Raw genomic sequence first — 248,736 nt, 5'->3', positions numbered from 1 at the left:
ACAAATGGATGAACAAATAAATAAGTAACTGAATAAATAGTTTCACAGATCATTTTTGTTTATCTATCTATCTATCTATCTATCTATCTATCTATCTATCTATCTATCTATCTATCTATCTATCTATCTATCTATCTATCTATCTATCTATCTATCTATCTATGATTTTGTGATGGAAGTACATCTCACCTAAGCCATACATCTTTTATTCTTTTCAACTCATCACACACATTTGCACATAACCTTTCTTCATCACTTAAATCAATAGTGAATCAGATTCATATGCTATGATCATGTTGTGTTTAAAGCAGCACCAGTTCTGAGTTCACCTGCACACAGAGGTGGTTGTTCTGGTCTGTTGTGTCTTGGAGAACCTGCCTCAGACTAATGTCAGTTCTGTGTTCTCTGTGACTCTGTCTGTATGTTTGGGCAGGGCCGTTGCTAGGAATTCTGGGCCCCCTGCAAGAATACTAAAGTGGGCCCCTGCCCCTCGACTTTTCCACTTTTTTTTCTTAGACTACATATTATGTATGATCATTTTTTATTTAGCCTACTTTGTTTTGATGCTAATGCAGCATTACTATGAGTATTAGTCAGGGTCTTACGCAGAATAAATCAGTCATACAAAGATTAGACTACTGGGGTTTTTTGTGGGCCCCACTGGGCGCTGGGCCCCTAGAATTATCACCACCTTTCTCCCCTATACAACGGCCCTGTGTTTGGGACGTGTCATCCTGTAGGACACGGACCAATCAGAGGACTTCCTGGTGGTGTTACATAATGGGTAAGAAAGCTAGTAAATCAGCATGTGACAACACCTTTGAATGTGGAAATAAATATAACTGTGTAAATGGTCTGTTGACCGCTGATTGAATGTGTGCTGTTAAAATAACATTTCACTGTGTATTAATCAGAGTTTAGCACCATGAACCTAATAACTGTCCAAACACTAGGCATGTCCAAGAAATGACTCGTCCAAGCTGTGGGGACACAACTTCATCACCTTAATTACACTGATTCACAGTAAATTAACATATGTGATACAACATAAAGGAGTGAGTCCGTTTAAGCTTGTAAAACTTTCAGCAGAGTTTGTTTTCTCTCTTTGTAGAGAGGAGAAAGCAGACTGATGGGCCAATCATGGAGCTTCACCGCTGGGCAGCAGTGATATTTCATTAGTCACCACTCCAAACCACTAAAACAGATGCTGCATTTTTCAGGGAAGCGGCCTCAGCCAAAGAGTGGGATTTTGGATAAGTCAGATATCACATTCACATCCCTCCGTTCCATTCTCACGCTTTAACTGCTACTCAGAGATGGAGTTTCACTGGCAGCAGCCGAGGGTTGCTCTGTCAGACCTGAAACTAATCTGGTTAGGGGAGGAAATGTGATCCGGAGGAAGTGACGGCTCTAGTTCTAATTGTGAAAGATAGTTCACTCAGGAGGCAACAGATTATAAAATGCAGGGAATTGAATTTGTGTTATTTATCAGTTACATGTTGATACAAGGAGAGATGAGACACTGCATCCACCCAATTACTACCAATATACACTGAATCATACACAGAAATCAATGTTTCTTTGCTAATTTGTCACATGCTTCTGCAGTTATTTTCATTATCGATCAATATTTTGATTATTTTCCCCATTAGTGGCTAGATTTCTTTGCCATATGCACAATAAAATAAAGGAAACATGAATCACTGTCCCCCAGATCCCTACATGATGTTGTCAGATGTTAATTCTGTATCAGAATTAGAAAACTGTTCATATTTAGGAGAAAATGTTCATTATTGACTTGACTCATTTTCCCAAATTAGGCATCTGTTGAGACTATTTTTCAAAATAAAGTGCATGGTTCAAGTTTCCATAAAGTCAGCGAGATCATCCTCAGTGATTAATGATGGATCAACCTTCTGCAGATACAAAGGGAACCAATGGGAAGCTGACAGCTGTGCAACATGAAGGTGCCTGACTGTCCTGTTGAGACACTGGTGTGTTTGACTCCCAGGCAGAGGAGGAGGAGGAGGAGGAGGAGGAGGAGGAGGAGGAGGGAGACAACCCCTCCCTCATAAATCTCCTGGACCGTCAACCTGGTAAGAGCCTGGAATAGCCATCAGGTACAAACCCACTGTCTTCCTGTCTGCCCACTCCTCGTCTTACACAACCAGCGATTAAATCGCAATCGACCTCTGGGATGGAAAACAGGAATCAGTGTCGCCTGAACATAAACACACACGACATGACATGTATGAGTTTGTACCTTTCAGCTTAAGTCCAGGGTGGTAAACAAAGAGGGATAATTGCCTCGTTTTCGTGCTTTAATCTGTGCACTTGAACTCATTTTGTGCAATTTTCTCTCATTATAATCAGTTATGCAGATGTGGGAGAAATGGCGGTGCTGCAGTGTCCCCTGGGAAATGTGATATCAGCTTAATGATGCGGGGAATGTAAACTGTATTTAATTAGCCCAACCTCCATCACTGACTGTAAACTGACTGCACAACTTCAATGTCTTTTAGAGCTGGAAAAAACAGTCAAAGCTCCTTCTTCCACCACAACACAAACACTCCTCTGCAGGTTTATCTCTCCGTCTTCCTCGCCGTTGCTTCTCTCTCTCCATCACCTGCATGAAAAGCCTATATACTGTCATTGCAGGGTTGGAAGTGTTTATTGGAGCCTCGGGCGCTCGCCGCAGTGATGGGCTTCCCTGCTGCCTTTTGCTTGGGCTCCTGCGGTGAAGACTCGGGCATCAGCATGTAATGATTCGTCAGCTCGTGTCTTGTCTGACAAGTTGCAGGATGTTTGGGCAACAACAGAGGTGGAAGAAGTTCCAGAAATGAATCCAGCTTTATCACGACCAGCGCTTCCATCCCTGATGTAAGAGGAAGTATAACCACCACAGAGGAAAAGCATGTGCACCGCCGTCCCACTGTAACATTTTATTCTGGTGAAAGCTCCAAAAACACTGTCAACACAGTCCGCTTCAAAAGTAAAGTACTGATGTGAAGAGGAAACAAGTGAGTTTTGCTGATTATTGACACGTTTTAGAACATTTTGGCATTTTTATAGATAGGCCTATATTTTAGAGTTGACAGGAAGTGAAATGACAAACAAAGTTGCACAACTGGACTTGAACCAGTTCTGTCAGCATGTTTTAACCCTTCAGCCACCAGGATGCTTCTACTCTTAGATGAAAAATGAAACAGAAGAATTATAAAAAGGTGGGAAGAAGAGAGAGAAAGACACAAACTGACAACCCCTATGCTGGGAATTTGCTCTTATCAGTGCAAACTTTGGGTAAATACTGGAGAGCTGTGTGGAGATCTTCCGGCCGATCAGAGCTGCTGAATGTGGGTCATTGTGTTGTAACTGTGCTGTGAGCTGCAGAAGGGGGTGGTCGGGGTGGGGGGGCTCTGTGTGTTGTTACTGTAGAGGACAAATGTGACCTCGGAGCAGCTGGGTCGTGACATGAGCTATTCCTGCCTCCTCCACCCCCCCGACATCCAGCCTCTGTCACATACCGACGCCCAGACCACCAGTCAGCAGCAAGGCAAACAAAGACTCCTGTACTGTCAGTCTGAGCCGACAACTCCTCCTCACAATGACATTTCCTGGATACTTATACTGTAGATATAGTAATATTTTGGAAAAAACATATTTGGTCTTTTTGTTTGTGTCCTAATCAGACCTCACCATCAACATCTAATTCCTTCATTTTACAGCTGCATTGTACAATATGGCTCCAGTGACATTTCATTAAAATGTACTAGTTTAGCTTTAGGCTAACCTGCAGCTTAGGGTGCTGATAGTGTTTTGTAAAGTGTGCTGTAAGACAAAGGACCCTAGCACACATTGTGATGAGAAGTATTCTGGACCCAACTTTGAGAACCAACCAATATGTCTGTGTGGATCTGCTGTGAAGAACTATCACTGAAGTTCAGCTGCAGGCTTTTTTTTTCTTTTTCATTTTGGAAGAAGGAACCAGCAGGACTGGAGAGTTGTTGCTCACCTGCAGAGAGACGGATGTTTCTGGTTTGTTTTGCAGATCTTTGCGTTCAGTGATTTAAAAATGGTGTTAAAATAAAGAATACATGAAACCCCACCGGTCCCACCCTGGGAGTGTCGGCCCTCGAGGGCCAGCTGGAGGTCAAAGGCTACTGTACAACTATTTATTTATTTACCAGTTTTATTTTTTTCTATCTCTCATCCATCTTTCCCTCTCTCCTTCTTTCTTTAGTGTCCACAGTCTTCTCTCCTTGTCCAAATATCTCATGCAAGAAGTCAATCACCTACGTTGCACTCTGTATTATTTGGTTATGTCACGTGTCCTAGCTCTGTATTGCACTATATAAATAATAATAAATAAATATTAATAAATAAAAAAAATATGATCACAAAAAAAAAATCTATTGTCCTCATCAGCATCTTTACAACTCTATTTTCTATATTTCACATTAGAAGTTTAATTTTTACAAAATGCAGTCAGCCTCTAACACCCATAACTGACCTCAGTCGACTCATATTCATCACATTTCATTTGACATGTCTCCATGTGCAGGTTTGTCTTGATTTACTGTAAAACGTCTCTCCTCTATTGGAGTCAGGATGAAAGAGAAGAAAAGGAGGAAGGAAGAGCGTCTGATTGCAGAAACTGAAAGTCCTTTCCTCCCTCTGTGATGATGCTGAAGAGACGGTAAAAACAGATGGAGGTCCTGACTCACAGTCAGAAGCTGGACTGGGATGTGAGTGAGTCCAGAGATGAGAGCGGGAGCTTCCGCCGCTCAGCCTTGGATGATGTTTCAGCTTGTTTCTCTTTCCTCCAGCAGTTCCAAAGACATCATTTACAGTCTTTACGGCCTGATTTACGAGCGGTAGTCTACTTTTTCTTTTAGTATTCAAACAACAATGCAATTAGGCTCCATCATGGTGTCAGAGGGACATCTCTGAGGTCTCTGGAGAACAGGGGTCAACTTCAGCCTCTCTGCCATTGTTTCAGCCGAGCCCTCTGATTGCACGGTGGCAGTAAATGTCACTGGACACAATGGTGGAGGATTTTCAGACGCAGGGCCGAGGGGCCAGAGGTTGAGAGTATAGCTCCTGGTTTTTACAGGGGCGGCGGGGTCAGCTCCTTCACAGGCAACGTTTGGTCTCAGCTCAGGTTTCCTGTCGCCCCCCCACCCCCCTCTTGTCAGCTGTCTGAGCCGGATCCAAACAAAGACCTCCTCGCCTCGCTGCGTGGCTCCTGTAAATCACAGCCATGACCCATGATGTTACTGTTGTTCTTCCACCGTGACCTTAAAACTTAAAAGGATTCCTCAAGTCTAATCAGTTATGACTTAGAGATAAGATGGTAGATATGATGTAAATGTTCTTTATTTATACAGCCCTTTACAACAACCATTTCAGTGAACCAAAGTGCTTTACAATAGATAGTAAAAAAAAAAAGGAATAAGTCAAGACAATTAAAAACAATAAAAGCAATAAAAAATAAAAAATAAAAAACTAAACAAAATAAAAGTGTCACCATGCTACTGGGTATTAAAAGCCATCCTAAATAAATACGTTTTTATTCGAGGCACCGTCAGAAATAAGACGCCTGAGGCAACCAATAGGAAACGTTCTATGTTTGAGCATCAATCCAGACAAAAAAGTCAAAAAGACAAACATAACATGCTCTTATCATGTATCATACATTTGATATGGTGAATATGTCCACATATAGCTGCGTATTTACACATCCAATAGATACAGAGCAACATTACATGACTGCAATAATACTTTATTGATCCCCATGATCAAATTACATCACGTTACAGTTGCTCTCCCTCAGCAATGAAAGAACATAGAATAGTGTATGTAAAGAAGGAGTATGTGATGAAAGTCATATGTTTTTTCTCTCTACTTTTCCTGAGGGAAAATATCTCCTCAGATGCTAAACACGTCAATAATTTTTTCAACAGATAATTCCAAACCCTGTTTGATGCTGAAGAGGTTCAGGCCTCAGAGCTTTTATTTTGAAAACAGCTGGAAAACAACACTGACGAAAGCAGTGAGAGACCATGATGACACACAGTAGCCTATATATATGGACAGGCTCACCAGTTATAAAACTCATAAACATAACCTAGAAACAGTGAGAGCTGCATGTGGATCACTACAAAGCTCAGTGAGGAAAAGCAGCAGCCTCCTTCTTTTTTTTACTACCAGCTCATTTCTGGACGACTTTCTGGACATTTCTTGGAGGTTGAGTCTGTAAAAACATCTCGTGTCAGACATTCAACAGCTCTCTCATGGAGTCTGGAAGAAGCATCATCTCTGCCTGGCTGCCTCCTGAGACGCTCCACGTACTGTGAGCACTGAGGATGTTGGCACCATCACACGGCTCCTTTGAATTAATTTAAAGCCGTCACCTTGTTCCCAAACCTTTCTCCCCCTCAGTCTAACTTTACTGCTCAAGTACAGAAAAGAACATTATTTAACACAGTGGTTCTCAAAGTGGGGTCCGGGGACCCCTAGGGGTCCTTGTGATGGTTCAAGGGGGTCTCCAACTTTTTCTGGAAATTTTACCACTTTTTCCAGAAATATTGCATTTATTTCGAGAAATTTCTATAAATTTTTACAAAAAATTCACACCATTGGCCCTGTTTGAATATACATTGAACAAAAAAGTAACGTTATTCTGTCTCAGAACAAATATTTGTGTATTTCTGGTGTTTGTTTCAAAATTGTGTCCAATGGGGGGGGTCCATGGTCTAATTTGTGTCAGTTTAGGGGTCCAAAAAGTTTGAGAACCACTGGACTAACAGAATAAACTGTCTGCACCTGCTAAAGAAATTAAAACACCAGTACAAACGTGTTACTGTAAATCAGCTGCTCTCTGTGCTCCCTGCTGCAGGACTCCTGTATCTGCTGCCATCTAGTGGACACATGACATCACACATTTAGAGAAAGTTCTGACACCTTCCTCACATCCAGACCAGGCTACATGTAATGCACTTTATCCTGGTATCATCCAAAGACTGCAGTTAATCCAAAATGCATTTTACTGCCCGTTTTTAATGAATGATCAGGCTCCTGCCTACATCTGTGATATGCTAACTCCTCCTGAACTTGACCAAAGCCTGAGATCTTCCAGCAGGGCCTTTTTGGTGCCTAAACCTGATCACTAAAGGGGGCCCGGTCTTTGCTGCCTGGGCCCCTGGCTGTGGAATGCCCTGTCTGGGGATCTCAGGCATGCGAGCTCAGTCTCTTCTTAAGTCACTTCTCAAAACTCACTTTTATCTTCTGGCCTTTTCTTCTTGTTCTTCTTTTTTGTATTAGCCTATGTTTTATTGATTTTCTGGAGCTTGTATCCCAATACTGCACATGTAGCCTACATGTCATTTCAATTTACACAGTCATCTCCAAAAGGGTGCATTGTTCTTCAGTTACATTGACCCATTGAGTTCACCCTTCCCGTCTTATTCCACCCCATCCACCCACACACCTAACCCCCCACTGGTCTCACAAGGAGTATAGTGAAAGCTATGACAACATAAGCTTTAGTTGGTTATTCTGGCCTTTTCTTAACTGATCCTGTATTCTTATTTTTGTGATTCTTTTAGTATTCTATCCTGTATTCCTGCATTTTTTTTGTTTTCGTATTTCATTTATACCAGCTGTTTTTAATGTTAAGCACCTTGTACCTTTGTTTTGAAAAGTGCTATACAAATAAATGTATCATTATTATTATTATGAAGTAGAAAAGAAGAAGAGGAAAGAGATATAAAATATCCCAGTGAAACATGATGGTTATATACTATATGGTCATATATAACCAACTAATACAATAATATACTGCTGGGTTCTGCTGATTATATCTTGTATTAATCAGAATCACAAACATTTTAATTATCCCCAGTGGGAAATGTCATATAACTGTGCTCCATTTCATAATTTCTATAATTTATAAACACTTCTACACTTCAAACCATGAATATTGAACAACAATGCGAACTGGATCAGTAAGTGAGAAACTTCTGTCCAAGAAGGAAACTTTATGTTTTTATGTTGTTGTCCGATTGTTTTTAAGTGATTTTTTTCATTATTCTTGATTTACAATCTCTGTGGTGCTGGTACTTGCTGGGGAACAGTCGGCCTGTTATTTGTTTTTTTTTTGTGAACATTTGTGCATGAGAAATGACAAAGAAGGACATATTGAATCTTGTTTCTGTTCAGCTGCATGGTGTCTTTAAATGAAGTGGTGAACAGAGCTGAAGGTGCCCTTATTGTGCTGTTTAGAGGGCACTTTGTTTGCGGCGTTGCTAAGTTGCTGTTTTCAGTTTTTTGTTGAGTGTGCCACTGAGCTCAGCCCACGTCACTTAATTCTTTTTGTTAAGAAGACTGAAGGCGCTCGTTACCAAGCAGCACTTTTTTTTACGTGCTGTGTCTGTAATCAAACCTCTCTGCTTCTTTCTCCTACTGTGCTGCAAACAGCTCCAACTTCAAACTCTGTGGATTTAAACCTCTAAGTCTCAGGCCAAACACCGAGGTTGAAGGTGAACAGATACACCTCAAGATCAAAAATGGCTCCTTGTGGTTTATTGCAGCCGTTGCCCTCGGTCGGCTTTGAAGCAAAAATCCAATTCTCTGCAAGTCAAGACCTCAGATTCGCAAGAAGCAAATATTTTAAGCTTCCAGAGACCAGAGGGATCCAGGACGACGTGTGGAGCATCAAACCACCGGATTTCTCTCTGAGACTGTACACATCTCTGTCAGGTCTTCAGAAGAAAGACAGAAAGACCAGAGGAAATCCAGCCGACCCACAAACCGCTGAAACAAAGAGGAGGAGGAGGACTGGAATATTTCTACCTCATGTTTCAGATGAGAGGTTCAAGAGGAAAGAGCTCCCAGAGTTCATTGCACCGTACAGGCCTCCTGACGCTCTGGAGACCGAGCTGATGTTCATCAGGGCGGGGAAGTTTCCCTCTGAGCCGTACAACAACCCCAAACCTCATAACTTTAGACCGGTATGTCTTTAATTAAGTATCATGTATATACACTCAAGGAAAGAGTTGTAATGTTTGATTTGACCACAAGATGGTGATAAAGTCATAAAAACTAACCAGAGGGACATTTGATGATGAATCTTTTGCCTTTAATTGCTCACTTCAGCTTGATGAAGATCTTCAAGACATGGTGACCACATATGACAGAGACCCTGGCAACCTGAATTTAAGATTAAAGCACTTGGACACATGTAAGTGGAAACGTTGTCTTTGACCTTGGTTTAATGAATGTCACCGTTTTTTTTATACAGGGGAGACCGGGGATGGTTCTAACACTTTTTGTCTCAGCTCCCATAACTTGCAGAGGGTTCATGGTAGGGCTCCCATATGTTGACACAGAGTACCCTCATTTATCCTCTACAAATAGCAACGCCTTAAACTTCTCAAACTATATCACAGAATTCACTAGTAGGAGTGCTACTGTTACAACCTGTCATACTACCAGGGGTAGGTTGTAACACAACATGGGGTAAACTGTAACAGTGAGATTAAAAACTAAAAACTGAGACCACACCAAAAAACAAACAAGCATCTATGTGAGTTTATTGTGCATGTTCCAACACTAAAGCATCTTTCTGTGGTTCAGTATGAACAAAAAGAACTCATCGCTGACGGCTAAATGAAGAACAGTGTCAGTGGTGTGGATCCTGACATTAGGAAGCTGTCTTGAAGAACATATTCTGACCAGTGAATACCAGTGAATGGTGAACATGTATGAATGTAAACCTTCAGCAGGAGGTCAGAAGCAGCTCATAGTCCATGTAAAAGATGGTGACACTTAAAAAAAGGATACAAGGTGTTACTTACAACCATCCCCACCCCTGTCAGCCATTGTTTGACTACAGTACCTGTACCAACATGGTGGTCTGAAATGAACATTGATGAAATGACTATCACATAAGAACCTGCTCTTTCATCTTATACACGTTACCTAATTCAAACTTCAACGGTATCAATACTAGTCCAAATTTATGCTATTGGTCCAAAATATTAGTTTCTGACATAAAAAAAAAAACCTACACACTTATTGACACAGCCATGTAAATTAACATGCAATGTCAGGGAGAAAGTGTAGGCTACATGATATTGATCACATAACTCTAATGTTATCCCTTATTGGTGAAAGTGATGCTGTTACAACCATCCCTTTGTTACAACTATCCCTGGTCTCTGCTAATAAATACCTATTGCACTATACATACATATTTTTAATTCATTCTATTACATTCTTTTAAAAAAACATTTATATTTAAATGTGTGTCTCTCATGTGTGTATTATTGTATTATTTTAGTTTATTCTATTTAAAGGGCACTGCGTACAAAAAGAAACACAATTTCAATTCCTATATATCATGTAAATCATTGACAATTAAGTTGACTTTGACTTATGTCTTTCTTTTCCAGTGTGGACCATCAGATCTGACCTCAGTTCAAGGGACACCAGGACAAAGATGGACACATATAAACCTGCAGAGCCCGAGTGGGATGCGAGGCTCATCCTCCCTCAGCCTCCCTGGCCTCCAAAATCAGCCTCCTACACTGTCAGTAGATGTTGTGTTTTAGTTTATATACACAGAAATTGAACTTGTAACTGATGTAACTGCTTTTCTCATTCAACCAATGGTAAATACGTAAACAGTAAAAACCAATCCAAATCATACACAGTATGTGCAGAATGACCTGTAAAGTAAAGGGCATTGTTTATTATGGTTCTACTGCCCATTTAAATGCTAACAGTAGATATAGTGCTACCTAGGAAGAAGATAAGTGAATTTTCTCTGTGCTGTTTTGAGGTAGGCCTACTTGTACTTGTATCTATTTTAGTCGTTTTTTTTTTTTTTTTTCCCCTACTACATTTATTCGACCGCGATTTTACACTCAACACACATGTTGATCTTAAAAAACATGGTGTATTATTGTATGTTTAACTACCCACGAGTATATGAAGCTGTTAAAATCAGCTCCACCTCAACCAGCTCCAACATCAAATGCACCACTTACATAACTCATCAATAAAAACGACCCAGTTTACTTTGCTAAAATTCCAGATGCAGGACTTTTACTCGTGATGCAGTACTCGTATAGGCTTCTTTTACTTGGATAAATGATTCAAACACTGTTAATGCTTTAAAATCTACACATGGACTGACTGAAAGTTGGTAAAAGTGTTACATGAGATTATATACTAAGAAAACAAGGATTCATATGATATTAAGATAAATCAGCAGTATAACCATCAGACAACATGGTTTCTGGTTTCTCTGACTCTACCTCATGGAAGCAGTGATGTTTATCATTTACAACAGCTTGGACAGTTTGGATTTACAGGCACATTAACACTGACAGTGTGTGTGTGTTTTACAGAGACACCGGCGAAGGAGAGGAGTGTACAGTGCCTTCCTGGACCGGGTGGAGGAGAAACTCTCAAGTTCCTGGAAAAATAAATCTTGACTCTTTTTATTTTGAAATCTGGTAGTGATGATAGTCTCTAGTAGTCAAGTTTTGTATGTATTTGCATTATTCGTGTAATCTGGTAGATTACATCAATATGACAAGAATTGACTAAACTAACAGGTTCCTCCAACAGAATCCAGTGTGTTTCCATTAATTTGTCCTTGGGTCTTTATGATAACTGACAGAGTTTCAGTCAAACCACAAATGATAATGTCAATATCAGATAATTCAGATATTGCAAATACATGTGATGTTAGACCTAGCCTTCGTCATTAGCCGGGTCCGTCACTGTTTTGTGTCCCTGGAAGCACTTCTTTGTGTTGTGAGTTTTGCAGTGCAACATTGTCCGATTAAGTTTTCTACATTTGGAGCATCTGTGTCTTTGCATGTGTTTTTCTTTTTCTTTGCGTTGCAGTGCATTGAGCCTATGTGATGGTGCCACCGGCTCACTCAACATAGATAGAATACTTTATATTACAGCACATAACTAATTTTCCATTTTTGCATTCATTTCAATACAATATAAATAAAAAAACAAGACCTTCAAACAGCATACCATCTGTCATAGTTGTGTTGTGGTTGCGTTAAATGGAAAAGTTCTTAACACAAGTGGTGGAGATGGTATGAAACATCCAGAGCCTGGTGTCATGGAGGTCGAAACACGCCGGCAGCTGCTCGTCTGGCACCCCAAGAATTATAAACACGTGAAGCCTGCACATGTTTGAAGCATATCTGTGATGGCTGCACATGTGTGTTTAATGAGTCATGTGTGAGTCTGTGCATAGCTCACAGACTAAATATAAAATGAAAGGAATATCACCCGCTGCATTAAAGCACACAACCCAGAGGCAGCCATGTGTTCTGCTTATTTTAATCCCCTGTTATTCTCCACACCACACTGCAGGATCTCATCAAACTACCATCTCATTAAAAAGGTGAATTTCAGCACGAATAACAAACACCGTGTTTGTGTCCTGTCATTGTTCCGATGCCAACTGGGACAAACTTGTACAGTGTAAACAAAAGAGGAGCATAAATATGGGTTAATTATACTCATGGAAAGCTGTAACATAGAGAAGCTGTAAGTAGTAATAGAACTAATATGTAAATAAAGCAAATGAGACAAAAGAACACCCTATAGAATTAGTGTGAGAATCTCAATGACCCCATAGACCCTTTGTCCAATTACTTTAAGCAGCTTATAATGATCTGAGGTTTCATTGTAAAACAAATAGATGAGTCGACAAAACATCTTTCATGTGGGACAGCACAGAACGTGTTGATCATGTTCTTTTAGCACCCAAACATAAACACATCTTTAGCGTAGCATTGTCGTATCATGAAGATAGGCTATAACTTTTTTATTTTTAAAGTAACTGTCGCAGCGGCACGATTCATCTTATTAACTGTTTCTCTGCCACTTAAATGACTTTAGAAGAGTTAGCCTAAATGGTTACATAGTGTTGCTTTAATGTATATATGTCATAGGCTACAGTCTGCTGCCAGCGGGGGCACTAATTCAGAGAAACAGTTGACATATCATTGTCCAATATGACTCTAAAATCTGCCAAATGTCATCACAATAAATGGAAATGATTTTTTTATTGTATTCTTTGTTTGCATTTCCTATTGACTTTTGTTTGTTCTTGTAAAACATCATTATGGCATTTTCCGTTCGGGCTGCCGTACAAACATAACAGCGCAAGATGATGACACTCTCTAAAGCTAGACCCTTGCTACATGTAGGCCTATATAAAAGAGTAATTATAAGGCACCAAACAAATTTGATTTTTTAGCGATTATACACAAATATATAGTAGCCTAGCCTATATTCAGATTTTGCCAATAAACCTTGCCAATTATTACACACTGGACCTTTAAATCGTGGATTATCATAATGATAATTCAAGTTTTCATTGTTTTCAAATAACTGACTGGGCTAGTTCTTGGTAATAATTGATTAATTATTGCTATCTAACAAGAAATGGATGATAAATGGTGGTTTTGCCTCTGAGCAAATTTAAATGTGTCTGTTTAAAAACAAGCCAATCAAAAAACCTAATGTGACCTAAAACAGTTCAGACAGCAGCAGGTTATGTAAGGCAGCCCGGTGGCTAAAAGCCAGTGACTGTTTGTTATCCTTCATGCATGATGGGCTGCAGTGTGTGTGTGTGTGTGTGTGTGTGTGTGTGTGTGTGTGTGTGTGTGTGTGTGTGTGTGTGTGTGTGTGTGTGTGTGTGTGTGTGTTGCCTTTCCTTTCCTGCCTTCGGACCAATCATTTTAAACAAAAACACGCGGCTGAACGGGGCGGCGCTGTTTCTGCAGAAACACACACAGACTGTGGACGAATACACACCCTCTTTATCTCCCTGAACACACACATACACACGCAAACGGACAGAGGGATGTGTGTGGACTCCGAGCTGAATCAATGGTGAGTTCAATCTGAATTTACAGACATTTATATGTTTCTTCGTGGTATAATAAAGCTGCAACACCCTGCGAGTGAGAATTTAACCTTTAAATTGGCTTTAAAAACGCGATTCGGGCTCTTGAACTACATACAAATATACAATAATAAGCAGATTAATAGGCTACAATAGGCCTAATACTTGCTATTTTATCAATAGCCTATATTTAAAATTGGATCGACCCCAACCCACGACGACTTTAAAAATATGCTTTACATCAATGTTTGAGTAAAAACAACCACATTTCCTTTTAATAGGCTACTTAATTTCACTAATTAGATTTCCTTATGTCGAAACAATCCCATGATTATCTAGGTTGATGAACAGAAAATAAATGGGATAAGAAAATAATCATTTGTCATTTTCTAAGCAAAACATGCTGAAGAATTGTATTATTTCTACACATTTTCCCTTATTTCATGAAGCATTTGACTGATTCAACAGGAAGTAATTGTCAAATCCATTGATATCAACACAAATAAAAAATAAAAGACAGTTTGTAGGCTACTGTATGAAGTTCCCAGCTGGGAGGAAAATTCACTTTCCGGCTGGAAATCGATCAAATGAAAAAGTAGAATGGCGTGACAGCGGCGGAGCAACAGGTGATCCTGGTTCCCGGGCAAGACGCGTGACTGACAGGCGTCTCAGCCAATCAGCTGAGAGGGAAGGGAGCGCGCCCACCAATGGCAGGCGTGCTGTAGTGTCCGCGTGGGCGTCGACCAGTAGCGGGGCTCGTCCTCAGTGAGCAGCGGCAGCAGCAGCAGCAGCGGTGACAGACAGACCCACACGGGACACCGAGGACCAACGGGGAAGCTCCGCCGACTTGTGCCTCCAGCGAGCGGGGTTTTTTCATGCTGTTGACGTCGCGATAACAAGTGGGACTGACTATCCACCGTGGGGTTGGCTCGCTGCTCTTGTAGACGCGGGGAGAGGATCGTGACTGGTGCTGACGGGGGCTCGGGCTGTAGTGTTGTGTCCACAGATGGCTCTCACTGGTAGGTAACCAGTTTTATCTGGACTGGGAATAAAACGCAGTGGTCCACCTGTCGTGTGCAGCCTCGTATCCAAATTCCTTACTGAACCCACAGGCACAGCAGATCAAACAGTCAGAAATGAAGCAGGGCCTTATGGGAATTTAATGTGACTCCATACAAGGTTAATTAATTTTATTTTGTACCATCTACTTTAGACTTATTCATTGAAATTAGCACTATTGGGTTACTGATAATTCCTATGTAATATCTCTCATGTTGCTTGTTGAAAAGTATTAACATAATATTAATTATTTGATCGACTATATTATAGGCTATAACTAATGTTTTTCCTACTCTTACATGTTAATAGTGAAATGAAAGCTGGATGTCTCATAGTGTTTGCTTATGTCCACGTCACATTCTCACCAATCAGCATTCATATACATTCCACTGTGATATGTGTGTGTTTTTTTTGTATGGTGATGTGATGGTTTATGACTTTTGACTGCTCAGCTGACCAAACTGGAGACTCCACATCTGACGTATTATGGTGTTATAAAGTTGTTATGGTGAACGTGTCAGCAAACACGGGCCTGTTTACACACCCAGCAGTCACACAGAAGCATTAGCATTCACGTGGAGCGCTGTCTTCAGGCCTGTAGACGAACGGCAAATCTAATATTCACTTCATTTTCTCCTGTCTCTTTAGTTTTGGTATAGGAGTCTCCGCCGTCATGTCCTCGATGTCGTCACTAACTTTGTCCTTCAGTTCTTATATCAAAGTGCTTCTGCTTTCACTGCAGCATCAGATCACAGCTGTTGAGGAGGATGATGTAACTATTAAAAGAGGACATAAGACAGTCTTCCTCTTGCAAATGCAAAGTTGATTTCATAAGAAATGAAATGTGCCTTTGATCAGTTCAGAACACTTTGGATGTTGCAGCTGCAGCCTGACATGGTCTGGTTTGGTATGACCAGAGGCTCATAGAGGCTAATACCAACTATACATCACTTGACTTTATAACTCCTCACACATGTTGTACTATATTTAACTTAATAATAACAGCATTTAAAGGGATAGTTCAACATTTTGGCAATCTCTGTAGTTTTAGGAGTCGGTTCATTACCTTTAATTGTCGGTGCAAGCTATTTTTTGAACGGTGGAGCAGAGCTGCTAGCTGCTCAGAGCTACGCTATACGGAGGCTCATGGGATTTCTTGGTTTCCCTCATCAAACTCATCAAATACACAATCCAACAACTCCAAAACGCTCTGGTGGACAAGTTGTGACCTGCACGTTCACCACGCTATGAGATAATAACAGAATGTTACCAGACAGAGTTGTTTTCAAGGTAAATGCAAAGACTGCTTGCCGAAAAACTGGCCTTGACAGGAATGTGCATCAGTGGTTTTGCATGAATTTACCTCAAAAACAACTCCAGGAAACCAAGAATTCCCATTAGCCTATAGCTCTGAGCAGCTCGCGGCTCTGCTCTGCCGTTCTAAAAATAGCTCGCACCGACAATTAAAGGTAAGGAACCTACTCCTAAAACTATAGGGATTATAGCAATGGGTCAATTTGCCAAAATATTGAACTATCCTTTAAGAACAACAAACCTTGGGAAACTTGTGTCTCAACCATAGTAACATGTGTAATGTTCTTCCAGGTGATTGCTGAAGCCACTTTGGAATATTCGAACCTCTCACGTCTCAAATCCTTCCTCATGAGGAAAGATGGGGAATGGATTGTCGGAACAACCTAGCTTCCTCTCAAACGTCCCGTTCTTCCAGTCGTTCCACATCGCCATCCTCGGGCTGGACTCCGCGGGCAAGACCACCGTTCTGTACCGGCTGCAGTTCAACGAGTTCGTCAACACGGTGCCCACCAAAGGCTTCAACGCCGAGAAGGTCAAGGTGTCTCTGGGCGGCCACCGGACCGTGACCTTCCACTTCTGGGACGTGGGCGGCCAGGAGAAGCTGCGCCCCCTGTGGAAGTCGTACACGCGATGCACGGACGGCATCATTTTCGTGGTGGACTCCGTGGACGCCGAGCGCATGGAGGAGGCCAAAACGGAGCTCCATAAGATCGCCAAGACCTCCGAGAACCAGGGGGTGCCCCTGCTGGTGGTGGCCAACAAACAGGACCTGAGACACTCCCTGGGGTTGCCCGAGGTGGAGAAACTGCTGGCGCTGAAAGAACTGGGCCCGGCTACTCCCTGGCACCTGCAGCCAGCCTGCGCCATCATAGGAGACGGGCTGAGGGACGGCCTGGAGAGACTCCACGACATGATCCTGAAGAGGAGGAAGGCGCTCCGGCAGCAGAGGAAAAAGAGATGAACTCGTCGACGACACGGACTCGTCCGCTGTTTTTTTTTTAAAAATATGTGAAGGAAACATTTAAAAGGATTGTTCTCCTGCTTCCACCTGCAGGTCCAGATTCAACACACTGAGTTTTATCAGTCCAGAAACTTGAGCTTTTAGGATTCCCGCCCCCCGGGGTCTTGTGATGACGCTGTTGATCAGGAAGTGACACGGAGGAATACAGTATGAAGATGAGAAAGTTTCAGACATGTGTGGATATGCTATAAAGAGTTTACACGGAGTAAAGTGCACAGAGGGTTTGGGGTCTGGAAAGGTGATAAGAGTTGTTTTAAGGGTGCTGTATGTTTCACAGAAGGCTTCCGGCTGTTCCAGACAAGATTACCAAAAATAATTTAACGCAAGGCTTTGACTCGTTGAAGGGTTATTTGGTAGAAATTCGACATTTTTACACCAGAGAGGGCGACGACACGGACATCAGTTATTTTATTGTTTTATATGTTGTTATCATAACTTGTTTTTTTTTTTTACACTGGACTTTCGTTGTGAAAGAAAAGTATTACCATGCATTATCGCATTATTATGGATTTGCTTGCTGTCTTATATCTCTTGGTTTTTAAAAGCACTTTAGAGTATCACTTCCTATGAAGTTTACAGTTTTTAACTAGAGCATATTGTGTTGGATTTTCAAAAATACAACAGATTCTGCTGTACAGTAGGGCGGCCTCCCCCCTTGCTGGCCCGGTTGTCATTAGACAGGCATATGTATGATGTTTTGCTAAATAAAACATTTAGAACAACAATGGGTAATGGTTTGGTAGCTGTCATTATGTCCTGTTATGCTATTCAAGAACGTTTCATTGAAAAAGCAAAGACGTACGGGAACGTAAAGCCTCAATTAGATAAAAGAGCAGCTCGTCAGGACGGAATCTGCAGAATGAGATGATTATTTTAACGAGCAACATATGAGAACACCTCTTTTTAATGAGGCACTAAACCGCCGGTTACCCCAGAGGAGCCGAGCTGCCGACGACGTCGCAGGGACTTGGTTGTTCTGTAACACGTGACCATGATTGGAGGGAGTTTCTGAAAAACAAACGACACGCTCGGTCGACCAACCCTCTAATTATCACTTCGAGAAATCTCCCCGTGTCTCATTTTAGGCAACTTGCACAATGATTTGTGTTGACACAGGAGCAGCACACCCAACACTTCATGGTTCATTTAAATGATTGTGCACAAGCCGGGGAAACTTTGCTTCGGAGTCGCAGCAGGTAAAAGTCGCTCCTTGCACGACACGTCAGCTAAACAATCCGGCTGCTTGCTCTGTCCTGCTGCAGTGTGAAGGGTTAAAGAGCTGCACTGATGCGTCGCAGCTCAGACAGGCTCCCATCAGGACTAGAAAATGTTGTTTGGGCAGTCTGGAGGCCAGACCCAGCACAACAGGCTGGGGCAGGAGGCTGGGAGTCCATGGGGCCTTACTATACTGAGTATTTTTGGACTGAGCTGTCCGGGGTGTGTGTGTGTACGTGTGTGTGTGTATTCACACCATTTGCTCTCCCCATTCCTTTGAAACAATTAATGACTGTAAGCCCAGCCGGTCAGTGCAGCTGCTGCCTTTCTAAAATAAGTGTATGTGTGTGTGTATGTGTGTGTGTGTGTGCGCTCCTGGGCTGAATCACCAAAACATCCTCATCTATACAAATATATCAGCCCCGGCCCAGGGTGCTGATTACAACACAAACTCATGGGATGTTTTACATTTCAATATAGAAAAAAGATGTGGCTTTAGCATTAGATTTCACACATGAGGGAAGAAATGAAACACTTTTTTTTTGGTAAATATAAGTTTATATTAGAGCAGAGGGGAAAGGGGAATTTTAGCAAGGAGTCCAGGCTGGATTTCAACCACAGTGAGTGTTGTGGTCACATGGTTACTCAGCTCCCAGAATGCCCTGTTTTTTTGTCAGTTGATGTTGATGAATCATGTTTTTGTGCTGGGAAGCCCAGGTGCCTCTTCCCAACATGTTTTGCCAAGGAAGGAAACTTAAAGAGGGCAAAGGCATACTCACACTTTTCCTGATTCTACTTCCTTTTTTCTGCAAGCCACTCAGATGTCAACGTGTGTGTCAACATGTGTGTGTGTGTGTGTCTGTGTGAGTGCCTAAGTCAAGTCATGTGTCTCTGTTGTTGCATGCACCTCAGGTCATTTCCTTTCATCTGTTTAAGTCCTCGCCGGGGGGGATTACTCCTTGTTATTGGCTCTGTAAGTCATAAAGCTCATTCCCTCTCTTGTGCTCTAACTACTGCTGACTCGGTTTAATACGCCTAAAACATATGGAGAGGCTCGAAAGACCATAATCACTTTTCATTGTTAATATCTTTCTTTCCGGTGGGTGTGTGTGTGTCCTGTCCTTTATTTCTCCTCGTCCTTCTAAAGCCCTCAGTGAAAGGTGGATCAGCTCTTGTCCAGAGGCCTTTCCATTAACCCATTAACCTCAGACGACGCGTTTGGCACAGAAAAAACTGCTCTTCGCCGACATGGAATAAAAAGCACACTGCGGCGCATGTGTTGTTTGGAGTAGCTCATCCATACAAGAATCCAAGCCCCATTATTGCTTTTATACTGAGCTGGAGCCATCCTCAGCTGCTCTTGCTGAGAGAGTTATTTTTTCAGGTTGGGCGGCATACAGCTGCAGACTGTACAAAATGTTCTCCCGTGTGTGTGTGTGTGTGTGTGTGTGTGTGTGTGTGTGTGTGTGCGTGTGGTGAGGCTGTGTGTAAATCAGGGCGATTTCTCTACAACTTATGATAAAGCTGCAACAGTGGGAGGAGGAGGAGGAGCTGCTGCCGTAAATTCCCATGTCAGAAGTTTTCTTTTAATGATATACTGAGTGTTTCTCAACATAAACACACCCATGAAACACCCTCAGTGTGCTGCAGGAACACATCTTATCAAAAGAGTCTCATGGGTAATCAAATATTCTACAGTATTATTTTCTGAACGGCTAAATGTGCAGGTTTCCTTTCTCTGACAGACTGTGCTGGATTATTATATGCCTACCTTTGACTTTTTTTTTTTTTTTTTTTTTTTTTTTTTTTAAATCAAACCTGTTTTGTACTGGTGGCTCAACCAGGAGCATTTCCTGTTCAGCCAAGCCTTGGAAGCACAACCTCTACCTGCCCCCCTGTTATTATCATTGTCTGTCAGAAGATGAACTCCAGCCTGAAGCATCCAGGATAATGCCAAGCCAGCCCTTCTTAGCAGCTACCCTATTATTATTATCATTATAGCCACATATTAGAGGTGTACAGCCAGTGCACTATTTGCATACGAGTTCGGATTCAGGCTTTAAAAAAAAAAAATTGTTAAAATTTGTTATTCGTATTCGGGAAGAAACCTGGAAGTGGGTGCACTAGAGATTTCCGCCAAGCTAGCCGGCTAACTTCCGCTTTAGGTCTTGGCTAACTAGAACAAGGATAAAATAATTTAATCGTGCAGCTCTTCTAGACTTTCCAAATGTAGCCTAATCGGACTGAATGGATAAATTCTGGTAGTTTCATAGGGTTGTGACTCCACCGTTTTATAGTTGCTTATTTTCCCGTTAAGGTGCATTAGCGCCACCTACTAGCCTACTGTGTTGGAGTGTGAACCAGAGTCACCTGGTTACGTGCTGTTGCCTGAGGGCTCTCTTCACCAAAACCAAACTGTGGCAGTGTCTCGTGAATGGATGTGATTGGCTCAAAACACGCACCAACTTTTTTTTTTGTTCCGTTTTGTTTTAATCTCTTGTAGTTGGCTCAAAATCATGCTCCAAACACACATCCAAATGTTTCTTTTTCTTTAGGAAAAAAGCTTCTGAATAATGAGGAAAAACTATTCTGGATCAAAGCATTATTTGTATAATAACATATTTGGGTTTGGGTACATCCCTACCACATAGGCCTATACCTGCTTTTTCAGTTAAAATGATAGGAGACTGTATAAGAAATTAATGAATGATAGACACGTGACTAACTTGTGTGTTATTTGTTAGGTATGTCAGGGATGAGGAAGGAAGAAGGAGGAACAATGTAGATGTCTGTGCACCACATGTTGGAGAAACCACGTCACGCCTCCTCTCTTCGACCAGCCTAACTCAGGAGTATAAGTGTGTCTTTATTGTTGTTGCTGTCTTTTGTTGGCATTCAAAAAACAACATGTCCCATGAGTCTTTGCCACGGAGGTGCTCTCACGCCTCAGACTAGTGCTGGAGTTGCCGAATGCTAACGGGATAATTCGACTTTTCATTCGTCTTCCTCAGAGACAGAACGAGGAGAGATGCCCACTGATAAATGAACGCGGCTAATTAGTACTCGCTGGGAAATAAGGTCAAAACGAGTGCGAGCTAAATGTGGAACCGAGCTCGAGTTGGTGCGTGTACAGTATTAGGGGTGTGTAGTAGGGGAGGTGTGTGCGTGACCTTGAACTCTGGGCTACCCTGCTAAGTACCCCCAGCTCGGCCTGTATCCTCAGACACAAGCTGTGAACTCTGAGGTCGCCATAAACGTTTCTGGCATCACGGAAATTGTTGCTGGAAGGTGCCATATTTTAATCTCAAGGCTCTTGTTGTGCGTGCCCGTGACACAGTAATGTCAAACTTGCACGACTGCACTTTCCCGTAAACCCACCTCCCGAGGGTTCTGTTATTCTGCTGAGTTCTGAGGTTTCTCCCGTTGTGTACTTAAAAAGGGGGGCGCTGCAATACACGCACACTCCTAGCCTGCTTGTTATGCAAGGTTATCATGACGGGATTCATTTTTCTTCCCCGGGTCTATTGAGAGCGAGTGGCCTATTTACATGTGAATTCCTCCCCGCAAGCCCTGCAGGCTCGCTCAAAGTAGCGAACGGGGCCACCTGCAAGGGGAGAGGGGGGGAGGAGGAGGAGGAGGAGGAGGGAGACACTGTTTGAGGAGCTAGAGAAGTGCACTCCTGTTTTCTTTGGTGCAGGGAAGAGGAGCTGGTTTCATTAATCCTCATAGGAAACGAAGAGACAGAGCGAGCCGTGCCAAGGAGAACAGAAGCGAAACAGACACAGGTTGTGTTTTATTACCCAGGTTAAGATATTTATCTGGTTAGGATGGTGGGGTAATGTTTTTCTGTCAGTATTTCTTATTTCAGGGTGAATGGACAAAAAGGAAGGGGAAATTATCACTTGAAATCAACATGAATTTCATAGATTGGGAATTTATTCCTCAAACAGTGTTTGAATAATTCTTCACATGACCATTTCTTTCACTTTGTGTTTATAAATGTGCACAACACTAGGGTGACCATATTCTGATTTCCAAAAAAGAGGACTAAGCACCTGCTTAGGGTACCATGGCCCCAAGAGCAATAAACTTTCTTTGTAACTTCTGTCGATCCGTTGAAAAATCCTGTGTATTTACAAAAACCCTTAATTGTTGTGGTTTTACTTTAAGTTGTTGTTTCACATTGGTGTCGCAGTTTGTTTACAACCAAAAAGAAATTATGACATGTTTACAGAAAATGCATTGGCTATTGGTTTATTTTGTTACTTTTAGTAGGCCCATATGACATTTAGTACTAGGCCTATATCACTTTATTGAATATGAAGTGTAAATCAACCCCAGGCTGCACTTTTGGCTGAATTTGATATCATTTCAAATTAAAAACCATAGATAGCTAAAAACATTCCAGGCTAGGATGATGAACTGTAACAACAGAAAAATTTAAATTAGTTTACAGTAGCTAGGTGTGTAAATGATCAATAATCAGTATTATTGGCAATAATAGAGGGCCCCCTTAGGCCCCCATGGAGGCTTGGGCCGGCCCTGCAGATAACTGTCGGGTATTTAGAAAAGCCTCTCGTCAGAGATGCAACAAAATACCAGAGTGTTCTGTGCAAAGCGCCAGTCAAGTATGTTTAATGGTCCCATGAAAAACAATGAAAACCGGACATTTTCATGAATTTATAAAACCCGCCCGGACGCAAAAAGTGGACACGTCCGGGTAAAAGAGAACATTTGGTCTCCCTACACAACACAGTTTGTCTTACAGCTGAGTGGAGGAAAAGTCTTGGTATGTTTAAAACAAACTAGTTTGTGACTATGATGATGTGTTTTTAGCTTAAAGAGGAATTATGCAAGTCTGGTCTGTTTTCCACTGTTTTGCTAACCGTCCTCTCAGCCATGTGCATTTGTTTACAATAGAGCTAGTGTAAAATCAATAAATGGAGCAGTGGTCGATAAGATAACGTTATATAACATATACAATGTTACAACATGCATGTCTGTGTATAGTCTAAACTGTCATAAACAAAAGATTACGAGTTACAGAGCGTGTTTGTGTCGGGGTGTGCAGAGACGAGAGCTGGGACACCGGGGCGGCGGCCAAGTACTACACTGATGTTGCAAGGTTGGTTTTCAGCCATGAGACGCCAGATGGAAAGGCAGAGAGTCTATTCTCACTTGTAACAAGTCACAATGTAGTTAACTATAACAATTACTCCAGAGCTTTTTAATTAAGGTAAAAATGTAGCATAGCCACAAAACAATCCTTCCTCTTTAAAAGATGTAAAAAAAGACAAAATGTGACTAAGGGTAACTGAAACAATCTGGTCCTTTGGATGATGTTATGTAATACACAGGAGGTGTGCAATTTAAATGTCTTCCAGTACCAAAAAAAAAAAAAAAGTAGACAAAAACATCTGATCTTTACAGAGCAATGAAGAAACTAATGTTTCTCTCATGTGATCAACACAGTTTCATGTTTGATTTTATCACCTAATGCTTATTTACACCACTTAAATGGAAAATTTGTGCTTTCTCTTGTCAAGTTCTGGTAAAATTCACTTTCCATTTGGATGGAAACCTCGGAAAACAGGAACAAGACACAACAATCGTTCAAATAGGGCACAGAGTGGATGATTCTGAGCATACAAAGCACCAGACATACTGTAGATAGCAGAGACTGGGGGTTCACTTCCTTCATCCTCTCACATCCCATTTTGTTCAGTTAACCAAGACTCGGGATAAAAATGTAAAGTAGGCCGTCATCTGCATACGGGTTTATGTTGGACTTACAAAATCATGCTCCGTGTACTGAGTGAGGCTCAAATGAGGTGTATTGAAGATCAATCTGCCGCAGCTTTTATCAGATGCTCTCTGCTCCAACACCAACATGAACCCACAGCTGACCAAATCAACACAGCACTAGTTTTACTTAAGTCAGCCATTCTGACAATGTTTAACTTTACTTAAACTATCGAACACAACATTTTGGTGAAAGACCTTCGGCAGGCTTTAAGTAAATCTTTTTGAGTCTTTGGGCCACACAGTTGCTTTTTACACTGCCCAACGTTTACAACATTTTCTATTTGACTTGTGTGATGTGAATAAAACAAACTGCAGCCTGCACCAGGATCTGACGAGCTGTACCTCTAAGCAGAAACCTAACTGTCAGTATCTCAGCCTACAGTTAAATGCTGATTTATCAGAGCAGGGCGACACTGTTAGGTATTACTCATGTGCTGCATCAGTGTCTTTCACCACGGGCAGTTGACAGAGTTCATGGGATGGCATTCCTCGTTTCAGCCTGTGTGAAAGGCTCATTGTTGAGGTGATGATTGCTCTTTCACCTCTCGGCCTCAGTCTGAGAGAGCAGGACTGTCGGCAGCTGGACAGGGAACGGGGGGGGGAAATCAGTATGTGCGCTGGGTGCTCGGAGAAGACGACAGGCAAATGACTTTTTCATTATTTTCTCCATTTTGACCTTGAACCTTGGGCTACGCAGTCAACACCCCCACTGAAACATCCATAACGCAACTGAGTCCAGACACAAATTGGGTCTATAAAGAGCCGTGTCCCCTCCAGTCTGGGTATTGTGAGGCACAAGCCTGTGAAATCTGTCTTTGGTCTTGTTTGGGCATGAGGGATTATGGTGGGTTTAGGCCGTGGTCTCCAAAGCTTTATGTTCGCACACCGACCGGTGTGGAAATTCACGGCGAGCAGTGGGATTCGCAGCTTTTGGGATGCATGGCGGTTTATCATTCAACAGATGAGAGGCCAACCAGCAAGTGTCTGATGTGTAGTTTTCAGAACTTGACACTTCAAGCAACACAAAAGGAAAGACAGAGGTAGCAGAAAATATTCAAACTCTTTAATGTAGTCACAGGAAGTTCACAGATGAGTTTAATGCTCCAGAGTTTAAAGAAACAACAGTACAATAATGAAATATAAATATGAGAGTGTCAGCGTGTGAAAAACCCATTTTAAAACACATATAATGCAAGATTTATGATTTAAATGTCTTTGTTGTCTTTGCCTCCCTAAATTATTTAATGCATCTGTTGCAGGTTTTGTCAGAAGCCTTTTTTTTTTTTTTTTTTTGCTTCATGAAAACAGACCAAGGACTGTTGTTTTGTCTAGACGCTCTGCCCTCTTGCACGATAATTGAAATTCAAATCAGATCCAGTGTGTGATTCACCTAAACGCCTCTTCGCGGTGTCAGCCCTGAAATGGATTCCCAGACCAGAGAAAGAAGCGGTTCACACAGAGGTCACACACTTATCTTCTCTCTTAAGATGTCAGGATGGGAACTGGGTTACACCACCGATTCATGAAACCGCCACTAAGTCTGTGTTGGTGATAGTTTTACTTTCCAACAAGTTATTTACGAAACCATTCGTAAGCGACCCTAACCTTAACCCCTGATCATGTGGCAACATTGCAGTGTATTAACCTATTAAACACAGGTCATGTTAACAAAATGGTAAATCCAATGTGTATTATATGAACATATAAAAACAGGCTTTGTGATAAGCATATGTACATATTTTATTTGCACATCAGTAGTAGTCAGTAGTGTCTTTGACCTTGGTGTGAGTTTTACACACTCGGGTCTCAGGGATGTTACTCAGAGGCAAAACAAAAAGCATTCACTGAGCAGCAGCAGCAGCAGCTCTGTGGACAGAGACATGGTGTTGTTGAAGAGAGACGTCAGAGGAGAATGGTCACATTGGTTGGCGCTAACAGAAAGGCTACAGTCACTCGCATAACAACTTTACACAGCTGTGAGAAGCAAACTGTGTTGTTACAATGTTACAATGTTCACCTCTTACAACCTTGAGAAGAACATCAGAAGACCACGTCAGGTTCCTGTCATTCTGGAAACTAGAAAAACTAGATGGGGTCTGATTGATGAGCATTTCTGCTGAGGCTGCAGAGAGCAGGGTCAGAGTTGAACATGAATCCATGCAGGGCCGTTGCTAGGAATTCTGGGCCCCATTAAAGAATACTAAAGTGGGCCCCTACCCCTTAACTTTTCCAGTTTATTTTCTTAGAGTACATCATATGTATTATCATTTTTTTATTTAGCCTACTTTGTTTTGATGCTAATGCAGCATTACTACGAGTATTAGTCAGGGTCATATACAGAATAAATCAGTCATACAAAGATTAGACTACTGGGGTTTTTTGTGGGCCTTACTGGGCGCTGGGCCCCTGGAATTATCATCACCTTTCTCCCTTATACAACGGCCCTGAATCCATGATGGACTGTATACCTGCCTTGTGTCAACAGTTCAGTTCAGTGGTGGTGTGATGGTCACTTAATCATGGTTTGAATGTCATGGTCTTCTATGGATACCTCCAGCAGAATGATGCACCATGTCATAAAACAAAGACCGTCTCAAACTGGTTTTACAAACATGACAATGAGCTCATTGAACTATGGTGTCCTCCCCTGTCATTATGTGATGTGGTTGGACAGGATGTTGGTAGGATGAATGTACAGCTGATTAATCTGCAATAGTGATTATTAATGCATGCAGTCATGACAACATAAAGAACAGTGTCAGAGGAGTGTATCCAACATCAATACCATGGCATAGTACAATAGCTTTTTCTCATACTTAACATGCCTAAAGAGTTAGTTGCATCCACACAGTGGAGACTATCCAATTATGCTAACCTAATCCAGCCTTTTAGTCTAATGCTGTTGGCATCATGTTTTGTAATCTGAGGCACACTCTCATTATGTCATTTAATCATTTTTAGTCACTTTTTTCTCAGTTCATGTCATTGGGTGTCACCGTGGATACTAAATTAAAACAACAAAACAAAACGAAAGGGTAATGTAAGGACATCGTTTCACCCTTTAAATCCTTAAATGTCTTAGTTTTGTTTTGCATATGTTGAGAAATGTGTGTCTCATTAAAGCAGAAGTAAGCGATCCGGTGGTTTTGGCTAACTTCCTGTCAGCAGATGGAGTTAGCAGTCCCCGCCCTCGTCCCTACGTCACCACATTCACGCGCATCCCTTGGCTGCACACACAGAGAGACCACCCCTTTATGCCATTCTCTCTCCTCATTGGATAAAGGTTGTAGGATACAAGGAAAGTTTTCTCCTCGGCTCAGAGCAGAGCAGAGTGACTGACAGACCCGTGTTTCGGACCAAACACTCTACATAAGTGATTGCTGTCGGAAAATATAACTATTTAAGACTTATATTAACACAAACATTCCACTTACTTCTGCTTTAACATGTGATATTATGTATATGGTTTAAGAAAGTTAAATATCTTTTATATTCACAATTAAATATGAAGTTTGTAATTTGTATTGTATTAGTTACTTAAAATAAATCAATTTCCGTCCTTTATTTGCTGCTAGATTACCTCATATAAGCAATAGGCTGTTAATATCATAACATCATGACCTGTTTTTTTAATGTATGTGTGTAGTTCTTACAGAATGAGAGGGAAATGCTCAGTCCTACTAACCTACAGTAATAGTCTGGTTTTCCAGTTTGAGGTTGATTGTGTTAATGTGTAAAACGTAATTGAAAGTCTTCCAGATCCACGATCAATCAATTAAAGTGACTTTTAAGTGTCAGGTCAGATGAACCTATGTGCTGATATCATTTCTCGTTCCCTCCTCTTGTGCCTTTCGAGACACCAAATATAACCGCGCACAACGACCCACTTCACATTACCTCACAATCAAATTGCTCTTATTGAGATCACATTGGGTCCCTAATCTAATCTGCAGTGAAAACCTGAACGGCACCATTTCATTCCACCTCAGAACGAGAGGCTGATGTCTCAACTGGTTTGTTGTTTTTCCTCTGCCTGTGTAATGAAGCCGGTTGCCGTCGCTGACCTCCTCCTGGCATAAACAGCACGACTCCCCTGATATTAGCAATAACACTGACGGGGGTATTTAAAGAGCCACAACATGAGGAGTCTCTACCAGGAGTTCATTAACTGCAGAGAAAGGCTGAATAATGAACCGGGCCCTTTTTAGAAGCGACGAGGAGAAAGGGGGGGTTGTTATATTGATGTTCCTCAATGATTAACACTCCCAGACTTGCAGGCCAGAGCTTCTCAATCTGCCTCGATTTCCATGGCAATCAGAGTGTTTCAGTCCCTCTAGCTGCACTTTTCAAACCCAGCTGCACTGATCTGAGATATTTCGAAGGGGCCGTGCTCTTGTGAACCATCTGCCCCACAGGCCGAGCACAAGTAGCAGATAAGAGAGGATTGGTTTGGTTTTTATGGAGTCTGGCTTCCACGGTCGTCTGTGAGCAGGTATGCCTCTTATCTGCATCACGGTCTCTGGGATGCCTGGGGATACCCGGCTCCGTCTCAGCTCACCTCTGAGGCTGGAGAGGCTGCACTTTGTCTCCTCGGCTGCACGGTGTCACAACTATCAAGCCATTATCTTTAAAGGTGTACAGAAATGGCCGTTTGTCCTGTTTGTCGCGCCGAGTTGTCACGAGCTGCAACACGAGTTTACCCGAGTGAGGAAAACGAATTTGATTGGTCGTTATCGAGCGGGCGGGATATTCAAAGTTTGGGGCGAGCCCGAGCTCCGTGTGTGTGTGCGTGTCTCAGACGTTGAATGACGGATTACGGATCCAATATCAGTGGCTGGTGAATCGTGTACAGGCTGACGTATAATCCGTGCGCCTGCATTATCCAATGCGAAAAAAAAATACACACTTTCATCCCGGATTTACTCAAAAATAGAATTTTGCACAAAGTTTGGCCTACAACGTCTGAAAGATGAGTTATCACATTAATTTTATCACCCAAAGTGGGCTCAAATTCAATTTTCTTTTCTGTACACCTTTAAAAAGACACCTAAAAAAAGTCAACATTTTGGAAATCTTATCTGTTGCCCCCCCCTGCTGCTGTGTCACAGGCTGGGTGTGGAGTGGAACAATCAGGTTGTAGGTTTTCTATGAGATCCAGACTCACAGAGTGAGCCGTCACGGGGGGAGGGGAGGGGGCTGGTTTACGTCCCTTCACCCCAAGAGCCATAAATCAAAATAAATTAAAGTCAGGCTCCCCCAGCACATATGGTGCCTGCAGTAACACAACTTTTATAAAGCACAGCTATTTTGGACTGTTCTAGAGTAAGGACAGTCTGACTTTTGCTCACATATGAGTCTAATACTGGTCTAGTGTAAGACTGTTCCACAAAATTAGAAATCCACTCATTTAAAGATAAAAAAAATAGACACCTTACCCCGAGGCTAACCAAGTCCTAAGCCCCATGTTACCATGGTAACATTCACACTTTACTTTCCAAAGTAAAACGTCCTTCTAATTGCTGAATTCTCTCCAAAGACAAATTTTCTGCTGCAGTTAACAGATCTTAATTTACCCAGAATTCATTGCACCATGGTTAAGATAGTCCAGAGCTAAAGAGGGTCTCTCTGAAGTCTGACTATTCCTTATATTGCAGCTATAGTCAAAGTCTTTGTTTGTGAAACTGGCCTCAGCACTGGACTGAACCAGCTTTTTGTTAATGCATCACCAGATTTGTAAGTAAAGTCCTATAGCAACTATTTATTACCGGTAAACCAGATATTTTAAAGTTTATTAAAACTTTATCATGCGTAAATCTAGCACATATTAAAGAAGTGGCGGCAGCAACACAATCTGTGACGAATCCCTGAACAAAGTTACAATTTATCTCTGTGTAAGAACTAGTTTGTATGATTTACCTGCCTGATGACTAAATCTCAGTTTAGTTAACTCTTCTAACTGGGTTAAATTAGGAAGTGATGGTGGAACCAGCTGGTGGACCTGATTTAGGAGACACTGCTGTGCACAAATTTAGAGCAGCAGTTATTGAGGTCAGACTTTGTCCAGTTCAGACTAGATGTAGACTGTTGCCCATAAAGTTGGACTAGAGGGATTTTTCTTTTTACCTCTTCTCATGAAATGATTGTGACAATGTGATTTATTAATAGATAAAGATATATGTAAGTGTATATCTTCTTGAAACTGGTTAGCCTACTGGGACTCAGTATATAATCTTTACAGATTACTTATGTGTATAAATAGGAATAAAAAGAGGAATGTGTCTGAAAACAAAATTATTCCAACTTTATGGGCAACAGTGTAAACTTGAATTAGCACCTTCAAGCTATCTACTCCGTTTTATTGATCATGTTCTGTAGAAGTGTACATGGATGCACAGATAAAACCAATGAAGCCACTGAAGTTTTCACTGCATGCACCTCCTCTGTGTTTCTATGTTATTTCTGCACTGAAAAGAATAACAGATGCTTGTGTGTGCTGCTTATTTTCCAGATTAAATCAGAGCACACATATTTGATTTTCTCCATAAAAAAGTACCCTTCATCCAGTAGAAAAGCCCAGAATAGTTTGTTTTTCAGTTTTGCTCTGGTGCCGTTTACTATTTTTTGACAACAGCTGATGCTTATCAGAGTGAAGTACAGTAAAAAAAAAAAAAAAAAAAAATTCTCTGTGCCGCCACCTCCCTTTTCTTTTTTCTTGTCTCTCTGTCTCACATGGCTGTAAACTCACTGTACTGAGCGTGCACTGTCACTGAGCCAACATTAAGCCTCTTATCACTCCGACTCCCACAGTCTTCTTTTGTTCCAGCTCCTTTTACTCTCAGTTAAACCCTGCATGTCTGATTTTTGGAGTAATTTCCCTGCCTGGAGTGAAGGCAATGTCCTTGTGTAAAAAAAAAAAAAAAAAAAAAAAGGCCTGGCTACATTTTGGAAGACAATGTAAGACAAAGCTTAGTGAGCATTGTCAGACACAGTTGAGCCTTTTAATATCATTAATTAATCTGTCAGATGAGTGGACTTTTGAAGCGTTCAGATTGATGACCCAAACTGACCCTCCTCCATTAAACCAGGACCACTCAGTGAGCCTGTGGCTCAGCTGAAGGGTCCTCCTCCTAAACTCATCTGATCTCCTTAGAAAAGGCCGACAGCCCGGTCAAAGCGAAATAATCTTCCGTCCTTCACGTGTAATTAGCCCTGCCCTTCATACTGCTGACTGACCCACACTGAACTGTCCCCACCTCCAGTTGGCACTCGCTGCCTTAATGAGTTCATTTATAATGCTGTGAGGAAAACACTCGCCTGGTGAGAAATAGGTACAATGCTGGGTGTGGCTGGCAGAAAACTGTGCCACCAGCCAGGTTGTTATGTATCTGGGACCAGTTAGTTCTGCATTATTAATTCATTTCCATTACATAACAGATTTCTTGTTATGTAATGGAAAATAATTATGAGCAAACTCACCTGTTATTTCTACATTGTGAACCACTAATTCTTGTGTATTTCTGTCTGTTTGTGTGTTACCTGCCAAGGGACTACGGATGCAAATTAGCAAGTTGCTAACTCTGATGCATTTACATTTAAGTGCACACGTACGAATGTTCATTAATGTGTATTTTCCCTTTTAAATAAATAAAGAAAATAAAATATAAACCACGCTTTGCTATTTGCTCCTCATTCATCCACAAAGATGCATTAAAAGAGCTAATTGTCATTGTGGTTGGACTTAGCATCAGGTCTTTATTTATTAGACTTGCCAAGACATGAGGTTATGAAACAGCCTTTGGTGCTACTTCTTCAGGGCAGACTGGGTGCTACAGTGACTGAGGGCGTATTCACACCAGTAAAGTCCAACAGAACATTTTTTTTATTTGGTGCAGTTCATTTTAACATTGCTTTTTTTCTTTTTTTACAAGGAGACCAACTTTGTAAACAAAAGCATGTGTGTCCCACAGTCATTGGTCATTGGATAAAAATGATCAGAGGGATCTTGCATAAAAAGTAGGCTACACAACTGGGATCATGCATGCGTTTCTCGCTGACCTTTTAGTTTGGTATTTCCAGTCGCAGAGTGACAGGTGCGTTTACTTGCACAACCTTCTGATTGTACATCGTCAAGGTCAAAGACACGCAAGACGGCTACGGAGGAGAGCCTTCATCAATGCCTTCTATACAATTACAACAGCAGGGTTAGGGTTAGCCTGTTGAATCCAAAAAAGGTGCTTGGATTTTGCATTTGATTCAGAAAAGGTTTGGGTTGCATTCACACCAAAAATGAAACGTAGGCTACCAGAGTTCGTTTCGGACTCCGTCTGGTGCGGACCAGACAAGTTAAACCGAGATTGGGTTCACTTGTTTGGTCCGCACCAGAGTCCAGTGGTTTGTATTCACACTCAAAAAGGTCTGCACCGAGGAAAAAGTCTGTTTCAAGTGAACTAAACAAGCCTGGTGAGAATGCACCCTCAATATGAAAAAGTGACATGACAGTCCAACCACACTGGGGCTAGCTATTAGCATGCTAACCTCATCAGAAGAAAAAAAGTGACAGAAATAGAGGCAAAACAAAACAAAGAATGAAGTTTGCAACATTTATTCTAGACGTGTAAGTGAACTATCAATGCTAACATCAGCTAGGCCTATGTAGCAATAGCCATCATCCATCTTCAACCGCTTATGCTAGGACGGGTTGGAGGGCAGCAGATCCACCAATCAGCCCCAGTCTTCCCTCTCCTCAGCTTCTCTGACTAGGAAATCCAGAGACATTTCCAGGCCAGGTTGGAGATATAATCTCTTCACCCAGTTCTCGGTCTGCCATGTGGCCTCCACCCAGCTGGATGTGTCAGGAGCACCTCCCTAGGGAGGCGTCCTGGAGGCATCCATACCAGATGCCCAAACCATCTCCACTGGCTCCTTTCCACGCAAGGGAGTTGTAGTGGGTCTATTCCAAGTCTCTGATGGATGACTGAACTTCTCACTTTATCTCTAAGGGAAAACCCAGGCACCCTCCTGAGAAAGTGGTATAGTGGGGTAGTAGTGGGATCACCTTACTGTATATTTCAGGTCAAGATAATCATATATCCATCACATTTAAATGGAGAAAGTAGGCTACCTGTGTGACGACAGTCTTATGGGCTGTTTGTAGCTTTAATATTGCTAGACTAGAGAGTGTTTTTGGGTTGGGAGTCTTTCAGAGTAAGTCAGCCCTGAAATTGTTCTGTCAGTCCAGTTCAACCTGCAGGAGTTTCTGTGGGCTGGTGCTCTGTTGTCAGGTGTGATCAGCACATCTCTACTGAAATGAGCCAGGGAGAAATATACAAGGATATATTATGAGTATGAATATTATGAGCATTTAATTTCTCTGTAACAGCTGCACAGCAGTTATGGGACATTATTACACTAAAAAACAAACACATTATGGTAAATAATTTCTATATCAAGTCATTAGTCAGGTATAGGCTATTAGGGCACGCATGTCTATTAATATAAACAGTCCTGACCTCATTCTTTCTTGCAAACCAGACAATAAAATACAGACACAGACACCTTTAATATGCAACACAAAGCAACAGTCACAAAATAAATCCAGTTTATTATCACTTTAATTTAGTTCAACACTGTAACTGCCAAGATAAAACACAAACAATACAAGTCTGCTGTGATAAATACTGGATGTCTTATGTTCATATATCCACACAGTATTATATCCAGGTCTTGTGATCTGTGTTACTGTTCTGTAAAAGAATCTGTCTGAGTCACAATGGATCACATTCAAACAAGTTGATCACCCCTGTCTGCATTCATAGACACTTTTCCTCCAAGATTAAATCATTGGGTTTTGTTCTTGGACAGAGACCATGAGGTTAATCTTCTCTTTTTTTAGATCAACAGGATGAGCCGGTGATTTTTATTTTGTAGTTTGTTTCTGTGTCTACCAAACATATTGAAGTTGACTCTACAGATGCAGTAGATTAATCATAATGGTTGTTTATGGTAATGATTTTTAATAAAAAGTTTTTCTGTATTATAATTTAGAAAAACATGGAAACTGAAACATCAGCAGTTATCTATTATAAATGAACGATTAACACATAACTAATTAAAGTTCCCTCATCAATATTCAAAACCCAAATTTGAGTCCCAACAGAGAAATTAAAATTCATGCTCTGACATGACTGTAAAAAATGTAACATTTAAAAAGAAATACATGTTCGTGTTCATGTTTTTTTTTTTAAAGGCACAAGAATTTCCCCAATGGGATTTCTGGAGACAGTGCGCAAAACAGTGAGACAAAAAGTGAATTAAAGCTTCTCTTTACATATATACTCTGAGAAACCATAAACCTCTCACAAAGAGGTTTAAAAGTCCCTTTGAGCCTGACTTGAGTTGCAGACTGATAAAGTCTCTTCTTTTTTTTTTTGCAATGTGAGCTGAAACCTGAGATGAGAGTCCCAGAGCCAGATCAGAGCTTAGAGACCGGAGCCTCATTAGCAATCTAACTTTGTGGCTATGGAGGGGAGGAAAAAAAGAGAAAAACACAAAGTAGCTTTGTCTTTGGGCAGCGTTTGATATGCTGCAGTGAGGCCTCCGAGCTCGACTGAAAGAAGAGACTTCAAAAGTAGCCAGTGTCCACCTCAACCTGCCTCTGAAGCCACAGAGGAGACAGATGAGGCCTTGTTCAGCAGGAGGAGCAATCAGTGCATTTCAGTGGCGCCTCCAGATTAGCCTACTACAGCGATCACCCACAAAAAGCATTATTTTGAAAATCTCATATCTCTGTGATGATTGGCTGGAGTCCAGATTCTAAAAGCTTTTTTTTTTTTTAATTTACTTGTCAAACATGCTACAGGAACTCCAGTCTGGGGATTTCAGGGGAAGTTTTTCTTTCACCCAGCTGCGGGTTCAGCATCCATCATGCATGTTGACGGTGGAAAAACTTGAATGGAAGGAAAAGTGGATGACGCAAAAAAAGGAAGTTAAATCAGGAGGAAAGAAAGACGAGCGCGCTCAGTGATAAAGATAGATCACAGACAGGTTCTTGTTCATTTGCAGCACTGTTATTTTGATTATGATTTCCTTTTTAAAAGGTCACGTTTCATGTCCACTGATGTCTCAGAACATTTTCTCCACCATAGAAACAGTTGAAAGCTGTGGGAAGCTTTGGGTTGGGATCAGGGTTAAGGTTAGATTTGGGTTGGCATTGGTACAAGGGGACCATGGATGTTGAAAACGTTAAAGTCCCCTTCAAAACCATGCATGATTGGTTCATATCTTATTAAAATAAATAAATAAACAGAAATTTATTACAATAATAGGAATGTTTAAAAGTGATGGAAGACGGTCTATTATTAAACCTCTCCGAGCTTCCAAGGACCTCGCTGCTGGATTAAAACAGGTGGGCATGTTATCAGCAATTTTAATTTTTTTTTTTTTTTAGAATTAATTAACATAAAGTATTTGAATAAAAAAAAAATATGGTAATAAATAAACAGAGGGACATCAGGGAGCCTCTGCTTAAGGGGCTGCCATCACGGCCATGACTCTGGATTAGAGGAGGAAATTATTACTGTACACAGATAAAAGTGATTATTGGTGGTCAACCGTTAAATGTTACCTCTGTCTGGGGGGCAACCGCCATTCCGACATCCCACCAGTCCGACTTAGACCTCTAATTGTCTAAATGGCAACACTTAATTTTCTATCAAATGTCCCATCATTCCGACAATTCTTGCCTCCTATGGTCGGAATGATGATATTTTTTTTCTTTTTTTAAACATCCTGCCTTTCCGACAATTCCTTTAATAGTGTATTTTTTCCCCAAAAAGATTTCACACTGGTTGGGTTTAGGCAATGAAGAAAGGAGTTGGTTAAGTTTAGTAAAAATAGCAGGTAGAGGCTAGACAGGCAGACTAGTCCCTGTCTGGGCTCTGCTGCGTAATTACACACAACCATGTGTGTATTCCTCTATCAGCATGCCTTAAAGAAGGGAGTCACCTGTTGAGTAACACACATTTCGTTATATTGAAAGCCTTGTCGGAATGGTGGGACGTTTTGTGACGGGCCGAGGTCGTACATGACGTGCCCACTCACGTGACCGCCAGGTCATGCCCCCGCTCACGTGATCACCTGGTTAAGAGCGACGTCATAACTGTCATGGCGGCGCCGGCAGCAGTAGCAGCAGCAGCAGCAGTAGCCGAAGCAGTGTGTGACCGGAGAAAAAGTGAGCGCGATTCGAGCCGCCAAAGCGGCCTAGCAGGAGGAAAAGTGAAAGTGAAGAGCGGTAGTTAATCCTGTACGTTCTCCTCGTTTGTCTGCCTCCGAGCCTGTAACGATCAGCGATCTCCTGTGTGGTCCCGCATGTCGGAATAGTTGTATGTCTAAATGGTGGGATATCGGAATGGTGGGATGTCGGAATGACAGCATGTAACCCCTGTGTCTGTCCAATGAAAATGATGTTGACAGACATGTCACTTGTTGAGGAGCAATCAGTGTATTTCAGTAGCACTTCCAGATTGGCAGCTGTGGTTTAGGAGGTAGAGCCGGAAGGTTGGTGGTTCGATCCCAGGCTCCTCCAGTCAACATGTTGAAGTGTCCTTGGGCAAGACACTGTCCATTGGGTGTATGAATGTGTGTGAATTGTTAGTTCCTGCACTGTGCTGTGTGAAAGGGTGAATGTGACCTACAGTGTAAAGCACTTTGAGTGGTCCGAAAGACTAGGAAAAGCGCTATATAAGTGCAAGTCCATTTACCATGATACCTCACACCTGACTGAAAAAGATATTTAGACTTTTAAACAGACATTAAGTGTCATTATAAGGGATTAAGTGTCATTATAAGGCTACACCAGCAGAAAACGTGAGTGGGCAGGCCCCTCCCCCTGTTTTGTAGCAATGATCCACATTTCTAGGTAAACGTGACTCATGGACAGAGCCTGCCTGTTAATTATTAATTGAAAATCATTCGAATCCAACAAGTGATTTATGATCAATACAGATATAAAACTGTGTGTCAGGAAGTAGCCTACAGCCTTAGATGACAGCACATAAATAGAGGCCACCTGCGTAATATAAACTGTGACATGTCACTATATAGATACATCCACCAAAGATGTTTCTCGCATTTTATGAATCTAGCTCTTTTTGGTTCAGGATTTTCCGTCCGAGCCTCTCATGACCTTCCACACAGAGAAAGAAAAATAAACATTGCGACACAACTGAACGGCCCCATGTTTCTTGACAACTGGATAGTGTTCTACAAGTTCAGCAGCTTTTAGCACAATAGGCTCCCCCCCACAGGGAACGGCTCTGACGTGTTTGGTGTGCCGCAGACCTGCTCAGCAGAGCAGGTGCATCCTGCAGGGAAGTCTTTGCTGCAGGCCCTGCACACTCTCTGACGGACAAACACGTGGGCAGAGGCAGTTCTGGGAAGGAAAATCTACCAGTGAACGATCCCTCGTCGGTGATTGTCAACATCTGCATTTCAGCATTTCTCTTTCTCTCCTTTACCTCGGCTCATTCATACTGCCGAGACGATTTCACGCGGCGTGTTGTGGCATGACACAGATTGTGACATTTTGAGGGCTCTCTCTGTTATTCCCAGTGTGTTAAACCTCAATCTGGGAATGCTGACAAAACACCTCCTCCGGTTTTGATTTCTTTTGTCTGGTAGCATGTTGGCGTTTCTGTGAGTGCCATGGGTTGATAAGGCTATTTTAAATTCACCGTGTCGCTCTCCATGACATCTACGTTTGACAGCTCACAACACATTTTCTGCTGAGGCACCCCAAGGACAACTTGTGCTCCGCCGTGATAACCTGAGATATGATAATATGAACTTTATGGAACCTCGGGAGGAAATTCAGACGTCGCTAACAGCACGGAAGAGAGGAATGGGTTGTAAAACAAAGGCTTGGAGCAATAAAGGTTGTAAACATATTGCTTCCTGATGGTTACAGTGAAATGAGGGCACTGGGATGACTAACAACAAGCTGACACGTACACTGTGTTAGGTTCCTTGTTTGGTTACAGCTTATTTACAGAGCTAACCACTGTGGAAGTGATGTAAGTGTTTACTCGGGTAGATCCAATTGAGGAGCATGAGCTCACATCCTCATTATTTTGTTTCGTCTGAATAATTTCTTCACAGCAACCTTGGCTGGAGTTTAGTTTGTTTAATTCCAGTATTTTCAGACACAATGCTCAATTAATTTGATGACGTATGTAAATATGAATGAGCCAAAGCTTCTTCTAGGAAATAATTGTTGATTTAGCTACATAGACAACTTTGGCATTAACAGCTGTTTGTTGACCTGTGTCAGAGAGCTTCAGCCATTGTTGTGTTTACAATAAAAGAGGTTGTAGAACACCTTCTGAGCTCTGCTACTTCTTCAGGGCAGCCTAGATGCTACTGTACAGTGACTCGGTATCGGAAAATAACAAGATGAGCCAATTGGACTGGAGCTAGCTACTTATACTCCTTCTACTTTTTTGTCTATGCTTCTTTTCACCAGTATTTTAATTAGTTGCGTTGAAGCTATCCCTCCATCTGAAGCTATCTGGAGATTTTTTTTTTTTGAGAAAACCCACCCACACATTTGGCTGTTGCACCTTTCAATGTCAAAACCAACTCATTTAGTGTCAAAAAATATGTAAAAAGCTTTATTATTTCAACATATATTCAACATTTTATATAGTCTGAAATAATGCACCTGATAGATTGGATAGACTCAGGCATTTGGCTTTGGCATTAACAGCTGTTTGTTTACCTATGTCAGAGAGCTTCAGCCATTGTTGTGTTTACAATAAAACCTTCTGAGCTCTGCTACTTCTTCAGGGCAGCCTAGATGCTACAGTGACTCGGTATCGGAAAATACTGTAACAAGCCAATTGGACTGGAGCTAGCTACTTAGGGAAGTAGCTAGTAGTAAGAAATTAAAGGTTCTAGGATTGCAAACAAGACAAGATGATAGCTGCTGGAGACAGGAAGTTTGATGGGTTATTTAACTCAAGTGGAATTAATACACAGGAACTCAGGCGACGCAGTCATTGTGCAATTGTTTCGATTGTCTGCTTTTACTGCTCTTGTTGTTGTTGTTTTCCAGCAGTGTAGACAATTTCTACAAATGCTTCTCTGTTGAGTTTTAAAAATGTCAACATCAGACCCTGCTCTGAGTATATCCAATCAGCACTGAGTAAACCTAAAGCCCCAACCGGGAGTTATTCAGGGCCCCTCAGAGTACCTACCCCGAGGCAGAGACTCGTTAAGTCCCTGTTAAAGTTCTAGGAGACTGTCCTTTGGGGGCGGTTCCTGCTATAGAGACACGCAACAATGACCCCCGGCCCCGTAAAATTACCCCGAAGTTCCTCCTAAGTGGAAACGGCCCTCATGTAAAAACACAGTTACAGTAGGTGATGGTGTTCAAACTTTTACTTCTCCACCCACTCCTGTAAAAAACCCTCCATAACTGTTTCTATGGAGCCACTTAAAGCAGCTATCTTTGTATATTATAGACAGGATAATAATGACTGGGTTTTGTATCCGCCATTTTGTCCAGCTAGTTTCTAACTTCCCTTTTGCCCCTCTGCTGTTTGGTGCTGGGCAGATAGCAGCTGTGAATGAAAACAAAGCAGATAAACAGAAAATGTGCCACGACAATGAAACAAAGTGGCAAACAAACTCAGTAGAGCTGCAGAGTTGGGGGTTAAACCTCTTGAATCAGAAATGGTAATCAATACATTTTCAAGCAAATGGTTTAAATGCCTTTTTTGGCTGCTGGATGTCACCAATTCCATCAACATACAGATCGATCGATGGGAAGTCATTTTTCACATTAGGGTTTGCTGCGTGACACTCTGAAAGTCACTTTTGCCTGTAAAGTGAGTGGTATTGCAGCAGCATCCTGCCTCTCGGCCTCAGTCGGCAGCACATGCCTTCATGGATGCTGCCGTTCTATTTCTGCAGTGGGAGCAGTGAGAATATGCGGGTTTGTTTTCCTGCCACACATTTGCCCTCAGCTGTCCCATCACTCAGCAGGGGAGAGTGCATACCCCAGTTCCTCCCTTTTTTTCTTCCCTCCTCCACACCCCCCTCTCTCTTTTCTTTTTCATTCTCAAGCGCTCAGAGAGACAAGTGCAGGCTAGACGAGGCAACTAGGTCAACCTCCAGCTATTAAACTCCTGTGTCCCTGTTGAGACAGCGGGACAAATGGGTCCTACTCCAACTCAGACACAGACAAAGGCCTCATATCCATCCGAGACTTCAGCCCCACTTGCATCCTAATGAGGCGAGAGGGAAATCCACTCTCTCACTCTTAGTTAGTATGCTCGCTGACCAGGAAACACAATGGCTTACACAGTTACATAATGGTTGCGATAATGATGGAAAAGCCATTTCAACCAGGGCTACTCTGTTTTAACGATCCGGTAGTTTCAGGAACGCTGTTAGCAAACACACCCTACCTGTTCACAACAAACACAAGTCGATTCAAATGAAGTTTCAAAGAATTTGCATTTGATAATAGGGATGTCCCTTCGCTCCTGCTGCTGATTGATAACAAGTGGTCTCCCCAAATGAAAGTCTGAATAATTGAAGCAGAGTGTGGCAGGTTGGACTATATTCATTTCCTGTTAAATCCGACACTTTGATGGGGATTTAAGAACAGTGAATATATCAGCGAAGACTAATGGGAAACTATCTTTGAAAAGTATCCCACTAAAAATAGATACAGGCCTTCAAGAGACAAGGGCCGCAGTGGACTTATAATGTTTTATTCTCTACGGTGGCCCTCAGAGCTCAGCACACTGCAGTGCAGGAAAACGCATGCAAAGTAAAGACACAACAGAAGTGTATCTGGAGACACAAAAAAGTGTCAGACCTGGCTAAAGACTAATGCTAAGCTAGCAGTGTATTTGCTATATCTTAATCAACTGATATTGACATTGATATTGTCATGACTTCTTAAGTCCAGAAGCATTGAACAAGAAGTAGGTTTTTGAGACCCCAACGACATGGTTGTGTTGCATGTGTTGTCATGTTTCATTTCTTTTTTCATTTGTTCCATGCATAGACATTTTCAATTTATACACTTTGACAAAAATTTGCACTTTCCATTTCCATGCATGGAAAATAGCAGGATGAAGAAAACATATTTTTCCTGCCCCTTAATCAGTTCATTCTGAAATTATACACAGATGAGATGGTCTGCCAAATTATAAATATCCTAACAATGCCAAAAAGAAAAAAAGAAAAATGTTGATGAAGTTGTTTCATGCATTTGACACTCTAGTGATCCCTTTAAATTTCCTTTAGCAGAAAGTTATTACAGTACATCTTAAGTGAAACATGAATGTCAGCAAATTTCACAACATCTCAGTATGCTATGCTAGAGAAAAGTCAGGGAATGACCAACAGTTGTAGGTTTCAGACTCTGGGCACCGTCAGTGTCTGTACATAGTTTTATTGTTATACGTCACATAATAGTTGAGATATTTCAGTCTGGACCAAAGTCTAACTGAGCTAAAAGACAATGGAGAGAGACAAAGCAACATAAAATCTGCTGATGTCCTTGGTACTCCCTCTCTGCAAACAAGCCTCCATTACTCACTTAGAACCAACCATGATGTCACTGAGCAAACACAGCAACAAAAGAGCAGCAGGTTAATAATAAAGCACTTCCTGCTCCTTGGTTGTGTTGATGTTCTCCCTAACAGGTGCTATGAGCTCAGTGTGTGGGCACAAAAGTGTAACTCAAACCCAAAATTAGGGGCTGTCAGGTCGAGCAACAACAACAACAACAACAGGCAACATTATGCTTTGTCTGGTGGCCTGTCGCAGGAAAATGCATTATGTATATATTCATTGTTTCATTGTTGTGGATGCAGAAAAGGCTGCCAGTCGCCGTGCCAACAACTTGCCAGGGTTCATCTCTGTTTTCACTTTGAGGTGGGTTTGAGCACCACATATTATCTTCTCTCCTTTCGGTTAATAACAATTGCTACAAAGTGAGATATAATCATGACCTTGTGTTATACACTTTTTTTCCCCGGGTATCATCATTTATTAACCTTCTAATCTAAATTACTCTGGAGATCTGAAACCAAGCTGAGCAATTAAAATAAAAACCAATATAGATAGGACATTATTAGGTGAAGTATTAACAGGTAGATTTTTTGTCCTTCTACTTTTTGTATATGCTTCTTTCCACCATTATTTTCATTAATTGCGTTGAAGCTATCCCTCCATCTGAAGCTATCTGGAGATTTTTTTGAGAAACCCACCCACATATTTGTCTGTTGCACCTTTCAATGTCAAAAACCAACTCATTTAGTGTCAAAAAGCTTTATTATTTCAACATACTATGTATATTCAACATTTTATTTAGTCTGAAATAATGCACCTGATAGATTGGATAGACTCAGGATGTGGTTGAGTCCTCTCAGGTGTCTCTAGTTCCTTCCTATTCAGCGGAGGTTTATTGAGACCTGCAGTGCTCCTTTCTTTCTCAGCGAGGACCTGCTGTTTGCCGAGAAAAACCTCCCACATCCCAACACAATGACCTCTTGGCAAGAAGTTAATGTGTCAGTTCAGCAGTGAAAAGGGAAACGTGATCCACACACACACCCACAAACACACATCATCATCATCTTGCAAGAGCCAGAAAAGCAGTAAGGCCTCTAAATATATTCTTAAACACTGCTATGGTCTCACTTGCCAAAACAGTCATTGTAAACCGTTGCACATGACTGTGCAACAACATAATGACAGCAATTTCTGTATTTTCCGCAGATGGCAGGAAGGCTGGGTCAGTTTGACTGAGATGCTATTTCTCTCTCTGTCCCTAGAGTTCGTACAATAAACAAAGAGTCTTAAGGAACCCGAGGGTCTTGTCCATTTACAACACACAGGCCCATTGAAGGTTCTGAATGGCTTCTCATTGAATAAACCTTTGTCATTATAGACAAGCTGCACCTCACTATCTCATATCATTAAAATATTCTGTTCATTTTGTGCCAGTCATAAGCAGAAGAATATAAATTTATTATCATTATTTATGAGAATTTGGTGTCAGCAGAAGCAACTACCATTTTCGAAAATCTAGAAGTCAGATCTCCATCTGTTCCTCCATTACCAATACTCCCTTCCTCCATAAGGGTCACAGAGCATATGACATATTGACACATTCCCTCCATTAGAACAGCTTTTCTGAATGACTGTAGCCTGCAGATAGACGCCTTCCACTGATCAGTCAGAGCAAACTAAGAGAGTGGATCTAAAAGAGAGGAAGATTATTATACCAGAGTAAAAGTGTGTTTTTACTACTTCTCATTTTAGAGAGGTTTATGGGCATCAGTGAAAAAAAAAAAACCTATAATGGCCTGTTGAACTTAACTATTAGACATAGAGGCCTTGAAGCTAAATGAAGCAGCTGCACATGCTGGAACATTTTGGAAAAAAGGTGATAAGTATTTAGTATATAAGAAATGACAATACCATGTTTGCAACATTGTAGTTTCAGTTGGGTTGTATTCACATGCAAAAGAAACACATATTCAGAAACAAGAAGATGTTTCCTTTCAAATGATGTCACATAATAAAACAGGCTTTTTTATATAGAAAACATCTAACAAAAGACACAATTGGAATAAATAAGTTGTCTGAAGACTTACATTTCTAATTTCAAAGAACTCAAGTAAGATAATGTAGCTAGAAAAAGTGTGTGCTGTGTGTGTGTGTATGTGATCAGTCCATTATTCTTATTACTGTACAATGTTTTCCACATGCTCTTTTGTTACGGTTGAATAGTTCTTATAATCTCCACACATACACTTTGTTTCTAAGTATTTGAGCCTTTTACTTTTCTGTGTGTTTTTTTATCACCTCTGACCACGCACACACACTAACCCATGTTTTATCTTGTTCTAAATGAACGAGGCCCCTGGCTTTTCCTATGAAGTCACTTTCCCTTTCTCTCTCTACTCTGTCTCTGTGTGACTCTGTGAGGCTCTGTGGCTGAGAGACGCCTGATAAACTCAGCTTATCTGTGGTCGGTCAAACGTGAGGACTTCTCATGACCTCATGAGTAATTGGTTTAACTGTAAATCCCAAAAATGGTGGCAAGCTCATTTGACACGACATTCCCCACATTCACAGGGAGAAAGAGCGAGACGGAGGAGTGCGGATGGTAACACACGGAGGCTGGTACAGTACAGTCTGCAGTCAGGTGGGCCTGGAAGAACACATCTACAGGGAGGGGAGGGGGAAGGGGGGCACTGAGAAAACCATGACCTTTATTAAAGTCAGAGACAGACACAGGAACATGTTTCTCTTTCCTTTTCACTGTAATATCTTTAATTTGCTGATTATAGCCTACTCACATGAACTTAGTAAAGGTGTTTTTTTTTATATCCCAACTGACTCCAAGAATGAGTTTGAATATGAATTGTAGCCTATCATTCAGTCTAACTATCTAATAAAACAATCAACCTTTTATGCTTTTTCTATGGCTCAATTCTCTCTGTATTGTCCCTTTAATGACAGACACTTCATCATCAATCATTTCATTGAAATCATTTTGTTTCCTCATAGCAACAAAATATGTTACAGACTGTTGGAGAGACCAGAGACTGTGGTTTACATGTAGTCATTCAAACTTGAGAAACAGCAGAAGAACACAAGTTTAATAAATTTAATTTGGCCTGTGGTCAGCCTTTAGTACAATTGTGTTTTTAACTCATTACATCCAGTGTTTTGTTTGTTTTAGTTGTTTTTTTTGGAGGATAGTGTACAGCATTCAGCACTCCTTTCAAGGGGGTGCGGCTGTACCCAATTGCAGCCTTGGCTGACTCACATTGGCAGTCCCCCTGCCAGGTGTTATTAGGCACAGTCCCTTAAAAGAATATCAAAAAACAGTAATAACAATAATAATACAATCAAGTATAATACAGGCGTGTGGACAGCAGTCTGCCATCATATAAAACTATACAATACAACACAATACAATTATAATAGGTCACGGTGTGCAAGGCATAGGCAATCAGACGATTATTAAATAGAGAATTGAAGGAACTATAAAACAGCAACCATGGCCACAAAAATCGGTAATGCCACTTTTGGTGCAGTTCTACTTCTACTGGTCATGTCAGAAGGTTGAGGAAAACAAACTATATGGTTGTTAGAGGACTCATTGGTTTCAGGTGACATGTAGACCAGTAAGTCCAGTGTTTCCTTGTCTTTAAGCTCTGTTTTGGTCTCACCTAAAGAGTTTGCAGGGCTGAAGGCTGGGAGACCAAAACCATGAGCTGAAAGACGCTAAAACACTGTGGAGCTGAGGGGAACTGCTAAATGATAAGAAAAAAAAATTGCAAATCTACACCTTTTAGCATCCCCTGGTGGTTGCATCAGTAAAAGAAGTTTTCCCAGCAGTATAGTGCCACTTGTGGGTTCAGATCTTGTTTGCATCATTTCACAGTAATGGCCTGTCTCACGTGTGAGACTGTAGAGAGAGTTGTTTTTTAACTGCTGGATTGTGTTCAATATCCAGGATAATTATCAACCTTTATTCAATCACTCATCACATTCATGCCCTAAAATCTATTATCAGTAATGAAATACCCTTTTATACAGTTAACCGCTGCTGCTGTCATCAGGTAACACGCCACTTTCCCAACACTTAGTCGTGTCAGGACTTGGCTGCGTTTATTGTCTGTTTACCACAGATGACGCTCCTGGAGCCACCCATGCTTAAAACATAAGCACACAGTGTACTGTACTGTTAAATACTCTGGGCTTAAGATATTAGGAATGAATAAGCTTCATATGGGTGAGTGATTCAGGCACCTTTCCAAATGAAATATGATTACAACCCTTAAAACTTGACTCGTGAGCCAGGCAGGGAAAACAGCTTTTTCCCCTCCATCGGCCACAACTTGTCATCCCATTAATGCAGCTTCATTCGTTTTAACAGCCAGATATTATATTTTACTACAGAATAAGACCTCTGAATAACTGTTGGTTCCCTGCCAGCAGTAGAACAACCTGCTGTGGCCAGTATGTAACAGCAATCAGCCAGTGGTTACTTCTTAATCCTGCCTTTAAAATGTGTGCGTGTGTGTATATCTGCATGTTGCAACAGAGTGTTTATTGTTGTTTGTGTGCGACTGATTAGATGAAGCTGCGGTTTTATTCTTATCTGACATAATTAGAAGCAGCACAACTTCATTTTCCAAGCACAGAAAACGTGTCAAATGAATCATATCAGCCCTGACACATGAAAGTGGGAATGGAAAATGTCACACTGCTTATTTCTCATCTAATGATGGCAAGGACGCGGTAAAAAGTAACCACACTCCATTTTAATGACTACATATGCACACCCAAGGTATATATGATTTGTAATTTTTTTTCTGCTGATTCCCCACAGAGTTTTTCAAACCCATGCAGTTTTCATATCAGCAGGGGCCACAAACCCCGACCATTAAGTTCATGCATAATTTATCACTGTGTAAAAGGACCCAATTATGGCGTGCGTGTGTGTTTTCACCAGACTGGGGCTGCAGGACTCACATTAAACTGTGGTTTTTCACCAAAAGGCTACAAATAGAGGCCTTTGAAATGAATACGCTGGGGGATCAGAGATGGCAATGTCAACAGTGCCACAGTGTGTAGGAATTTATAATCTGCCAATTACAGCGCATGCATACATTCAACTCCCTGGTTGTTTAATACATGAGTGTCTGGAGGGAATTCTCATAATGTGAGAAAGAATACACAGAGTACAAGAAGCAGAGCTGCGCATCGCTCTGTGAGTGTGTTTATGGAGTTAAATGGAGAGTAGTGGTTCAGCTTTCTGATCCACGGGGGGTTAAAAGCACGGAGCTCTGGGGGGATGTTGGTAGTGGAGACGTTTGTGCTGCTGAGTGCCAGAGCAAAGAGGAGCTCCCTCTCACCGCTCTTGTCCTCTGAACACTGCGCAGAGAGTCGCTGACACTTCACTTCATGCATTCAGAAGCAAGCAGCCCATGGGACTGTGTGTAAACTGCAGGCGCCTGTGAATCATCTCACAGCAAATATATTTAACTGAACCTTCAGGGTGCTTCAGTTCACACATATCAACTCAGGTTTTTTCATCTTAAAGCTGCATTACTCATATATATATATATATATATATATATATATATATATATATATATATATATATATATATATATATATATATATATATATATATATATATATATATATATATATATAACCTCGATGTTGGCTACAAAGTAAGAAAAAAACACTATGGAGAATTAGCTCATCTCTGCAGTTACCGTGTGTTCTGCAGAGCCTTTTAGCTTTTGTTTTGGTTAAAGGTCACAGCTTCACTGACATAAGTTCACTGCAACAGTGACTGTTCTAAGGGGAAAAGACCCACTCTACCTGCTCACTATGCTAACGACTACGAGAGTTTTACTCATGTGTCCTTTAAAATAATGGTACAAAGCCACTATATCATGAGGAGTTGTTTTGGTAAATGGATCCTTTTTAATAACCAGAAACAGTTGGATGGAGGTGGATTCACTTTAAACCAGTTTTGACTTCACAACTCACTTAACTACAACCACATTTCCTGTCACTAATCTAACCAATCACAGGCAAGGAGGACCTAGACCCTGGAGCACTTGAGTAACTGCCTCAAGTGGTTTACATGTAAATATTGTTTCACCTTGTGAATATGTATAAAACGTATAAACCTAAATATATAAATCAGTTTACATCAATATACAGTATATATACATAAATTGTAGGAACATTATGTATGTTTCTTATAAAATCACCTACACATAACATCAATCAATAACCAAACCTTAAAGTACCAAGGCTTTCTTTTCTGCATTTGTGATGCCATCAGTCATTTCTATCATCACCATGGCAGCTATTACTGTGTATATTGTTCAGTATATAACTAGGTGGACTGTGTCATAATACTGTAGTTACAGAAAAAGTGATGATAGTGGCAATCAAACAGCCGAAGCCAACTGGCTGTAGTAGTGGTATTAATATTGATAGCATTAGCACCAAAAAATTATCAATGTATGTTAAGATAAGGTTTTCTTTTTCTTTTGCAGTGCAGGTTTTCACATAGACTTCACACTGGCCTCTGCTGACAGGTTGTTATTTGCTGCCCTCTGGTGTTGGGTGTAATGACCTGCGCTCCTCAGGATTTACACTCATCAAACAGTATTTTATTACTTGTCAGGCTGATTAAAACCAGATGAATCAGTCTTCAACAAATATTGACTCATAGCAACACAATTCAGTTTCCTCCATAATACTGCTTATAAAGCAGTACACAGTTATATATATTTGAACAGACAGATACTGTACATGTAGGTGTTTGAACAGGTGTTCAATGTGAGTCAAACAAAACCATCCCCCACTGTCTGTTCTTGTTAATGTTCTACTTTAACAAAAAAACAAACATGTATTCCCTGTGATACGCCACTTATACGAAATGAACAGGGGAAAAAACCCACATAAACAATGTGCTTCAGTTTGTTCTGTCAATAAAACAACAGATACTGTAACTGAGCAGATTTAATCCAACATGAATGTTACATAAACAGTATATAATACAAGCACTGTGTTGTACATGAAAATTAACTATGACTCATAATAGGAATGATGATAAAAGTGTAATGTAATGACAGTTATTACGAATTAAAGTTAGGTTTTAACCATTGCTTTTAAGATAATACATAATTTGCCACACAATTCACATACCATTAAAAGTATTGTGGATATTTTCCATCATTAATTTGGACAGTTTTGTGCAACAATGATGTTGAGGGTCGTCTGTTTTTGTGTTTCTGGCTCTTTCTCCTGTTTCCTCCTGATAAACCCTGAAGAGGGAGCCATTGTAGCTCTGATGAACACAGCTCAGCACCGTGTCACGTCTGCAACTTCCCTTTAATCTGAAATCAGAGTTTATTTTTTGTATTTCTTCATGTCCTTTCTCCCGTACAATTTTATAGGCGAGACTCTCATTGTTTTTTATATTTCACAGTCATTACAAAATATGGCCAACTCTTTATAGACCAGTTTGTCATATTGAACATTTACTGTAAACAGGTTGTTATAGCTCAGCATCCTCTCTAAATTAACTGGACAGTCTTAACATAAGCTCAAATAAATAGAAAGTACTGACATTTAAGAGGTTAAAACTGCACAAATCCAGATGTTTATGTCAACAGTGGGTCAGATGACTGTGAATGGGGTCAATTGTGATGACAAACCAAGAGATAAATCAACTGATTCTATAGTTTCTTTCAGCTCACTGTTTTGGTTTCCTTCACTATGTTTTAGTTCAGCCAAATGAAACACAATAACCTGTTACCAGTGACTGAACTGGATTACACCCCAACCATATTGATTGAGCCATATTAAGTGAACTGCTAAAGGTGGAGGAGCCAAAAAAAAAAAAGACAGCTAGAAATAGTGTCAACATCCAACTTCAACATTCGTCATTTTTAGATAAAGAAGTGAAAACATTTTAAACTTTGACACAAACAAAAGCCACATAAAATAAAGTAGTGAAGTCAATAAAGTGAATAATGACATATGTGAAGCTCATGGTAGTAAATCAAGTTGTCATTCACAATCAAAATATATTATATGAAAGTTTTAACATGATTCAGACTGATAAAAAGCCACAGATCCTCCTGAAGACTGGGAGACTCCATCTTTTTCAAAACTTTACTTTCTCATCAAGACCAATTAAAAGGCTCCAATCACACCCTTTTTAATTAGCCTGCCTATAAGCTCCCTGCGATCACACAGTCGTTTCACTGCCGTCTTTGTTTATTCTATGTCATTTTTCCCTCAGTGTATGTACAGTAACCCTTTGTGTGCCGCGTTCGCCAACAAACACCACTTGAGTGTGACGCCCGTGTGGCGGCCGGCTGTGTGCCTTCACCGCTGCTTTGTCTGCTGTCACATGCCAGGTCGTTTCAGCCTGTGATTAATTAGCATCCAGTTCGTAACCCCCCTGAATTAGCAGCAGAGCACTCGGGCTAATGAGCTGACTGTGAACCTGGAGGTTACAGTTAACCAACGCAACTCATCTGTCAAAAACCAGTGGCCTCAGATCAGCTGGACAGTCTGAGACGGCATGAGGGGGACAGTCAGCAACCACTGACTGACTGAACCACCCGTGATGGATTTTGTAGATTCATTATAATAATACCAAGGGGATTTCCAAACATGGCAGCCAATTAACACCTGGGTTCAAAGGAAGCACAACTTTAACCTACCAAATAAAATCATAATGTTCAAACAGCCCATAGATCTTCTCTTGTTAAGTCCTGCACATTGACAGATTGATAGTCAGATATTGATTGAATTCAAAATACTGTATTTTATGTTTGCTTCATTTGCAAAAAGAATTTCCAAAATGTTTTCAAACTGTCAGTTTTAAGTAAATCTGAGTAGACTTAAAGGGATAGTTCACCCTAGAATGATATTTCGCTCATTATCTACTCACCCTCATGTTGACTAAGGGCTGGAAGAAGTTTCGGAGCCCACCGTCCCTTCTCTGAGTTACAGGGGGTCTTAGCGTAGCAGTGCATTTCAATGCCATGGTAGCAAAGGGACACCAGAGCTCTTCGTAAAAAAAACACACACAAAAAAACATCCAAATACCTCCATGATGCTCGTATGTAATGTCCGTCTTGTGCTGAAGCCCCAAATTGCGGAATTGTCCCGAAAAAAATTAAATAAGTCCACATTCCAAGCATGTTTGTAGCATTAGCTCCCAGTGTTGTTGTCCGGTCTTCCGCTGCCAGCGCGCATGCGCAATGTTCGCACTGAGACTCGAGTCGGTCTCAGTGCTCTCATGTGCTCTTGCGCATGCGCGCTGGCAGCGGAAGACCGGACAACAACACTGGGAGCTAATGCTACAAACATGCTTGGAATGTGGACTTATTTAATTTTTTTCGGGACAATTCCGCAATTTGGGGCTTCAGCACAAGACGGACATTACATACGAGCATCATGGAGGTATTTGGATGTTTTTTTGTGTGTGTTTTTTTTACGAAGAGCTCTGGTGTCCCTTTGCTACCATGGCATTGAAATGCACTGCTACGCTAAGACCCCCTGTAACTCAGAGAAGGGACGGTGGGCTCCGAAACTTCTTCCAGCCCTTAGTCAACATGAGGGTGAGTAGATAATGAGCGAAATATCATTCTAGGGTGAACTATCCCTTTAAGCCTTTTGATTTCTTCATACTGATCTTCAACAATTCAAGTAATTTCAAACCATTTCATACTCTTCATATATTGTTTCATCTCTTCAAGATTTCTTCAGCAGTTTCTTAACTTAATTCAGCATAGTTTCAACAATTTATTCAGCTCATTCAGCTTTCAGCATTCACCCATATTTCCTTCAGGAAATGCATTCTCTAGTTTTAATTATTGTTAATGTTTTGTGGGTTTATTATGTTCTATTTCTTTATTTCTTTATTTTTTTTATTGTGTTTTTGTATCCTGACACTTGTTGTCTCTTGTCTCTTGGAACTTGTATTTTGTTGGGTCACATTCTAAATGAGGTCTTTACCTCAATGTGTTCCTGAGTTAAAATAAAGATTGAATGAGTTGTATCATATCCATCCATCACTTGAACCAGGTGAATCATTACATGATTCTCATGCTCACAACACACAGATCATCATGTGTCAGCCCAGTGCTTCTAACCAACAGATTAACCACTATCTTCTCTGCCTCTGGTGAAGTGAATAAACATCAGTGTCCTTCTTGCTTCACTGGACCAACTCCTAAACACAAAAATAATCTTGACCTTTAATCTTCCAAATGTATTCTGGACTGTGGAAACAGTGCTTGACACAACAATCTCACCACAAGGCTTGTTGAGATAAGGCCACTTTGCTGGAAAATGATGTAAAAAAAAAATTGTTTTTGGCTTTCAGTAAACCTTTTTTTTTTTTTTTTCAGCGCACTTTAAGGACCTCTCCTCTCATCAGTGTTTGCTTAATGTAAAAACAGTAGCTGGGAAAACAGCTCGACCACAAACTCCAGAGCGGAGCCTTAATGGTGTTTTCTCAACGGCTGTTTCCAAGGTCGCCAGTGAACTTTGAACTTTAGCTTTTTTTTCCCTTTCTTTTTTTTTAAGTATATTTTTTGGCCTTTTTTGCATTTATTGAATGGTATATTATAGAGAGACAGAAAATGGGGAGGCAGAGAGATGGGGAATAACATGCAGTAAAGGGCCACCCGATGCGGGATTCAAACCGGGGCCAACTGCATGTTGAAATGCAAACAGGTCGAATGATGAGGCTCTCCAACTGTAAACACAATGTCAGTTTAAATAATCGGGTATCAACCCTCTATTTCAGACTAACTCCCAGTTAGTCTGAAGTAAAGTGTAATCTGTTACATTGCTCTTAAGTAATCAGATTACTGTAAAGTGTTGGTAAGTGAAGCATTCCTGTCCATAAATGGTAGTGTTGATGTTAAATTCATACAGAATACTGTTGGATGCTGCTGTTCACATGTCAAACAGGTGAGGATTTTTTTTTTTCACACCGTTTAGTTCATTGACAAAAAACCTTTTCTACACTCTGAGACCAGAGTCAGTCCTACTACCCATGATGCACCACAACAACAACAACAGGCCTCACGGCTGACTGCCTTTCCACTACCCCTCAGTCAAGTCTGACCCACTTGGCCCCCGCCAGCCACGCGGTCCGGTCCAGAGCCGCCAGCTGCTGTTGCCGCGGGTGATGATGAAGATGTTGGCACAGGCGTCGACTCAGGTGCCGTCTCCAAGGGAACCAGCGGGACTGTGACAATCTGATCATCTCCGCAGCGACTGACACCTGACTGCACCCCCAACCTGGAGCGGCTCACACCATCAGCTGTCCTCAACCGGCCGAGGGACAGAGATACAGGAGGCTGGAGGACGGAGAGTGACCTGACCTGACTTCTCAGGGGAAGGATGTACAGCGTTTAGAACCAAATGATAAATAATCAGCATTTTAAATAAGATGAAAAATGCTAATGAATCTGATTTTTTTTCCCCCCAATGTAGGATGAAGACGTGTCACAAAGTTTTTCCAGGTCAGAGTAGAAATATATAAGCTGTGTAGCTCTTGGGTAGCTCAATCAAGTTAATTAGACTGCAATCAAGGCTTTATCATTATTTAACATTTTGCCTCTTTGATGTTGATGTTTTGGGTTCATTGCTCTGAGCATTGCACACACACTCACACACAAACACACACACACACTCTCTCTCTAAGCTCTTAGTATTTAGGTGATGTTGCCCCACAGGATCGGTTTGACAGAACTCATGCAAACACAATAAACTTTTTATTTGTTCATCTGCTTATTTTTTGATTATTGTTTATTGATTTTGTGTTTTGCATTGAAAAAAGCTTTGCTGTGGATGTTAAATATAAACCACCATTAACATGAATCCAGGTTTCAAAATGTCAAAAGTTCAAATGTGTGACCGCCTCCCCTCCGGCGCCTCATTTGCAAAACGTGTCCCCTTTGATTTGTCATTGGCTTGTGTGATAACTGGCCTGATTTTAATTGGACGAGGCATTCATCGGGGGCACTCCGATTGGTTCACGGGGCCGGTCGGCGCTCCCCTCCCTTTGACCACCTTACTTCCTGTCCCCCAGGACACCATTAGGCGCTGCCAGGTCCGAGCCTGTTCGTTAAAACTTGTCACGCTGCGCCGCTGCCACACATAACAACAGCAGCACGACGGAGAAAATGATTCAAAGCTCCCTCCTTAAAAACTGTAATGCTATATTTATAAGCCAGTATTTATAAACACATTTGCATATATCAAGATGAAAAAGTTGTTTGAATTGGGGGCAATTTGCATTTGGTGAAACATATGGCAGAGCCATGGAAGCCATGGGCCATGCCTTCATTACCCGATCTTCGTTTCATCAGCTCCTTGCTCCCCTGCTGAGCCTCCCCACGGCGGAGCCTTCTGTCCCCGAGGTTTCAGTGACAGGGGACAATATGTCCCCAAGGTGAGGAGCAGGGGGAAAGCTGCACGCACACCGCTCCTCCAATGATTATTTAATCAGACTCTTCACTCTGGATCTGAAAGAGGAGAGAGGTACAAAGTGGCGCTTATTACCCATTTGTTCAGAGCAGAGAGAGAGAGAGAGAGGAGTGAGTGAGTGCTCGAAATGGCAGATCAGTTAACACAGCTGACGATCGGGAGCAGAGAGAAGGTCCAGAGGAGAGGAGAGGGACAAGTGGAAAAGGAGATTATAGAGAAGAAAAGGGCAGAGAGAGGGAAAAGAAAAGAGATGTGAGGACAAACAATGAGAAGGGCCTGATAGGACCAGCTGCTTTAAACTTTTGTTTTTCCCTGGACAACACTCAAAGTAGGAGGTTAAAATGTCATAAGCTGCAGTCTTCCAAAGTACATTTGAGTTTTTCCAGATTTGACAGTTTTACCTAAAAACACTTCAGATACAGAACATGTGACAATCTTTAAAAATATGATGCACTGTAATAAATTAATTACCCCACAGTAGATTAATTGGTTGAAACGATGTAAATGGAGACCAAACTACAGCATTCAAATGCTGTCTCCACATTAACCAATCAGTCATAGTAACTTATTAATAAATCACTCTGAATGGGGGCGTTCTGCATAATGACTACATTATTTCTGACTCTGACAGCACTAATGTACTTAAGTGAAATTATGAATGCAGGACTTTTTGCTTGTGACAGACTGTTTTAATATTGTGTCAGATCTACTTTTATTCACACAAGGAATCTGATACTCCCCCCTCGACACACACACACACACACACACACACACACAAACTAAACACAGGTTAACAAAAGAGCGGAAAAGAGAATAAAAGAAGAGCAAAGTGGAAGTGCTGAGGTTCTGCAGGTGAGGGTTGAGCCTGGCTCCGTCTCTCTCTCAGCCTGGCTGCAGCTTGGCGTGCCACTCACACCAGCGACACATTTGCATGTGCAAAAAAGCCCTGTGTTGAAGTGCTGCAGCACCCGCCCCCCTCCCTCCCTCCCTCCCTCTCTCCCTCCCCACCACCGCTTCAGCGTGTGTGGTCAACCTGTTTTGCGATTTGTTTAAGTGCTTATGAAAGCTCCTGGTCCACAGCCGCAGACCTGATGTTTTGTTTTGACATGTAATACCTGCTTTTTCCAGGCTTCTGGGTTATTTCCAGGAGATAGGAAGGGGTTAGAAGACGGAGCGCAGGTCACAGTTGTCTGTCACGGTTTCTGCCCTCAGTGTTTGCCTTTCTATTTCCATACTCTGATTCCAATGCAATGGTGCCGAATTTAGAGCCACTAAGGTTGTTTTTGAAGGTCACTGGGGGTATTTCAGGAGTACCTGTCCACAAGTGTACACCTGGGAGCCTAAACTTAGGGCAGAGCCGTGAGGCCTGGGAAGACGTCTTGTTTTCATCCACTTCACATTAATTTGACTCCAATCTTTCAGTCCCAGGGTTTTGAGAGGAGGAGGTTTGCGGTGTTAATTAAATTAAAGTAAGCGTTTATGAAGGTGTATTTTTACTCTGTGACTTTTATAAGTCTGTTTTCAACACGGCAGATGCTGAAATGTGGACAAAATAAGAACGGAGGGAAAGTTTGTGGTGATTTATTTCCACACCAGCCGTGTCTTTCTTTTAAATGATTATGGCGGAGAACACACATGACGTTTAACAAATGTGTTTCTGTTCATTTTAAATACACCGCGATTCTTCAGTTTTGACTCGTTGTTTGTCATATGAAGAGCTTATCATGTATCATAAAGAAAGTTTATAGAGTTTTGACACCTTCTACATCCACTTTAGTCACAGAAAATATAATATAGTATAGGCCTCAACACAATAAATCAGTGCTAACTTTATTGCATATCTTAATTTGTCCTTAAACTTTGAACACTGTCCCCTCTCATGTTCTTAATGTTTGAATGGATTTGGGTATAAAAGTGAATATTGAACCATTAAAAAAAAAACTTCTATCAGTGTTTGGTTCTGTTTTCTTTGACAACATCAGCTGCATTTAGCCATTTTGTCTGTTAGCAAACCACTTCAACTGTTCAGCCTTTTCTTTTAAGCTAAATGTCAACCGTTATTCCCATTAATTAGTAAACACCTTCAATGGTCAATCTGACAATTGACCTCAACTTTGATATTTGTTTTTTGTTGATGATCTATTAGGAATTTTGGCCATTTATCAGCGTTTTCAGATAGCTAAAAGTGCCAACACAAGGTGGTTTATCTTTTTTTGTTTTAGTTATTCCATTACTTTCAGCTAACACCTTCCTTTATCTACATCTTTATTGTTCAATTTATAGCCTATTGTTTATTTTTTAGCAGTGTGCTTACTCGACAGTTCATCCTCATCTTTTAGGTAGCCCAAGTCACAAACAATAGCATAGGCTAGGCTACATAAGCTAAAACCTGGCAGATAAATGGTTAAAATGGTGGTGGTGGTGGTGGTGGTGGTGGGGGGGTTAGTGAATAAACAGTTAAAACAGGACACTGATAAACCAATCAGTTGAAGTAGCTAAACTGATGAGCTGTTCTCAGCTAACCAATACTAATGCTAATGTTTAGGATCCACTTTAAGAGTTTATCCATTCGTATTTCAATTTTTTAGCACTATTCAGCAAAACTCATGTCCAGGTATAACATCAGAGTCATGACATGGATATGTTTCTTTAATTAAATTAAAATTGCTATTTCATGTCTTTTTTTTGCAGGAGCACAGCTGGTTCTGTGTCACTGCTGCTTTTTTTCCCTTTAGACCACAAAAATAAATTCTGAAACAAATAAAAGTCTTTCGAACTTAAGTGGATAAAGTCCTCCTGTGTCATCACTTGCTGCAAACTTCACATTGTGAGGTTTTCTCAGTAAACCCGGCCCTCAGTGTAATGCAGGTAAATTCGCTGGTTGCTCTTGTCCCTGTGTTCAGATTATAATCTGGTATCTCCCTGAAGAAATGCTGCCATTTAATCTCAGCCGAGCCCAGACGAAAACCACTCCTCGGCTATGTAAACAGTCGATTGAAAATACTAGTTTAATTAATTTCCCTTTATGATAATGATTTCATCTGGGCCAATAAATAGTCATTTTTGCTATGCTTTGCCCCCCCTTAGTGTAACCCCAATATTATTTCTGCCGTTTATCTGGAGCTAAAACGGGGGCAAACAGGATGAGTGCGTCATTAACGCCACACGTCAACATGCGGCAACTGGGGGAAAAGCATCCAGTCTGTTAATAAGTAATGACTGCCCAAGATCACAGGAACCTTACACTACAACAAAACAAGTTAAGCACAAGCTTTGATAATGACTGTTAATAATTCAATATGTGTAATTATCGCTTTACAGGAAAGCACAATGGTGGCGGCTTGCTGTAGGGATGGTGGTAGCAATTAAAGACAAGAAAGATCGGGGTCAGCGGATCAAGGGGAGGCAAGGCGAGGATTCTTGTCGAGTTGCCGAATGCTGACCTTACAGGTGCTGCTGCGTGAGGAAAAGGCTGAAAATAAAGGCTTTATTTTGTTCTCTCCTCTTCCCATTGATCATTTGGAACGTCCTCCCATCTTGAAATATATTCCTTGATTAACGGGAACTCCTCTTGGCCTCTGTTGTGACATACATGGTTTTTTTTTCTTCCCTTTACAGCATCTCATCCTGCCTGCTGCCGTCTGTGTGTGTGTGTGTGTGTGGCATCTGCGACCTACTACTTCCTCAAATTTGCTTCTCTATTGTCCCTTGATTTGCACTAGCCAAATGTCGAGGTTGCACATTTGCAACTCAAAACTAGCCAGATCAATGGTAAACGTAATCACTCTATTTGTCATGCCCAGATTTGAATTTCACAATAAAGTGTGGAGAAGAGGAGAAGTGGAGAAGTGGAGGGAGGGAGGAAAAAAAAACTGGAAAGATGTCTGACTTCTCTCAAAATCAATGTCTTTCAACAGCCCTCCGCTCCTCTTTGACGGGAAAGGGCATTCACAGGCATTTGGCGGCCATTGTCGGCAGCAAAATGACTAATCATAACATCATTGATGTCTTTAAAAAAAAAACACGACTACAGATGACAGTACCATTGACAACCTTTGCTCCCATCCAGAGAGAAAGAGTTAATTTGATCATGATGACACCAGTCTCTTTCAAGCCCCTTTTCAGGCCAGCAGCAGCTGGGGCTGGAAGAGCAAGAGATGGGATGAATCCTCCGCGGAGTGAGTGAGCGAGTGAGCGAGTGAGTGAGTGAGGAGGGGGGGTGGAGAAAAATAACAAGAAGAGTCGTTATTACGTCTCCATTTTGGGACTGAGAGGGTTTTCTGAATTGCCCTGGATTGCGATCCTGCATGTGTTGGTTCATTCCTATATAGGCCCTCGGAGTGGCAAATGGGCCTTGGGCCAGTGTGAGGCGCTGGAGCTGGAACAAGAATAAGATCACAATTGCATTTAAAGCCCAGAGAGGGAACGAGGGGAAAAAAAGGGAGGAGAGACAGAAAGAGGGAGCCTATGAGCCCTAATTGCCAGATGGTGAATATTTTCGCTCCCTTTCAACGGCGCATTAATTGCAGGGCTGCCCGGGGGTTGAGACGTACTGATCAGTGTGGCAGAGGATCCTGACCCTGATTATCCCCCCTCAGACTCCCCTCACTGGAGAGACAGAGCAGTAGGGGTGTGTGTGTGTGTGGGTCGGGGGAGGGGGTGGAGGTGGTGGGAGGGGGGGGTCTGAGGAGGGAGAGCTAAGGGGTTTTGCAACAGTTACTCACCCAATCATTTGCGCGTGGAGCCACCTGGGCCTCGACACTTTGGGGTTTGGAGCTGGAGAGGAGGTGATGGTGATCAGGAGGCAGGGTGGAGGGTGAGGGGGGGTGTGTGTGATGGGGATAGGTGGTATGGTGAGATGAGGGGAGGACAGACCACCCTCATGTCCTCATCTCTCCTCCCCGTCACCCACCTTTCCCTCCTCCCCCTCCCCTCTTCCTCCTCCTCCTCCTCCTCCCAGCCCCTCAGCTCCTCGTTTACATATCTCCAAAAGATGTAATTGAATTAAATAAAGCTTTCCTTCGGGGCAGCTGCCACAGCTGCTGTTTGTGGCATGTCAAAAGGCCCGCCACTTTAAGAGCACTTACATATGCTCCAAATTAGCAGGTCAGATGGGCGGACGCACGATGACAGGGCCGAGGCTGCCAGCGCGACAAGGGGCCCACAGCTGTGAGCAATTCACTGGCAGAGTGGGGGCTCTTTCAGACCCCTGATTATGAAGGGCAGCGGTGCACGTGCTCATACACACACACACACACACACACACACACACACACACACACATATTCACAGACGTGTAAGTACATGCATGTAGACACACACACACACCTATTCACAGATAGACACAGGGGTCACTGCAGTATTTAGGAAGCATTACTGTTTTATTAAGGGGATGATGTGTATGATGACCCGCAGGTCTCCTTTAAAAACAACCAATTTCTCTTAAAGGAAATAATTAAAAATAAATAAATAAATAAATTAAGCTATGTCAGTCAACATAAACCTCTGCTTTTCTCATCAGTGATCAACTGATCCTTTAAACCAAAATTATAATCTAATAGGTTTTATCAAACTTTATTTCTCTTCCACAAGTTTCTACATACTTCAGTGTAATTAAAGTTCTTTTTTTTATTCACCTGATTTTATTGTAATAGGAACTGACTGACTAAAATGTAACACTCTACCAATAGCAGCACATTCAACAGCTGCATATTAACGTTTATCACAAATTAACCAGAGAATTCACTGAAAGAGATGATTCTTATGAAATCTGAGTTAGAGAGTTGAAGAGGAAGTGATGGAGTTTAGCAAGAAAACAGACTATTGCACAATGGTGCAGTGGGTAGAGCAGGCGCCACATATGCAGAGGCTATAGTCCTCGCTGCAGTCGGCCCCGGTTAGAATCCCGTATTGGGTGGCCCTTTACTGCATGTCATTCCCCCTCTCTCTGCCTCTCCATTTCTTGTCTCTCTATCAAATAAAGGGAAACATGCCCAAAAATACTTCAGAAATGACCATTTGTCCTGTTTGTCGCGCCTCCTTCTACGAGTTTCCATGAGTTGCCGCAAGAGTTTACCCGAGTAAGGAAAACTAATTTGATTGGTCGTTATCGAGCGGGCGGGATATTCAATGTTTGGGGCGAGACCGAGCTCGGTGTGTGTGTGTGTCTCAGACGTTTGATTGACAGATGACGGATCCAATATCATTGGCTGATGAATCGTGAGCAACGCGACACATAATTTGTGCGCCTGCATTATCCAATGCGAAAAAAATTACCCCACTTTCACCCCGGATTTACTTGAAAATAGAATTTTGCACAAAGTTTGGGCTACATCGTCTGATAGATGAGTTATTACACTAATGTTAAGACCACAGTCGGCTCAAATTCAATTTTCTTTTCTGAATGCCTTTTTTTTTTTTTAAAGGAAAAAGAAAGAGATGCCAGGAAAAAAAGACCAAATAAACAACTCACATTTAGGTAGAAAAAGATCAAGTAAACTTTCAAGTGTGACATGCCACCTGTCAGATGGGCTAAAGTTAGGTCAGTCCTCAGACTCAATTATATATAAGTGTGTATACATGTGATTGTGTAAGCTGTAATGGTGTGTTTTTATATCACATACACAAACATTTACATATGGATACTTCTAAATGTGTTCGTGCCAACGTATGAATATTCATGAACCTTTAAAAATGTGTTTGACGATGTATGAGCAAACTTCACACGTATACAAATTATTTTTAGGGAGCAGCAGGTGTAATAAACACTTGCTGCACATTTCAGTAAACACTATACATTGTGTCGTTTTGACATATTTAGGGCTGTGTAATTCATGGTAAAAAAACAAAAAACAAGCAGACAGAGTCGACAAAGTAAATTAAGTCCAGATATTTGATAAGACTTCAAACACTTTAACAGACACAGTACCCGATTCTCCATCTTTGCTTCTGGATTGTTTTTGGGATTTCTTTTTACGGACATGTGATCAATCAAGACCTATTACCATTGAACTCATTGTTACCTTGCCAACAGGATCATTGTTGTGCTGCCTTGTCTTTAATTTGAGATCGAAATGTAGGGAATGAGTCCACCTCTCTTGACCCTGTATGACTGTCATCACCATACAGTGTGCACTGTACACCGAACCCTTCTGACACAAGAACAGAATGCAGGAAACAACAACGAGCCAATATTTGTGCTGCAGTGATGTATCTGTTTATGGAGGTTTGGATGTGATGAGCAGAGGCCTCTTAAAATGATGTCAACACTTCACTTGAGTTATGTATCCAGTGAGACACGCCTGTCATATCGTAATCAACCGTTGTGAACAATCATCTAATGACTTGTCACTCAAGGTCTGCTGGGCAATTATGATGCATTTGCATGGCGGCGAATGGTGTTTATGACAAATAATCCATGTCTTAATTGCTTGTCTGTTTTCCTTAAGGCGTGTGCTGCTGATAGGACGTGATTAGCTGGAGGGAGTAAAGAGTAAAGCAAAGTTGACGCCGATCACACAGGTTATGTTTATGTGCCTGAGGCGTTGGTAAGTGTTCTTTGGGAAATTAGTTGGTCAACGCAGGAAAAGACTGCGATGGCTTCCTATTTGATATGAGTTTCTTAACTTAGGATAACGGAAAAAAAAAGTGTAACCTCAGTTAATCACTGGTCTATAGTGAAACCACTGTTCAAAATAAGACAAATTAGTTTTTGAAAGGTAATCAGCAATACATCCAGAAATGACAGTTGTGAAGTCAGTGGTTCAGGCCTGTTGGATGGTAAAATCACTAATCAAGAATCTAGACAGGTATCAGTTAATTTGTGAACAGAACAAGCTTCTGTGTGTTTGTATTGGTTAAAATCTGAATTTTGAAAAGCTTTTCTACAAGTCTTCACATTTCTACAAGTCAGGTTGAGAATTTTTACTGTATTTCCTGTACTTTGAACGACTTCTATCCGTCACTCAAAGCAAAATGGGGGGCGTAATATAGCTCACTGGTTTGAGCAGGTGCTCTGTATACAGAGGCTATAGTTCGGTTTGGGTCCCCCGGTGGTCCTTTGCTGTATGTCATCCCCCTCTCTGCCTCCCCATTTCCTGTCTATTTCTACTGCCCTGTCAATTAAAGAGGAACTACGTAAGTCTGGTCTCTTTTCCTCTGTGTTGCTAACCCTCCTCTCAGTGATGTGCATTTGTTTACAACAAAGCCGCTGAGAAATCAATCAATAGAGTAGTGTATATCAAATACGATGTTACAATGTGTATATTTATGTGGTCTTATCTGTCATAAACAAGAGATTATGGGTTACAGGGCGCGTTTGTGTCACGGTGCCACAGAGACGAGAGCTGGGACACCGGGTTGGAGGCTCTGATCTTACAAGGTTGGTTTTCGGCCAAGAGACGAAGGCAGAGAGCCTCCATTCTCCCTGGAACAAGTTACATGTCACCATCACAATTACTCCAAGGCTGTTTAATTAAGGTAAAAATATATTGAGCTAAAAATCCTGCATACTGTAGTTCCTCTTTAAAGGCAAAAACACAAGAAATACTTTCTTTTTTCTTTTAAAAGCAACAAAAAACAGCAAAATGGGGTCATTTAGTTTTATCAACAAAACACAGATAGATGGATTGACAGCCATCAACCCACAGCACATTGTCCTGAATTCATTTTGTCATGTTACTGTAGACTTGTCAATACAAGGAAGTGCCACCTATCACACGTCTCTCCTCATACCCACAGCTTTGTTTGTTTGTGGGACATTTCCTGTTCCAGACTGATGGAAGAAGATCTTTTTTTCTTTTCTTTTTGGGAATCGGTGTGAAAGTCTTTGTCCTTACCTGGGAAATGCACCCAGTTCAAAACTTTTATTTTGTTATAAATAAGTGCACCACAGAGGAGCACAAACTGAACAGGATCACAGCTGCACTGGGGTCCCTCTTCAGTGTCCCGTTCGATTACACCACAGTGTTTGACTTCATCTGCAGACTCCTGCAGGAACAAAGGTTGTCAAACACACTTTGGAATAAATAAATCCCTTTTGACTGTACGTCTGTGGACACCTTAACGCAGGGCACTCTAATTTTCAAATTTGAGGGTGTTATTGTTTCATGTTGTCCTGTGGCGGACAGAAAGGCTGTGACTCAGCTGTTTGCATGCAACACTGGAGAATAATGGATGTGAAGGCACACCAAACACATCCTTTAAAAATGCATGAGCGCCCCCCAAAAACCTCTCTCTCCCCTTTGCAGAATAGAGCTATCACTGGTGCCTGTTATCTCCCTGAACCCCCAGGTAGAAAATGGTAATGATACCACTTAACATCGCTGCACATATGGAGGGAAAATGGAAATGCCAACAGCACCTCAACTATAAAGCAAATCAAATTGAAATATTAATCCGCTGATTAATATAACATTATGAGAGCCCATTCTCTTTGTTGTTAAACAACAAAGGGTTGCAAAATAAGCAACTGCCTAAGAGGTAAGGGGTTTAAAAGAGTCCCACAGAGGTGCTAAAGCCCCTTTCAAACATCATTACTCTGCATAATGTATTCCCTTCCACAGTGCTGAGATTTGATATTGATGTTTACTCATTTATTTTTTAATTAACGTTCGTTGTTAATGAATTCTTTGATGAGAGGCATTTTGTAAATCATTATCCTTGGAAGAGGAAAAAAGGGATGCATCGCTCTTGCCCCTTATACTCGTGACAGAAGAAAAAATGCTAGGTGTAAGGGGAAAAAAGTTGCAGAGGAGAAGTAGGGTCATTGTTTAAAGTTTGTTTTTTGATGCGTTGATTTTTTTTACCCCCACCACCACCACCACCACGCCTCCCGTGTTGCTGTTTTTCTGATTGCATCTTCCATCTACGGGGATGAGCGCGCAGAGCCGACAGGGACTCTGGCAGGAGCTCTGTGTGCGAGAGAAGTCGGTGTGGATACTTAGCTAATTACGGGAATATAACTCAAGGCTTTCAGAGAGTCGCTCCAGTGGGGAGGAGGGGCGCAGCTTCACCCACCAAGCCCTTGGTGGAACTCTGTCCTTCCCCTCTTTAATATTGATCGCTGGGGATCTCTTGGAGGACACAAAGTAAGCCTCGGAGGCTGGGAAAGTTTGTTGGATCAACAGTTTACTCTTTCTCACAAATGTCACAAAACACCCAATACTTTTCAGTCACATCAGTTATGTTTTTTTCTCCCCCCCCAATGGGATCAAAGTTTGAGTGATTTGAATCCTTTAATCCACCGAAGAGGCTAAAAACCAACAACTAGCTGATGCAACTTATACAGCGTTTCCCTCTGTATAACAAAGCTTCATTGTTGTCTGGAAACAATTTCACTGGTTTCTTTTAAATCATTCCCTCATCGACAAAAACACAAAGTGGTTGGACATGACGGTGTCAAGTCGCTCCGCCGACTAGAAAAACTGGACGCTTCTGAGGAAGACTGGAGTCACAGTCGAAACTGTCAAGCAGGTAACATCACTCTTGATTTCAATTGTCTGAACACAAGAAAAATATAACTAAAAACACAAAGTGCATTAATCCACTGCTCCACAATGAACACACTGCCCATTCCTATTGTTGTCATGCTTGCTGATAAACCAGTTTCCAACCAGCCACAGACTCGTTGGAGAAATTGGTTCAGAGACAAACACAAATCACAGGTTTTGTTTTCAATTGAGTAAAATGTCCACTATTGCCTCGTCCTTGACCACCGACGGCACAGCGAAGCAGTGAGTCCCCATGTTTGGATTTTGTACTCCAACACTATAGCACATTCACAATGGGATGCAGATTCACATCCATACTTTATTATGGCCCACCCACCACCTGCTATACATCAGTGACTTTGAAAGTGTACAGAATGAAAAAAATAATGGTGAAACGTCATGTAAAGATAGACTTCACGTCTCTTTTAGCTCTGTGTTTGTTCTCCACCAGCTCCTGAGAGAAATATCTGGCTCTATACAGCTGCTAAATATTCTACTATATTCATCAGCCAAACAATGCTAATTCTCTAATGGTTCGTCACTCTGCTAGACCCCATTCATATTGATCATAGTCTTTAATAGGGAACATATTCAGCATGTTTGCGAGACCTCCAGGATACTCCTAGTGTATTTTGGTGAGAAGCGGTGAATGTAAATATGACATGTTTGTTTACAAGGGAACTAACTCCACAGGGCTCCTTTAAAGCGCACAGAGGATAGAGGTCAGTGGGGAAATCCATCGTTTAATAATGATTTTCCAATATTGACAACAAGATGCCGGGATAATTTGCCGAGTATCGTTTGGGGACTGTGGGTCTGTGATACTGTAGGCTAGTCCCAGTGTGAGGTATGGACCAGTTGGCCACAGATGAGTCTCAAGCCCCCAACCCATCTGGAGCCATCTTGGAGATGAAGCAAAAATCTGGAGCTTGTCCATCTCTTGGCAGGGCCAGTTTCGTCTCTACACATACAAGGCTGATCGTCTCTAATCCTACCAAAGAATTAATTGCTTAATTGGATCAATTAGATGTCCCAATAGGTCCCCGAGACGTGCGGTAGGTGCGTGAAAGAATTAAGATCCAAAGATTTAAAAGAAGCGTGCGGTTTGTTGTATCCAGGTTGCTGAGCGCCGAGAGTTATTTTCATCCTGATCTCACGATATTGAGACAAGTTTCCAATCTTACTTAATATCTATTTGCTCATGTCACAATCTCATTTCAAATCATGTGAGCGCTTTTTCAAGTTTGCGTCACTCGACGGCATTATGCAGTGCTTGTTTTTGAGACAGAAGAACTATTTTCATGACTTATGGCATTTGCAGTATCTCAAAGATCGCACTGCTGTTTTTCTTCCTTCAAGCCAGTTTTAAATGGAGCCAAACTGCAAAGCTTTAAAGGCACATTTATCAAAAAGCGAGTGCAGTGCAGATGCTGCCACTTTTTCTTAAAAAAAAAAAAGGAGAAAAAAAAGGGGGGAAAAAAAAGATTGCAAGTAGAATTATGGCTTTTCATCAGCCGATAAATTTCACTTGTGATTAATTGCAACACTCACTTTTGGGATCACTTCTACACAAAAGAGCATTTCTGCTTTGTAAAATTCATATAAAAGAAATGCAAATCAATGGTGTTCTTGGCACCAAACATATGCTGCCACAATGCCAACAAGCCTGCCCCTGACAACCCCAGCTGGGGGCTTGTAAGACTTGCTCTTGGCAAAAGACGTTTTTTCCACCCGCTTTGCAAATGATCACCAATTAATACGAACAGCATCCAATTCTAATTTTGCACCTGGTAAGATTGTGAGTATCTTGTAAGGCTCTTCTAAGCTATGGATCCAAATTACTGGATGTTTTCTCCCCTCCCATTTGGGATCACGGTAGAGAAAAAAAAAAAAAAAAAAACCCACGATGGCAAAGGTCCATAACCCATCAAGACCCACATCAGTGAAAACGACCAAAATGACCCATTTAAGCTGTAAAGGTGTCATGCCTCAGATGATGAGGAGGGAATTTACCTGAGGGGGTTTCACAGGCAACAAAGTGTGATATCATTTATCCTTATGCAACAACAGAAATGTGCCACAATGAAGATAGTTTATTTTGTCTTCTTAGATCCATGCAACTTTATCCATTATTGTCTGAACAGTCTTTCCACTCTCAAACTTTCAGAGGTGCACGCAGGGAGAAATTGGGGTTGTGTTTATCACTTGGTAACACAGCAGCATCCATCCATGTGATGAATTCCACATATTTCCCAAAGAAATGAAACTATAACAATTCAGAGGCGTTTCACGTCACTAATTGCTCATCAGAGTTCTTAGCATCTCGTTCCCTCTTTCTCTCTCTCCATCTCTCACTCTGAAATTGATACTCGCCATACGACTTATGATGGATAGGAAGCTTTAATGAGCTCTTACAAGCAATTAAGTAATCAGGGAACCCTGCTGCTCAGTGCTGCAGCTAGCAGGAGCAGTGACAAACGGAGGCCCATCAGTACTGTAATCAGCACAGGACACAGTCACTGCTGCTCACCACTCCCTAACCGAGGGCAGCAATGGGCCGAGCAGCAGGCTTCCACCTTCATGATATTGTTTTGTCTGCAATATCTCTGAACTTTGTGACTTGGAGACGCACTCTTGTTCAAGTCTCCACATTGTATTCTTTTCTTTCTAGAAGAGGGTTGTTTTGCTGGCATGAGACTATAGGAAACTGTCCACAACAACAAAATCAACCAAGTTATGTGGCCGCACACGTTCACCTCTCAGGTGTAGCTGCCAAACAGAGGCACGGTAGGCCACGCTGCTTTTATACTGGAGGAGTAACGGGCAACAAGTGACAGGTGTGGCTCCAGGTTTTCCTCATTAAGACTTGTTAAGACACATGACACCATGAGGAAAAGGGAGCAAGAAACAAAAAAGACAAACTAATTAACAACTTTAAATCCATTTTCACATAAATATCAGTGAAACATTTCAGAAACAGTGTCATTTTAACATTTCAAGCTGAAATTTGACTGGGATATTTTAATGAGCCTGGTCTCTCTGTATCAGTAGACATTGATTAATTTTGTTTGTAGTTCCTTAAAGTATTGATTTCTCCCATGGAATCAGTAGCACAATCACTTTTCTTGTGGATTTCATTTCTCTTGCAACATGCTTCATGGTTTCGGGCAAAAAAAAAAAAGACACACTTGTATTAAATAACAATTCTGTTATGAAGATCCGATTAAACTCACACTGTAAAATAAGTGAAGATGATTACCACACTACTATAACTAAGTGCTTTGGCTCCTGTGCAGTGGATAAACTCATGTCTGCCTCTTGCAATATAAATCCTCATTTTTATTGTTAATAGAGCTATTTAAGTGTAGCTATTGCTACTTAGCATCAGCATTTACAGGCGTTTACTTAGTGTTCTAGAAAAAATATTGAACATAAAATGTCAAGACCTGCAGTTGTTGTACTCAAACATCTTGTGTTGCCTCAATTTTGATCTTTTTTTTTTAATGCTAAAAAGCTTTCCCAAGCGCAGGTGGATTGTTTGGTCATTTAGCCTATAATATTCAGTCATCAGTATTCAGTATATCGTGAAGAGCTGCTTACAAGTCAAGAAGAAATGTTAGCATGCTAACCAGCTAACCTCAGGCTTAAAAAAAAAAATTTAAATCATTTTTCAAGTGACTGTAAGGTGACGCTGACCCTATCCTAACCCTAACCCTGCACCTTGCCTCAACCTAAACTTATGCTGCGTTAAGATAACTTGCAACTCGGAAAAAAACAACCTCACATGTGAAAAATTAAACTGAACAGCGTCAAACTGGGAAATTACAGGTCGGAAATTTGGGTATCATCTCAGAGCTCCGACTTGACGTCAGTGACAGCAACGCAACATGGCGGCCCTCATTGTTAATGGTAAGAATAGAAGTGTAACAAAAAAATTCCACGTTTTCACAAATCTTCATCTGCTTCCAAAATGAGCATTTAAATTGCTGCTGCATAACCTACATTTTTCGTGTTCAGCAATCAGCCACAACATCCCAATCTTCTATCGGGCATCCATGTTTTTCTCCTCTGAGTTAACCTGTGGTGTGAATGCTATGATGTCAGGAGTCGGACATTTCAGAGTTGGAGTTCCAACTTCTTGGTTAGTTCCGAATTTTCTTGAATGCAGCATTAATCTTAAACTTGTAGCAATAACAAAAATTACACGTGGTGTTGTTTCACTGCCTCTACAACCTCACAAATATGATCATATGATTCGTAATGGTGGAGACAGGTTATTTGGTGAATGCTAGCATTTGCTAATTAGCATCTGATAACTACAGTATTTATATGTTTATTGCTTCACAAGCCTAGCCTACCATTATTTGTCTGGGCTTTGCTAGCTTATCCCATTTCATCACTTTATTATTATTATTATTTTTTAAGTCTTTGTTTTTATCTATTGATCTGGGTGGCGAGTGAGTCGGTGCATGCACTTATGCTTGCAGAGATAATTAAAGCTGAATTGAAACCCCCTGATCAGAGGACAGTTTGAGCTTCTGTGGGTTGCAAGTGGTAAACAATTCATGTTGTGACAAGGAAAATGAAATCTAATTGCGAGGTTTCGGCGTTCTCGGCTCCGATGCTCACCTGAGGCGTCTGAGCTGGTGAGCTCCACGTTCTCAGCTCCACGTTCTCACCCACCCAAAGCATGTTGGGCGCCCCAGGGTGGTGTGACACCTCTCCCACACTCTCCGACTCCTCTGAATAATTCTGCCCCGACCATACGTTTCACATCTCGTGCTGTTTTTGGTGGGGGCCTGAGACAATGCACATTTTCACATTGAAAATCAAATATGTTGCTTATTAATAGGGCGACTTTGGCGAACGCTACCTGGAGAAATGCCGGAGGGGGGAGCTAGGAGAGAGGGATGCCTACAGTCGTGCAGTGTGCCTTCTCTCTCTTCTGTGTAAAAGGGAGAAACTGCTGAGGGTGCAGATTTTTCATTGCTAAACTGGCACAGTTGATGTAGTTGCTTGCACACACACACACACACACACACATACACACACACACATACACACACACTGTATGGAAATCAGAGAGCCGGGGTGTGTTAGCCAGTCATACATGAAAAGCACAGAGCTCAATGTGATTACTGCATGAAGAGGGAGCTAGAGAAGGGAAAGGAAAATGAAAGAGGATTGGGCACAGAGATCATCCGTTATATTGTTCTTTTCTTGGTTTCAAAGCAGCAACACATATGCAATGTCAGTCACAACAACGCCTAATGTTTGGGTGGGAGCGCTGTCATTAAACCAGTGGCAGTTATTTTCATTAACTACCATCTGGTTCATTATATTCCTTCTCGTTAAAACATGGACTCCTGGAAACTGGCAGAAAGTGGTTGCTTTAAAAAACACAACAACAACACCGTGGCGGCTGCAGACGTTTGCACGCCCCTCGCGGGCTGAATGAAGAGCGGGCTTCACCGCGCTGTGCCGTGCTGCTAACTTGGCGTCATTTCCTCAGATTCCGTACAGATTGCACCAGCTAATTATGATCTAATAACTGGCAGACTGTCTGTTTCAATATTATTACAGGAAGAGTAGGTTAAATGAATAGCTCATCATCTGCCCCGTGTATCAGTCATGTTTTAATGATCATAATTCCACCATTAAATCTTAATAATATGTCAAGATCATAAGGGAGACATGTCAATTTGGGGCTTCAATGAGAATTAAACCAAGGATTGCAGAAGTTAACTCTGTTTTTTTTTTTTTTTTTTTCCTGGGAAGGCCTGATTTCGTTAGCTGTGTCCACACGCGCACACACACACATACACAAACACACAGCAGCAGCAGCAGAACAGACACAGAGCTGTTTCTGAGTCAATCTGATATTCAAGAAATTAATTTCTAATCCCTGATTGATGTGTTGATGCTGAACAGGAAAGGAGCTGAGGTAAATGTTTTCTAGCTTTGCTATTCCAGAGAAGCAGATATGTCCATTTGCATTCACTTGGTCGTGTTTATTTTATTTTATTTAAACAAATTTTGTGTCATGCTCGGTCTTAGAACAGCAGTTGATCTAACAGAGTCATCTCAAGATCCATTTAGTAGCTGTTTTAGAGCTTTTGATCAAATTACATGATATGTATATATGTATATTTGACTGAACAAAAATGTGTGAAATAAATTTTTGAGGACTTTAAGGACATCCACATTGGCATTAATGTTTCATTTCTAGGTTTATTGGTAATTTTGGAAACAGACAAACTCTCACCCCAAGCTTCATTTAGTGCTGCAGGATTGAGTCCACATCTAAATACATTTTTCATTTCCGCACCTCTGGTTTTCTCATTCTGAAGTTGAAGGTTGGTATTTCGGATGTGTTGTACTGTAGTTTGTTTATAGTGCAATAGCTTTTAACCACACAGACCTGTTTGGTCTGATACATACATGCTGAAAATTCAAAAAATTTCTTCGGTACATGCACTGCAAAACTCACAACGTTAGTGTTTCAAGGGACAGGAAAAAAAAGCAGACCAGGCATCAGCACACTTTTGTTTAATGCTTCCTGACTTTAGAAGTCATGAAGATAGCAACATGTTAGGAAGTGTTTGAAGACAAGATTATGAAAATAAAATGTCTTTATTTAGACATCAGCGGCACATAATTGAAATATCATGGTAGATATGTACTGTTAGCTTAGCCTTAGTCTTTAGCCGGGTCCATCAAACAGTGAGTGAGACACAATGAGGTTTTGCAGCACACATGTTTTTAAATTGATTAAGTTAATGACAGTGTTTGTGTGCATTTGTTTTCTTAAGATGCAGTAGGCGAGTTCTCAGGACCGCTGTAATTTAGGCTTCAAAAATCATGTAAGTGGCTGAAACTGTAAGTATCATATATTTTCCTTTAGCTCAAATGTCACTTTATTCAACAATGCAAAAGACAATTAAAAAAAATCCCATTGTTTTTTGTTGTTGTTGAAATACTATCTAACAGGTTTAGCCTATTAAAAATACTGTATGTCATCCACCTCTCTTTTAAAATGTATCAATCTTCAGTAGGCTACTGTAGTCTTTTAACCAAAATTAACAATAAAAAGATTTTTTTCTGCATTAGATTAAAAATTAAAAAAAAAAAAGCAAACGTATGAAAAATGAAAAATATCCTTTTAAGTGAAGATTAAAGTGGTGTTGAGTTTGATGCTAGAGGATGCTTTCTTGGAAGACTCTTTGGATGCTCTGTTGGAGTCTCAATTACAGCACATTAAACTTTGAAAGGCCTCCAAGGACCCAGAGTACAGGCACTCTTTGGATGGACTTCTAGAGTCTCTCTCAAAAAAAAGATAAAAAATAAAATAAAAAATCATGGCTTTAAGGTACAAACCTGTATTCTAATCACTCTCCCCTCAAGGTTTTTTATTTGTGAGGTAGAGACAGTCACTGCACACAGCTCCCAGCTAAGAATAGCTGCAGGAGAGGGGAGAAAGCAGCAAAGTGAGGAAAGTGAGGCAACACGAAAGGCAGAGAGAAGAGAGGAGAGAGAGGAGAGGGGAGAGGGGGGAGGAAAGAAAGAGGAAGTGGGCGACAGAGAAAAAATAACTCAGGAGGGAGTGTGAATGAGACAATGGCTCTGTCAAGGAGTCAAACGAAGTAAACATCATCAGTGTGATCCGGCGGTGGCTCGGTCTGGCTCGGGACTAAACACGACACTGGAACAATCAATCAAAATCAATCTAAAGTATCTGTGAGGGTGGGATGGGTGTGTGGACAAGGGGGTGGGAGGCATCCAGCGTGGTGACAGGGTGTACCCTGCCCCGAGGTCACTGCTCTGGTCAGGAGGAATGGAAATACATGTGTACATCTATATAGTATGTGTGAGTGTGTGAATGAGTCTATTGAAGGACAGTATGCTGCAGAGTTAATAAGAGAGCATTGTACGTATCAGGAAGAGGCGCAGTCAACGCAGCTATTGTTGGACAGCAGTCTCTATATAATTAATAGGAGTGCACCGTAGTATACTGAACGCTGGTTGATGGGCAACAGGAAGCTCACACAGGAAGTCCACTCATTGTCAGGGATGTCAGTGTGTTCTGTCACTGTGTCATGTATCTGCATCCAGCTCAGTGGCCCAAAGCATTCTGTCCATATTGGATGATGGAGGAGCTCACAATTTATGTCCGTTGTCAGCAATGAGTGCCAGTGTCAGGACAGAGTGTGTTCTCTATGTAGAAGGGTGGGGGTCGGTGTAGCGGCATCAACAGTTGCATGTATGACTTCCCTGAGTTTACTTAACATAAACAAAGTGGTCATTCTGATCCAAGCCATGATCTTAAAGAGATATTTCAACATTTTGGCAAATTGGCCCATTGCCATAATCCCTATACTGTAGTTTAGCAGTAGGTTTGTTACCTTTAATTGTCGGCGCAAGTTATTTTTATATTGGCGGAGCAGAGCTGTGAGCTGCTCAGCTACCGCTACAGGAGGCTATTTCTTGGTTTCTCTCATCAAACTCATCAAATACACAATCCAACAACTCCAAAATGCTCTGGTGGACAAGTTGTGACCTGCACATTCACCACGCTATGAGATAATAACGGAACGTTACGAGACAGAGTTGTTTTTCAAAGTAAATTTACGCAAAGCCGCTGATGTCCATGACAGCATTTTGGAGTTGTTGGATTGTGTATTTGATGAGTTTGATGAGGGAAACCATAAGAAATACCTCTGCCTCTGTAGCGGTAGCTGAGCAGCTCAGTTCTGCCTTGTCGATATAAAAATGACAATTAAAGGTAACAAACCTGCTCCTAAAACATTAGGGATTATGGCAATGGGCCAATTTGCCAAAAATGTTGAAATATCCCTTTAAGAGTATTTTTTATCCCATAAACTTCCATAAACCTGTACCAGATAATAGTATAAATTAATACGATAATTAAACTTATTTAAAATTCCATATTCCACTTAAGCTGGACATACACTGTATGATTTTGGTTATTTGACCCAATTCTTTGAGATGTGAATTTCAGCTTGTGGCGAGTTATTTGTCACGTAGTGTCCAAGGCAGTGAGGACTGATTACCTGCTCCGATGGCCAATGGACAGACTTTGCTTGATTCCCCAATGTCAGTGTAACGTGGAAAACAGAACATCTGAAAACATCATGGTGATATGTTATCAAGGCAGCATTGTTTCTTCTTTGTTAGCAATGTTGCTGAACAAAGATGCCTCAGAGATTTCAACCAAATCTTTATTGACAATTGTCAATGGCCAGGACAGTCTGCACTGCAGGGACCTATAAGGGCCGCTTATTTAAATGTACAGTTCCTGATCACATGAATCATGAGCTTTAGCTTTACATCGCAGGGAATGATTTACTAAGTGTGAGGTGGAATTAAACAAGAGGCTTCTATCCCAGCTTTATCTGCAAGATCCACCATTGTTACATAATCAACGTTAACCTGAGCAGCTGTTTACTTATCAGTCTTGCTTAAGCCATTATTGTTTTATGAGGTCATGATAAACCCTCTGACTGGTACTGGACTGAGAAGGAGCTAGCTGGTTACCATAAGAACAACACAGAAATGATGAAATAGAGGCAAAACAATGGTGACTTCAGAGACTGGAGGCAGCTCTGAGTGAATAAAGGAATAGAAGTTTCAGAAATCCTGGTGTTGCTTTTAGGCTTGTCACTAAACAGTATAGTAAAAACTTACAAGCTCCTTTAATTATAATGCTTCAATCTTCTATAACTCCATCTTGGCATTATCCATAATTGCTAAATTGGAAAAACTGGTCACATTTAATTGCAACAGACATGTGATGCTCTGCTACCAGGAAGCATTCACTCTGCTAAAGTGTCTCGTAGTAGCCGGACAGAAAAACAAACAAAATCTGTGCTCCATCTTTGTTAATGGATCAACCAGTTTATCTACAGTATATCTATATGTATCTTTCTCTCTATCTGGCTCCCTTTGTTTCTACCAGACCAGGAGCTACCAAACAACCCCCACTGTTGGAAGTGGACACCTAAAATAGAGCGCTGGCAAAGATAACAATGTCGTTTCACATGCTCTAATGCCAGTTGATCAATAGTAATTACCTACCTGTGGACCTGAGGAGTGGAGCTCCTCGGGCCCCTGGGGGTTTCACTATAGACAGCTCACAATCTAGTCCCAGGTAACTCCATAGGACAGACCTTTTAATTGCTTTGTTCACTGTGAGTAATTGAGGATTGGAGCATGTTTGCCATGAGGAGTGTGACTTCACTTGGCCTCCGTCTAATTAATCCCGTCACACAAGCCTTCTGCCTTTAATTTTCACTTTGCGCGCGGCATCGCGAGGTGTGAATACAACTGGAAATATAGGTTGGTAACTGTATACGGCATGCTGAGCCAGATGCACTACAAACGCAGCCATATGGAATGACGGAGAAGTGTTTCTGTGTATTTTTTTTTCCCTCAGAGTGGAGGAACATATTGCCAGACATTCGTTGCATCTTTTTAGCGCAGCAACTGTCCTCACTGCTGTGATCTGATCTCATTCCGCGCTAGCCCCCCAAACCAGATACATGGAACTGTATCAATATGGTTTCATTAGCATACTGATTAATCAGCTGGTTAATTAGACAAATTTCCTATAGGCTGATTATGCTTCCCGGGCTTCGTGGTGTGAAGACATATAGAGTTCATCAGTAATTTAATTATTCTGACTGTCAGATGAGGCAAGGTAGGATTTTTTTGTATAGCACTGTTCAAACACAAAGGCAGTGCTGCCACGGGAGATAAAACATAAAAATACGTTAAAACAACATTTAAAGAGACAGTAAAGGAAACTGCAACGGTGTTAAACCCAAAGCCAGACTACAGAAGAAACCAAATGGTCCTGTTTTGTTCAGTGTTTATAACTAGCCTACATTTAGTTTAAGTTATGTTAAACACTGAATGTTGACTGAACAAAACCCTCATCATCAGAACATGATGACAGGTTCAGTTTTTAGTTGAAACATTCACAGTGTAATAAAACTGTATATTTTAAAATGAAACTAAAGTTTAAAAAAAATGTCATCAATCATCTGATGACCTGTATGGATTCAGTCTTATTAAAAAAAAAAGCACTTATCCACTTCTGTCAATCACGCACTCTCCTTATGAATTAATGACCTCTGCTCTGTTTATGGCTATGTACAAAGTGTTAGGGGGGAGGTCAACTTGGTGTAGAAACTGTCTGATGTTAGCAACACAGAATACTAGTCACACCCAGTCTGTTTAAAGGGGCCCCATGTAGAGATGTAGAGGATGGAATTTTAGATTATTAGAGTTAATTTTGGGGTGAAAACAGCAGTAAAACTCACATCATCCTGTTGTAGGAGATGAATCTGTGTTTGGATAGTCCTGGTTGCTGCATCCTGACCATAAACATGGCCGAATATATATATTTAAAAAAAACAAGCTGCTATTGCAGAATCACTACTTGACCTCAGCAGATGTCTCTGACTGACTGGGTGATGAAGTTATCCTATTTGGTTGACTGACTGATGTCCTGACAATTTCAGACCTTTATTACTAGATTGACAAACTTTTCAGACCATTTTTACAACTCTTTTGGACACAGCTACTTTCCATAGGAGAGTCACCTGTGTTACTTGTTGAATGAGCCTCCAAGTTGCACACTTAGTGGACATTTTACATATTGAATATTTATCAAATGCCAACCACTTACTCACGGTACATAAAATACAAATACTACACAGCCTAGTCTAACACCAGGATTTGACTTAGTGCTGTTAACTAGTGAATTTTTCTTAGTGATCCTATGATGGTCATAGAGAATGAAGTGCAGCTCTTACTTTTGGTTGTGGCATTTACTTCCAAAAATCCACTTTCCTTTTTCATGTCGAAATGTCACATGATTAACAGGGTTTTTCTCCCTTCATGCTGCAGGGGGAGTAGTAATCTGAGCTCATCCTGCTGCACTTTGTACAGTAGCAGTAGTTATTGTATCACCAACAATATGTCCCTGTGACCTTTGATCCAAAAAAAAATTCTTTTTTCACTAATATAAACTATCAATTTAGAAGGTACCACTTTAAAAACACCACATCTATGGTATTTGGCAGATGAAATGATGGCACATCAAATTATCTGAACAGAAATGATCAAATTGTCAAATCAACTGAACAGATTCATGTAAATCCCTTCATCATTTATTAACAAGTCACTCTAAGTTTTATTTGACTAGATATAAATGGTATTAACTCAGTGTGATAAGCTAGAGTTTGGTGAGTAGTGAGCATTAACTTGATTTTGTCTACATCAGTATGTATTACTGTCTTATCACTTGTTTATAATTGCTTATTTATGTCTTATAATGTGTTAACATGTGTTTAAGGGTGGTCTTATTGTAAAGTGGTACCAACTGATCCCCTCTAAAGAAGCCTCCACCCACAGCCTGTGTAAAATAACCTGTATACTCAGCTTTACAACTTGTGTTTGTCCTGTAAACCACCCTTACAGTGGAGAAGGGGGCGTGGGTTGCCACGGCGAGGGGGTGCGATGGGTGCCGGCTCTGGCACCGCCAGGCTTGGGTGGCCGTGCAACAGTATCTGCAGGCTGCCATCCTTCTGTTCGCAGAGCATCTGAAGAAACCAAACTGCACTGTTGCTCACACTCCCCGATCCCGTTGTTGTCATTGGCCGGCAGCCACCAATAGTGAGCCAACTGAGTTAACAGACACTTCCGCTCGGCACATAAGGAACCATCTGTTTTAAAAAGCCAGAAAGAAATAAATAAAGAGCGCTCTCTCTCTCTCTCTTTCCCTCTATCCCTCTCTCATGCTTCCTCTCTCCCCACTTTCTACCAGCCTCTACAGTATGCAGAGCTCTGCCACCCTCATGCACCTCACTCTTCACTATTTTCAAACTACAGCTGCCTTCACAAATTACTGCTGTGACTATATTGAACCTTTACTGCCTTTCAAATTGGGCTAAAATGAGACACTAACCAATTTCATATTTGAGAACAATTTTTTTGTTCCATCTGTATTCCTGTAAACAACAAAATTGTCGACTTTTTTTTTTTTTTTTTTTTTTTGTATTTACCATGGCTGCCAGCCTATGAGGCTTCATCAAACGCAGCACTGCAGCAGCAGAACGTCACACGGCAAAATTCATTTTGTAATTCGCTCGACATTAGCAAGGTCAGAATCATATTGACGCCTGATGTTTGTAACATCTTGAAAATCACGGTTGTGCGCCCGCCTTGGCTGCTCCGGGCTCCTCAGACGTGCCAGCTTGTAGCTAAATAAATATTGGCTGAGGGGCATTTGAAAAAACATATTGTCCTGGCTCAGCACTTGGTCCCCCTGCCCTCTGTTGCCAAAACAAGACCGTGGGGGTCCAGAGCAGAATCTCTTCTCACATGAGCGGGTTTCGTAGTGGTCAGCTCGCCGCCTCGGGCCCCCGGCCGGCCCCTGCAGCCTTTGTGTCTGCGGTGCTTACAGGTCCCAGAGCGTTTACTGTATCTTCACTATGGCTCTTGGTGGCGTGGCTTTTGTGGAGAGGGGATCCTGGAAGTGAGCCACTGGTGCTATCACACTACGCCTTTGTTTCCCATGTGGCTTACGGGGGAAGAAGGGTGTGCTTGTCCCGGGGTGTGTTTTGCAGGTTTTGTGATATCCAGAGATATCTTTGTCACTCCTATTTATGACATGTGTTTTGAGATAGAGCTTTAAATATGACTGTTTATTTTTCTGGCATTTTCGCGTCTGTGCTGTGTTTCTGTATGTTGACAATCGTGTTTATGTGTGTGTGTACACGATTTGAGGCCAAGATGTGATGCTTCCAGGGTTCAGGTTTCCAGAATTAGTTAAATTGTGTTTATATTTGTTCATCGTCTTTGATTGACCCCTGACCCCCCCTCTCTCATCTCCACTGCAGACTCGCACGTCCTGAACAAAGAAATAGTCCCATTTACTGACTGACTACTTGTGCACACGTTTCATTTTCCCTCCCTCTCTCTCCCAGCCTCCCCTCACATTACTCAACAAGAGAAACAGAATAACTTTAAGAAAAATATTACTAAAACATAACCGCCCGCATTCAGTTTAATTGGCGAATACCCCATGAAATTCCTCTCTCCAAGAAATTAAGGTGTATCGTAACAAGTGCATTATTTAGTAGATTTGACATGGCTGCCACATATTCACAGAGAAAGAATTAATACGCCCGTGGAAACGAAAGCAAGGAGGAGAAATCTACTGAAAATAATTAATCAGGGCCTATTTCTAGTCCTCCTCTTAAGCCTATTTAAAGGGCATTAGGTATTATGAATGTGAGGTGGTCTAAATTTACCCCTGTAATATCTATCTTCATCTGACTACATTAGTATACTTTTCCAGGCTCTGCAGGCTCCTCACTTGCTATTTAAGTCACATTTCATGACTCTGAAATCCAGACTCGTCTGCTTTTCTTTTTCTTTCCCCTTTCTTTTTTTTTGTATCTGTATTTCACACCCATTCTTTTCTCTCCGCTAAGATTAATCTCTTCAGAAGGTTTACAGCAGATTTACGCACCTGGAACATAAACCTGACCCGAGTATTTGCTAAACGGGTGAACGTCGCGCCCCGTAAGTGACTTAGAGAGATGAATTATGTATATGCTAAAGAGAACTCATTTGGGAATTAAGGAGGATAAGTAGCAGTCCATTTTGTGCCTGTTAGGGGCCCTCTCGGAGCTACAGCGGCTACATTAGGGAGAGCTAATGGGCCCTGGGAGGGGGGTGAGGGGTGGAGAGGTGCAGGCGAGAGGGGGGTGGGGTATAGGGTAGGGTGGGGTGGAGGGAAGAGGGAGGTTGGGCCCTTTGCCGCCCAAGGTCTCCGGGCCCCAGTGACAGATGGTTAGCCACCTCGCTGGGTGGCTGTGGTTACAAGGTCTGTCGTGAGGCTGATCCGCGGCGTTGACAGCGCTGCGGAGATCAAACGACATTGTGGAAGGTGAAGAGACGGGTGGCGTGCCAGGGCCAGAGCCGGAGAGACGGGGTTAAGGCTCCAACGATTTGGGAGTTTGGGAGGAAGTTGCCAATACTGATATTTTTAGACTGAACTCACCCACGGCTATTTGGTGCCACTGTTTAATGACTGGAAAAATAAATAAAAAAACATCTAAGAAAAAAAACACACACAACTAAACCACATGGAAAAGGGGAAAATCTTCCAAGACAGATTACAGAGCATTATGGGTGACTTAAATTCTCAACTTTCTTACTATAGCCTACTCTATCACGTTTAAACATGAAACACATCTAACTGGATTCTGATAGGGTTTGTCGAACCTCCCATACATGAGCTCCATTTGTTTTAATATTGTCTGTTTACCATGGTGTGTCCTGCTGCCCTCTTGGCCAGGTCACCTTATAAGGTTAATTTTAAGAAATGCACCTATTACTGATTCATCAATAATGATTAGCCTATTGATTAACTACTGATTAGTGATTAGTGCATTAGGATGACCCGAACATGACTTAGCCTACTGACATGCTCTGGTGATGATCTAATTAAGATCTAAAGACTTTCCGCACCCAAATCTGGAGGGAAATATTGACTCTTTAATAAGTGAAGTTTTTTATTTCTAGAAATTTGGGCTAATAACAGCTTTTTCATAAGCTAATGCTACTTTCCAACTGGCCTCATACAACATCTTTAAACATAGCCTACTAATCTTTAGAATGTCATATCTGTGGATAAAAGATATAAATATACTGCAACTTTAAACTGATCAGCAAACATAGGACCTTGCTTTATCTTTAGCTACCTTAGCTAACACCTAGGCTATGTAACTAAACCTGGGCTGAGCGTTAGCAGGCGGTTTGCACCATGTGTTGGGTGTGAGTTCCTCTGTTGTGAAGTTGTGTTAAATCTCATTTCACTGATTAAGGAGAGGAGATTCAAGCATGTTTTTGTCTCTTTAATGGGTTATTACAAAGACTTGTGTAATTGTGACTAACATCCAGAACTAGCACAATCGACGTCTTGGTAGAAGCATTTTCTCCATCATATAGGCTACACTTGACTGACTGTAGGCTCCCAAACAATAACATTTCATCACCCGACTATGTCCCAACATTTTGACAATCCAGAGACATAAAAGTGTTTTTTACGAGTGTCTGTGAAACTGAACACTTGATAAATCCCCATTCAAAAACGAACTCAGCATCAATTCCCCACCACCGCTGCCCCTGTGGGTACAGGAGACCGGGGCCCGTTAGGCGATTAGCCCGTCTTACATTCCCGGTGATCGGATTAGACGATTCCCACAGTCTAGTCTGAAGCTACTCCCGACCCGCAGCTCCAGAGAGCATCTCAATATCCAATTTCACAGCTTTCTAAACCTGCATCACAGAGGCTATTTATTACTGTCACAGGCTTTTGTGTTGAAGGGGGGGTGGTGGTGCTGGGCGGAGGGGTCTCACAGCTTTTGTATTTCATCTGCTCCGGAGCAGGAATATGATCAACAAGAGAGTTAGAAGTGTAATGAGTGGAGGACCGGTGGCGTTGCCCGAAACCTCCTTAAAGAACACAGCAGCTCTGTGAAATTATCCCGACGACGGCGACGGTGCTGCTGCAGTCAGCAGCTTCCTCCAAAGACCTTTTGATCCACGGCTACCTGAAAACAATTATGACCCTGTGAGTCCTACAGCACAAACACGGCATCGAGCTCCGTAATTGACGAGAGAGAAAATGAAAAACAAAACAAAAAACGAACAATGTCGACATGAGTTGGGAGAGAATTGGGATTCAGAAACTTCAGAGGAAAATGGGGATGTTTTCGGACCGTTTTTCATTACAACTGAGAATTGTGTTGGAGTACAGTAAAATAGAGTCCACTAAGTGATTTTGGACAGATGTAGGCTTAGTGCTGGTTGGCTGGCCAAAATAGAGCCTCACAGATAATAAAACCATTTATAAGGCCGTCTTAAACTGGACCAGCAGCTGTAATAGGGGCCTCCATTATAGAGGCTTTATAATTTCCCTGCTTTTTCCTCTTAGAGCCTCTGTTGTTCCTCTGAATTACCCCTGAATGATTTATGCTCACTGGTCTGGCCACTGATAGACCCTGGCAACACAGATAGAAACACACTTAGGGCTTTTTGGTGTGTAAACACACTGTATTAAAAGCCAACTTGTTTCAAACAGCCAAACACATTTGCTGCGGCTCGGTGTCATTTCGCTCGTCAAACACCGCGGTGTCGCAGCCAATCAGGGGACTCCACGGGCAACACAAGCCATTTAACCTGAGCAAACACTGTGTGTCACGAAGCCCGAGGATGACTTAAGAGCCTGAGCAAACACTGGCGAGAGCCATCGGGCACGAATCAAGGCGGCCCGGCTGAGAACAAGTCACTCTCGTAATGGGTTTGTGATGACTCAAGATCGAGCGGCCATCTGTTTGTTACAGTGGGGGAGGACCACAATTCACAGTTCAGATACACAGAATATTAGCCGGTAGTGCAGCGGAGGAGGGGAGGATTTGGCCAGTGGCACAGGATGTAAAGCATATGTCCATAAATGGTGAATATGTCGATGGCTGAGGCCCTGATTCCCCTGAACTGGGGCCAGATAACAGGATTTGCATGGTGATTTTCAGCCTGAGTGACACGAGGCCTCGGGAAGGTGGAAGACGAGTAATCCTGACAGTGACCTTAAGACTCCTTCACTGTGCACAGGTGGAGGAGCGCCGCAGAGCTGCAGCAGCACCAACACCAGCACTCACCACGTATTTAAAGCACCAGCGGCCGTTTGCATGGGATTTCAATGATGTGACTTGAAGTGAACCGCAGTCATTTGTGTCTGGTCTGAAACCGTGAAGTTCATTTGAACGGCAAAAGTCAAACCACGAGCGGCGATGGCTGCTCTTTGCATACAGACGTCAGAGATGACACACAGGAAGTAGAATAAAGTCGCAGCAACATTTTCTTTGTTATTGTACTGCAGTGTAAGGTACTGTTCAACACTGCAAGAACATCTGTTAAATGTTCTAATAATTGGGAGTTATCGTCCATTACTCAGTTCACTGTTAATTTGTCTCCTTTAATGTCACACAGACCTGACAGCTGTTCAAACAAAACTGTTTCTCAGGCCTAGAACTGCTCAGTTTTAACCACATAATTAATTATCATCAGCCTGTATAATATCCAAAATGTCTTAGGTTTCACTTGTAGGAAGTTAAGTCTAAATCCCTGCCTGAAAATACAGTGGACATCCTCAAAAAGTCACTCCATCATACCAGGGAGTGTGTCAGTAGAGTGAAATAATAGTCCAATTTGAACAAACTATGTTGATTAGTCTTCATCTAATTCTAAATTCTTGAGTGGGACAGTAATGTTGTGTATGCACAGTGAACAGACTGGTTCTTACTCCAGATTATTGCCATTAAAAAAAAAAAAAAAGGCGGGGGGGATAAGGTGTCATTCATCACACTCAAAGCTTCAGCGCTGCTGCTCCTGGTTTTGTATATGTCGGATTAGAGGTTGTTAAATATCCTCAGGGAAGCAATCAGGTGTTTAAAGTTAACAGCAATTCCCTGCACTACAGACAATCAATAAAAAAAATCCAGGAGTGGGGACTGTAATAGGGTTGGCTTGTAACCTGCGCTGACAAATTAAGGCAAGTAGTGTTTTTTCATTACTTACACATCCGTTTTCATTTTTCCCATCAGTGGAACCAATTAAACAATGCTTCCTTGAATTAGTCATTGATTTCCCCCCCTTTTTTTTTGGCAATAGTGACACTTTACAGAAGGAAATAATAACTTTAAGGGAGTGTTACCATGTGTTTTTTCATTACTGCCAGTCTTGTGCGTGCACAAGGAACAAAAAAAGAAAAAAGGACAGAAACAATTCACCTACATGAAAAAGTGGTGTCTTAAATTAGCCATTGATTTTTCCTCAGGTGTCACTTTGGTTAAATGCTTTGTGGTTGGGAGTTTTCTCTCCAACCTGGAAATTGACAAGAGTCCATAATCTATTAGTCTTTAGACACACACACACACATTGTTTCTTCCACTTATAGACTCTACATCTATGATCTTTTCTGTCAGGAAAAAACAAGTGAAGTGATAAATGGTGAGTTTGAATGTGGAAATCACCACTAAAATTGCATTTTCCTGTCATATGCATCAGCCAAAGGAGGAAATACTTCACTTCTTTTATACCGTAGTGATTAATTAATTAAAACCAAACTGAGAAGTTGTGACTGGACTGATTTATTACAGAGTTTCTGCTGCTGCCGTCGATCCCACTGAAGACACGGTGGCACCTCCAAGACAAAACTCCAGACAGACCAGATTCTTCTTTAATGCTCAGACTGAACAAAAACAAATGAAAAACAATGTAAAAAAAAATAATAAAATAAAATAGCCATAGCTGCCACACTTCTCTTTTGTTTTTCTTTTTTTTTTATCTTGAAACTTGTAAAATAATACACATACATTTTGAAGCAGCAACAAAATGTGCATTTACCTGATGATACAATGGAACACTATTTTTTGTTATAACATGATTTTTTTCATCACATTAAAAAACTCTAGATATTTGTTATACCTTTTTTTTTTTTTTAATTCTTCATAATTTTTTATACCAAAACGCAACTGCATCAATGGCAACGTAACATTTTTAAGCAAAATGTGCTCCTCATTTTCACCTGGAATGGAAAAAAGGAAAATCAATTATTGGGAAATATTGGATTTTAAGTTTGAATTTTTTAAAATCCTTTTATTGTTGTCTGAACCAATGAAATCACTTCTGTCTTTTTTCCTTTTTTTTCTTCTTTTTTTTATTATTCGGCGATGCAAACATCATCCTGAATGTGTTGATTGCTGTTTCCATTTTAACTGTACATACACTTTCACCAGTTATTCATTTAAAAACCAAACACCGGAATGACAAATGAGTGGCGTCTGATGCATTTGAGGATACAAAGGAAAAACTGTTGTTTACAGTTGATGATTTATTTTTACAGCGGCCCTCCGTGGCCTGCGGCTGCGACTCCATCCTCCGGCGCACGCTGGCCGTTCACATGTGACGCAGAAGAAGAAGAAGTAGAAGAAGATGTTGTTTTTTTCCCTCCATCTCACACAGTTCAGTACAAGTCGAGCACATGGCGGCTGACCGGCGTGGAGAGGATGAGCCGGTGGAGTTTACAGCAAAAAAACACCTACATGAGAGCTACTAGTTCTGATTGGAGGAGGGGTCAAGAGGTCGTGTTCAAACTGGTGGCGAGGCAGTTCTCACTGATGGTCGCTAAATGTCTCTTTTTATTATCACATTACTTTTTCAAGTCTATAATCATGTTACTTCACCATAAAAGTATCGTTACAATACGTCGCCTGTATTCTTTTAAATGAGCATAAAGGTACAAGATGGCTGAACCGAGAGGGACAGTTGGACCGAAGCGATCATCATCCGTCCCGCGCCGTTTCGTCTTCTGCAGGAAAAAATCTAAGTCTTTGAGGTTCAGTCCCTCGGGTGACTGCACATCAGCTGTCGAGTCCCGTCTCAACAGGGAGCCACATGCTCAAAATCATAGTCGTAATCATATTAATAAAAAAAAAAGAAGGAACAAACAGAATGATTCCCACATTAATGTACAAACATAAACAACGGTAAAAAGCCAAACACATAGCTTTAACACCGCGCCGTCCCTGTCCATAAAGTGCACTCTCCATCCTGCTGTGCGGCTTGGACGTCAGAAAGAACAAGAGCGGAAAAGAGGATGTGTGTGTGTGTGAGAGGAGGGGGAGGGCTGGTGTGTATGTGTGTGTGTGTGTGTGGGGTGGGGGCGGCTCCACTGCATGTGTGTGTTCAGTCTTATTCCTGGAGCGACTGTGAAGTAGAGGACATGACAGTCTCAGGTGTACAGAGGAGTAGGAGGCAGGGGAGGAGGGCGTGTGTGTGTGTGTGTGTGTGGCTGGGGGCTGAGGGGCTGGGGGCTGGGGGTAGGGGGGGGCTGACGTTAATAAACGTAGCCCTCGCTGTAGGGGTGCGGCTGGCAGTAGGGCCCCTCCTGTACGTAGGCCATGTTCTCGTCAAAGTGCGACAGCGGCACCGTGTCCTCCTCGTTGATCTGCCGCTCGATGTCCGTCTTCAGCACGGGCCGCTGATTGTCAGGAAACGCCATGGAGAACAAGGCCTCGGGGTCGCACACAAACTTGTACACGTATCTCTCGCCGGCCACCTGCAGGCAAACACAGGGAGGGGAGAGAGAACGGGAAACATCAGGCCTGAACTTCTGGTTTCAAGCACAAAACAACATTCTCATCCTCTAAGACATTTTATTTTGAAAATGTACCTGTGCAGTGGTAAATCTGTAAGATTACACCTGTCTTTTCAGAATAGTCTTATTTAGTTTTTCAAACACACACTCAAATCTCTTCAATCTTTTAATATTTATGATGAATCAAACTCATTTCAAAAAGTCCACAAACAAAATCCACCTCAAGTTAATTGAATCTGAATAAAAATGTGGTGAAAGGTTTTAAATGTTTCTCAGTCCATGCCCAATGAAAACGGACAAAACCACACCTAAATGGCATTTTTAGTCCTGAAAAACAGATATTTTCAAAAACTCCTTCTGGGCAGTAGACTTTTAAAAATGCTGGTTTTGCGTTTACGTGTCGAGAAGGAAAACATTTCAGCTGCTCCTGGCAAGCTCTGAGAGCAGGGCAGCATGTTGCTGCTGGAGAAGCAAGTCCATGGTGCTGATTGGTTCATTCTTATCACATGTCATGCAGTATGCTTGCTGCATGCGTGTCGCACCGAATGCGCGCCACTATGGTGTCGCTTTGGGTCTTCTATGACTTCTTTATAGTGCTCCACAATCTAACTGAAATCACAATATGGTGAAAAAGTGAGGTAAAAGTAAGTCATTCCAAATAATCAATGTGATGTGTTTTGTGTATCATGCAGTTCTATTTCCTTCTATCAACAGAGTTTCATTGGTAACATCATTTCAGGTCCGTTTGGTTTTATCAGTCATATGTTGGTTAACACAGAGACTCAGTGGTACAGATCTGTAAGAGCATTAATCATATCACATAGAACAAAAGATAAGCTATAAATAAAATAAAACCCCATATACATATATGAAAATTAGGATTTATGTGTTAGAGTAATAGAGATGAGTATATACACAACAGTGTTAGGGTGCAGGCTGAAGCTGTGCCCTAAACAGTAACCTGTGTGGTTCTTTAGCCCCGCCCACTCAACTCGCTGCATCACCCTGAGTCACAGCGGAAAAGCGGCCGTAATTTGCCGATTTACACATTTCTCCTGCTGCAGATTTCTACTTTATTGCTTTTATTATTACACTTTCATCACTTTTTTTATTTCTCATGTGCATTAGGCCTCAAAGTGTTTGACTGTTTACATTGGTGCCGGGGTTAATTATCAGCATGTCAGTCATCTGCGGAGCACTTTTCAACGTGCACTGAAAGGTGCAATACAAATAAAGTTTGATTGAAAGGAGCAGAGGAGCCGCTCACAGCTGCGGGGAATTAAAAGAGGCCTGTGGATGGCGGTGACACGTGGAGCTGGAACTTCAGGAACAGCTTGGATCAGACGCACTGTGCTACTTCCTGTTGAAGTTAAACAGTCGAGGACGTTGATTTCTTGTTTACTAGCTGAAGAAATCTCTGCATCCTCTCCAATCGGTCACTTTTTTTGAGACCCTTTAAAGGAAGGTTTCATGCCCTGTTCTCCAGCACCTAAACTGTGTGTGAGCTGCTCCACCTCCTTATATAAACTTCCCTGGGGGAGGAGCGTTAGCTCACACCTCTCCTACAACACAGGTGCTGCCCATCAGGCTGAGTGGTCAGATTAATTAACAAAGCTCTGAGGCTCCTCCAGTGTTTTATTTTTAACTTTATGTTGCTGCTTCTGTCTGCTGTTATTTCTGTTTTATTCCTTACAGAAAAAAACACATAAACTTCACATGTGATTCACATGTGAAAAATTTTGCACATGGGAATCGTTGTTTTGACCCAATTTTATGTGAATCACATGTGAATTCCAATGTGAACCCATTTTCCACATGTTATCACGTGTTACCATGTAGAACACATGTGTAAAACATGTTAACACATGTGGAAAATGGGTTCACGTTGGAATTCACATGTGTTCACATAAAACTGGGCCAAAACCACGTTTCACATGTGCAAAATTTTTCACATGTGAAAAATCACATGAATCTGAATTTTCTGTAAGGCCCTTTGTGACACTGTTTTGAAAAATGCCATAAAAATAAAATTATCATTATTATAAATGTTTTACCTTCTGCATGATTCCCTTTTCGTAGTAGTAGCGCAACGACCGGCTGAGCTTGTCGTAATTCATGGCTGGCCGATTCTTCTGTATCCCCCACCGACGAGCCACCTTTACAACACACACGGACAGAAAAAACAACACAAAGACAAGTGAGTCAACATCACCACCACACACAGCAGGCTGCCGGTAGCGCGCGTGCACAGAACGCACAGATGTGAACGATGCTCGACCTGATTTTTTCCCCCACGAAATGTTAAACAAACTTATTAATCCATATTTTGCTAATAACGGTAATTAGAGCGCGTCCAGCTTGAGCAGACCTGACCAGGGATGTGTTCATTAGGAGCTTGTCACACACCCAGCGGAGGAGGCAGCAGATGTTCCGGCACCTGTCTACCAAGACCACCCACCACCGCGGCCCTCCCCGTCCAAACCCCCAGCCCCAACCGCGCTCGCTCCGGCGTCTCCTCTCCTTCCCTCCCCTCTCTCTCTGTCTTTCACCCTCCCGTCTTTTTTTTTCGGAGCGGGCCTTCACCTGGAGAAAAGGCCGAGCCTGCTCCGTCTGTCCCGCGCGTCGGGTCACCTGATGGCATGAATGGGCCCCCCTGTTAGCTGCAGCTGGCCCGTGCCTACAGACACCGTTGGGGCTGCGTGGAGCGCTGCCAGGGACCCCCACCCTCCTCCTCTCCTCTCCTCCTCCCTCCTCTTCTCCCCTCCCCTCTCTATCTCCCTCCTCACCCCGCATCCTCCTCCGTCCTCCAGCAGTGACTGAGCTCCAGTGTGTGTGATGTGGGCGCACACAGACCCACCCTCTGTTTCCATTTCAAAAGGCCCAACCGTCCACACGCGGGATATTTTTAGGAATATGTCCCTGTGAAATATTTAGAAGGGGGGGGGGGGCTCTGCCGCGAGGGTCAGCCGGCTGGACGCCGTTCACTATAAGACAAATAAAGAAAAACGTCTGCGTCTGTCTGTCTATTTATCTTATTATGAAAATCTACAGATACTTAAATTGTGATGACATGAAATCTGCACATTTCAGCAGCTTTCTTTAAATAATTCGAAAAAATCGATGATCAGTTATCAGCAGTGATAGGGAATAATGACGTTATACATAGAATAACGGCGCTACTTTTTTCATAACGAGTAATCAAAAAAGTTACCATTTCCCTCGTTGTAACACCGTTACTGTTACCGTTACCGACAATAAAATGCGCCGTTACTTGACTCAATAAGTCCCGTCACAAAATAATACACTAATTAAAGTGTAGGTTATATACACACTTTTTTCAGTCTATAACTAGTCGGAGAAAAGTCGTTTATCTGGAACTAACCAACTAACTCAGTATTCCTCCGCAAAGGCAGGCTCCACAATGCCCCGATAAACGGGAGGTTAGGGTTATAGTTAGGGGGTTAGGGGGGCGAGTCCAAGTAATTTGACATATTTGAGCAATAGTTGCTTTTCCTGGTAATTAGGTACTTTTATAATGCAGTAATTCAGTTACTAACTCAGTTACTTTTGGGGGAAAGTAGCTAAAACCATAACTAATTACTTTTTAAAAGTAACGTGCCCAACACTTTATCTATTGATATGCTAATCATTGAGACAATAGGTTCAATGGTTTATGCGTCACACGTACTGTAGTGGCCGTTTGGTTTCAAAAATAAGAACTGCAGAACTGTCAAACGGGTTTCCACCCAGTTGTTGGTGTGTGATGAGATGTTTCCCTCTCACCTCTTCAGGCTCGATGAGTTTGAACTCCATGCCGCGGCCAGTCCAGGCGATGAAGTGGGAGTTGGCCGGGTCGTCCAGCAGAGCCACCAGGAACTGCCAGAGCTGCAGCGAGCCTCTACGCTGGTAGGACGGGCCCTCGCGGTACAGACCCGCCTCCTGCTTGATGTCACCTGCAGCGGCATGCATGACACCGGTTTAATTAAAGGGATAGTTCAACATTTTGGCAAATTCGCCACAATCACCTATTGCCACAATCCCTATAGTCATAGAGGTAGGTTTATTAGCTTTAATTATCGGTGCATGTTGTTTTGAGATCAGTGGGGCAGAGACGTGAGCTGCTTAGTGAACACAATGGAGGTGAACGGTACAGGTCCCCTGTCCCTAAAAACTCATCAAATACACAATCCAACAACTCCAAAACACTCTTTTGGAGAAGCTGTGACCTGCACATTCACCACGCTATGAAATAATCAGAATTATGTAACATTACAAAACATAAAGCAAATACTTGGAACTACTTGTGTTTTTGAAATCACTCCGCCCAGCAGCCATGTCTGGAATGTAGTTCCAGCTACACATTTGCCTCTGTCTCGTAAACTTGTCCATGAGAGTGTTTTGGAGTTGTTGGATTGTGTATTTGATGAGTTTGATGAGGGACAGGGGACCTGTACCATTCACCTCCATTGTGTTTGCTGAGCAGCTCACGTCTCTGCCCCACCGATCTCAAGACAATATGCAGCGATAATTAAAGGTAATGAACCTATTGCTATGACTACAAGGATTATGGCAATAGGTGAATTCGCACAACATAAACCGCGCACAGTTTGCAGCTTTAGAAGCCTTCAGCTAACGCGAGGAAAACTCACCTTCGACTTTTTCAGGGACCACGCAGGTGTCGTCATAGAAATGCCTCGCAACTTTGTCAAACATGCAACCTGAAAAACAAAAAGAGAGAGGAGCGTTTGATTTGCAACTCAGCAGAGACCTCACACGGTGCACAACATCACAACATCCACTCGTGTCATCGTTTTTGTACCTTCAGTCCTGTTAGTGTGAGCCAGATAGCCGTCTTGCCGTAAGTAGACAGAGTGGCAGCTAGGCACTTCTGCTGTAAGCCAGGCAAGAATGGGAGAGTGGGTGTTAAAGGGCCCGAAGGCAGCATTAAGAACACTATCTCAGTTATCTGAGAGCAGTCACAGCCTGTTCACTCAATGCACCACTGGCTCTGATTAAAGAATATGCCCTGCAGCGCCCCGGATCGCGATGGCTCCCAGCCACCGGCGAACCCGCTACATCACAGCGCCCATGCATCCTGCGAACGTCTCCACTCAGAGGAGGATTTACAACCGAATAAAAACGCAGCGCTCGTGTGAAGACACGCTGACATCATGTGCGTTTTTTTTTTTTTTCATTTATGCGAGGGCTCAGGATACACACACCGCGTTTACAAACCAGATCAAAACTAAACGCACCTGCAGGTGTTGGTTTCTCTGACTTTCACAGTGAATTATTGTGCAACTGCAGCAGGTTAGCTAAACACAGCTACACACACACACATGTCAAAGTTTAAACAGTTTTGGTTGTTTGTGTTGTTGAAGTGGGCGGAACTCAGCTGGGAAACAGGGAGGTCATGTGCTTTCATACGTCCAATTAAAAACACTTAAGTACGACATACAATGATGAGTATTGGTGCTTATTTGATCCTGTCGCCAGGCAACGGCCAATCAAATCTGATCTGAACACACCCACACAGATTAAGCAGCTCAGTGATGAAATCAAGAAATATATTAAAGCTCCTTTTACTCATATATTTATTAATTATTGTGTTGATCTACATCGTAGAGGTTGAACTTTCACCTGGATTCTTCAGATATTTATAAGTTTTGTATCATTTTCAAACCAAAAATATAATTTAATGCAAATTTACCAACACATTTCCTCTTTAAAGTCAAGTAACTAACATAAACCTCTGACCAGCCTGTTTCAGCCTGTTTCTCTTGTCTTGTTTTAACAACGGCGTCCGGATCCGATCGTCCGTTTTTTACTGTATATGTCAGAACCTCCCACAACACAGACATCACTGTCATGGCTCATGATCAGAAAGGGCCAAACGGGTTACAAAGTGAATGTTCAATAAACAGACCGAGGCCCTTCATTTAGGCCCATAAACATTTCTCTGAACTTCATCAAAGTAATGGGCTTGTAGAGGAAATTGCTGCTAATGAAATTACCAGCTCCCCTCCCATCCTCTCCAACAGGCCTGCTCCAGTCCACATCCAGCTCCACTCTGACTGCTAATAAATTCACCCCCCAGTTCTCCATCCTGGATCCACAGCCCAGTACAGTACAGTGCAGTGGTGGAGCTAACACTGGCACCTGATCCAAAATAAACCTCTTCTCTGTTTGCTTGTAATAATTAATCAAACTGCTGTATTGACAATACACTAAATGTAGAACTATATTTTACTGATGCACTCGTTATCAGAGGGTAAAATGCACATTTACTGATATTTACTGATTGCTTATGAAACTGCCATAAAACTAATGATTAACTATTTGGATTATTGATTAAATATCATGTATGAAGCCAAAAATGCAAATTATTCACTAGTTCCAGTGGCTTAAATGTGACCATTTGCTGATTTTCTAGTTTTTATTCATCATTATACTGTAAATTAAATCTTATTGCATTGGACATAACAAGCAATGCAAAGATGTCACATCTGCAGTGCTTATCTTGAAACACGCTGCTGCCACTTTGCTTTCCAACAACATGTTAATGTCAAAGTGAGGAAAAAAGACTCCTCCGTGACACAAGCAGCAGCAGAGCAGCGACACAACAAAGAGAGGAAAGAGGCTGTGGAGGCCCACAGTGATGGAGCTCATCCCCATGTGAGGAGGTGACTTTTCTCCCTGACTGGTCACACACTCCTGCGTCTCCTCCGTCCGCCTTGTGAATGAAGCCAGTCCGCCCGGCGTATGTTCATTCATGTCCTGATGTAGCCCCCGGGCTCCGTGGAGGCCGCGGGCCGATGATTAGGTCCCTCTGCTCTCTGACTAAAGGGAGCGGACAAAGTGTGGGAGGGCAGATTTTTTGGATTGGGACCAGGCGCACACCCCCACCTCCTCCTCCTCCTCCTCCTCCTCTTTTCTATTAGAGCGCCACAGGAAATGGCGACTGGCGCAGACACCCAGCAAAACCAGATCCCCTGCTCTAATAATGGGCAAACTCAATAAACGCCACCCCCTCCTCTCATGTCTTCTCCCATTCCTGAAATGATAACGCTCTGGCAGCAAGGGAAAAAAAAAGATGCTGCTCTCACTTACCCGAGGAGTTCAGTTCACACACACACACACACACCAATGTGTTACTTTCAAACTCTCACCTGAGTCGTAGGTGAAGTCCCTGGGCTCCTGTTTGATCATCATGCCGGCGGGGTAGGCGTGGGGTACCGGTGCCCCCATCATGGCCGGGTGTTCGAACAGCGGGTCGGGGTACTCCTGCTTGAAGCCTTGAGGGGGGAACGGGATGTTGGGCTCCGACATCTGCCTGTGGTAGATGGGTCGGCTGTCCCGAGCCATCGTCGGCGGGGAGGGGAACGAGTGGCACGGCTCCGAGAGCTGACGTCGAAACCTGAGAGGGACGACCACGTCAGTTAGAAATACACATGTATGGAATAAGGACAACACAAAGAAAGCATAGCAAATACAAAGTATATAAAACATAATGAGAAAATACACAATTATAAACACAACAGCAGATTAAAACCTAAAACATGTCAAATTAAAAGCTAAATATTTGACAATACAGCCCATGTTATATATAATTCTGTCAATAGCAAACTGTGACTGTGAAGCTCCCACTCATTTTCTGAATATAACATCAATAAGTTTACAGAGCTGTTCTGAAGGCAGAAATAATCTGATTGGCTGTTACATTTAAGTGGGTGTGGCTAAAACATATCCACACTGTATGCCCTATTAACCTGTTACTGAAAACTAGGAAAAGCAGCTCAGCCATGCACAGTCCTGCACTATTCCTTCAATATGCAATACAGTGTACAATACACTCTCAGCTTTTATATACAAAATAAGATTAAAATAAACTAAATAATGAGTTTTCAGCCTTTCCTTGAATGCTCGTTTTTCCAGGATAATTTCACCTTGTTAAGCTTCTAAAATTATTTAAAAACCTGATTTTTGTTTGATGTGGTAATAACACAAGTGCAGTGAATACAGTTATTGTGATTCGTTCTATTTTAATGGGTCACGAGCAGAAAAGGTTCATGGTTTTCTTCTGTATTAAGTCCTTTGGATTCAGCATGTTAATTTCCATCGGTTGCTCCCGAACGCTGCAGTTCCTCCAGGCCCCGCCCACTGTGGATCCCCTGCACCAATCCGAGCTCACTGTAACTAACTCTCCGATGTGCCTCCGCTGCTGTTTGACCTTATTACATTCTGTAGCGAGCGAAACCTCCAGCTAGGAGCCGCAGATGTAAATGCGATGTAAATGGCATGTAAAATGGCGGGAGGCTGCAGGCTGCAGTGTACCTGTGGTCCATGGAGTAGGCGCTGTCAGGGAGCGGCTGCGAGGGCGGGATGTGAGCGTACGTCCGGTCTGGTTTGGGCGTGGGGGCCGCCGTGGGTGAGGCATGATGGAGGGGGGACACGGGGGTGCTACAGGGGGGCGTCACTGGGCTGGAGGGCTTCATTCCTGCAGGCTGCTTCTGCTCGTAGGCACTGTGGCAAAGAGACAAGAGTCAGAGACGCTGCCAGTACAGGAAGAGTTGGGGGTTTGATTCCCCCCCCGGAGATGCATGGATAAACACTCCAGATTGTGTTGTTGATGCACTGTAGTTGTGTTTGTCTTAGAATCCACATCAGACGTCGCTGATCCTGCACAAGCTTAAAAGCTGCTACGAATAAAAAAAATAATAGATGGATTGAAAAAAAATATGGCATCTTAATTTGTAATTTTACAATTGTTTTTTACATTATCTTAATCAGAGAGATGTGTCTTTGAATTGACAAAAAAACAAGCCAAATTCAAACTTTCGATCAAATTAAATTTGTATTATTTTCTTATTGAGCGTATTAAAAACATTCTATATTAATGCTCATCTTCCACAGCAAGACTTTTAAAATGAAACCCTAGCTCGGATGCATTCTGGCTTGATTTAGTGTTTATACTGGATTATGCATCACATCTTGTACAGTGTGATTTTGACGTCCTCTAAATGTGTGTGTGTGTGTGTGTGTGTGTGTGTGTGTGTGTGTGTGTGTGTGTGTGTGTGTGTGTGTGTGTGTGTGTGTGTGTGTGTGTGTGTGTGTGTGTGTGTGTGTGAGCCACCAAGTAAAAATCCTCACAATTTATTAACCCTGAAATAAACTCCAGCTCAGTTAAAGTGTCGAGTGGATTTGATTTGTTGACTGATTTCTCACCATTTCTCAACAAATTTGACGGCTGCTCTGACTAAATTCTCTAGTTCACGATGCACCAGTCAGTGGAACACTGTAAGGATATTAGATCCAAGATACTGTTGATTCTTACCTGACGTTGTACGGACACTTCTCCCCATACTGGAGCTTGAAGGGCCGCTCTTGACTACAGTTGGAGCTCAGTTCTGAACACGGGCTGTGCAGCTCTCTCTTGATCTTCAGCTGCAGTCCGTGGAACGCCACTGCAGCAGGAGAGAGGGGAGACGGAGAGGAACTCATTTTAGATGTTGAAAACCTTAAAGAACAGTAACATGATGAACCTGATCATGATTTTTCTTTCTGTACTGTAAACTTTTTTTGTCACACATTTACAGCAGAATATTAGTTCTGGCAGGGTGTAATGGAGTTTATGATCGAAGATACAGTTTGACAATTGACAATAATTCAGCTATTTACGGCCGGCTGAGCCATTACCTCTGTCCTCACTCATGTCAACGTCTGCAAATTCATTCACAAGAAACAAGAGAAAGAGAAGTCATGATAAATATATCAAAGTTAAAAGACTTCCTCTTCCAAGCATCCGTCCACAGAGAGGATTTGACGTTTCGGGCCATCACTTACACAAACAACTCACTTCAAATCTCATTTGTTGGGCCTTTTTCCTGACAGGGACTCTGTTGGTGAAATATGACAAACATAAAACTGGGTGTGCGGCGAGCTCCTATAAATGCTTTATCTGCTTTCAGCTGCCTGTCAATACGTCCCAGACGACAACAACAGAGCTCATTGATCTGAAGGGAGTGGGAGTGGGTGTGGGTGGCAGCGGCGGCAGTAGTGGTGGTGGTGGAGGAGGAGGAGGAGGAGGCAGCGGAGGAGGGATGGTGGTGGTGGTGGGGGGGGGGCTGCGTTCTCTACCTATGGCCCCACAGTGAGCCCCCGCTGCATCTGAGAGGCTGTTAAGTGCCTGATCAGTCCTGATTAACATCCCATCATCTCCAGTCATGATCAACGCTAATCCAATTGGCTGCGCTTCTGACGAAAACCCAGTCAGTCAGAATGAAGTCAGGCTCGGGTTGCCTCGCCGATCGCCGTCTCACCGCGACTGCACGCACACACACACACAACGCGGCATGAGACGAGTTTGAAATTTAACTATGAATGGTGAAAAGAAATCCATCAGCTCCTGGTCCAACTTCACTACAAACATTTAGACGTTTGATGACTTCAGATAGTAAATCTGCGGTCTGGAGGTATTTTTCTTTTAAAAAGGCCCCCGGTCAGGAGGCGTTTCTGGGGCCGAGAGAGAGGAGGATGTTTTGGGGATTCTTTTCTCACGGCTGACTGACAGCTGCCGTACGAGCAGGGGTCGATCTGCCAACACCCCATCTGACGCACAGTGGAGCCCCTGGGGGACGGGCCACACCGCCCCGCCATGACAAAGCTCAGGGGTTGTTCGCAGCCCTCGCTGGGGGCCTGACCTTTCCGGGTCATCGATCTGAGGTCAAAAAGACACTTCCTGAGGGGAGACCTTTGACGACGACGACATGGAAGAGCCTCGTTAAGGGCTTATCTAGTGAAAACAATACTTTAGTTTTGCCTGATGAGAACACAAATCGCTTTCATGACCTATTACAATAAACAAACATTAACTTGTTTTTCTGTGTTTACTAAAAGCCAGCGACCTCTAGATTACGGCTCAAACTCTGCTGCTTTTCTCTTCTTTATTTAACACTGAGTCGACCTCAGTTTTTTGTGTTTCTCAGTGTGTTTAAATAAGAAACATAGACATTCTGTAGCCCTATAAACTCCTGTGTTTAACATCAAGTGTCTCATCAGCTATTAACAGTAGCTTCACGTGTGCTGCAGCACAGGGCCTTAAATTAGAAATGGAAATGTCACAATAGATTTCGTCGGTGGGGTGCCAAGGTACACAAATCAATAGCGAGGGCATCGCCTCTGACTAAAACAGAGACTTCCTTTTTAGTCCAGAATGTCATGCCCATCACGGCTTGATTGCTCTCATTATCTACATATTGATTAACTGAGATGGTAGGGTGTTTAAAGAAGGAGCAGTTAGAACAATTACTGGGTCTATTTTGAATGCAAATGTTTTTCTTTTTTTTCTGTGCCATTAACTCAAATATTCTGTAATTTTCTTTGGTCTTTGCTGTATAAATTCAATAAAAATCTTTGTTTCAAATGTCTTTTTTTCACCTCTGTCAATCATGTAAGAAAAGATTTAGTGATTTATTATTATTTTTACCATTATGTGACAATCTTTTTTTTTTGTCGTTTTGTACAAAACTAGGTTCTAACGATGTCATTTCTCACTGCTGTTTTACTGCCAGTAAATTATCAAAGAGCTCTTGGCTGCAAACATTGTGTACTCTCAGGTACAAATTGTGTGTTTTGGCAGAACCAGAGCCAGATCATGTTTGGCAGATACTTCTCCAGTCCATTCATAAAAAAATACAGGTCTTTTGGCAACAGCGAAAAACCTTCCATTCCATTTTCACCTACTGTAGGTGCTCGCCTTTGCTGTTAAATGATGGAGGCTCGGATCTGCTGGTAACGTGTGGCCTCATTTTACACCTCCTCTACTCCTTCGTTCCCTGCTAAGTTATGCTAATGGTAAGCATCTGTGTTGGAGTTTGAGACAAAGAAAATTCTCCTTCTCCTCCTTCAGCCTGAGGACACTTTAGCTCCGAGGCCGCTCACATGCTGCTTCCATGCTGCACGGACGGAGGGTGCAAAGTCGACATTGAGGGAAACTGCCACAGCCTTTAGAGAGGTGATAAATCCACGAAGGCCAGGAGAATATTAAATAACACTAATGGGAGAAGACACAGTGCTCCTCAACATACAGTACACCCCCGTCTTTCCTTCCCTTGCTCTCTTTCAGTTTCTTTCTTTTATTCAGGTTCTCATTGCAGCTCAACTGAAATGGAAAACTAAGTGTAAAAATACTGACAAAGCTGTTGATTTTATTAAAACAAACATTAAAACTATGAGTGAAAAATTCAATTTATCTAGAAGTAAAAAGCAGCTAATCCTAAACAAAGTCAAATTTATGGATAGAAAACAACAGAGCTGGGGCTAACATTTAAGGCTAATCTTGTCTCAGTGTACAGGTCGAATGGATGTGTTTTTTTTTATATTTAAAGTGACTATTTTTATTTTATTTTTATACACAACTGTTTTGTTTATGAATGCTTCCACTTACAGTAGCTATGGCTCACTAGCTAGGCTATCAATTAAGCTAGTAATGTAAATGGACTAAAGACTCTTTGGCTAATGCTAACTATTTTTCAACATTTCCAGTTAACACTGGTTAATTATATTTATATTATTTAAAATAATTCATATTTGATAAAAATGAATTGGATTCAGGCACAAATGTGTGGATGAGAGGTAAAAGACCTAGCCTGGCTTTAATGCTTCAGTGAAATTGTTCTCTTGTAAAAATACAGTTATATGTAAAAGGCTGTTCAATTATCTGACGGTATTTGTTACTCTCCATTGCTCTTGTTGCCAACACCAACAACAATACTTTAAATCGTCTCTCAATACATTGCACTTGATTTTTTTTCTTCCTAAGGCTGTGCTGTTGCCAGAAACAGCCGTACTCTGTAGTTATTTGCAAACATTTACGCAAAGAGGAGTGAATGATGCCTTTGTTGGGGACTAGCCTATTTCCAGCTGTGGATTTGTGACTGGTTCAAAATAAACAACAATTCCTGGACACTGTAGTTTTGCTCAAACAGCAGTTAACACTGCACTATTTTTAGCTGCCCATAAATACACTTTGAGTGCACTAATGAGTGTTTATGGTTGTACGTGGGGCTGACGCATGATAAACTACACTGCCTAAGTCCTGTGTTGTAAAGGAACATGTCACTCTGTGCAGCGGTGTGACTCATGTTAGTGTTTTTAATAGTTGCTGGACGTCAGCGGAGGGAGAAGACACTGCAGCTCAGGCAGCAGTTCTTATGGGATCAATGCATCGATGCTTTTGGTCTTTTCAAGGGATTTGACATTAGAGGAAATATTGAATATTTCAACTCTCTCAAAGTACATGTGAAGATTCTTTGTTGCAGTTATGACATTCAACACATGTAATTACCTCCCCCTCCTTTTCTCCCTGTGCTTCTCCTCCTGCTCTCCTCTCGTTAGGTAGAACTTCTAGCTCCGTCTCTCTCCACCTTCGTCCCTGTCTGTCCCTCCATCTCTCGGCTCGGTGAAACCCATATGGGAGAGCTGCCGGCTGGGATGCCTGCTCGAGCGCCCAACCACGGTGCCCTCACCCTCCCGCCATCTGTTAGTGCCTCTCCAGTCTGCTGCAGGTTTGCCAACAGGACAATTCAGATGGTCAGCAGTCTCCTGCCACCGTGGCCACCCACCCTGGCTACCTCTGAAGGACAACGGGACAGTCTCGGTGACCTCTGGTTCTCTACTGTACACCAAAACGCGCCTCCATCTTGAATTTTAGGGCAGACTAATTTACCAGCGAGGGTCAGACCACCACACAGCTGTTGTAGTGTGTTAGACCAAAGAAAAACAGACATTTCTTTTACACCCCATGGTCTAATTTCTGTGCAAAGTGGACTTACAGTAAAGCAAAATCAGTGAAAGACGCTTAAAGACAAAGGTTGTTAAAAAAAGCTAAATCAAGTTTGTTCCATTATAGCAGGACTTTTGCAGGACAGTGAGTGGGAGTACTGATGACAAAAAAGGAGAGGAAACATACACCCCTCTGGTTTTTAATCTAGACAACCAACAGGAACCTGCTTGAGGATTTTAGGATGTAATCTGGCTCACATGGGGCTAAAAGGTCTGTGATCCAGCTCCGTGCCATATCCGTCCTCGCTTTAATCTCACCCAAATGTTATCAGTGCCCGAGAAAAAGCTGCCAACCTTCCCTCCCGCAACTGAACTGCTCTAAAGAAACAACTTTGTTTGCAGGTTAAAGGGTCGTTGAGGACGCAGAGAAGACGATGGGTGTGGACGGACGCGCAAGGTTTGTGTCTTTTCTCACAGTTTCATGGGCCTTGTTGGCTCATCTGAAAGACATGTGCTTGCTCCGGGTCCCACTGAGCTCCACTCACTCCATTTCTGTCCCCACCTTGGCACTACTTCCTCCAGAAGTGGACCGTGCCAAGTCACCAGTCACCGCGTGCGACTGCCGCGCACAACCAGGTGAATTAGGACTAACTACCTCGGCCTGATTACTGCGAGGAGTGAATTCAAGCTAAGGCCCGGAAAGAATTCTTTGAAACAGAATTTACAGGGAAAAAATAGAGTATGAGGAAAATAAATCCTTGCCTCCTTTCATGCTGTAAAATCTCCAGTGAAGGTTTGGCAGTGCACAAGAGGGCCAACAAACCTTCAGCTGAAAAGGATAAATGTAGTAATAACTAATATTACACTGCCGTATTTAGAAAATCTAACCACGCTGGCTGGTTTGCAGAAAAAGCACTTAGAGGAAAAGGTCTTAGAGGAGCAGGATATTTTATTCAAAAAAAAAAAATTAAAACAGCCTTCAATTGACAGTAGTTTCTTCTACCTGGAGTTAAAAATATCACTTCAACCCCCTAAAAAACACCAGCCACAATATTTTGATGTTTCTTTATGCAAATAAGTCACAGTGCAATAATATCTCAGCGGTGGTGAGAGGTACATGAGTAATAGAAGGGAAGGAGAGAAAGATGGAGAGACACAGAGAGAAAGGAGGAGAGAGAGAGAAAGAGAGAGAGAGAGGTAACCCCCACCACCACCTCCTCCTCCACCCATGCACCTGTCTGCAGACCCGCAAGACTGCTGCAGCTCTCCAGAGAGCACATGGGTACGCAAAGGTGAGGCTACTGAGAGACATGGAAAAACACACACACACACACACAGACACACACCATCACATGCACTCTCCTCTGAGTACAAACACAACAGAGATAAGTGCAAAAAAAATAAAAACACACTACAGATGTTCACACACACAAGCACAAGCATGAACACACAAAGACAAAAAGAAAGAGAAAGAGAGCGAGCGACGTCTTACTCACAGTTTTCAGTCTGGAAGTCTGGAACGAACTGCTCGTCATTGTCGGGAACTTGAGCTAAAAACACAAGCAGAGGAGAAGCAGAAGAAAGAGAGTGATTGTTTGTGATGTTGATGGACAACGCAGCATTGATCAGAGCTCTCTGCAGCCCAGTACCCTCCTCTGGCAAAAACACACAGCCTCCTGGGATATTACAGCGGCCTATCCCAGCACGGTTTGCCTCCTCATGTCGGCTGAAGAACACAGCTGCGAAAAATATGTTTTACAGGAAACCAGGGCAAAGATTGGCTGTTTTCTTTTTCTTTCCTTTTTTTCTTTGGTGCGTATGAAAGTTGTTTTTTATAGCTTTTATAAGGTCTAATGTCCTTTAACCACCTCATCAAGTCTTAGGTTTACATCTTTTTTTTCATAAGTAAATGTGTTTTAATCTTTTAAAAAGCAAGAGTGAAAAATAATTTTACAGTTATTTTCTGAGTTCTTATAATTTTCTATTTTGCTTCAGCAATTACTTTCATTGCAGGGTCCATTCAGTCGATCCTTTTAACTGACCAGTGGTGAATAAATCGCCTTGTGTCTGAAATTCAAATAAAATTTCAAAAATTTTCTTGATTGATTATCTAAAAAAAATCTTAAATAGCTTGATTTACACTGAAAATTTTCAATAAAAATGTCACTTTTATATTTCAATACAGATAAGAGAGAAAAGCTGGCTCATGAGCAGCAGCAGTTAAAGATGTGTGTGGGAAAATAACCTTGAAATGTTTTGGAGCAGGACGTTTTCAGTGATTTAGCGAAGAAGTTTGCACAAAGGAGCGTGTTTGTCCAACAGACGCCAGCCTGCGAGGGAGATAATACTTTGCGTTGGGTGACTGTCTACCTCCTAACTCCACTTCCTGAGGTCGCCTTGTCCATTGACTGCTCTGCAGCCGTGGCTCTCGCTCCTTGCCAGCAGCCAAACACCCATTGTTAACAGTATCTAATTGGCTTCTTCCCTACTGGTGAATCCACCTGTACCTACCGAGTCAGGTCTGTTCCAAAACCTTCCAACGCTTCACCTACGCCCCTGCACCCAGGCTAATGCTAAAATAATGAAGCCTGCCCCGCTCCGGCTCCAATTAGGCACATACATATTTATATCACACGTATTTACGCCCAGCCACTCAGTCCTCAGTCCACCGTGTCCCTCAAGTTTGACTCTAGCTGGCAAAAGTCAAGCAAGCAAAAGGTTTAAATGTGTCATTAACACGTCTATTTATACCACACAATGAGGTGGATCCTCATTATCACAGGATCAGTGATATGTCTCGACATGTCTGGAGTTCGTAAAAAAAAAAAAATCACTGATTTTCCATTTTTATCACTCATGATATGATCAGGGAGCTTTTTTTTTCCACAGGAGGTGTGAATTGAGGAGGGTAAACAATCAACAGATCAAGAGGAGGAATTGCTGCTTGTTTAAAAGAGGGTGAAGAGCAGCAGAGATAAGATGAAATGATCTCACCGCAGTTAAAGCCATCAAACCTCTGCTGCTGTAAATGCAAATTGTATTTCATCCCCGGTTGAGTTAGTGTTGATGGGCTCTCTTCAAGGGCCACGACATGAACGTTTGAATCATCACATACAACAATCTAAAGCTCTGATCAGGTTTTTTCTCTGCCAAAGCAGCACAATTAAAACTGAAATCTGACCGAGGGGAGCTCGTCTCATCGCCTCAGCACAAACAAACTCAGAGAAACTTCAGAGAACCAAACTTGGAAAAGGACAAAGAGGGGAGAGATGAAAAAAAAAACAAAAAAAAAAACAAATACAAAAAAGAAAAAAGGAAGAAGAAGGAGAAGAGGAAAAGGACGGCAGCAGTGTGTCTGTGTCCAAAAAAAATAAAAAAAAACCAAAGTACAGGATGTATGAGTCACCGGCCTCAGTCTGTGAATGAGCCAGCGAATCCCTGCAACAAACTCCTGGGGAGGGACGGCAGAGCTGGAAATCTGCCGCCATTCACAAAACAAACAAAAAAAAAGAGAGAGAGAGGGAGAGCGAGGGAGGGAGGATGAAAAGAGAGAAGTTGTAAAGAGGCCTGAGACGATGGAGGGAGTTGGTTCAACGTGGAGCCGCAGAGTTTGAACCGAATGGAACATTTTACCAAAATAAAACATTACTAAAGTGAGAAATCTTCCTGAGAGGAGGTGGAGGAGGGGAAGCAGAGGGGTGAGGCGGAGGGTGAGGGCGAGGGCGGGTGGGATGGGGGGGTCAAACAGACGCCTGTCAGCTGACAAACTCCTTCAACCTCTCGGTCCGCAGAGTCGGAAATTCAGTGGCTCTCTCATAATTCCTGCTCTTGTTCCAATTACCTGATCTAATAAATCTTAGAAATGGGAAGGTATTCCTTTTCATCCTAATGGACAGGAAGTCGTTCATTAAATCTACAATCTTGAAGCGTTCATCATCACATTGATCCATGACAGGCAGAACTGTAATCCTTAACAGTAATACCTCTTATCAGCCGCCCACCTCCTCCACCTCCACCTCTTCTTCTTCTCCTTCTTCTCTCACTTTGGATACTGAAATATTAAAATCGTGTCTTATTCTTTTACACGCCCTGCGGTCTGTGTGTGTGTGTGTGTGTGTGTGCCACCTCATAATCTAACTGCTGCTCAGACTCGGCTCGACCGCTCCAATATCTGTTCCAAAACCTACTTTTCATTTTTTAAAAGCTTTGGGTTTCACTTCCAGCGTCTCCAGCGTGTTAAAGAATAAATGGAGCCTGTAAATGATGGAGAGTCTTTCTCACCTGTGTGAAGGCAGCGGGATAAAACAAATTTTCAGGCGACGTTTTACAACTCAAATCTTTTTTCTTTTCTTTTTTTAAAGAAAGTATTATGAGTTATATTAGAGACTTGAGAGCTCTACTTAACAATAAGAGTTATGGCTTTACAACCTGAGCAACGACTGCTGCGTTTACATCAATTTATTTTTCTTTTCTTTTTTTTCCAGTAAATTAGAATTTAATAAAAAAAAGAAAAAATACAATTCGTAATTGACTTGTTTTATAGAAATGAAGCAGAATATTTCAAATAATAGTCTTGATTATAAGATTGATTACAGTAGATTATAATTTCTTAGTTAATGTTGAGTTCAGTTTTTTAGGACTAAAAATATCATGTAACATTTTTTTTAAAGCTTTACATTTTACATTTAAGCATAAAAACAATTTCTCTACAAATTAACACAAACTTTTAGTATTAAATAATCTGCTTTCTCTTTCCACAGAAGCCTGTATGTACATACAGTGCAGTGCAGTGACAGTCTATTTCTACAAAGTGCCTAAAAATGTAGATTTTACACCCGTTCTCTGGCACATTTACACATAAATACTGATAAATCCTGGCATTTTTCTCAACCTCAGATTTACATACATGCAGCAACTAGTTCAAATCACCGCTCTCAGGTTCACACTGTGCAGCAGTCGCTTTGAAAACGCTCTAATTTTCACTGCAAAACTCAGAACAACACTCAACTCTCACTCCACTACTGGTACAATAAACTTTCAGATAGCATGCAGGGTCCAGTGCTGGCTTCACACGCACGCACACACACAGACATCAGAGCCAAGACACCAAGTCAAACATGCACAAGTCAGAAAACAGACAAAGCAATATTCACCACGAACCAAAACTTCGGTGCTGCAGACACGGTGGAAAGAGGACACTCGCACTTAAATCCTGAAGCATCACGTCTCAGTTAGACCACCATCAGCAAGTGTTGCCATGAGAGGAAAAAATGTAGGAAAAAAAAAAAAAAAAGAAGGTAACTATGAAAAAAAAAAAATCTGTTGTCACTTTGAGAGACTGAGTCTGCTCTTTTGGAAGTCTGCGATAGAAAAAAATAGATAATAATCCATTCTTTTCTTTTTTAGTTTTTTTTTGCTTTCTTTTTTTTTGCTTTCGTGGGCCGCCAAGGAATGAAATCGAAGAAGACAAGGTGATGGTACAGCTGTAGAAGATAGAGAGGTGTGCTGAGAGAGAGAGAGCAGATGATAGAGTGAGAGAGACACAGAGAGAGAGAGAGAAAGAAAGAGAGAGAGAGAGAGGCTACAGCAGAGCTCTGGTGGAGGTGGAGGTGGTGGCGGTGGTGGCTGGCGTGCAGCGCGTTAGCTCCTGCCAAAAGCAGAAGAGACAGTGAGCGTCGGAGAGGCTTCTCCTGGTAATTTGTGATGACACTCTCTGGGTAGAGCCTCCTCTGTCTCCCTCAAGACCCCTCGCTCGCAGTCTCTAATGTATGCATGACACACAAGGTGCCTCTTCCACACAGGCTTTTAATTGGACTGCGACGCTAGGCATGTAACTCCAGGCAGCTTTTTATGCCCCCCCACCACCACCAACCGCCATCGCCGCCACTCTCAATCTATCCATTTTTACCCATCTTTCCCTCCTCTTTTTCTTTGCTTGAGATTTTTTTTTTTTTTTTTTTTTTTTTTAAACACTCACCTTCTGCCAGCCAAGCCTCCTGCAGCTGACTGAGGTCCTGGAAGAGCTCTGGAAGTGGGGTGGGGGGGAGTAGAGAACAAGGTTTGAAGGCAGTTAAAACAAAAAACAAAAAACAAAAAAAAACACAACAAGAGTCAAAGCCCAGGAGGAGCATCAGAAACAACTGAGTTCATTATGTCGGGGCTGATTCCCTGTCAGTGCCACTGGAAGCTTAGTGGGCACGTGTGCGAGCTAATAACAAGTCAATTTGTGTGTCTGACCGCTGACAGAGGCTTGTGAGAATCATCACAGGCCGCTGTGTTGTAATTGAGATTCTGTAGTTAGCAGTGCAGGTGGCCACAAACCAATTGAATTTTGCTAAATGTTTAGGAGCCGTGAAATTAACTTCTCCCCCTGCCCTCTGCCTACCTTCAGTGTCCTGAGCCAGGTCGGACTTAATGAATTTTCTCTTTCTGTCATTTGCTGGCCTCTCGCAGCAGCTCGCTCTCTTCTCTTGCAAAAGCTTCTGCAAAGAAAGAAAGAAAGAAAAAGAGACACAAATCAATTGTTTTCCCTTTTTTTCTCCCCCGGCTCTGATTCTGTTGTTGTGCTGCAGCACATGTGCAGAGCCTCAATGAGCTTTTTACTCACTGATGCATCACTCGCCTCTGAAGGCTGGCACATGCAAAGAGACCTGAGCTTCACTTATCAGACCTAATTAACTAAGTTGTAACAGGGTGCATAACCAGCACCGCTGTGCAAAGTAGTGGGCACCTTGTTTAGCTGTTTATCTTTGATAATTAGATGAAACTTAAATGGCCCCTGAGGGAGAGAGAGAAGGAGAGAGAGGAGTCCTGGCAGCGGGGGAGAAAGAGAGATAGAGAGAGAGGCACAGATGAAGCATAGAAATGAAAAGAGGAGAAGAGACATTTAGAGCAAGAAGAGGTTTTGAAGATGCTGTGGCAGAGAGATAAAGAGGGAACATCTTCATTTAGATTCAGAGGTAGGAGATGAAGCGGAGGAGGAGGGAGTCAGTCTGATTTGGTTGCAACTTTTCTCAGTCAGTAATCACTCACTCTGGAGTTACAGTAAGGCACTTGCTGGTCATGAAATCCATCCATCCCGCCTCAGCGCGCGGAGCCGCGTCCTGTCCTCCCCTCGGTGTCCTTCCAGTTACAGGAGCGATACAACAGCTGTCTCACGTCCACCTGCGTGAATAAAGCCACTTTCATTCACTAGGAACCTGCTCGACACCCGAAATCACCGTCAGACCCCTCCGTTGAAGTTCACACTGCGAGAAAAAAAAAGACAAGTAAGCGCGTGCGTAAAGCAGGCGCGCGCCGAGCTGCAGGGGAAGAGACATGTTTCATTTGTGTTTATCGAGGCAGAATAAAGTTGCAGCGTAGAGGACAGAGACGTGTTGAAGCTCAGACGCTCTTACCTACCGACCGAGCCCGCGACGCCGCCACTTTTTTTTTCTTCTTCTTTTCCTTCCTTCTTCCCCCCCTCCTCCCGGCTCACGGTGTCCACGGAGCGGCTGCAGGATCTCCACAGTCCCGGCTGCTGCCTGCGCTTCTCCCCCCGCGCTCACTGAGTAGCTTTCTAGCGGCTTGGCATCGCCTCCCGGGGCCTCCCATGGAAACAAGCCGCGCTCCGCTTCCTATTGGTTGTCAATGTCTTTCACTGGATCAGATTGCTGGCAGTCAATCACGCGCGGGCTGCAGGCGGTGAGCGCGAGCGACAACAGCGAAGTCACACGCGCGCATTACTAATTTTTGATTAATAAAGTTTTTTTTTCTTGAAATATGCACCAAACAAAAAAAAACAACTTGTTTTTAAAGTTACACATGCGAACTGCACCTGCACAACACACACAGACACTCACACAGTCCTTTTCCTCTTCTTTTTTTCTTCCCCCTCGCGCGCAGGGTGGATACACACACACAAACACACTCCTCACTCCTCTCCCAGTCAAGTTTGTGTCCATGGTAACGGTGTTTTGAAGAGCCTCCAGAGGGACCAGCGAAGCGCCAGCTCCCCTTCCCCTGTAAGGGAGACATTGTGAGAGGGAGCCGGAGACCTGCGGAAGGCGTTGACCTGGAAGTAAAGCACAGGTCACCGGGCAAAACTGAGAAAAAACACCCCCTCTACCCCACCAGCACCACCTCCAAAAAACCCAACACCGTCCAAACTCACACCCCACAAATAAGAGCTGTGGGTGTCCGAGGCTGAATGGCCACACGGTGGGAAAAGTTTGCAGTTTGCAGCAGGCTGTTTAGTAGTTGCAGCATTAAAATGCACACGCAATTATGCACAGAAACACATGAAAGCTGCTGAAAACAAACACAGTCTGCTGGTGTTGACCAGGCAGACAACTGCTGTGTTTCCTAGAGAGAGTTTTAATTAATCATACAAACATTTAGCTATCAAGAGGAAGAGTTTAATTAAATATCAACATATTCCAATACTGCAAATGTGCATCTGTTCCTGATCAGTACTAGATAGATAGATAGATAGATATAGCACCTTTAATACACAAGTTTACAAAGTGCTTGACTAAACATATAAGAGACAAGTTATGTGCCATAAAAACCGAGATGGACTGCCCAAGCAAACAGCAACACAGGCAATATGAGAACCCAACCCACCAACACATTGAGACCAGGAGCACAAAAAATGCATCATGCAGTTAATTAGATAAAATAGATAGTAGATAATAGATAGATAGATCTATTATAAATAGATACTAATACTACTAAGTCCAAATCATGAGCCTTTGCCCTTGACTGAGAGTTGTATTTATTTTAAATCATCCCTGCCTTTTATGTGTGTTATAGTGCATACAGTTCAACCGTAGTGCCTCAGTTGTTTCTACAGTACAACGATCAGCAGAACAGATCCGTGTTAACCTCCCCAACCCTTACAGAGAACTTTACCTTTGCATTAAACACCTAACTGAAAGAAGGACATATCGGAAGTCAGTAGTGGTCACGCTGATGCCATCTTGGATCCAGGCAGGGGTCCATTACCAGGCAGGTGAAGTGGATGTGAAGTGAAGTACTGTGTCACTGCTGGCGAACAACCCCCAAGGACGGAGAAACGCAGGTCAAGTGCAGGCGTCCACCCATCTGACACCGAGACACACAGTCAACCAAATGCCACTCCAGACCGGAGGGGGAAGGAAGAGCCTGGAAGGTGGCTTTGTGAAGGTGCTACCGAAAGAGACACACACGAAATGTGAATATATCTAGATGGGTGGGCAGTTGAACTGCTATGAATACAGTTCAGCAGCATTGGAGGCCTACAGTAGCATTGTTAGCCACTGCTTAATCGACTAATTATATGGTCTCTATACAGTGTGTGGGAAACAGCTGTGGGCAGAGAAAAGCTCTAGGACACAGCTGTTCCCTGCACTGTAACAGAGATGGAGGAGTTAACCAGATGTACATTAGAAAAAAAACCCTAAAACTAGTTAGTACTCATCCTGAAAAACTGAAAAATACTGTTTGAAAGTAAACAGTTCTGATCTCACATTTGTGTTGCTTAATGTTTGTTTATTGGGGAGAAAACACCATTACAAACCAATGGGTCTTTGCTTGTTATCATGTTGTCATTGTTGCAGGCCTAAAGACATCCTCAGCCAGGCGTGAAAATATATAACACTAACATTATATAAAAAAATACCATGACACTTAATTAACTAAAATGTGCCTCATGTAGTGTACTGTATCACAGCTTTGCTGCGCTAGATAGCAGCAGATTTAAAGACTAAATGAATCAGAGTGGACTGACCCAGTGTGTCCCATTTGAGGAGGTCGTTTTTTAATTGCTCTTCAAAATTGAAGGCCACCCCCTGCCCCAAATGTTCAATTTGGTAAAGGAACACACTTGTTAAATCACTACACTGCAGCTACATAGATTCTAGTTGAAAAATTCATTAAAAAGGTTTTTGTTTTTTTATTAAAGATTTAGCCTTAACTTTAAATTCTATTTCCACATACATGTCCAAAAATAGGTTCATTCCATTTTTAAAAATTGAAAATTTGCACAATATCATTATAGCTTCTTTTTCATACTCAAAGAGCAGTCAAAGGGAGAATAGACAAAGAACACCAGGACACTATATCAAACAACAAAAGGTTTTTTTTTTATTATCATTATTATTTCCATTATCACTTTTCTCAGTCAATATTGGCAGGCATAATTTATTTTAGGCAGAACAACATGGTGTGAGTTCTAGAGTGAAGCAGTAAGCTGAAAAATAAATAATAGTGTGTACAAAAATACAACCTCACTGTACAAACGCTGCACCGCACAAAGCAAAGAGATGGGAGGCTCATCAGGCCTCACACTCCACCAACATATGGCACTTTTTTAAAAGACTGAAACAGTCAAGCCTGAAATTATTATCAGGAACCATGCATGTATGCGACTCTTAAAAACAACACATTAATCAGGTGTGTGTGCGCGTGTGTGTGTGTGTGCATCCTGGTAGGTCTGTAGCAAATCCTTAAACATTTGAAGTGCTGTGCGTTTTTGTCTTTGGTGAGACTGAGTGAGATAAATAACACTAATAATTCAAATACAGAGGTCCGGAATATTCTTATGAAGTTATAGGAGGAGATTTATATGAAATAGTTTCAAAGAAGTTTATATTTTCAGAAGATGCACTATGAAAGGAGTGGCTGTAAAATGCCTCTGAAAACTGATTATTGGATGGGATTGATTTTCAAAATTGATTGTTTGTAATATACATACTCTATATGTCAATAGTCATTTTGTATTTAGACTTTAATTGGTTCATGTACGCTTGTATGCGCAGCAGACTATAAAGACTCAGCCATCAGAACAAATCAATCAGAGGAGGTCAAACTGTAAAGTCACAGTACCAGCACACAGTCCAAATGAACTGTTTCTGTTTTTCCATTTTAAAAGGACCTGAGTACCTGTTCAGAAAAAAAAAAAAAAAAAACATAACAAAAACAAACACAGGATCCCATAAAAACCCGTCATCTCATAGATCAAGTGTGATATGATTAAACCGAGTAGTACCGTAGATGCAGGTTCAAGGAAATAAACGATCAATTTCCACAAGTGTCAAAACAGATCTCGGTCACTCATGCAACAGAAAGTGTGCACACGACTGGTAAAACTGTCTGCAAATCTCTCGTGCCACGTTAAAACCAAGAGTGTCATGCATTTTTAATGAGCGATCAATAATAATTCCTAATCTTTCCACGGAGCGGCAACACGGCAGATCAGAACATGACAAGGATGACTCGCAGGAGGAACCATTAAAAAGAAAGCAGAAGAGATCCTCTGTCTCCGCACTACTTGAAGCCAGTCATGGGTGAAACGCTGAAGAAATGCTGAGCAAAAGAAACGTCACTTTTTTTTTTTTTTTTTGCTAAACACACTTTGTAAAAGACTCCAGATATGTCAGTTCCAACAGCAGCAACCTCGTTCACTGTCCGTCATGCATCAGGGGTATGCAAATGCAAAAAACAGTTAAAAAACATCAATAGCAGCAAAATATGAATAAATAAATACATCATATCACAAAAAACATTCATCTGTGGACTTACTCCACGTGGCACAGATCACAACAGGAAAAATAAAAACTAAATTTAAGAAAAAAAAATAAAAAAAAAAAAATTTTAAGCTTCCAGAAATAGCTTCTGTATTTTTGGAGCTAAACTACACTACACACTGTAGATCGAAGCGCCAGACCCTAAACACACCTCATCCTGGATCATCTGAGGACTTCCCACCCAGGTCTCCATGCTGCAGCCGACACACACTGAACCTACAGTTTGCTACCGTACGCTGGGCTATCAAACAGGCATCACAGACCCCACCGGCTAACGGGCCCAAGTGATGATCCACGTGTGACCACTGCGCTGCAGGTGCTCGTGAGGACCTGAAGGTCTCGGGGCTGCCAATGGATCAGTCTTTGCTCTCGGTGCGAGTTCGTCTGATGACCGACGAGAAGAAGCTCCGGCCCTGCGGCTGCCCCATCAGCATGGGAGCCTGGTTCTTGTGGACGATCTCAATCTGGTGAAAGAGGAGGTGAACATTTACTGTGGCGCTGAAAAGCTGCTGTTCAAGGTGACATTTAAAGAGGAACTATACAAGATTTTTACCTTAATTAAACAGCTTTGGAGTAATTGTGATGGTTAATTATACAACAAGTAGTTCCGACCAAGCAATCTGATTGGTCAATAAGACATTTAGAACGTGCTCAAATCAGCATTACAGCACGGCTGACTCATCACTGAAAATATTACTTTGCCATGTCATGTTGTTTATACATCTCCATGGCAACATGGATTTTTCCCCCTTTTATTTTCAGAAACGTCATTTATTACTCGTGAAAATAAATCACAAACTACATTGACCTCCTGTAGGTTGTTCCTGTCAGCTGCCAAAGTCACATTTATAGAACAATTATTTTATTTTATTTTTTGTTAATATATTGTAAACCTCCCCGTTACAGCCGAGAGGATTCTCTCCCTCCCATGTGTGTAACGTTACAAAGTCGGAGAGTTGTGATCGCGGTGAATATGTTTTTTAAATATGGCCTGGAGCTGAATATTTCATTGGATAAAACGGAGGTGATTACCTGTATGTTTCTCTCTCTCCCTCTCTCTCGCTTGCGCCTTTTGGGCTTTTAAATAATCTGGAGTAATGGTTTGTCTTTCTCTATCAGCTGTGTCGGCGACACGGCGCTATGACTTCATTTACATGCAGAGTTTGCGGTTGTAGAAGCTATTATGTGAAAAGAAAAAAACGGCATCTTTGTTATAACTTGGGCGAGTTTGTGCAGTGTTGATTTAGTTCGGGAAAGTCCGAGACCGCGTTAAAACATGAACGTCAGCTCAGAGTTCACTCATCTGGGACTAGAAAATCATTTCTGTTGCTAGGTCGTTACTAAGGTTCGGACTATTTGCTGTAGAGGTGAACTAGGTTCCATTACACATAGGAGTCTACTGACGTGACCGATTGTGTTTCAGTTATTAGTCAGACCCCATTTATTTCCATGGAAACGGGAAGCACACTCGCAAAAAACTTTAAATTTTGAGAGCAAAATGTCCATCAACATGAATATTTATTTAATTATACGTTTTATTTTGTTGGTAATTGTTGTATAATCGCAATATTACCCTCGAGGGTGTGCTTAAACGTAGCACACCCTCTCGGGTAATATTGCTTGAATAAATGACTTGTAACTTGTTACAGGGAGAATGGAGGCTCTCTGCCTTCCACCTAGCGTCTCTTGTTGATGACAGATACGACTACACAAATATACACATCGTAACATTGTATATGATAAATAACGTTATCCACCGCTCCATGGATTGCTTTCTTGCCGGCTTTGTTGAAAACAAATGCACATGGCCAAGAGGAGGGTTAGCAAATCAGAGGGAAAAAGACCAGACTTGTATAGTTCCCATTTAAAGCAACAGTGGGAGGAAAACAGTCAGCACGTTTCCATGGCAGTTTAACGCAAAATCAAAGCAAAGCTTGCAAAATTAAGTCGTGAATGTTAGCCCTAATGTTAGGACGTTTTTGGGAGACAGAATTCGGTAATGTTTTTGGATGTCCATTGAGTCCACATATCTACAGTAAGATATTAAGATGAACTACGACTACGGCTGTGTCTCAATTCAGGGGCTGCATCCTTCAGACACGTATTTGGCCTGTCCCAACTGGAAGGCTCCTCCAAATGTGGCAGACAAATCCGGCCTTCTCCTGCCTGTTCTAGGAGGACACACTGCACCTAACCGTTATGGCCTCCTGTATAATCTTTGCAATGTCGGAATGTTGAGGTAGCTCCACACTGTAGCCATGGTAGCCCCGCTTTGTGGCCGGCTTGGAGGCGTTACCATCGGGTGTGGGCCTATGTGCCCCTAAGGTGAAAAAGAACAGGTGCAGACATTCATCTGAACCTAATTGAAAAGGGATGACGATGATAATGATGAAGATAATGTTGATGATGGTGATCTCTTAGTGTGGCTACTGTAAATACTTCACTTGAGTCTGCCATTTGTAGCATTGCTGTTTCTTTTAATAGTAGGGCTGTGATGCACGTATTGTTTTCTGTTTTTTAGACACCTACAGTACTGTTACCAAATTGCCCAAGTTGGAACAAATAAACTATACTTGACTAGCGAGGTGCTGCGGAGCCGTTGGAAGTGTAAAAAAGCCTCCACTTCAAATGTCTGACGTTAGAACATTTATTGCATTCTAACACAATCAGGAAATGCTCCGTAGGCTAGACCGTCCCATCTACCAACGGTGGGAGGTCCCTCTGAAGCTGTTGCCTCAGTCCGATTGGCCTAATGAGTCTCATCTGGGTGGACCTGTCTCTTAAGACCTGTCTCCACCGTCCTCTCAGCCGATATGTTTTAGGCAAATTTCACACAAAGTTTTCGTCTAAAAACAGCTTTTTTAAAACGGTAACGATCTGTTTCCATACGAACACGCCTGAAAATGCATTTGCATACCTAAGCAAACAGACTGAACAAGCATGAGCCAGTGTAAAGAGGAGGCAGGCTGTGTCTTTGCATCTGATTTGTTGCAAGCATTTAGTATGAACAACAGAAAAGAGAGGTGGAATTTAGCTGGACAACAGCTGCAGCAAAGATGACTGTAAAGATGACTGGGTCAGGAACACTTTTATTTTATTACCCATGTCACTTAGTTTCACCACTGCTAGTCGAGGTTGATGAGACCAAATCAGAGAGCAAACATGGGAGTACATATTGTTTCCAAAGGTCTCCGTGTTCACCTGTCCAGACCACAATGCAGCCCCAGAGTTCTCACATGAAAACACATCAGCAGCGTTGATCTTCAGTGCAGTAAGTGACGTGTATGGGAGGTGAAGACAGAGCAAAAGAGATGTGTTTTCAAATAAAGACGTTGAAGTGTGGACGTAACATCAAACTTTTTGGTGTAAAAGGACATCAGGAATACACCATCTGAGTGGCAGAACATTTCAACAGAGATATTGATTAAAGGTCCCATATTATACTGTTTTTCAACCATTTCACATACAGTAGGTCTAGGTGGTCCAACCACATTGTATTCGGAGTGTATTGCCCCCAAATTGATCTGCGTTTCTAAATCTCAGCAATCTAAAAGTAGCTCTCAAGAGCTGTCCTGAGAATGAGCCGTTTCGTTCTCGCTGCCGGTACCATGTGCAAATGTTGACATTGGGAATAGGGATGGGCAATGGTTTTCAAATGATCGAATAGTCGTTCAGTTTAAAAAAAAAAAAATAGTTTATGAGATGATCGTCTTGTTTAAAAAAATGTAAATGTTCCCTTTTTATGGGCACAGAAGGAGAAACATGGAAAAACTCCTACAGCCATCAGAAAGTTCTTGACGTCAAGAGCAGCTGCACCTCCAAATGGCCCGTTTTGGCAAACGATCTCAGAGAAGTGAAGCAATCAACGAAGGGAGTGGACAGACTTTTTTCACCTCAAGGCGTCATACTGTAGAAAGGCCACAGGAACACATAACTGCTACAAAACCAGTAGAAAGTGGATTTTGCATGATATGGGCCCTTTAAACTAATCAAACTAAACTGGCTCTCAAAGGATCTACAGATGTTCTTGATGGAGGCTGCAGTGAGTCAGAAGCAACATGACCTTTTTTAAACCTATAATTTAAACAAATCACTTTATCCTTAAGAAACAAAGAAGCTGTTCATTATACCCACCACTCCTCTCTCCTTCCTACATCATCAGCAGCATAAAATCCCTCATGTGGCCCTGAGTCCATATGGGTTCCTGTCAGATGGAATCTGTTGCATGAGTGTATATTTTAAGATCCTTAATGTGACAAAGTTTGAGATTCCCTGTGGTTTGTGACTCTGATAATGAATGGTGACGTACATGGTGCTAGATTATGGACTTGGTGGGTACAAAAAGCAGCGATATCCTGTTTCCCAACAATGATGTCATTTCTTTTGAAGGCTGTAGATCAATGGAACAACAAATATCAACTATCAAGCCTTGTCATATTAAGCACATAATTCATTACACTGGTGCTCTGACAGTCTACATGCAGTAATGGGGAGAGGAAATGCTACCATCTGCATTAAAAGGGACCACATTCACTTCAAAGGAAAGCTGCCATTTATTGTACTTGCACTCTTGACTCCATCACAATTACCAGCTTTTGCAGGCTTTCTCCCACCATTAAATGTGACTGAACTCTGTGTTCCCTATGCGCTTTATGCGGGAAGATCTAAAGGAATACCTGAGATTTGGAGGATAATTGAGCTCTGTTTTAAAGATGCAACATTAGATATTTACATGAACCAAGAGCCCCAGTTACAGAGCAATATGGCACAACAATTAGATCAAATGAATTATGTACTGTATGTATTTATAAATCATCCGAGCTAACAGAACTGCGAGGGCATTAAAAACAAGATTTAACAAAGTGGGATTTTACCAACATCGTGTCTGGAGATGCAGTAAAATCTCAGGTTGTGGCAGTAATTTAAGAGCCAGCTATCAAAGACACAGCGATACATGTCACATGCCACTTTAAAATGCAAATGGATTGATGGTGTTAAATATGTCATGCATGTAAAGGAACTGAGATGCATTTGCATAGTTGTTGTTAATAATTAGTAGGATAACATCCCATTTCTTCTGTCATGTTTTTTTATGAACATTTAGCAGGTCAACTGATTCAAATTCAGCCCCGACATACAGTATGAATAACTCGCCGTGGAAATCACTGCAGCACAATTATGTATTGTCAGATGCAAACTTTGCTCCGGTGGAGTCGTGCCGGCAGACACGAGAGCACTTGCAGGCCACTTGTTTTGTCATGCACCGGGTTTCTCCAGCTCCGCCTGGGCGATCCATATGTAAATCTCAGTAGCACTTCATCTGCAGTGGTGTTGTAATTAAAGCTAAACACAACAGTAATCAACACAAACTGAGAAGTTTCATTCGTAAAAGAAAAAGAAAAAAAAACTTGGAATAGAGAGCAAACACTTGTGGAGATACACGTTGGAGGCTGAAGACGTCGACGGTAAACAACTTAGATGTACGACTTGCATCATTAAGCATTTGTTATCATAAATTACAGCCCAAAAAAAGCAAAGAAACAACAATTTGTGGGAGAACTGCATTTCACGGATAGCTGCTATATGCCAGGCTGTCTTTTATTTTGAAAATATCCCTTTAAGAACTAAATAAACTGCATTTATGTTTTAATTTAATTCTCTTGATGTTTCCTTTTCTTTGCTTTCCTTTTCATAAGATAAGATAAGATAAGATAAGATAAGATAAGATAAGATAAGATAAGATAAGATAAGATAAGATAAGATAAGATAAGATAAGATAAGATAAGATAAGATAAGATAAGATAAGATAAGATAAGATATTCCTTTATTTGTCCCAGGATGGGGACATTTCCAGTATTGCAGCAGCAGCCTCCAATAAAAGGTATAAAGAGCACAAGGAACTCAGCATCAACCTGCTCTGTGAAAGGTGTTTCTATTATTTTGCCCACCCCCATTTATGCCAGTGATGGTCGACTAAACCAAAGAAACAGCATGACAGCACAAACGACAATTGAACTGTACACAACACCCTCTAAAAACTGAACATTGTAGAGGGGGGGGGGGTTACTGCAGGGCTGTTGTGTTAAAGCAGAAGTAAGCAGAATGTTTGTGTTAATATAAGTCTTAAATAGTTATATCTTCCGACAGCAATCACTTATATAGAGTGTTTGGTCTGAAACACGGGTCTGTCAGTCACTCTGCTCTGCTGTAAGCCGAGGAGAAAACTTTCCTTGTATCCTACAACCTTTATCCAATGAGGAGAGAGAACGGCATAAAGGGGCGGTCCTCTCTGTGTGTGCAGCCAAGGGATGCGCGTGAATGTGGTGACGTAGGGACGAGGGCGGGGACTGCTAACTCCATCTGCTGACAGGAAGTTAGCCAAAACCACCGGATCGCTTACTACTGCTTTAATTGCCAGTGGTTTGACTGATGAGATGTCAATCAATCACAGCCTGGCCACACCCCCACGGTCCTGGGGTATAGCTCCAATCAGACGAGTGAAAATGTTGACACTCTCAGGTCTGTGGGCCCAACTCAGCACCAGCTCTTTGTTTTTGTTGATGTGAACCCACAACGCCGCTGTGACATGTGATCACAGCTTCATCAGACTGCAGCTACAGTATGATGACACCACACATGGCAGACGGGCGTCGTCAAAAGGTGCCGCAGACTCGAACCGTTCAACCAGAATGAGCGTTGAGTGTGAGTTTCCTATAAGCTCCTGTTAGACAGTCTGATGAAGCTGCAGAGTATGTTCTAGTAATGTTCAGCTGTCAGAGAGTGGTAGATAGGTTCTGATAAGATCAACTCTGAACTGCGGCTGTGACTTACAGTACAGGGAGTCTGCATCCAAGGCTCGCCGTCGATCTGCATGGGGAGGGATTTACTGGTCCTGTGAGGAACCGACAAGACGTCAATCATGTTACAGTGAAACTTTATGAAGAGAATGAAACCAAAATAAACTTGAAAACTGGACACGTGAGGTGACAATTCTTAATACGCAATACTCATGTATATAACTTAAATACCGTAAATTCTCAAATAAAAGCCGAGTCTGAAATGGGCCAGGTCTAGCTACAGGTTTGATCGAATTAAAGCCGATCTCAATTAGAAACCAATTTCTATTTTGTGAATGTACAAAACCTCTAAAAGCCCACGATTGCATGTTTAAGCTGTTTTTAAGCTGCTTAATTCATGCTAGAGTCCTGCGAAATTCAGACCCGACCTGGTCCGACCCGTGGGTGTTGAAGCTCAGACCCGATCCCGACTCACAAGCATTAATTCTCAGCCCGGATGCAAAAAGAGAAAGCTTATAGCCTATGTTTTCGACCTGGAAAGAGCCAGAGCCTATGTACAGTCTATGGCAGGAGCACGCAATTATTTTAGTTCAATCCGAATCCTAATCCTTCTATCCTCACTCTTTTAAACAGTAAGAATAGAACAAGTTGACAGTACTCTCCATCTTTGCTGAGCATAAGTTTTGTTCAAAATTCAATAAAAGCCTGTCCCATATAGACGCCTGTCTCAAATATAAGCCGGGTCAGTTCGGCAATTGAAGCAAATAAAAGCTCGGGCTTCTATTGGAGAATTTGCGGTATACTGTATGTGTATGTATGTATGACATACTGGACTGTGGTCCAGTCTCACACCAACCTGATGGTGACAGATGAGCACTGTGCCAGACGTCTTCCAGCGCTCTTCAGGCCGGTGTAGATCTGACCCATCTCCATGGCTCCTTCCAGCCCCACCACCTCCAGCAGCTGGTCAGACAGGTCTGATGCACACACACACACACACACACACACACAAATATACATTTTTAAATATTGAGATTCAAACCAGTCAAGAACATGTTTCCATGCATGAAGCAATGTTGGCATGTGTTCATTTCTGCTGATATTTTGGCCCAAGATATTAAGAAATGAGACGATGACAAAATGTGTCTTTGTCTTCAGACATGAGCTCATATTATACATTTGTTATGTCCTGCATGATTCAAGCATCATCTTCAAGTAGAGTTTTACACAGGCAAATAATTCAGTAAAAGATTAATTACTAAATTAATATAAACATGTATGTTCATTGTTTTCTCTAAAAGTTTCCTCTGTTGTCTGAGAGAAACAAGTAAACACTGACAGTGAGGAAGAAGAGAAGGTGTGAAGGAAAGGGAGGACAAAAAAAAAGAAGAAACCTGACATGGATTTCTGCTTCTGAAACATTTAACATTCACTGTTAAAAACAACAACAACAAGAAAAACCAAGGCAACAAGAAAAACAAAACAGCTATTAATTAGATTGCACCGGCAATGCAAAGCAATCTTGTGATAATATAATTATTAATTTCTCCTCTGTTTTGCAGTTATGAGCATTGATTTTGCCCCTGCTGGAAGCCCAGTGTCACGCAGGGCCCATCTGTTTCAGCCGCCCGCTCTGCCTCCGACTCTCCATCGACTCGTCCCTCCACAAATTAAGAAGCTGCTGCCTCGCTGCTGGGAGTACACAGACACTAATTGAAACTAAGACCCATTTTTAGGTCCTTGGTGCGTGCGAGCGAGTTAGCTCTCTGTCACCGCCGCCGCTCCGTCCCCGGCGTGTTTATCTGAGCCGTGTTGGTTTCCTGAAGGAGTGTCGAGGGTAATGTTGCTGTTGTTGTGAGGTGTTGTTGTGGCTGCCGAGCTGTGGTGTCCAGCTGTCACCATGGTGATGGACATGCGTCTGTCCCTATCCGAGTGCTGGACTGTGAGTGGGCTGCTTTCCAGGGTCGAGGTGGAGGAGTGTGTGTACACACACGGCCGACCTCCTGACACTGGGCTTTAAAGCTGCCCCCCCCTCCCCCCTCTTCCTTCAGGACTTCTCACGTTAATGCAAACAGCTCACACAGACCCGCACTCACACGTATGATGGACAGCGTCACCACGGCGATAGGGCTTCCTTGTTGCCCAGGGCTACAGAGATACAGTAGACTCAAGGGTACTTAGTGTGGGAAAGACCACAGAGCCTCTCTGCCAAATACAACACGCTCATCTGGACTCCTGAAAGCTAGTGGACCTTTAGTAATAACACAACTATATATTTGTCCCACTTTAACCAGTAAGAATACAACTATATTTGACTCTGTGAACTAATGCATAGGCTACTGTCTACTGTTATACAACATTTAAAGCTGATTACATTTTGATTAAGTTAATGATAATGGGGAAAAAAGTGGTAAAATCCTTGGTTGTTAATCCAAACAGTTTGAGACTGAACTATGAGACTAGTAGCTGATTTGAAGCTGTGGCAACATACTGAACAAAATAGTGTCAGAAAATTAGGACCAAATGTTTTTCAGTTTTTCAGCATTTCTGGGTTGTAGCTTTAGACACACAGTGGTCCGTGCCACACTGTGTTAGCTCCATGCTTAAAGGAGAATTCTGGTCATTTTCTAAATAACGCTCTACAGCTCTAGGTCCCAGAGCGCTGTTTAACTGCAGTGTAGCGCAGCTAGCAGGAGGAGAGCTACAGTGTAAGTCCAGTCTGCACTTATTTTTCTAAGATTTTTTCCTATGGTTGCACTCGAGGACCGAGAGCTGTAGCGTTACTTAGAAAATGACCGGATGACAACTAGCACCTGTAATTAGCACGTTATATCTCGTTTGTTTAAAGGAGCTAATAGTGAGTTGTCTTTACTGCTGAATGTGGTTTCTTAAAGTAAGTTTGTGGTGGTGATTGGAGGCTACAGTTGCTATGGGAAAGTGATGAAAAACATGCTGGGACTAGCTATTCAGCATGCTAGCTTTAGAAGAAGAAAAGAACAGTGTATAACACCTGTATAAATAAATGATTAAATGATTTAAAAAAACAGAAGTTATCATTGGTGTTTCTCTCCAGCTATGGAAACAGCTCTTGATGAGTAAAGGTATAAAGCTTGATACTTGAACCATATATTTTTTCTTACACCGGTAAGCAAATAGCTTTCCAAAATACTGAAGTATTGCTTTAAGACGTCACACTTTCTTGTTTCAAGCAAAACTTGAGACAATAAACCTGACGAGTATTTCAGCTCAATAAGTTACTAAAAACCCAGAGGTAATGAATAATAAGCTATAATGTTTGACCAAGACTTTGAAATTAGATTAAAATGAGCTGCACTTCAGCGTCTTTATTGAAATCATGTGTCTGCACTTTATTAAAATAGGTGGAAATAAAGGATGGAGAGAAAGTTAGATTTCATCTGTTTGATTTACTGGTGAATGTCCATGTTTATTCTGAATCACCGGCCATTACTCCTCATATTACAGGTGCAAATGAAAATACCTGGAACAACAATCAGAAATAGACTCTGCCAAATATAGAAACACAGCCGTCATGTTTACTGTCCAAAGATAAAAAACCGAGTGACTCAACTGTTTACGCCAGGAGGTTGAATTGCGAGCGCACAAGATAAGCAGCTGGCGGCCAAATATAAACCCTAACACCCCTCACTTGACCCACAATCAGAGCGGCGTGCCTCCCTTTGTTGATGGAAGCAATATTTGACTGTGATAAATACACAACACACACACACAGAAGGTGATGGCCGTATGAATGAATGTCCATATGGGAGATTGAAGAAAAGCAGCGCTGTGGCTTTAATCTCAGAGTGTGGGAGTAGAAACGGCGTCCGTGTCACTGTCAAACAACTATACCTGTCGAGGCCGGTGGCTGCACTGACACATGTGGAGCGACAGGGTGAGAGCGAGGGAATAAAGGAGGAACAGCGAGGGAGCGCTGGCCGATCAGCTGAAAGTACAACTAAAGAGGGATGGCGGGAGGAGGAGGAGGAGGAGGAGGAGGAGGAGGAGGAGGAGGAGGAGGAGGAGGAGGAGGAGGAGGGAGGAGGCCGATCCTCCAATGAAAGCTTCATGGGCCTTGTCATGGGGCATCAGTCCCAAGCATCAGCATCAACCCTCCCATCCGCCCACGCTTCAACCCCTCCCCTCCCCCTTCCCAACCCCTGCCCCTGCAAAAACCTCAGTCCCATTCTAAATTATTCACTCCGCAGCCATTCCCTTCCACCTGAGGGGCTTGTCTCCTGGCGTCACCAGCGGGACGATTTAACAGCTCCCGAAAGGTCAGGAGTTTTTTTTTTTTTTTTAATGTCCCAGCCACCTACACACCCACCCAACACACCCCACCCGCCCCACACACACAGAATAATCTCTGGCAATAGTTTGATCCATGCGTCGTACTCAGTGGTGCCCCCCCCACCCCCCCCCCAGGGCTAATGCACTCCTGTGTTTACGTCTAAATACGGCGTTCTCTTGATCTGACAACGGAGGCCGCTCACCTTGAGGGCACCTTCGGCAAGGGCACACACACACACACACACACACACACACACACACGCACACACAGGTGTATGCCAACACACATCAATAAACAGTAACATGCGGACACAAATGGGCATGAGCGCACAGCGACACGCTCTCCCACTCGCGCTAAGTGCCTCCCCGGCCTCAGACTGTAACATTTTCTGAACCACAAACACCAAACCCATTGATTTTTATTCAGGGATTAATGGAGTGTTCGTCATAGTCAGGCTGGACTGTGAATTGATCAGCTATCCCCCCTCACAGTCGGCCCTCTGACCGTCACATCTCCACATTAGAGACGTTATACGCATCTAAACATGCAGCAGTGTTTCTCCCTGCTGTCATTTACAATACAGTACTTCCTCTTGTCTTTTACCAAACTCTTATTTCTGATAGCACAGTAAACGCTGCCACAGATTTTAACCAGCTTTGAGGGCACAGCGTCAAGTTTCTGAAATCCAAAGGAAACAAAAAACTGAATCATATCAGGGTTAAAAAATAATTAATGAAGTCTCACAGATGGATTCACAGAGCTCTGTCCTGTTCTGACCAGTGAAGTCTCATAAGGGATGGCCAGCAGCCACGTCTGGGGATCCTCACTGACTCGTCATGTTTCAAGCCCGACACTGATTGTAACATCCACTTGATCCCCAAGTACAAACACACCATCACTGCAGGAAACCTACAAAACATACTGCACATCACCTGAGCGGGCAGGAGTTAGACATGATGGAAGATATAAAAAAAACAAGAGGCAAAGAAATCCAGAGTTTGTGGCAAATGTTCATTTATGAGGAGAAAATTAGGATTTGTACTTGTTTTTTGGATTTGGGGTGAGATTTAGGGTGATTTTGAGGAACTTTTAAAAACAGCTTTGTTGCAGCTCAACACCAAGTTATTTTAGAAATTATTTCCAGAGAGAATTTAGTCTTACAGCTGTGTCAATACTCTTCAGATGATCATCGACATTCACACATGCTTTAAGCCAGTTTAATATTTACCATGTTCGCACTCCTTGTAAGTTATCAATTTAAAGAGGATCATTGCAAGATATTAACCTTAACTCTGCTACATTTTATTTAATTAGTAAGCTTAATTAAACATCTTCAGAGTAATTGTGATGGTTAAATAAATGACTTGTAACTTGTTCCAGGGAGAATGGAGGCTCTCTGTCTTCCACCGTAGCGTCTCCTCGCCAAAAACCAACCTAACAAGATCAGAGCCTCCGACCCGGTGTCCCCCGCAACACAAACGTAGTCTCTTGTTTATGACAGATGAGACTACACAAATATACACGTTGTAACATTGTATATGATAACTAACATCATCCACTGCTCCACTGATCTTCTTAACGACTGATTCTTGTCGGCTTTGTTAAAAACAAATGCACATGGCTGGGAGGAGGGTTAGCAAAACAGCAGAAGAGCGACCAGACTCCTTTAAGATTAAGCCCTTTCAAAAGCTTGAGCCATTGTTGCCTTTACAATACCAGAGGTTTAATACATCTAACTTCAGTGGAAGAAAACAGATGATAGATACAGATGCAAAACCTTTGACTTTGACTTGACAAAACAAAGACCCAAAACTTCCCCCCATTCTCCATCATCTGAGATTGCTGGTGGTGCGTAAAAGAATAAAACTCAGTGTTTCTTCTAAACTGGATAGTAAACAGCTGCTATGCTAACATTAAATTTAGTGTTAATTATCACTAAATGCAATGAACAGCTGAGGGCTGACAGGAGTTTAAATTATTTGGTCAAACAGCCACCAAAGTATTGGATGACTATAACTATAACTATAATGATAAATGTGGACCTGCTGGTAGAGCCAGAGGAGACATCAGGGAGTCCCCCAAAAATCATTCTGGGATGCATTAGCTGCAGAGATATTTCAGTCTCAGCTTGATTTGACCACAACCAACAAATAAAGCTACCTGTCTCTTCCTGGAGAACATACATGTACAGTTTCTTTAATAACACTTGGCTTTCCTTGTCCTAATAAGTTCTTGTAGAGGCTCACAGCGCTAGCACAAGAGCAGCTGACTCATTCTGCTTCATTCATTCACACACTCCCATTGACGGGCTTCCTTTTGACGTAAATGGATTCAGGGGTATGCCCCACACCCCCCCCCCCAGTCCGCTCCTATTAACTGAGCCTGTCCACTGATGCCTGCGCAGACCATTAATACACAAGTGACAGTTCCAAACAGTGACATGATTGCACCTCTTCTTTGCAAACAAAACCTGCTTGCTGTGATTCACCTTGTCGTCGGTGAAATATTCATGCACTTGGGAAAAGTTTGGCCAAAAGTTTAAGTCTTTGTTCCATCTGATAGGAGCAAGGACACAGACAAACTTTAGGGGAAAAGAGCCACCCACGCTGTCAGACCAGTTCCATTTAGAAAGAGTTGCAGCAATGCTAGCAGATCACCAGGATTCATCATTTGGAGTTGACAGATTTGGTGCCAGTCCATCTCATAGATGTTGAGACTTTAGCTTCTCGTGTCCGATTGAACACATCAAAAAACACTGAATCTGTTTAACAGAACTGATTCAGTACCGTCAGTCATTTGTACCATCTCATGCCGTCATCTTTACCTTGAACTGCAAACATCAGCTCTTTGGGGTCGAGCACCGGCGTCCTCTTGTCTTGGCCCTTTTTCCCTCCCTTTCTGTTTCCCCTCCTCTTCTTGCTCTCGCCCCAAAGGTTGGAACCGCCGTGCATGCTGGGAATGTTCAGGATGGCGATGCCTTCCAGGGAGATACTGCTGAGGTCCAGAGTGACACCATCACACTAAATAAACAGAGGGGAGGAGACACTGTTATGGGTAAATTTGAAACAACAGAATGAGTCCACTGCGGTCTGAATTTCTATAGTCTAAAAGGACAGAACTTTACTTGCAGTAGAAGACTCTCTGCACTCCTCCCGTTAGCAACGCCAGCCCATAGCCCTGCCCAGAGATTTACAACATACAGTGTTGTGAACAGACCCAAAGAAACGGCCTATTTTCGCGGCCTAAAAGAGGTTTTACGTGAAAAAAAAAATACACAGTTCCATTGTTCGCTATAATATTTTTTTTTCCAGCCACTCAAAGTGCAGGAAAAACGCAGTTTTTATTTGGATCTAACCAACTGCTGATCGGCGGGCGCTAACCCTGGGCGGAGGGATACGTGAGTTGGTTAGGTCCAAATAAAAACTGTGTTTTTCCTGCACTTTGAAGGGCTGGAAAAAATTATATTACTGTATAGCGAACAATGGAACTGTGTATTTTTTTTTCAGGTAAAACCTCTTTTAGGCCACGAAAATAGACCGATCCTTTGGGTCTGTTCACAACACTGTATGTTGTAAATCTCTGGGCAGGGCTATGGGCTGGCGTTGCTAACGGGAGGAGTGCAGAGAGTCTTCTACTGCAATTAAAGTACTTAGAGGGTATTTGTAGATCATACAACCCCACTTTAAAAAAAGTGCTACTATCCCTTTAACCTATTTAAATGCCTTATCTAAGTACTGATGGCTTACCTTTGTGCTTTATGTGATTTATTTTATTTCAACAGTGACTTTGTTACTGAAAGACTAAACATTCGCAGTTCACCTGATGACCAAGCGTGTGGTGGATGTAAACAAGCATGTGACCCATGCAGCCATGTGTGAAAGATTATCTGGTGAGCTTGGTAACTTGGTAATTGGTACTGTAACTGGCTTTCAGCCAATGAAAACCTTCCATAATGTTTTGAAATCAGCCAGAGCAGGAGAGACGGCTGAGCTGCAGTGATGCTGACCTCCTGTTTCAGTCGAGTGTCCTTGTTCCTTTGTCAGTCCGTATTTGTTTCTGCGCCTCCGCCTGAACCTGTCTCTCTGTCTGAGCCGGGACCCGTCTCTCCACCTGAGCCTGAGCCTGAAAACGTCTCTCCAGTTTAGAGTCTTAGCCTCAGCTTGTCTTGTGGGGTAAAGGTCTGACCCCCAGCCTAAACATTTCCCTTTGTCCGAGCCTGTCTCTGAGACCTTGTTTTTCCTGTATCAGTCCAAACACATCCATCTGAGCCTGAGCCAGTTTTTAAACCACCATTACTGTCAATTTGATCCGATTTGTGATCCGGGCCGGTACAGCAGGAGCCCCATACCTGCTCTCCAACACTAGGTACTTACCCACCACTAATTAATGAAGACCTCTGCTCTGTGTGGATGGCTCGGAGAAGGGGGAAGATGAATTGTATAGACACCATCTTCATTATCACTCAATATCACACACAGCAGGGTCATGTAGGGCTAATTACCTGTGTGTTGAACTGAGGAGAAGCGGCTGGTGAGATGCGCCGATAGCCTTCACACATCAACACTTTGTCTGACTGGATTTGAAACTAGTGCAAATTCAGGTTATTAATGGAATGACAGTTGGCCACAATAGTGAGGCAGTGTGACTCTTGTTACTCTAACCCAGTGATGGGGAATAACGGCGTTATAAAATAACTGTGTTACTAATGGCGCTTCTTTTTTCAGTAACGAGTGGTCAAAAACTGCTTCCCCCGTTGTAACGCCGTCACTGTTACGGACAATAAAATGCACCATTACTTGACTCAATAAGTCTCATCACAATATAATACACCCGTTAAAGCAGTGGTTCCCAACCTTTTTTGGCTTGTGACCCCATTTTGACATCCCAAATTTTTGACAACCCCGTGATCATGCGCAGTCACATGATCGTGGCCGTCAATCAAGATCAGATCTTTTTATATGCTGCATTTTATTTAAACTCAACTTATATTCAAGAAAATGAAAGTATAGAATACAGTTGTTTAAGATTGTGTGTGGTGTTTTTAATCATAATTTTAGAAAGAATAATTATCAAAAAATATATTTTTATCAGTATTTTTTTTTATCAGTTACTAGACATTTCAGGCAACAGCAACACCATTTGAATTCCGGGCGACCCCACATGGGGTCCCGACCCCAAGGTTGAAAAACACTGCGTGAAAGTGTCTGTTATATACACATTTTTTTTCAGTCTATCAACTAGTGAGAAAAAAGCCTTTTATCTGGAACTAACCAACTCGACGCAGCATTACGGAGCCTGCCTGTGTGGAGGAATACTGAGTGAGTTGGTTAGTTCCAGATAAACGGGAGGTTAGGGTTATGTTGAGGAGGTTAGGGTTATGTTGAGGAGGTTAGGGGGGCGAGTCCAAGCTGTTTGACATATTTTATACAAAAGTAACGCAACAGCTACTTTTCCTGGTAATTAGTTACTTTTATAATGTAGTTAAGTTACTTTTTGGGGAAAGTAACTAGTAATTAAAACTAATTACTTTTAAAAAGTAACGTGCCCAACACTGTTCTTATCTGACCACGTTGATTCATCAAATATTACTAATATCACAGAGTGTATGAATTAACATTAGAGTTGATTTAAGGATAAGACACAAAAGGTTAGGTTTACCTCAACCTCCAGAAAGTCGTGGAGCTTCTTACACGTGGCTGAAAAGGTCTCCGAAGTGCCAAACTCAAAGTACCACAGCTTATTCTTTGTTCTGAAAGAGACAAGACAACAGGAACTGCAAAGGGACCAAGAAAAGAGGAAACATAGGAGTGTTTTTTCCCCCCACATCAAAATCTGAAACCTTGTATCATTGTAGCATCTGTCTGTACTCCCCTATATGCTGAGCTCAGGAGAAAGAAAACAGCAGACTGTAAAGACTGTAACACTGTAAAAAAAAGAAAGAAAAAAAAGGGGGATCTTCTAAACCACGCAGGAAATGCACCTCTAATGTTTACCGCTGACCAAAATCCCACAGTCATTAATCTCCAAAGAATGCATAATGTGCATCATTAATCACATATGGAGGCAGATGATGAATCTAAAGCGAGTTAAGGAGGCGTCTGAAGGAGCACATGGGGTGACTGCCGAGTACCCGCGGCCCAACATTGAGGCCCCGTGTGGGGCGTGAGAGGGTAATCTACCTGCCCCCGCAATTAACAGAGGACTGGGGTGCTGCTCCCCAGGCCTCCTACTGCACACAGTCCCATTACTGAGGCTGATGATCAATGACCTCGCAGGAGTGAGTCACCATCTGTCGCCACACTGCCTACGTACACGACACGTTACGTACCTTCTCATGGCCACAAGAATATCATGTATTCCTACATTGGTACATTGATTATTTGTTGTACCGTTTTTGTTTAATATTTTTTTTGACTCAAAGCATGCTGGGAAGACTCTGCAGTCGTGCTAATCATGCAAATATACGTCGCAGAGTGCGATCCAGGCCTTCAAAATTGAAATGAAATCATGTGAAATTGAAGGGAGAATATTATTTAACGCACATACATTTCTTTCAGCATGAGGTTGTTATTTATTTGACAGTCACAAACGAGCAGAGTGCATCAGTGCGAGGAACGAGATGAGAAAGATTTAATGTCGTTCATTGGTTATAAATTGGGTCTTTCTCTTACTTTCTCTTGTGGGATTTTTCTCATGGGACTTTCTCTTATGGGATTTTCCTATTGGCCAGTTGAGCTACTGACACTAAGGTGGCCGCTCTCTCTCTGAGTGAACTACAGTTTGATAAATCAGGGGTAAAGGTTTGACTTCCAGTGCACCCAGAGAAAAGCTACACATCAGTCTTTAAAGGCTCCTTTAAGTTGGCATAATGAAAACCTGCCAGGCACCACACAAACACAGGTTGTTGTCTTTTACTTCATCAACCTGAACCGAGGTGGAATGATCCAAAGTTATATCTTTCAAAAAAAAAAATATCCTGCATTGTCATTGACTTTCCATTCACACACAACTTTGTCCTCCATCTGTTTCACTGTTTATAAAAGACACTGAGTATAAAAGTCATCACTCTTAAGTTACACCTCTCAAGTCCACTTTTACACTTCCTTGTGGAATTTTATGGTTAGTAGTCTAATAAAACTAATTTACATAAAAAATATACATTGTTTTTATAGTCAAAACGGAGTTAGGTTACTGTTTCTGCAGCTGTTTGATTCATTGCATCATTGTAGTGACAGGGTTGAATTTGACCTAGGAGGACCTAAGACGCCATACATTTGAATTAAACACCCCAAAAGTGGGCGTTGTTTTCAGGCATAAAAGGAAACTATATGTCTGATATAAAAACATCTGATAATGGATCAAAAGACCCAAAGATGACAGGAAGGAAAAACAATTTATGGGCAGTCATGAGATATCTTGTGGGCAGGGTGGTCATTTTGACCTGATAGTGATTCCATAGTCAAGATAATAGACTCAAATATCATCTCATCCCATCCATCCATCCATCCATCCATCCATCCATAGAGCTTATCCTGGGACGCTTATCTTATCTGTCTTTTTTTTTTCTTTCTTTCTCAGTGACAAACATCACAACTGTCAAACTTCTGGTGATGTTGTGACACTTATGCACAACATTTCAGCCATATGATGCCCGTCAACACTTCTAACATCCAAGCGGGTTTTTAAACTGCTTATGCAGCAGACTAAAGTCGGTCCTGTGTGATGGCATCATGTATTTCCAGAGGACTGTGCTCACAACACATATAGTAACACTGCAGCTGCGAGTCAGACCTAACTTTTTCCACTCACCCCTGGGTCTGAGGTGAATTACTCAATGGAACATGTTTCCTCTCAGCTCTCTGTGGCAAACATCCAAACCTCCCTCTTGGAGCCGACCGCAGCGAGTCTCACTGAAGGTGGGAAACAAGTTACGTATGCTTTACGTTTCTTGGAAATTATTTTATTATTAAGTGACGTAAACTCTCCGTGTTCACTTCTCAGTGAAAAACAGAAAGAGGTTTAGTTTGGTTCATTCTGGCCCCAGAGCACAGATCCTAAATGGCTTTTGAAGAAACAACAGACAGCGACGCACAATTCATCTCAGAGCTTGACAGAAAGAAAAAAAAAACCTGCAACAGTGCTGACACGCAGAATTGAAAGCGGTAAAAAATGGCCTTCTCTTAGCTGGAATCAAAGCACTACAAGAGGGACGTATTAGTATAAGCAGAGTAACAATCACTGAATTATTGATTTCCTCATTAGGACTTTTGTCAGGACCATTTAGCCACTTTATAAATGAGCTTTCATTAGGGTACTTGCAAGGTAGCTCAACTCGCAGTTGATTTATAATGTGCAACATGGTCAATAGCAGAGGGAGGTGGGAGCAGAGGGAGGTGGGAAGAGGCAGGAGGGGCTTCCCACGGCAACACATCCCTGCATCTCCTCCAGAGGGAAAACCCAGGGACAGAACCTCAGCTTTGATCGGGACAGTTTTGCAAACAAACAAATGAAGGCGGCCACTTTGAAAGGCATATTCAAAACTAGTGGTTGGTGACTGATGGGGAGAATGGTGGCCAGGTAAAGGGAAAGTTTTTAGATCCTTTGACTCTTTGTTGTTGCTTTGTTGCAGCTGGTTTTGGTACGTTCAAGAGCCTTCAATGTATAAAGGGTGTGTTTAGAGTTAACGGACAGAGAGTCTCAGAACTGCACACAAAGTCAGAGCGGCTGTGAAAAGTCTGTACAACCTGAACATATAGCTTTAGCTCTAAAGGCTGCGTGACTCCACTTTAATGGGCACAGGAAAAGGTTTTAGCAAGTCCTTGACATCTTATGCTATATTGGTTAACATGTGCAGGGAAAAACATTGGTAAGAGGTCGTTTTTGTGCAATTAAATCAATCTAATGGTATCTTCGAGGAGAACTCCATCATTTTTCCATATCAAAGGACAAGTTCAGTGAAAGCTTCACCCTCACTGCAATAACCAAAATATTAAAGAGACGGTGATAAGTATGAATGTACTTGAATGACTGTGTGGTGGAAATACACAACAAAAAAGTAACCACTTACAATAATAGGTAAGAGCCTCCCATTGGATAATTACTGCATGGATGATTATGTTTCAGCTGGTAACAAGTTATTTAACCCTAACTGATGCAGTCTCATTTATAAACAACCATGTTGGAAGACACATCCTGTGGTCGTGGAGAAGATGTTAATCTGTTTCAGAAGGGTCAAATTATTGGCATCAAGCAAATGAAACATCTAAGGAGATTGCTGAGACTATTGGGTTAAGAACTTTCCAACGCATTATTACAAACTGGAAGGATAGTGGGAAACCATCATCTTCAAGGAAGAAATGTGGTCCAATGTGACCACAGAGTCCAGACCTGAACCCCATTGAGAATCTTTGAAAAATTAATACAACTCTGGACGGAAATAAATGTTGTGACATTGCAGAAGCTTATTGAAACGATGCCACAGCAAATGCGTTCCGTAATCAAAGCTAAAGGCGGTCCAATGAAATATTAGAGTGTATGACGAGTGATTTTTTTTGGACAGGCAGTGTATGTTGCCACAGCGGCTGTTCTGTTCTGTATTAATTATCTGTGCTAAGTATTTATGTTTTGGGGTGATTTGGGAATGTGTCATGAGGCTCCTCGTTTTGCCACGGAACGATTTTCCTGGAAAGGACAAATAAACTGAAACCGAATGACTGTTAACAGTTGTTGCCGAGTTAAATACACATGTTAAAGCAGATATCAGTGGAATGTTTTTGTTAATATAAGTCCTAAATAGTCCTATTTTCCGTCAGCAATCACTTACATGAAGTATTTCAGCCTAAACACGAGTCTCTCCGTCACTCTGCTCTGCTGTAACCCGAGGAGAAAATTTTCCTTGTGGGATACAAGTGTTATCCAATGAGGAGAGAGAACGGCATGAAGGGCTGTGTGTGCAGCCAAGGGATGCGCGTGAATGTGGTGACGTAGCACGAGGACCAATTGATGCCTGACAAGGGCGGGGGCTGCTAACTCATGGTGCGTTCAAAGAAACTCGTACTTTGTGTTTTTCCTTCCTGTGAAGTCATACCAGTTCGATCTGGTACGAGTTCACGGGTCGGAAGTTACGAGTGGCCGTTATAGGGAACTTTCACAGACAACAGGATGGTAAAAACACGAGCTACGGGTTACCTGGAACGCTACCAAGTCGTAGTTGTGACTTGAAGCTGTAACTTACGGTTTCAAAAGCCTGCCTTGAACGCAGCATTAGCCGAAACGGCCGTGAAGCTGATATCTGCTTTAATAAAGTTGTATACAGAATTTTAGTGGCTGTGTAAAGCTAAGTCAAGAAGCTATGAGTCTGTAAGTTAAGCTACCAGAGTTGACCAGATCTCTATACTGTGATGCCCCTCATCAACAGCTGGAGGCTACATTAGCTAATTACACACCCACATCTCCAGGTGAAACAATTGCTGGTCAAATTGCATTGTGGGTAATGTGAGTAAAAAGAGGTCTCTGGTTCTGTCTGGCATTGTTAAACGGCTGGAGTGCTTGTTTTAAGGAAGTAGCTTTAAACTCAGGGACTGCGTCAGGGGGAAAAGAAACTGCAGTGTCTCCGATCTGCTACATCATTCACCTGTCCTGTTGGTGTAGACGTTTGTCATGAGTTCACCGGAAAAGAGAAAGTCAGAAAACCTCTTAAAACTCCAGAGATTCTCATCAAATTTTACAGCAGGACCCGAGTCGCATCCGAACCGGCAGAGCTCCGGGTTTGTTTTTACAGCACATAACAGCAGAAGCAAAGTGAAGCAGCTCTGAGAACAGATACGGTAAAGAGACAACGTCTGACCGTCCTGTCGATTCCCACCACTTAACCTAACAAGCGCACCATGGCAACAAATCACCTCATGTCCCTGTTCATTAGGTAATTAGGAGCATCTCATCGGTCGGATTGGATTGTCGTTTGTTATCTGTCGACTGATGCTAAACACTGGACTCATCTGACAGACTGGCAGTGAGCAGCTTCTTCAACAGTGGCCAGCCCGCCCCAGGATTAATAGTGAGTCCATTTCAGTAAGATGATACTTAGATTAGGATGACCTGACTTTATGGTAAGTGCAATAAAAGTGAACATAAAGTGTTCATTTCCTTAAACTGTTGGCTGACTTTAAGCTCCCGTATCCTCCCAGGACATCTCAGAACTTCATTTATTATGTTTCCTGTGTTTTTAAAAGGAAAAAAAAACAGCAGCGTCCTGTTTGTAGCAGGTTTCTAATTCTCAGAGTAGCCACAAGGCCTGTGCTGTGATCTTACCTGCAGTGTATCAATGCAAAGCGTACTGCAATAATAACTTTAGCGGTGTGCGTGTACAATCAGCTGTAGAAGTCACAGCTGGCAGGCCCAAAGAAAAACAGCGGCTCAGGTTTCAAGAGCCGCAGAGGTGTCGTTTATTTGCACAAGCAAATCGCAAAACAAAACTGAAAGAAGAGGACAAATACAAATTGTGTGGCCGAGAGCTTTTAAAAAAAACAACAACACCAGCTTAGAAAGACAAATGTGGCTCAAACAGCCTGAGTTTGAACAACACACCCATGTTCATCAAGCCCTCGCTGCCTGGTCACCATATTAAAGGATGTCAGAGCCGATAAGCTTCAGCGTAGCGTCGCTGTCCCGGGGCCACAGCACCTTTAGATGCACTTTCCACCGGCCACACTGAACGCCAGGCACAGCGCCCATTGATTTTTGTTCCCCTCTGACACTTAATCTAACCCACGATGATCTACGACCTTATTTTCACACTAATTTCTTCTTGATCAGAGGTGATAAATATCGCATTGACATAACCAACTCTTTGTGCATTGCATCAATGCAGTGTTTTGTTTAACATGACACCGCCTGGAGTGCTCCGACTCCGACTGGCAGCTTGAGAAATGACCTGAGCTGCGCTGCCTTGCCTTCAGAGATGCAGCCAGCAGTTTGAAAAATGTATTTCTCTCCGTTTCACTGCAATGACTCTGAAGAACTGATGCCAAGATAGAATACCCTACATGTTCCAACATCTTTGCAAACAAATACAAAAACTAAACTACTGACGGCGGTAAAAGGGAAAGGACAAACTCGATTTGTTAAATATTTAACATTTTAACTTGATGGACCGAGTTAACCGACGCTAGACCTTCACCAACCTTGTGGTTTCTGCAAACTAAATAAATGTTACACATACAAGCAGTGGCGGCTGGTGTAGATTTCTCCAGGGGGGCCTATACACCAATTCGGCGAAATAACCGTTAGTCGAGCAGCCGCCATTACTGCAATGACAGCTCCCAGTCAGGCAGCAATGGGTTCTGTGCGTGAAGCGGGCATTTGAATGCAAGCGCCAAGAAGTGGACCTTTTCTCTTCTGTAAATGTGTCTGGGAAGGCTGGGAGGACATGTGCCGTCCTCGACTGCTCTAATATCAGCAAAACACAGCCCCTTACTTCAGGAGGAGTGTCCGTGTTTAGACCGCAACGTTACGTACAGTGAGCAGCAGCAGCTGCTGCTGCCGCCATCGACGCAGTAACAGCTGACCTGTACAACCTGGCTACTCTCCCTTCTCACCGTTACCTTCACATCGTGGTAAAAGTGGACAGTCTGTGAATGTATCACTGATCCCTTCAATATGATGTGATCATGGTCGTCTAAAAGCCGGTCTAAAATATGTCCGACCCATCCGGAGCTCAGGTAATTTTGACCATAAAAGAGACCTGTAATTGACGTTTTTTCTGGTCATCGGAGGCCAGCTGGTCAATAAAATGTTCTTGAATATCTAAAACAAAGCACAAGTTGTTGTTTTTATTCATGTAGCCTGTCCACATGATTAAATATCCCGCTGCTGGCTTGCTAACGTCAGCACGCATAACGTACCGGTATGTTATTGTTTATGATACAGTCTCTTATCTCCCTGTTACTCTAATCCTTCCTGCTAATCGCTCAAACAAATGATTAATTCCTAAATTAATATTGGTATTCATGTAAGATACCTTAATCAGTTACTGGGGGGCACTAAACATCACAAATGCAGCCTATTTATGATGCTGCCATAGATAATCAGTTTACTATGACTGACGTATGTCACCGCAGCAATGGCGCCGCCGCAAGATGGCGGCATACACAAATCGCTCACCGAATTCGTGTATACAGTACCAAACTTCAAAATAAAACCTGACTATTATATTATATTATATTATATTATATAGGGCCATTCTAGCCATTCTAAGGCGGATTCCCTACGTTTCTGCACAATACAGTACTACTACCATTAACAACATAGTAAAAGACCAACACCACACATTTAGGCCCAGCTTCTATCTCGCCTCTGTACACTCTGAAGATCACCTGGGCCCAGTGTGTGGTGTTTCTTGGACATCTGCTGCTGCTGAGATGGGCTACACTGCCACTATGGCGGGTGTTGGTGTCGGTATGTAAAGTACACTCTTGGAGTCAATATTGACTTGTTGGCCGCAGCTTTACAGAGAACGTCAGGTGAAGAGATAACACAGGCATGAGCAATCAAACATCGAACATACCGTGATTAACAAGAGTAGCCTATAATATATCACAATATGTAACGGTGCGTTTCATTTACATTGGAGGTCTGAAGTATGGAACAACTTCCTCTGAGTTGAGCGCTTTCCAGTTGAAAAACCAACACAGAAGGCAGAAAAATGGAATGGAATGGAAATCCTCAAGATTTTTCTTAAAACTCAAATGCAGGGAAGTTTACAAATTAAAAGCACTTTGTAAATGCACGTTTGACCGTTCATATATCAATGTAACAACCTCCAAATACAGTATGTATTTGGATTTCTGTGTGCATCACAAATATGTTTATTATTATTATTTCTATGACACTAGACAAAATAATGATTTGTAGATCTCTTGGAGGTTTTTAATTTTCAAATGATTTATTTAAAAAACCGAAAACTGTCTCTAACTTCAGATAAAAAATTTCAAAATAAGAGCTTTAATCTGTAATTTCAAAATAAGAGTGTGAAGTCACATGATGCAGCCATCACTGGGTTCCAATGATGTCATCACATTCTGATGTCACACATGACAATCTCACATCACACACATTCATTCTTTTTTTTTAACTGATTCCTTTGAAAATTCTCTATATGACATCACAAATGAATTAGTTCCTTTGATCTCTCATAGGTAACCTACCAACAGAGACATATCTCTCAGTGGATGCACACAGTGAAGACAGAGACAAAGTCTGACATTTTCTGTGTAGTTACTGATCGATTGCAATTGTTTAACAACAAATTACGTGTAATTAAAAATTACACATAATTAATTAAAGTAATTAATCAATATCCTAAAACTTCTGCTACATCTTCAACTGTGCTACAGTTTCTGTGTTCGGTTAAGATGGCAGAACGTGACAACAAGTCACCAAGACGAGCACTGCTTGGTGACGACCAGCAGCAGGAGTACACTCCTCAAACGCTGCATGACCTCCAGACAGCCCTGCTCAACTCCAAGATGGAGAATAAACAGCTGGCTGAGGAAAACGCTGCTCTGAAGCAGCAGCTACTCAGCAAAGAAAACAGCTGGGAGCAGGAAAGGAAAACCCTGCAAGAAGATATGAAGTCTTTGGCTTCAACTCTTGCTTGGACCAGGAACGGCCTTGAAAACCTTGGAAAGGAATCTGAGTCAGCCAAAGCCAGAGAGGCTTTGTACAACGGCAGGCAAAGAGAAATGGAGCAACTTGTCCATGCAAAGATGCATGAGCTCCAATGCTGCATGGCAGATCTCAATGCCTGCCGTTCAAACAACAACTGGCTCAACCACCAAGTGATTGAAAAGGACAAAAGGATTAAAGACAATGAGGACTCCTTCGCCCAGTCACTCGGGCAGTTAAACGCCACATGGCAAAACCAAATGAGTGTAAAGGAGGCGAAGGCAGCCTCCCAACTCCAAGCTCTACAGAAGAGCTATGACGACAAGATTGACCTCATCATCAAAGAGAAGGATGAGGAGATCACCATGGCAAAAATGGAAAACCAGGACCTCAACACCAAACTCCAGAAATGTGAGACACAATTCAACACCCTTCACCAGATGACGGCCACTCAGGAAGAGAAGGCAGCCTCTGAGCTCCAGGCTCTGCAGAGGAGCTGTGATGAAAAGATTGACCTCATCATGAAAGAGAAGGAAGAGGAGATCACCAGGGCTACCACTGAAAACATGGCCCTGGTGAAAAAGAACATGGAGTGCACATTTAAACTCCAGGACCTCAACACCAAACTCCAGAAATGTGAGGCAAAACTCATGGCTCTTCAGCAGATGACTGCCAGTAATGAAAAGAAGGCAGTCGCTGAACTCCACGCTGTGCAGAGGAGCTGTAAGGTGAAGGTTGACCTAATCATGACGGAGAAAGACGAGAAGATGACCACTGCTACAAACAAAATGATGACACTGATAAAGAACAACGTGGAGTGCGCCCTCAAACTCAATAATACCAACATCAAGCTCCAACAATGTGAGTCTGACTGCGAGGCGAGGGTCAACGCCCTGCAGGAAAGTCTGGAACAGGAGAAGAACCAGAAAGAGGAGCTGCACAACAAGAGGATTGACATAGAGGAGAGTTGGCTCAGCAGAGAGAGACACTGGTTGTTAAAGGCCAGAAGGATGGAGGAGGACCTGCAGCGCCTGGCCACTGAAAATACCGGGCTCCAGGAACTGGCCTCCAGAACCGATAAGGAGAAAGCAAACATAAAGAAGGAGGAGGAAAAGAGGCTCAAAAAGGAGCAGAAACAGCAGGAGAAGAAAGAAAAGGAAGAGAGGGAAGAGAGAAAGAAAAATGAGAAGAGGGAAAAGAGAGAAAGAAAAGAACAAGAGAAGAAAGAAAGGGAGGAGAGAGAACAGAATGAAAAGAGGGAGAAGAGAGAAAGAAAAGAACAAGAGAAAAGAGAAAGGGAGGAAAAAGAACAGAATGAAAAGAGGGAGAAGAGAGACAGAAAAGAACAAGAGAAAAAAGAAAGAGAGGAGAGAAAGAGTAGGAAGAGAACGGAGGAGTAGAAGAATAAGAAGCTCCTCCCCCCGAATCCCCCCTCCCACCCTCTAACCCCCACCCTCCATCAGATCACCCCCAAGACCCAAGCCCTCCTTAACTCGCCCCACCCTTCACCATCTGATCACCCACATATTATTATTATTTTTATACTAGATTATATTTTTACTATATTTTTTTTATATAAACCATTTTTATTTTTATTATATTTTTTTTATATAAAACATTTTTATTTTTTTTAAACAATATATTTTTTTTACCTCTCCAGGAACCATCACCTTATCGTGGTGGAGAGGTTTGCGTGTCCCTGTGAACCTGAGGCCTGTGTTGTCTGGAGCAATGTGCTCCTGCAGGGTCTCCCATGGCAACTTGTTCTCAGGTGAGGGGCCAGACTAAGAATGGTTCAAGAAGACCTCATGAGAAAAGCCAGGCAGAAAGAGGTCCCCCTGCCTGGAGGAAGCCCAGGACCCGGTCTGTAACCAGACCCAGACAGGACCCGGTCTGTAACCAGACCCAGACAGGGGCTCACGCTGAGCGCCTGGTGGCTGGCTACGCCAAGGTGCCTGGTCGGGTACGTACAGCCCAAAGAGGCTACATGGCGACCTCCCCATCCCATGGACCCACCACCCACAGGAGGAACCGCTGGGGTCGTGTGCACTGCCAGATTTGTCAAAGGACCTCGACGACCCGGACCTGGGTGGCAGAGGCTGGCTCTGGGAACCTGGAACGTCACCCCTCTGGGGGGGAAGGAAGGTGGAGCGCTACCGGTTGGATGTGGTGGGCTGACCTCAACCTATAGCCCCTGTTCTGGATCCAGACTCCTGGATAGGAGCTGGACTTTGTCCATGTCACCCACTCACCCACAACCTGTACATTCTGTGCAATACACACCCATAATAATCTTAACATTTCTCCCCAAAATGATCATGATCATTCAACACTGATGAATTAAAAAGTGAAACAGCAAATCAACACACAAGACTTGTCTACATTTTTAAGTTTAAATGGACTCTACTAGGGGTGGGTATTGCCAAGGACCTCACGATACGATACGCATCACGATACTTGAGTCACGATACGATACGATATTGCGATATCCAAATTTTGCAATATATTGCGATATATTACGATATTCTACGATATTCTACATAGTTCACTGAAAAATGTAAAAGGCATTATGCATCTTAAAATCCGAGTTGTATGTACATCAGATGATAGTGATAATTTATGGGACAAATTGAGTCAAAACAATGTAATTCAAATTATCCCTGCCATTTTATACAAGTGCAAGTTACAACAACATATTTGCATGTACAACACACTGTCTGAGGCAGCAGTACAGTGACACCTCGCGGAGCAGAGGTGTGGAAGTCGTACTGGATTTACGTCTGAAACATGATTTATTATTTGAAAAAAAAAAAAAAATAATACTTTTTTTTTAAATCGATATTTAAATATTGAATATCGATATCGTATCGCGATATAAAGTATCGCGATATATTGCCATATCGATATTTTTGCCCACCCCTAGACTCTACTGTATATGCTGAAGCAATGTATGTTTGATTGATGTCTAAATCTATTCTCTTTAGCATGGGGTGCATCAATCGTTATGGCAACCCCTGAGGCCAGAACCACAGCTCCAATTCATTAATCTGATATCTCTGCAGTTAATCTACTTCTGACTCCTATCTCCCATACATTTATATGAAGTCTCTGTCAAACACAACCACACACATGCGACACACACTCCTCTCCCACACACACAGGTAACTTTTTGTGAGTATACGCATGTGCGCGCACACCATAAGGTCGCAGGTTCGATTCCCATGTTGACCCAGATCACACCCTCGACGGCAGCCCCTGTAGCAAAATTTTCCAGTTTCTTTTACAGGCCAGTGTTGGTTAGTGGCTGAAATCATATTCTGAACAATTAAAAAGTACAGTGATCTTAAAGGTAGAGTCTGGAGATTTTTGCTCAAATATAAACACTAGACTTAAACAAATGAAATCCGGCTTATCACCTACGGGCTTCCAGTCCTGTGTGGTGGTGACTGTGTCTGCAGAGCCCCCTCCCTCTGCCTGTATTTTGATCTTTTGTTTTATTTTGTTGTGCTTCTGGGTGGAGAGTTGTGTCTTCTCTCCAGCCAATGACAGAGCTCAGATGAAGTTTTGTGCAGCAGAGTAGTAGGGTCGCTAGGCCTGCTAGCTGTCACGGATGCTAGCGAGCGCTAGCAGTGGATCCTATCCGCCACCGCTAGCACCCACTAGCTTGATGCTAACTGCAGCTAGCGATGGCGGCTAGCATCCGCCACTAGCACCCACCTTCCAGCTCAACACAACGACCCTCCTACTTGTTGCAACATAATTCTCGAGGTTCCTGTTGTTGGTTGATGGACCGAGTTAACCGACGCTAGACCTTCACCAACCTTGTGGTTTCTGCAAACTAAATAAATGTTACACATACAAGCAGTGGTGGCTGGTGTAGATTTCTCCAGGGGGGCCTATACAGTACCAAACTTCAAAATAAAACCTGACTATTATATTATATTATATTATATAGGGCCATTCTAGCCATTCTAAGGCGGGTTCCCTACATTTCTGCACAATACAGTACTACTACCATTAACAACATAGTAAAAGACCAACACCACACATTTTTAGGCCCAGCTTCTATCTCGCCTCTGTACACTCTGAAGATCACCTGGGCCCAGTGTGTGGTGTTTCTTGGACATCTGCTGCTGCTGAGATGGGCTACACTGCAACTATGGCGGGTGTCGGTATGTAAATAACACTCTTGGAGTCAATATTGACTTGTTGGCCGCAGCTTTACTGAGAACGTCAAGTGAAGAGATAACACAGGCATGAGCAATCAAACATCAAACATACCGTGATTAACAAGAGCCTATAATATATCACGATATGTAACGGTGCTTTTCATTTACATTGGAGGTCTGAAGTCGGAGCATGGAACAACCTCCTCTGAGATGAGCGCTTTCCAGTTGAAAAACCAACACAGAAGGCAGAAAAATGGATGATTAAAAAAATGAAACCAAAATACAACATTTATATACTTGTAGATGCTAGATTTTCCAAATTCCGACTTCCAAGTACACCTGAAACGCACCATCTCTTGTACTGAAGAGAAACTTCTGCGCATACAAGTTATACCAGAGTCTATGGACAAAGATTTCTGCGCCCCAAGGAGGAAACACGTGACCCATCGGTAAACCATTAAATAATAAAATTAATTTATTCAATCAGCCATCAGATTTAACTGCACTATTCTACATACACCTGAAACGATAAACACAGCCGGGCGACTGCTCGAGTGAATTTACTCTCCGTCATTGAAAACAGGTTCTTGAATCTTATTCGGTCAAAGTAAGACGTATCCTCAAGATCTTTTGCAGTTCAGTTCAGTCACGTCAGGGGAGTCTTAAAACTCAAATGCAGGGAAGTTTACAAATTAAAAGCACTTTGTAAATGCAGGTTTGACCGTTCATATATCAATGTAACAACCTCCAAATACAGTATGTATTTGGATTTCTGTGTGCATCACAAATATGTTTATATTATTATTATTTCTATGACACTAGACAAAATAATGATTTGTAGATCTCTTGGAGGTTTTTAATTTTCAAATGATTTATTTAAAAAACCGAAAACTGTCTCTAACTTCAGATAAAACATTTCAAAATAAGAGCTTGTAATATATCACGATATGTAACGGTGCTTTTCATTTACATTGGAGGTCTGAAGTCGGAGCATGGAACAACCTCCTCTGAGATGAGCGCTTTCCAGTTGAAAAACCAACACAGAAGGCAGAAAAATGGATGATTAAAAAAATGAAACCAAAATACAACATTTATATACTTGTAGATGCTAGATTTTCCAAATTCCGACTTCCAAGTACACCTGAAACGCACCATCTCTTGTACTGAAGAGAAACTTCTGCGCATACAAGTTATACCAGAGTCTATGGACAAAGATTTCTGCGCCCCAAGGAGGAAACACGTGACCCATCGGTAAACCATTAAATAATAAAATTAATTTATTCAATCAGCCATCAGATTTAACTGCACTATTCTACATACACCTGAAACGATAAACACAGCCGGGCGACTGCTCGAGTGAATTTACTCTCCGTCATTGAAAACAGGTTCTTGAATCTTATTCGGTCAAAGTAAGACGTATCCTCAAGATCTTTTGCAGTTCAGTTCAGTCACGTCAGGGGAGTCTTAAAACTCAAATGCAGGGAAGTTTACAAATTAAAAGCACTTTGTAAATGCAGGTTTGACCGTTCATATATCAATGTAACAACCTCCAAATACAGTATGTATTTGGATTTCTGTGTGCATCACAAATATGTTTATATTATTATTATTTCTATGACACTAGACAAAATAATGATTTGTAGATCTCTTGGAGGTTTTTAATTTTCAAATGATTTATTTAAAAAACCGAAAACTGTCTCTAACTTCAGATAAAACATTTCAAAATAAGAGCTTTAATCTGTAATTTCAAAATAAGAGTGTGAAGTCACATGATGCAGCCATCACTGGGTTCCAATGATGTCATCACATTCTGATGTCACACATGACAATCTCACATCACACACATTCATTCTTTTTTTTTAAAACTGATTCCTTTGAAAATTCTCTATATGACATCACAAATGAATTAGTTCCTTTTATCTCTCATAGGTAACCTACCAACAGAGACATATCTCTCAGTGGATGCACACAGTGAAGACAGAGACAAAGTCTGACATTTTCTGTGTAGTTACTGATCGATTGCAATTGTTTAATTACAACAAATTATGTGTAATTAAAAATTACACGTAATTAATTAAAGTAATTAATCAATATCCTAAAACTTCTGCTACATCTTCAACTGTGCTACAGTTTCTGTGCTCAGTAAAGATGGCAGAACGTGACAACAAGTCACCAAGACGAGCAGTGCTTGGTGACGACCAGCAGCAGGAGTACACTCCTCAAACGCTGCATGACCTCCAGACAGCCCTGCTGAACTCCAAGATGGAGAATAAACAGCTGGCTGAGGAAAACGCTGCTCTGAAGCAGCAACTACTCAGCAAAGAAAACAGCTGGGAGCAGGAAAGGAAAACCCTGCAAGAAGATATGAAGTCTTTGGCTTCAACTCTTGCTTGGACCAGGAACGGCCTTGAAAACCTTGGAAAGGAATCTGAGTCAGCCAAAGCCAGAGAGGCTTTGTACAACGGCAGGCAAAGAGAAATGGAGCAATGTGTCCATGCAAAGATGCATGAGCTCCAATGCTGCATGGCAGATCTCAATGCCTGCCGTTCAAACAACAATTGGCTCAACCACCAAGTGATTGAAAAGGACAAAAGGATTAAAGACAATGAGGACTCCTTCGCCCAGTCACTCGGCCAATTAAATACCACATGGCAAAACCAAATGAGTGTAAAGGAGGAGAAGGCAGCCTCCCAACTCCGCGCTCTACAGAAGAGCTATGACGACAAGATTGACCTCATCATCAAAGAGAAGGATGAGGAGATCACCATGGCAAAAATGGAAAACCAGGACCTCAACACCAAACTCCAGAAATGTGAGACACAATTCAACGCTCTTCACCAGATGACGGCCACTCAGGAAGAGAAGGCAGCCTCTGAGCTCCAGGCTCTGCAGAGGAGCTGTGATGAAAAGATTGACCTCATCATGAAAGAGAAGGAAGAGGAGATCACCAGGGCTACCACTGAAAACATGGCCCTGGTGAAAATGAACATGGAGTGCACATTTCAACTCCAGGACCTCAACACCAAACTCCAGAAATGTGAGGCAACATTCATCGCTCTTCTCCAGATGACTGCCAGTAATGAAAAGAAGGCAGCCGCTGAACTCCACGCTGTGCAGAGGAGCTGTAAGGTGAAGGTTGACCTAATCATGACGGAGAAAGACGAGAAGATGACCACTGCTACAAACAAAATTATGACACTGATAAAGAACAACGTTGAGTGCGCCCTCAAACTCAATAATACCAACATCAAGCTCCAACAATGTGAGGCTGACTGCGAGGCGAGGGTCAACGCCCTGCAGGAAAGTCTGGAACAGGAGAAGAACCAGAAAGAGGAGCTGCACAACAAGAGGATTGACATAGAGGAGAGTTGGCTCAACAGAGAGAGACACTGGTTGTTAAAGGCCAGAAGGATGGAGGAGGACCTGCAGCGCCTGGCCACTGAAAATACCGGGCTCCAGGAACTGGCCTCCAGAACCGATAAGGAGAAAGCAAAGATAAAGAAGGAGGAGGAAAAGAGGCTCAAAAAGGAGCAGAAACAGCAGGAGAAGAAAGAAAAGGAAGAGAGGGAAGAGAGAAAGAAAAACGCGAAGAGGGAAAAGAGAGAAAGAAAAGAACAAGAGAAGAAAGAAAGGGAGGAGAGAGAACAGAATGAAAAGAGGGAGAAGAGAGAAAGAAAAGAACAAGAGAAAAGAGAAAGGGAGGAAAAAGAACAGAATGAAAAGAGGGAGAAGAGAGACAGAAAAGAACAAGAGAAAAAAGAAAGAGAGGAGAGAAAGAGTAGGAAGAGAACGGAGTAGTAGAAGAATAAGAAGCTCCTCCCCCCGAATCCCCCCTCCCACCCTCTAACCCCCACCCTCCATCAGATCACCCCCAAGACCCAAGCCCTCCTTAACCCGCCCCACCCTTCACCATCTGATCACCCCCATATTATTATTATTTTTACACTAGATTCTATTTTTACTATATTTTTTTTTATATAAAACATTTTTATTTTTATTTTTTTTAAACAATATATTTTTTTTACCTCTCCAGGAACCATCACCTTATCGTGGTGGAGAGGTTTGCGTGTCCCTGTGAACCTGAGGCCTGTGTTGTCTGGAGCAATGTGCTCCTGTAGGGTCTCCCATGGCAACTTGTTCTCAGGTGAGGGGCCAGACTAAGAATGGTTCAAGAAGACCTCATGAGAAAAGCCAGGCAGAAAGAGGTCCCCCTGCCTGGAGGAAGCCCAGGACCCGGTCTGTAACCAGACCCAGACAGGACCCGGTCTGTAACCAGACCCAGACAGGGGCTCACGCTGAGCGCCTGGTGGCTGGCTACGCCAAGGTGCCTGGTCGGGTACAGCCCAAAGAGGCTACATGGCGACCTCCCCATCCCATGGACCCACCACCCACAGGAGGAACCGCTGGGGTCGTGTGCACTGCCAGATTTGTCAAAGGACCTCGACGACCCGGACCTGGGTGGCAGAGGCTGGCTCTGGGAACCTGGAACGTCACCCCTCTGGGGGGGAAGGAAGGTGGAGCGCTACCGGTTGGATGTGGTGGGCTGACCTCAACCTATAGCCCCTGTTCTGGATCCAGACTCCTGGATAGGAGCTGGACTTTGTCCATGTCACCCACTCACCCACAACCTGTACATTCTGTGCAATACACACCCATAATAATCTCAACATTTCTCCCCAAAATGATCATGATCATTCAACACTGATGAATTAAAAAGTGAAACAGCAAATCAACACACAAGACTTGTCTACATTTTTAAGTTTAAATGGACTCTACTAGGGGTGGGTATTGCCAAGGACCTCACGATACGATACGCATCACGATACTTGAGTCACGATACGATACGATATTGCGATATCCAAATTTTGCAATATATTGCGATATATTACGATATTCTACGATATTCTACATAGTTCACTGAAAAATGTAAAAGGCATTATGCATCTTAAAATCCGAGTTGTATGTACATCAGATGATAGTGATAATTTATGGGACAAACTGAGTCAAAACAATGTAATTCAAATTATCCCTGCCATTTTATACAAGTGCAAGTTACAACAACATATTTGCATGTACAACACACTGTCTGAGGCAGCAGTACACACCTCGCGGAGCAGAGGTGTGGAAGTCGTACTGGATTTACGTCTGAAACATGATTTATTATTTGAAAAAAAAAAAATAATAATAATATTTTTTTAAATCGATATTTAAATATTGAATATCGATATCGTATCGCGATATAAAGTATCGCGATATATTGCCATATCGATATTTTTGCCCACCCCTAGACTCTACTGTATATGCTGAAGCAATGTATGTTTGATTGATGTCTAAATCTATTCTCTTTAGCATGGGGTGCATCAATCGTTATGGCAACCCCTGAGGCCAGAACCACAGCTCCAATTCATTAATCTGATATCTCTGCAGTTAATCTACTTCTGACTCCTATCTCCCATACATTTATATGAAGTCTCTGTCAAACACAACCACACACATGCGACACACACTCCTCTCCCACACACACAGGTAACTTTTTGTGAGTATACGCATGTGCGCGCACACCATAAGGTCGCAGGTTCGATTCCCATGTTGACCCAGATCACACCCTCGACGGCAGCCCCTGTAGCAAAATTTTCCAGTTTCTTTTACAGGCCAGTGTTGGTTAGTGGCTGAAATCATATTCTGAACAATTAAAAAGTACAGTGATCTTAAAGGGATAGTTCAACATTTTTGAAAATTGGCCCATCGCCATGATCCCCCTAGTAATAGCAGTAGGTTCGTTACCTTTAATTGTTGGTCCAAGCTGCTTTTAGATCGGGGGAGAAGAATACCGAGCGGCGCAGCTACACTACGGAGGCTAATGGAATTTCTTGGTTTTGCTCATCAAACTCGGCAAATACACAACCAAAAAACTCAAAAACGCTGTGGTGGACAAGTTGTGACCTGCACATTTACCACGCTATGAGATAATAGCGGAAAGTTAAGAGAAGTGAAGCAAATACTCGGAACTACTTTCTTCAGTGAACCACTGGTCGGAGGGACACAGTGTGCGCACCTCAGCCAGTGCCGTAGTATACGGACGTATCTGCAGTAAATAGGCGCTTTTGAAATCACTCCGCCGAGCAGCCGTCTAGAGTGTAAAGTCCGACTTTGCCTCTAAAACAACTCCATCCCGCAACTTTCCGCTATTATCTCATAGCGTGGTGAATGTGCAGGTCACAACTTGTCCACCACAGCGTTTTTGAGTTTTTTGGTTGTGTATTTGCTGAGTTTGATGAGCAAAACCAAGAAATTCCATTAGCCTCCGTAGTGTAGCTGCGCCGCTCGGTATTCTTCTCCCCCGATCTAAAAGCAGCTTGGACCAACAATTAAAGGTAACGAACCTACTGCTATTACTAGGGGGATCATGGCGATGGGCCAATTTTCAAAAATGTTGAACTATCCCTTTAAAGGTAGAGTCTGGAGATTTTTGCTCAAATATAAACACTAGACTTAAACAAATGAAATCCGGCTTATCACCTACGGGCTTCCAGTCCTGTGTGGTGGTGACTGTGTCTGCAGAGCCCCCTCCCTCTGCCTGTATTTTGATCTTTTGTTTTATTTTGTTGTGCTTCTGGGTGGAGAGTTGTGTCTTCTCTCCAGCCAATGACAGAGCTCAGATGAAGTATTGTGCAGCAGAGTAGGAGGGTCGCTAGGCCTGCTAGCTGTCAAGGATGCTAGCGAGCGCTAGCAGTGGATCCTATCCGCCACCGCTAGCACCCACTAGCTTGATGCTAACTGCAGCTAGCGATGGCGGCTAGCATCCGCCACTAGCACCCACCTTCCAGCTCAACACAACGACCCTCCTACTTGTTGCAACATAATTCTCGAGGTTCCTGTTGTTGGTTGATGGACCGAGTTAACCGACGCTAGACCTTCACCAACCTTGTGGTTTCTGCAAACTAAATAAATGTTACACATACAAGCAGTGGTGGCTGGTGTAGATTTCTCCAGGGGGGCCTATACAGTACCAAACTTCAAAATAAAACCTGACTATTATATTATATTATATTATATATGGCCATTCTAGCCATTCTAAGGCGGGTTCCCTACATTTCCGCACAATACAGTACTACTACCATTAACAACATAGTAAAAGACCAACACCACACATTTTTAGGCCCAGCTTCTATCTCACCTCTGTACACTCTGAAGATCACCTGGGCCCAGTGTGTGGTGTTTCTTGGACATCTGCTGCTGCTGAGATGGGCTACACTGCAACTATGGCGGGTGTCGGTATGTAAATAACACTCTTGGAGTCAATATTGACTTGTTGGCCGCAGCTTTACTGAGAACGTCAAGTGAAGAGATAACACAGGCATGAGCAATCAAACATCAAACATACCGTGATTAGCAAGAGCCTATAATATATCACGATATGTAACGGTGCTTTTCATTTACATTGGAGGTCTGAAGTCGGAGCATGGAACAACCTCCTCTGAGTTGAGCGCTTTCCAGTTGAAAAACCAACACAGAAGGCAGAAAAATGGATGATTAAAAAAATGAAACCAAAATACAACATTTATATACTTGTAGATGCTAGATTTTCCAAATTCCGACTTCCAAGTACACCTGAAACGCACCATCTCTTGTACTGAAGAGAAACTTCTGCGCATACAAGTTATACCAGAGTCTATGGACAAAGATTTCTGCGCCCCAAGGAGGAAACACGTGACCCATCGGTAAACCATTAAATAATAAAATTAATTTATTCAATCAGCCATCAGATTTAACTGCACTATTCTATATACACCTGAAACGATAAACACAGCCGGGCGACTGCTCGAGTGAATTTACTCTCCGTCATTGAAAACAGGTTCTTGAATCTTATTCGGTCAAAGTAAGACGTATCCTCAAGATCTTTTGCAGTTCAGTTCAGTCACGTCAGGGGAGTCTTAAAACTCAAATGCAGGGAAGTTTACAAATTAAAAGCACTTTGTAAATGCAGGTTTGACCGTTCATATATCAATGTAACAACCTCCAAATACAGTATGTATTTGGATTTCTGTGTGCATCACAAATATGTTTATATTATTATTATTTCTATGGCACTAGACAAAATAATGATTTGTAGATCTCTTGGAGGTTTTTAATTTTCAAATGATTTATTTAAAAAAACGAAAACTGTCTCTAACTTCAGACAAAAAAATTTCAAAATAAGAGCTTTAATCTGTAATTTCAAAATAAGAGTGTGAAGTCACATGATGCAGCCATCACTGGGTTCCAATGATGTCATCACATTCTGATGTCACACATGACAATCTCACATCACACACATTCATTCTTTTTTTTTTAACTGATTCCTTTGAAAATTCTCTATGACATCACAAATGAATTAGTTCCTTTTATCTCTCATAGGTAGCCTACCAACAGAGACATATCTCTCAGTGGATGCACACAGTGAAGACAGAGACAAAGTCTGACATTTTCTGTGTAGTTACTGATCGATTGCAATTGTTTAATTACAACAAATTACGTGTAATTAAAAATTACACGTAATTAATTAAAGTAATTAATCAATATCCTAAAACTTCTGCTACATCTTCAACTGTGCTACAGTTTCTGTGCTCAGTAAAGATGGCAGAACGTGACAACAAGTCACCAAGACGAGCAGTGCTTGGTGACGACCAGCAGCAGGAGTACACTCCTCAAACGCTACATGACCTCCAGACAGCCCTGCTGAACTCCAAGATGGAGAATAAACAGCTGGCTGAGGAAAACGCTGCTCTGAAGCAGCAACTACTCAGCAAAGAGATCAGCTGGGAGCAGGAAAGGAAAACCCTGCAAGAAGATATGAAGTCTTTGGATTCAACTCTTGCTTGGACCAGGAACGGCCTTGAAAACCTTGGAAAGGAATCTGAGTCAGCCAAAGTCAGAGAGGCTTTGTACAACGGCAGGCAAAGAGAAATGGAGCAATTTGTCCATGCAAAGATGCATGAGCTCCAATGCTGCATGGCAGATCTCGATGCCTGCCGTTCAAACAACAATTGGCTCAACCACCAAGTGATTGAAAAGGACAAAAGGATTAAAGACAATGAGGACTCCTTCGCCCAGTCACTCGGGCAGTTAAACGCCACATGGCAAAACCAAATGAGTGTAAAGGAGGCGAAGGCAGCCTCCCAACTCCAAGCTCTACAGAAGAGCTATGACGACAAGATTGACCTCATCATCAAAGAGAAGGATGAGGAGATCACTATGGCAAAAATGGAAAACCAGGACCTCAACACCAAACTCCAGAAATGTGAGACACAATTCAACGCCCTTCACCAGATGACGGCCACTCAGGAAGAGAAGGCAGCCTCTGAGCTCCAGGCTCTGCAGAGGAGCTGTGATGAAAAGATTGACCTCATCATGAAAGAGAAGGAAGAGGAGATCACCAGGGCTACCACTGAAAACATGGCCCTGGTGAAAAAGAACATGGAGTGCACATTTCAACTCCAGGACCTCAACACCAAACTCCAGAAATGTGAGGCAAAACTCATGGCTCTTCAGCAGATGACTGCCAGTAATGAAAAGAAGGCAGCTGCTGAACTCCACGCTGTGCAGAGGAGCTGTAAGGTGAAGGTTGACCTAATCATGACGGAGAAAGACGAGAAGATGACCACTGCTACAAACAAAATGATGACACTGATAAAGAACAACGTGGAGTGCGCCCTCAAACTCAATAATACCAACATCAAGCTCCAACAATGTGAGGCTGACTGCGAGACGAGGGTCAACGCCCTGCAGGAAAGTCTGGAACAGGAGAAGAACCAGAAAGAGGAGCTGCACAACAAGAGGATTGACATAGAGGAGAGTTGGCTCAGCAGAGAGAGACACTGGTTGTTAAAGGCCAGAAGGATGGAGGAGGACCTGCAGCGCCTGGCCACTGAAAATACCGGGCTCCAGGAACTGGCCTCCAGAACCGATAAGGAGAAAGCAAAGATAAAGAAGGAGGAGGAAAAGAGGCTCAAAAAGGAGCAGAAACAGCAGGAGAAGAAAGAAAAGGAAGAGAGGGAAGAGAGAAAGAAAAACGCGAAGAGGGAAAAGAGAGAAAGAAAAGAACAAGAGAAGAAAGAAAGGGAGGAGAGAGAACAGAATGAAAAGAGGGAGAAGAGAGAAAGAAAAGAACAAGAGAAAAGAGAAAGGGATGAAAAAGAACAGAATGAAAAGAGGGAGAAGAGAGACAGAAAAGAACAAGAGAAAAAAGAAAGAGAGGAGAGAAAGAGTAGGAAGAGAACGGAGGAGTAGAAGAATAAGAAGCTCCTCCCCCCGAATCCCCCCTCCCACCCTCTAACCCCCACCCTCCATCAGATCACCCCCAAGACCCAAGCCCTCCTTAACCCGCCCCACCCTTCACCATCTGATCACCCCCATATTATTATTATTTTTATACTAGATTATATTTTTACTATTTATATTATATTTTATATTATATATTTTTTTATATAAAACATTTTTATTTTTATTATATTTTTTTTTATATAAAACATTTTTATTTTTATTTTTTTTAAACAATATGTTTTTTTTACCTCTCCAGGAACCATCACCTTATCGTGGTGGAGAGGTTTGCGTGTCCCTGTGAACCTGAGGCCTGTGTTGTCTGGAGCAATGTGCTCCTGCAGGGTCTCCCATGGCAACTTGTTCTCAGGTGAGGGGCCAGACTAAGAATGGTTCAAGAAGACCTCATGAGAAAAGCCAGGCAGAAAGAGGTCCCCCTGCCTGGAGGAAGCCCAGGACCCGGTCTGTAACCAGACCCAGACAGGACCCGGTCTGTAACCAGACCCAGACAGGGGCTCACGCTGAGCGCCTGGTGGCTGGCTACGCCAAGGTGCCTGGTCGGGTACGTACAGCCCAAAGAGGCTACATGGCGACCTCCCCATCCCATGGACCCACCACCCACAGGAGGAACCGCTGGGGTCGTGTGCACTGCCAGATTTGTCAAAGGACCTCGACGACCCGGACCTGGGTGGCAGAGGCTGGCTCTGGGAACCTGGAACGTCACCCCTCTGGGGGGGAAGGAAGGTGGAGCGCTACCGGTTGGATGTGGTGGGCTGACCTCAACCTATAGCCCCTGTTCTGGATCCAGACTCCTGGATAGGAGCTGGACTTTCTCCATGTCACCCACTCACCCACAACCTGTACATTCTGTGCAATACACACCCATAATAATCTCAACATTTCTCCCAAAAATGATCATGATCATTCAACAGTGATGAATTAAAATGTGAAACAGCAAATCAACACACAAGACTTGTCTACATTTTTAAGTTTAAATGGACTCTATATGCTGAAGCAATGTTTGTTTGATTGATGTCTAAATCTTTTCTCTTCAGCCTGGGGTGCATCAATTGTCATGGCAACCCCTGAGGCCAGAACGACAGCTGCAACCAATTCATTAATCTGATACCTCTGCAGTTAATCTACTTCTGACTCCTATCTCCCATACATTTATATGAAGTCTCTGTCAAACACAACCACACACATGCGGCACACACTCCTCTCCCACACACACAGGTAACTTTTTGTGAGTACGCATGTGCGCGCACACACTTTTTCTTGACCTTAAGGTCGCAGGTTTAATTCCCATGTTGACCCAGATCACACCCTCGACGGCAGCCCCTGTGGCAAAATTTTCCAGTTTCTTTTACAGGCCAGTGTTGGTTAGTGGCTGAAATCATATTCTGAACAATTAAAAAGTACAGTGATCTTAAAGGTAGAGTCTGGAGATTTTTGCTCAAATATAAACACTAGACTTAAACAAATGAAATCCGGCTTAATCATCACCTACAGGCTTCCAGTCCTGTGTGGTGGTGACTGTGTCTGCAGAGCCCCCTCCCCTGCCTGTATTTTGATCTTTTGTTTTATTTTGTTGTGCTTCTGGGTGGAGAGTTGTGTCTTCTCTCCAGCCAATGACAGAGCTCAGATGAAGTTTTGTGCAGCAGAGTAGGAGGGTCGCTAGGCCTGCTAGCTGTCACGGATGCTAACGAGTGCTAGCAGTGGATCCTATCCGCCACCGCTAGCACTCGCTAGCTTGATGCTAACTGCAGCAAGCGGTGGCGGCTAGCATCCGCCACTAGCACCCACCTTCCAGCTCAACACAACGACCCTCCTACTTGTTGCAACATCATTCTCGAGGTTCCTGTTGTTGGTGATGGCCGGGTGCCGGCCCACCGCTCCAGCACTTCACTCAGACTGTATTTCCTTCACTTTGCTGTCCCGACTGCTGTCATGGGCGGGAGACTGCTCGAAAAAAGGGGCCCAGTTTTAATATTACAAACTACAAAGAACAAACCTTCAGACTCAACCTTTAAACTGAAACATTTGTTATACTTTACCACCATGATACATCGACTTGAACCCCTAATTGAGGGAATTGTTTAACACCTGATGTGAACTTAACAAAGCAATACTGCTAATTAATGAATTCATATTGTTTACAAGGCCTGAGAGGTGTTCGTGCAATGTGCTTATCTGAGGTCTGACACCTCCAGCAACACTTCAGCAGGGAGAAGTTGGTTAGATTTGACTTTCTGCAGTGAGAGTGTGATTCATCTTACTTCATTAACCTTGTGAGAGCTGTCAGTCACCTCAGAGGTTGTCTGTAGCAGCAGCCATTACAACCCACAGGTACATTGTATTGTTAAGCACCCTAGTGGCCGTGGTAATTATGATAGGAACAAAGAAGTTGCGTGAACCCGAGGTAACTACTTGTGACCACGACAGAAAAGGTTCTCTAACCTGAAGGAAGCATGTATTTTGACCTTAACTGCTCATTCACTTCTGCCTCCACACTATCCAAGGAGCTCTACGTACAGAATTACACAGTGATAAACATTCAGGTAATTTCATCAGTCTTTCAACACAAGCACAATTGCTTGGCTAGTGACCATTGGCTGGACACTTACTATTCATGATTGAGTGATACTATACGTAAGTCCACTGTAGAGGGAATAATTTTCACTATACATTCAGACAGCCCCACAAAATGGCAAACCTACTATATAGTGGACTACAGAGAGTAATGAGTGATTACGGATGTTAGGTACCAGGTATCTCTGATCCCTGGTACCTTAAGATCCAGAAAATATGTCATTGTTTAAAAAACAACAATATGATAAAATGACCAATATCTAGTGTAGACAACAGACGCTATATTGTAAAAATATGACTTGAAGTTAGATGAAAATTAACTTTTGGCCACTTAACAATGGGAACATAACACTGACAGGAGGCCAAATGAAACACATCATTACCTTCAGGAAAATTACTCTTGGTTTGGGAATTGCTGAACACATTTGGAATAAAGTGAGTTCACATAAACTAAACAACAAAATATATAACGAAGTGCAAAAGTCGCATACTATGACTTTAAATAATGATGGGCTACACGGGCCAGGTACTGTAATTTACAGCTCAAATCTGGCAGGGAAAAATGAAGTATATAATCACTGAATATAATGTCTTTGAATAAAAATAATTGATCTTAATTTTATCATTAATCAAAGTAAATTTGTGGAATTATCATCATTAAATAATTGACATGATTTTTTTTTCATGCTGTGCAGCCCTTCTACCGAACGTGCAGATTCTTATGTTCACTTGAGATTATGTGTGTTTGTGTGTGTGTGTGTGTTCCCACTGAGCGAGGGACAGGGCCACAGGTGAGATCCCTCTAAATTACACACAAGTGGTCATTAATTATAAATGACACTTCGGTCACATAAACGATTTCATCCTCAAATGAGGTCTGAGGGCGGCCGCTACAGAGGTCCGCCATACTTAACGTGTGTGTGTGTGTGTGTAAATGAGTGTGTGTGCATGTGTAATTTAGAGCGCCATCACCTGTGGCCCCGTTCCCAGCTCGGCGGGAAACGCACACACACACATGTGCAGGCGAACGCACACATTATGATGGGTGTGTTGATGGGTGCGTGTGTTGGTGAATCCGGCGGCCCCATCCAGCACATCGCAGGGCTTTGATGAACATACTCATTATGCTAAAGAGTGCTCCATGCCTGGGCTTCCCTGTGCCTTCAGGAAAGGTTAACTCAGGATGGTTACACAGCACAGCGAGAGCCTGTGGGCGCACGGGGGCACAGCGGCTCTGGAGGAGTGCGCTGATGGTGTTAGATGTCTCAGGACCAAAAATAGATGTGGGTATGCAGAGCAAATATCATGGGAACATCAAGGCGCCGTGATTGATGCCGCAGAATAAACAAACATTGCAGGTGAAGCCACAGCGGCTTTCACGCCGCAGACGAAAGGTCCCAAATCAGATGTTTCCTCTCGCAGATGTGACGTCGTGTGATGTGTGTGGAGAGGAAAGAGCTGTGTGATTAACAATGAGGTTCAGTACAGATCTTGAATGAGTCTTTTTGAGCTAATTATTATATGGTGAATAAAGATTTGTTTTAATTTCACTCGTACTGTGTGAAACAAAAAGATACAACTTAATATGAACAGAAAAATACCAATCACAATTCTAGGTCTTTTGTGCCTTCTACCATTAAATTGTTGAATGCTGAGCTGGCTTGAAGCTGTAGTTAGTACAAGTACTGTTGTTGACAATGTGTTTTTTATGAATATTGCCCTATTTATGTATTTATTGTCCTACTAATTGCACTTTTTATCTTACCTGATCTTAATTTGCACTCCTCACTTGTATGTATGCTCGTGTAAATGAATGTGGTGCAATGGTTAACTGTAGAAACAGAATTGCCCTGGGATAAATAAAGTAATCTCAACTCAACTCAAATATTAATGTAAAAATTGGTGATTTTAATTCTGATTAGTGATCAATTCCCAGACAAGTACGATACAACGATTATCAACGTATCAGGTGTAGGGCTTTCACCACACATGCACTGTCCCAGCTGCTCAACTAACCTGTCCCACTATGAATGCTCCCTATATGACCTTTTTTCCTGGCCCAACCTATCCCAAGATTCATTGCACAGCGGCAATGAAAGCCAACACTCAGTACGTTTGCATGGCACTAGTCCGACTGAGACTGGACTTCTCCAGATCCGATTAAAACGCCATAATGCAATTAGAAACCAATTTCAGTAGTGACGGCACAAAGTGTAGCATGAAGAAGGACTGTTGTTGTAACCATCCAATAGCATACGGCATTCTCGTCCGCCTTGCGAAATCACCATAACCACAAGGGAGAGTGTGCTTCTCATCTGTACTGTAATTTTCCCTGTTGCATGTAAACTGGGACAAGGACGAAATTCCAACTAGAAAAAGCATTTCCATAAGGAAAATGCGTGTGAATGCTGAAAGCCATTGCTGAAGCCATGCTAAATTAGGAGAATAAATTGACAAAGAGAGGAAGTACAGGAATGACATGCAACAAATACAGCTGAGGCAGGAATCAAACCCTGGACCTTATGATTGGCAACCCAGCAAGCTAACCTCTCAACCACAGAGAACCTGAAACATACTGTACAGAGTTTTAGACTGTCCAATAAGAGCTGAATAGTTGAAAGTGTTGTGAAAGTTTTACAAGTTGAATCAAGTGTGGTGGTGAACCGGGAAAGATGGCAGGATTTGAACCAGCGACCTTGGGGTTGGCAAGCAGTCACGTTACTAACTGGACTACAGCATGCTTTCAGCATCCACACTAATGAGACGCCTGACTCGAGCTATGAGCATAGCTATGCAAATTCACTGACTGACAGGAACTCCTCCACAGACCAGGCGGTTTCATTTCAGTTTGGCCTTTGCAGTCCCAGCGGCTACAAAGGGGCCACGCCTTCAAAGACCACATCCTCCAATGTGTGGTCTATCTGTGAGGACTTTGAGTCATTCAGGTTAAAGCCACCAGTCAGATCAGGGCTGAAGAGGCCTTTTGGATGAGATATGCAACGTCTTTGAGAACAAAGTCAAGTTGTTTTTGTAGATCTGTAGATCTGAGTTTCATTAACCCTGACCTGAGTAAGGAGCCACCATTGACTGATGTTCTGCTTGAACAATGAGCTTTTGGTTAAGCTGATGAAAGTGAACTTGAAGTTGCAATGATACAGGGCACAGGACACAGTGTAACAGCAGCTGAGGCTGATCCCTCCTCCTTCTCAACCAAGTCTGTAGTTCTTACTTTAACGGTCCAGCGTGTAATAACTGGCAAGGTTTAAAATCTGAATAGACTACCCATGAATATATTTGTGTAAGTGTATAATCGCTAATTGTTTTGTTTTCGTAGCCTTATAATTATTCTTTTATATACATATAGCAAGGGTCTTGCTTTAGAGAGTGTCGCCATCTTGCGCCGCCATGTTTGTACGGCAGCCCGAACGGAGAATCCAGCCAGTCAGAGAGCAGGTTTCACGAGTTTCGCGTGAAGAAGAAGGCCCCCTCCCCCCCATTTTACACACTGGTCCTTTAACGTACATTAATATTATCTAATTTATTTAACCAAACAACCTGTCATTCCTCCCTTCATTCTGAGTATCCTGGATAGGACAGGCATGGGCAAACTATTCCACAAAGAGCCGTGTGGCTGCAGTTTTTTGTTCCAACCAAACAGCAGCACAACAGACTTGATTCATTTAATTAACTGATCTCAGTCTTCAGACAGCTGATTGGTTAAACTGTGTGCTCTTGATTGGCTGGAACAAACACCTGCAGCCACATGGCTCTTTGTAGAATAGTTTGCCCATGAGTGCTGTGGGATATACTGCATTTAGCATTTCTTTGTTGACTTTGTTGAATGACTGGGACAGGCGGCCATGTTTGTTTACAGCAGTGTTGCTCAATTATAGGGAGACATTATATTTTATTTATATATCACTATATATCAAATATTTGATTAAGGATTAGGACGAGGATAAAGGATAAGGAGTGTTTTACCAACTTGTAGCCGGAGCTAAAACAGAATCAGTTGTCAGAAACACATCCATACGCACTGGGGCCAATTCTGCTCTCTGAGTACAGTGTGATCTGGGCTGATTCATCTTACCGCTCGTACTGTAGGAGTTACACATGACAGGGTGAATGATATTCTCTTCACAAGTGATCACCTGCTTTACAACTTTCCAGTGAATTTCTTTAAAATCCATTCAAATATCCCTCAGACTGAGAGACAGATGAACCAATAGGAAAGCAAAATGCTTGACTCGACTGTTTAGAAAAAGGGTTCAAGGAAGGACCATGTGAACATTGTGTGTTTTAGAATATAAAATAAAAGCAGTATAAAAGGGCGAATCAGTTTAACTGCACAAAGTTCATAATCTTAAAAACCCTCTCTTTCTCTTCCTCTACTCGTCTTTCCTTGTTTCTTTCCTTCTGAATCAGAGATTAGTGTGTAATTACATGAGAGATCAGCAAAAAAAAAAAGGGGGGTGGGGGGTGAGGGGGGGTAGTATATTTTAACAAGGCAGTGGAGGAGGAGTGGCGATGGGGGAGGAGGTGGCGCAGCCCTCGTCACGGGCCGACTGATTGTCTGCTTTTAATCCTCGACCTCATTATCACCTCCAGGTCCGGCAGTGGCAGTAAATGAATCTATCTGCCGAGTGTCAAATCTTCACACCTTCACCCTGGTAATCACCCCAAGGTGCAAATACAGAAGATGGATAGAACAAGGCAGAGATGAGGGGAGGGGGGAGAGAGGAGGGGGGAGAGGGGGGAAGTATGACCCCTGCATTTCATCAACAATATCCTCTCATTTCATTATGAAGAAAAGCTACATGATGCTGTTTGCTTGGTAATTAAAGCTGATTAAATATTCAGTTGCTTTAAGGTCAAACTATGACAGAACGTATAGATTTGCTACATATGAGACGTAAAAGAGCCATTACAGCTGTCAGGATCAAGTCTAATCACTTAGTGTTTGACATTTTCTATTTGTTAATTTATCTATTTATTTTGACCTTGAAATCTGTTCAAAGGCAGGACAGGGTGTATAAATACAGTATGTGGAAAAATAAAGATAGATCAAAATAAATAAAATAAAAATATGCTGAGGTGCAACACTTCTTTTTTTTCTGGGAACGGCCTTTTCTCATTTTTTGTTTCTTTGTATTGATATTAAAATAACTGTATAATGCAGATCAACAGTGTTGGAGAACTGGATGTGTAACAGAGAGTGAAAGAGAGTTTAATAATCCAATTTTTTAAAATGTAATGATCAATTTTATAAAATAAAAACACATGTATTTGAAATATTGACATTAAAAGTGTGTATGTGTGTATGTATAAAACATTTCTCTTTTCACGTGCTTATAGCTGAGCTCTTTTTAAGAACTTTAAACTTTATCTATTTTCTTTTATTTTACCTTTATTTGCTCTTGCTTTTAACTCTGTTTTTAGTGTTTGTTTTTATTCTGTTTTATGCTTTTTTTTATGTTTTATGCTCTTTCTCTGTTTTATGCTTCTTTTTTTATGTTTTGTATGTAATGTAAAGCACATTGAGTTGCCTTGGTATGAAATGCGCTATATAAATAAAGATGCCTTGCCTATGTGTAGGTGTGTAACTTTCACTGTCCACTTCCTGTTCCTACCATGCATTAGAATATAAAAACCATCAACTCATCAAATCCACTGTGACACTAATCCACTGATGCACTAACAGTGCGTATTTCAAATGCTGGAAAATGGAACATCTCTATTTGTGGTAATAAAACTATGTGACAGGTACGTATGACAGGTGATAGGTATCAGGTACGGCAGTAATTAGTTACATTTCACCTCTGGAAGAAGTTGCTTGGTAACTGTAAAAAGCTGTTAATTAAAAAATGGTGTGGTGTAATATGACAGTGTCATTTTACTGTGTAATATCACATGAGAAGTTGTCGTATTTGAGGTAAAAAAAAAAAAAATCATTAAATCGTGGGATCACCCCACTTTTTGTGATAATGTTCATTTAACTTAAATTATAAGGAAATCAGTTAATAAACTAATCTGGTTTCAGAACAAGATTTTCAAATTGGTATCTTTGTTTTCATCAGTGTTGTTGTAATGAATATTTTTATATATTTTTCATCAGTGCTTACAGGCCACAGTGGAAACCCTTGAACGCTACACATTCATTTCTGCGCTAAGTGAGTTTCATGATTTCTGAACCTTGTTAAAAACTCATAAGACATGTTGGAGTCGCTCCACATTCTCCTCATTCAAACTTATTGCCGACTTGTTACGAGCGAAATAAAATATTTCCCCCGCCGAGACGAGCCGCTCTTCTCCTCCACTGTCACTGAAGTTCCTGAGAAACAGCTTCCGGCTGCAGGAAAATGACTCGCTGATAAGCTGCAATATACGTCCAATGGACACAGGCCCTTTGGACAAATCCAACAAAATCTATGCTACCTTGAAAAACTATAATCATGCATTATTGAATTGGCAAGGATAGTGTGTAATAGAGAGATCCTAAACCCATTCCCCCTCCTGAATTATTAATTGGATTCAAATAACAGACAGAATAATTTTCTTAAAATATCTCAATCATTTTTCACAAAGGCTTAAAATGGGGGTAAAACAACAGAGATGTTGGTGCATGTGTCCTGCATGTGGACAGAGGACGAAACCAAAACAAACTGTTTAAACGGAGAATTGATGAAGGAGATGCGGCGGCCATGTTGGAGCAGCAGCAGGACCGTGGCTGCCCGGCGCTCCCTTTGTTGAATCGGGGGAATCAACTCTAACCCTGTGGTCTCTCCACCACGGTGGCACATCCCTCGTAACCAACAGCAACCATTACGCAACCGCACTGTTTACTCTAAACACTGTCTACTCCCCTTCACTTCCGCCTGCGTGTGCTGGAGCAGCAGCAGCAGCAGCAGCAGCAGCAGCAGCAGGAGGAGAGTTGGCTAAATGTTGTACTAAAGCACAGGGTAAAATATGATAATGAGTACAAATGGGATTATTAGGAGGCCGCGTGTCATCAGTCTGACTGATCCACCATGTCAAACTAGCCAAGCAAATTCAATTAGGCTCGCAATTACTCGCCGGCGCTAGTGGAGACGTATTGGAGACGTTAAATATTGATGGAAACATAGATGCCACATTTGTTCTTCGCCAAAAGGTGAACGCATCTCCTCCAGGTAATCACCATCACTGAACTGCAGAGCACACACACACACACACACACACACACACCAGTCAAACGTTTAATACACCCCCATTTATCCAGCTCTTTAAATTCACATAATTCTAAGTCTCAGTGTCTCTGATATTCAACCCTGGAACAAATAAACAACTGGAGCTTTTAATTAGGGATAGGCAAGTACCGGTACCAGGTAATGAGATCGGGCCGATACTGGCCTTATTTCAAAGTACTGTATCTGATACTCATAAAGGCTGCCGGTACCAGCCGACAACCCCCCCCCCCCCCCCCGAAAAAAAGAGTTTCTATCGTTCCTTTATACAAATACCAGGGTTTCTACTATGTACATTAACACAGCAGCTTAATTATTACCGCCGCTTCAGAATCGGTCGGGGCAGACGCACAACCAGTTACCATCATGTTGTACGCTAAATACTAAATCTCATTAAGTGTCTCAACCTGCTTCAACTTATCAATAAACAACACCAATGAGGTTATTATAACCCAAAAGTTTAACACTACATGTCTTTTTTGTTTAATCTCCTCCTCTCCCCGTTCACATTGATAAAGACACACATGATGCTGCAACTGACGCTGCAAGTCAACCTCTCTCTCTCTCTGTGTGTGCTTATAGCGATGGAAGAAATAAAGATACCACTCCAAAATGTTCTTAATAAATCAGCTTCTCTACATGTCTGGCAGCCATCGATTCCAGTGTCTATTGAACTCCAGCACACCTCACTCTACTTAGCTGATCACCTGAACCAAATCATATTTAATGAGGAAGAAAGATTACAAATAAATTAAAAAAAAAACACTGCTGCAATTAAAAATTGGGATTATTCCACCAATGTTGATTTCTAAACTTGTCCTATGTTTAAAAAGTAGTGTTGTGTTGTTTTAAAATGAATATGAACTTGTTTTCTTTGCATTATACAAGGTCTGAAAACACCAGAATTTGACCTGTTGCCATTTTCTGCAAATAGATGCTCTAAATGACAATATTTTTATTTCCAATTTGGGAGAAATGTTGTCAGTAGGTTATAGAATGAAACAAAAGTGTTCATTTTACTCAAACACATACCTATGAATAGTAAAACCAGAGGAACTGATCATTTTGAAGTGGTCTCTTCATTTTTTCCAGAGCTGTATATATCACACAATCAGTGTATCACAGTCGTGCAGGGCAGCAGTACTACCAGTGAATCACAGGGTGTGGTAACACAGATTGTTCCGACACCACCTTCAGACCTGTTCAAAGTGTGGACCTGTTTGCATCAGCTTCTGACTTCCATCTACTTCTATTGCTGCAGAAAGTTTTATATGAAGTTCAAAAAGTCTCTCTCAGCTGGTGGAGACCTCCGCAAAACCATCATTTAATGTTTTCCATTAGACCTCAACTAGAAGAATCAGGATCTATAACCCTTCACCTGTAGTGTTTACACCGGTCTGTTGTAATGACGACTCACACTGTTGATTTCTTCATGGCTGTTTCTACATTTTAAACTTTTTCAATCACCATCATTGGTATAAAAATAAAAAATGGGGAGCATTAGCATGATTAAATCCTCAGGACAAACACGTCTCAAAAATGGACACCTTCCTCCTGAAGCCACAAGACGTGAGACTGTCAGTACATTATTAAACTGATAAGTGCCAAACTAAATTGGGCCCTTATGAAATACAAAGTAAAAAATTCATGACAAGCATCATTTCAGTGGTGGTGTGTGGGCTGGTGTTGGGCTGGGGAGTGTTCTTGTTGTGGTACTGTGAGTGGTGGCTGACGGTGGACCACGTTGGAACCTCTCATCATTTCCATACTGACAAAAAAACCAAGCCAGTATAAACGTACCTGCTGTTAAACTTCTCAGGATGCTTCTCCCTCATGACGTGGAAACGATGTGCGATGGAGGCGTCCTGGAAGACAAACATCACATCTGTACGTCAGATTAAGTTTGTTCGGATTATATTGTAAATATCAGGGGCGTGTATTGGTAAGAACCTGGCGATACGATAGGATATCACGACACAGGAGCAACAATACGTTATATATTGTGATATATTGTGTGATACAATAAGCAAGATGATATATTGTGGGTTTTTTTCTTCCTTTTTTGACTGTGGCCTCTAGTGAGATCTCACTGTTCCACTGGAGCGGAGTCGTCAGTGGATGAATGACATCATAGACTGTATAAAGCATGGACGTAGCACCGTGACACCCATTGGTTTGGGGGAGTCCGTACTGTGATCCTACTAAGGGCATTTGAAGATCAGATTAGACTAAACAGCGATATAGTGACATGAAAAATTTGATATACTGTATAGGCAATAGCGAAACGCTAGTTGTAAACAACAAGGCGATTCGTTCTATTCACTTGTTAAACCCACAACTCCCCCGCTGAATGACACTCAAGACACATTGAGGACGGATTGTGATCCGATCGGCCAAACCACCTCCGAAGGTGGTCAGGAACGCATTGTTACCACATTGAACACAAGTGTACACAGTAATGTGCCCTTTATCCACAATACAACTATGGAGGCAGAAATACTTCTATTTATTTTCTTTTTTCTTTTTGAATTTACCCGCGCAAATATATGATCAGATCTCAATGTGGACGCTGGAGACGCATGTTAATGGTGTAAACGGGTGTCAGAGTTTTAAATGCAACACAAAAATGAACCACCGCCTTGAATGTTAAAAATTGATACAGTGCTTTTGAATATTGATACAGTATTGTGAAACGATATATCCTTATAGCCCTACTAAATATACACCAGTATCTACAGCCTATGATGAGACTGAAGGTATCTTAATGATTTAACCCTACGTCGCCATTTGTATCAAATTTGAGTTTTTGAGACCTCTACATCCTCACTGTGATTTTTTTTCCTGAAAAACCTCATGTATACTATCCAAGGGGGCAGTTGTGGGTCTGAGAAGTGAAGCTCACTTCCGCGTTCAAAAAACTGCAATCCCCCCGGCTTCCTCTGGGGGCTGGTGTCAGAAGGGAGCATTCCCCATAGACCCCCATGTTAAAATCGCCGATTTTACATCCTCAATAAACATGTTAAAAAGCCTGGTGTCAGAATGTTTTTTTTTCTCAATCGATAGTTTCTACCCCCGCACACACTCTGAGGGGGGTGAATTTTTTTTTAACTCTACCGTTTTACTGTTATTAGGTTAAAACTCTGGCCAATTAGGGCGCGGAAACGTTGAGTGACAGGTCCGAGCAGCTCCGTGGACAGCTGCTTCGAGGCCAGTGGGCGGGTTCTCGGCCGGCCAATCCAACATGGCGCTGTTCAGGCCGCCATATTTGAGTCACAAAAACGACTCCCCAAAACCAATGGGTGACGTCACGGACGCTACGTCCATTCTTTTTACAGTCTATGATACAATCAGATACATGCATTGATCAGATAATCCACCAGGGTGCCGTTATTTATGCACCAGCAGGCCTTCGCTTGGGGACATAACAATATGGCGTCGGTAAGTGACTCAAATGTGTTTTCTTGTGGATATTTTTGCCAATTTAAAAAAAGTTAAGGTAAGAAAAACTTAGAAATTGTTACTGAAACTTCAATAGGAATAGTAATGCATTGATGCAAAGTAAAACTACTTAATATTTCATAACTTATTTTATAGTAGAACCGTGTTGAACACGTGTGTATCAAAATAGATACAGCAGGTATGCAAGGTAATTTTCTATGCAAATATGATATGCATTTTTTTTTTTTTTTGGAATTATACATATATATATATATATATATATTTTTTTTTTTTTACATTTTTTGTCAGAAGGTCCAATAAAGGGTCCAATTTCAAATTGTTTTTAATTTTTCTGACAATTATTTCATGGTCCAGGCTTTACCGGGTTAAAACCTGGACATTTGGCCTGCAAGACTGCTGAGGAGTCAGTGTCCATTTTTCTTGATAGGTGCACAGAAGTTCCTGTTGCAGCTCTACGTTGACCTATTCTCTGTTTAACTTTAAGATGACATGCAAACAATGCTTTTACATCCAGGAGCCCCTCTCCCTCATCAACCCTCTCAGCCTTCTCCAGTAGAGCGGCGACACCTCGCGCGTCCCCGCCGTACAGTGTGTTTGTGTGAGATGAGGAGCCGTGTGCAGCGGGCCTGAGCCTGGGATGAAGAGCTATCGACAGAAGCCCTGATGAACAGCACGCCGTCTCCACACAGGCTAATTAATTAAACACACATTGTGAGTAATCACAGCTCCCAACTAACCTACAGGATGCTGCCGACACCCCGGCAACCAAGTTGTTTTCTCTCTCCCTGCCTTCACATCTCTCTCTCTCTCTCTCTGCGACCTTGGGCAAAAAGTACAGCCACATTTGAGTTCTTGGTGTTAAGGTGATACAGTCGATGCTACATATGCTAGTGTGGTGTGACTGATGGAGACACTTCAAGTATATTAACACCATCTCAGTCTGGTAGGACTGATATCTAGTACTTAAGCGTGAACGTATATCAAGTGTATTAATAGTAAAAACCCACATACAGCGCTGGATTTTGCTCCTACAGAGAATTCCTTTTAAATAACATAGAATTAATAAATATTAAAAACAGTCTGTCCACCCTTGGTCAACATTTCAGTTCAGCAAGAGGAAGATGAAATGGTCTCCAAAAGACATAAAGTTAAACATGAAACACTCTTTTACAATATTTTAACTTTATCAATATCAGTGTATTATTTTAGTTTTCTACAGTTTTAGAGTGAAAAAGGGAAACAAAGCAGCAGCCTGCAAGAGAATGAGAAACCCAGGAGACTGGAGCTCTCAGAGAACTTTGACCAAGGTATCAGACAAGATATTTACTATTTACACACTGTGATAGTTTCCAAAGGGGCTACTAGCTACTAACTATGCAGGGTGGCCAAACCCTTTTCCTTTTCTGTCATTTTTAAAATGTAAAAGATGAAAATGAAAAAAAAATATTATATTGTTTAAAATGTAAAGAGAATGTTGTCATCTGTAACTTCATGCCTTTTGGAGATCATTTCAACTTCCACTTGCTGAACTGTTCACATTAATAGAGATTTTGACCAGGGCGGCCCAAACGTTTGCATGCCACTGTACTTTAGATCAGTGGTCATCAACCTGTTGTGACGTCAAGACAGAAACACGACTCGTCTCGGACTCAGAGGCCTCTCTGTTTGGACTCACTTTGAATAACATGAAGTCTGTACAGTAGCTTTCAAATGAATGAAACCAAGGATGCACTGTAACTAGAATTTAAGAGCAACAGCTTCCTGTTTTAAGAATTTCACCATACATCACGCTTTCAATTATAACTAAATACTGAATTTCTTCCTAACAGAAAAAAGTGGCCTATGGCTTATGTGGCCTATTTCGCTTTTTTTTTTTTTTTTTTTAATAAGCAAACTATTTTGTTCATAAAAATCTTTATTCAAAATATTTTTAAAATGACTATGGATGGGTCAAAATTGCCAGGGTGTACTTGTTTATTTGTTATTTGCCACTCTGCCACTGAAACCCACACCATGGTCGAAGGTGGAATTGCAGCTTGAACGACAGAACTAAAGCTCCACCCCTTTTATATTCTTTCACAGTGGTTACAACATATTTTGTTGTCACGCAGCAAAGAGTTTGCATGTACTTGCAGTGCACATATCCCCGGCCAGGCATGGCTGTAGTTTATCTAACAGAGGCCTGTTTTTGTTGTAATATCCTGCATGTTGTCTATGCAAATGATGCTACAGTATATCGTTAATGGACTGTAGCGATTATAATTGGTCAGTTATGTCACAAACTGTGTGGGTGATATCATCGACAGATTATAAAGTCTGAAAACAGGGAACAGTGACAGTGAAATTTCCTTTAATTCACACTTCTAAGTCAGAGCCAGGAAAACGCTGCCAAGGCCTTTGTGGGGGGGAAAAAAAGGAAAAAGACACAGACAAAGTTGTGCGGCTCAAGAAAGAGTCAGAGAAAGTTGATCCAAACTTTTGGGGCTGGTTCCTCTCCTCCTCTCCTCCCTCCACTGAAGCAATCTGTTTTGACCCGCTCCATTTTGAGTGGCACTATTGAAACAGCACCTACGGGGAGGACCCCCTGCTAGCTCTCTGTACAGAAATTTTTAGGAGAAGCCAAAAGAGAAAAATCAATGGAGCTCCTCTTGATGTCTCTTCAAGACGCTGTAAGCAGAAGACCAAAAGAATCCTTCAAGATCCCCGCAGACTCGCCTCACGCTTCCAACACGAGCCAGAAAAGGTGAGATGATGGATGTATCTAAGAGACTGTAACTTGATTTTCTTACAAACAGGACAATAGCTGCAAACAAGAGAGCAAAAGCAAGGAAAGGTTGTCTCCCCTTTGGTTTGGGCTCTATTATCTGAGATCTGTACAAGTGGAGCTGTGGCTTTGCAACAGTAAACAGAGATTTCAAGCAACTTGGAGTGGATATAGCATTTTGTTATCCTACATTGATGCAGCGCTTTGTAAAAAAAAAAAAAAAAAAAAAGTGCTCAAAACTTTAAATATATAAATAAATAAACCAACCTAACAGTGCCACATAGTGCAAATGATTTTTTTTTTCTCAAGATGGTTGTATTTTAAAACAAGACAGATTCCATAATCACATATACTGATGAATCTCAGTCCACATAAAGAAATACTTGAACTTGTTCTGTTAGTTTTTAATTATAATGTGATTACCAGTAATTTGGGCAGTGGCTTTCAAATCAATTAGACATAGCTTTAAAACAAAATATTAATTACTCCTCATCAGTTGGTTTTGATCACTTAGAACATTTCTAATTGTTTTCAATTATTTTATTTTTAGAAGCTTCAACAATACTAAAGGATAAAAAAAAGTTACCTACAATATCTACCTCAGACAGGCAAATCCTCCACCCATGCACAAAATTAAGTGAAAACATTATGTTCATATCATATATGTGCATATATGCTCAATTTTGCCTTGGCCCATTCAGCCTACGTACTGTGAGGTAGAGGTGTACTCCGGGGGCGTGCCAGTACAGTGTGACATCACAGTGGGCGTGGTTACGAGTACAAAACACTTTATGGGCGAGGTATTTAGTCTCAGGAGAAGCCGGTTCAGGATTTTGAGATGTACACATGTGATCAAAACTATTCAGCGTCAGTGATTTTTTTTGGTTTGTTTTTGAGTGGCTTACAGTAAGTTATTGAATTTCCTCCTCACCTCCGAGGTGACGTGTCACTACCCGATTTGCAACGCTACCCGATCTGTGACAGCCACGTACGGCAACTCCACTTGGACAAACTTAGTTGAATTGACTTAGGATCACTGCCCTATGTGCGTCGCCAGAGACGGTTTATCTTTTTATTTATTTTTTAAAAATACTTTATTAGTAATGTAAATTGAGGGTTGGTTGTGGTGGTCTGGATCTTGATGCTCAGAAAACAGGAACACAGGCGGACTTTTAATGTTTACTGTCCTCTTTTCTCGCCGGCCTCATCACCATGACAACCACAAACAATCACAACTACCACAACACTCACTGAATAAACGAGTCTGCCGCGGCTGTCTTATGACGGACCTCCGCGGTTTTTATTTTATTTTATTTTATTTTTAATCATTTTCACAGTACCGTATTTTAAATTCACAGAACTTTAAGCATGTACGCAAATCGGGCAGTGCCCAAATGAAGTTTGTCCAAGTGGAGTTGCCGTAGGCAGCTGTCCAAGATGGCGGCCGGTCTGCGCATGCGCAGACCAGTTTTGTCACAGATCGGGTAGCGTCGCAAATCGGGTAGCGACAGACAGCACCACAGTAGATTAAGTTGCTCCTCTTGTTTACAGCATTTGAACTGAAAACCCTCCTCAGATCAGTTGGAGAGGTTGTTGCTTGAGAGAGTTTACGCTTCACGAATCAATGAGTCAGTTTTTACTACATTATCGCATATCCATGGAGTTCAGTATCATCCTTGACCTGGGGAACAGCAGTGGAGCTCAACACAAGACCCATTTATATACAGTGACCACTCTGAACCTTTTACCTATATCACATGATCTTCATCAGCAACTTTGTCTTCATGTCATAGTTTTTTTCAATTTTCCTGGGCATTTTCTAGGTTTTTCCATCTAGTAAGCTGCTTCTGTTAATGAAGATCAAGAGATGTGGTTGAAAGCTTCAAAGGAACCTTTTCAGCTCTGTTTTTTAGTGAACATGGATGAAAATGTCCTCATAAAATATTTAGATTTCTCGTATTCTTATCTCCTACATAGTTCTCTATTAAAAACTTCATTATTTTTCTGATTGTCCATTAAGAAAAAACCAAACGGTACAACCTGGTTAACACACAATATATCAGCGACACCATCAACACACGTCAGACAGATCTACATCTCCGAGCCTTGACCCCCTCGCGGCAGTGGGACGTCTTCGGCTCACTCACTCTCTCTCGCTCTCCCCCTAGCTGCCCTCAAATAATTACCAATGTAAAAATCTGGCACCCAAATTAATACAGGACATGTGTAATGTCCTCTCATAGCTCAAAGTTTAGTCCAATTATGAGTGGGCCCCAGCGGTTTGATGTGCCTTTCACTACGGGGGAGAGTAATGGCTTTGACAGGAGCGCCAGGGTCATTAGGGCGACTGACTTGCATTATGGTAGTGGAGCGTGCTCAGTGATTAGTTCTGTCTCTCACCCCTGGCCCTGATTGAGATCATTACACTTCACGTCACTTCCACATCCTCCCAAAGGGATGGCGCCATTAATTCTCAGTCCAAATGGGTCGTGGCAGATGGTTAGGTTAGAAGAATTTACTTTTTTTGAGGGGGAGGGGGCACAATTACCTGGGCTGTGGTGTTAGAAATTAAAGAGTCCTTCCAGTAAATATGTCAGTTTGTCACTAGGTGGGTTTACATGGACAGTTTTAAACCGTTTCAAATAGGTTTGGTTTAAATCAATCTGTTTGAAAATTTCAGCTTGAGCTATCCACAAGTTTCCGAACGTCATCTATGGTCAAACCCGGAAGCCGGTTTTGCCGGTTTGGTGGAATTGTATGTTTACGTTTCCATGGTTTTCAGTCGTTGTCATAGTTGCGGTAAACGCAAGGGTCTATTACGCTGGCTTTTAACACGGATGTCAATTTGTGTGATATCCACTGTTAAAAGCTGGTGTGATGATTCATGCGCTTCACAGATTTTCATTGAAAAAAAAAAAAAAAAAATCCATGCATTTACCGCGACTACCGAAACCATGGAAACGTACTGTAAACATAAAATTCACCGGAAGAGCAAAACCGGCAAACCGGCTTACGTTTTTGACGTTCGGAAAAAGGTGGATACATGGGTTACAAACTAAACTGATTGGGTGTTTACATGCGGTGATGCAACAAATGTTTTGAACATGCGCGCAGCTGTGAGTGATTGCGTTACTATAGTTACAACAATTATTTTTTTATATATACTTTTTGGGCTTTTTATTGCCTTTAATTGATAGTACAGTTGAGAGAGAGACAGGAAATGGAGAGGCAGAGAGGGAGAATGACATGCAGGAAAGGGCCGCCCGATGCGGGATTTGAACTGGAGCCACCTGCAGTAAGGACTGTAGCCTCAACACGGGGCAGCCGCTCTACCAAGTGAGCTAAACGCCGCCCTGGTTACAACAATATTGATTACGGAAGTGCTACAGCTGTGCTAAAAACAAAACAGAAACATGAAAATGCATCGTTTGTTGAGCGCAGTCTTTGCTGTTATAATATTTCTCTTTATTAAACAGCAGCGTGACATATGCCTACTGTTAGAATCCAGCAGCCAGAAATCAACCCGTTTCATACATGACAGACAGAACGCTTTAGAAAAGGTTTAAACTACAGTACCTCCTTCAAACCAATTGGAATTTCAATCGGTTTGGGCTGATTGAGATGGTTTGAGGTGTTTATATGAAGCATTTTCAACCAGTTTGGTCTCCCAAACCTATTTGAAAGCGTTTAAAACTGTCCATGTAAACTCACCTACTGAGTCAGAGAGATAAACTTCTCTTCAGGTTGCCATGTTGGCCGTGACCGCGGTGGCTGCTACTGCTGATCTTTTGATTTTCGACAGTGTCATTACAGAAACAATCTACTCTCCATCTGCCTAATCTCTGAGGTAATTATTAGCTTGACTTGTCGCATAATCTTTATTGTAATTCTTTTTTTTTTTTTAATTCAACGGAAAGCAAAAAAAAAAAATATTGATGCCAACAAAATATTATATCACACTCAAATCCATAGAGAGCTCAAAGTCGTCTTAATCCCCCCACAAACAACTTCATTTGTCATCATCACGCCTGCTGGGTACTAATCCCACTAACAGCACAAACAACAGGCTCATAATGACTTTAAGAAGCAGCCGGGCCAAAGCCGTTTGCTTTTAATACTCTGATACAAGTTGGGTTCAGCAGCGAGGAATCAACCAGTGCCACCAAAGCATGAAACACCACTGTTACTGTTAATCCTAAAACATCAACGCAACACTTTCTTTTTTCTTTTCTGTTCTAATTTCTCAGGAGTTAAAATTAAAAAGCACAAAAATGATCTCTAATTTTTATTCAAATTTGTTTAGATCTGTGTAAATTAGCACTTCTTTCTCTTTTGCCAAATCAATCCCTCCACCTGATAGGTGTGGCATATCAACATGTTCATTACTGAACAGACTTGTAGCCCAACCTTAAAATGGTGGGTTTTTAAAAACAGAGACAGAAAAAATTTATGTTTATGAACTACTGAAGTGATTTGGGCTACAGATGAGCGTTTTTCTGCAGAAAGTGGAAGATGCAAATCTGAAGAATCCCAAACAACCTCAGTGAGTGACATGTCTGGTGGCGATGCATTTATACACCACACAGCAACATGAGGTGATGGTGGCAGGTGAACAGGCCTCAGGATCTGTCACAGTAAATCTGTATCCTTTGCTTCTTATCCAAAAATGTTTTTTCATTTTATATGGAAACATGAGCCCCACATGTGTGAACATAACAACTCCCTATAAATGTCACTATCACACTGCAAAAACTCAAATATCTTACCAAGAATATTTGTCTTATTTGTAGTCAAAACAAATCACATTATACTTACAATAAGACTCATCAAATAAAAGTAGCTTGTTTTTAGACACCTTTTGCTTCTTTCAAGCATATTTTCACTTGAAATAAGTAGAAACATCTGATAGTGGAGCAAGTTTTTCTTGCTTATTACAAGCACAAAAAACTTGCTTTGACTGGCAGATTTTTCTACTTATCTACGTCTTATTTTAAGTGTAAGAGATTAGTTTTGACTAGATACTAGACATTTTGACAAGGAATAAGACAAAAATTCTTGGAGAGATTTTGAGTTTTTGCAGTGCACTGTCTGTGTAAAAAGACCTGAAAACAGCAGTTGCTTTTTAAAAATATGATCAAACTTGTGAACCATTAAAGGCTGGAGGCTTCGGAGGAGGTTACTCTTCTGTGTATCTGTTGAATTAATGTCCTGTCTGATGGGATGGATGTCTTTCTGTTAGGGTTTTAGCTGTTAGCTGTAGCATTGTGGCTGTAATGACATTGGTTCATGCGTTACCTGTGTCTCTTTGCTATTAACAATCTTTTACTTTTACTCTTTTATTCTGAAATTAAACTCTCTGTGTTGTGGCTCAGACGTAGAACAACTTGTTTGTTCATAATTGAGGTGGTGCAGGTCTCTAACCTCCCTCACAATCCTGCTGCTGTGTCCAGAATAAAAATGTTACTTAAATGAAGAGATGAAGTAACTTTGCTGTTTGTTGACATTTATACTGAGATATTAAGGATCAATGTTCATAGATTTATTTCACAGTGGAACCACTTCCCCCCTGTACACAAGGCCATATGTTCAGCACTGTAGACGGATTACAGCCATAGTTCTCCTCTATCACAATGTTAACAAGACCTGTCCTCTAATATCCTCTAACATCATCATTAGGGGCCCAGGCTGGAGGTGTTATTCAACTAACATTTGTAAGGCCATGCATCACTTACGTCGCTGCCTCGGTCTCGTACGACTCCCACAACACACGGCGGCCCCCTCCCCCCCCTCCTCCCGCCACCTGCAAATGTCAATTACCATATTTCCCCCTGACATTTATCAGTAATGGCTAACATGAGCTACGTAAAATCAGTGTCATTATGGTGGAGATGGACATGGGTGGGAGGTGGGGGGGTGGGGGGTGGTGTTTGTGGATCAGCCGGTCAGGGCTGGAGCACATCTTCAGTCTTTGTTCTGTTCAAGTTTGTCACCGTGATTAAAACTCTGGTGCGAAAGGTTTGGAAAGGCGTCGCCGGCGGTGTCGCCTTCACTGTCACACTGCAGTCACCGTCAAGTATAGTTATCACTGTGTTGTGTTCATGGTTCACTGTGGGTATTATGACACTTCTGTATCTTTTGTATAACAACACTGTTAATCTATCTATCTACAGTATCTATCTACAGTATCTATCTATCTATCTATCTATCTATCTATCTATCTATCTATCTATCTATCTATCTATCTATCAGCCATACGTTTGTTAGTATTGGGGTATCTACCTGCTCTGCTGTTTTACGAAACTTCATATATAAATACAGTATGTGTCGGACATCTGTGTCAGAAAACGACATCATTGCTGCGTTAATGAACCCAGCACGCAGCTCTGTCAGATTCTCATCCAGACTATGGATCCCCTGGCATATGTGACACACTAAACACACTGCGGATGTCTTTATATATTTTGTTCTTCCTTTTTTTTATTAATTAATTAATTATTTTTACTGCTGTTCTTTTATACTGTGATATGGATATCTATCTATCCATCTATCCATCTATCCATCCATCCATCCATCCATCCATCCATCCATCCATCCATCCATCCATCCATCCATCCATCCATCCAGATATGAGGCACTGATGTAGATCCAAATATCATGAGAAATATATAAGGTAATAATCATAATTTTTGTGTTAATAATGGAAGTAAAAGATTGGACCAAATATAATTTCAAATAAATACAAATATAAATGTATTATATTTGTTATTTATATCATCTCTTTTTTCTGTTGATTTCAGTGGTATTATATTATTTATCAAGTATTATCATATTGTCACCTTTTTTTTTCTTTTTTTTTTTTGCGCTTGTTTTTCAATCTTGTTTTGTGAGACCTGGCGCTGCACAAATCAAGTTATCATTATCGTTTGAGCTGGTACGGGTGGGACAAGTGAGGAGTGTTTATCATGTTTGTTTTGGTTATAAAAAAATGTCTAAAACAAGGTGAGAAAATACTGTTTGTATGCAGATACCAAACAGTTGTTTGCCACATTTGACACTTAAAAAGTGAGATTCACCACAATCCAAATCGCACTGAGGTGTTTTTGTACGGAGAGGTGTTTTGGTTTTGTTAGGAAACATACAACTGGCTGTCAATTGCTTTGTGTGGAGGCGCAACATGGAATCAGCCACATCAGTTAACCAGAACTACTTCAATTATATTTGTTATTGTCATTTTTAAAGTGCTCTCCTAATACAGTATGTGTTGTAGCCCCTGACCCCAGACAGCTCCCAACTTTCAAATCCAAATTTTGCTTCTCATAAATGAAAGAAAGATGCATTTTAGTATCACCAAAAAGCAATCACCTGGCAAACAGGGCAGAGCTCTTTCTCTGCATGTCAATCCATCCCATGAACACTGACTGCTGTGTGACTCACCACTCCGATGGAGAAGTAGTTGTTGATAATGCTGTAAGGCACCGGGTCCCCTCGCTCCTCCTTGTCTGTGGGCGTGACGTCGATCTTCCAGCGATCCAGCATCACCTCCGAACTGTTCTCCACGTCACGCAGGATCTTCAGGAGGCTCTCGCCCTCGTAGCCTCAGGAGGGAGAGACAGCAGAGCAGTGAGAGGACTGGATGATGCCTTCAGGTGACAGTTACAGCAACACTGAGCTGATGCACTCATTCACTGGGCTAATAGTGATTGATCAGTTAGGAACGTTGTCTGGTGCTGACATGTGGACATGGGGTTTGTATAGCCAGAAATATGTTTTCTATACATTTTATTTCTATTCATTTTATTTACAGCTCAATACTTAATATCAATATGCGTTGAGAGGCTGTAATGTTTAAAATGTCTGTCTCTAAATAAAATGTCTGTGTTGACAAACTGGTCCTTTAGAGGCTTTACTACCTTGATAAAAATAAAATGTGTAATTTCCGGTGTTATTTAGAGGAGCTGTTACAATCTTAAAAATCTCCCTGTTAAACTACTTTACCATACAGATGTTTTAAAGGTCCAGAGTGTAAATAATTGCCAAGGTTTATTGGCAAAATTTGAACATACTAAACCATGAATATATTTGTGTAGTGTATAATCGCTATAAAATAACATTATTTTGGTTTTCGTAGCCTTATAATTATTATTTTATATATACATATGTAGCAAGGGTCTTGCTTTTGAGAGTGTTGCCATCTTGCACCGCCATGTTTGTACGGCAGAGCAGAGAGAGGAAGTAGTTTAGATCTTCACCTCATCGCTCAATGCTCCTGAAATACTCCCAGTCGTGGTAAACAAGTTTTTTGTCCTTAGAGGCCACCGTCACTTTGCCAACGGGAGGGGTGAGTGCGAGTGAGTGAGCGCTAACTCTGAACGCTGGATATCACAGTTCTAACACATTTTACACCCTGGACCTTTAAGATGTTTTAAAAACCCCAAATGGTGTAAATCAGTGATAATCAGTTGATTAATTGCTCTGGAACCAACTCATTAAAAAAAAAATATATATTTTTAAGAAAGAAAATCTGTCTGGTTGTAGTTTCTCCAAAATGAGGATTAGTTGATATGGGTTTTGGTTAATAAACATAACAGGACAACCGATGACATCACATTTCTGTATTTTCTAGAAATAAACAATGAATTTATAAAATTGTCACCAACTTATTTGGATCTTTGCATTCCTTCTTGAGCTTTGTCCAACTTATAACAGTATCAGAACTGAATTAAAAAGTTCATTATTTGACATTAACGCTGTCTTAGAGTGTAGTAACAGTAAATCAACTACATATATATATTTATAACTCTGGGTGTAATAAGGTAAAGTGAGGCCATGCATTTCACTGTTACAGATCTATTTTCTGTCAGTACCTCCTCCCCATCGCAGACATCTTGCCAGATCGTTGCCCGTGCCAAGAGGAAGTATACACACGGGGGGGTTCCTGTCCAGGTTGGCCTTATCTGGAGCAGCGTGGACAAATATCACAACACGAGGTGAAACGCGGCCAAAGCAACAAAACAAACTCACTGCAAAGACTTGCAAAGAAAGCATCAAATCCATTTTGCCGCCCCCACTTGTAAGACTACAAGTCAATATGAGCGTCCAGTTGTACAGTCTATTTCAAGACTCGCATTTTGCCTGACGGTTATTACCTCTCTTTGTTTTGATTGATAAAAAATTGAGGCAATTTTTGAGAACCCGAACAAGTAACTCGTTCTCAAGACCAAATAGAGGCGGCCAGGTGATTTTTTTTTCTCCCTCAAATGATGACTAATATGTTGTTTTCCAACACATGTAATCACCCCATTTTACCACCCCTGAATACGCAGGCTCGGACGTAATGAAAGTGTTTATACACAAACCATAAAGTACACTTTACCATTTCAGACTCAACAGCAGCAAGTGCAGCTGCCTTTGGAAACTAATAAAAACAAATGCAATTTTTACCAAAAAAAGGAAATGAAGTGTTTAAGTTGTGCTGAAGACGGTGAGTACATATACTGTGGCGACCAACTGGGAGGTTTGGGAGTTTGTAATTCTTGTCAAATAATTGAAAACAGTTCAGGAAGAGGCCGAACGTCATGAGTGTGTGGCCGTGTTGTTGTGTACCGATGAAGTCCAGGATCCAGCCCACGGTGCCGTCCCCTCCGCACGCCAACACCCTGAAGTCAGGGACGTCTCTGAAGAAGTTCAGCCTGGAACACACACGAACCCATCTCCACGTCACTGCTACACAAACTGTACTGTTTTATACTATGTACATCAACAACTGCTACCCAACGGTTTCTGTCCCTTTAAAACCACAGATTCAAGCTGTTTGATTCTCTCCTAAATTCAAAGAGTTAAAGTCAGATGTTATTTTACTGTAACTTTAATGTTATTTTAACGTGTCTACTAACTTGCTTTCTGTTTTATTTAGCATAGACATCACTGCTACATACCAAAATGCCCCACCAAATACTCATTGATTGATCGACTCATCATAATAAAGTATCCAGATTATTTTTAATGCTGAGTCCCACTCTACTCTCTGTTGTAGCAGAAATCAACTCGAGAACAGTTTGAAAATGCAAACTCACAAAACTGCCCAAGATGCAAAACCAAAGAAGGAACACTGATGTACATGTTCTGGCAATGTGATAAATCAAATATAGTTTCTGGAACATGATTCATTTATTCACAAAGTCAGTTTTAAAACTAGAATTTCACTAATCTCCATGTGTTTATCTATTAAACGATATTAGACATAAAGAAATGCTGACTGTTGATCATCGTAACATATTTTGCCAAGTAATTTCTATAATGAATGTTTCTGGGTCATACAGTATATCTCCTTTAGAAAAAACACTTGAAAAGTTTAATCAGGGTTATTTATTCCATGACCTCTGCTATCTATTATACTGTATATACTCAACTGGAGAAACATGATTCATGAGTACATCTAACTTGTCACTGTTCATGTATTTATTTTTGGTGTCCTTGTTTTGTTTTTTGTCTGTTTGTCTGTGTTGTGTGTGTGTATAGGACGATGAAGGACTGAGGTAGGTGTGGAGTATATTTACACATCTGTCAATGAAAACTGCATAAAAAATAAAGAGTTTGAGAAAATGTAATTTTTGTTGATGTTTTTTCCCCCTTATAAATCAAACTGCCAGAGGAAAATCGAGATTTTTTTCTTCTGATAAATGGTTAGTGCAATTAGAGCTTTACAATATTTGCCACATGCACACACTCGTACAGTGAAGCAGCATCTATCAGGAGTGATGTAGGTTCAGTTGCATGACACTTCAACAGGCAGACTGGAGGAGTGGGAATCAAACCAGCGACCAGAAATGCAAATAAAGCATCAAACATGGAAATATTTAATGTGTTTTATAAACACATGGCTGTGTTATTACTGTTCCTGAACAAATGGATAAATTACCCACAACCCCCTGCAACCCCCCACAGAACATGAGGCAAAAGACTGGCAGTAATTTTGAAGGTTGAATTTTTGTCTATTCTTACTCAACCCCTAAACATAAGCCATTATAAATGAAGCTGCATTTTAGGTTCATTTTGCCGCCTCATGCTAAAAGCCCTCATGGTAGAAAAACATTATTTCCATTCTCTTCTGAAGAAATCATCTAAGCATGTCAGATTTTTAAAATGTGAGTGGACGAGCAACTTTTGATAAAGTATGGGAGCTGGTTTTAAAATACCAATAATAGGACTTGAGAGAGGTCAGTGTTAGGCTACAATATGAACCACTTCCTAAGACGACTCTATGATGATACTGGCTGTAAGTAGTTCCTATTTCCTGTCATATGTTATTCATTTCATCTGTTGTCAGATACACAACTTCTTTTTTAGTTCTTGCTGCTGTCGGCGTAGAAATCTGTCAAATTGTTATTTTCAATTTATTTAAATGTTCGATGTTGCTGCCGTGTTTTATTTTTCTTTTCATATTTTTTACTTTTTACTTTATCTTTGTCAAAAAACTTGTAAAGCTGTGATTTCTTTGTTAGTAACATGTATTCTATCCAATGTGCACATTGCAATAAAAAGAATATTAACAACATGATGATGATGTTACTTTCAAATATCTCTGGTTGTCTGAACAACAAGAGAAGTGTTGCTAAGTGACCACATAAAGCAGCGTATTTTTGATGCTGCTGACACAACGCAACACACAACACCACTGCAAACCCCCTCCAACCCCGCAAAGTAACACATGTGGCATTGACAATTATTCATTCAGTGAGCTAGCCTGCCTGTTGGAGGGTTAATCGGATCATGACAGGCAATGTTCAGTCCGACTTCTTCCGTTCCTTCACAATAACAAAGCCCTAACTGAATGAGCCGGCCTCCGGGCCTCGCATGGCGGCTAAATGATTCGCTCAATTACTCTCCAACTGGGACCGCAAACCGCATTAGACGCAAAACAGACAGCCGCGAACATGAAAGGCAACTTTGGGGATATTTAAATACCAAGAAACAAACACTTCATTTGCCGTAATCGCATTAGCGGGGCCGGCTAATTGACACTGCAAGGCCGAGGCAGGCCGAGCAGTGTCCGACGGTGACCGTTCACCTCGCTAATGTGCGCTGCAGTGTGTACACTTGACAAAATATTAACGAGGTTACAGCGGGGAGAGGTCATCTGGAATGTTCTCAGCTCCGAGGAGAAGCTCTGGGTTTGGCTCCAGACAAGGGGCTGGTGGTGGTGGTGGGTGGGGGGGCAGGTGATGCTTCAGGCCACGTGCAGCGGTGGAAGGAACAGGGGAGGAGAAAAACACAACACAACAAGGTCATCCTCCCAAAAAACTTGGGAGCTGCGTGTGCACAGTGTGTGACATGAAGGCTGTGCCAGCTCCTCGCACTCCAAACCTGGTGGAGGTTTTTTTATTTTTTATTTTATTTTGCATCCTGCGTGTGCCGCCGTGTATTTATTTTTTATAAAGGCACACAGATTCTGTTTTCAGATCTAATCAGAGCCAAACAAGGTGGCAGCACGGCGCCGAGGCATTCCTGTGTCATTTAAGCGCCGCTGGACGCAAACCGGCAAAGTGAAGGAGCCTGATGCATGTAAATGATCCATTCATTTTCTTAATCACAGATGTGAACCATAGGAAACCTGACGCCGGCCCCCGCCGCCCGCGGCCTACAGCCGCCGTGAGCTGCTCGTCTGTATGCGCGATCACACGTGCTATGGCGGAGAGAGTCACCCCTCTGTGTCTCCGTTCACATACAGACTTTATGCATATGGAGCCGCCGCCGCTGCTGCCGGGCTGCAGCATGAGGCGGTCGTCTCCAGGGCTGGTTATGAGGGAGCTCACCTCATTTGTGTCTGTGCTGCGTGAGGGAGCTGAGTGGAGGCTCTAATGCTACAGGCCTCTCCTGCATGTGATGCTGGTTATTACAGCAGAGCCACAACACCAAACAGCAGCATGTTGGTAAACACAGGCCTTTATTAAAAAAGAGAAGAATGAGCTGGGACTTTGTCTTCCCTTGTTTTTCTGTCTTCATGTTGACAACAATTAATGTTAATTAATTATCAAAATGACTGACATCAAGTTTAAAGGCCACTTGTTGTCAGCAGAACTTATTGTGCATACATTAAATCAAAGTCAGAGGATTTTTCATCTTGACATATAAACTTGAAGCAGAAGTAAGCGGAATGTTTGTGTTAATATAAGTCTTAAATAGTTATATCTTCCGACAGCAATCACTTATATAGAGTGTTTGGTCTGAAACACGGGTCTGTCAGTCACTCTGCTCTGCTGTAAGCCGAGGAGAAAACTTTCCTTGTATCCTACAACCTTTATCCAATGAGGAGAGAGAACAGCATAAAGGGGCGGTCCTTTCTGTGGTGCAGCCAAGGGATGCGCGTGAATGTGGTGACGTAGGGACGAGGGCGGGGCCTGCTAACTCCATCGGCTGACAAAAAGTTAGCCAAAACGACCGTTGCTTACTTCTGCTTTAAAGGTGTTAGCTACCTTTAAGCTCAGTTTAATTCTTCCCGGCCAGTAGGTGTCGCACTCACACTTGCCAGCTCTCACTCCAACCTTCAACTGTAGCCTACTTGTTGCCTGGTACGCTGGAGTGGCTAGTAGCTAAAGCTAAGCTAAGCTAACGCTAACCGTATTTAACAAGTAGCAGCTCTGGTGTTGACAGCCAACTCAAAATATATCTGAATCATTTCACACTAACTCACCTGCAGACAAACCTGCAGCATCACTCCTGCACCAGAAACATTACAGTAGTACCGGCTGACCGTTAATTAGCATTAGCACCATGCCATTTTCTCCACAGAGCTATCACGATCTGGTCCCTGAGCTCTGCCTTATCAACATACTAATGCTGCTGGCGCAGAGACTATGCGCAGAGATCATTTCATGCCGATGTTGCCAACGTAACCAGATGTAAATATATATTTTGGACCCGTCAAAATTTATAAAACAATTATTTATATACTACAAAAAACAAATTCAGTAAAATTAATACTTTTATTCTGCGCCCCTCTAGACGTTCTGTGAATGTATTATTTTTGAAAAATGTAGGCTATCGTTTTGATGAAAAAGTTGTAGATAACCTTTAAAAAAGAGAGCGGTGGAACTGTATAAAACTGTTTTGTGGTTAATTTTTTCACTATCTTCAGTGTTTTAAGATACTAAAATGTTGTAATTGACATTTCTTCTACAGACAAAACTGACTAAAACTTGTGTACAGCATGTCTCTGTAAAGAGCTGTATTGAAAAGATTTATCTTTTCATTTGCTCTCATTTATCATTAGGCAGCTGTAATTAGACATGATCACAGAAGATAAGGGCTGAAGACTGGCAGCAATTTTGAAGGTAAAAATCTTGGTCTATTCTTACTCAACCCTAAACATAAGCCATTGTAAATGTAGCTGTTTCAGAGATTATCATCATCCACTGCCTTTTATGTTCATTTGCAGCCTCATGCTAAAAGAAAAACTTACTTTTCATTCTGCTCTGAAGAAATCTTCTAAACATTTAAGTTTTTTTCAGGTGACTGGTGTTACTTACTTGTGATGTATTACATGAGTATTAAAAAAGTGAATGCACATCAGGGCCCACGTTTATCAACCCTCTAAGAATTACATTTGAGAAAGCTCTAAACAGCCACAAAAGACGTTTATCAGGCAACTGACAGCATCACAATGATCACATGACTAATCAGATAGAGAACTTACCATGGATCTGCCATATTGTTCATTGTTCTAAAAATAAAATTACAAACTTTTCTCTTTCATGTCACGTTGATTTCCCACTTGTATTTATGTGAAATCACTGACGTTTCAAGTGACATAAATGAACATAATTCTGGATGAAACACGAAGAAAATGTCTGAAATAGAAACTTTAGTCTAGTTGGTCAGAAAACTAAACAGAAAGCGACTGCAGGCTTTACTGATGTTGTTAAATGGATCAATAAAGTCATTCTGAGTGACACTGCTTCAGCTCCTTCATGACCAGTGGATTTTCGATGATCGCTCACTTCTGTCTAACTGTCTCTCGTGAATTCAAGAGTGTATTAAAATTGAAATAGGTTTGATAAACAGCTTTTAACCTGAGGTTTGGTAAACACAGGCCCAGCTCAGCAACACATTGGGATCATGTTTCAGGAAGGAGACCTACATACCCTGGCATGGGCCCGTTCTTGGCCAGGTTGTACACTTGTCTCGGGTTCAGAAGATACTGGAACTTCCTGAAAATCCTGCAGATGTGAAGAAGCAAACAAAGCACACGTCAGAAAACCTCGTCAACACAAACACCTGACTCAGACTTGACACATTTGGGGCCGGAGGAGGGCGTGGATTCGCTGTTAGGTTTTCGCCCTTAAAAACGCCGATGGGTGTCCAATCAGAGAGTGTGACGGCGCAGTGGACAGGGCAGCAGGGGGGGGGTGGGGGGGGGGGGGGGTGGGACATACCCAAAGTCCCCTAGAGGAGAAAACCATTAGAAAGACTAATTCATTTTAATTTCAATTTCATTATATCAACTGGCTGAAGTCATATTTTGATCTCATAATTTAAACAAATGAGGGCCGGGGCGTAATAAGGAGTGAATGAATATGTTTCAGTAATAACCCAATTAGCCCTGGGTTAAAGAAGGGGGACCAGGCAGAGATGTGACAGTGAGGAGGGTGTCTGAGGGGAGGGGAGGGGGGGGGGGGGGGGGGGGGGGGGGGGGGTGTATGAGCTGGTGGCAGAGGCGGCCGGCGCGTTAGGTAAATGTTATTGTGTTTTTATTTGACTAAGTAAGCCTAAAGCGCTTGGCAGCCAGAGGCCGGGCCGTGCTGCCCCCCACCACCCCCACACCCCTACTCCCCCTCTGTGTCTGAGGCGCGGGGGCTTCACGGTGCCTCTTGTAGCGTGTTGAGACAGATTGTGTGCTTACCTCTCGCCCTGCTTCCCCCCGCTCTTCGGATTGACAAACACTAGCAGAGGATGAGTGCCCTCTATTGTTGTGATCTGAATGGGAAGATGTCAAAACAAACCGTTGGTGTCGGGAGACCGCAGGATGCTTCACAGGAATTCACTTTCAAGCCATATCCCTCAGACGGTAGACGTACAGCGCTGACAAGCCGGTGCCAGTCATCTGATGCTGCTTCACACTGGAAGTCTTTCCTGTTACCTGGCTAAGCCGAGGTGAGCGCTCACCGTTCCTCTGAGACCGACCTCAAGCTTCTGATAATTAACGGATGTTTAACCCACATTAACTTTAAGCCGATCTCGATAAATATTACACAGCTGCACTATTAGATGGTAAAATAAACAAACAATCAATTGAGAATAAAAAGGACCAGTGCGTCTGCTCGCTGCCTAGTCACACCACGTCACCGCCATCGATTGAACCTGAAATGTGGGTCGAGCTGAAAACAAGCGGATGTTTCATCGACAGCAGAGAGGTCACAACCCGACTGACACAGCCACAGAGGTTTGGAAACACTTCATAAAAAACTAATCCTAGAAGCTACAGTTAGCTTAGCCTGGCATTTCAGCCCTGGCACACCTTGAAAATCTGCACCTGAACAAGTTGCAAAGAAGATCATGCACAGGAATGTAGATTTGACTTATTCCCATGGAAAAACAGGAAAAAACAGGGTCAACTTTGCCTCTTTCCCACCCTGTCTGTGTCCCACTCATTCTTATTGAAGACACAAACCAAGAGACAAATGTGAAGTTTCACTTTAAAAAAGGCTGAGGCGTAATTTCCTCAAACAACAGCAGTTGTTTATCAAATGTTACTAAAATAGGAGTAAACAGTGCATTTGCAGCATCTATTTTCAGTAGCAGATGAATACAGAGATGATGCTCCTTATTGCTTTTACATAAATTGTTGGTTTTGGTGTCTCCATGAGATTCATTGACAATAATACAAAAAACTTCAGAATATAACACAAATTAATGAATAATAAAATCTAGTTTTCAGCCATAATTTAGTCGATATAAAGGTTTTTATGGAGTGTGTGATGGTATAGATGATAGTACAGTACATGCAGTACAGTAAAGCAGTCCATCTATCTCAGAGCCAATCAATACTCTCAACCTGATCACTCATGATTCATAATTTAGTCCTAATCATTATCCGTCTCTTTCCTAACTGGCGCTTCAGTTTGTCTGGTGTGACGTGAGGCAGGAGAGAAGCGGCGGTGAAGCTGTGGACGGACGGCGGTGAAGCTGTGGTGCCGGAGGCCGAGCTCTCACACACACACACACACACACACACACGCCACATAAACACAGCGATGCAGCAGCCCCCGGTCTGAATTGCCCTTCCTGCAGTTAGTCTGCAACAACTCGCCCCGTGCTCACCCTGACACAGATGAAGCGCTTAACTCCCCCTGTCTGCTATCCCAGCAGGCCGAGGGTGAATTAATGAGCTCCCTGTCCAGTCCGGAGTGATCCATTACTTCCTGTAATTATAAATAATAATCTTGATTATTACGCTGGTTAGCCAGCAAGAGGCAGAGATGGATGTGCCTGGGATATGATTCATCATATTTCTCTCGCAGCCACGCGCAGACGAGCAGTCGCGGCGGACGGCGGCGGGTTTCCATCGCCGGCGTCCTGGGCTGACAGATATTAGAGAGGATCAGGCCGGACTGGGCTCTGCTCTGTGATACTGATTAGCAGCAGGGCCTGCAGACTCCCATCATGCCCCCCCCCCAACCCTCCAACACCCACTGAGGAGGCTCAGTTCAAACCATGACACTGGGCCATGAACACAGGTTTGATGCCTGGATATTCATCTGCAGCTGCTGCACAGACACTGGATTTCTTTTCCTGATTGAATTGCATTTAATTTTTATTAGTTTTAGATTTCAATATTAAATTATAAAATTGAGTTAATTGCTCTTAATTCCTTGCACCCAGCTTTGTGACGGAGGGAGATCATGTCTCTGCTCTTCAGTGTCACATCAGCTGAGTCGCTCCCTGGCGTTTTAGAATCTTTGATTTTTACTCCTAATATTCTACATTTTGTTTTATTTTTCAGTATTGTATTACTCTAAGTGATTGTATCTTCTGTTTCAGGCTTTAAAAGAAAATAAAGTTTCTTATTTATTTGGCTTCATGTTGAAGTTGTGAGCCTATTTTTTTTTAATAACGGTGCTTTTTAAGCAAATGCACAAATGAAGAACAACGGCTGCACGATTCACAGAAGACGTCATGTTGCAGTTATATGAGCAGATACTGTGACAGAGATTTCAGTGTGAACGGTCATTTTTACTCTTTTGTCTAGAAGATTTAATTGACGTTGTGATTTTTGTCGAGTCTTGTACCACTTTGTCACTTCACATCTTGACAGTCTGATTTGTTGTTGTCCTGGGCGTCTCCGTAACAACACAACACTTATGGTGCTGACAATGCACACCGATGTTGTGGCACATTTTACCTTTATCAGAAAAACAACAACTGCAGCTTCTGCTATTTGTTAATTACACTTGGCTTGTGATCTTGGAAAGACTTAACCACCTGGTTATCTGACATCAAAATAAGCTTCAATTACTGAAACATTTCAGATACAGTGAGTTCACTGAATAAAAACATTTAGATGGAACAAATAGATCAATCAGACAGACTGCAATAGACAAGCCAGCACTGTATAGTATCTCCACTGTGGGGAAACTACAGCTGGTTCCAGACAGTGATTCTACCTGCAGTCCTTGGCCGTCCACGGTGACGGAGTTGGCTCTCTGCATCTTCCCTCGGCCCGACTGGCTGGACCGGGAGTCTTTCCTCAGTGTTGACTGTCTTTCCTGGGGGTCAAAGGTCAAACAATGATGTCGTTAGATCATACATTAATGATGTTTCATTCTGAAAAGGAGATTTTCACTATAAAGAAAATGTTACTAATTTAAGAAAATTAATTTAAATCTATCTTTTACTTTATTTTATAACCATACAAGTTGCCAATAAGCATCTTAATTGGGCATGTTCTGTTGTTTGTAGTGCATTTATTGTTGCAACCACAACTCTGAGCTTTTTTTAAATGAATTCAGAACTCTCCAACAGGATTTGTTTCCTGACAGCACAAGGAGAACTACACCTCATGCTGGAAAATACATTTATTTGGACTGTAATTTACCAGTAATTCACTGATCCATATATGATGGTCCAATTTACAGGGAAAGTTTTGAGCTTTTAGATTTAGATTTTTTTGAAGAACTGATTGGTTTGCATAGAATTTGCAGGACAAGACAAATGCAGAATAAATGAAATTAAAAAAGGATCCAAAAACGTTCTCCCTCAGTGGACGTTTGGACTTTGACTTGTGACCTCAGTGTCTCTAAAATCCCTTTTGTCCATGTCTGACCAACTTTCACCACAGAAGTTGAAAAAGATTACCAGAACAACGGGGCAGATTGAGTTGGGGGGCAGGATGTGATCCTTCAGGGGTCCGCAGTCACACTCGGGTTTCACGTGGGAGGCACACTTGTTATGGAGCTGGAGGAGGTGGCAGCCGTTATTAACAGCCACATAACTTCAGCGTCAATAACAGGACATGTTAAAGTCAACATTTTCACCTATACGCTCCGGATTTTCTTTGCATTACACGTGCCACTGCCTGTTTTTATTTTCTATTAACTTGCAACCACAGACATTTGTTTGCTGGGTGTAAATTGGTGGGATGACTTGTGAGGTATCAGAGGTGCAAAAACGAAACCCTAAAGAAGAAGAAGCAGTGGGAATATAATGAGGAGGTGGCTGCCTCTCCTCGGGTGGCGGCTTACCGTGATTTGACACCACACACAGTGGAGCCCAGTCAGGCCCTGGTAACACTTAATGGTTTTGTGACACTTGTCACACTTGGTGGGGCAGTTGCCTTCCACCCAGAAATGATGCATTACCTGCGGAGAGAGGCAGAGACGGCATACAGGGAGGGAGAGAAGTGAGAAAAGAAACATGGTGCAGAAAAACAAGCTACATACAAAGGCACAAGTGACACAACAATTAAAGAAAGCAAGAGGGAAAGAAAACAAGCACAATTTAAAGAAAGGAAGGAGAAAGAAGAGAGGTATCTGGGTATCTGTGTCTTTAAACCAGGCTTATCCTGGTGATTAGCAATGCTTAGTGGCAGATTGAGTTGTTTTAATTCCATTAGAGGAAGAGAAGCCCTCATCCTAAGCTCCATGGAGCATCGCTGATCCAGGCGTGCCGGCTGGTAAACACTTCAATTGGACGCACCTCTGTGTTTTTCTTGGACTTGACATAGGTTTTGATGCAAGACAGCGGAGCGCGAGCCACGCAGCGCTCGTGGACTGTGTACTTGCAGACTGGAGCAGGAAAGAAAAAAAAACAAAAAACGATGCATTTTAAAAAGGGAACACAGAGTAGAGGAGGGGAAAAAACACACTGTTCATACAGTTATAAGTGACATACACAAGGGTTTGCGTAATGTGTTTGTGAAAGCTCTACTGAAGGCGGCTTGTTGCCAATATTTTTGTGAAAAGCAGCTTCTGTGTGCGAGGTGTAGAGGTGGCTGCTTTATGGGGAAAAGACAAAGTGGTAATTGGAGCTGAAACAAGAGAAGTGTTTATACTTTCAGAAATACAAAAAAAAACAAAAAACTAAACCAAGGCTTGTATGGAGTGTGTGTCGTGGAGTGGCCTTTCCATTCACATTCGGCTAATTACATATTTATTTCAGGCTCAGGTGAAACATGAGATATGACTTGTTTTTATATGAATCTGATCACACGCTAACATCCGTCTGGTTGTGTGTAGACAGACGACGCGGCCCCGCTATGCTGTGCTGTGTTACTGTATCTGTCTGCGCAAATCAATGCATCTGTCGAAACCCTTGATACCAGAGTGAAAGACTCACATGAGCAGCAGAGTCCCTGCTTCCCCAGTCCAATTAGCATGTTGAGACACAGGTTACAGTAGGCTGGCTTGTTGAAGTGTTTCAGCCTCCACACATGTTGCCCGTCGTCTTTCACGTTCTGCAGAGACAGAAAGAGATCAGGTGATTAACTGTTTGAATCAATACTAATTAGCTGATTGACTGATTGCATCCTTTTATATTCTGGTGGGAGAATCCTGAGCTAATCATCTGATTTATTTGTCATTTATCATATTGGTTGTCTCATGGTTTATTTTATTTTTCTTTAAATATTAACATTTTTCTTTTTCTTTTTATGTTTCTAAACGTCCATCCTGTTGGTCCACATGCTGTAGAGACACAGAGCAGGTCCCTCTGTCCTCCCTTTGCTGTAATATTCATTCATAAAAAATTGACATCTCGTAGTAGGGGGTTTCTTCTCAATCTGGTCAAACGGTTCCATCTAGTGGATAGACTGTGAACTGCAGACAGAGCTCTGGGGTTAGTTACACAGCAGCAGCAGCAGGGATCCTCATGTCCCCAGGAAAACCACTGAGCAGTGTGTTAAGATGTGGGATCATTTATGACCTGCAGAAAATGTTGAAATAATGATGATGTTTGTCAAATAGTGTATATTCACTTATTTAGTAGAGTAGTGTGGCCTAGAGAGGGAAAACTCAACAGCTCATCTCACATTCACACATACAATTTTCATAATAAATATTACAATATTATGTTATTATTGGTTAAATATGGTAAATCAATAATTAATGCCAGGATTCTCAGAGTTTTGGCTCATCACTGGTTGAGTATGTCCTTTCAAAATAAAGGTAAAAATGCCAAAAGAATAACTTCTTTATACAACTTTAAAATATTATACAAGTTCTCAGTGTAGCTGACAGTAACTTACAGTATGATAAGCTCTATGAGAAAAAAGTGTGACCTTGACTGGGGCCATCATCCTCAAGCAATTGATAGAATAAATAAGTAATAATAAAACAAGTTGCAAGGATGCCAGAAAAAAAACACCCTCAGCTTTTTAGCTGGTGGACTGAAAACAGTGTGGAACCATTATTCATGTAATTTTTTTCTTTTTTACATAAGCTTTGACTGACACATGTTCCCTTCAGGTTTTTTGTCTTATTTTAGTAGGAACACACCAGACCTGGGAAACTGTGTTTCGTTCCTATCATGCAACGTGGAATGACAATGAAACTAGTCTGAGTCTGAACAAGTAGAGCTAATGCATGCAACATGATAACACATTAAAGGGATACTTCACCCAAAATCAATAATTCACCAATTTTCTACTCACCGTCATGCCAAGGAAGGGTTTGGAGAACTTTCTAAGTAAACAAAACGCTTTTGGAGTTCCAGGGGGGGTCCGGCTGGCAACGGATTTTCATATAATGGCGGCAGATAGGGCTCACTTTTGAATCGTTCAAAACACACACTATGAAACATCCAGATACCTCCATACTGCAAGTTTTTCTTCCGTGATCATACATCCAATGGTTTACAACGACGAACGAACATCACGCAGCAAATCTCGCGCATGTGCACAAGCATCAACAGAGCCACTGGGAGCTACTGCTACAACAAGGCAGTAGACAGAGATCAAATTCATTTTTTCCGAACAACTTTTTCATGTTGCAGCTTCAGGACACTTGGGTCAGTACGGACGAGCAGTATGGAGGTATTTGCATGTTTCATAGTGTGTGTTTTGGACAATTCAAAAGTGAACTATATCTGCCACCATTATATGGAAAAAGAAAAAGAAGAAAGGCCAGCAGCACTCGTGTCGTGTGTTAAGTGCCAACGCAGTTTGCAATAAAAAACAATGAGAAGGACACGAGTTCTGCTGGCCTTTCTTCTTTTTCTTTAAGTGCAACTTTTGGCCGTGCACCTCTTCAGTTTGTTCCTGAAAGTTTTTTGGAGTGTGCGTGTTTTTCTTTGTTTTGAACCATTACGTATATGGAAATCCGTTGCCAGCCCCCTGGAACTCCAAAAGTGTTTTGATAACTCCAAAAGTTCTCCAAACCCTTCCTTGGCATGACAGTGAGTAGAAAATTAGTGAAGTATCCCTTTAAACTAAGACAGTGTAGATATTACACAGCTGCATCTCAATAAATTAGAATGGAAAAGTTCATTTATTTCACTGGTTCAATTCAAATAGTGAAACTCATATATATATATATATATATATATATATATATATATATATATATATATATATATATATATACTGTATATATATATACACACTGTATATACACTGTATATATTCATTACACACAGACTGAAATATTTTATGTCTATTTCTTTTAATTACAATGATTATGGCTTACAGTACCTTTAATGAAAACCCCAAGAATTAGAATATAGTGAAAAAGTTTACCATTGTAACCTAATGATGTCACACTCCAATCAGCTAATTAACTCCAAACACCTGCTAAGGTTTCCTTCAGTAGCTGCACTATCACGGGGCAGACTGCTGACCTGACAGCACCTGTAGCTACCTGCTTAACAATCAGCATGTTAACACTGTCACTATTAGCCTGTTAGCTGGCTAGTGATAGCATTTCCCTCATAGCCTCAGAGATGTACTAGTATGGCTATAGACTCCTTCAAGTGTGTAGTTTCATGGCTTCACTCACCTGCAGACACCACATTCTGACACATGTACAACTAATAACACAATCTGAGAGTGTACAATGATCCCAGGTATTAGATGGATGACAAAGACACAGCAGTGTTTGTGCCAGTCTTGTCAGTTAGTGAGTCCACTGAGGAGACACCGGTCACTCACCGTCTCCAGGCCCAGCAGCACCAGCAGCGGGATGGTTGTCATGCCGCCCTGGATCCACTCCTCCAGTGACACGGTGCCGTCATGGTCGTAGTCGATCTCCTGCATCATTTCCTGCAGGATCTGCAAACGGAGCAAAATCAAAAGAGATCTCACCACGAGGCCCACAGAGTCTCTTTACTGGAGCTTTTGATCACATCACATGATCATCATCTGCAGGTGGAGTTTGTCTGACTCTCAAGCAGCTGTAGGTGTTCAATTTCCCACATTACAAAACATAAATTGACTGTTTTCTCACCAGGTATTTGCAAAGTTAGTTTTGAACTTTGAATCTAAAATGAACTTAGTTTCAATCATTGTGAGACAAGTCGTTATCCCATGAAAATATAAATATTTTCAACCATGGAGGCCCAAAAATGACACAGGATATAAACAAAAATATACGCATGAGTGATCAATCCAAATTTAAATGAAAGTATAAGACAAAATTTATAAGATTTTATAAGATTTAAGATTTATACTGTAGATAATGTAAATTAACAATATTGTATTGTTTCTGCATCAATACAAAAATGTGGTAGAAATAAAAAGAAAATGAGTAACTAATAAATAATCGCTCTGCCTATTTATTGCCAATGAATTTATTTATCATCTTTTTTAAACAAAAATTGCATTCATTTATCTCTTTTTAATTTATCATGCTCGTCTTTTTATTCCTCATTTGTTTCCTGTGTCACTTTCAGGTCAATAACCTGCTAGGAAAAACAAAAATTGTCATTTCATGTAAAAATTGTAGCATTAAACATTTTTCCAGCCTTCTTGTAAAGGAGATGTGGGTCGAAATATTGGTTTAAAAATGATTCACTGAGCTCTCAGAAAGCTGAAGAAGTGTCTGCTAACTAATCTATCTAAAGTTCCATTTCACAGTATCTGAAATTCATAATATCACAGTTTTTCTTTTCTTATTCCATCAGATGTGTGGTTCTTACTGGTTTCAGCTCGGTCACGTCCCACTCCAGGTACTCGGCAACATGCATCATCTGGGAGATAATGTGCTCCAGCTCCTGCGGCGAGACCACAGACAGTCATTACACAGGCAGGAAAATACTGTATTTACCTTTCTGTATATTGCAGCCTTACAAGTCCATGTCACTAACTGGCTTTGGCCTGAATAGACGGATAAACAGCGAGTAATAGCAGGTTGGGGAATGTCATTCTTCTGCACAGAAGAGTCGTACGGAGGAAAACAAAAGCAGCGTGGGAAGAGCTGCGGAGCTGATGGTTTAATTACAATGGTTGCTTTTTTTTGGGTGTGGGGGGGGGGCAGAGAGGAGAGCGGTGAGGGGAGACATTATTATGTAGTGGCAGACTGAATCTCTAATGCTCAGTATCAGGGAGATACTATAGATACTACAGTAGAAAGTGACTAAATATCCTGAATTTCCTCTAAAACAATCTGGGGTCACGCTGAATCACAGGTTTTTTCTATCACTTTGATGCAGTTTACACATCAGAAACATCACTTCTCATCACCTCTGCAAAAGCCTCCACAACAATTACAAACTTTCTACATGGTCAATAAATAAATTAATAAATGAATAAAATTTGACGTGCAAGTTGGACTTTTATTTTGAAAAAAATGTATTTTGACCATAGACTGTATATAAAAGATTTTGACTGGCATGCGTCAGATACATGCAGCAGTCTAGCACTGTTGCCATGGTAACCGTCATTTGATTGTTCACGTCGTGTTGATGTTTGGTGATGCGGAAACATCTCGTGTTGTGGGTTTTTCTATTTTTTTTTGTAGTTTTATATTTTCTGTTACTTTTGTACATGCAGCTGTCACAGTCCTCAGTTCCTTATTGATGTGCTCTGTAATGCACTTTGCACATGAAACTATGTGTATTTATGTCGAAAAAAGATAACGATAAAGATAAAGATAACTTACTTTCAGTTTTGAAAAATAAATTATCTTGGATTTAATCCTACAAAAGTCACGACTTAATGATCATGGGAGAATGTGGGTCCCAGAGTGAGACCAGTTGAGAACCCTGTGATTAAACCTTTTATCAGTCATCATCATCATTTTTGGAGAAAAAAAATAACCAATCACAGTATTCTGTTCAAACACTGGACTGGTGTTTACTGTTCTGGGTACATTTCATCCCTGAGCAAATCACTGTACTGTCACCTTACTGTATAGAGTTGTGAAGTCTGTGGAGAACCAAAGAGATTCAGATTTAGAAGATGGTTTATCCAAAGAATCACTATCATGAAAGCTGTGTTTTATTTTATGTCAACGTTTCATTTTAAGATAGATTTATTGGGTGATATTTTCAAAGCAGTGCCTTATTTTGGAACAGATTACAGTACTGTAAGTTGCACGTTTGCGTGTGCGATGTTTGTGTATGTGTGAAAAAAACTGCATTTGTACATGAACAGGAGACTGCACATTGCTAGTGCTCTGTCTACAGTAACAGAGGGAAGTAAAGATTGGAATAATTACATTATTGAAAAATATGCAGTCAAACCTACAAAATAAGTTACAGTACATTCACACCACATGCAGGGTGTACACCCATCAGCACTAACATCAACACCGGTGACTGGTTTTATAGTTGTGCTGCTTTAATATCTCTGGCCTGTTCATTCTGAATCATGGTCAATTTGATTTCAAACTATTATCTGTAGTTTCTAGTTATTTTTGCATCCTAACATGGTTCAATCAGAATCAGATTTGTTGGCTAAGTATACGGCATACATGCAAGGAATTTGATGTTGCTCTCTGATGGTCAGACATTAAATGAGTAATTTAGGACAAAATCCAACTCCTCTGTCCTAAGTCAGAATATAGTGACAGTTCCAGCAAATATGACTGAATAATTGTTACCAACTGAACCTTTAAATATATGAATGTGGTATGAATGATTGTACAACTAAAAAAAAAGTCAAAGAAAAAAAACTACACATATCAGCATCAACAACATTAAAAACCAGTCACCTGTTTTAATGTTATGGCTGATGTGTCTGTCTCACTCATATCCACCATAAACAAACTGTTTTCATGAGTTGACAAATGAAAAATACATCAACACTATGATAAACCTTCTTTAGTGGTGGATTAACTTAGTATTTGTTCAATACAGTTCAAATAAATACAATGAGAAATGCTGAAGAAGTGCATGTAGAGTAGTGATAGTGATGTTTGTGATATGTCAGCTGCATCAGAGTGCTGCTGTGTGTCCTCTCTGCCTCTCTCAGCCAGCACTGGGTGGGAGATGACTAATAACTGGATACATTACAGAACCCCCTCCACCCACCCCACCCCGGTCCCCGGCCTCCCAACCCTTTAATTCCAACACCCCACTCCCTCCTACGCACTTTCTATACATACACATCCACACTGGTGCCCTTTCATTCATAAATACGCCCATGCCCCACCTTCTTCCTCTTCATGCGTTGCCCTCTTTTATTCTGTCTTTTCTCTCTGTCACCCATTCATGGACATGAACCATATGAACTGTATGTTTTGTATCATTCACACATTAAGTGCTCTGACTGAAAGAGACAGAGGTGGGTGTAGAGCAGCAGCAGAGTGCTTACAAATATGAAACTAATTACTAGTACGCGTTATTGTTGTCATTGTGGAGCCAATTGTATTCTTTTATATAAAGTTATACATTTTTAAAAATATATTTGGGTACTATTATTTGGCATTGGGTAACTGAATATTTTATGTTCTACTTGATACTAACTACTGTCTAATTAATGTGAAGTGCAATATTCCCTCTGATCCACAGTTAGTAAAGTAACAGCTTCACATGACGTAGCACTGTTTTCATGTCACTGTCACGTTTCTTCATCACCACTATTGATAAGGTCGATTGACAATATGATTACAATATTGTGCAGTGCAATATTGTTTCTCATTTACAAGCTCATTTCAGCCCAATCCCATTTCTTTTTCAAATGTATATATTGTCTATATATAGTCTGTTTTTCCTTGTCTCCCTAAACACATACTTTGGTTCTTCCTTTCTTCCTTTCTTTCTTTCTTTCTTTCTTTCTTTCTTTCTTTCTTTCTTTCTTTCTTTCTTTCTTTCTTTCTTTCTTTCTTTCTTTCTTTCTTTCTATTCATGTTCCTTTTTTCTACCTGTATGCCTTTGCCATTTATCTCTCATTAAGGAAATTTAAAATTAAGTCTTATCCCATCTCATCAATGGAAATAGTCAATGTAATCAAATCAGTGTTTAAATCATGGGCACACAGCTGAGACAATGAGTTCATTCACTGATTAAGTGGAAACTAGTCAGAAATTCTGGTGCTTTATTCATCATTTTAATACTTTCCAAATGGAAATATGAACTAGGGTTTTGTTTCTCTTTGTTTATAATGTTCATAGTGTTTTTGGTATTCTATTTATTGCCTTTAGTATTTCTATTTATTCTAAACTTATATTTCGATGCATAGAAATATGCAAGGACAGTAAAGTCTCTCTCTCTCATGACAAACAAACTAAATATCCTATGGTTTGAGGATGTTGGTCTGACTTTGTCTCTGTTTTCTGTCATCTTGTAATACAAACAATGAACTGAGTAATCAGCAGATACATTGACCGTGGAAATACTTGTGAGGAGGAATATTTACCGAGCTGTCCAAAGACCCGTTTCCGTCTGTGTCATAGAGACGAAACATAACTGTGGAGACAAAAACAAAACACAGTGTGAGCACCCTGCATCTCTCTCTCTCTCTCTCTCTCTCTGTCTCTCTCCTCGACCTTTTCTCTGTGTGAATGTCACCGTGCACTTCACCGCCTGCAGACACAAAGCCAAACCTCCACCATCGTAGTCGTGCACATATGAATGCCGCAACTTTAAGCATCCTCCAATTACCAAAGCGTCACCATGGAAACAGGCAACAGCCTATCGCAGCCATGACGTGGGAGCTGCTGTCCGGCGTCATGACGTTGTGTATGCATCTGAACGCAACAGAGTCGTGACAGCAGCAGCAGCAGCAGCAGCATGACCTGGCTGCAGATCATTTCCATACTAAAGGCTATACTTAGACCTCCACCTCCACCTCCACCAGAGCGCGGTGGAGGTGCAGCAGAGAGCGGCCGCTGACATCATAAGGAGCTGACGTCAGACGGCGGTCCGTCAGGCCACTAACGAGGAGCTAATTGCCAGTTTCCTGAGAGACTGTGACCTTTTCAGGCAAAGGAGTGATGGGGGAAGTGATGCAGGCGTCTGCTGTTGGATGGAGGTTGGTGGTGCTATACGAGGAGGTGATTGCGGTCACCCAAAGAGGCACCAGAGAGGCAATAAAGTGTAAAATATGATGAGAGTTGTTGTTGACCTACAAATAAGCTCAACAGCAACGTCTCTGTGAAGGAAAAACTCTTTCGAAAAACTCCAAACCCACACAGGGTACAGACCTGTTCTGACAGGGAGGAATAAAGTTGTACTGAACTGAACTGAACTGAACTGAACTGATCTGATGTGTTTATGAATTTTAATGAGCCAAAATCTGAAAGTTGTTCCAGTCAAAATCAGTGCTTTGCTTTGCTGCAGAGTTTGTGTTGGTTAATTCCCTGCATTCAACACCATGGGTTTTACTTGCTACAATTAAAACTGAAAATGAACTGGGGTTGTGTTATATTCAGCTGGTTGAACACATTATTGTTATTATTAAGGTTAAATAGTACAACATATTTATAAAAAGAAAAAAAGGCAGTGTGAAGACCAGAGGTACTCAAAATCTGGTTTAAGAATTTTGAACTTAAATTAAATTGCAAATAAGCAACAAACGCTTTAGCTGACTATACATAATTAATCAACTGTTGATCAAATATCAATGCTAGATTTTATAGATTTTGTTGCATTGTAAACTTTCCCTGTTTAAGCTGTTTCCTCTTGTTTTCATGGGATTTCTCCTTTTATTCTCAACAGTTTCTTCCTAACTCCTTTGCTCTACTCAGTCTCACAACCTTTAACTTTTTGTGTTGCTTTACAAACTTATGTAATCAATATCATTAATAAAAAGTTTACTTAACACCAATAACTAACACATAACACCACAGCTTTGTTGAAATATTATCAAACACTGCCACATCATCCCCAAATGATGATTTTACTTCAGGGAAGCTTTAAGTGAATATATGAAGTCAGAGGAGTCTTTTTTTGTTTTTGTTTTTACATATCATTTATAAGAATTTTATTTCTCATAAATTCTACAAAACCTTATGTTTGAAGACTTCTCTTGAAGGCAGCTTGAACCAGATTCAAGATAACAGAAAGTATTCACAGTATTTGACTCCTCTGTCAGCTGTTCTCTCTGTTTCAGATTAAGATCAATGTTTGAGTGAATTTGGAACAACATCATTAGTGCAGGCCGTCTTTTCAGTGCACAACTGGCTTGTTTCTGACTAACACAGGATGTGCTTGAATCTTTTCAGCACTTCTCAAACACGCCAGCAGATGGAGCCATCTGCTACGGAAACAGAGTCAGTGTGGACAGAGGAGAGAGAGGCAGGGTGCAGGAAGACACCATCCACAGTTAAATCCATGGTGTGCTCCCACACACAAACAGAGGCCCCATCATCTGAATTATTTAGTCATCTCTGCTGCACTTAATGAGAGCAACTCCGCTCAATAATTCAGCAGCTGGATGAGAATTACAGCAACACAGAAAAAAAAACTCCAATGGTCAATTAAGCGGTGTAACCTTGTGAATAAATGATGCGCTAAACGCAATTAAGAGATGTGGGAAGATGTGTCAGTAAACTGCAAACACGAGGCGTTAAACATCCCATCGCAGAAGATTTATGAGATTTGCGATGAAGATTATCACCAAAGAAAACGAGTAACAGAGTAGAAATAGAGAAGAAAGTAGATTTCATTTGATATAGAATTAAGAGTTTTGGTTCCAAATGGAAAACACATAAAAGATAATAAGTAAGATGTGGTTTCAATTATTATTTTCACCAGAGGGAAAGAGCAACAAAAGAAAAAAAAGACAAAGAGAGAGAGAGAGGCCCAGTAAATATTTGGATGCAAATAAATGTTAATACCACAGTTCAAATCAGCCCGAAGACGTGTACGTTGTGTACCATCTGTGCTTATTTACAGTAATAACATCATGTCACATTAACAGAATTTTGTTTCAATGAGCATTTATGAGGAAATGGAGAGAGAAACGCGCATCCCTTGGCTGCACACACAGCCCTTCATGCCGTTCTCTCTCCTCATTGGATAACACTTGTATCCCACAAGGAAAATTTTCTCCTCGGGTTACAGCAGAGCAGAGTGACGGAGAGACTCGTGTTTAGGCTGAAATACTTCATGTAAGTGATTGCTGACGGAAAATAGGACTATTTAGGACTTATATTAACAAAAACATTCCACTGATATCTGCTTTGAGTCAACAGAGACAATGAATTACTAAAATTAATTGATCTGATTCATTTTTCATACGTGCTTTTATTCCTCTGGTGCTCCAGAACTTTTCTTTCTGTGGCAAAGAGGAAATTTCGACAGGAGCGTTTTTTTTTACAGTTTTGTGAGACTTTGGGAGATGTAATTCACAGGCACAGGTTTTTTTTTTTTTCATTTTTCAGCTCAGCACCTGGAAAAATACTTGATTTTTTTTTTTTTCTTCTTCACACAGGCTGTTTCATTCATTTGCGGCAACAGCGGCAGATTCAAAGGCTTTAGGAACAAATAGGGGAGCTATAAAAGCGGATTATAAGTTTAACATGAAGGTGGTCATTGTGAATATTCAGCAGTCACATCAGCATTAGCCACACCTCATAGGCTACAGTATATAAAAGGTACATTTTGTTAGCTACAACAGATGTTGCATGCTATAACCAGGGCCAAGGGAAATACTTACATCTGATTGGTTGGATTGTTAACACTGCAGATCAGGACACGTCAAATTAAGTTGAGCTACTGTTCTAGAGGTTTCTGTCGACTAACTTTGCTACTCAGACCCAGCAGGGCAAGAAATCATGAGTCTGAAAACCTGTTTCCACCCACTGAGGTTTAACTCAACCTGTGACACTTGGGGGGGGGGGGTTGTACACTGATCCAGGATCAGGACTTCACTCACTGTCTGCACATTTACACAAGAATTAAAGGTATATTGTGTAAGAATTACTCCCATCCAGCGTTGTGGTTGTATATCGCAAGCAACTCAATCGTATTTTTCATGCTGCATTCACGTGAAATTGGGCAGACGGCAGACAGACGACAGCCGCTGCACGTAACGGCATAAACAAGCCTCTATGTAAACAAGTGATCCATCAGCACGAGGCAAAACAATACACGTGACAATATGTTGTCATGGCGATGTGGTATTGTTTACCTGACCCACGTTTTACCGGCTTTCTCTCGACTTCTGTGACTAAAATGACATCTGGTTTGTCACCGACGGCCGTCTGCCCGACTGCAGTGAATGCAGCATCAGTGTAACGCTCCATTCCTCCTCACTGCGTTACCGCGGTGACTTTTCACAGACGCCACCTCCACCTGAGCCGACAGCTCCGGTGTCTCCGCTGAGTTTCCGTGGTTTCCTACCGTCACGCTGCCACTGAACGTAAAAACATGGCGACACCACATGTCAGCCAGCACCGAGCTTACCCGCTCCATGTAGATATGAATGATATGAACGGCTCATTCAGAGCTGAAAGGAACCCTTCACTTTGTTGATGGGGGGGATTACTGATTAATGAAAAACATACTTTTGAACCAAATAATCGATTTTCGTGAATGGATAACAGGAGAAGTTACACTATGTCCCTTTAAACAGTCAGGTGACACTCACACTCCAGCTTGTCCTCGGGACGCCCGCCCTCCAGCAACGACAGGTAACACACGATGTCCTTCAGCTGCACCGCGTCCAGGGGCCGGGGCGGCGTGGGCGTGGGCGTCTTCAGAGGGGTCGAGCTGCCTTTGATCAGCTTCAGCCCTGGAGAGAGAGCAAAGGTCAATCAATCAATCAGTGCCGGGTGGTGTCCGGTTGGCCGGGCAGATGGTTCAGTTTGAGCCCCATCAAAGCCTTTGCTCTCATCTGGAGCCGAATTAAACATTAATAACAGGACGGTTGGGCCTTATCTCCCTGGGTTTAATGGTTCAGGGTGAAGAGCACTACATGGTGTTAAGTCATTAACACTCTCTCCAGTCAGCTGATAACTGTGTTATGGCTGGTCATCAGCAGTCAAGTCAAGTGAAGTGTTCTGCCCGCATGAAGGGCCTTCAGCGGGCGGCACTGCTACGTAAAGGATTGTGTTTTTCACACTTGTGACAGTGTGACAGACACTAAGACAGTCTCTGCTCAAAACAAATACTTCTATATATAGAATAATATGGTAGTGTTGTAGTACTCAGCGGTCCTGGTCTCGAGACCGGTCTTGAAACCACATTTTCAATCGTCTCGGAATCAACCACAATTTTACTCGGTCTTGGTCGAGCTGGACTCTGCAATGACATCTTTTCTTATTTTATTTTTTTTTTTTATGTTAATGTCTCCATCACATTGAGTCACTGAGTACACATCAGACAGATCCCTGAGATCATCAAGTAAAGGTCTACTCACTATTCCAAGAATACACTCAAACTCAGCTCATGGTGCCTTTAGTCATTATGGTCCTACTCTTTGGAATTCCCTACCTCACGAACTCAGGTCTGCTACAACAGTATCTTCTTTTAAAAGCAGACTAAAAACATTTATTTTTTCACAAGCTTTTAGTTTTTAATTGTTTTTTTTTAATTTGCAATATTTCCCTCTATCCTAACAAGTTTTAATTGTTTTTAATTTGCAACATTTTCTTCTTATTGTTTTTTATACGTATTTTACGAGCTATGTAATGTTGTGCTTTGTTTTGTTTTTGTGAAAGCACATTGAGCTTGCGCTTGTCGCATGAAATGTGCTATATAAAGTAAAAAGACCCAAACAAATTCTACCTTTGTGTGACTGACGAACTATGCAGCGCCCGTTTTCTAGCAACAAAGATCTTTGTATGATGAGGTTTTTAGGTTTTATAAGATGACTAACCGGCTACATTTGAAGAGACCTTTGACATTGGACAGTAATGACAATGACGCTGTGACACAATCACGCAACCCGGCCTCAAACGCAATGTCCAAATGGAGGGATGCCTCTCCTCGGTAGCAAATGTTATCACAGGAAAATATGATAGGTATAGAAGAAGTAAATAAAGAACAATAAAAAGATTCAGAAACGGACGACAATGTAAAAATGAAATGTAAACAGTAAAGCTGTATATTTACTCTGTATACACACATAGCAATAATAATAGTAACACATTTAATTTGTATAGTGCCTTTCATGAGACCCAAGATCTCTTTGCAAGAACAACAACAACAACAACAACAAAATAAAAACAAACAGCAAAAACACGGACAAGCGAAGCCTGAAAGAACAAGTGTCTTTTCAGCATTATTTAAACAAATGATAACATCTGAACAATTAGGCTACCAGGTGTAGATCTCACAGATCAGGAAAGGCCAGTCTAAATGCCTAAGGCCACATGTGCATTTTCACAAATGTGCATTGTAGCAGGTTTAGACCAATTATATTAAAGGCCCTGTCGCACACAGTAGCCTAGGCCTACACATTCTAGAGAGCAGAGTGTAGAGTATAGAGTAGAGTAGTTAGGTATCAGAGGGACACAGAGACCTGGAGGGATGGAGTTGCTGTTATCGCCTTTTTCTCACTTTTAAGCAACAACAACATTGGAGCTACAAGGGATCTCAAATGTTTCTGAAAGCTGATACATATCTATATTTAACCAAGTCCTTAGTAAGACTGTACAGTACATTCAAAGTCAGGGTTAAGAACCAGATAAGTCCTGATGCAGTGCAGTTATGTACCTGGGACTGTCCTGGAAGAGAGGGGAGCCCAGACTGAAGGCACAGCTCTCCATTTATGAAGCAGCCTACTTTCTTTCACATATGGTCATGAGCTTTAGGTAATGACCAAAGTGAAATTACAGATACAAGCGAAAGCCAAAATGAGTTTCCCTCACAGGGTGGCTTGGACGACCTGTAGCAATAGGTTTGGAGAGCTCAGACGTCCAGGAGGAGCTTGGAGAACCGCCCCTTCACTTTGATAGAAGCCAGTTGAAGTGGCTCGGGCGTCTGACTCGGATACCTCTTGAAAGCCTCCCTGTGGAGATAGACCGAGCATGTCCGACAGGGAGGAGAGCTTTGGCAGGCCCAGAACGTGCTGGAAGCTTTTTATGTATACATCCAACCTGGCCAAGACACACCTCGAGTTCTCTTAAGAGTTGGACGGCATGGCTAGGATGTAATTTAGATTCATATGAGCGGTGGAAAGTGCACGGGTGGATGGATGGATGATAAAGATTGGCCTTTCATCAGTGATAATGATATGGAGTAAAACTATTTCAGAAACAGCGTGGTTAGACGGCACAAGCCAGCACGCTTATGAAAACCCTGCATCAAACCAGAGACAGACAGGACATTAATGAAGCTGCTATTATTCCTCTCCAGTCCTCTAGAGTGACTGTACTGTATTAATTCATAAAGTCAGTGTATACATCCGGCTGCATCAGTTATTAATTACACTGTAGGCTGCACACACCCTCTGAGGCAAATGTGGAAAAACAATGTGCATTAAATACACAAAGCAGAGAGGTGAACTGATTTATTTAATCAGTTCAAGTTCAGTTCAATCGAGTTTTTCATTTAAGCTGCATAAAATGGATACTTTTCTTTTCTTAAACCATTTTATGGTAAGTATGGGATACTGTCAAATCTGCTTTAATTCTGTCAAATCTGATTTTTATAGCTAATGGGGATCCAAATCAATCAATCAATCAATCAGTCAATCAATCAATCAATAATCAATCAATCAATCAAAATGCAAAAATGAATGTCTTGCTAATATCATATAATAATTAAGCTATGGCCACATCAATCTGGATGATTAACCGAATGCCTCACTGACTTTGCAATTGTAACTTTTGTCACTATTATACAACTGATCCAGTATTGCTTTAAGGAGGAAAGGTAACAACAAGTTGTTTTTTTTTATGTTTGAAATGGTGAATGTATAAAGTGACAGTTTTAAGGATGTCATGTTTTACTGTAAATGGGCTTTTCGACAGCACAGTCCCCACGAGGACTGTTTTCCATTTCCAGCCAATGAATGCTAACAGCAGCTGGGGAGCGCCGCTTTATTTTATAATATGCATTCATCTGATGGTGCTGTTCAACGGCAGAACAACCTCTGCTGCAGTAAATTACGGCCAAAACAAGAATAAAAAAGGACTGTTTCATCATTTTGACTACTGCATCAACATCTATTCCTAACTACAGTTTGTTTATACATGTTAACAATACAAATGATTCTAATAATGGCATAAAAAAACACCTTGTTCTTAAAATGTGCTACCAGGGCTACCAATACACAGTTCTGGCATGGGTTACCTTGAAGACTTTACATATAGTAAATTACAATAATATAGCATGGCATCATAATAAAGTGCTGCCATTTACTTTTGTTAAGCATCTTTTCCCCGTCGCTGTGGGACATGATAATCTGGGCTTCAGGCCTTGTTGGTGTCCTATTCTTGAATTCATCAGTAATTCTTGTGATATGAAGACTGGCTGCATGAATCTACTTCAGAAACTGACACTGGACAAGGTGCAGGAGGTAAATGGAGATCCTGTGTTTCATGTTAAAGACTTTAGACGAGAGGTATTTTGGGGGGGGGGATCCTGTCTGAACCAACAAAGTCACGACGTGCTACTAGTGTCGTTTCCATATCAGTGAGTCATTACCACATGAGAATGAGATATTAGTATAAATCCTGTAAACAAACAAGACTATTGCCAAGACAGTTGGCAGCGTCTGCACTACAATTTATGTTGTGTTCCACTGGGCTCCACTTGGCAGGCTGTAGATCGTTTGATGGCGCAAAACAGAGAGATGATGCAGTGTTTTTAACACAGCGATAAAAAGTGGAGCTCTAAACGCTTGTGGAAATCACGCGGTAAAGTGGTTTGTCTTAAAAATCGACAAGAACCCGTCAGTGAAGAAATGTTTTGCGGGGAGTGAATAAGTGGCCAGTTTCACACACATATGTCAGCAAAAAGAACTAAAATACCAACGTGGCTGTGAGGGTTTGTTGGAGCAAAGATTCCATTTCTCCACTCACCAGAGACTTTGGGTTTGTCTGAACACGAGGGGCTGGGCTCCGGCCCCTTGTTGCTGAACGACATGAAGAGGTGTTGACAGAACTCTTCGGGGAGTTCGCTCTCCAGGAAAGTCTGCATGAAGACCTTAAAGCCCTCAAAGTCAATCTCCTAAGGAAAAACAAAACAAAACAGGGAATGTGAATGTGAATATAAAGTTGGTCATGGTGAGAAGTTTAAATGTGGAGAGTGTGTTGGCAAAGCACTGCAGATTTTGTGCAGATTTCTAACCTGTTGTTTGGGCTGTGGGCGGTGAGCCTCTATTTTAAAGTAGTTTCAGAGTTTCTGCAGCTTCTTTCATTTTGCTTCTGAAGATGCTCATTACAGTACCAGTTTGACTGAGACACATCAGGTGAGTAATATTTCACTGCATGCCCTCTAGATATTCCTTACGTTTTTTGTTTTTTTTCTATGTGAAAATAATATTTTATTGCTCTGCCGCAGTGACAGTGAGAGGGGAGCTTCTCTACACTCTACACTCAGCAAAAACACACCAACAATAAATGAGAGAGAGGAGCAGGAAGAGGAAGAATAGGAGGAGGAAGAGGAGGAGGAGGAGGAGGAGGAGGCAGCTGTTACCTGGGTGAGGATTTCCTGCTTCTACAAACAGCAGCATTTAGGAAAGAAACAGACCAGACAGAAACAGAGACATCGTGTAGTTATCACATTCAAAATGTACCAAGTGTCCAAAGAGTCACAACTAATATGATGTGTAAATGGTAAATGCAGGTTTACCATGTCGGTCATGTGGCAGTTATCAATGTATCATGTATTGTGAATTCAGAAATGTGGGAAACTGTGGGAGTTCTTGAGAAAAAAAACATCAGCCCAGTTTTGTGTGTATCTCTCTCTGTGTGTGTGTGTGTGTGTGTGTGTGTGTGTGTGTGTGTGTTGCACCTGCAGCGAGGACTTTTTTGGTAAAAAAAAAAAAAGATTATTTTTTTCTCCACACCTCATTAATTTTATCCAGCGACTGTCAAAATTCCAGCCTTGAACCATGACATACTGGTATTTTGGTGACATACCTGGATGAACACTTCAGCTGCCAGGCTGTTAGGTATTCCAATTATTTTTCATACTAAAACTGGCAGCCCACAGTTCAGCCATGTGCCAAAATATTTTGTTTTGAAAAAGCACGAACAAAACCGAGTGACAAAAATGTTATAGAATATGTGGAAGAACTGCTTTGCTAAATATTATGACCTCAGAATCATTTTATGGTTAATTGCTGTTGTAATTATTTATTGTTATATATGACAGATTTTGTGTTTTTTTGCAGAGAAAAAGCATGCCAAAGCCATGGTTTAGTTTTAGCTAAATGCAGATGTGAGTTGTGAATGAGATCACATAAAAAGTGAACATACCTCCTCTGGGTTGTATTTAGCCAACACTCCGTCTCCATGGAACTCCTGCAGCACATCCTTCAGCTTCTTCGTCGAGTCTGAGCAGAAAAAAAACAAAAAAACATCACGGACACATTAGCTCCTCTATTTGTGTGTTGTGTTTGATCGCTTACGTTCCAAAGCTCTGGCTTCCTCTCACCGGTGAGTAATGATATTAAACATTCATTCACAGTTGTCTACTTAGCAAGCAATGGTGTGTGAGAGTTTAACAGCAAATGCATCTTGTTATGCCAAATGATTCTCTTGCATCCACAGATTGGTGAGAAAACTAGCCTGTCCTCATTAAACATCTACTGTAATCCCCTGTAACTGCAGCTACAAACCACATGCTTTTACAAAAACAACTGAACCAACAGGTGGACATGTTTACAAAAAATTACACACAGATGGGGAATTCTCTTTCAAAGACACAACACAGCAAACAGTCAGGATAAAGTCCTGCTTTACATCAACAGCTAGTCAGCAATGTGCAAAGGGATGGATCGTACTTTAAACAAAGATACTCTACTATGACAAGATGGCTCAGTACAAGCTGCACCAATGATACAAAATGGTACACTTCCTGGTCACCCGTCCCCCCACCTCATGTTGTCAACGACTGTGTGGATGGATAAAAGCTGTTAGAAGAGGAAAGTGAGACATTTATATTTTCTTATGATAAGATTAAATATTTACACAGTCAGTCATATTTAGGATTGTGATAATTAGTAAGCCCCAACGTTCGTGAACGTTAGTATATGTTGCCTAGGAGATCTGTGCCAAATCCTGCCAGAGTGTGTTGTTGAGACAGAGACATTTCTTGAACAACGTTCATTTTCCCCTGATTTGTCTGTCTGGAATTTGCCATTTTTGTGTCAAAATGTTCAGAAGAGAGGTGGCTTGTGAAGAAAAATGACTCCAATATTTACTTCTGTGACTATAGGGCAAAAAAAAAAAATCGATCCATAATCTGTGCTCACTTTCACTTCTCTCATTGGAATCAATAGACTCAGGACCTGCTGCTGGGTAGTGTAGTAACCTACGTGACACAGAAAGAGGAAACTGACTCGAAGTGGGGCGTCTTGCTTCTTAACTGTCTTTGCTTTAAAGGTCCAGTGGGCCCCCGTCGCTATCCATACATCCGCCCCACCCCACCTCAGATTTTGCCAATGAACCTTGACAATTATTACACACTGGACCTTTAAAGGTATAATATGAAGGAATTCCCCCCATCTAGTGGTGCGGTTGCATATCTGAACGTATTCTTGATGTTGCATTCACGTGAAATCGGGCAGATGTCAGACAGACAACAGACGCTGCATGTAACAGGATAAACAAGCGTCTATGTAAACAAGTGGTCCACCAGCACGAGGCAAAACAATACAGGCGTGACAATATGTTGTCATGGCGATGTCGTATTGTTTACCTGACCCACGTTTTACCGTCTTTCTCTCGTGGAGTAAAATGACATCCGGTTGGTTAGCCGACGGCCGTCTGCCTGACTGCACCTGAATGCAACACCAGTGCCTCCGTCCTTCCTCACACTACACAGTGGTGACAGTTTTAACAGGCGCTACCTGGAAAACTTTCTCCCCGAGCCGACAGCTCCGGTGAGTTTCCGTGGTTACCTACGGTCACCCTGCCACTCAACGTAAAAAATGGCGAAGCAACATGGCCGCCTCGGTTCGGTGCGTCGCCCACTTATGTATTTGTAACGACTTGTAACAACTCATTCTAAGGTACGAGAAAGCTTTCATTTGTATGTGTGTGTGATTCCACTTCAGTGAAATACGTATTTATGAAAGACATGTTTGATTTTTGCTAATAAAAAGCCAAATAAGTTACATACTGTAGCCTACTGGGGCTTTAAAGGGGAACTATACAAGTCTGGTTGCTTTTCCCGATTTTGATCATTTTGTTCTCTGTGGAGCTCCCCTACAGTTCCAGACTGAATATTTAACACTGTAGTAAAAACTCACCACTAACCCCCCTCCCTCCCCACCAGGCCATGTGCATTTGTTTTCAACAAAGCCGTTGAGAAGGCAATCCGTGGAGCGGTGTCTACTTATGGGGAACGTTATGTGTATATTTCTGAGTCTTATCTGTAACAAACAAAATATTACATTTGTGTTGTAGTGCCACAAAGCAGTCCATGTTTCTCGCGAGAAAAGATCTGGGACACTGAGATAAGTAGTAGGCAGAGAGCCTCCATTCTCCCCACAACAAGTCATTTAACTATCACAATTATTCTGAAGCTGGGTAAAAAAGCTTGCATAATTTTCCTTTAAAGCTCAACATATAATTTCACACATCATATAACCTGTGCACAAACCAAATTTGAAAAGTAGGGAGATGCCGTCTGAGATTACTGTTGGTAAACCACAGCTGCATGCTTCCCTTATTATCACAGGGAAGTTGCCAGGTTTGTTATTATTGTGCCTCTACAGAAACCACAACCACAGTTGCCTTTAAATTCAATTTTTCTGCCAAACATCTGAGTCAGGAAATAATCTCGGGGTTCACCACTGTGGGCAAAATAAAATGTATCTTATGGTGATGTTAAATACATAAACGTATGTTTCAAGAACAACCTAATTAGTGATTTTTCATTTTTCATGACATAAAAACGCAAGACTGCTGTCAAATCAATGCAAAAACATAGTCATTTGTGTTAAAAACAAGGTGAAATAATGTGACTTGCACTGGTGGATTTTGTTTTTCTACTTCTTTCAGGAGAAGAAGGGGATGTTTTAGCTCTCAGTCATAGACAAAAATAACTTGAACAGAGTTGCTGTGATAATTACTGCATGCTGCAGAGCGTTTATGAGCCCTACTGCTAAATCAATTTGCTGCGCCACAGATACCAGGTTCTAATGTTACTGAAGTTAATTAGAAGCACCATTTTATCACTGGAGGGTCTGGTTCAACTCTAAGTATAAACTAATCCCTGCTCATCACAAATTACATTAAGATGGTTGTTTAAGTCGCTGCCTCATATTGGCTCCTCCCCCACCCCCTGAATCTCTTTGCAGGTTTTTAATCAGGACCAAGAAAAAGAAAAGTGGATCTTTTGATTAAAAAAAAAAAGATGTCTGTTTTGTGAGCTGTTCTGAGAAATGTTTGTTTTTTTCAGAATAAAAGCTCCCACCTGCCAGGATGGAGCAGCCAGAGATCCTGAGGGAAAGCTGTTGTCCATAAAACTGCACAGCACGTCTCTGATTGGTTATCAGCAGGTGTGTTGGGAGTTCAACCCTGCAGGTAAGGACTGAAAGTGGGTTTGATTTCCCCTGTAGAACATGGTGAAACCTGGTACAGGTGTACTGTACCAGAAATTCTAGAAAAAATGAATCAATCAGCTTTTGTTTTCAAATATCAAGCCAAATTTCCCCCAAAATAATCACTTCACACAATCCCATCTGCCTGTATTCGCTGTTACATCTCCTTTGTGTAAAATAAATGTGAAAAAAAACAACTAAAGAATAATTGCTGATATTCTGCATCTGCTCCTTTTAACAGTGTTGTGTCGGTTGTCACATTTTGTCGCCTCCTGCACTAATGGCTTTGGATCTTTGATTCTGTCGGGACGCGTTTGTCTAGAAATAAATGCCTCACACCGGACCGAGTGTGTGTCATCGTTATTGACTGTCTTTATTAACACGCCATCCACACAGGACCATTACGAAGCAGCGCAGTGATTATGTATCCACTCATTGCCTGTCATTCAGCACCGCAGCGCAGCGCTGAATTACAATTTACTTTCTCGATCAGGCTAATGATTTAACCATTGTGTGTCTCTCAGCAACCAGAGGGCCGAGTCTCATTTCATGCTTTTAGGCTCATAAACATAATTGAACATATTTTTGTTTTATTTTGTTTTGTATCACCTCAAAAGGTAAAAGTTCTTTCTTTCTGAGGCCGTACTTGCTCTACACTACGCAGCAGCAGCAGCAATTATATCACATACAGAGAAACTCTAATTGTTGTGAGTCAGATCTTAGGTGCCCGACTCAGCGCGCTTGCTATTAAAATGTTATGAAAGTGTGTGCGGCTCGCTTTAATGAGAAAGAAGGGAGAGGAGGGGATGAGGAGAGGAGATGAGGACGAGGGAAGGTGAGGCGATGTGATGCCCATTGTTGTGGCTCGGAGAATGGGATATTTTATAACCTGTAGCGGCACAGCGCACAAAGAGTCGCCCAGAGCTCATTGAAACATGATTATCCAAATCTGTCTAGCATGCACACATGCCTGCACGCACACACACTGCACACACACACACACACAAAGACTCCTGAGTTTCCTCTCTTGCAGCTTTGTTTGTTTCATTCCGCTCTCTTGCTTCTTATTCCCACACAATTTTCATCTCGAGCTAACGTCGCTGAAACATGTTCTCGCTTGGCCACCCACAAAGCAAATATTTGCAAAACACGAAAACAACAACAATCGCGACCTGACCGGCTCTTCCAAGCGCAGCATCCGCCAGGAGAGAGCAGGGGGAGTCCCTCAGAGTGTGAGGAACAATGTTGGCACCAGGCTCAGAGCAATTAAAGGGAGAAATGTCATTACCAAGTAAAGCCCGGCTACAAGAGATCCTGGGTGAGGAGCATTAATTATTAAAGCTCATCCTCGGTGCTCTGAATAGCAAATACATGAGACAATGGCTGAAAAGGCTTCGAGATGTCATGTTTTTTGCACTAAAAATAGCTGAAAGAATATTCAACAGTGTGCATGTATCCATCTACCATGCTGTTGTACAAAGGGAGCTGACACAAAAACAAGAGCTGACACAAAAAGCACTCCTTCAAAAAAAAAAGGGAGTTGGACAATGAATGGCTCCATTTCTTGTCCACGGTTGGTTTCATCGTTCGTCTTCCTCCGAACGATTTACCGTGACTGGCGTCCGCAGCCGGTCCTCGGCTATGTGTGGGTGGTGCACACACAGCATCCTGTGGTTAGTGCCTGCCAGGTATCGTCATATTTTCCATCCCTGGTACTGTTTCAAATGATGAAATGTGTCAACATGCTGGAGCGTAACATAAACTCCAGGCATCCAGAGCACAGTCTGGTGAGCATGGGAGCCATTTGTCGTTTTTTTTTTTCTTCTACGAATGAATCATTCAGAGCTCAAACGGCAGCTCGCAGATTAAATGCTTGAGCAGCTTGAGCTTCCTTCATCAGAGGGACGAGCCGGCGCCAATTAGGACGTCAAATTTTTATCATTAGAACGAGGGATGTTTGAGATTAACCACAGTGAATTGAATTGCGCCACAGTTTAGCGCAGACACGGGAACACTCTTGTTATTGTTAACTCCGTGGTCTGATGCTATCAGGGCGAATTTGTGTTTGTGCGTCTGGCAGGGGCTCGACCGTGAATTGCACATTTGTCTCCATGTGTGAGGAGCATTACTGAGATATGAAAGCAGAAACATGACTCATGCCAACTTTTCCAGCAGCCCCGAAGTGATGAAGTGAAAAATTTACCTCAAGCTAAAACACTTTTGTGAACTGCGTGAAACTGCATCAGACATAACACAGACACAAGGTGAGGAGAAGAGAGCATTTAGGGAACGGCTGAACATTGTTTTGCTTTTTCTTTTTACCAGGACTGGCTTAGATAATTCATTTCAGACTGGTCCAAGATGTGCTTTGCGTGTTAGCTTGGCACAAGCTGCTAACTCAGCAACAGAGGAAGAATTCACCCCAAAACCTCAGATTTTTCTCGCATTTCCTGATTGTGACTTGTTAACAAACAAGCTCACCACCAATACATCCAAACATTTGAAGCTGGAAACTTCCAGACTCTGGTTGACTTGATGTCATGACCTAAAAATGACCACTTTGGAGATTAAATTAGAAAAGCTTTGATGTTGTGCAAGTATTTCTCCCCTGCTTTCAGTCTAACTTGTGTCATGAGTGCTTTCTGGAGCAACAACGCACAACATTGTGCGAAATGTGCGAAATGTGATGGAGTTGGGAGAGCAGGAGTTGCTTACATTAAACAACGCCTTGACAAATGGTGCGAGGACAAAAGAACCTTAGGTGGACAATCCAGTAAAAGGAATCAGATACAGCTAATCCTGGATGTCTTTTATCTTTCAAAAATATCTTTGTTTGTCATTAGAAGTTTCCAAGAATGGCACTCAGATGACGCAGAACTAATGTCAAACAACATACACCAGACTACAGAGAAAGAAAAATATATATTTAGAATTAATTTATAGTATACAATCAGGATCTGGCTACAAATCTGAGGGGGTCTGTTCTGGTTTCTGCCCAATTCTGCTGGGCCAGGTTCAATGCCCCGCTCAGAACGTTTAGTATAATCCTGCTGACAAATAAAGACAGGTGAATCCTTATCCACACATAATAATGAAGGCAACCAAAGTTGTGAGCAACAGAAGCAAATTCTCTGATGTAAATGTAGCTTGATCAATGTCTCCTGTTGTGCACATTCATAATTTGATCATTAGCATAATCAATGTGACTTGTTTGGTCCAGTTTCACCCTGCAGTTCTTTTTAGAAACCAAAATAATTAAACACAGCTCTAAACCAGTTGTCGTAGCCTACCACAGGAGCTGTGAAACACTGTAGATACACCTTAGCCGTGTCATTCTCAGGGCTGTAAATGTGACAGAAATAAAGTACCTAAGGATGTTAAAGTGTGACAGTCACAGGAAGGGAAGAAAGAAGATTGTCTAGTTGGTGGTATCTCACTGTCATAAAGGATGTTTATTTGGGCAATAACTTGCAGAAAGACCCTTAGGCAATGTATAAGAGCAGTTCCTTGCAGGATGCCTACTCAGAAGTATTGAACAACCAGTAATTATATTCTTGTTAAGATAGGAGCAGCAGTAATATCACCTCATAAAGATGTTGTTGCAAACCTACATTGCAAACAAGTTAAATGATTATACACCATCTTTTACAGCTTCTTTTGATTTCCTTATGAATCCTTGGGGAAATATTTGCCTGCTAATGCTGCACTTTCTTCATTAGCCAGTAGCTAAGTAGCTGGGCAGTAAGCAATCTGTTTAGATGTGCAATCATAAATAAGCTGTAAAACCTAAACAATTAGCCTAGGCCAGAGATGAAATCTTCGGTAGCACTGAGGGAACTGAAGACTGAGGTAATAATTGTCTGTAGGTTTGTCATGCCCTCACATTTCACATAATTATTTGCTCTTTCATTAAAGAAGCTACATTCGTGTTGCTAATAGTCAACATAGCACTAATAGCTGTTACTGGCCTAGAGCAAGCATCACAATTTTATCATCAAGCTTAATTCCATTGGGAAGCAACCATTCTGTTTTGCTCCTTTTATTCTGTTGATTAGCATGATAACCAGCTAGCCAGTTAGCAGGCCTCATCACTTTCAGATACCAAGTCATTGTAACATCCAGCCTACAGACGGTATGCATGTGACCACACATCATGGGGAAGTCACATCAGAAAGACGAGTGGCAGCGTTACATACAGGGGAACATAGGACCCTTTTTCTGAAAAAAAGGTCCTATGTTCCCGCTGTTGCCGGTCGATGAACTCTCTCTACTTATCTGGACTCTCCATCTACTGTATCTGGCCTGTCTAGCCTCTACCTGGTCTTTTTACTAAACTTAACCAACTCCTTTCTTCATTGCCTAAACCCAACCAATGGGACAATTGCACTTCTCACTCAAAGTCACAACTCAACTTCCAGGTATGGGTACAAAAATTGCATGTTCACCAGGTCCTTTGGGGGAAAAGCGGGGAACATAGGAGCCTTTTTTTTAGAAAAAGGGTCCTATGTTCCCCGGTCCCATACAAAGTGGGGAACATAGGGATGACCCCCGAAATGAAAACCCAACCTGTCCGACCTACGGGTGTTGAAGCTCGGACCCGACGCAGACGACTCACTAACATTATTTCTCAGTCCAAACCCATCCAGAAAAAAAAAGAGCCAGCTGTGGCATTCCTGCGTTCTAATACACATTCACGTGAAGACATTATGGTAAAATGACTTCTACCATACATGTTAGAATTAATGACGTGATAAAACTTGAAAGACATTCAAAATCTGACTGGACATATAGAATAATATTGAAAGCAGACATGAGAACCATGTAGAGGCCAAAACAACAAAAAGATAACTAAAATGGGGAAGAGCTGTTGTGCCTTAATTCGAGCAGATAATCCACTGGTTATCTACCACCGGTTTCACTTTGTCCAGTAGATGTTGAGGGAGGTTTTGCCACTCAGTCCTACTGAGGGGGGCGTGACCCAGTGGGAAGTGACCAAAACGCATAGGCCTACCTCTAGTCTTAAGTTATATCACAGCTAAAAGGATGTTTTATATCTTCTTGTACTCTACATGTAACAATATGGCTGATGCTCACCAGCAAGACTGGTCAGTAAACATCAATTAATGCTCAAGTTTGCAATAGCAAAATTTATACCGTGAAATATTAGCCATACAGTATATGCCAACATAATCCTCACATCGTCTGTCATGTTTTATCAGAGCCAAAATGGTAATCCTTATCTAAAGACCCTGAAATAAACCACAGGTTGGAGATTTTTTTTTTTTAAATGGGTTTTCTGGTGTTAACAGCAAGTGTTGACAGTAGAATTAGCACCTCTAATGGCTGCATGGTGGTGAGATATGGCACTTGGAAGATGAGGAGCTTGCAACAATAATGAAAAGAAAAAAAAAACACACCATCCGACATAGAGAGTACCTCTCCTACTCACACTGTGTGTACTCCTGCAGCAGGGCGAACTCAGCTGGGGTCAGTGTGACCCATTTGTCCTGGCTGCTCATTGTGTTCAGGCCTCGTCTCTCCGTCCGTCGAGCATTCCCCGGGCAGCGACACGCAGCGGGAGCGTCACACTACAAAACAACAATAGGCATCAGATCACCTGCCCCATTAACAGCCACAGACATCTCTTTGTACTTAATGGCAGTGAAACAAAAAAACAGAAAGACAACTGGTTAAATGCACCAGCTTTGAAATGAGAGCCTGCAACCAAACCAGACGCATGTTGCTGCATTGTAAAAGGTCAGAAGTAGATTTATCAATACATACTACAGTGATGTATTGAAACACCGATTCCTCTTCATTCCTACAACTCTGTGTGAGACTTCCCTGTTTTCCTGCCTGGCTCTGTTTCTGCAGCTGTCATCTCAGCATTTAAAATATCCCTTTATGGCTCTTCTATCAAAGTTGGTGCAACAACTTGACATTTCAGACATTTGTTATGCAGTGTGGGATGGAGAATTAATCGTTAACATGAGACCGAGCGCAGAATGCATCATGTTGATGGAGACATTTGAATTGACAAGAAAGTTAATCTCACATTGTAGTGAGCATAACAGATGTCAATGGATGGGTAATATCCTGTATTTCCATGCCCATGCGTTTAATATGACTGTAAGTAAAATTTCAGATACTATTTACTTTTCTTTTTTTTCTTTTCTTTTTTAATACAAGCAGCCACAGGTGGCTCCAGTGACAATAAACCCACAACGCTCCCCAAAGCCATGCAATATCACATTAGAAAATGGCATTGGAACATCTAAAGTGTATGTTCTTCTGTAACACTTTCAGATCAAGATAATCCACAGGGATATTTCTGACTGATAAAAAAAAAAGGAAAAAGAATGTGTTGTGTTTATGAAATTAAAACAAACAGCAACTCAAATATTCCCTCACACATCAGCTCCTGTGTTTATCTCACAGTGGAGCATCATGAAATGTTTGCAACAAGTGGTAGAGTCCTTGTACGGGCGGGGGAAAAAAGCCCAATTTGGGCATTCAAAGCATCCAAAAGCGCCTTTCTAACAACCCTTGCATCAGCTTCACTGGTTGTTATGATGACAGCATGTCAGAGTTCAAGCTAAATGGGCTTTTGGAGGCTGGCACTTTTATTTCTGAACCATCCAGTATTTCATTGGAGGTACTGTAAATAAGAAACTGAAGCTTTTAAGACAGCATTCAGACCACCAATGGAACACACACTATGTTTATGTAGGTTTGCAGCTGTCTTTATCATGCACTTGGGAGGGAAGGGGAAGCACAGAGCATCAATCATATGAGTACCAAAATGAATTTCATGTCACGGTTTTACAGGTTTGTATTATGAAGCTGAGACTCAGGAGGAACCTCCATCATATCACACTGATATGTCATTTCATAGAAGCCAGGTGTCAACCTGATGTTTTACGCTGCCAAGTTGATTTACACACATACTGTACAGTATATATAGTATATGGGATGTGCCAAAAAATCGATTCACATAAGAATCACAATTCTCATTTAATATGATTCAGAATCGATATAAAATGTCCCAAAATCGATTACAAAAAAATAAAACAATGAAACAAATTCTAAGGAAAATCCTTTTCTTTAGAATTTAAAAGGCAGCATGTTTAACTGCACTATTTTAAAAAAAATAAAGAGGCACTTTTAATTTTGTTACTTAAGTAATATGTGATAATGCTTTTATGCAACAGTTTCAACAATTCCATCTAAGCATGGATAAATGTTTAAAACTCAATAAATGTGAAAAAGACACTTTAGTCATTCTGTCTTGCAAAGCAGACTGGAGTAGATCATGAGGATCCTTTGCACACCGATAGACTGAAGCAGAAATCATTATGAATCAAATCATTTTGAATCGAAAATCGATTTTGAATCAAATCATAGCCCCAAAAATCAGAATCGAATTGAATCGTGAGATAGTAAAAGATTCCCCGTGAGATAGTAAAAGATTCCCACCCCTAGTATATATATATATATATATATATATATATATATATATATATATATATATATATATATATATACACATACACACATACACACGGTACATCACCGTGGAGCTGCACTGATTAGCAGCACATCACAATATCACAATTCTGCTGGTGAGATTTATACAACCTCGCTTTTCCTACTGCTGGTCTAAAATGAGTGTGCGTGTAATTGTATGTTTGGTGTCACTCGGGCATCTGTATGTGTGTGTGTGTATGTGTATCATTTCTCCAATTACCAGGAACGTAAACCCTGGATCAACAGGTGGATGCGTTCATTCACATGGAGGATGCGCGTGTCTGTGTGCGCGTGTGTAACTAATGAACGCGGATGTGAATTTAGTGAGGCATGACCCCGTGTCTCATTTTGTGTGTCATGTTATGTGTGTGTACATCCATCTCCCCAGTGACACCATATTTTTTGCCTTGAGGAAGCCGCAACAGGAGGCAGCAGGATTTCATAAACAAAAAGCTGTATGAATTATTAACACAGCTTCGTTATTATTATTATTATTATTATTATTATTATATACAGGACAGTTAAAAGGGAGAGCGACAGTCAAGGCGATGTGCAGCCACCAGTGCTGCTGTGTTAACACGCTGGGTGCGTGGGAATCATCTTCCCTCATAAACTTTGATCTGCCTCTGGAGATGAGACTAGGTGTTTAATGTCTCACACACACACACACACAGCTTCTAATTTATCTTATACATAATACCAGCATAATGTGTGCATTATATTCCTGCACCTCTGTCTCTCTCCAGTGTTGCCTAACTGCAGTGCATCCTCTGAAGACACCCGGCTGGCATCCTGTCAATAATCAAAAATCCATATCGGCTACCACCGTCCTCTGGTGGTGCAGTGGTGAGGAGACTCGAGAGCGAGCGTGGATCCACCTTACGGATGGAAGATCTAATGCCACGGACCGGTGGTGCGTTCAGTGGCCACTGCGACACCACGGACGATGTGAGAGATCAACATGCCACTCACCTGCTGCAGCGCTGGAGTTCACCACCAGGAGAGCAGAGAGGGGAGGAGTCCTCCAGGCAGATGTTTTCAGATGGAGCTCCTCGCGCTCATTCCTGCAGCGTCCTCTCCTCTGGATCTTCTCTCAACTGCAAGGAGGCAAGAGTGGGTGTTTTGTAAGAAGAGTGTGTGACTGTGCATGTGTGTGTGTGTGTGTGTGTGTGTGTGATGGAGGGGAGGAGATGGAGGAGAAGCAGCAGCAGCAGCAGCAGCCTTCTCTCTGCTGCATGTCAGTGTATGAGTATGTGGATGGGGTAGTGTTTGTTTTTCTCCGGCAGCGTCTGGTCAGAGCAGCATCGCCGCGGATCGAGAGAGAGAGAGAGAGAGAGAGAGAGAGAGAGAGAGAGAGAGAGAGAGAGAGAGAGAGAGAGAGAGCAATTACCCAACACTGCGCTGCCTGCAATGATCAGTTTCCATACTCCCGCTCACTCACGTCACATCCCTCCATCCCTCCCCTCACTCGCTCTGGTCCTCACCTTCCCCTCCCCTCCCTGAAAACCCCTGAGGTCCTATGCTCTCCTGCTCTTTCCCCGTCTTTCTCATCTCTCTCTCTCTCTCTCTCTCTAACACTCTCTCTCTCATTCTACTATTCCCCCCTCCCTCCCTCCTCCCCCTCCTTCTTCTATTCAAGACATCTCTGCTCCTGTCGCTGTGGCACGCATCAGCCGGCCACATTAACATTCAACACGACAGGCAGTAAGTGCGGTAACCTGTGGGATATCTTCTCCAAAGGGCTGAGTGAAGGCGGGAAAAAAGAGAGGAGGAGAGGGAGGTGAACATGAGAAACAGGGATAATTATAGAAAAAGAGAGGATGCAGGGGGATAGAGGATGGGGGAGAATAGATATTCTTTGTGACCAATGTCCTCATAAAAACATGACAGGAAAGCATTCACACATTAATAAAAATGCCTATATTGTACACATGTAGATATTCAGACTGTCAGTGGATTAAACTATTAAATCAAATTCACAAATTAATCATACATCTTCTATTTCCTCTAAATGTACATTTAAGGATATTTTTCTAGTGGTGGTAATTGTTCAGTGGCTGCCACTGGATTTCATCTCTGCTTTTTGCAGATGATGTTGTCCTGTTGGCTCCTTGGAGCCAGGACCTTCAGGGGCCATGTTTTTACGTTCAGTGGCAGGGTGACGGTAGGAAACCGCGGAAACTCAGCGGAGACACCGGAGCTGTCGGCTCAGGTCTGTGAAAAGTCACCGCGGTAACGCAGTGAGGAGGAATGGAGCGTTACACTGATGCTGCATTCACCTGCAGTCGGGCAGACGGCCGTCGGTAACAAAGCGTCTTTGGGTTATTGAAAAGCGCTATATAAATTAAATGAATTATTATTATTATTAATAAACCAGATGTCATTTTAGTCGCAGAAGTCCAGAGAAAGCCGGTAAAACATGGGTCAGGTAAACAATACGACATCGCCATGACAACATATTGTCACGTGTATTGTTTTGCCTCGTGCTGACGGACCACTTGTTTACATAGAGACTTGTTTATGCCGTTACGTGCAGCGGCTGTCGTCTGCCCAATTTCACGTGAATGCAGCATTGAGTTGCTTGCGATATAGAACCGCAACACTGGGAGTAATTCCTACACAATGTACCTTTAAGTATCTCGGGGTCTTGTTCACGAGTGAGGGAAGGATGGAGCGTGAGATTGACAGGCGGATCGGTGCAGCGGCCGCAGTAATGCGATCGTTGTATCGGTCTAGCTATATGAATTATTAATGATTGAAAGGTTCAAAAGTGTGAAATGTTTGTCATATAAATTAGTAATGATTCAAAATGGCTGAAATCACAGTTTATAACATCCAATACAATTTTACACCTTTTTTCAAAAATTAGTTCCCTGAGCACTGAACTAGCTAGGTGCCCGGGGGAATTTTTAAGATGCATAACATGGGGTTGAAAAGCTACCACACCTGTCAGGGTGTGTGGTAAAGAGATGAAGGCCACAGAACCACCTGCCCTCTGGACTGTCAGTCAAACAAATTGCAATACTACAGGCAACATAGTGGCCGTTTATGTTCTAAATCCAACTAACTCACTGATTCTCAATGCAAAAAACAATGCTAGGTACCAGCTGCAGAATAATCAAATAATACTGGAGATAACATGGATTTTGTGTGACGATTAATTGGTGAATTAAAACAGGATAAAACAACCTTTTCTCAAGGCTGATTTTGTTTTTTGTAATGTCCACCAGCTTGAGGCACAATGTGTTCATTAATATTCCACAGTGTCATTGACATTTCAGACATTTAGCTGACACTCTGTCCAGAGAGATGCATGATAAGGGTGTGGGTCGAAATAAACTGGGATTCTTAGGTGACCTCACAGGAGGCAATCAATAGTAATGAAGCTCAGAGGTGAGAGCCACAGTATTAACGCGTGAAATACAAGAAACGTTTGCAGTTACAACCACAGAATGGTCACATGCCATCAAGAAAAAACAAGAACAAGGGAGTGGACGAGAAAACATGAGATAGATCAATAAAGCAAACAACTAATCAATAGGAACAATATTTATAGCTGCACAAGCATTTAAAACCAATGTGGACATGAACTACTGCATATAGCATATGCACATAGACATGCTGTACATGTGTACTTCATTGATCCCTATAATATAACAATATAGCAGCACTGACCTTAAAGTGAAAAGTTCAATGAACCCAATAAAAAGGCTCTGTTTTCCAGATATAATGTTTATATCAGACAAATCTGTTTTGGGTGTTTTGTTTTTATAGTTTAGAGAAATGTAAGTGCTACCATATTTAAAGGTTGAATATGGAGAATGCTTATTAAAAGCTTCTTTTTTTTTTCAAAAATAAAACATCCAAGAAGGGGCTTTTAGAGGGGTGCAGAATATATTGCTTTTCCATTAAAAAAATTATTTAGTCTGAATTAACTAATTTAAAGCTATAGTGCGTAACTTCTACAGTACGTGTCTGTAAATATCCGTTTCACCCAAGCCACTACAAGAGGAGATGATACAACGCTGATTAAAGCAGAACTATGCAGGATTTCGGCTGTAATTATTGTGGCTCAGAGTCACTGTGATGGTAGAGTGACCTATTATGAGGTGAATGGGGTCTAGGCCAATGCGCTCACCCCCCCCACTGGCTGAAAACCGCACTTGCAAGATCAGTCCTCCGTCTCGGTGTAAATCTCATCAATGGACAGAACTATCGCGAGAAACTGCCTTACGGCAGTACGAGATAAGAACGCAGATGACGTCATGCATGTCATGAATCGTGATTGGTTTGAGTTCGGAAAGTCGGAGGAAACCATGGAAACATGTTTGTACTGATGAAGTTCGGCTTGTGGCTAACACGGAGCTAATGCTAACAGACACACACACACCATGGATCTTTTATAAGATAATGTAATACATCATGACACACACACACACGCCTTCGCGTTTTGGAACCTTTATTCATGTGTGTGTGTATGTCTGTGTCTTTGTGTCTTTGTCTGTGTGTGGCCGTATTAGCGTTAGCTCCGTGTTAGCATTAGCTCCCTGTTAGCGTTAGCTCCGTGTTAGCATTAGCTCCGTGCTTAGCAAACACCGCTCTCTACCTTCAGCAGTAAACACAAGCACGTGTAGGGAGGGGGTGGAGGAGGTGGGGCAGCGAGTTTTTTTTTTTACGACAGTGACATGTGCCTCCCAGAACTGTGGGGGAGCCCCGGAGAGGGAAAAAAAGAGAAACCAACGAAGGAGCGAGCTATTTCCGGCCAAGTTGCATAGTTCTGCTTTAAGCCGTTCAGCTCCTCTAACACCTCACGGTATTTTTCAGTATTTGTTCTTTTTGTATTTGGTGACGTTGGCGACCTTCCGCGCTGGCGCACAGGAAATAATGGTGCGTTCCAGGCAACACGTAACTCGTGTTTTTCCGACCTGTGAAGTCGTACCAGTTCGATCTCGGACAAGTTCACGGGTCGGAAGTTACGAGTGGCCGTTATAGTGACTTTCACGGGTATCAGGTCGGAAAAACACGAGTTACGGGTTGCCTGGAACGCTACAAAGTCGAAAGTCGTGACTTGAAGCCGTAACTTACAGTTTCAAAAGCCTGCCTCGAACGCAGCATCGGTTTTACCTGACAACGAGAAGGGAGGGGGGAGGAGAGCGCTGCTAGAAGCAACATGGCGGAGAACCCGAAGAAGCGACCAAGAGGTTGAGAAGTGGATCCTACTAAAAAGAAAAAGCCTTCTCGTTCGGCAGAAGGTCTGTTGGCCAAGGAAGAGAGTGACAAACGGTAGCGGTGGGGAGGGGAGGGGCCGGTTACACCGGGACATATTGAGGTGCCGGCCGGATCGTTGTAATAATGCAGAAATCCTCTAGGGGTGATAGAAGTTACGCACTATAGCTTTAAGAAATTTTGACGGGCTCGACAATGACTTCCTGTTTACTTCGTACCAGCAAGTGGTCGGCATTGGGGCTCACTTCTCCGCTGTTCTGCTAAGCCTCCTCCAGGTTGTGTGCATTTGTTTTCAACAAAGCCTTTTATAATCAGTCGGTGGATCGATGTATGTTACGATGTGTGTATTTGTGTAGTCTTATCTGTCATAAACAAGAGATTACAGTTTATGGGGTGTGTTTGTGTCGCAGACTCGCGGGACGAGAGCTGTGACACCGGGTCAGAGGCTTTGATCATACAGGTTTGGTTTTCAGCCACGATGTGGAAGTGACAAGTTACAAGTCATTTATCTAACATCACAATTAGTCCAAAGCTGTTTAACGAAGGTAAAAATTAAACATAAGGTAAATATCATGCATATTCTTCTCCTCTGTGCTCCTCTGATCATAGCGGCGTCCCTAGCAACTGTGTGTTATACTTAGCAACGGTCTGGCAACCAAATTATTTTTCTGTTGTTGCAATTCCTATCTCGAGACACCAGATGGTGGTAGTCTGCCCATTCTCCACCGACTCAACATATTCAACCATTAAAGGTGTACAGAAAAGAAAACTGAATTTGAGCCCACTCTGGATAATAAAATTAATGTGATAACTCATATTTCAGACAATGTAGGCCAAACTTTGTGCAAAATTCTATTTTTGAGTAAATCCGGGATGAAAGTGTGTATTTTTTTTTCCGCATTGGATAATGCAGGCGCACGGATTATACGTCAGCCTGTACACGATTCATCAGCCACTGATATTGGATCCGTCATCTGTCATTCAAACGTCTGAGACACACACACACACACACACGGAGCTCGGTCTCGCCCCAAGTTTTGAATATCCCGCCCGCTCGATAACGACCAATCAAATTTGTTTTCCTTACTCGGGTAAACTCTTGTTGCAGCTCGTGACAACTTGGCGCGACAAACAGGACAAACGGCCATTTCTGTACACCTTTAAATGAACACATCTGCAAAATATTTTTTGAGTGAATCTATATGCAGTGTACCAAAAAGTGTTTATTCACAATAGAATTGATATGATGCCAACTGGAGTGACTCTTTATTTTGACAAACATTTAAAAATGCAATTAAAGAATAAAGCAGTAAGTTCTGCCTCAACAGGAGGAACAGCATTCAAATGATAAAATGGTTTTACACTGAGATAATATTTTGTACAATAGGTTCTTGATGTACTATATACAGGATGGACCGTTTCACTGGTGTAAAAAGGTGGGTGATGTCATCAGCATATAAATTATTTTTTATAGAATGCATGTGCAGATAAAGTGAAAATGACCTATAACAATGAATAGCAGTGGAGTGAGTACGGAGCCATGAGGCACTCCATACATTTTAGTTTAGCTCTTGCCGATGTTCCTATGGGGGAGCTTAAAGGAATAGTTCACCCAAAATTCAAATTGCACTCATTATCTACTTACCCTCGTGTCGACTAAGGGCTGGGAGAAGTTTCAGAGTTACCCGTGGCTTCTCTGAGTTACAGGGGGTCTCGGCGTAGCAGTGCATGTCCATATAACGGTTGCAAATGGATACCACTTTTCTTCGTAACAAAAAGACATCCAAATACCTCCATGCTGCTCATATGTAATGTCAGCCTTGTATTGAAGCCCTGAAATGTGAAATTGTTCTGAAAAAAATGAAATAAGTCTATATTTCAAGCTTGTTTTGTAGCGGAAGCTCCTCTTCCTGGTCCGTCCAAATCTCACCTGATTTGCGCCGGCGTCAGTCACGCAAGATTTGGACTTGGCACTGCTACACCGAGACCCGCTGTAACTCAGAGAAGGCACGGAGGACTCTGAAACTTCTCCCAGCCCTTAGTCGACATGAGGGTGAGTAGATAATGAGTGCAATTTGAATTTTGCTAACCGCTAACAATATCTTTGAACAATTACGAATTACGGTCTTTTTTTTTTTTAACACACGTGCAGACTTCCACTCGTGCCTTCAGTCATATTTCACAGCAAAAAGTTACACAGGAGGACTTACAGGATGTGCCAGTTCGGCAGTGCGGTCCCATGAAGGAAGATCAGAGGACAACGTACTCGGACATATATACGGTATGATCAGCTGTCAAAGCAGAAGTAAGCGAAATGTTTGTGTTAATATAAGTCTTAAATAGTTCTATCTTCTGACAGCAATCACTTATATAGAGTGTTTGGTCTGAAACACGGGTCTGTCAGTCACTCTGCTCTGCTGTAAGCCGAGGAGAAAACTTTCCTTGTATCCTACAAGCTTTATCCAATGAGGAGAGAGAACGGCATAAAGGGGCGGTCCTCTCTGTGTGTGCAGCCAAGGGATGCGCGTGAATGTGGTGACGTAGGGACGAGGGCGGGGGGCTGCCAACTCAAAACCACCGGATCGCTTACTTCTGCTTTAACAACGGCGCTGCTAGAAAACGTTGTGGGTCGCTGTGCTCTCCAACCGGTTGAGCTGCAGCTCCACAGCTGTCAGAGGAGCCTCTGCTGTCCCTCTCTCTTCAGCCTTCTGTTTGGCTGCACTTTGTATAACAACAGCTCAGCATTGTAAGATGTAGCGTAGGTGCTACTACTGTGTGTTTTATAACCGCAGAGAGAAAAAAAAAAAAAAAACTACGTCGATCATCCTCCGGGCACAAGCCGAGTCACAGACACTAAATAATAGATTTTGAGTTTGTCCGCTTTCGCGTACCGTATTCAAAGATGGCGATGCAACATGACAGCCTCCGGTGGGTGCACCGGTCATTCTAAGCTACGAGACAGCTTTCATTTGGTTGCGGTTGTGATTAGACATTGGTAAATACGATGAAAGCAATATTTGATTTTTGCTAATAAAAAGCCAAAAAAGCTACATACTGTCCCTTTAAGGCAAATTTGTGAGTTGGTGCTGGATAAATGAAATTGATCGGTCTTGACTAACTCTGCAAACAGCCATTGTCTCGAAGATCATGGGCCAGGCATTTAACCTCCAGCTAGTACAGTATACAAGTCCGCCTCTGTGGAGTGCAGCAAAACCCTTCTGCAGCAGACAGAAAGGTTACTCAATAAGCAATTTCTGCCCTGCTGTTCTGTCTTTCAGATACGGCTATAGGAAGGGAGAAAAAGAAGAAGACTTGAGCTATAAGCATGCAGCTTCCAGGAACAAACCTAATACAGTATCTCCAATTCATTTACCTGCTCACCTTTAGATAACCTTTACATCTCTGTCACCATTTATGTAACCTCTCACCTATAGGGCCCGGTGTATAATCTCACCCACCAGCCTCAGTGAGGACTGAGTTTCATGAAAGATCGCTGAACAATGACCCAGATATGGGCTGGGGGTGGAGGTGGGGGTGGAGGGGGTGGCTGACCAGTGTGCCAATAACAGTTGTGTTTTAGTGCTGCCTCCAGGCCGTCTGTGTAGGTCATGTGGGTGTTTACATTTGTGTCAGAGAGGCAGAGGCGGTTCAAGTATCGACACGTCCTTCGCATGTGACTGCCACTGGGTAACAACAGGACATCTGCACCTCGGTGACAAGCAGCTACATCCACACTGCTGAATACTTACATCATTAGAAGAAGGCTTGTGGAGGCAGTATCACTGCCTGTGGTTCATTATTGAACCACGCTTTTGCTTTAAACAGCATTAGCTCAAATATTATTCCTCTACCACTCAGGGGCTGCAGCTGTGCAATAAGCTGTAAAGTTTTTATGGTCAAAGAAAACAGTTGCTTCTTCAGGCGCTTGGCAGACACACAGCAACATTATAGTGCTCATTTGGAGTTGTGTTTCTGTCCAGCTGATGGATGTTGTGTTCACGCCCTCGTTCGGGTTTGGTGACCAACAAGTGCTGAGATAACAATGTCTCATTCTTTAGCAGCCAGTGCTCCTCGCTCATCTTTTACTGTAGCCTATGGGTCGGTGTTGATGATGGCGCCAAGGTGTGATCACTGAAACCAGATCAATGAGCTCAAAGACAATAAAGAGCTCCACAGAGGCGGAGATAACAGTTCTCTGTGGGTTTGTGACCCCTGTACATTAAACACACTTCATCCATTGTTAATGTAAAATATTGATTAATGCAGCTCTAAAAATAGCTCGCCTATAAATTATTAAATGTTAACTATTGAGCACAGAAGCTCAGTCTTTAAAAATTGTTTTGTATCATGTGCCGGTCCTGTTTGATCTGGTCTCTGGTGATTTTGTCAAGTAGTACAAGTATATTCAAACTGCAAACTTTCACATCTAAATTAAACATTTGTCTAGGATTATATTATCATATTTATTTATCCTAGAACGTCACATATTATTTATTTCTGCAGTAAAAGTTGGATCTGATCAACTGACCCTTGTATTAACATTCTACATTTAGACAATAAGAAATGACTCACACACATCCTTCTGTATATCAACTATAAGGGTTTTATTTTCGAGATATATCTAATTAAACCCTGGTGTTATATTATTGACACCCACAGTGCAATGTGACTACACTCCATCTTTGTGCGGTTGTGTTCAACATGTAGTCAACACACAAAAGCTGCACGTCAGATGTGACTGTCACCGCCAACCGAGTGCGTCGGACCTTCATTAACCAGAGATCTCAAGAGGTAATTATGCATGTGGGTCAGACGCAGTGGAAGCAGCGTTACAGTAGCAAAACCCAGCAGCTGACTTCATCACACTCTGCACCAATGAAAACTGAAAACTAATCCTTTGGTCTCCATAGACAGAGAGAGGGGAATGCACAGTCAGCTCAGTCTTTTGTTAGTTTGAGTCTCTGATCTAGGTCCACTCACTATGTTAAACCATTGTAGTTATGGTAACCCTAACCCAAGAGTAAAAAAAAAGAAAAAACTAAACAATAGATCATGTAGTGAAGGTTATGTAGCCTCGTGTTTTGATTGAGAGCAGTTTAAACATAATGAAATGTATGCTAGTTTAGCTCAAATTAAATATTCAAGCTAGTAAATCAAGCTGCTTTCATCTAAACACACTAATAAGTTAATGCCTTTAGTACACTGTATTACATAAGGTAGCTTCAAGATTTCACACAAAACTATCAACAACACCAGACTGTGATTACACAATGATGTTACCAGTTATACACTGTACAGTATATTAGCCTATTACATCAGCTACATCTGTTCCTATATGTCTCATGCTGTAATAATTTGTACCAAATTTCACCCATTTCGGGGTGGCGTTTAGCTCACTGGGTAGAGCTGCCGCCCCATGTTGAGGCTCAGTCCTCGGTGCAGGTGGCCCCGGTTCGAGTCCCGCGTCGGACGGCCCTTTCCTGCGTGTCATTCCCCCACTCTCTGCTTCCCCATTTCCTGTCTCTCTCTCGACTGCACTATCAATTAAAAAGGCAATAAAAGCCCCAAAAATATACTTAAAAAAAAAAAATTAAGAAAAAAAAATGTCACCCATTTCTCGACCGTCAATCAAACCAAGACGTATTAGCAAAGACTCATGGGAGTTGTAGTTGTATTACGAATTGCAATTGGAAGCAGTGCGAGGTAGTGATTTATTTTCCTTTGGATGTTACATAATGCAATGTTAATGTGAATTTTCTAATTTATTGCTACTGCTGTTAACGCAGCAAAGAGCAACAATAAGACCTGCAGATATAACAGCTTTAAAGGAAACGGCTCACTTTTCATCTGCTCAAAACAGCCCTGTTCAGAACGGCTGCTTTCAGAGCCTGTCCCTTTAAATGCAAATGAACCACTGCTTGCCCCGCCCCTTCTACTGGTACCAGGTAGGGGTGGGGTTATAGTATAGCTATAGTTACATCACTGAAAGACAACTGAGGGAACAGCTCATAAAACCAAATGGATTCTCTAGGGAGCCTGAAAGTTACAGATTTTTTTTTGTCAATTCTCACATTCTGGGGGCTGGAAGACAAGATAAACACCCAAATATATGTTAAAGAGCCTTCAAAAAGTGATATTTCCATAATGTCCCTTGACTGTAGCCTTTGTATAAAATATTACTACAAGCATAACATCCCCCACAACTTTCCAGCTGATATTGATGCACTATTGATTACATCACTTCCTGTAGACCACATATCGCAGCCTGAACCCTCTGCTGTGAGCGTACAGGCCGTAGAATGAAAATATCACCATGTGTGACAACAGCTTGTATGACCCAATCAAATCGTCACGTTACTGAGGAGGGAGCTTGGCAACTCTGTCATCACCACGACCCTCCCACCCCCCATCCAGATTCCCTCCCTGTCCACAATACTACCCCACTTCTGGCCCTCTGAGCTATAAATAGCTGCTGTGAGTGTGCAGTCTAGTGCTGAACACCATGTATCATAATGGGACCATTATGTAAGGGCCTGTCCTAAGTATCCACACAGGCTGACCCCGGGTCTTCATTCCCATGGGGCTCAGGCCAGATTGATGCTGGCTAGGTGACACACAGCTGGGTCTCCTTCACCGAGCACACGTCCACAGGCACATGCGTAAGAGCATTAAGAGCAGAGGGAGACTGGCGTTAATGTACAGACACTTAATAATAGCCTATAGGCATCTGCCATTTACAGCAGATCTCGCAGTATGTCAGAGGACTATCCATTAAAAGATAATATCATCCAACATGGTGAGTCTCCACAAATAATGTTCCCATACACGGATACACATGGATTTGCTCCTATATTTCTTTCTTTTTTTATCCTCGAGTTATATCACTATTGTGTGTATTTTTATGCTTTTCAAATTGAGGATAAAGCTGTAATGTTGGTTTGACAAATGTTACAGTGATATGAGTGTTAGTAGAAGTGCAGAAGTAATGAAAAAACACCAACAATATGTGGAGCAGATGTAAATGCATCTGTTAAATATAATAATATGCATAAGTTGAAACAAACATAAGTATATAAGTATCTCCTCCAACTGTGTGATGTATGTTTTGAATGTTGAATAAAAATGCAGTTAGAAAAAGAACAAGAAAATGCATTCTGGTGGAATCATAACATTTTCCTTTTTAGGGATGATCAGGCTCTGAACTCTTTGTTAATGTCATGAAAACTAAATGTTGCAGTCAGCAGTCGACTTAAGGCTGCAATATACTTGCTGCTCGTGTCTGTGCCGGTCTATGCATATTAGGGCTGGGCGATATGGCCTAAAAAAATAAACCTCAGATTTTTTTACAAAAAATCTGATTCACGATTTAAATCGATTTTTTCCCCCCACCACTTAAAATCAATTTGCAGATGACAGAGAAGTTGTTGAAAACAAGTTTTAATTGTATTTTGTTTTGATTTTCCCTTCTGGGGTTAAAGGGAAATCATGAACAAGACAAAAAAAAGAGATGGCAAGCCCTGCCTGCCATTGTAAACAGTGACAATGTAACTTAGTAAGTAAGCTTTATCTGTTTCAAACTGACTCAATACCCCCTCAAACTAACTTAGATAAATAAGTAAAACATAACATTATAAGACCTTTTTTTAGGTTGATAAAGTGCAAACAAAACATTTACCTGAACAAGTTGTCAGCTCAGTCTGTATTTTAACTGCCTCTGACTGGTTGGGAGATGACACAGGTGCATTCTTCTTGAAGAAGGCAGCTAAAGTCATTTTTTTCTTCGGCAGAGGCTGTTGTTCTTCGCACATCTGCATAGCTGGACCAGGCTGCTGTGGTGTAATTCTTGTCAGCAGGAGCAGGTAGAGACATGAGTTCATCGACAGCCCTTTTTTCACCTTGTCTGGGTCAATGTATGTTGTACGGAACCTTGGGTCCATCAGTGAGGACATGTCCAAGAGTTCATCCTGCACAGCGTTGCTGTATTTGTCATCAAGGTACTGCATTATGTTTCTTTTTATTGTTGCAGTGAGCTCTGTGTCTTTTTCCTCTGGCTGTAGGAGACTGGTTTTGAACAAATGGAACACCGGTTTAATACATGAAACGCTCACGTATGACTCCCCAGAGTGTGCGTCGGTAAAGTCTTGGAGGGGTTTTACGGCTTGATTAATGGATTCTAAGACCTGAAGATCTTGCCAAGTGGGCACAAGATGGCAACTTTTTTTGTCCGCACCCAGGACACGGACTATTGCCCTCTCCTGTTCGAGAAACTCTGTGATAGATAGAAAATACACAAGCAAAAAAAAATTAGTGTAACATGACCTACAATCACGTATATAATTATGATTAATCATGTAGATTATGAAATATTGGTTTAATATAATGCATTAATTACATCATGCAGCTCTTGATATCACTTGATTCTTACCTATAGCACAGTTCAATCTGTGTCCAAAGCACTGAAGGCTGGGCCACCCATTGTCTTTCAGGGCTTTGAGCATGTTGGTGCCGCTGTCAGTCGTCATGCAGGTGAGTCGGTCCTCCGGAAGATTCCACGAGCTCAGGGCGTCTTTTAAGCCTTGGGCAATTATTTCGCCTTTGTGCTCATCTGGAAAGTACGCCGTTTGGAGGCAGACGCTTCGCAGAGTCCAGTCATCATTTATGAAATGCACCGTTAAACTTAGATAAGGCTGCATCACTCTGCTGGACCACAGATCGGATTGTCGCGGAGTAGAACGACACCCCGTCCAGCTCCGTAGCGATCCTCTGGCATGTACTGTTATACAGCTGAGGCAAGGCAACATCAGAAAAATATTTGTGGCTTGGTAGCACGTACCTGGGGTCCAAAGCTTTCAGCAGGTGAATAAACCCCGGCTTTTCCACGGTGTATATGGGCACCATGTCTTTTGCAATATACATCCCGACTGCATCCGTGATCGCTTTCCACCGGGCACCCTTCTTATCATATGGGATACAGTTTGTAAATGTTTCCAAGACGCTAGGTTGTTTTGTGGTGGCGGTGCTTGGGCTGCCGCGGTCTTGTTCCTCTCGTAGGGAGCAACACCTCTCCCACTCGGCAGGATGCCTCTGTTTGAGGTACTGCAGTAAATTGGACGCACTGCTTCCTTTGGTAGCAACAGCCTTTAAACAAACTTTGCAGCGAGGTGCTGTTTGTTCCGTGTCCGACGCCACAAACCCGAACCAATTCCAAATAACTGAAGAAACGTTTCCTTTCTTGGGGATGAGATCTTCACTGCTCGCCGCCATGTTGTTTGTTCATCAAGCGTCTGAACTACGGGAGCCCAGCGGGGGGGAAATCGATTTGCACTAAAACAAAATCGACGTAAAGTACAAATTCGAATTAATCGATAAAATCGATTTATCGCCCAGCCCTAGTGCATATACTTGTTGCAGCACTGCGCAGCAAAAAAACGCACAATACTGGCGGTCTCCACTTGGGGCAGACAACAGAAATATAACCTGGAACTTGTGAAAATCCCCACCGATCTGTCGCCAACCACTGTATATTGACAGGCGTCTGTCACTATGTAATGACATGGAAACATCGAGTTTCGCACCCGGTCTGTCAGCCTCTCTTCAAAAGTTTCCACCATTACTCCGACAGTGACTGCCTGTTCTGGTCTGATCTCGTCACCGTGTTCATTCACGAGCGCCTCTAGCGGTAATGTCAATATCGCAACTCGCGCACGCGTCGTGATACCTCGCGTCGAGGTGTGCGTCTGGCCCCAACTGAAGCATCAAACGAAGGCAGGTAACGCGTGGCAGCCATGATGCGCTCGCATTCGCGTTGTTTGCAGCAAGTATATCACGGCCCTAATACATATTAACCCTAACTGAGATGGTTAGCTGTGATGGTTTCATAGGCGGCCTTACCTATGTTTCAACCGTTTTAATTGAAACGGGCCCCAGCCACCAGGGGGGCCCCCAGCTGCCAGCCACCAAGTAAAAGACAGTACAATAATTCATCACCACCATGCAGTCACACACTCGACCCCTGATCCGCTCTACAACCTCTAATGCGCGTATCATGCCACACCGTGACGGTACTAATCGCTCCTAATTAATAATATGGCAGGAAATATCAATAACAACATAGGCTTACCTTTGAAAACGACCAGCAAACTATCAATAGACCCTCGTTTTCCTTCTCCGAGTATTATTCCTTTTCTCTTAGCGTTTCTAATGTCCTTTTGTTTTTCCTGCTTTCCTCCTGACGTGCGCCCAGTTGCGTAACCTGATGATTGACGTCTGTCAATCACTTTCCTCCTCTTTTCTTTTTTTCCTCGGATCTATGAGTACGTCCTAACTTCACAGAGAAATAAAACACAGCGAGAGCACAACTAAAATGTGATATTATTCGCAGCTTATTTACAGATTTTAATAATGGAGGAGACAGCTGTCTGTCTGCCTCCAGTGGACGTGGAGCACTTTGCTCTCATTACTTTTGTTGCCAATTTAAATTCAGAATATTGTTAAAGCCTGTAGTTTTTGATTGTGTTAAAGGGATAGTTCAACATTTTGGCAAATTGGCCTATTGCCATAATCGCTATAGTCATAGCAGTTCGTTCGTTACCTTTAATTGTCAGTGTAAGCTGTTCTTAGAACGGAGGAGCGGAGCAGAAGGCTGCTCAGGGCTACGCTATGGAGGCTAAGGGAATTTCTTGGTTTTCCTCATCAAACTCATCAAATACACAACCCAACAACTCCAAAAGGCTGTCGTGGACAAGTTGTGAGCTGCACAATCACCACGCTATGAGATAATAATGGAATGTTACGAGACGGAGCTGTTTTAGAGGTAAATTCATGCAAAACCGCTGATGCGCGTTGCGTTCAGGGACAGTTTTTCAGCAAGCAGTCTCTGTATTTACCCTGTATTTACCTCGAAAACGGCTCCGTTTCGTAACGTTCCATTATTATCTCATAGCGTGGTGGTTGTGCAGGTCACAACTTGTCCACGAAAGCGTTTTGGAGTTTTGGGATTTTGTATTTGATGAGTTTGATGAGGGAAACCAAGAAATCCCATTAGCCTCCGTAGCGTAGCTCTGAGCAGCCAGACGCTCCGCTCCTCCGTTCTAAAAATAGCTTGCACCGACAAATAAAGGTAACGAACCTACTACTATGACTATAGCTATTATGGCAATGGGCCATTTTGCCAAAATGTTGAACTATCCCTTTAAGATTCCTGTTCATGTGTGAAAATGTACATAATGATTTTGCTTTTTGATGAAAACCAACTTCAGTCCTCGTTTTTTCTGCTAAGTCCTGGTTTCTTGCCCTGATAGTGATTTTCACACTTAATGTGTGGGATGCATGGATAGTGCGTTTACTGTGTGTCCAGGGTTTAAAGCATCAGCGACACATGGGCACATAGCTGGCAAATAATTTTATGTTTAACAGGGTAGATCCTCATATGAAATATTGAAACGGGCCCCCAGATGTCTAAGGCCGCCACTGGATGGTTTACATGTAAATTAGATGTTTAACTTTTCCTTTTTTGCCTCATGTGTCAGTCAGGGTTATCTACTGTGTTGTATTTTCTATGGGGACTTATTGTTGTTGTACTGTTTGATTTATTTCTGTAACAGATAGTGGTGTTTGACCCAACTGAAGCACAGAGAAGCAGTGTAACTCTCAGCAGGGTTACCAACTGACAGGGTGTGGCAGAGCTCAGGTGAGCAGCAGTAAGAGTCAGCAGATAGAGAAAGGCCAGGAGAAAATTTTCTTGCAGGTATGGAGTTCAATTTATGACTCCTTGTAAATGAGAGCTGCAGAGATCTACAGATCTACAGCATACAGTAAATATACGTTTAAAGGAACTCGGCATTGTGTATTCTTTTTGTGTGCGTGAGTGTGGGGTGTGTATGAGTATGAATGTGGGTTTTGTTTTTGTTGTTTTTTCTTCCTCTATGGATGATTTTGTTGTTGAAGTTTATTTGCTCTTGCTTTTTGTTTCTCCTATTTTTTTTTTAATCTTTTTTATTTTTTTTTATGTTATTACTTATTTATTTTTAACAATTTGCTGATCGATAATAAGTTAGTTCACTTTAAATTTGGTGTAATAGCTGTTTGTGTTTTGTTTTTTGTTTTTTTCCCCCTTTATCATTATTATTACTTTTACTATTATTAAATATTCTTAGTTTTTTACTATTACCCACTGGATACTTGTATTAGGTCATTATTGCTGACTTGATTACCAGTAATAGCATCTAACAACGTATTACCCATTATATGTACACATGAGAAGGCATGCTTTGTCCTTTATGTGTTTTTATTTTATTTTATTTTTTTGTTCTGTTTTTTGGTGTGTGTGGGTTTGTACATATATGAGATGGATGAACTGAAGAAAGAAATTTAAAAAATTATATTAAAAAAAAAAGAGAAAGGCCAGGAGCACTCACAGAGACGAGGCAGGCAACAGCAGGCTCTCCTGAAGGCACTGAGACAGGGGCTCACCAGACAGCCGAGGCAGACAAGAACCAGGAGACAGATGGATGACACTTGGCCATTGCGTTTACGAAGGCAGAGACGAGGAGAAGTGGTCAGAGGCAAGATGAGTCGATACCAGGGGTCGGTCCGAGAGAAAGAGTGCTGGAAGGTCCAACTGAGGTCTGACTGAGGTCTGACTGAGGCTGCTGAGATGCTGTTTGATTGAAGATGTGGTCCAGCTGGGAGCCACAGGTGGAAACGATGAGGCTGACGAGGAGGTGTCGCCTCGTTACCTACACGAGGGACAGGTGTGTTTATATGCTACAGTCACCGAAACCGGTTGTAGGCTACCAAATACTGCAGATCCTGAAATGACCACTAGAGGATTTTTACTTGTTGTAAAAACTCACAGCTAGAAAAAATGTACCTACTCAAAGTCCTTATAATGGTGGCAAAAAAGATGATAACTATGTCCTGGTGTAAGCCATTACCCCCGACCACTGATCAATGGAAAGAACGACTTCTCAGGGTATACACAATGGAAAAAATAACAGCAAAGCTCAACCTTGACACGGCCTTATTCAAGAGGAGGTGGAACCCACTAATTACTTACTTTGGACTAACATTACAGGAAACCTAGATGATTCAGCATCATATAGACACCTACAGGCCTGGACCCTCAAAAGTAAAAGGGTGTATATTTTTTATTTAATTTTATTTTTTTGTTCTGATTTCATTTCATAAGTATCAATCACCATGGTAATTCTACTCAATTTGACTTTTACATAATTAGCAATATTATTATCTACCCAATCATTTATTTTAACCTTCAGACCTCTGACACTGTAAAAAGAATATGGAACCACCTTGCCGATAGGTTCTCTGTTCATGCTGTTCCTCTTTTTCGCCTTTTCTACTTTTTTACTCAGATATGGAACAGAAGAATTTAAAGCTTTTAACAAGAAAAAATCTGAAAGTGTGTTTAAGTATTTAAAGCTTGAAATATCAATAAACACATTTGTTTCAAAAAAAAAAACTCACAGCTTAACCCTCCTCCCTCCCCTCCCTGGCCCCTCCTCCCTCCCCTCCCTGGCCATGTACATTTGTTTTCAATGAAGCCGGCGAGAAGGCAATCCTGGAGCAATGTCTACCGAGGTGGGTAACGTTAACAAGAGTTTAGCGGGCGTGTTTGTGTCGTAGTGCTGTAAAGCAGTCCATGTTTCCCGTTTAATCAAGTTTAATGAAGGTAAAAAAATCTTACATGTTCCTCTTTAAATTATACAACAAACAGCCTATTTCAAAAAGCAGTTTTGGTTTCCATGGCTATATTTTTTATACAACTCAACTGTGTAATATAATAATCATAATGGATTACATTTATATAGGGCTTGTCCCAACACCCAAAGCGCTTTACAGAAACCATTATTCATTCATACACATTCACTGCGGTGGTGGTAAGCTACGTACACTATGTAGCCACAGCCGCCCTGGGGCAGACTGACTGAAGCGTGACTGCTAATGTGCGCCAAATGGCCCCTCCGACCACCACCAAGATCATTCATACGCATTCACTCGAGGCAAGTTGGGTAAGGTGTCTTGCCCAAGGACACTACGACAACGACTGGGACAGAGTGGGATTCAAACCGCCAACCCTCTGATTATTGGACGACCCGCTCTGCTGCCCCAATATTGAAGGCTGCACTTAAAGGAACTAAGCAGGATTTCTCCCGTGGCTATGCTACACTTTTACCTTAATTAAAAAGCAGTAATTGTGATTGTTAACTACATGACTTGTGACTTGTTACGAGTGACAACGGAGGCTCTCTGTCTTCACCTGGCGTCTCACGGCTGAAAACCAACCTTGCAACATCAGTGTAGTAGCTACCTGGCCACCGCCCCGGTGTCCTAGCTCTCGTCTCTGCACCCCGCAACACAAACGCGCTCCGTAACCCCTAATCTTTTGTTGATGACAGTCAAGACTACACAAACACACACACACACACACACACACCGTAACATCGTATATGTTATGTAACGTTATCCGGTCACTCCATTTATTGACTTTACGCCGGCTTCGTTGTAAACAAATGCACATGGAGGAGAGGAGCGTAACCAAACAGCGGAAAAGCGAGCAGACTTGCATAGTTCCCCTTTAAAGCTACTGTGTTGTGTGTTAAGAATTTTATTTAATTTTTTTTTTTACTCTGGAGCCCCTCAGTGGTTGTGCATATTTTCCTTAGTAATTAATCTAACAAAGTCAATTCTCACAGAGGTCTTACATATGTCACATCTAAACTGAGTCTGATTTTACAGATGGCAGTACACAAGGAGACACACAGAAAACACATACACACACAAGTGCTGTATAATGACAGAACATCTCACACACCTCACTCCGTGAGTGTCTGTCAGCTCTGTGTGTTTGTTCATCCATGCATGTGTACTGGGACTCCTCCGTCCCTACGTCGACAGTTGGTGCAAATCACTGAATTATGTTATCACAGCACAAGTCACTGGAGCAAATCACATTTGTTCGCTCTCCCCATCTGTCGAGGAGAAGGGAAAAAAACACACAAATAAGATGTTTTAGCTGATGTGTTAATGTTTTTACCATCCTCCTTCCATTCTTACAGACTCATTATCAAAAACAATCATTGCAACAATCATTCTGTGATAACCAAGTATCAAACCCTGGGGCTGAAAATTGAAGCCAACATGGAAGAACCAAAAACTGCAGTTCATCTAAATGACCACACGCGTCAACGGGCGCCAGAAACGTCAATCAAATTGAAGTTGAGAAAAGATCAACTTTATGTAAATGAGGAGCATCGCCACTGCAGCGGCAGCAGCAATTGCAGACTGGGATTTCACAGTGGGAGAAATTGAGAGCGCCTGAATGGACACATCTTCCACACTGCTTGAAAGTCCCGCCCCTTTGGCCGCCAGCCACTAGAGCTGGCAGGTGGTGAGATGCCAGTGAACAGAGCGTTGAGAGCCTCTGCTGACGCTACTGATTAGGGGTGTAACGGTACACAAAAGTCACGGTTCGGTACGTACCTCGGTTCAGGGGTCACGGTTCGGTATGGTTTCGGTACAACAGACACTAATTGAATGTAAAACTAAAATCTGTCTTGTGTTATAAAAGTTAAAAGAAAAAAGAATACAAAATAAAACAAGTGCATTAGGAGTGTTATAATGCCATTCATTAATTCTAGAGGAAAAAAAACGTGCACTTGACAACTGGCAACTATTATTCGAATTATTAAATTATTATTATTAAAAAAATATTATTAAAAAAACAAAACAATAAACTGACATCAATGTTGGTTTACACAGTTAAATTAGACTAGCAGTTACTTTGGTGATGTTTCTGGTCCTGCCTGTGTTCATAAAACATATTAGGCAGCTACACGCACATCCCCCAAAAAACTGAAGACTAGGTGCTGGACCACCAAGAAAGACACAGGTAAGGAAAAAAGGAGACCGCACAGTAGTTAAAAGCTCCCGTGACAGTTTAATGTCACTCACACGTTTCGGGCGTCAGCCCTTCATCAGACAAAATGTGTCTGATTATATATAGTGTGCGGTCTCCTTTTCTCCTCACCTGTCTGTGTTCATGTCAAGAGGCTTAAAAGCTGCGGGACAAGTTGTTGCACACAACTTGTCTTTTTACTTGCACCAGTGATTGACATATCGGGTTGAACATGCGCTACGTGTTTGATGCGTTTCTAGCGACGCACCGCGCATCCGTGAAACATCGCCGACGGACTTTGTCCGGTGGACCAGTCGCGAGCATGGATGTATTATGGTCGCGAGCCGCCGCCGCCGTTTGTTTCATTGAGAAGCCACAGTGACATGAATGAAGCAGACAGCTCTCCTCCTCTAACTTCACTCTCTCATCACTTCTCTTCTTCGTCTGCTATGACGGCTGCAGGCAGCTTCGAGGCTCATTACCGCCACCTGGATTCGAGTGACGACTCGACTTTTTTTTTTTTTTTTTTTTTAATATTCATTCAGACGTATTCGTCGTGTGACTGTGTGCACCGAACCGTGACCCTCGTACCGTGACGGCACGGGACGAATACATATACCGTTACACCCCTACTACTGATGCTTTTGGTGTGAACGCACCATAAGGCTAATTTCCTCCTTCATGATGACTGTGCTCACCTGTTTTAATTCTCTTGAGGCTTGAAATGATATGAGGTAATCTTCCTATAAGGTGACCTATAAGAACATCATGTCTTTCAGGTACCACTTCCTTGTTGACAGCTGAGATGATCGACACCACTTTCATAGTTGCAGACTAACACCGCATCCTGACATACAGCGAGCGAGCGAAACGGCGACAAAATCTCGTGCGAAGGTGTCCTGATATGCAGCGTGACAATTTTGTTGTGAGTATATTCTATTGGTTCAGAATCCAAACCAATCAAATTATCAACATTATTGATAATGTTAGGCCACTGGCCCTAATACTTAGGCCACTGGCCCTAATACTTAAAAGCAGAAGTAAGCGATCCGGTGGTTTTGGCTAACTTCCTGTCAGCCGATGGAGTTAGCAGCCCCCGCCCTCGTCCCTACGTCACCACATTCACGCGCATCCCTTGGCTGCACACACAGAGAGGACCGCCCCTTTATGCCGTTCTCTCTCCTCACTGGATAAAGGTTGTAGGATACAAGGAAAGTTTTCTCCTCGGCTTACAGCAGAGCAGAGTGACCGACAGACCCGTGTTTCAGACCAAACACTCTATATAAGTGATTGCTGTCGGAAGATATAACTATTTAAGACTTAGGCTATATTAACGTAAACATTCCGCTTACTTCTGCTTTAACATGTGAATTAGTTTTGTACAGTGTGACTGTGGTATCAATCTTCACACTGCAATATGTGTATTTACCCTAAAAATGTAACTATCCCTTTATGTTGAAGTCAATTCTAGCTTCACAGAGCATTCCAATGATCAAAAAACATCAAAACAAATTCTTCAAAAGCTTAAATTCCTATGCATCTATAGCTTCTCATGCACATGGTGTAACCAACACAAGCTGTAATACAGTACATGAAACATGGCGAAGGAAGCGTGCGCTCCAAGGTCTAATCATGGTGACCAATCACAAGGAGACACCTGGTGTCAGGATGCTGCATGGCCGTGACACCAGGTGCACCAACGAGGGCCCGTCCAGTCCCTACACCTCCTCCAGGTCCTGCAGCAGCAGCATCAGAGGTGGCGGAGCCGCCCGGTGCATTCAGGCGTCCCTGGGTTTTTCCTGACCACTGCTGATGTGATTTGTCCTCGACCCAGTGAGCAAGAACACATTCTTACGTTAACACGAGCGCTGCGATGAATGATGACGACGTGAGAGTGGCGTGCCTTTTTTTTTTCTTCAGTCATGTCTCATGAGGATCAGGATGGATCTCATGAGGAGCTGCGCTGTTTTACCGTCTTTCTCTGGTGGCAGCGTGAAGGAGGGAGGCTGGAATATGTTGGAGTCCTGGTGTTTTATGGTTTTATATGAGACCGTTTTTCTCTCCTGTGTGGTTTGTCTTATTGCTTGTGTGGCTGCAGCCTGATATATAAGGTTCCTCTGTGCTATAGAGCTTCAGAGAATAGCATTAATAAGTCACAGTCTTGCACAACCATAAACACACACTGGAGATTGTTTTGACACACACACGGGTCCACAAACCACAGGACTGTCAAACAGGAGACTGCTGCATATGAAACTGACAGTCAGCAGTGTTTTTATTTTAACTGTTCCACTATTTTACTGTCATTTATTCTTATAACCATGATGTTGAAGCTTGTGTATGTAACACCCGTCTCATGTACGCACCTATGGGCTGGGCCTGAGTTACTCTTATGATATTCCCTTTTTTTATGCTTTGCTTATTTAGCCTATAAAATATGAAATACTTAAATGAACACTACACACAACACTTTAAATGTAAATATTATTTTTAGGTTGGGGCCTAAAACAAACTGGCCGCTTCACTTTCAGTAAGCAAAACAAAATGCACGTGTAAATAGTGTACTCACGGCTCCAGACAGTTTAGTAGGGGTAAGAGGGAATGAGCAGGTCACGGACAAGGTGCAGCAGAATCTCACAATCCCCGCGTGGCAAGTTGACACATCCACAGCTGGACTCATACACACGCAGGAGGGACACAGACCCTTCACAGGAGCTTTGTTTCTCTCCTTAATGTCGTCAAAATGTCCGTCTTTCTCTCCTGAATTAAATACACTCATTCCAAGTCCATAAGCTGTATCAGGCCGATTTAGCATGGGCTTGTTTTATCCAAATACATTCATAAACAGCAGAGGGCAAGCTAATAATAATAAAATAATAAGCTATACGAAGCTAGACTAAAGCTAACGGCTAACTGCGGTTAGCAATACAAGTCCCGTTGTTACACTGGTGCGTTCCAGGCAGGCTTTTTAACCCGTAAGACTTATTAGTCACAGTTTATAAAACACTCTCAGTGGTTCACAAAAGTTCCTAACATCAGGTCACTGTCCGTTCCCCACGAAATAAGAACGTCTGTCCTCTGAAACACTCTCCGACTCGGTTGAGCTAGTTAAATCGTGTCTCCTTTTTCCCTCTCGCTCTGCTTACCCGGAACCACAACACGGCGCTATTATTAGGCTATCTTTATATGGATGGTCTGTCAAAAAAGGCATCCAAAATGGCACATAATTCTCATTATAGGAAAATAACAGCAAACCCACCAACTGTTTTAAAAATGAAATTTAAAAAAACTATAGGGGTATTATCGGAATAAAAAGAATTATATGAGACAATGTCAAAGTCTCTTGCTCTTAATTGCATGAGTGTGATTATCTTTTTAAAGAAAGTCACGCAACAGAAGTAAAATAGCTAGGCCTACTGGGTCCTGATGAAGGTCAATAGACCGAAACGCTAGCCTAAATAAAAGAGCTTCAAGTGAGTGCGGGAGCAAGTGTTGATTTTTTACGTTGAACCATCTCTCAACATTAAATCCTGTGGCTTTGATGGAACAGCAGGTTCCAACTGGATGGCACAAAGGACTGGCCAGAGTGTGGAGTTGCTAAGCATTGTGAGAGGCAAGCAGTGGCGTCCCTAGGCTAAAACATTCGGGGCTAAAGCCCCGGATGTTTTTTAATTAGCCCCGAATATTAATTTTCAAAAAAAAAAAAAAAAAAAAAAAAAATTTTTTTTTTTTTTTTTTTTTTTTTTTAAGATCACATCCTCAAACTACGGTTATCTTATGTTGATGCTTCGATAAAACAGTGTTTTTGGACAGGTTTGAGTAACAATTAATTATATTTTTTAAAAAGCCACTACTTTGGCTTTGGCACACAAGTGGTTAACACCTCCAGGTCGCACTTGACGTCATTCACCCAAAACAGCGGCGCATTTAACTTGACAACAAATACCTGACAGCAGGCAGGTTTGACAACAGCAAGCTGCAGCTGTCTTTTGGTAGCTAGTAGCAGCTAAAGTGTATCAAGATGCCACAAAAAAGATTTCCATGTTTTCCCCCAAAGGTGGTCAGCAATCAAAAAGGTAATGGGAATAGAAATTATGTAAAAATGTATAATTTCGAAAAGAGTGTTGCAGCTGGAACTACAAGAGGGTAGTAGCTAACGTTAGCTAGCTAGCAGCTAGTTGATATTGCTCTGGTTGATATTACATGAGAAAAAAAGCAATCTGTAATTATTGGCATCTGTAAATGCAATTGTAGGGTGTGAGAATTGTGTACCTAGAAATAACTAAGTTTGGGCTTCTTCTAGAGGGGAAAGTTGCTGAAGTTAATGTGCTATAACATCGAACCATCTTGTTTATTTTCTTTTTCATGCATGATAGCAGCTAGTTAGCAGACAGGGATCCCGCACAGCCTGCCTCTTTTACTGTAGCTGCTAATGTGTTAAATGGAAACACAATGTGTTGTTACGTAGCTAGCTAATGTCAGTACATAGAACTAAATTCAAAATGGGTCATTCATTTGATGATCTGTGGATTGCATCGTTTTCACCTTTTTCACCAATGATGGAGAATGTCTCTATGCCTAAAAATTTCGGCGCGCGCTCTGCGCGCGCATATATTGCATGTGTCACTCTTCCGGGCTAAGCCCCGGATGTGTCAAAATCCTAGAGACGCCCCTGGAGGCAAGTGATGTGAGCTGAGCGGTGACACTTTCTGGGTAGTTTTCAGTGGTTTTTTGATTTCATCTTGCATGCTGAAATTTATGTGCTGCATATTGGATAGGCCTGTTTTAAAAGCCACATCTGGCAGTACGGAGTATGGCCCGTCTTTGGCAATTCAGGATGTCCATGACATCTTAATCCAGAGAGAAGGTCATCAAGAAGAGAATTCATCTGTGCTTCACTGCCCCCTGCAAGAACAGCTGCAATGTGTTTTGAGAATCATTCTGACTACGTAGGGATGTCACGATTATAAGTTTTCTTGACACGATTATTGTCAGAGAAATAATCACAGTGTTACGATTATCACGATTATTATGCATTAATTAATTTCACAACACTATGAATGTGTAAAATCAAATATAGTCAAAATATAATTACATTACTCATACGTTTACCAAAATATTTCAAGTAGGCTATCTGTTAATATAGGAACAATTATTAATCCCCCAGAGGAAATGTGTGAAATATTCAGGTCATAAATTGTCATCTATACCAAATGTTTGTTTTTTTTAAATCGTTTTTTGTTTTCTTTTCTTTTCTATTAATTAAATGGCACGCTAACATTTAAATTCCTACCAATTCAATGTTACCTTAGGTAAATGGACCAGTATCTGTGCATTAACCTTGATTTTGCCGCCACATCGATACGGTTCCAACATCATCTCTTTTGGAAAGTGACGGTATTTAGGAATCTTTACGATTAATTAATTGTGGTGTTTAATACCACGTTTAATTGTGAAAACAAGTAATTGTGACATCCCTAATTCTGACTGTATTCTTCCTCAAGCTCACAATCTGATATTTGTGCACCAAATGGGGTTGAATTTTCCCTTCGAAATGTCTGGCTTTGACGCTCTTGCTCAATAGCAGTGGGCTGTCCTGTCCTTGATCAAATGTGATGTACTGTAGGGGTGCTGAAAGGTAGTCAGTTGTGAGGTCACTGAGGACACTGCAGGACGCTCTGAGGATGGACGGACAACATTCTCAGCCTGATGCTGGCATCTTCTGTTTGTTCTTTTCCACAGATTTGTATATTTGGGTCTCTTCCTTTGACATGTATTTAAAATGTTCTTTAGGGAATGTTTAGTAGAAAACTTGTATGGAACGTTTTGGGAAAGTTACCGGAACGTTATGTGTTAGCTGGGTATGACCGTTTAGGTTGGACAACTTGGTGTGCTGTAAACACTCAACTATCCACAGATTGTGTATTAGTCCACGGCAGAAAGTAGTCCCTAATGAAATGACAGTTTACTCCTCCTTGAAAAACGTATGCTAAATACCGCTGTGTTTTCAAAAATGTTTTAGCACGTTTTTAGAGAAAATAAAGTGCATATTTATGACTCTAACATTTATGTCTTCTGTGGGGATGAATGGGTTTGGAGCTGAATTAGAAATTAGAAAGTGTTGAGTTTTGGTCTTTTCATTGGATTTGTCGATTATATTAATATCAAAAACTTTGAATACTGACAGCCTCGTGCTTTTACCGTAAAACTTGTAATTAGAGAAAATGATCTGTGTAATACTGGTGGATAATTCTGCACTAAATCAATATCTTGAATTCTAATGGAGACAAACTCCAATTAGCTGCAGATATTTTCTCATTGAGCAGATCATCAGACGCTAAAATGAGTTTGTGTTTTCCCATCACTTACAGTGCCTACATGAGTGTGGCTATTAATGAAATACTGGTTTTGATTGATGGCTCTGATGATTGGGAGGTAAGCTGCCATTGCACTGCAGAGGGTGAACGAGCGTTGGCTTGTTTTGGCTGCCTCTTACATCAGAGCCAGATCTAATTCTCGCTGACGCTCGCATTGATCGTCTTTCTCCAGCGACATTTCCTCGTTCCATTAAGCAGGACCCCGGGCTGAATTCCCTCACCACTTATTAGTAGGATTTCATGTAAAGGTGAAGGCCATATCCTTCCACGCGGCGATCAATATGTCAGCCTCTCGTCTCGTTGGTGGATCGCCTCAATAACCCAACAGGTCATTAGGGAGAGGGGGGGGGGGGTGTGAGCGCAGCAGCTCTTCATCTCTGCCAAAACACTATTCACAAACACAACTTCACAGTTTTGATGCTGTCATGTTGTAATAAATGGAAAGTGGATCAGGTCTTAAGTTGAGGAGGTAAAGCTGAGACTCAGCTGTTGCTTCTGTCTCTCAGCTGTTTGAACTCAAATCAAATGTCTCTGCCTCCTGTGATCATTTATGAACCGACTGTAAACCAGAAACAGAGTCACTGCCTAATCACTGCAACATTAATCAGCGACAGCACAACACATTCAGCCGTCAGTGCACATGTTGATGAAGCAATAAAACACACAAAACGGGAGGTTACAGCAACAAATAACACTAAGTGGTTCAGTAACTTAAGTGATGCTCAACGTGTCTCTTGCCGTTTTAATGACATCACATTATGTTGATCTGAAATCTGCCATAATAAATAGTTTACATCATTTCCTTATTAAAACTGTTAACGCAATTGATTTTTTATTTAGCCACAACACAACACAGACTTTATTACACTAAACCCATTAAAAATATGTATTGTATTATATTAATCCCTCAAGTTTACTCATCTTAATTTAGTAGGTTGTATATAGTCTTAGCATCTAGATGTTGATTAAGTACAACTGTTTTTAAAGGGATAGTTCAACATTTTGGCAAATCCGCCTATCGCCATAGTCATAGCATTAGGTTCATTACCTTTAATTATCGGTGCATATTGTTTTGAGATCAGCGGAGCAGAGACGCGAGCTGCTCAGCGAACACAATGGAGGTGAATGGTACAGGTCCTCTGTCCCTCATCAAACTCATCAATATACACAATCTGACAACTCCAAAACGCTCTCATGGACAAGTTGTGACCATTCACCACGCTATGAAATAATCATGTATTATGTAACATTACAACACATGAAGCAAATACTCGGAACTAATTGCGCTTTTGAAATCACTCCGCCAAGCAGCCTCCTCTGGAATGTAGTTCCGGCTACGCATTTGCCTTCAAAACAACTCTGTCTCGTAATGTTACAAGATATTTTTGGGCGCAATTACTTTAACTGACAGGATAGTGGAGATAGACAGGGAAGCAGGGACAGAGGTTGGGGAAATGACACGCACTCAGTACATCTCAGCACAGTTGGGATTTGATCTGGCGATCGCTGCACTGGGCAATGCCAACATGGGATGTGCTCTTAACCACTCCACCACCCTAAGCACAACTGTTTTAATATTGTTTGATATGTTGAACTGAGTAAGCTGTGATCATTGCACCACCCTGTATAAATAAAGGTCATTTAAATTAATTTAATTCTAACAACCCTCTCACGACCTGTTTAGTTTAGTTTTAATTTAGTTAGCCTACTGTATTGTAGAAATTTCACTTGGACACAAGAAAAAACGTCTGTTCACATACATAGCACAGTTCTATCATTGTTATTGCACGACTAATTTAATTGCACCCCTCTTATTCTATTGCATATTATTATTTTCTTTTTTTTTTAAAGTATATATTATTTTTGCCTTTTTTGGCCTTTATTTGATGGTACACAGATAGACAGGAAAGGGGGAGGCCCGACGTGGGATTCAAACCGACCTGGGCGCCACGCACCGCCCCCTATTGCATATTATTCTATCTAAAAAAGTGAATAATCACTTGTGATTGATATTGTTGGTCCAGTGAATAAGGTTATATTACTTTAAAGGGATAGTTCAACATTTTGACAAATTGACCCATTGCTATAATCCCTATAGGCCTAGTCATATAGTCATAGTAGGTTCGTTACCTTTATTTGTTGGTGTTGTCAGGGTTGAGGTAGCAGGCTGGACCCAAATGCAGACTCTTGAGCAGGGTAGTGACAAAAAGGTCTTCATTTTCCACAGTCTCAGGGACTACAGGAACACACCGGGAATACAAGGAACACCACTAGGATTGACCAGCCCGCTTCCCGGGAGGCCGGGAGGCTCTGGCTGGCCTGGAGGCTGCTAGCCCCGCTCTGTAGGCCTGTTGAATTGAGCGGGGCCCCCCCAGTGCCAGCCGGGTACCCACAAAGGGATCCGTCCCTGCTGGGTAGGTGGGTTGCTGGGGACGAGGCTGGGGCTGCTGGCGGCAGCGAGAGGAGACTCCTCTGCTGGGCCTGGGGGAGTTGGTGGAGGATGACTCCCTCCTGGCAGTCCATTCTGCCAGGAAAGCAAAATACTCAAAAAGAGTCATCATACAGTACGTGGAGGGGATCTGTCCGCTGGGTCCATAGTCTGGTCGGATTATACTGTTAGGATTGTTGGGGGAAGGACCCAAATGCAGACAGCACACATAGCAGGGTTTGGTGGCAAAAAGGTTTAATTTACTCACAGGGAACAAGAAACGCAGACAATCCGACAAAGACAATAGTCCAGTGACAATGGCCCCCAAAAATTGAGATACCCCTACCGGAGGTAGAACAAAATCTAACAATGTTTTTCCTCATCTCCAAGGTCTCCCATATATGAAATGGATTCTTAGGTTAAAATATTTTACTGCAAACATTGTTAAATTGATACATATTGTCATACACCCCAAACTTAAAAAAGAACAAAAATACAGCCTGGCCGTATGGGAGTTAAGACACATAAACTCATGTAGATCAATAACACAAGCTCTGACAGCTTTGAAACTTGACATAATTGTGGCCAGGAAGTTCCTTTACCTATTAGAAAAAACTGGATGTGAATATCTTGATGTGTGAAACATATAGAGACCTATAAACACTTGCTTTAAATAAGCGGACATACAAAAAAAGAATATCTATGCAGAATATTCTCATTTACTTTGTAGTTGCTCAGCCAGGGATTGTCATAGAAACACATATCATGGCTTGTTTGAAAGATGGATTTGTGCAGAATCCAGTGATACCAAATATGTGACTATAGCATGCATAGTCAGCAGAATACATCACCAAATGTATGAGGTGTCCCAAATGAAAGAAAGTGAAACATTAACATAATCAAGTCTCCACAGCCCATTATCAATGGTGACAAGAATGTTGACCAGTTCAATCTTACTGCAACCTAAGCAAGTAACTTTGGGTAAGTGCTACTCTTTTTTATAATACATTAAATAATAGCATATTTCATGATGACACCTTATATAGTTCATATGGAAACAAATATCCAGTAGAATCAGTTTAAATTGAAATAGAACACCTCAAAAATAGGCCCACTTGAATTTATTTTTAGTCAAGTCATTACTGCATAATGGAAAATAATTCTGATGTTGACCCTAAATTTTGTATGAAGTCAAGAGTGGATGCTGAATTAGATCGACTCCAGAAGGCTGGTACGGTGAGTGGGCTGTGCCAGTGGTGCCTGTAGTGAAAAGAGACAACATAATTTGGCTGTGTGGCGATTATAAATTAACAGTAAATCAGGCTGCCACCACAGAGACCTATCCCTTGCCCCGAATTGAGGAGCTGATGGCGGGACTGTGTTTTCAAAGATCGATCTTGCCTCACCATATCAGCAGGTCCTTCTAGAGGATGAGACAAAGAAACTACTGACCATCAATACACATCAAGGGTTATTTGTGTACAATAGACTGGCTTTTGGTGTTGGTTCAGCACCTTCCATTTTCCAAAGGATTATGGAAAATCTAATGAAAGATCTGGATGTTGTTGTCTATTGGGATGATTTGTTAGTTACAGGAAAAACTGAACAAGATCATCTGAAAAAGCTGCAAAAGGTGCTACAGAGACTCCAAGAGAGAGGCTTGAGAGTCAAGAAAACCAAATGCGAGTTTGGTAAATGCAGATTGAATACTTGGGACATGTTTTGAACAGCCAGGGCATTCATCCATCTTCAGACAAGATAAAAGCAATCAAGGACTCACCAGCACCATCCTGTGTGAAAGAACTGAGAGCATTTTTGGGGTTAGTGAATTAATATGACGATTTATGAATAACCAAAGCACTGTACTAGCTCCACTCCATAGGCTGTTAAAGTATGACGGGGCATGGGTGTGGAAGAAACCAGA

At 41.9% G+C, this 248,736-nt stretch overlaps 4 protein-coding genes across 9 annotated transcripts; 2 read left to right on the top strand and 2 right to left on the bottom strand.

Annotated features, from left to right (window-relative positions):
* Positions 1–8,567: 8,567 nt before the first annotated feature.
* Positions 8,568–11,937, top strand: cUnh7orf78 (chromosome Un C7orf78 homolog; the record flags this gene model as incomplete). Its single annotated transcript, XM_083989503.1, has 4 exons — positions 8,568–9,011; positions 9,157–9,241; positions 10,455–10,591; positions 11,920–11,937. 4 exons carry the CDS (start codon positions 8,568–8,570, stop codon positions 11,935–11,937), a joined length of 684 nt encoding a protein of 227 aa, XP_083845629.1.
* Positions 11,938–13,810: 1,873 nt separating this feature from the next.
* On the top strand, positions 13,811–17,321 carry arl4aa (ADP-ribosylation factor-like 4aa). Of its 2 annotated transcripts, none has more exons than XM_083989613.1 (2): positions 13,811–13,938; positions 16,616–17,321. In XM_083989613.1, exon 2 carries the CDS (start codon positions 16,683–16,685, stop codon positions 17,283–17,285), a length of 603 nt encoding a protein of 200 aa, XP_083845739.1. In that variant the 5' UTR covers positions 13,811–13,938; positions 16,616–16,682; the 3' UTR covers positions 17,286–17,321. The 2 variants fall into 2 exon arrangements, with proteins under 2 accessions (XP_083845739.1, XP_083845738.1); XM_083989612.1 differs by lacking the exon at positions 13,811–13,938 and adding an exon at positions 14,512–14,970.
* Positions 17,322–85,940: 68,619 nt separating this feature from the next.
* etv1 (ETS variant transcription factor 1) lies at positions 85,941–107,060 on the bottom strand (the record flags this gene model as incomplete). 4 transcript variants are annotated; one of them, XM_083989788.1, is made up of 12 exons in its annotated part: positions 85,941–86,162; positions 88,256–88,357; positions 89,985–90,154; positions 90,851–90,919; positions 91,021–91,089; positions 93,371–93,618; positions 94,536–94,724; positions 95,536–95,665; positions 101,480–101,533; positions 105,961–106,008; positions 106,369–106,465; positions 107,016–107,060. In XM_083989788.1, 12 exons carry the CDS (start codon positions 107,058–107,060, stop codon positions 85,941–85,943), a joined length of 1,443 nt encoding a protein of 480 aa, XP_083845914.1. The 4 variants fall into 4 exon arrangements, with proteins under 4 accessions (XP_083845914.1, XP_083845915.1, XP_083845917.1 ...); XM_083989789.1 differs by lacking the exons at positions 105,961–106,008; positions 106,369–106,465; positions 107,016–107,060 and adding an exon at positions 105,144–105,204; XM_083989791.1 differs by lacking the exons at positions 94,536–94,724; positions 105,961–106,008; positions 106,369–106,465; positions 107,016–107,060 and adding an exon at positions 105,144–105,204.
* Positions 107,061–111,885: 4,825 nt separating this feature from the next.
* Positions 111,886–214,857, bottom strand: dgkb (diacylglycerol kinase, beta; the record flags this gene model as incomplete). Of its 2 annotated transcripts, XM_083989783.1 has the most annotated exons (24): positions 111,886–111,993; positions 118,361–118,415; positions 119,177–119,303; positions 125,460–125,655; positions 128,294–128,384; positions 163,383–163,447; positions 175,240–175,400; positions 176,670–176,759; positions 177,409–177,494; positions 182,946–183,020; positions 183,704–183,777; positions 186,465–186,566; positions 187,156–187,254; positions 187,542–187,658; positions 187,996–188,084; positions 188,635–188,752; positions 191,441–191,560; positions 192,427–192,501; positions 196,088–196,137; positions 200,264–200,407; positions 204,645–204,792; positions 205,261–205,281; positions 206,046–206,122; positions 214,788–214,857. In XM_083989783.1, the coding sequence occupies 24 exons, from the start codon at positions 214,855–214,857 to the stop codon at positions 111,886–111,888; spliced, it is 2,358 nt and encodes a 785-aa protein (XP_083845909.1). The 2 variants fall into 2 exon arrangements, with proteins under 2 accessions (XP_083845909.1, XP_083845910.1); XM_083989784.1 differs by lacking the exon at positions 205,261–205,281.
* Between the last annotated feature and the right edge of the window lie 33,879 nt (positions 214,858–248,736).

The sequence above is a fragment of the Trachurus trachurus genome, assembly GCF_905171665.1.
Source record: "Trachurus trachurus genome assembly, chromosome: 16".
Lineage (NCBI taxonomy): Eukaryota > Metazoa > Chordata > Actinopteri > Carangiformes > Carangidae > Trachurus > Trachurus trachurus.
The sequence above is the reverse complement of the archived record's forward strand: the minus strand, read 5'-3'. Positions and strand labels throughout refer to the sequence as shown.

Excerpts from the sequence above, each read along its gene's own strand:
- arl4aa (XM_083989613.1), top strand. The coding sequence starts at position 16,683 with ATGGGGAATGGATTGTCGGAACAACCTAGCTTCCTCTCAAACGTCCCG.